Raw genomic sequence first — 235,278 nt, 5'->3', positions numbered from 1 at the left:
GACGCGCGTTGGCGGCTGCACGGTTGCAAGAGCAATCTGGCTCGTGTACAGATAATTTGATGACGTCTTCCAGCATTACAACAGAGGAAGGAAGGCCCAAGGCAGCCTGGTTAGGTGTGGAACGAGAGAAGAGGATGTCCATAACGTAAGATTGCACAGCTGAGATTTCCTCAAGGAAGCAAAGGTGGCAGGACCTCTGAGGGACGGATGGTATGTCTCACCCATAAACAGGAACTCACAGGTGTCAAAGTACATAATTTTTAGTCGTGCCCCCCCAAAAAAAAACAGTTGAGAAACACCTAGTTTTGCCCTAAAATCAGGACCATTAGACTAGTTTCCAACCATGTCTCACTATCAAAATAGAAACTATGAGTTCAGTCCGCAGCGGAGTTTGGAATAGCTGTACATTTTACTCAGGTTTTTTTTTTGTTGTTGTTGTTTTGTTTTTTTGTTTTGTTTTTCGAGACAGGGTTTCTCTGTAGCTTTGGAGCCTGTCTTGGAACTAGCTCCTGTAGACCAGGCTGGCCTCGAACTCACAGGGATCCACCTGCCCCTGCCTCCCGAGTGCTGGGATTAAAGGCATTCACCACCACCGCCCGACCATTTTACTCAGTTTTATGAAATAAAAGCAGCTTGGTGATTTTGCCTTCGCTATGTGCCTTCTGAGTAATCAGAAAATAAAAGCTCCCTAAAACGTGACTAGTGAAAAGCTGAGTAACTTCTTATCGCCATCATAAAATTCTCTGACAGCCACAACTAAAAGGAGAAAATGTCTAGTTTGGTCCTCAGTTCAAAGGTGTAATCTCATCTTGTCGCAGAAGTCAAGCTGGCGGTGGCCTGAGGCAGCTGATCGCTTTGCATCCACAGTTAGGAGGCGGAGAGCCATGAATGCTTATGGGTGGCTCTTTCTACACAGACCAAGATCTGAGCCCAGGGAATGATACCACCCACAACGGCTAGGTCTTCACATCTCAATGCGTCTAGTCAAGATAGTCCCTCACAGGCCTGCCCGGGGTCTTCCTACCTCAATTTTAGATAGTATTAGAATCATCAGGAAATTTAAGGAAACTGTATTCACTGTTTTTGTCACTGAAAAAGAAACAATTTAAAGGCCATTCATTTATGTTGGCTCATAGTCTCAGAAGTTTTATTTCTAAGTCATTTGCTGTATTGAAATGAGAGTAGGGGTGGGGTGGGGGGCTGGCAGATAAAGCAGCTCATCTCAGAGAGGCTGGGAAGGAAAGGGGGAAGTGTGGAGGGTCTCAAACAGGATACAGCCCTAGTCCATTCCTTCCCATTACCTGTTTAAATAGGCTATCTTAGTAACTTTTTTTTTTTTTTGTTTTTCGAGATAGGGTTTCTCTGTGGCTTTGGAGCCTGTCCTGGAACTAGCTCAGTAGACCAGGCTGGTCTCGAACTCACAGAGATCCGCCTACCTCTGCCTCCCGAGTGCTGGGATTAAAGGCGTGCACCACCATCGCCCGGCCCGGCTTCTTAGTAACTTTTCTATTGCTGGGATAGGACACCATGACCAAAGCCACTCAGAGAAGAAAGGGTTTATTGGGAATCTGCAGTTTCAGAGGATTAGAGTCCATTATGCTGGGGAGCATGGCCCCAAGCGCACAGACATGGAGCTGGGGTAGCAGCTGAGAGCTTACATCCAGAGCCATGAGTACAAGGCAGGGAGAGAGATCCTGGAAATGGCCCTAGTCATTTCAAACCTCCAAGCTTGCTGCCAAGGACAGGACCTGTAAACAAGGCCACACCTCCCAATCCTCCCCATACAGTTCCAGCAATGGGGAACCCAGTATTCAACTATCTGAACCTGTGGAAGACATTCACATTCAAGCCACCGCGTTCCACCACTGATCTACACAGGCCTGTAGCCATATCATAATGCAAAATGCATTCAGTCCATCTTCAAATGTCCCCGCAGTCTTTCACAGTCTCAACACAGTTTAAAAACTCAAAGTCCAAAACTTTTCTGAGACTCAAGATAATCTCTTAATTAGAACCTCCTGTAAAATCAAGTTACATACTTCCAAAACAAAATCACACAGAATATGCATTACCATTCTAAAAGGGAGAAATGGGGGCATAGTGAAGAAAAAATGGACCAAAGTAAGACTGAAAACCAGGAGAGTAATCTCCATGAATCCCATCACTCCATGGCAGTGGTCAAAGGGTTTTGGCTCTGTCCTTCCACCTGTGTTGGCTGCAGTACACTTTTCCCTCTCTCTTGGGCTATTTTTACTCCCTGTGTGCAGAGCTCCCTGGCAGACCATGACTTCAGCACCTATGTGTTCTGGGGTCTCCAGTGCAATCCAGATTTTACTTTTATAGCTTCATGGGTTGGCATCTCAGGACCTCCATGTGGAGACTTGCCTGCTACACCAGCCCTCCTTAATTTTGGAGAAGGGAAGATTCCAGAACTCTATTACTCATGTATCTTTTGTGACTTTAAATCCAGAACTGCATGGTCAGTATTGCCAAGACTGGCTGCCTGCTTGGAATGGAGTCTGCCCCCTTTTTGAAATACATTTGCAGAAACCTTGTTGCTTTTTCTTTTTAACAGAAAAAATCCCTCAGGTCTTTTCCTTTCACAAGATGAAAGATTAGCCAGCTGAAGTCTTGCCCTGAGGACACCACTGCCTTCTTACAATTTCAATGCAATCCTTTCCTAATCTCTTTCAGGACAAGCAAGGCTTGGCTCCAACATTAAACTTCCTGGTGCTCTTTTCCTCCTTAAGCTGTATATTTTGTATTTCTTCTGGCACACTTGTTCTTTTCCATTGTAAACATGCATAAGAGTGATAACTAATAACCACTTGACAGAACCAATATTAGGCTGTCTTGAAATCTCTTCTGAAAATAAAATTAGTCCGTTATTTTTCAATTTTGCCTCAGGCGGATTTTAGGACACAGGCAAAAGGCAGCCATATTCTCTGCCAAGATATCACAAAAATGGCATCTAGCCAAGTTAGTGATATTGTTTCCTCTCTGAAAACTCTTGAGCTGAGTCTTCATAACTTCTATGTCTTTTTGCACTACTGTGCTCAAAGCTTCTACTAGGAAGGCCTGTTAAGCTCTGTTTGCAGCTCAACCACCTTTCGAGTCCAGAGTCCCAGTCTTCCACATACCTTCTCCAAACAGCATGGCAGGTCTGTCACAGCAACAACCCACTTCCTGGTACCAAATTCTTTCTTAGTTACTTTGTTATTGCTGGAATAAGACACCATGACCAAAGCCACTTAGAGAAGAGAGTGTTTATTGAGAATTTGCAGTTTCAGAGGATTAGAGTCCATTATGTTGGGGAGCATGGACCCAAGCATGTAGGCATGGAGCAGGGCCAGTAGCTGAGAGCCTACATCTAGAACCATATGCACAAGGCAGGGAGAGAGATCCTAGAAATGGCCCTAGTCTTCTGAAACCTCCAAGCCCGCTGCTGATGACACACCTCTAAACAAGACCACACCTCCTAATCAGTTCCCATACAGTTCCACCAGTGGGGAATCAAGAATTCAAATATATGAGCCTATGGGCACCATTCTCATTCAAACCACCACATAGGTCTCACCTTTGAATATTTCTGTCTCATCCCAATAGTGTCTCACTTGGGAGACCAGCCTGGACTGCCTAATAAAACCTGTCTGAGCCGGGCGGTGGTGGCGCACGCCTTTAATCCCAGCACTCGGGAGGCAGAGGCAGGCGGATCTCTGTGAGTTCGAGACCAGCCTGGTCTACAAGAGCTAGTTCCAGGACAGGCTCCAAAGCCACAGAGAAACCCTGTCTCGAAAAAAACAAAACAAAAAAACAAAAACAAAAACAAAAACAAAACCTGTCTGATATAGAAGGAGAGTAAGGGGCAGAGGAAAAGGAAGAGAAGAGCAGAGGGAAAGAGAGAGACAGAGAGAGAAGGAATTAAAATCTCCTGAAAGTAGTGTCTGAATTATGATTATTGATGAGAAGTTATTTTCTTTTCAATAAATTCCTCAAATCTACTTCCATGATTACCTAGAAAAAATGGTTCAACACTATATTATTGTTCTAAATAAAAATTATTAGAAATTGGGATTTCAGAATATATTATTGTGGCAGATACTTCTACTATTTTCAGGATATATGTGTATGTGTGTGTGTGCGTGCACATTCTTCGTGTGTGTGTGTGTGTGTGTGTGCATGCATATACACCCATAAGTAAGCAACAAGACAAACTCATGTGTTATTCCTTAGAATGTGTCCACTTGTTTTGTAGACAGGGTCTCTCCCTTGGGAATGAAAGCAGTGTCTTGTGTCAACACTTTGAAAACAGAGTCCCCTCAATCCTTGCCCGGTACTAGCTACTAGCACAGACTTTGGGACTAGTTATTCAGGTCACCACCTCAGGCAGATGTTAGCGAGCTGAGGTGTATGGGGCCAGGATGCTCTGCTTGGATCTGCTCGGTGGTCCACTGGTTCAGGGGGAGCAGGTTGTCAGAGCTCGTCTTATTTGCCTTAGGGCGTTTGCCAGAACCTCTGTTCTCTAGCGGTTTTTGTCCTCCTGCTATTTCTCCAACTTAACTGCAGTTTTTGCCTCTTTTCTCTTCTGCTTGTTGCAACTTCACCTTTTTTGTGTAGAAACTCTATGAGCACCTAATCATACAGACAATGAAGATAAGCATTTACATCTCCATCCCAAAAGGGTGAACTAATGGTAGTGATGGTGGTCATCTAGGGAATTACCGGGTCCTTTCCTTGGAAGAAAGAAAGAAAGAAAGAAAGAAAGAAAGAAAGAAAGAAAGAAAGAAAGAAGGAAGGAAGGAAGGAAGGAAGGAAGGAAGGAAGGAAGGAAGGAAGGAAGGAAAGAAAGAAAGAAAGAAAGAAAGAAAGAAAGAAAGAAAGAAAGAAAGAATTGGATGACCAGAAAAGATGGAAGATGGAGCCACCAAGAAAAGAAAAGTAATGGCTTTATACATTCAGGATGAGAAAAACTTAAGGAAGTTCATTAAATGGACTTTGGCTGTGGTATTTTGTAAAGCCCCTGAGTTCTCTCCATACCCATCTAGGTACTATTTAGATGCTTGCCCTTGGGCTTTCCTCTGTTCTTCCTCACAGTGTTCTCTGTGAGCAAGAGGTAGCATCACAGGAAGCCTACTTTTGCTTTCCTAGTCTGCCCAGGTCCCTCTAATTCCCCTTCATTCCTTATCTCAGAGATTCATACCTACTTCTTCGGGAAAAGGTCAGTGATGACTCTAGCTTCGTAATGCTATGCTGAGAAGGGATTAAAATCTACTGAAAGTAGTGTCTGGATTATGGTTTTTTTTTTTTTTTTTTGGTTTTTCGAGACAGGGTTTCTCTGTGGTTTTGGAGCCTTTCCTGGAACTAGCTCTTGTAGACCAGGCTGGTCTCGAACTCACAGAGATCCGCCTGCCTCTGCCTCCCAAGTGCTGGGATTAAAGGCGTGCGCCACCACTGCCCGGCTGGATTATGATTATTGATGAGAAGTTATTTTCTTTTCAATAAATTTCTCAAATCTACTTCCATGATTACCTAGAAAAAATGGTTCAACACTATATTATTGTTCTAAATAAAAATTATTAGAAATTGGGATTTCAGAATATATTATTGTGGCAGATACTTCTACTGTCTAAGAAGTATTGGTCCAAGAAAGGGAGAACTCTTGTGAGGTGGATTGCTGGGACTGGTCCAGGAGGCTGAAGTAAAATCAGAAGGACAATGTAACTTGTTAGGACTATCTCTTTTTTTTTTCTTTTTTTTTTCTTTTTTTCTTTTTTTTTTTTTTTTTTTTTTTGTTTTTCGAGACAGGGTTTCTCTGTGGCTTTGGAGCCTGTCCTGGAACTAGCTCTGTAGACCAGGCTGGTCTCGAACTCACAGAGATCCTCCTGCCTCTGCCTCCCGAGTGCTGGGATTAAAGGCGTGTGCCACCACCGCCCGGCTGTTAGGACTATTTCTAACACGAGCTCTCTGCCGACGCAAAAATCCCAATCAAACAGAATCACAACAGGCCAAATTAGAAAATGTCCAGGTTTAATGGGATTCCTACACTCTCGGGTGGCCCCAAGGGAACTGGTGCGGCTTCGGGGGTGGGGAGTGGGGGGGTGGGGGACGGACATGAAGACACCACCACGAAGTGGGGAGTAGGTTTTTATTTATTTATTTATTTATTTATTTATTTATTTATTTATTTATTTATTTATTTTTGGTTTTTCGAGATAGGGTTTCTCTGTGGCTTTGGAGCCTGTCCTGGAACTAGCTCTTGTAGACCAGGCTGGTCTCGAACTCACAGAGATCCGCCTGCCTCTGCCTCCCGAGTGCTGGGATTAAAGGCGTGCACCACCATCACCCGGCTTGGGGAGTAGTTTAAATAGATTGGGGGAGTGGTTAAGATTTTTGGCGGGCTGTCTTGACCCTCCTCCGGGGAGGAGTCAAGGTTTTGGCGGGCCAGGGACGGGAGAGACCCGGACTTACATAACTGAGGCTGCGTCTGCAGGACTGTCTGTAGAAGCAGAAGTACAGAGAAGAATGTTCGAGGTCACTACAGTGTAGCTTAGAGTAGCGTGGCTATTCCCCAAAATGTCTCACATCAATGGCTGGTCTTGAGAGTGATGAACCCAACGTCTGCTTTGCTAGCTGTTGGAGTGGCAGTAAGCCATCAGCAACCAGGGAGCACCAGGCCAGTCGAAGCATCTGTGTTTATCAATGTCTAACCTGAGATCCTGGCTAGTCTGAAGGTGATCAGTTGCTTGAAAGCTTGTAATAATGTCTGATATCTTTACATTTGGCTAACGAGAAGGCACTGTGAATATAAGCGGATCCAAATTCCTGCAAGCGAAACATCCCTGGAGGTGTCGCAGGCAAGCTCGGGTTGTTTGTTTTGATTGTCTACTTCTGCCCCAGCGTTTAAGAAGGCAGCTGAGCCGGGCGATGGTGGCGCACGCCTTTAATCCCAGCACTGGGGAGGCAGAGGCAGGCGGATCTCTGTGAGTTCGAGACCAGCCTGGTCTACAAAGCTAGTTCCAGGACAGGCTCCAAAGCCACAGAGAAACCCTGTCTCGAAAAACAAAAACAAAAACAAAACAAAACAAAACAAAAAAAGCAGCTGAGTGGTGACTTTGGAGGTCTCTTGGAATCAGTTTGTTCCATCTCCAATGAGACGAAGGCAGGGCGATAAAGAAATCTTGGTTCCGAGTTGCGCTTTTCCCACCCTCATTCAGTCCCCCTAAACGGGCATGTCCACTCCGTCCCTGGAAGAGGCGCAAGTAAGTAGTGAGATTTCCACACCTTACGTAGGACTCGGTGCCCTCCAATCTCCAGGTTGCCTCCTTTAGTAAGCCACATGAGCGCTAAGCCGACATTCATTTTATGGGCTCCGTTCCTCTACAGAACCCTGACTAACATACTAGGTTTCTATGCATTTGATGTGCTTAACACGGGAACTGTATCCTGTGCTGCCAAGCCCACACCAGCCCCTTCCTGGAACTTGGCTTTCTGCTCTTTTGGGACAGATTTTTTCAGGATTTTGGCTTCTAAGATGACAGTGTTTAAGATTTTATTCTTTCTGGGTGTGATTTTAGATGTTAGAAATGGTGGTGATACTTAGGGATTTTAACCATTTAAGACTATGATGTTCTGGAGGGTTGGTTATTTTAGTGGCTGTGATGAGCTCTGGGGTTTCACTACGTCTCGGTTTGCCTAAAAAATTCCGCATAGATATATTTTCCCTAGGTATAAGATGTGGGGCAATATTATACAGGCCACATATTTCTGCATTGTATCAGCAGCCAGGTTCTCAAGCCATAATAACAGCTGAGATCCTAAAAGCACTTTCAGACGGGCTGTGTCCTGAGGTCAGGATATGCTGATGTTGTTCTGCCCTTTTTTGTAATTATGAGGACCACCTAAAAAAAAAAGTGTTAATTCCAAGCTAGTAACAGAGCTGAGGACATGACTTTAGTCCTGCTACCACGAAAACAAAATGCTAATAAACTTCCCGCCCAGTTTACCTTTGGATATAAAAGCTGTTTTGAGAATAAACACGGGTGATCTTCAGGATTTGAATGGACCCCGAGACTCTCTTCCGATATTGTGGTGTGAACTGTGTCTCAATTATTCCTGCGCCTCCATGCCAGTTCAGAGAGATAGTTTATGTTCGGGTTGGACCCCGACAATAAGAGACAGGTTGTTTGACCACAGCGTAAAGCTGTTAGGGGCAATTCTAACTTCTGCTAACATCTCACAATACATAATTTCTGTTAGCTAATATTTGCCTAACAGAGTTCTCACCTTAGCATAACCTTTCCCTGTTGATCTAGGTGGTATTTCAGTCAGCTATGCCTTGGCCTGAGTTATAGTTCCCAATACATAGAAAGGGGCCAGGCAGCTAATCAGCAAGGGCACTGAGATAGGTGGAGAATTAGATTAATCCATGGAATACGTGCCCAAAATAGCATCTGTATAGTCCTCTGCTAGCGAGTCTACACAGTGGTCTGAGCAGGCGCCAAGAGTGTTTGGGGACAAATTGAGCACTGAGTGTCTGGTTCTTAAAAAAAAATGCTAATGTTGAAAATGTCACCTGGTAAGGTGTGAAAATTTCTAACAAGGAGCTGTATTCGCCAACTACATGAAAATCATCCCTTTCAAACATTAGAGCTATTTAAAGATGCATGTGCCAAGTTCGTGCCTGAATGTTTGTGGCTGGAGACGATTTTAACAATTTGCTTGGGCTGTGAGGAACAACTTTTGGCATAGAGTGATTTCACTTTGAAATGTTGCTCATTTGCACTCCAAGTTTTCTTGTGATCGTACAAAAAGCAAGACAACTGTATTGCATTATTGGACGCATTAACAGAACTTAACAAACAGAAGGTAAGATGTCAAAGCAACACATCAGGTACCACAAGCAGGAAAACAGTCCAACCTCACAACCGAAGTGAATGTCGCAGTTGTCAAATTGTATACAGATTTGCTATATTTACACAGGAGGCTCGGACTATATAATTTACACATTTTGGTATTAAAATAAGAAATAGATCAGATTCAACACAAAATCAGGTACTTTTTCTGCTGTGAATATACGTCAAATTTAGGAAATGTGTAAGTCTTTAAACAATCTCTTTGTAAATGCAGCTAAGAACAGGACTGTTACATGAAACTCCTTTGCACGTCTTCAAACTTTCTTGAGCATATCAAATGAGAAGTGAATAGAATTCATTGGCGTTTGAAGCATTTAGCAAGTTGTAATGACCGTCAGTACTGACAAGGAGGTTGATATCTTGGTTAAGTTTTACTAAAACAAAAGAAGAATTGGTGTGTCTTTTCAAAAGCTTGAGTGATACCTGAAGTCTAGATTTTAGATTTGGTGACATATCTTTGGTGACATATCTTGACATGTGAGGTAGATCTTTTGCTGAATCTGTCATTTTCAGCATGAGAAAAAGTATTTTCTGTGTTAAAGTAAAACAAAATATAAAGAAATTTAAATTTGATTAAAAAATTTAAAAAGTCAAAATTTACCAAGACAATTTTCTTGATAAATTCTATCTAAGAAAAATACTTACTGAAGACAAAAGAAAGGCAAAAGCCTCCATGAAAGTATTTTTTGATAAAATATCAATAGATTTTTAGTGCCTAGCAACCATAATTGTGAATATTCTCAATGTAAAGTTATTTTTATCTTATAACAATGGAGAGAATGTTTTCATATTAGAATATTAGATCTGCAAGATAAAGATCAATTAAAGCTATTGCAATTTTTGAACACATTTGAAATATTTAAGCATCTAAACATTTAAATATTGTAAGCAATTTTAGGAGATTCATAAAAATAGTAGCTTAATAAGGAAAATAAGGAATATGTTAGAGATTATGCATGCTAAGAAACTGATCCAAATCTGTGCAGCTATAATGAGAGCAATTATTTAGTCCCTATCTCCTCGTTGTCTGTATTGACTGAGCTCTTTACAGTGAAGATACAACTCACACATAGCAAAGTCACCACTAAGACTTCAGTTTCTTGCATAAGTGTATTCCTTTTTTTTTTTTTTTTTGGTTTTTCGAGACAGGGTTTCTCTGTGGCTTTGGAGCCTGTCCTGGAACCAGCTCTTGTAGACCAGGCTGGTCACGAACTCACAGAGATCCTCCTGCCTCTGCCTCCTGAGTGCTGGAATTAAAGGCGTGCGCCACCACCGCCCGGCCATAAGTGTATTCTTATGGCAGCATCAATTAGGTCTGTCTTTCTCCCTCCCCTCCATCCCCCACCCCGTGCTATCTACGTACTCCTACTCAACTATGACTTCTCTTGGCCATATTTCCCGAACAACCTTCTCCTTACCACTTATGAGAGCACTCTTTGTTTTTCCCATTAAAATAATAGGCATTTTAATGTTTTGGTACAGGCTGTCCCTTTTCATTTTACCAGACTTGACCTGGAAACTTTGATGGACTCTTGCTTTGTTCCTATTTTGATGGCTTCTTGGAGGGGAGGGTCTGTCTTTGGATCTTTATTACTTTATATAAGTCTGAAGATATAGCAGCTGAAGATACAGCAAAATGGGGAGTTGATGACAGCAACCAGCCTCAGGACATTTCAGTTCTGACTCTTCTTTTCAATGGCCTTGCAACTCATGCTGCTAAAAGCAAATAAAACAAATACATATTTTAAAATATGTAAAGTACTGTGTGAAGTTATAGCAAAACTGCATAGAAACAGACAACTATGAATAGCATTTGCTGTATGTGCTTGGCATACTTACGAGCGAGCAGGTGCGGGGATGAACGGAGCTGCGGTTGGACGAGTGCAGCAGAGTGAGGATTAATCAGAGCCTTTGGTGTGTGGAATTTTAAAAAAGATTTAATCTTCTCAGATTAAAACTTTAACTCACGTGAGTACAAGAGCTCATAGGGGCTGCAGGTGTCTAACACCCTAGAGCATGGGCTTACAGCTAATGGGGGTGCTGGGAACTGAACTCAGGTTCTCTGGAAGAGCATCAAGTGCTCTTGCTGAGTAACCTCCCTGGCTCCTTAAATGTATTTTAAGTGTGTGTCTGTGTGTCTCTGTGTGTGTGCACGTGCACACACACGTGTATGAAGGGTATGTTCATATGAACACACTTTTTTGAAGAGCCCAGAAGAGGACATTGGATGCTTTGGAACTGAAGTTTTACACAATTATTAGCCACTATATGTGTGCAAAGAATTGATCCCAGATCCTATGCAAGAGCAATAGGTGGTTTGGGCTCATAAGCCAGCTCTTCAGCCCTGTATCATTTATTACAAGGAGAATAAAAGAAAGAGAATGCATGGTGCAAATTAGTCAGGTCTGTGAAACGGAAAGCAAATCATCTTACTTATTACATATTTATTCAAGGCAGTTGTTTATTCATCTTTCCCAATCTCTTTTCTACATTTCATGTTATGTGTTCCTTTGGCTTCAATATGAAACGCTTAATTTACATTGAATACATTTTGTAATTTCGTATTCCACAATGGCTGCCCTCTATCTAGTTTCATTTATTTATTTACTTAAGTAAATGTCTGACTTTGCATATGTGTTTGGATTTGTGTGAAGGCTAGAAATTGACAACCAGGTGCCTTTATTTCTTAAGTGTTGTGCATCTTATTTTCTTGAGGCAGAGTCTCCTACTGACCCAGGAGCTCACCAAACTGGCTAGTACATCTGGTCAACAAGGAATCCTCCTGCCTTTGTCTGTCCAGAACTGGGATTATTGCCGTGTGCTACCGCACCTGGCTCTTTTACGTGTATCCTAGAGATCAAGCTTGGGTCTTCATGTTTGCATAGCAAGCGCTTTGCTGGCTGACCTAACTCCTACTTTCAGTGACAGATGCAGGTAGACCCCCTAACACAATTATAGGAGGAGTTTTTTTGCCAGTACCACTAGCTCCCAAATAACCCACAGAGGCCGGGCGGTGGTGGCGCACGCCTTTAATCCCAGCACTCGGGAGGCAGAGGCAGGCGGATCTCTGTGAGTTCGAGGCCAGCCTGGTCTACAAGAGCTAGTTCCAGGACAGGCACCAAAGCTACAGAGAAACCCTGTCTCGAAAAACAAAAAAAAAAAACCAAATAACCCACAGAGACTTATTAATTATAAATGCTTGGTCGATAGCCTAGACTTGTTTTTAACTAGCTGTTATAAGTTAAATGAACTCATTTCTATTAATCTATGAGCTGCCCCGAGGCTCATATACCTCATCTATGTGTTTTCGTGTTGCTTCTTCCAAGTCTGGCTGGTGACTCCTAAGAATCCTCCTCCTTCTTCCCAGCATTCTTTTTTTTTTTTTTTTTTTTTTTTATTTTTCGAGTCAGGGTTTCTCCATAGCTTTTGGTTCCTGTCCTGGAACTAGCTCTTGTAGACCAGGCTGGCCTCGAACTCACAGAGATCCGCCTGCCTCTGCCTCCCGAGTGCTGGGATTAAAGGCGTGCGCCACCACCGCCCGGCTTTTCCCAACATTCTTGTAGTCTGGTTCTCCTGCCTAACCTTATCCTGCCTAGCTACAGGCCAGTCAGCTTCTTTATTCAACCAATCACAGTGATATATAGTCACACAGTATAAAGGAGTGACCCCCACACAACAATCACTATTCACTAGCTGTTCGTTGAGAAACAAAGGAGGTAGAGACAATTGCTGTAGTAACTAAGGACCTCCAGAAGCAAGGGGATGAATTCTCCAGCCCAGCATTGTTGAGATTAGTGTTTATCTGCCCTGCCTGTCAATACAGTGGCCGATTATATGTTTCCATATCAAAACATCCTATTAACAATGTGTTCTGCCAATCTTTCATGGGGAACATTGTTACTTGGATGCTATGCTGAACTCATTTTATTTCCCGAAGGTTGATATATACAGTTGTCTTTCTGTTACTACTGTGATGAGAGTATCTTATCATGCTATAACTCTCAACTGTCTTTGAATGATTTGCAGCTCTGAAATCATGTTATTTTGTGATTTGGAGCATCCACTGAACTAGGGGCCATCTATTAGCTATTGACTTGCCTCCTAAAAGTGACTGATAATCTTTAAAGATTAATAGCTTGGGGATTCCTTAAGCGCAACAGTTCTGTAAAGAAACCAAAGGGTTTGTTTTTTCAAACAAATGGCTCTATTAACTAGACATCATGCTCTGCCTTGATGAGCATGAAATAAAGCATTTCACATTGTCCTAACATCTGGATTTCGTTTCTTAATAAAGCAGGATACAACAGATGGGGGGCGGGGCGGGGATGAAGTGAAATCATTTTTATGACCGTTATCTGGTCTTGCTTTCAGACTGAAAACTGCCTTCTCTGTTTAAGTCGGTCTCTGCCCTGTTTGACTTTTAAGAAAAGTGTGTGTTTCATTGGGAACAAGTTACAGTGACATAATAGATGACGTCATCTACTTTTTCCTTCCCTGTGACAACAAATGAAACAAATCAAAACAAAAACAAAAGCAAACTAACTTAATGGAAAACGTTGGAATAAGAAGAAATGTAATCTTGGTTGAAATTTCTCTGCGGTGACTGATGGATTTAAAAATTTAAATTACATGCATTTGTTAAAGTATTGGACTTCTCCAGAAACAGAATATACATGGTCTAGATGCTAAAACTTTTCAAGTTGTTCATCTAAATTTAATGATCTTAGATCTTTAGAAATGTATTCCTAAATTAGATCTCAGACCAATGTATTTGAAATATTTCACATCTGATTAACATTTTTCCTGTGATGCTAACATTATGCTTCATTGTTTATCAACTTGTACAAAGTTTTACACATATTAATGATTTTTCAAGAAAATGTTTTCATCTCTCCCCTCCTTTCCTTCCTCTCTGGCTTTAGAAAGAGAGTCACTGTATAGAGCCCAGGCTGGGTTTTGTACTTGCGATCCTGTTGCCTCTGTCACCTGAGTGTTGGGATTACAGGCATGTATCAACAGTAAATGCGGGCAACACACTATAAAAAAAATTCTGCAGCTCATCAGACAAATGCACACAGATGATCTTTTCAAATGTTACTCTAATGTTTGGAAAAATAAATCTACCTTTTAGTTTGGTTTAAAATGGCAGGGTTGCTGGGCGGTGCCACATGCCTGTAATCCCAGCACTCAGGAGGCAGAGGCAGGTGGATCTCTGTTAAATATGAAGTTAACCTGGTCTGCAGAGTGAGTTCTAGGACAGTCATGGTTACATAAAGAAACCCTGTCTCAAAAAAACAAAAATGAAACCAAACCAAAATAAACAACAACAACAAAAAAAACCCAGCAGCTTTTTTTTTCTTTTAAAAAAAAGATATTTAAATGATTGCAGAGAAGGATATTTTCATGTTGGCTGGCCCTGCCCCCAGTAACCCTAGCCATGACTAGTACAATCACACAAAACCACTGCAACAGGGAGTCTCGCTACAAAATGACAAGCGCTCCAGAAGTTACACTTTGAATCACAGATACTTTTTGTCTCCGGCCCAGAGCTCTTAAATGCTCCTGTAGTTACCCAAGTTAGAAAGAAAGATGAAAAGAACATTATCCTTTTCCAACAGTTAAAGCTAGACCTAGCCAAATGCTGGAAAACAAAACACAGGAAAATCCCCTGACTGTGTTGCCAGGGAATGGCCTAACTGACCTCTGTGTGACTTTTTGCAATGCTGATGTAGCCCCCGGGGCTCTAGAATCTGTTTTTTTTTTCTCAATGGCTCCACTGTGACTTCAGGGAACATACTTAAGCTGACTGTTTTCCTCTTTATAAACCGTCTCCCTGGAGGTGTTTAACAAGGACACTCAAGTAAAGAGGCTTGGTTCTTAAAAGCCTTCCAGGACCGGAAAGAGAAAATTATCAAAGAGATTAAAACGTTTTTTTTTCCCCCTTTAGTTGCTGGCCAGTAAAAACTGAAATCTAAAAGGAGAGCCAACACTGTTCCAGCTGGTTAATGTGTATCTGCTTTTATTGTGTTTCTGCTTAGCACTTTGTGTTGAATTTACTGGCACACTCTACTGATGAAGACTCTCAAATCCCGGGCCTAAGACTTCCGGCTGTCTTGAGACTACCAGGAAATCTTCTCTGTGTGAAAGGCAGCAAAGAGAATCTCCCATGTCCAGATCTGCTTTAGCAGTGGAACATGAAAACTTAAGATTCTTACAAACCCTTCAGGACTGGAAAGAGACAATTGTCAAAGAGATAAGAATTATGTTTCTCTTTAGTGCCTGGCCAGGAAAAATTGAAGCCTAAAATTAAAGCCAACGTTGGTCTAATATAATAAGAAGGCAGTTGATTTAGCAGCAAGTATTTGAAAGTTCCCTGCATTTCCCCAAGGCAGGAGCTCAAAGCTGAGCTGTTTTCTTCAGGCATATTTCAGTTCCCTCCAGAGTCTGATGGCATTTTGGGCTCCTTCGTGGTCCCTGACCAGTGCCTGCCACAGTGAACGGGTCACTCTGCAATACAGTTTTTATCTGACACATTCCAACACAAACTCTTCGTCTTAACTGTGGCTCTTTCTGTAAGGAAATTGAGGTCTGTGGATGGTTTGTCACAGTTGTTCTTCATGGCGGTGGTTTATTTCTCTGTGGTAGAAACCCAAACATTAAACAAAAATATACAAATTATAAATTTAGGGATGGGAAGGAATGTTTACAAGGAGAAAAACACCAAAGGAACAAGTTTGAAAAAAGATGATAAATATTGCAAATGTACACCATGCTACAAAAATATACAAAACCCAGGCACCTCGGACCAGTTTCTGTTACTTTACACATCAATCTCCACATCTCCCTTCCACTGCCCAGGTACTTAGTGTCAAATGGGGCGGATGCACACTTACTTCTGCCTTTGCCCGTAGTATTTCCACATCAACTGAGTTGGCACAGGGCATGAGAAGGTTGTGCCTGGAAGCCACCATTCCTTCTCTGGACAGTTGACAATAACTTTACATATATGAGATTGCCAAGCCAAACAGAGAGTAAAGAAATCCCCACCGTCTTCCTCCTAGTTAAATTCCAGTGACATTCCTGCCACATCAGTACCACACTAGAGGAGAAATGAGAGTTAGTGACACCCAAATCCATTTAAGTGTTTTTACTTTGGCGATTTCACAAGGGCATACAAATATGCAAACATTCTGGTCTTTCTTCCTAGGCATCAGGGGTGTTCTAGAGGTAAGGTCTGTGGGGCTTCACCTTCATCAGCTTCCAGTTGCATTGTTCTCCGGTGGAAGGTTTGAACTAGAGTGCCTCAGCTACACCAGGCTCCACTTAGACATGTATAGACCCTGCCTCCTTCCACTCCTACTGCTTCCCAAATGATTGTCTCAGCCCACGGAGATGTTCTTGTTATCCCATGTTCTTGTGTCTTGTGCCTATCATTCTCATCGCATAACCCTGCTTTACCCTGCTCCAGTTCCTTGTGAGCTCTCACTTCTCTCAAAATAATTCCACTTAGTTTTCAGATTTCTCCAGAAAGATTTCTCCCTAAGAGAGTGGGAAACTTTTCTTTGTGCCTCACTGAAATATCACCTAAAGCGCATCTGATAGTCCTTCCTTCAAATAACCTTTGAACAAGTGGACAAACTATGAATATAGATATCTTATATCTTTTTAACTACCTCAGCAGTTTTACTTCATTGCTTAAATCTCCAACTCCAGTCCTTCTCCCCACTGGGTGGGTGGGGAGATAATTCAACTACAGGTGAAGCCCAGATGTTATGGAGTGAACACTTGTGCCCCTTTCAAATGCATATGCTGTGGTGGTACTTAGTGGTAGGGACTCAGAAAGACAATTAGATCCTGGGGATGGAACCCTCATCAGTGAGATTAGTGCTCTTGTTTACTATAGATAGTCACAATGGAGGTGAACTTCAATTCCCCATGTGAAAATGTAGGGAGGAGGTGGACTACTCCAAGCCACGAAGAGAGTTCTTATCATACATGGAATCTCATAGTACTTTGATCTCAGATTTCCAAGCCTCAAGAACTTTGGGAGATAAACGTCTGAGTTAAAATCACTCCATCTAGCCGGGCGGTGGTGGCTCACGCCTTTAATCCCAGCACTCGGGAGGCAGAGGCAGGTGGATCTCTGTGAGTTCGAGACCAGCCTGGTCTACAAGAGCTAGTTCCAGGACAGGCTCCAAAACCACAGAGAAACCCTGTCTCGAAAAACCCTAAAAAAAAAAAAAAAAAAAAAAAAAAATCACTCCATCTATTTTATTCCTCTATAGCACTCCAAACAGATGGAGACACCAGGATTTGCAAAGCCCTCGGGGTTCTACGGAGTTCAGGTGGCTTGTCCCTTGCTCTCTCTGAAGTCACTGACATAGCTATGGCATTGGTTAGCAGTATTTATCTATCTTCAGCTTTCATGACATTCGTGTGGCAGGGGATGGATTCCAGTATCTTCCTGTGACCCAGCAGCTGTTTCTCTCTGGGGCCTGTCTTTTATCTCCGTGTCACTAGCATAGTGGACGCTGCTTCCTGAGAGGTCCACAGACCATTCTTAGGGCCAGACCTTTATCACTCATCTCAATAACATTCTCTTCTCTTTCCTCCTGGTCTGGAATACTTTACACACTTATTTCATGGAGGTTTAGGCTTTCCAAAACCAACACAATGATTGCCATCTTCTGATCCATCTCAACAAGGGAAACAGCAAGACTCTGACCACTGGCTTAGAATAGCAAGAAATGGAAAATCTGGATAATAAACACAATTGTCAGAGTCTTGAAAGTGTTTTATATATTTTCGTGTATTGAAAAGACATGAACTTTCATCTAAGTTATCTGTGTGTATCACTCTTCTAAAAAGGTTTATTTATTATTTATTTATGTGTGTGTGTGTGTGTGTGTGTGTATAGAATGTGTGTGAAGGTGTCTGTGGAGAGTGGAAATGGAGTCACAGGCAGTTGTGAGCCATCTGATTAGGTGCTGGGAACTAAACATGGTCATCTGTAATAGAAGTAAGTGATCCTGACTTGGGAACCATCTCCCCCGCATCTGTATCCATTACTCCTATAATTGAATTAAAGCTCCCTGAGTTTTTTTTTTTTTTTTTTGGTTTTTCGAGACAGGGTTTCTCTGTGGTTTTGGAGCCTGTCCTAGAACTAGCTCTTGTAGACCAGGCTGGTCTCGAACTCACAGAGATCCGCCTGCCTCTGCCTCCCAAGTGCTGGGATTAAAGGCGTGCGCCACCACCGCCCGGCAGCTCCCTGAGTTTTTATGTAGAAATTTTATTCCCACCCCCCATGCTTCAGAATGTGATTATATTTGGAAGTTGATCTTTAAAATGTAATTAATTGACATGAATAATTAGGGTGTGCCTTATCCAAAATGACTGGTCTCCTCCTCCTTATAAGAAGAGATTGGAGCCGGGCGGTGGTGGCGCACGCCTTTAATCCCAGCACTCGGGAGGCAGAGGCAGGCGGATCTCTGTGAGTTCGAGACCAGCCTGGTCTACAAGAGCTAGTTCCAGGACAGGCTCCAAAACCACAGAGAAACCCTGTCTCGAAAAACCAAAAAAAAAAAAAAAAAAAGAAGAGATTGGGACAAAGACAGGAAGACCGTGTGATGATTTGACTGTAAACTGCCCCTCTCTCCGATCCTGCCTACGAACACTTGTCTCCCCGCCTGTGACTCTGGAGGAAGTGGGTCGATGGGGGCGGTCCTTGAGGCTTTGTAACCTGACCTCACTTCCTATCTGTTCCCTAAGTGGGAACACAGTAGGACCAGCTGCCCCCGCCCCATCCCCTTTCTTTGCCTTCCCCATGGTGATGAGTCAGAGCTCTTCTTAAGCTGTGATACAGAATGGAACTCTTTCCTTGAATTGATTATTGTCAAGTTCTCGGCCATATCCATAAGAAAAGTAACCAACCTACGCTGTGGAGATCGAGTGGAGAGCCGCCTACAAGCCAAGGGAAGCACTCAGAACAGTCTCCGTGGGCACTCTGACCCCGGAACCCACCTGCACCAGTTACTTTTGCTTGACAGAGGTGACACAAGGGAGGAAGGACTTCCGTTGGCTGAGGGTTTGTGGATATAGGCCATCACCATAGCTGGAGAGGAGAGTATGGCTTGGGCTCCTCCCACATGAATTAGGTAAGAAGCAGAAAGCGTTGGGCAGAGCCAGAAAAGAATGTGCTCTTCAAGGCCACCCTTGGTGACCCACCTTTGCTAGGTTAGGCCACAGCCACAAAGATTCCACAACCTCTAAAAGTGGTGCCACTAGCTGGGGACCAAGTGTTCAAGCACAAGACATGCAAACCGTGACACCTCCAGAATTGCGCAATGATTTTGCTGTGTTTAAGTCCAGCGGTCCGTGGTCTTTGCCTGGTGTTGGCAGCCCCAGCACTCACGCATGCACTAATGCCCAAAGACTGCAAAGACTGAGAAAGGCCCCAGTTCTGAGCTCTCTGCGGAAGCAGTTGTTGCTGGTGAGCATGCCCCATGCTCTGGGACCCTCATGATAGTGGTTCCTCTGCATACCACTGTCAGCCTCAGAAGAGAGGTCGAATGTCGGATGAATGAGTGAAAATGCCTCACGGAAGGCTCCGACTGTTCTTCTGTCGTCCCTCAGTCTGCACCTGCTCCTATGGCATTCCCATAGCATGCTTTCCAAGAGAGACATAAAAATTCAGGGCCCACCAGGCCCTGGTAGGTCAGCAGGTGATGATGAAGCTGTGATCCTCTGACAGAAATATAAAATGGCGCATGTTTGCGGTGACCGCACAAATGTTTAGCCATTGTGCTGTTTATCAAAACAGTGTGTGTTTTGGAGCTTCTGGCAGCTGATGACTGCCCGGAAAGGAAGAGTCAGTTTTCATCAAGGGATGCTCACAGAGGAGACCTATATTCCAGTAGATTGTCCTTAACCTACACACACACACACACACACACACACATGCACGCACACTGGTAGCAAAAGAGGACTCAGTTTAACAGATGACCACAACAGTGGTGGTGGGAATAGGGAAAGAATTGGAAGGGAAGGGGAATAGGAGATAGATTTGACCTAAGCACTTTATACGCATGCATGAAATAAACAGCAGAAAACGTTTAAAGTATCTTGAACCTTGCAACACAAAAAAAGTTTTTAGAAAATAGTTCCCAGGGGAGCTAGTCCCCCCCTTCTTCTCCTCCTCCCCCTCCTTCCTCCTCTAAACATACGTTAATTCAGAAAAATACAGTTTCAGGAAAGATTTTCAAAAAACGCTCCTGTTTTATTTCCGCCCTTTAAAGGGTTGTTTTCTTTAGGCAGCAGATAGAACAGTACTGAAACTCGCTTTACCTCTTCCTTTTCACTCATCAGTGTGGTAGATATAGAAGTATTCTTTGAGAGAGAGGAGAGTCTAACTCTCTAGTAATTGAGTCCTGAGAACTTATCTTTAGTCAGTTACTCATGGAAGTTACAACTCCCCCAAGCTGGCTACTATTTATAACACCGTTAAATCTCCGTTCTATTCAGGTGTTGGTGCTGAATCTGTTACAGCGAGAACAAAGTCGTTCTCCCCGCTCTACACCCATCCCCTCTCGTCCCAAACAGGGATTTTTCCTTGAGTGTGAAGCCCTGTCCTTTTTGCCGAAAGTGGGCTGAGCAAAGGGTGTGACGCAAGAGGGGGCGGTTCAGGTGCTGTGAGGGCGGTGGGGAGGCTCAGCCACGGCGCACTTTCCTTGCAGCTAGCAGCGGGGCAGCCCTGCGTTCTGCACCCTCAGCACCAGCTCGAGCTTAAGGCGCATCCTCCACCGCACCCCGGCCTCGCCTGTCTTTCCCAAGCTCTTCATGCTGCCTGGCTGAAGGGAGAAAATGGGCACTGGAGATTTTATCTGCATTTCCATGACTGGAGGGGCGCCCTGGGGGTTCAGGCTGCAAGGAGGCAAGGAACAGAAGCAGCCCTTGCAAGTGGCGAAGGTAGGACCGAGAGAGGTGTTCTGAGCTGTTAGACGCCGGGAAGGAGGGGGAGGGACGAGAACAACCTGTTGGTGGTCTTTCTGGTCATTGGCTTGCTTTCTGCGCTGTTGATGAATTTATCTATTTATTGAGGTGGCTTTTTAAAGACTGTTTTGTGGAAAAATGTACACTGTACGCCATGTAATTAGCTATCAATTTGTTACACCCATCAGGTGAAGACAGGGGCTGGTTAATTGTCATCTGTCAGCCAGCAGCCTTAGACTGCTTTGATGTGTTCTCTCCTTTACATAGCTTTGCTTGACTCCAGAGGAGAAAGGCCTTCGCTTCCGTGGACAATCACTGGGCTCTAATAAACAGTTGGTAGTGAAATTTGGTGTGTATTAGGCTTAAGAAGGGCAGTTTGGAGCAATAATCGTTAAGATATAAAGAATTGCCATGAGAGCTGTTTAAAAGAGTGGCCTTTTAAGGATTTAAAAAAATGCAAAAGCCCAAGTACTATATTCCATTAACTAGACTCATCTGGCTAAGAGCTCGGGATAGATTCATAGATAGTTTATTATTTTTTAAAATTTTATTTTATTAAAATATAATCACATTATTTCTCGCCATTTTCCCTTTCCTTCTTCCACCTCCTCCCATGCCCTGACATTTTCTTTTTTAAAGGCTATATATACGTGTGTGTGTGTGTGTGTGTGTGTGTTTAGGCACAAACATATAAACAAAACCTGCTGAGTCTGTTCAGTGTATTCAGAGATACTTTACATATGCACCAATTACAGCTAACTTTCTGGTGCACTTAATAGCTATTTAAAATATCTTTGTCTCAGTAGTTCGATTTTTCAGCTTAGCACAATACCCACGATCTAACAGAGAGCTCTAATTTCTAATTGGCATCCAGCTAAAATAAGTTAAAAAAAAAAAACAAGAAGGTAAAATCTTTTAATCGAACGCTAATTCTGAGAGCTTTAGAATCCTATGACCTCTTTGACCGGCTCTGGAGGCGGAAGAGGTTACTTTCTTGTTGTATTTTTATATTTCAAATGAATCTAGACCCATATGGAACATGTGGCTCACTTTAGCCTTCGGAGCTATTCTTTCCCTCTGTCTTTTTACCTTTTACAAATGTTCCCTGTGAAGCCAGAAGTTTCTTTGAAACTTTGTGCTTCCAGGCATCCATCAGAAAATTCTTTCTTCGGTGGTTGAGTTCTGCCACCTAGTGAGAAGCGCGGGAAACAGCTGTGAGCACGGACCTGGAAGATGAAAGCGGTTTATATCTGGAAAGTTCCTCAGAGGTTCTCAGTTCTTTTAGTTCTTTCGGATAAGCAAAAAAGCCTCCACAGGCTCCTTTCTGGAAGGGCGGAATGACAAAGGGTTGGAAGGCTGCTCCGTGGGGATTCTTCAGGAGTCAGGGACCAGCGGCAGAGGCGGCTATTTGACTGCCGGATTCAGCATATTACACGACTCGGGAGACTAAGGCAGATTTATTCACCAGCAGTTGGTTGGCTGGCTCCGGCAGCTGAGATTTGGGTTCTAATTGCAGCTCTGACCTAACTTGCAGTTTGGCCTGAGGTCACTGGACCTGACTCAGTTGCTGTGAAAGGGGAGATGCTGACTGGGTAGGGAAGGAGAAAAATCGAGGAAGAAACTTCGTGAGTTCTAGCTTGCTGAAATATCCACTAATCCTAACAGTGTGTAATTTAGAGTCCCTCACCTGCTAGCTGAACAGAGGAGGCAGACTGCTGGAATTCTGCACAGGTTTTTCCACGGCCAAGCCTGGGAAACACAGCGGATGGCGGGTTTCCCCTGAGATGGACTGTGGTAACCCAATGGCTCATTTCCCACCAGTTTCCCAGTTGCCAGGCAGTAGGAAAGTCAAGTATACTGGTCCCGCACTCTTCCCTAAAATATCCAGGCGATATGTCGGTGGCTTTTAAAAGACCATTATGAAAGCATCTAGGTGTTCGCTTTGATGGGCCAGGCTGTCAGAGGCAGATGCAGGTCAATGGAAGAGCACAGGGGAGGCACTAAGCTCCCTCCCCATCACTCTCCCATAGCACACTGCATAATTTCTTAGTTTATGTATAGTTGATTTTCAAATGCTGTTGTGAAAGCTTTGAATGTTTGCTTCATTTGCGTTTTTGTGGGCGCTCTGCCTCCTCCAGCCTGCCTTTTCTTCATACGTTAATGAGCTGTAAGAGAAGCTAAGGTGTAAGCTCCAGATAACTGTGACTATGACTTTCCATGTTTATCATTGTTCTAGATGTATTATATTTGATTTTTAATATTATCATACCTGTCTAACTTTAGAGCTTTTCAAGAGACTACAGCAACTCAGTGAGTGAACCTGCAGTAAAGGTTTTCACTGAGCTCGAGACAGTGAATGTCAGTTGCCTGTAGACTGTCTGTCTCAGTAAGACGGGGTAAGCTCCAAGCAGGAGGGAGTAAGCAAGGAAGTGGAAAGGCTGAGAAGGAGGATGGCCAGTAAGTTAGACAAAGAATATTCAATTGAAGCACCCGGGAGGTAGACCTTGGAGTAGTGGTGCATTCTTCCACATCTGAATGGCGAGTTCTAGTCCAGCCTCTTTCAACAAAATCCATGCAAATTACTAATTTTAGAGTTTAAAAACTATAGGTGTTTCTAAAAAATAGACAGTCTAATTAAAGCAGTGCCCCTTGGCTTAAAATAAAATATATGTCTAGATAAAATAAATGTCTAGATTTTCTATAACCCTATGTAGAAATTCTAACGGGCTGAAATAGCATAATAAAATTTAGTTCAGTTTTTTTTTTTTTTTGGGGTTTTTTCGAGACAGGGTTTCTCTGTGGCTTTGGAGCCTGTCCTGAAACTAGCTCTGTAGACCAGGCTGGTCTCAAACTCACAGAGATCCGCCTGCCTCTGCCTCCCGAGTGCTGGGATTAAAGGCGTGCGCCACCACCTCTCGGCCTAGTTCAGTATTATTGAGATTAGAAATTTAATTGCTTCTCAACCCCCAGGAAATACCTTTCTAGTGACAACTTAGTTGTTTATGAGTTATGCACAAACTTTTTTTTAACATTTTCCTGGTGCACTGAACTGTATACAAACCCAAAATTTTAAAGATTTACAAGAAGAATATTAATGGAAGTCTTCATTGACATTCAAGCTCAATGCTATAACTTTCCAGTTTTTTTTAATCAACTGAAAAACTTAGAAGTCCAAGTAACCAGTAATATTCCATATGCCCATAATCTGTAATTCAAAACAGACCTTCCTTACACCCACTCACAGGCTAATCGTCGACAAAGCAGAGTCTTCATTCATCCTAGGAACAAGTTTATCTACACAGAAAGCCCCATTTTGTGTGTGTTTGTGAGTCTGTGTATGTGTGTGTGTGCTCGCATGTGTGTTTGCACATTTCCTCACAGAAGGGATGTTGATGTTTTCGCTTTATGAACTTCTCTCTTCGGGAACATGTGCCTACATGGCCATGGTGGTTTTTTGGCAAACCAATTAGAGGAAGAGAAATCTTCCTCTAAGGACTTGGAGAGAAAGTTTTCTTACAAACAAATCTTACAATCGAAAAGTAACTCACATTTTGAAAGCAATGAGAAAATAAATGGTCAGACTATATGTAAGTTAAGGTGACCACCATAAAAGTTTTTTTTTTTTTTTAAAGGAAAATTAATCCCATAACCTGTGTCCAGCCCTGAGTTAGTGAGTTTGCTCTGGTATTGATGTTTTTAACATTCCATTTGTTTGGTTGGTGGGTGTGGGAGTTGAATGGGAATGGCCCCTGTAGGTGCACGTATTTGAATGCTTATTCACTAGGTAGTAGAACTGTTAAGAAGGATTAGGAGGTGTGGCCTTGTTGAAGGAAGTGTGTCACTATGGGTGGGCTTTGAGGTCTCTTGCCCCGCCTGCTGCCTGTGGACCAGGATGTAAAGCTCTAGCCTACTTCTCCAGCACCAAGCCTTCCTGCCTGCTCTCATGCTCTCCACCATGATGATAATAGGCTAAAACTCTGAAATTGTAAGCCAGCCCCCAATTAAATGCTTCCCTTTCTCATAGTCATTTTGGACATGGTGTCTCTACACAGCAGTAGGGCACAGTGTAAACTAGAGAAATAGAGCCGGGGACGGAGAGAAGACGAAGGAGGAAGAAAGACAAGGAAATTTTTTTATTCAAGCACCTTCATTCATTGGCACTGATTTTTCTTTTAGCTCAGAAAACACTGGATCATTTCCTTTTGATGTTTCTTCTTTTTCAGTTTTATTTTACTGGATGCACGATATTAGGTTCCTTGCTATTTTTTTCCCAAACTACATTAAATATCTCACACTTCTCTGTTTACATGCATGGACTGTTTTTCCTTTGAAAGTGAAAATAGATTTTCTTTCATGTAATATATTCTGATTATGGTTCCCCTCTCTCAGCTCCTCCCAGGTCCCCCTTGCTTCCCCATCCATCTAAATTCATTCTCTCTCTCTCTCTCTCTCTCTCTCTCTCTCTCTCTCTCTCTCTCTCTCTCTCTCTCTCTCATCAGAAAACAAACTAGCATCAATTAAAAAAAATAATAATATAAGATAAAATAAAAACCAAAAACCTGAATAGGGCAAAATCAACAGATAAAAACATGCAAACAAGCCGGGTGGTGGTGGCGCATGCCTTTAATCCCAGCACTCGGGAGGCAGAGGCAGGCGGATCTCTGTGAGTTCGAGACCAGCCTGGTCTACAAGAGCTAGTTCCAGGACAGGCTCCAAAACCACAGAGAAACCCTGTCTCGAAAAACCAAAAAAAAAAAAAAAAAGCCACAGGAAACACAGGCAGACACTGAGACACACACATTCACACATGCAGAAAACACATCAAAAACAAAATTGGAATCCGTAGCATATAAGGGAAAGATTTGTAAAGAAAAAGAAATCCCTGACAAAACTTTGCAAAACAAAAAAACCCTTCAAAAATACCACTGAGATCCTTCTGTGTTGGCCATTTACTGAGCGCCTGGGGACTGCCCTTAGGGGTGGCTCGAATGTTCAATGAGACTCTGGGGGAGAAAACTAACCTTTCCCTTGTAGACAGTTATCAATCAGAGATGGCTGAATTAGGGATGGGGTGAGTGTCCACTTCCCATCTGGCTTAGATGTGCTCAACCTTGTGCGTGTTGCTTCAGTCTCTGTGATGTTTGTGTCCATCCTGTTTTGTCCAGGAGACCTTGTTTTCTTGGTGTCTTTCATCCCTACTGGATCTAATAATCTTTCTGCCTCCTCTTCCTCAGAGTTCCCTGAGCCCTGGGGGAAGGGATTGGATGGAGACATCTCATTTAGGACTGGATGTTTCGAAGGCTTCTCATTCTTTCATTCCAGTCGTGGGTCTTTGTATTTGTTCCCATATCCCGCAGGAATAAACTTCTCTGGTGATGGATGGTCAAGACACTTATCTGTGGGTATAACACAATGTTGTTAGGAGTTGTTTCATTGCTATGTTCCTTTGGCAGCACAGCAGTATTTGGTTTCCCCTAGGTCTATGGCCTATCTAGTCTTAGATTCTTGGTCACCTGGGCAGTGTCAGGCATGGGTTCTATCTCATGGATAGGGCGTTATTCCTTCCAGTCAGTGGTTGGTTACTCCCACAAGCTTTGTGCCATTATTCCACAAAAGGCAGGTCACCACTGTAGATCCCAGGGTGTGTAGCTGGGTTGGTGTTTACCTTTCTCCTTTGATACTGTGTGGAGTACCTGTCCGTACCATGAGCACTAGTCAATCGGGGTGAAGGCTCTAGGTAGGCACCAGCTCAACTTCTCTGTGTTCAGTGAGTTATGTAGATGTTGTCTTCAGCAGTAATCTGGGATACCTGGGCTGCTTTTGGTTAGTGTTTTATCGCAGCAATAGAAAGCAAACTAATATAGAAAATACCAGATAGTCCTAGACTTAAGGGCAATTTCTGTAGTGATTTTTTTTTTCTTTTTTGAGACAGGGTTTCTTTGTGGTTTTGGAGCCTGTCCTGGAACTAGCTCTTGTAGACCAGGCTGGTCTTGAACTCACAGAGATTCACCTACCTCTGCCTCCCGAGTGCTGGGATTAAAGGCGTGCGCCACCACCGCCCGGCTTTTGTTTGTGTTTTAACAAATAAAGCTTTCCTGCAGATCAGAGTGCAGAGCTAAGCCACTAGAAGCCAGGAGTGGTGGCAAACACCTTTAATCACAGAGGCAGAGGATCTCTGTTAGTTCAAGGCCACCCTGAGTTATAGGAGATTGACTCTATCTAAAGTAGAAACAGAGTTTACACAGAGGTGATCCCAGCTCTTGGGATCACAGGACTTTAATCCCAGCACTAGGGAGGTGGGGACAGGAGTGATATGGCTGGGCAGAGAGAGGAATATAAGGTGGGAGACAGGAGCTCAGTGCAGTCTAGTTAGGCAGTCTGAGGCACAGTGCAGTCTGAGGACAGTCTGAGGACAGTCTGGACTTGAAATGCTACCAATTCCCACCCTGGAAAGTTCCACCACCCCCGCTATCCCTAGAAGCTCCGCCTTCTACTCAGTTCCCTGCTGTTTTTCACCTGAGCAGAGGCAGCCATCTGATCTTTCCCCTCCCAGTAAATCTCTCGTGTGTGAGGTTTACGCTATCATCCTGGCTCCCAAATGCCAGGATACCTTTCCATCAGAGCTGGGGCACATCCCCAGTCCCAGTTTCACACACCTCATGATATGTGCTATCAATCACTAAGAGATCTTTGTTGTACAGTTTTCCCTCAATTTAAATCAGTAGGTGCTGAAATTATGTATTTTATTCGGGGGTGTGTGCATGTCTGTGTGTCGGTGACGTATGTATGTGCCACAGCACACGTGTGGAGGTCAGAGGACAACCTCAGGCCTGCATCTTTTGTTGTTCTCTATTGTGTATGCCTGCCTAGTTAGACAATAAGCTTCTGGGAATTCTCCTGTCTCTACCTCCCATCTCTCAGTAGCAATTTGGGGATAACAGATGCACACTTCTTTGTTGGGCTGTTCTGTGGGTTCTGGGGATCCAAACTCAAGACTTCACATTTTAACGAGTGCTTTATCCATGGAGCAATATTGCCAGTCTCCAAAATTATACAGTCAAACACTGGCTTGATTGAAACTCACTAGACCAAGCTGGTCTTTGAACTCACAGAGGTTCCCCTCCCTGCCTCTTCCTCTCTAGTGCTGGCATTAAAGGTGTGCACTTTTACACCCAGCTGAAATTATAGATTTTAAAGGCAAAATAGGGTTAAATGATTGGCCCACTTAAAATGGTATGTCTTTTAAAAGATACGACGATAAAATTGTTTTATTATTTATTCATACATTAATAAATGACTGCACGTAAGTATCAAGCAGTACTTAGAGTGAGTAGACTCTATCTGTGTGACTTGGTTTCTTCACTTGTGAGACAGAGATAGTGATAGCTGTATTTCTAAGAATTGATTACAGGGCTAGAAATTACACATGACAACCACTTAAACAATCAAGATTTTTTAAAAAAGCCATTATTATCCCCTTTGTGGTTATCCCAATTTTTTAAAATCAACTTTGTGGAGTCAAGGCTTTGAGTCTGGGAGGTCACTGAGAAGGCTGCTTCACTCCTGGGTCCCTTCCTGGGAAGTGACAGTGACTGGTGCCATAATGTTGCTTCTTTCTTTCTTTCTTTCTTTCTCTCTTTCTCTCTTTCTTTCTTTCTTTCTTTCTTTCTTTCTTTCTTTCTTTCTTTCTTTCTTTTTGTTTTTTTGAGACAGGGTTTCTATGTGGTTTTGGAGCTTGTCCTGGAACTAGCTCTTGTAGACCAGGCTGGTCTCGAACTCACAGAGATCCGCCTGCTTCTGCCTGCCGAGTGCTGGGATTAAAGGTGTGCGCCACCACCGCCCGGCCACGTTGCTTCTTTCTTATGGAATACTCTATTGCCGTGTAGTCGGAAATAGCACATAGAATCATCATGGAGAGAAGGAATCATTCCATGTGCTTAGGAACTCTAAAGGAAAATAGATTGTCCCTAGTAACTGTAGGGCACAGCTCTCTGAAGTCAGAAGAAGGTTGTGCCCCTCCCATGACAGAGGCTGCTGAGCATCCTTCTCTCCCCCCCTCTTCTTCCTCTAGTCTCTAATATTAGATGGCATTACTATATAAGGTTGCTTTCCCTAAGTACATGATAATATATTGCACTCTTTGGTCCTTTTAGCTTTTCAAAGAACAGTCAGTTATTTTTATCCCTCATGTTCAAACTAAAATGAAAAATGGACCATGGTACCACATACCTTTAACCCCAGCACTGGGGAGGCAGAGGCAGGTGGATCTCTGAGTTTGAGGCCAGCCTGGTCTCAGAGTGAGTTCCAGGACAGCCAAGGCTACACAGAGGAACCCTGTCTCAAAAAAAAAAAAAAAAAAAAAAAAAAAGGAAAAAATTAAACAAAAATGAAAACCAAAAACTGTTAGAGGTGACTACGGTAGGAGTCGTCCTTATTATTCTTTTGTCTCATGAAATCCTACTGGATGGAGGTCAGCATGACATCTGGAGGCTGTAGACATAATGTGCGCTTTTGGCGGCTACAGAATGTAGATGCCCAGGGATGAGTTTCCAGCTCTAACCTCTAGGCTGCCTGCCTACCTGAGCTGGAGGAAGAAATGCAAATTTGAGCGGTTTTACCCCAGGCAGGTGGAGCAGAGCTTAGCAGAATGGCAGTGGGGGTGGGGTGGGGGTTGTGAGGGTGGGGAGGAAGAGCTCATCTTTCTACCAGCCCATTACCCTTGCTCCCCTCCCCTTGACAAAATGAAGCTCCCCATAGCTTCAGCTGAACAGTTCGCCATGGCCCACCCCTCATTAGTGTTCCTGGTTAAAGATCTGCTTTTTCCAGATATCTGTTGTTAACTTTGTCTTTAAACATAGGAACCATGTCATTTCATAGTTGTTGACTTCTTCTTCTTCTTCTTCTTCTTCTTCTTCTTCTTCTTCTTCTTCTTCTTCTTCTTCTTCTTCTTCTTCTTCTTCTTCTTCTTCTTCCTTTTTGATTTTTTTAAGACAGGGTTTCTCTGTGGTTTTGGAGCCTGTCCTGGAACCAGCTCTTGTAGACCAGGCTGGCCTTGAACTCACAGAGATCCGCGCCTGCCTCTGCCTCCCGAGTGCTGGGATTAAAGGCGTGTGTCACCACTGCACCACTGCCTGGCTGTTCTTGGCATCTTCGAATTGACATGAATGATCAATACAAGCCACATATATGCCTAGAAACTTACAGCAGGTGACACATTATTGCTGAAATGTGGAATAAATTAAGTAACGAATCAATATGTCCTTTAATCTTAGCGTGAGAGTGGCAGCTATTTACATATATGTAGGTGTGTGTGTGTGTGCGTGTGTGTGTGTGTGTGTGGGTGTATATGTGTATGCGTATGTGCCATGGTGACAATTTGAAGGTCAAGAGATAACTGACAGGAGTCAATTCTCTCTTTCTATTTTGTGGTCTTTGGGGCTTAGGTGGTCAGGCTTGGTGTTGTGCTTACCCACTTGCTGGCCAAAGTGATGTTACAGAGGCTTAATTTTACACTGTGTTATGAGAAATTGATTTAAAGGGTAACTAAAGGGTTACCAATGTGTTTTGTATGTGTGTGTTCATGTTTTTATTTGATCTTATATGGCACCATGATATAAATCCACAAAGTTTGATGAGATTCACGTTGGTTGAAGATTGATTCAAGACACTGAGTTCTAGACCCATGTCAGGTTTGACTTTGATGTTAAGGACATCACTCAGATGAACTGGCCTTCAACTGCTCTCTATTTATATGCTCTGTTTAAATGAAGGGTTTGGAGTAGATTATTTTATTGTTCATTCTGGCTAGATTCTATTTTTAGATCAAAAGATAATAGGTGAAAGGCAATGTCCATGAATGGCAGCATTTTTCCTAACTTGCCAAAGACTTTTTTTTTTAAAGAAAGTTTAATTCTTTACATAGTGTTATATGGAAATCCTATGTGCATTTCTTTTTTGTCATAATTTCTGGGACATACTTATTTTAAAAGGCAAAACAAAAACTCTCAAGTGCTACCAATTTAATGAGCTTTCACTAGATTTTACTTTTAGTTGATTAAAATGGTAGTGCCTTGAGTTACTTGTGAATTCAATGTGTCCTCTTGCTTTTACTTTTAAAACAAATGCTTGAAGTAATAAATGAATTTTGAAACAAATGATTTTAAAATAATTTATTTCTTTATTAATTTTCTAAATTATGAGATACTTCTCCATCACACAAAAATGTAGTTAGTCTTTTTCATAAAACTGTTTGCAATTCCTGTATTTAAGCAGAGTTGATATTTTCATAAATCTAAGTTCTTTATTTATATTCTGGGTCAAGAATTATTTGCAGGTAAGATTTTTCTCATACTTCTGCTGGAAATCCCAAAGAGGCAAAGAATTCAGATTATCTGAGCTACTAAGCAGATAAAAAAGCTTCTGACTAAGTGGGAGGGACCTGAATTTGATCCCTGAGAACCTGCATGGTAAAGGGGGAGAATCCCACAAGATCTTACCTCCCACAAGTTATACTCTGATCCCCCCCACATGCCCCGTGGAGAGATACACCCATAAAAATAAATAAATAGCCGGGCGGTGGTGGCGCACGCCTTTAATCCCAGCACTCGGGAGGCAGAGGCAGGCGGATCTCTGTGAGTTCGAGGCCAGCCTGGTCTAGAAGAGCTAGTTCCAGAACAGGAACCAAAAGCTACGGAGAAACCCTGTCTCGAAAAATCAAAATAAATAAATAAATAAATAAATAAACAAACAAACAAATAAATAAACAAACAAATGTGGTTAGACAGTTTAATTTTAAAAACTTACTTCAATACAAGTGACCCAGCTGTTCAAGTTCGTGAAGCACTCTGATGTGTATGGAAGAGAAAAACATATTTGATTCTGCTCACCTATATCTTAGCCCCTTAAACTTACTTGAAAGGAATTCACAAGAGTGGCCCATGTACATACCAAGTGTCAAAAGAGAAAGGAGAGCCGCTAGTTTCTGTGTCTCAGATGTGGTGTTTTAAATCAAACTGTCTCTCCCTAACAAAGGAACTTTTTTTTATGTTTAAAATAGACTTGAAAATGTCTTTCAGTTTTAGATAGTAATAAAACAACTTCGTCATTGTAAAAATGATTCAAACTGGGCAAAAAAGGCTAAAAAGGAAAGGAACATCCTACAGCCAGAGATACCACAGCGGTCACATTTTGGCAACAGCTTTTCTGGTGCTCCACATGGCAGGACAGTGTCCATTTCATGCCAACAGGGTGGCTCTTAAGGTCTTTTGTTTGTTTGTTTAGGACAGGGTTTCTGACTGTAGCCCAGCCTGGCCTTGAGTTTGTATTCTCTGACCTCAGCCTTCTAAACTTGGGGTTACAGGTGCTCACCACCAGATCCTGTTAAAATGCCTTAACAATTTCTCCCCTGACCCCCTTTCTCACTCACAAACTCAAGGGAAACTAAAGAGTCTGAAAGCATCAAGGAGGGACAGCCAACTTTTAGTGCATTGTTTGATTGCTGGTATGGAAGATGGTCCTCAACATACCTGACAGCCTGGTCCAAAGCCTACTCCCTAGGACCGTCCTCACTGGAGTTATTGTGCAAGGCTCATGTGTAACATCCGTGAGGCAGAAAGGAGGAGCAATCATGATTATAAATTCAGCATGAAGACACATAACTTAGCAGAGAGAAAGGGGGGGGCAGGAGAGAGAGACAGAGACAGAGATAGACAAACAGAGAGACAGAAAGAGAGACAGAAAGAGAGAAGCCTTGACACAGGTATGGCCATATGCCCTGTTGCCATGGCCTTAGTTGAGTTGAGTGGTGGGGCCGCCCCTGAGGGAGCTGAGATTTTCCAAGCATGTCTAAGATATGGACCCATAGAAGTTGTTATATTTGGGGATGTGAGGAAGAGGGTTGTCTGTGGGGTGTGAAGATGCCTGTTCCCAGATCTTGGCGAAGAACAGCTTGAGAGGCGTGGGGGACAGGAGGAGATGAAGGTTGTAAGAATTCATCTTTGTGACTCTTAGATTGTCGGCATTGCTAGAGTCAACCCTGTGGAGAGTGATTTTCTGGATGTTTCTTCCTCTATGTAGATGAACACGGTTTTGGCAGATGCAGGGTGGATTTCTGTCATGCCCATGGTTATCCAAGCTTGGGAAGGCTGGCAGGCATGTAAAAGAAGCAGAGGAGTGTTGCATTGGCGTCTTCGGGGCACTGTCATCATGCAGTGTTATCTGTGTGATTCATAGAACACAGGCTGGGTCTTTATCTTCGACTCATAATGAAACTGGAACCCACGCACCAAAGGCTCTCTAAACTCATTGTTAATAATGAAGTTTTGGAGATGGAGTCTTACTCTGTAACTCAGTGCGGCCACAGACTTGTGAGCCTGCTGTCTCAGCATCCCAAATGCTAGGATTACAGCCCATCATGCCTTGCTACAAACTAACAGAAGGGACAACGTGGCAATTATGCAGTGGCACTGACTGATCGCTCAGTGTTTTCCTGATCCCTCCAGTGTTAAGAAGACAGACGGGATGGGAATATAATTTCTTTTTTTACCCCCGTATTTATTTTTCCTTTGTTAGAATTTGTTTTACTATGACCCACAAACTGTCAACTCCCCTCCAGTGTGAGAAGCTCCCCTGTCCATTTTGAGGTGTTGTAACTCACCCCAGACACCATGCAGAAGTCCATGCTGCTGTTTCTGCTCTCACTGTATCCCGGACATCGCTCAGTGTGGTGTGGCTCATTACCTCCCCTCTGCCACACCCTAACCTGTCAGTCTCAAACATTTCTTCTGAACCAAGTCCTCTTCAGAAGATGGTGTCAGGAGGAGCTGTGTTGGGCTCTCTCAGCTTTGCTGTTCTGTCTCTCCCTGAAGTTTTTTTTTTTTAACCTCTGGTAACACACTCTGTGCATATCCGAAAGAAAAATGTAGTGGGTGGTTTCATTTGTTCCGTTTCCCAGTCTTCTACCCTTCACAATGACAAATGCCTGGAAATTTCTTCTTTCATTGTGCAAAGGCATATATGGGAAATATAATTTGGATATATACAGTATTGATGGGAAAAGCAAGGACAACTGAAATGCTGTTCTCCAAATCAAGGAGTAACTTCCGAGGACATCGGCTTATGGTGACTTTAGACAGCTACCATAGATAGGAAGCTTAAGTCTTAGCATGTAGGTGGATAAGTATGTGCATCCATGCACATGGTCTAAATGTATATGTAAGCTAATGCAGTAGTTTATTTTAAGATAGGCTAAAGGAACATATGGGGCTGGAGAGATGGCTCAGCAGTTAAGAGTACTGCCTGCTCTTCCAAAGGACCTGAGTTCAATTCCCAGCAAACTACATTGTGACTCACAACCATCTGCAATGAGATCTGGTGCCCTCTTGAGGAAGGCACCTGGTCGGTCGTCCTCATCAACTTAGACCATGAAACCCAACATGGACAAGTTCAACAGAACCGTCATATACAGGCTGCCCATGCATGCTTTGGCATTGCTGGGGCATAAATTTCATTCATTCATTCACTTCAAAGAAACATATGTAGCACCTGAATAATCATTTCTTTGGTCTTTTCTAATAATATTCTTTACTGCCGTTCTTTAAAGTTTAGTTCAAGCCAGTTGGTTTTAATGATTCCTTCTCTCCATAAACACGAGCGTCTGAAAAGTTGTGGGATCAGCCTCGGTGTCCACTGATGGGGGAATGGTTAAGGAAATGTGTACAGACACATGGAAGCTTTTTTGTCCACAAAGAAGGATGAAGTCATGTTATTTACCAGAAATGGAAGGAGCTGAACAATCATATTAATGAATTAAGTCTTTCTTGGCATGATAAATATCTCTCATATGTGGTTCCTAGACTTTATATAGTCACATAAAATCATGTATGTGTATATTAAGTGGAAGGCGAAGTCAAATTGTCTGGGGGCTAACAGGAATGGGAAAAAAAAGTGAGAAAACATAGGTGGGGGTGGGGAGTTATGCCTAACATACAATATATCTCTGTAAGACAACTATAAAGTAAGTGCTTCACTGTCTAAAGTCGTCCCTGCCCTCCTTGTCTGTGGATCATACTGTGTTAATTTACTTGATTTTTTTTTTTTTTTTTTTTTTTTTTTGGTTTTTTGAGACAGGGTTTCTCTGTGGTTTTGGAGCCTGTCCTGGAACTAGCTCTTGTAGACCAGGCTGGTCTCGAACTCACAGAGATCTGCCTGCCTCTGCCTCCCAAGTGCTGGGATTAAAGGTGTGCGCCACCACCGCCCGGCTAATTTACTTGATTTTTTAAAAATAAATATTCTCACAAAGAAAATAATAAAAATCCTTAATTTTAGGGAGGATGCTTTAATCTCTTATTTGATGGCTTCTTGAACGTAGAATGCGCTCAGCGAATACCAAGAGGTGTCTTCTAGGTAGACCTAATTATTTCCTAATTATTTTCCACCGTTGCATCTTTCCTGCTTGATGCCGGTTTGAATAAAGTGTGGATGAAGCGAAAAGTAGCAAAAGCTAAAACAAACGAAAATCCTCCAAAAACCAAAGCCTAAGGGACATGATGAGATTTGAATCAAGGTTGACGCTTGTGCTATCTGTGAATTCCAGTCGTTTCATTCCCCCTCCGAGCCCGTTATCATGGAAACTGGGGGTGGCCTGCACTAGGGCCGCACCAGTGTCTTAGTTATCCTCATAAATGAGTCAGAAGCAGGACTCTGCTCCAGTGAACTCCAGATGCATGGCTGAGATTAATTCAACTTTTATTTTCTCGTCTCCATCTTTTCTCTCTGTGGAATCCAGTGCAAACCAGTTTGTTCACTGATGCCTATCTGTTCCTTCTTTCTTTTATTAGTGTGGTATTAGCATAGGCATAAAAGTTTGTAGCATCTTCCTATGATAACATAAGAAATCTCAATACTTTCAGGACAACTTGCATGAAATCTCTGTGTTCGGAACAAAAGCAAAACTGAACATGAAGGTCTTGCCATCTTGCCAAGGTAGAAAGAGTTAAGAGATATTAGTATTTAGGGGCTATTGAGATCATCAGTTGTAAGAGCTAAGATGTACAATGAAATAAACATTATTTTGTTTTCAAGTCTAATTTTATCTAAGGCCTTTTTTCTTCTTTTATAATGGATCTAGATCTACGTCAAGGAGCACACAGACTTAATAGAAAAATGGCCCTTAAGGGGCAGACATGAGTTAACACGTTAAGCCATCAGACATGATTAAACCTAAGTGCAAAATATGACTGATTGCAGATGGCAATAATTAAATAATAATTGAAAAACCATGGGAAGCATAAAAAAGTGGGAGTCTGAAGAGCCCAGTGCAGTGATGCACACTCTCAATTCCCAGCACTTGGGAGGAAGAGGGTAGGAGAGTCAAGGTTTAAGTCTAACTTCAGCTATGGAGCTTGATGCTACCCTCAACGACAGGAGACCTGTCTCAAAAAAATGAAACCAATGAACAAAACAATTTAGACTTTGAAAGAGATAACTCTTTTGAGGTTATCTGCCCCTAGCTGGAAGCCCTGTTTTTTTTTTTTTTTTTTTTTTTAATAACATAACTAACAACTGATCACTCAGAACAAAGAAATCACCTTTTCAAAATAGTTCTGATCATGAAACAGATCTTGGGCACCAGGACACAGAGGGAAAAAGCCTTTTTTATATTATGTATGACCTTCATGTTTTTAACTTCTGCTCAGTGGTTTAAGCTTTGTTTTTGGTGAGAAATGGAGCAAGCCAATCCTCCCAGAACAGCCGTTCAAATGATTCTTCTCCAATCATTCTCTCCTGTTTTGTCTGTCAAATGGAACCCATCTACCATGAAACCCTATGAGCCCAGCCAATGGACGGAAACCACTTCATTTAATAAGATAATATCAGTTGTATAAAGTGATAGCCGCCAACAGCGGGTTGTTCAGGTCTGTTAGGCAGGGATTTAGTTGAGTAAGCTCAGCGCCAGTTCATAGAGTAAAATCTGGCAGTTATAAAACATTTCCTGGGATCACGAGTAAGGAAAATGTTTCATAAGACTCATAGTTACAACTTTTGTTTCTAGCTTTGACTTCCTTGTAAGAATAGTCGTTTCGTGTAATTTCCCAGGTGGGATCCATAACCACTGGAAGAGCTTCAGGGTAAATCATCCCCAGGTCACAGATTCCTCATCTCCGGTTTGTGACTCCAGCTTCTGATGCTTGTTTTCATTCTGTAACATGTTCACTTGTTCTGTAAAGTGCTGGGCTGCCTGTGGAATGAGTCACACAGGGGCCTTGCTCGTTAGAATGTAAACATCTACAGACGAGATAGATCTATAATCATTATGCAAGATAGCAAGATTTTAGAGAAAATAGCATGAAATATACACTAAAGCACAAATCAAGAAGAAGTTAATTCTGTTTGGTAGCAATGAGTATCAGTGAAGAATTATCATTCAAATAAGACCCTGATGGTTCAGTCGGACAGAGATATTCCAAACCTGCAAGACCCTGATGGTTCAATTGGGCAGAGATACTCCAAACCACAGAAACAGCACCAGCCAAGATGTAGGGTCAGCAGGAGAATGGCATGGCTAGTGGATGTCAGGAGCTCTGGAAAATGCCAGAGAACTTTCAGTGACCTCTTTCATAAGCATTGGGATCGGGGATGGAGAGATGCCTCAGTGGCTAAGTGTTGGGACCAATTGAGTCCTGGCCTTCAGCTGCCCTTCCTCTGATCCTCTAGGCAAAGTACAGCTTTTAGCACCTTCAATTAGAAGGCTCTAGACAGGGAAGAGCAGCTGAAGGCCAGGACTCAATTGGTCCCAACAGCTAAGATCACTGCTGCTCTTGCAGAGGACCAGGTTCTAGTCCCAGCACTCACATGGTTTAATTGCCCATGTCTTCACTTACAAGGGAGCTGATACTCTCTTCTGGCCTGTTTAGCACCAAGCATGCATGTGATACACACTCATACATTCAGACACTCACATATGCAGATAATATAAAAATAAATACTTAAACTACCCCCTAATTTATCTAAGCAGCTTAGGAATTAGAGAACAATGCTCTCTGAAGTAGTCTAGTTTTCCTATGGACATGTGCAACTCACCACTGGCGTGTCCTTTGGACAGCATGCAAGTCTTTACTCATTTTCCATCATTTGCATGAATAAATTATGGTAGAATAAGAAGAAATCCCCATGTGAAGAGGATCATGACAGTGATCTTGCTACTACCCAACTGCCATGGATAGGTTCAGAGTACTGACTGTTTTTTTTTTTTAAACTTTATTTAACTTTATTTCATGTGCATTGGTATAACGATGTCATATTCTCTGGAACTGGAGTTACAGACAGCTGCAAGCTGCTATGTGGGTGCTGGGAATTGAACCGGGGTTCTCTGGAAGAGCAGTCAGTGCTCTTAATCCCCGAGCCATCCGGTCAGCCCCCAGAGTACTGACTGTTAGAATTGCCTTAATTAACTCAGAATTCCTGAAGAACCAAGTCCTTAAAACCACCGCCTCTTCCTCTCAAGTGCATTGTTTATTCATGAAGAACCCTTTCTGCAAAGTCATTAAAAGATTTTAAGCAAGGATGTGGCATTGTCTGATGCATCCTGAAGACGGCTGGTGATGATGTAGGGATGGGTTGAAAAGCAGAACTGGGAGAAATGCATTTAAGCGCTCCACATGGCAAACCCAAAAACTATTGGTTAGTCCAGCAGGACCAATGGTGTTCTCCATCCTCTTACTAAACGCAAGAGTCACAGATGAAGCAGAAAAACATCGGAGGTGGACAGCAGGCTGAGGAGCAGAGAAGACAGTTGTGTTAAGACATTTTCCAGGGTGACAAAAAAAAAGGTGAATATTGCACTTATTGAACCATTATGTAAGAGGAACAGTTATGGGAAAAGGAAAATGAATGTAACTTTAAATAAAATCAAATTTGAGTTATCTATGGAGAACAGGGGAGGAGCTACTCAATAGCCAGTTAAGGTGGTCTGCACATGCTCAACAGACTGCTTAGTGGTAGAGACCACAGCTGAAGTGCATGAAGGTGAAGCACAGACAACAGAGCATGAGAACTTGATATTTGGTTAGTATTCTTTAGATGATAAACATATTGTTATATTAATTTGTGTTAGGACCAGAAAAATAAAGCCATGGTTTTAGCATCTTAAAGTTTTCTTAAAGGCATTTAAGTGATAGATTTGTTTCTTAGGATCTCTATTGCTGTGAAGAGACACCATGACCATAGTAACTCTTTTAGAAAAACATTTAACTGGGGATGGCCTACAGTTTCAGAGGTTTCGTCCATTATCTTCATGGAGCCATGCAGGAGATATGGTGCTGAAGAAGGTGCTAAGAGCTCTACTTCTTTATCTGAAGACAACAGGAAGTGAACTAAGTGCCACATTGTGTGTAGCTTGAGCATAAGAGACCTCAAAGTCCACCCCCACAGTGACACATCTCCTTAACTAGGTCACCCCTACACCAACAAATCCATACCTCCTAATAGTGCCATTCCCTATAGGGACTATTTTCTTTTAAACCACTACAATTTGAAATTGTTAACTTGTCTAAATTATTATCATTATTATTATTGCTATCATTATTTTACTTTAGACAACAGAACAAAGAATCAAATAATGATGATCCTTGGTTTGTTGTATATTTCTTGTTATTTTAGTACTATCCTGAACACATGCTAGCTCAGCCCCCTAGCCAGAATTCAGGTAGCACCCTGTGTCTGTCTTTATGACTGCCTCACCTTACATCACCCTGCCTTTCTCACCTGAGGTAATACGACTCTGGGTTTTGCTTGCCTTTCTTTTTTACATAGTGTTACTGAAGGTTTATGTGGTACAATGAAGTACTGATTTAGTTGTTTTAGCTTTGGATTTCATGCTGCATGTAGTCTCTGTAGAGCTTGTCTTTCCTTAAGACATAATATTGGGATTTGTCCATGTAGCTGTAGCTTCAGCTCATTTGCATTATCTGTAAACAGTTAATATTGATGTATATCATCAACTTATAGCCTGTGGTTAACTTACCATCCTCTTGATGGGCATCTGGTTTGCTCCAGGTGTTTGTTCTTGTGAACAGTGTTATTAGGACACATCTGCTGTTGTAAACTGGAAAGGATTTAGTTGAGTTATATGCCTAGAAATGGAAAGGCTTGGTCATGTGTTTGAAGTCGAGGTCTAGGGAAAAAAATTGATGTATGATTTTAGTATTTCCACCAGTAATGTAGAAGGGACCTGTGTCTCCTGACACTGGATGTTATCATGAATTTATTTATATCATTCTGCTGAATGCCCAGCTGTCCTCAGTGTGGTTTTGATTTGTGTTTCTATGACCACGGTTAAGTAGAAGAGCCCTGAATGTTTTTATTGGCTGTCTGTCATTTCTGTGGACTGACTCTTCATATGTCCAATGTTCCTATTTGTATACTTGTTGATTAGTACAAATGTTTTATATATTCGTCATATTGAACATTGCCAGTAATCATGTTTGATTATTCATATTGTCATTCTTCATATTAAACTATGTATCAAATGACGACTCAGTTTTATAACTTATATTTTCATGCTGTTTAAAGTTTCTTTTGTTGAAAAATAACTCTAATGTAGTCAAACTTACCATATTTTGAACTTTTAAGTGTGTATTTGGGGGCCTTGTCAAAGGAAAGTTTTAGCTACATGAAGGCCCAAGAACCTTTGCTTTAACATCTTTGTGTTTTAATTTTATTAGCTGAAGGGGTATTCAGGGTTTTCGCATACACTTTTATAGCGCTTGGTCTCTTCCATAGTGCTCTTTTCAACCCTACAGCATTTGATTAAAAACCAACAACTCCAACAAAAAGCCCTTTAAATTCAGAGAATTTAACCAACTCTGCAATTTCCTGACTAAATCATGGTATTAAAATTCTTCACTTTAGTAAAGATACTTATTGTTTGAATCTATAAATTTTTCAGTGGTGATTTTGCTGCTTGGATAAGAGAAATAGGGACTATTTAGTCAAAACCAAATCAAGTTTTACACTAAGAGGATGTTCACATGTGCTCTGTGTGTGTGCATGTATATTTTGTGTGGATGTGCACATGTGCATGTGTGCTTTGTGTGTGTAAATGTGTGCTCTGTACAGATGTGCATGTGTGCTATATGTGGCTGTGCATGTATGCTCTGTGTGGATGTGCATGTGTGCTCTGTGTGGATGTACGTGTTTGTTTTGTGTGTATGTGTGTTCTCTGTGTGATTGCATGTGTGCTCTCTGTGTGTGCGTGTATGTTGCTCTGTGTGGGTGTGCATGTATGCTCTCTATGTATGTGTGCTCCGTGTGTGTGCATATATGTTGCTATGGATGTGCATGTGTGCTCTGTGTGGATGTGCATGTGTGTGTGCCTGTGTGGATGTGCACGTATGCTCTGTGTGGATGTGCATGTGTGCTCTGTGTGTCCAGTGTGTCCAGACAGCACTAGGTCTCTCAAACTGCCAGATGAGTTTGTGGTGCTGGTAAAGAATTATCTCATTGTGTTAGAGTCATTTCTATAGCCCATTCTGGTAGACAATTTTCCTGTAGGAACTTTTTGCTATAATATAGGGAGAGTCAAATGTGAAGAACAGGAATTCAGAGGATGAGAAGTGCTAGTTTTTCACATTTAAGTAGATAGTCAACATTTTTATTTTTGTGCACGCACGCATGTTATCAGGCCTCACACCTGCTAGGAAAGCACTCTGCCATTGCGCTGCATCCTCCACTCACTTCTTGCTTTGTATTTGGAGACAGGTTTGCACTGAACAGTTTAAGATGACCTTGAACTCACTCAGTAGGTCAGGCAGGCCTTGAATCTACTGTTCCCAGTCATTAATCTCCAGAGTGGCTGGGATTACAGGTCTACAGACAGGCTTGGCTCGTTCAACGGCTTGTATAAATCCTTTGCAATATAAATCCCATGACATACAAAATTCCTCGATAGTGAATGTTCTTTTTTTAACTTTTGGAAGTGAATGTCTTTAACAAAAATATCCAACCTTTAATTCCAAACTGCACTTAGATGTCTTAATGTTTGCAAAACCCCTGTGCCTTCATTCTAACATTTCACATGAGCCTGGGTGTGTGTTTCTACAGTCTGTTTATATATGATAGCTTATGGTATAGAGGAACTTTAAACAGACCTGCAGATGCGTTCTGCAGAGCAGCTCCTTTAGTAGGTAATGTATTGTCCAGAGTTTTTCTTTCTTTGGTTGTTGAGACTAAGCTCAACCAGAAAGGAAAATAGGCTTATCGCTAGGAACAGGCTCGACTTCCTTAAAAGGCAATTGTTTCTTTTTTCCTTTGCTTCTCTGGAGAATTGGCTACGGACTGGGAATAGCTATCCTGTGACTCATGTGTAGAGTGCTGCTGCATCTATAGAGTTTCGGATCAAACGATAAAGAAACGAGCCTCAGTTAGACCATGTGGAACAAGAGTAACCTTCAAAAGGAAGTCCGTGGATGGCAGTTTCTTAACTCTTAGTTTGTCGATGCAATAAATTGACCCCTTTAAGGAAAGAGTTAATCTAGACATTGGGTTAAAGTTTATATTTACCCTGTAAACTCACTATAGCTAATTTTTTTTTACTTACCAAAAGTTATATATAGAGTGTATATAGAGAGTCATAGCTTAATCCTTATTCAAGTATTGCAAAGATAATTTAATTGCAATTTCATCTGATTCACATATAAAATATTGGGAGGGGGGGGGCTCACTTCGTAAAGTGCTTGCCAGGCAAGCATGAAGACTTGTGTTTGGATCCTCAGCACTCATGTTAGATGCCTGGCATGGCAGTATGCACGCGTGATCCTGGGCTGGGTAGGTGGAGTGCAGAGGACCCTAGCAGCTCCCTGGCCAGACCCAACTGGTGAGCATCAGGTTTAGTGAAAGTGTCTGTTTCAAGAAATCAGATGGAGAGAGATAAAGAAAGGTACCTGGCATTGAGCTCTGACATCCACATGGATGCACACATATATGTGCACATGCATAGACTCACATGCATCCATACTTCACATGCTCCCAAAATACATACCTACACACTCAATGAGCACGCACACATACAGATATATTTTTGTACCAACCAGACTGCCCAGGCTAACGTTCAGACTATCATAAAAATAAACATACATTTAAAAATTCACAGTGGTATACTAGCAACCAACAGAAACTCCCTCTCTCCGTTTCAACATGTCGCTCCCAGTGACCAGTCTTTGAATGGAGAAGCTGGCTCACTGGTGCACTCTTGGCAAGAGCTTCAGAAATACACATTGAATACTTATTCAGGGGGACTTGACTATGGGATACTTACTTTAAGTGAGAATAAACATAAGGCACTGTTACAACCCAAAGGGCTGGCATGTTGCAGTCACTCTGCCAAGCCTGGACAGAGCTTCCCAGCTCCCAGGCTTGTGCCATCGCCAACTATTTGAATTGGTGAGAGCTGGAAGTGGAGACAAAAATCTCTTTGTAAGCCTTGCACTTAGCTGTCTTCTGTCTTCATGTGCCCACTACCAAAGTAACCAAATGAGAAAGTTTATTCCTGTGAACCTTAATTTTTAAATCATTTGATGTCAATAAGCATCAATTAAGGGATTATTATAAATTAGATAGGTTTTCTAGGAGAAATACATTGTTGGAGGTTGAAGTACAGAAGGCATCTGACAGGGTGAATGAGAGGGTCATTAAGTATTTTAGACAGCCACTGTCAAGTACTAAGCCTCAACTCAGCTAAGAGCCTAGAGGGCAGACATTTGTCTCAAGATCAGAGGCTCTGCTTGCAGGGGTGGCTGAGGAGAGGGAGCCGAAGCAATAGAGAGTTGGGAATCCCATCACTGAAAGGGTCACTGATCCCGACAAGAAGTTGGAGTGCAGTAAAGGCAACAGGTGTCCGATTACAAATATTTCTTTCTTTTTTGAGGGAGTCCTATGTAACCAAGGTGCTACTGGAACCCTGAGGGAGAGATCAAATAGAGCAATGTCCCCTCCATCCTCCCAAAGTCCTGGCATTTCTAGCCTTACCATTTGTTTTTTATTTTTTTATTTTTATTATTTATTTATTTATTTATTTTGGTTTTTCGAGACAGGGTTTCTCTGTGGCTTTGGAGCCTGTCCTGGAATTAGCTCTGTAGACCAGGCTGGTCTCGAACTCACAGAGATCCGCCTGCCTCTGCCTCCCGAGTGCTGGAATTAAAGGCGTGCGCCACCATCGCCTGGCACCATTTTTTTTTATTACTTGAGCTTTATAAAGTTCAAATCAAGGTTCTCAGAGCTACTATTGATACGTGGGATGGATGGATGCATACGTGGGTGGATAGATGTGTGGGTCGGTGGATGGCTAGATCGTTCTTGGCCGTCCTGTCTTCACCCTTGTTCTTCTCAGTGTGCAACTCTCCTTCCCTTTCACCTGGAACTTTTATCTTCTCCACTAGCCTGACTTGACTCTGAGTATTTTTAAGATGCTGTGTTCATATGTGTTCTTTAATACATGGTTTCACCATTATCTGTTTAGATTGTTTCCCTTACTAACCTGAGAGCATTTGAGGGTTGTGATTGTACCTTCTCAGCTTCATAACCTGGCACCCATCATATGCTTATAAGTAAATGATGAAGGAGTGAAGATCAAAGGCCAACTCCCATGGGAAACTTGTCTTTGTATGTTGGCATGACTTTTTATCCATTCAGTAATTCCAGCTGGCTATAAGCAAACAGTCTTGTTTTTTTTCATGCTTCTGTTATTCATCCTAACTCCCAAATTCTAATTAGATGCTTTTTAAAGGCTAACATGTAGACTTACCTTTGTTGGATGAACAGAGCTATTTCTTCCACGCCAAAATCTTTCAGAGAGAGCAGAAACACAAAGGTTGCTTTTGGTCCAAGACTGCATTGATCTCTTCTGGGAGTAAAAATATGTAGTATATGTGGTTGTCATTGTTGAAGACAAACAAAGAGCTCCATGAGCAAAAATTGATGGTTGCTTTAAGTTTGATGGCATGGTCAAGATGTCTCAACTCTTAACACCTTTCTTTAAACACTTTAAATGCAAATGCTCACAGACACATGCATCTACACACACACATACACACGATCATGTAAACATGAACACACTCAAGCACACCTTCTGATCTTTGGTTACGAAATCAAGAGGGTGCTGGTGAGATCACCAACTGGGTAAAAGGCACATGCTGCTAACCCTGACAGTAATGTTCTATTCCTGAGTTCAGTTCCTGGGAGCCATCTGGTAGAAGGAGAGAACCAATTCCTGAGAGTTGTCCCCTGATTTCTATAATAAATGTAAATAAGTATAAATAACCAAATTAAAGTGCCAAGCCAATGACTTTTTCATTGGAATTAATTCTCACCATTTTTGTAATAGCTGTGAATATAAGGCTATGATAACAGACAGAGAAAGACAAAGTTATCTGTAGCACAAATAATAAAATCCAGAGATAAAAGCAGCCAAGCCACTAGAGAGTTCTTATGTCTACCAAGGCTCAGACAAAAAAGGGTATGATCCTGTCCTTAGTGTGACTGTAGACAACTATGCTCTCCACCAAACCTCAGGCTACAATGAGCTCTTGTTTCCTCCTGCCTTATACACCTCTCTCCACCCAGCCATTTCACTCCTCTCTCCACCTCCCTAGTACTGGGATTAAAGGTGTGTGATTCCTGAGTGCTGGGAACATCTTTCTGTGAATTCTGTTTCTCTTTTTAAACAAATTCAATTTCATGTAGCCCAGGGTGACCTTGAGTCCTGGGGTTGGAGGTGTGTGTCACCCCTCCTGGGTCTCTGAAAGCTTAGCTTTACACCTCAGATATTCAGACAAGCTTTATTTGTTAAAACACAAATAAAATATCACAATGTTTCCCTTTTTTTTGCCTAAAATAAAAAGAATGCTAAAACTAACATAAGAAAAACTATATACAATAAGTACAATAATTATTTACGGTGATACAGACAATAAGTACATCAACAATGTCTAATCCATTTGCATTTGACAAATTCAGAGAAAATATTCCATATATATCCTATTTTGATGAGTCTAAATTCTTGTACTTTCTATCATAACTTGCACTACCATCCCAAACTATCTTTTGATATCTTTCAATCTTATACACTTTAGACTTCTTTATCAAATTTCTTTTCTGACTCTGATAAACAAGAAAAACTTTAACTGTCTAGTCGTCAACCACCTCAGAGACCTGAGAAGGAAGTAATACTAACTGAGCAAGCAGGAAGTGTTAGTAGGATTTTTGAAGGACCATTCTGCCATGCTTGACAAGGTTTAGCAGTCACTCTCTTCTGTATTCTGCTTTTCCAATTATGATAGCACACTGTCAGCAGTTGAGGCAAGGGCATTTTCTTGCCCAGTGACTTACTTTTGCCACAAAGAAAGTAAACTCAAGGTTGAGTTTCTTTGATGCCCATCATCTTCTCTGAAGTAGATTGGTGCTGCCAGGAGCAGACATATCGTATTGTCATTAAAAAAAAAAAGCCTGTGTTATTAAAACATCTTAAATGGCATATTCTGCCGGGCGGTGGTGGCGCATGCCTTTAATCCCAGCACTTGGGAGGCAAAGGCAGGCGAATCTTTCTGAGTTCCAGACCAGCCTGGTCTACAAGAGCTAGTTCCAGGACAGGCTCCAAAACCATAGAGAAACCCTGTCTCAAAAAACAAAAAACAAAAAACAAAAAAAAAAAAAACAAAAAAAAAAACAACAAAAAAAAAAGCATATTCTGTAGATCTCTGAAGTGTTTGAAGATGACCTGTCTATTTAAAATATATCTGTTTGACCTTATAAACATACCTAAAGTGACTGCAAGCTTAATTGTAATAGGTGACTAATTACTAATTACTAACATGTATTTCCTTTTATTCTAAACAGTTGGTAATAATAACTTGAGAAATAGAAATTTGCATTACATTATTAAATGAGTTGTATAGATACAGTGCCTTTAACTAGATTAGAAATGTATGTACAGTATGTTTTAACATAATTAATCTCAAATTTGTATAAATATACAGAATTTTTATACAATATACAAAAGTTCAAGCCAATGTAAAATGTTTAAAGCTAGTAGTTGCAATGTTTAAAGCTAGTAGTTGCTTTTTAAAAGTAGATTCTATAATCTACCCTTTTATCTTATTGTATCTATATCCTCCCTTTTTTCTTTTCAAAACAAGAACTCTGAATCTAATCTCCTTTATTCAGCTTTCCTCCTGACTGTAACCAGTAACCAAACCACCCTAAACAATGACAAATATTCATAATCCATTAAAGGATCAAAAATCACCCACCCCAACTTTTGGGAATGTGGGCATCGTATTCTTAAACTTTTTTCCTACTGTCCTGGAGCGACAACTTACTCTTTTCCTTGGGACATTTTTTCTGGGTTCTTTGTCCTTTTTCTTCATATGTCTCATTTGTCCAGTGGTCTTCAGATTCCTTAGCTGGATGCCTTTTTTTCTTCTGAAAAAGACAGAAACAAAATTCTTTTCTTTTTTTTTTTTTGGTTTTACGAGACAGGATTTCTCCGTAGCTTTGGTGCCTGTCCCAGAACTAGCTCTTGTAGACCAGGCTGGCCTCGAACTCCCAGAGATCCACCTGTCTCTGCCTCCCGAGTGCTGGGATTAAAGGCGTGTGCCACCACCGCCCGGCACAAAATTCTTTACCAAAATTGATCTATTGGTATATCAGATTTCCAACAGAATAAAATTTCATAAATCTTCCCAAATGTTTGTTTCTGCTGTTCTCTATAGACATACAATGCAAATGGTCTTTTTGTAGTTGCAGTCCAGTTGAAGATTAAAGTCACCTTTGGAGTTGGATTGTGGCTCTCTACTTCTCTAAAACCAAGCATGTTTACTAAAGTGAAATTCAAAATCTCTGTCTCATGTCAGAGGTATCTTATAAATTAAACTTGTAGGAAATGTGAGTTGTATTTTATATACTGGGAACCCAGACAATTAATAGGGTCAGTCTATCAAAAAGAAATAAACCCTTTTTTAGAAGTATCATCCACAGGGATCAATTAAATCATATTTTGACTGGCTGTTCTACTCTATGTTTATACCTTTAATTATAGGTCTCTACTAATATTACCATGAATCTTCTGGGTGAATTAACAAGCTCCTTGTAGAAATGCTAAAACAGCTGTGGCTCCTTGGTGCTCTGCTTATATTGGTACTCTTCTCTGCCATGTGTACAGGTTGACTGTAGCCTCAGAAAGTGGATGTTTTAGACACCTACTACATACAGTCTAAAAACCCCAATGTTCACCTTTGAGTGTGCTTTCTAGCTCTAAAGACCAAACAAGATAGCCAACTGAGCTGTGCTGTCTCTACTGGGATGCGGAAGGGGTATAGTGATGGAGGAAGGTCATTGGTTAAAAATAAAGAAACTGCCTTGGCCCATCTGATAGGGCAGAATTTAGATAGGTGGAGTAAACAGAATAGAATGCTGGGAGGAAGAGGAAGTGAGCTCAGACTCGACAGCTCTGCTCTCTGGAGCAGACGCCATGCTCCCCTCTCCCCGGCAGATGCGATAAAGCTCCGACCCAGGATGGACGTAGGCTAGAATCTTCCCGGTAAGCGCTCCTTGGGGTGCTACACACATGAATAGAAATGGGCCAAGCAGTGTTTAAAAGAATACAGTTTGTGTGTCATTATTTTGGGGCATAAGCTAGCCATGCGACCGGGAGCTGGGGCGGCATGAACACAGCCCACAGCTCCATTCAACAAAATGGCGCCCACGTGGATAACTGAATCTACAGAAAGCTTGAGAAAGCTTGGGAAAGAATAGAGTAAAGCATGTTTTCTTGGTAGCAACAATTTCTCGGGTCTGCTCTGCTTGCTAGAGGCAAGCAAGTGCTCTCATCTAAGAGAGGCTTCCTGACTCAGCTTCAGCTGTGAAACCTTGCAGCTCATTTAAGAGGTCCTCCCACGAAACACTTAAAACGGTGTTGGTGAAAAGCTGAAGGTATACTTTTCGGTTTTCAGCCGTAGCAGGAAAAAAGTTGTGCTGTTTTAAAATGCTGGCTTTGTGGGCCATCCTGCCAGGGCAAACTCTGACTGTTTGAGGCAGGAGGTCAGCTCCAGAGAGAGCATTTGAGTGTTGTAGCTTGTTTGCTGGCAAGAACCTTGAAACGCCACAGAGTTGTGGTGATAAACATGGCTACAGCTGGTATCTCCGCCATGAGGCTGGAAAGCTAAGGAATGTGCTGGATCCAGCCGTCAAAGCCACGGCTTTCATCCTACTGATATTGCTCAGTAATTTAAAGGCTCGTGTGGTCAGAAAAAGAGAGAGATACAGTAAAGAGAGATTCAAAGACAAAGAAAACTTTAAATGATTTACAGTGTGTTTAAAAATATATACAGGCTGAAAATTAAAGTTCTTAAAAGTAAAATAAGGAAGAAAGAGAGTAGTTGGGTGTGGTAGTGCACACCTTTAATCCCAACACTTGGGACGCAGAGGGAGACTGACCTCTGAGACTTCAAGGTGTGGTAGCACACCCTTTAATCCCACTGCCTGGGAGGCAGAGACAGACAGATCTCTGTGAGTTCAAGGACAGCCTGGTCTAAAGAGTTATTCCAGGATGAAGATATACAGAAAATATAAAATAAAAGTAAAAGTAAACAAAATAGAGTTAAAATAAAGCTGCACAAAGATGGAAAATACACAGAGAATCTTGATACTGTATGCTATTATGCTCTCTTTGAATTGTTTTAATGCTGAGGAAGGAGCAACAGATGCTAAAAGATATTTGTTTATAAATGCTGCTGAACTAATCCAAGATAGATATTTTCAAAATACCTTGACTTCAGAATTTGGATCTAAGGATATGATACTTTGGAAAAGAGTTTCTTCTTTTGTTTTCACAGCGGATGAGACCCTGTGTATTTCTTCTATTTCAATATGGTATGATAAACCACGCCCTCCTGAAAGGTTGCTGTGAACACCTTCGAAAATTACTTTGCTCAACTGCCTACTGAGATGAACCTAGCAGACAGGTTATCCCATAAAAGACCTGAATAACAGCGCCCCCATTCAGCAGGAAGCAGTTTGGAGAGAAATAACTACGTCCATATTCCCAAATATTGTTTATAACTGTTCTTTTACATTTAAAGGGGGAGATGATATAGATGTGAATAATTTGCATTGATATGAATCTTGGCTTACTGATATTAATTTAAGGTCAATTTTATTATATGTGTATGTATTTCTGATATTGATTAAGGTATTGTGATTCTGTAGTTCGCTTAAAAATGTAATGTATATAGGTTGTTAATGGATAATTATCAATAATAGTCAAGCTTGTAATCATGTTAGATTTTCTAGATGTACATAGATATATTTTAGATAGGCATTCTTCATATCTTTCAAAGATTATAAAATAGGGCATTTTAAGTGTTTTAATAACTTAGGGTTTTTCATAACAATGAGACACGTCTGCTCCTGGCAGCACCAATCTACTTTCAGAAGAAGATGGGCATCAAAGAGGATCCTTATGGAGTTTGATAGCCATTTGGGCAAGAAACTGCTCTTGCCTGGACTATTGTATAAACTGGACATAGAGAACCCGCAGAGAGAGGACTGCTGAACTTGCTTAAAGGTGAGATGATCTTTCGGGGTTCCTGATTCATGAAGGAGTCTGCGAGACATTCTGCAGGACATAGCAGATAGTGACTGAACTGACTTTGAAATTTCCTGCTTCATGGAAATGTGTGCTGGAAACTATGGGCCTTTAGGCCGAAGATGGGTGCCCCAACGGTACAGAGAAACTTTGGGTGACTGTCAAGGCAGCGAGATGTCTCTGTCATTTCTAGAGTTTGAAAGTTGCTTATTTCTTGTTTGCTTAGGTAATATTATATCCTTCTGGAGTCTTTGAGGGAGTTAAAGAATATATAGATAGTTATTGTTTTCCTTAGTTATGATAAAGATAAAATAGATGTAAATATTGTAATTTTTACTTGATAACTGTTTTGTTGTATGTAATTTTGCTATGTTAAAGTTAAAGCCTTCCTTTTTTTTGGTTTAAACAGAAAAAGGGGAAATGATGGAGGAAGGTCATTGGTTAAAAATAAAGAAACTGCCTTGGCCCATCTGATAGGGCAGAATTTAGATAGGTGGAGTAAACAGAATAGAATGCTGGGAGGAAGAGGAAGTGAGCTCAGACTCGACAGCTCTGCTCTCTGGAGCAGACGCCATGCTCCCCTCTCCCCGGCAGATGCGATAAAGCTCCGACCCAGGATGGACGTAGGCTAGAATCTTCCCGGTAAGCGCTCCTTGGGGTGCTACACACATGAATAGAAATGGGCCAAGCAGTGTTTAAAAGAATACAGTTTGTGTGTCATTATTTTGGGGCATAAGCTAGCCATGCGACCGGGAGCTGGGGCGGCATGAACACAGCCCACAGCTCCCTCAACAGTATAGAGCACAGACCACTAGACAAGGGAAAGGAGGCTTAATATCAGAGTGACTTTTGTGCTCTGTACAGACAGCTCCTTCTCTGTGTTCTCCAGAACTCTCCTTATGGGGGTAGCCTTAGGGAAAGGACAGACATCTCAACAGAAGTCAAGTCATGTGGCAGCATGTGTTCTAAGAAAGTCTGGAGGGGATTGTTATTCTCAATTGCAACTAATGCTGATCTCAACTTGAAGAATGCGCACTTCTGGGTGATTTGTGTTTTGATACATATGCAGTTGACAGGAGCTGTCTACATGGATTATACTTTACACATCTGTCAGTGGATTGAAATTTAAATGGGGAAGGCGGTACCCAGGTGCCTAGTGTGGGTTTGGAGCGTTCCTGAATGGATTAAGCCCAGATCAATGCAGAGCTATGGGTGTATTAGAAAGCAATCCCTCCATGACACACATACCTTACTCTAGGACTGCACATGTCTATAGGAAACTTTTGCTCATGTTTTCAGCAGAGACACCTACACTTGGCAGAAGAGGGTCATGTGGTAGACCTCTAATGAGGAATATAGATGCTTAATTTTTCCAGCACCTGTACATGCTGTCATTTGAGATAAAATAAATCCATGAACATTGTAGGCTGGTTTTTCCAGCACATGGGTCTATTAGGGAGAAATTATTTCCCCATATGTGTACCCTGTGGATTGGCAACATAAATAATAGTGGGGACTCAGAACACAGAAGCTCAGGCACTGGCCAGTTTGACTGGATGACTCACACATGAGGGCATCCCCACTGTACCCATTTTTGCTCTCCAGGCCATCAGCCCTGAGTCCGAGATGTGCACTGCACTATGTTGTGGGAACAAGCTGAAGAATTCTCAACAAATATAGAGGAATTTTCTTTGGGACCATGTCTTCTGCAGCCATGCAGAGCTCATTACTTGGAAACTGAGCAGCTTTCTTGCTGGTAACTCTTTTGTTTTGCTTATTTATTTCATACCTGGCATCAAACCCAGGGCCTTTCACATGCTAAGCACATATACTCCTGAGTTACATCCCAGCCTTCCTGATGTGCTGTGGGACAATGGTCTTATACTCTTTAAAGATTTGTCAGTTGTATTGTTTTAATAGAATTTAATTTAATAAAACACTGATTGGCCAGTAGCCAGGCAGGAAGTATAGGTGGGGTGACGAGAACAGGAGAATTCTGGGAAGAGGGAAAATTTGGTCTGCAGCCATCACCCAGACACAGAGGAAGCAAGATGTGACTGCCTTGCCAAAAAAGGTACCAAGCCATGTGGCTAACACAGAGAAGAATTATGGGCTAATATAAGTTATATATAAGAGTTAATAAGAAGCCTGTGGTAATAGGCCAATCAGTTTATAATTAATGTATACCTCTGTGTGTTTATTTGGGACTAAACAGATGTGAACCTGATGGTACAGAAACCTTAGTCAACAATGGTGCTTCAAAGGGATATTTGTAACTAGGCCACTCTATAGGTCATAAAACACGTCTCTAATCCCATTTTTTTGTTTGTTTGGTGTTTTTTTCAGTCTTTTACTTTGAAAAACCAAATATTATGCATTTGAGCTGACTTCCTATTAATAGATTTTGGAAAAAAATATTTCAAAATTTTAATCCTAGGTACATAAACCCCAGTGTACCATCTCTATGGCTGTAGTATTCCCACAGCTGAACTCTTGGAGTAAGGCCGATCCATCCTCTTGTCTCTTATCTGGGGTATACACACAAATACACTTAATTTCTTTGTACTGCCCAAAGGAGCACATGTTTAGAATCTGTGTCTGTTATTTAATTATGTGGGGGGAGGGCACCACATTTTAACGAATGCAATCATTTCAGTATTATTACTGTTCAAAAGTGTGTGCTAAGTAGGAGAATATTTTTGACACAGCAAGAGAACAACAAAACAAAATAATAACTTAGTTATCTGGACTTACTTGCCTAACCATTCAGAACCAATGTACCGCCAGTTTCACCACATAATTGGATATCAACTTGAAATTGCTGGGCTATTGGCCTTAAAAGCTCAGCTTACTTGCAAATAATGCATTGGTATTTTTCCATTCTCCAAATACAATTGTTACATGGTTTTCCTAGTCATTGTGTATTATGATCATTTACAGTATTGGGTTTTCTATTGTAATACAGGTCCTGGATATTGAGTCTGTGGTCTTTGCCATTCTCTTTCATGTCCTTTAAAGATGTTCTTTGAGAAAAGGGGTCAAATGCTACAGCTTTCTCACATCAATATTCATAACCTTCAATCTCATGAAAGACTGTCATTAACACAATTTCCGAATGCAACTTTACAGTTATTCAATTAAAATCAATGCATCAGTTCAGTTCTTCCTTAAGTGTATTCAGAAGAGGAGGAAATGTGAATTACAGTATTAAGGATATGTAAGAGATACAAATTTTTCTTCATAAACTTGTGGGTATGGTGTGTGACTATAAATATGCTCAGCTGAGTCTAAGAATATGTAGAATATTTCCCTGGCATTGTATTGCTATCCTTAACAGTTCCCTGACCTTAGCGTCTCAGAATTCCCACTTCAAAAACTGTTTAATCTAGGCACAAGGGCACATGCCTTTAATCTCACCACTTGGGACTCAAGGCAGGTGGAATTCATTGAGTTCAAGGCCAGCCTGATCTATTTGCGTTCCAGGCTAGCCAGGGCTATGTAGTAAGACCCTGTCTCAAAAGACAAACAAAGAAACGTAAAATGAAATAAAATAAAAATGTTTAAGAAGAATGACAATTTTGCTGTTTTCTGGGAAAACAAAGATGAGCTAGGCATGGATTGTGATTCCACAGGTATGGCTCCCAGAGGACAGGGTGGTCAGTGCTCAGCTGAGAGATGATCAGCAGAAATGCAGTCATAGCAGAGAAGCATTGTGATTTCCTCTATAGCATGGCTTGATTGTGGAAGTACCAATGGAGAACAAAGCTGGGGCTCAGAGGAGATGCTGTGTTTGGGGTATAGAATGTCCTCTAGAGACTTGAGCATTCTAGCTTCCCAACATGGTGCTGCTGGAAGCTGCTGAAAGCTTGCAGAGGTGGTGTGTAGTGGGAGATTTAGTAGACTGTAATGTGACCTTGCAGAAGTGGTGCATACTGGGAGATTCTAGGTAACTGTGGGTGTGACCTTGCAAAGGTGGTGCATACTGGGAGATTTTAGGTAACTGTGGGTGTTGCCTTGTAGACATAGTACATACTGGGAATTCTTAGGTAACTGTGGGTGTGCCCTTGCAGAGGTGGTGCATACTGGGAGTTTTTAGTAGACCGTAGACATGACCTTGAAGGAGACATTGGTATCCTGGCGTCTTCCTTTCTGTCCTTTTTGCTCCCTGGTTATACAATAGATAGATATTTTGCTGGGACATAAACATTCAATGTGACTTGCTTACCACCAATGGATCCTTTAAAACTATGGATCAAAATTAACTTCTTTTTTCTTTTCTTTGGAAGTTGCTACTTCAAGTCTTTGCTTTCGTCATGGAAAGCTGACTAACATAGGAGTTGAGTTAGAGAGATCATGGGGTTTCCAATACAATTCCTGACCTCTTACCCGTGAATATGTGATGGGGAATTAGCAAGAACAGCTAATCACATAGTTCTTGAACTTTTACGGATGGGGGTGTGTCATAGGGTTTCTGTTTCTAGGAAAGAGATGTCACAACTATAACAACTCTTATAAAAGAAAGCATTTAATTGGGGCTAACTTATATTCAGAGGTTAAATTCATTATCAGCATGGTGGGAAGCTTGGTGGCGCACAAGCACACATGGCATTGGAGAGGTAGTTAAGAGTTCTACATCTCAGTAGGCAGCAGGAAGAAAGACACAGGGCCTGACTTGAGCGTTTAAAACCCCAAACCTGGACTTCCGTTTAAGAGAGGAGGGGTCACATTAGCAAGGCGGGGAGGGGGAGACGAGGTGGAGGATGGGGGATGGGTTAAGATCATAATGGGGAAAACCACAGAAACAGCTGACCTGAGCTAGTGGGAGCTCACGGATCCTGGACTATCAGCTGGGGAACCTGCATGGGACCAGACTAGGCCCTCTGAATGTGGGTGACAGTTATATGGCTTGATCTGTTTGGGGGACCGCTGGCAATGGGACCAAGAATTATCCCAGAACTGGCTTTTTGGAGCCCATTCCCTATGGTAGGATACCTTGCTCAGCCTTGATGCAGGGGAGAGTGGCTTGGTACTGCCTCAACTTGGTATGCCAGGCTTTGTTGACTCCTCAAGGGAGGTTTTTCCCTTTCTGAGGAGTGGATGTGAGATGGGATGGGGGAGATGTGGTGTGGGATAAGGAAAGGGAGAGAGAACTGGGATTGGAATGAAAATGAAAAAAAAATTAAATAATAAAAATTCATATAAAAATAAAATAAAACCCCATACCCCAATGACACACTTCCTCCAACAAGGCCACACCTACACAGACAAGGATACATCTCGTAATGGCGCCACTTCCTAATGACCAAGCATTCACATCTGTGAGCCTTTGGAGGCCATTCCTGTTCAAACCAGCACAGGGGAAAATGACTGTTTGCATTTGGTCAGTGTCTGGAGTTACTGGAACCTCTACTGCAGTCACAAAACACAGGGAGCTTGTGAATTTGGTAACTGCAGTGTGCTGAGGAGAAGAGCGCATGGGAGCTAAAGCATTAGTCATTTGTCCTTCGCATTTCCCATCAGTTCAAGCAAAGGTTAGAAGAGGCACATCATAAAATGATGCAATAAACACAAACGCTCTGTTATAAAACATCAAAACGATAAGTTATGACTTACACAGTCCAGTAGTCTTTGCCCTAGCAGAGGCAGGATGCTGCCAACACCCCATGGACAGGTCTACTCCTCCAGAGCACTTATCCACAGGCAGCAAAATCTCCTCTGCCCATAATGAAGCCGCCTTCACTATCTCAACCCTGAGGCAGCATCTTTACTGTCTTGGCTCCTGATTTGTCTTAGTTGGGTTTCTGAGGGGTGCTGGGGCTGCCAAGACTGTCCTCCCTCAAGTGTCTTTCTGGAATTTTTCTTTCCTTTTCTTGGCAGATGAATTCTCTCGGTCTGTTTTATTAGTCAGTACAGAATGCACAGCCTTTCCTGGATGTCAGCAGGTGTTGGGCAGAGAAGAAAGATGAAATTCCTGTTCCACGCTGTTTCTTCATTAACAGAACTTGTTTAACAAACATACCATGTAGAGCGATGGGTACAATGGACCAGGGATACTTTAAATGATGTTGTTCTAGAGCTTATTTTTGTAAACAATATTGAAAAGTTCAGCCATTACAGATATTTGGGGGTGGAGGGAAGGGTGTTCCTGTCCTATAGATGACAATGATGACTTGCTGTAGAGATTGATTTCTTTTTTAATTTAGCTTTGCTACTGACTTGGGGGTGGCTTTTTATGTGTTCTTCACGTCGTACTGACCTAGGAATATGAAAGCCCCCCTATCTTCACCCTTCCAGCATGCTATGGTTGGTTATCATACCGCTTTGATCTTATCTGGGGAAGAGGAGGAGGTTTGTGTTGCGAACTCCTCAGGTTTTGTATTGGCCTTGTGTTCCCATGACAGCAGGTTGACCAGGCAACATGAAGGGTGCTTGCAAACAAGCCTGGATGTTCCTGCCTGGTTGGCTGCCGTTCCCTAAGAAGGCAAGTAGGCACAATGACTTGGACAGGATTGGCTGATGGCATTAACCTTCCAGACGTGTTGATGTTTTATGGCCAGAGGTTTGTTTGGACAGAGCTAGTTATCTCATGAAAGGATGTGTGTACTAATTAGTCATAGTCAAACCTAAAAAAATCTTGGAAGCTATTATCTGTGATTATCCTTGGAAGAAGAAAAGGCCTTCCAATGCAGTCAAAAGCATTGATCTTCGAGCTGCCAACATGCGTTTAATTTTGTGTGGGAAGAAGTACATTTTAAATAGGCCCTACTAAACTAAACCAAACCAAAACCAAACCAAAAAAAAAAAAAAAACCCTCCAAGCAAGAAGAGAACAGATGGCCAGGACCTTATTAGGCCATCTTTAAGATGTGCAACCCCACACCAGTTCCAATGGCCTCAGACGCTACCAACAGTGACGTTTCTTGAAAAAGATGAAGACATTCCATAGCAAGTCCCCCACCCAGATATAAAATGGGCATTTTCTTTAGCCCACTTTTCTTCGTTCCTTTTAGATTAAACATCTGCTAATGGAGATTAAACTATTTATTAAAGAAAGTTTACACATAAGGATCTTAAACCTAATTATCTCAAGATATTGTGAGTCAATGTTTGACTGTGCTATATATAACAGCTATGGTAAATCATAAACAAATACAGACATGTGTAAAGATTCAGAAGCCTGGGGTAGTGACTGCTGCTCTTATTTTATGCTGTACTTGCCAGACTCTAGCCTTGCTATGTTATAGTAAGTACATTTTTTCCTGGTGGAAAAATGGCTTATTTTTCTGTCGTATTTTTTAGTTATGTGTGTGTGTGTGTGTGTATGTGCATGTATGGACAGACTTCTGAGTCCATTGAGTTTTGCTCATATGTATATATTTTTAGGGCAGACCACTTTGTATTGGACAGTCAGAGAGACTGGTTCTCTCACAGTGGCTTCCTCGTGACACTTACCCCATTCACGTTGGCATGTCAACTAGTGTTGTCATTGTTTGGATCTTGTTTAAGGGGTCATTTTTGGGGCCAGTGATGTGTTTTTGTCGTTGTTGTTCAGTTCCTTAGTTTCCTTGCTGGTAACATACCAATTTAGGCATGCATGCTTTCTCCTTCTGTCCTGAGATAAATGTCAGTCATTGTAGAAGCTCTGTGTTTCCTTCTCTGTAGCTGGTGGGGAAAAAAAAAGCACATTTGTCTCCGATTTCTCTAGAAATCAGCAATGGGCTAAATTACTTTCTCACCCCTGACCCAATTACTGTTGTAGTGAAATGGAATGCACCAAATATGGTCACATTTTGCAAAACGATGGAAAATAGTCTAGAAAATGTGCCATTGGGTAATTTCTTTGTTTAAACACCGTAGTGATGCTTAGTCGGGTTCCCTGAACCAAGAGAGCTGCAACCCCACTGTGGTCGAATCCTATGGGACCCCTGCTGTCTGTGCAGCCTGCTCTTAACTCACATGGATGTCTGAATACTTAGCCAAGCTTGACATCTGCCTATCCCAATGTGAGGTCAGTGAACTACACAATCACCAAAGGGCAGTTGCTGCCGTTCAACTGGACTAAGACCCCAAACCTGAGCCTGAGACTTTAGAGTCCTCAGCTAAATGGATCTGTGATTGGTCGCACTTATAAAACATTAATGCAACCTGGTCCCTGGTCCTCTGCAGGCGAAATGTGCGACAACAAGACAGCGACTGTCTGCGACAATCCTTTGGGTTTTGATCAATGCTGTTTGAAAAGAGGTTCCTTACACTGAGTGGGCCTTGGCTGCTATTTCTCTTCAGCAGCTTGTCGGTTTTATATATTTAACCACGCCAAGGAAATGCAATCCTTTCACATTTTCTAGTAGTAAAATCTCTTTTCCTAGGCTCAACATCTGCCGCCTCTCATCTGTTTGTAATATTAAGGTAGAAGATGTCTTCCGCTGCTTGGGCGACTGTGTGAATTCTAGCTTACTGATCTACACTCGGACACACGGTCAATGCCACTGACACAGAACCTCATGGTGTTGCCTTTGATTGATAGTTCATTGTTATTCCTGTTGAGTGGAGGATTGAGGAAGAGGAGCCTAACCCTCGTGCAGAATAATTTTAGCGGCACATCTATCGAAGAAGCTGGACACAGGTCCTTAAGTCACAATGTGTACAAAATGGGTGTTCTGAAGACTTAAGTCCCTCGCCCATCACATAGGATTATTGTCATTGGGAGCTTAGTACTTAATTTTTGGAATTATTAATAATTACTATTTTAATTTGGACGTGTAAAGGAATATATGTATAACCCACTTTGTTTTAAAGGTAAAACTTTTTACTTTCTCTTAGGGAAACAAAGGAAAAAGCATTCATGAAGATGACCTTGTTCAGGTCGGATCTGTAATCTGAACTCGCAGCTCTGTCTTTACTGTGTCACTGAATCAGTGACAATGGCCCAGGCTTGAAACGTGAAGCACCCTAGAAAGGAAATCTGACGAACAGATTTCCCCGCAGCTGTTGTGGGGGGCAGCATTCTCTCTCTTCTCTCTGCATGCCTGCCGTGCAATCCCAACACTATCGACTAGGAAGGTCCAAGGAAGCTTAGTCAGACTTAAGCCGTCTCATTATTAACAGCAATTAAGGCTGTGATGTCATTGTCTTCTTTCCCTGGATTATTTACCCTCAAGTTAGCTCTACTAAGGATTGGACCAAAGGGTGGAAAAAGTCTGCAGGGAGATGTTCAGAACTACTGTCTTTCTCTTGACCTCCAGCAAGTCTTAAGGTTCCAGGAGGTTTCTACAGTGTTGCTCAGTCACCAGCAACCTGTGTTCTCCCAACCGTATTGCTGTTGTGGCATAGACTTCATCGTGAGCCTTTTGGCACTTCTTCAGACTGAACTTTCCCCACCCACCAGTCTCTTTCTGAACAGACCATTGCAAGCAGTAGGAGAATGCCTGTCTTTCTGGAAACACTTCCATTGGTTTTCTCTGTCATTGCAGCGAAACACGATCTCCCTTGTGGTCTGCAAGCGTGCCTGTATGTTCAGGCATAAGTTTCTCCATTTTCTGTTGCTCGACACATTACAGGCACATTTTTTCACTATTACAATTCTTTTTTTGTCTTGTGGCCTTTACTCAGGTCCTCTTCCCTGCTTTTGAATACCCCTTATTTCTTTGTACATGCAGACTCTCATTAAATTCTCAGCCAGTCTCGTGTACTCTGCAGTCTACCCAGACTGTTCCATTTAGGATACTGTCTTAAATTCTCTGCAGATCTTCCAAGTTATCCCCCACAGGACAGCATGGGGTGTCTAAGTGTGTGAAGTCTGCCTTCAGCGCGAGAGCATGGGTTATCTATTAGCCCTTGAAGGCACAGTCGAACAGCCTGGGTTGGAGTCCGTTAGCCCTCACTGGAGCATTGCGACTTCTCGTCCTCAGCCTCGGTTTCATGACCAATATCATTATCTAAATTGGACCCCTACAGGATCAGTAAGAAAATTCATATAAAATGTTAAATGGAGTGTTCAGTGTATGGTAAGTGTTTAACCTATATTAGCTTTATTAGAGTATCTTAGTTACTGGTCTAGTCTCTGTGAAGAGGCACCAGGGTTAAGGCAGTTTATAGAATAAAACATTTATATGGGGGTTTGCTTACAGTTTCAAAGAGTTAGTCCATAATCAATATGGCCAGGGAGCATGGCAGCAAACAGGAGGCAGACAGGGCACTTGAATGGTCATGTCTGGAAGCCTGGAAGCAGATGGCAGGCAGAGAGACACACAGAGAGAGAGAGAGAGAGAGAGAGAGAGAGAGAGAGAGAGAGAGAGAGAGAGAGAGAGACTAAGACTGGGCCTAGCATAGGCTCTTGAAACCTTAAAGCCCACCCCAAATGACATACTTTATCCAACGAGGCCACACACATCTTAAACCTCCCTAAATGGTCTACCAACCAGGAACAAACAAAACAGTCAAATACATTAGCCTTTCCTCCCTCCCTCCCTCCCTCCCTCCCTCCCTCCCTCCCTTCCTTCCTTCCTTCCTTCCTTCCTTCTTCCCTCCCTTCCTCCCTCCCTCCTTCCCCCTCCCTCCCTTCCCCCTCTGTCTTTCTTTCTTTTTTCTTCTCTTCTGTTTTTGTTTTTAGAGACAGGGTTTCTCTGTGTATCTTTGGAGCCTGTTCTGGAGCTCACTCTGTAGACCAGGTTGGCCTGAACTCACAGAGACCCGCCTGCCTCTGCCTCCCAAGTGCTGGGATTAAAGGCGAGCCCCCCCCCCCCCCGCATATGGCGGTCATTTTCAGTTCAGTCCACCACACATAAATTAGTGATTTCAGTGTTTTTACTCATTGAAGGCAAATGTAATGAGGAAATGACATCCGTTTCCTGAACTTCTACTTAAAATACTTTTTAATCCAAGGAGTTTTACATCACCCTGGACATATAGGTATATAAATCAAACACTTTCAGGCAATGAGTCATGAAGAATTTATTTTAAAAGTGTTCTCTGATATACATGTTGTTTTAACATTCATTAAAGATGAAAGCAAATTTGTGTGCTAATCTGATGGATATGCTTGAAGAATCAATCTTGTCTGAATATTTGATACTACAGGGTGCAGAGTGTCTTCAGTCTTTTCAGAATTGATGGATACTGTGATTTTCTATTCATCAGTGCTGAGAACATGACTTCACATAAAAATGTAGTACAGAAGAATAGAAATATGTCCAGAAGTTGGAAGCTTTGTTCTGTTCCCACGCCAAAATTCATGTAGTGACTTTTTTAAAATATAAAACCCAAACAGCAGGTTTTCAAATCAAACATTTTAAGATAACATACTCCACAGATATGTTAATTTGATGTATGCAGAGGAATGGCAGTAGGAAAAGACTTTTTATAGTTTGTAATTAAACCATCATGTTTCTGCAAGAGCAGAAACCCTTGTGTGCATAGTAAAGACGCTGCAATGCAGTTCATAACAGACAGAAGTCTTGACTTGGAGCCATGGTGTTTGAGGCCATGATGGTTGGTGTTTTGTGATGCGATGGCATGCAGTGTGCAGAATGAGCATGCAAGGCCACTGTGGATGGCATGCAGCATGTAGAATGAGCATGCTGAATGAGAACCAAAGCCTCTGCATGGTGGCTTTGTGGTGTTGTGTGATGCAATGGCATGCAGCGTGCAGAATGAGCATGCAAGGTTGCTGTGGATGGCATGCAACATGCAGAATGAGCATGATATATGAGAACCAAGGCCTCTGTGGATGGCATGCAGCATGCAGAATGAGTGTGGTGTATGAGAACCAAGGCCGCCGCAGATGGCATGCAGTGTACAAAGTGAGCATGCTGTATGAGAACGAAGGCTGCTGTGAATGTCATGCAATGTGCAGAATGAGCATGGTGTATTATGAGAGTCAGAGTCTCTGTGGGTGATATGCAGCATGCAGAATGCATGTGTTGTATGAAAACTAAGGCCACTGCAGATGGCATGCAACGTGCAAAGTGAGCATGCTGTATGAGAACCAAGGCCACTGCAGATGGCATGAGGCGTGCAGAGTGAGCTTGCTGTAGGAGAACCAAGGCTGCACAATGCTCCATGGTTGATCATGTCCAGAAACCTCCAATGAACCTCCAGTTCATTATGTCTTTTATTTTTTATTACATTTTGGTGTTTCATGTTCAGAAACAGGATAGGTTTCTTGTCCTGTGCCATTTTTTTTTTGCAACCACCACATTCAGGTATGTGATACCCCCTGCCTTGTGGTGTCATGATCCATAGTTTAATAAGCCAAACTCCAGAAGACTTGTTTTACATGTTAGAACAGTGCTCTAGAAATTTGTTTTTAAATGTTGACTTCATTGTTGTTCTCACTAAGGGCCTTCCTTCCTTCCTTCCTTCCTTCCTTCCTTCCTTCCTTCCTTCCTTCCTTTCTTTTAAATTCCCAGTAAGTCACACTAAAATAGTCTCTTCACAGGTCAGCTTGAGACAAGCCTCAAGACAGACTTTGGAGTCAATGATACCCTTCACGCTGTGTCTCTGTATTCGTCCTGTTCATAAGAATATTTGCACAGCAACCTTTAGGTCTCCGCCAGGCCCAGGCAGTAAGAGTAATAGCTCCATGTAAAGCAGTTCTGATGGTGTATAGATTCTCCCTGTCACATACCTTCTTTGGGTAAATATTTATGCGGAGCGAAGCACACGAGTTAAAATAACCACAAAGGAGCTGCGCCCTGCCCTTGTGACTGCCGCAGAAAAGTCTGTGTGTTAGCGGTTGCTTTAACAACATCTGGCACCGAAACATGAAGACAAAAATATACTTTGCCCCTGTGATATTTATAGCACTGCCAGTTTAACCATTGTGCCCTATTTAGGAATATTCTTGAGTGAGCATTATTTTAACATCCGAGAGCATAGTCATAGATTAGTGGCTCGCCCTGACTGCAAAAGGCAGAGGGTACCCTTACATACAAATCCAGGATGAACAAGGGGACTCCCACTGGTAGGAAGCCCTTCTGCTCAATGACTTGGAAGGCAAGGGTGAGGGAGATAGTGTGTTCAGTTTTGTATGACCTGTAGGAAAACTTTCTCTTTCCAGTTTATACATGAGAAATACTGTTTCTGAATTCTGAGTTGTCCCTGGCACATGCGGCAAGCTTTTCTCTGTGGCATCCCAGTTGTTACCCACCACTCAGTCCACGTGATACACATTATAGCTAGCTAGATGCCACGCTAAAATGTGTGGCTACCATAGATTTTGACACTTTCTAAAATATATATATATATATATACACACACACACACACACAGACACACACACAGACACACACACATGTATATACATATATATAATTGGTGGTTTAAAAACTAAAATCTGAAAATAGTGGCCTTTGTCATAGAACTCTTGCTAAAATTTTCACATCTTCTTCTGACTAACGTCAGTTTTCTCTGTTGTGGTAGGCCCCTTTATGGGCTCGATTTGCTCAGGACTCCACTTTCTGAAGCACGTGTGTTAAAATTTGTGAACATGCTGGCACTTACCCTCCACAACACTAGAGTTCGTGTGTAAAGTACCACAGCCTTGTCTCTTTTATCTTGAAGTATTTCTTGCTTTCCTGAGCCTCATATGTTCCCCTCAAATTCCATCTCCTCTCCCTCTCAATTCTGGTTTTGAGTACCTGTAATATTAGAAAATGCATATGAAATATTTCTAAAATAAGAGTAAATTGGCTTCAATGAGTTTGAGCAAGGAGAGAGATATGAGAGGGTAGGAAGGAAAAGAGAAATGTAATCATACTGTAATCTCGAAAAATAAAGGACCTAATTTTTGAAGTAAATTGACTTCAATGGTTACCTGAAAGATTTCCAATGGCTCAAGTGGAATAGCCTTCTTTTTTTCCCCATTTATTCAGCAAAACAATATGTCATTCTTACTGTGTGTTCTTTATTGAGCTGGGGACAAGATGGTGCCACGAGCTGGTGCCTGGCATTGAGGGAGATATAGGCCTGTAATATGCACATCTGTGACTGAGGAAGGACCCTCATTCTAACCTGGGGGTCAGGGAAAGTGCCCTGAAGGAGGTCAGAGGCTGAGCCTTCAATGAAGAGTTTCAACAGAATGACATTTCGGATGAAGATTGGAGAGATGCTACAGAGAGGGGCGGCAGAAGATGCTACAGAGAAGCTCGGGGGAGGAGGAATATGCTACAGGGAGGATGCAGGAGGAGAGCAGAAGTTGATACAATTAGACTGTCTGTGGGGGTAAGTGGGAGATGATACAGTTAGGTTGAGGGGGATAGCAGAAAATGATCAATTAGGCTGGGGGGAGCAGGAAGTATACAATTAGGCTGTGGGTGGGAGGGAGTTGGAGATGAACAATTAGGCTGTTGGGGAGGGTGGGGGGACGGTATAGCGAGGCTGTGGTGGAGAGGCTTGGAGATTCTAGGTGAAGATTTTCCTGCTTCCCCATCCATCGCCCCCATCTCAGGCTCTCTTCAGAACCCTGCTCTCCCTGTGAGCAGTGATCATGTTCCTCTCCTTTTCCCCATGGGCTCGAATCATTCATCTCTCTTCTCCAGGGCCAACTCATGGCTCCTTCCATAACTTATAAATAACTTTTAGCTAACTTACATGCAGTTTTTAAGTGTCCTTCTCTGCTCCAGACCTTTGTAGCCTCTCCTCAACTCTGGTTCTCCTCATAGTTGATTTATCTCAGCAAAGAGATGGCACCTTGCCCCACTCTCGTAAGGTCCCAACAGTGTCTTCTTCCTTTTCCCTCTGTTGGTTCCTGGGCTCTCCTCAGTACCTTTTGAAAATCTTTCCAATCTATTAACATCTGTTTATTCCCCTTTACCAACCCATTTCAGATGCTGGCAACCTTTCCTTACGTCATCCTAACAACGAACCACCTGGCTTGTGTTTAGTTCTTTCTCTGTTAATCAACCCCCCCCCCCATGCTTCCCACAACAACAACAACAACCAGAAAGATCTCCAATAAAGCTCTGGTCCACACTCTCAGTAGCTACTAACGGCCTTTAGGATAAGCACTGAGTGTTCGGAGCTTCCGCTCTCCCACTCCAAGTTGGTTGCACCTGGATGCTTAGGTCACGTATGCCTCCTTTTCTCCATAGATGAGATTTTTTTCCTGTGTGTTTATCTTCCTGACACGAAGTCTTGGTCAGGAGAGCTTTCCGGCCTCTTTTTTGTATGCACTGTCTTATGATTAGAGTGACAGGGTTCTGATTTATGGCAGTGACTAAGAGAACGCAGGGAAGCTAATGTCACCAAGGGAGGTTTTTATTACTTATGTTCCCTGCGGTCCTGTCCTAACTATGCAGGGCCACAAGAGAAGGCAGGAAAGAGCAAAGGGCAAACAAAGGCTATGCCTTTATTTTGCTTGTCATAGAAAAGGCGACATGGAAGAAACCACTTAAGGTTGATTAATTGAAATTGCTCTAGGGCAGTGGTTCTCAAATAGTGGGTCACAACCCCTTTGGGGGTTCACAGATCAGATATTCTGCATATTGGGTATTTATATTATGATTCATGACAAAATAACAATGTTTATGAAATTAGTAGCAGAATTACAATTATGAAGTAGCAACACAAATAATTTTATGGATGAGGGTCACTATAACATAAGGAATTGTCCTAAAGGGTCGCAGCATCAAGGCTGAGAATCCCTGTTCTAGAACAGATGGTCTGCCTACTTGCCGTGGGTTGATTTAGGAAAGGGAAAGCATTAGCCTGGTTTCTGATAGTTAAATAAATGAATGGACGGTGGATATAGGTTCAAGATTGCTTAGGAGTGCTGGGTAACAAGCTATAATATTAGGAATGAACTTTTTTGGGGAGGGTATCCTTTCCCCAGCTTGAAAGACATCCCCACAATATCAAAATATCATGAAATATGGAATAAATAAACATGATTGATACAGTACCATGGTGGAATACATATCTCCTTGTATTTACATGTCTCAAACTCTCCAATTAAAGGTCTCTTAAGAACAGACATCTTGTCTGTCTTGTTTCCCACGTAGGCCCAGAGCTACCCCATGATGTTCCTTATTTAATGCATGCTCAGTAAACAGTGGTGGTAAGAACAGGTACCTTTCTTCCTGGCATTTATGCCTAGTGTTCTACCTAAAAATGATAAGCACAGCAATTTTTTTTAGAAGGGGGGGGCACGGTTCAAGACAGAGTTTCTCTGTGTAGCTCTGGCTGTCCTGGAACTCACTCTGTAGACCAGTAGCAATTTTTGATACAGATTTTCTACACCAACAAAATGATAAAACTATATTTTCCTTTGCTTAAAGTGTGAGGCCTTTTTGTCCCTCTTTCACGCTAGCAAACATAGTAACTGTTCCCAGTTGCCTTTAAGTTGATTCTGCATAATATCTATTACTTCAATGATCATGAAGAGAAGAGTAGTCCTCTATGCCTTGTAGCAACCCAAGGTTCTTTTCTTGGGTGTTTTTCCCCACAGTGAACATTTGACGCTGTCTGGAGGTGTTTCCAGTTGTCGCAACGGGCATCTCCTGGGTCAGGCGGGGGATGCTGTTGAATATCTTCTAATACAAATGTCAGGGCCACCCTCCAACCAGGACTAATCCAATCTAAAATATCAGCTGAGCTAATGTTGGAAAACCTTTTGTTAGAGGCTAGTACATTTGACAAGCTTAATTAAAAGACCTCACATAGCTATAATCTCCCGGCTCCTCCCCGAAGCAATTATGAACTAACTAGCCGGTGTCTTGGAAGTAAAGACAGAAGCCCCAAGGAAGAGTGAAGTCAAAGGAAAACACAACATGTAAGCTGTCAATGAGCTCATTGTCTGAGCAAATGGCACGGAAGTCAATCTCAGTGGGCTGGGACCCAGCTGGGCGATGCTGAGGTCTGGGTTTAGGGTGGAAACAGAGATGATAAGCTTGTTAGCGGACATTTAAAAAGCTTGATTAGTTTAGTGGGCGTGACATGGGACATGGCAGCAATTGCATAAGAATTTAGAAACTGCCAAATCACTGAGCTCAAAACTAAAATTTCCTTTTAAAGATTTATTTTATTTGTGTGTGTGTGTGCACGTCTGTGAGCCTGTGTCTGTGTCCATGTTCATGAGTGCAGGTGCTCATAGAGGCCAAAAATATATCAGATCCCTTGCAGATGGAGTCACAGGCAAGTGGGAGCTGCTAGCCGCAGGTGCTGGGAATTGAACCCAGGTCCCCTGTCAGAGCAGCGCACACTCTTCACCACTGAGTCATCTCTCTAATCTCTGAGCCCAAGTTTTCTTGTGTATACAGGCCGCCATTCCTCAAAGCAATGCTTCCACTGTTCGGGACTGGCTTGGCCTGTGCTCTTTTTCCCTTGCCAAGGCTTGGAAACGCTGTCTTCTGGGGTAGAAATTTTGTTTTGGGGGGAAAATTAAGATGTGCGGACTTACACTAGGTTGGCAGGGGAAATGACCTGTGTTCTTCACACGACTCCAGTAAGATGGAGAACAGATTATAAGTTAAGCTAGTAGTGCCCTAAGGGTAACTTGAAGAGTTTCAGAACTGCTTGCCATCATGGGCCAAGGGTCTGGTCCCTCGAGGCGACCACAGGAGAAATGAAACACTGAGATGTGTCTGCAAACATACTCAGTAGCACATGGCTTTCCGTGTGTGTGTGTGTGCGTGTGTGTGTGTCTGCGTGTCTGCACATGGCCTTCTGTGTGTGTGCATGACTGGAAAGATTCTGGAGTTTGTTTAAAACCAAAGTTTTGCTGCAGAGAGACTATTTAAGGTAGATCTCATTGTGCCCTATCTTTTTGACACTTGTTTTTAAAAGTTCATCATATTTCTTACTGTGCGCATGATGGAGATGTGGGCACAGTAGCGTGTGCGCAGCAGGCGAGAACTGTGGGCTGGGCTCCAGGGACCGGACTCAGGTTGCCAGGCTCACTGAGCCATCCTGCTGACCTTCGTGTTTAATGCTTTCTTTCCTTTTACATAGAACAAGACTTTTTGTTACTTAGCTTATTCAGATTTCGGACACTGGGCCTGTGCCCCCAACACCTTCACATTTCTGACTCCTCAGCGGGGAAAGGACATTGGTCCTGTCTCAGACCCATTTTAGCCCAAGAGGAGCCATGTAGCTCCCACTGACATGCTTTTTTTTTTGGTTTTTCGAGACAGGGTTTCTCTGTGGTTTTGGAGCCTGTCCTGGAACTAGCTCTTGTAGACCAGGCTGGTCTCGAACTCACAGAGATCCGCCTGCCTCTGCCTCCCGAGTGCTGGGATTAAAGGCGTGCGCCACCACCGCCCGGCAATGTGTAGCCCAGGCTGGCCTCGAACTCGTGATCCTCCTGCCTCTGCCTCCTTCAGCAAATCCTACCGGCGTGCGCCACCACAACTGGCCCACTGACATGCTTTGGTCTACTTTAGGCACTCTCTCTTCAACATCTGTCTGGGGACACAGCACGTAGTTTTTGTGTTTTCCTGACTTTTATTGGTATAAAGGTACGCAGTTTTATTCCCAGGGCTGCGTTTTAGGCTGGAAAGCTTAGGCAGCACATCAAACTAAGAGCCCCTGCGCACCACAGCTAGAAGAGAAAAGAGTTAATGTTGAGTTTTCAAGCCATGATCTCACACTTCAAAATCTGATCATTCCTAGATTAGACAAGGAGTTATGTTACTCCTCAGGTTCTTTGGCCAGGTGCCAGCTCGATTTTCACCATATGGTCCTAAATTTAGGACAGCTTTTTGTGTGTCCAATTAAGTTCTCAGTAGCTATAATTACCCCAGGTTGGTGTCATAGGAGATGAATTGATGAGTCTCAAACTTCAGTCTGGTCTCAAAAACCTACAAAATTCACCATAGTCCGTCCAGAACCGTCCCTCCCAACTTTGAAGTTGTTTCCTGCATCCCGGGCAACTCCTTAGTTGTGGGCAAAGAAGACAGTTTCTTAACTCGGTTTCTTAGCTCATCCCCTACTATTTGAGGTTCGTCCGTGCTGAAAACAGTTTCCCATGTTAAAGGCACAAACACGCCCACAGCAAGAGCTGCAGAGAGTGTGAGGGGCCAGAACGGTACTGAACAACCTGCCCACTGTGCTGGTTCACGCTAGAGCCCGACCCTTTTCTCATGATGGTCCCGGCTATATTCTGACCGCTAATCACAGAGATGCACAGGAAGCGTGGGTAGAGTTTGAGTTTTAAAGCTCAAGCTATTGTACTTATATTTCCTTTGGTTCTAACAACTAATGAATTTGTGCAAGAAAACGACCACTATTTACTTTGTTAATGACTTTATGTGGTCTGTTTGACAGTGACATACAGTCTCTGAAAACACTGATATATTTTGCTCTTCAAGTTACTGCTAAACTCACCAAAATGCATCGTTAGTTATCGTGTATAACTGGACAGGAAAGAAGGGATGGTGTGGCTGGTTCTCTCATATCCACCCTTTCTTTTTCTTTTTTTTGGTTTTTCGAGACAGGGTTTCTCTGTGGCTTTGGAGCCTGTCCTGGAACTAGCTCTTGTAGACCAGGCTGGTCTCGAACTCACAGAGATCTGCCTGCCTCTCCTGAGTGCTGGGATTAAAGGCGTGCGCCACCACCGCCCGGCTCCACCCTTTCTTGAACACAATTAGGAACATACTCAGAAAAGGCAAGATGTGCCCATTTCCCGGCACTGAGATAGATAAACGTGTGTCAGCCTCATGCTGTCAGCCAGCCAGAGATCGACAGATTGAAGGTAAGAGAGGAAGGGGAAAGGGACCTCCATCTAGAAAGTTTCCCACATGAAAACCTCTAAGTAGGTCCAGATGCCTTAAAATAAAAAGTATGTATTCCACTGCGGTGATTAGGGTTTTATGTGCTTGAGATTGACTTTGAGGGTTCAAGAAAAAAGGTAGGACATCAAACAAAACCAGCACTTTCCTACAGAATAAGGGCTTGGGATGTGCCGCTTTGTGAGCACAGAGCACAGACGTTATTTTTAATGCAACGGCAGATGAGGGGGAGCAGCCAGGAACTTTCTTGGTCTGTGGCCCAGTTATAGAATGAGAGGGAGGGAGGGATGGGGGGAGGAGAGAGAGAGAGAGAGAGAGAGAGAGAGAGAGAGAGAGAGAGAGAGAGAGAGAGAGAGAGATCACAGTGTGGCAAGGACTTTCCTGTGTTGGCCTCTGCTTCCCTGCTCACCGGCATGCTGTGCATTCTGGTACCTTCCTGTCACCCACAGTGCTACACCCTCACCTCTCACCCTTTGTGCTCCTCGGACTTTACCAAAGAACTGATTTATGTTGCATCTTCATCGTTTTTCCTGGGAATTCACACGAAGTCTTGCTAGTCTCCCTCTTGACTTTTGCTTTACATTTCAAATCCCACTGCATAAGAGAATGCCGCATGCCCTCTTTTCTCTTTCCTAACGTCTCATGTACAAGGCTTAAGAGAGAACATTGAGTATTTGAAGGGTGAAATTAAAGAAAAGTTCTCCAAGGGCCATTGAAACAGCCCAGAGGACAGAGGCTGTTGCTATCAAGGCTGATGACCCAAATTTAATCCCCAGATAGTCAGATAGTGGACAGAGAGAATCAAATCACAAAAGTTGCATGCATGCATGCACACACACACACAACAAATAAGTAAATAAAAAGTTTTCCATTTTGCTGTAAGTGTTGGGATCAGGCACTTGGATCGATCAATTGTGCTTTGAACTGAACAGGTGGGCTGTTTGTGTGAGATCCCAGCTAACACGTTTGAACCAAACACTCTCCTTCGTCTCTCTGTTTTGACAAAAAGAGTATTTTGTTTGGAGTTTTTCAGTTATATGGTTACTTGTCATCTGATATGTGGGATTCGTCTCTGAATCCACTCGGAGCATCTGGTGATAAACCTCTGTCATCTCCGTACTGCTCTTTGGTATTCAGATGGGGGAATGGTTTACATCAGGCACAATGTATATCTGAACACTAAGGTCACAGGCAGAGTGGTGTTGCCTTTTATGGGCTGCAAGACATGGAGTGTGGAGCCGCTTTCCTCTTCCGGCCACACGGACGATGGGACACGAAGCCTTGTTTTTATGTCTGGATTCCAGGGCAGAATTATTTTCTAAACATGTTTGTGTCAGCAGCATTCTCTCTTGAAGTGCCTCAGAATGGATGACCGTCAGCTCCAGCCCGCTTACATCTGATTAAAGCCACCTGACGGAAGTTTAGCGCACAAACTCTGATCTTTATCCTCTTGTCTTCAGTTCCTCCTCGCCCATAAGAGCAGGACCTAAATTATATTCATAAAGCCCCGCTAGAGTAATCATCACACTGGGTAAAATTTCCCCCTTGCTAGAGGCAATTCTGAACCGTGTGGAACACTGAAAGGATGGTGGGAACAGCTTACGGCAGTTGATTAGTCTCGTTCTGGAGTGGGGGGTGTGATTCAAGTCTTGATAGGAAGTGCTTTCATAGCATTGTGTGTGTGTGTTTGTGTATGTGTGTGTGGTGTGTATGTGTGTGTGGTGTGTATGCGTGTGCTTGTGTGTGTGTTTGTGTATGTGTGTGTGGTGTGTATGTGTGTGTTTGTGTATGTGTGTGTGTTTGTGTATGTGTGTGTATGTATGTGTGGTGTGTATGTGTGTGTTTGTGTATGTGTGTGTGGTGTGTATGTGTGTGTTTGTGTATGTGTGTGTATGTGTGTGTATGGTGTGTATGTATGTGTGTGTTTGTGTATGTGTGTGTGGTGTGTATGTGTGTGTTTGTGTATGTGTGTGTTTGTGTATGTGTGTGTATGGTGTGTATGTGTGTGTTTGTGTATGTGTGTATGGTGTGTATGTGTGTGTTTGTGTATGTGTGTGTGTTTGTGTATGTGTGTGTATGTATGTGTGGTGTGTATGTGTGTGTTTGTTTGTGTGTGTGGTGTGTATGTGTGTGTTTGTGTATGTGTGTGTATGTGTGTGTATGGTGTGTATGTATGTGTGTGTTTGTGTGTGTGTATGTGTGTGTGTGTCTTTGTGTGTGTGCATGTGTTTAAAAGGACAGAGTAACGCAGGAATTGCAATAGCAAATGGACTCTCCTCAGCCCTATTGTCCAAATGACTTCTTTGGTTCAGTGTCATGATAGTTGCAGGGTTTTGATTAATGCTTGAGATTTCAAGCAAAATATGTATAGTTTTAATAGATTATGATTATGAGGAAGTTTTGTTCATTAACTCTGTAAACAAAAGGAGGAAGTCTCTTCGTGTAGAATTTGTCTAAGAAGGGGACTGGTATATCTGTTGTTGATGATGTCAACTAAGAAGTCTGACGGCAGTTACCAAGACAGGAGCTTTAAAACTTGTTGATTACACTAACAAGATCCAAACTGTTAATATCTTGGCTCACAAGAACAGAAAGAAGAACCAATTAGCCAATATACCTGGAAAACCTGCAGTCAGCTTTCTTAAGGAAGAGAAGTGACCGGGACAGATGCTCTCGGGCCTGTTTTCACCACAGGTCCTCAGCTGGAGAATGTGGCAGAATCTCCCATGGTGGGCTTGCTGAGCTGCAGGTTGCTGCCTCTGCCGCTGCGTTTCTAACTCAAGCCCGGGAGGATGGATAATTTACCTTTCCAAAAAGTTCTAACACCATACTGATTGTGTAGCCCAGGGACTACACCCTGGGAGCTCCTGTTGTAGCCATAGCTGGCCCCCCCATAGAGCAGAGCACACACACACACACACACACACACACACACAGCCCTGAACAGAGGCTTAAGCTGGGGGCATATCCCTCTTCTGAACCCCTAACCCCAAAATGTTCTTTCTCCTTTAAACACTATGTTCCCAGGATTACAATCTTTGCCTGCTTTCTCTTCTTATGCCAGAAATATGTTCTTAGCCACACCTGTCTCTTGTGTATAAGTCCACATAAATATACATCAATGTCACACAGCTAGCAAATGCCATTTCAAGTTCCTAAGCTAACTGCAATAGGATAGGGGCACCAAAGACACACTGGAATTGCTCCTGTCTACTCGCGACTGAAGGAACTTTATGTGACACACCAAAGAGTTTTGCCTCAGAGACACTACAGGAAACTTTTGAAGACTTTCATGTCGAGGCTCCCAGCTCTGATGTGCACCAAAGGCTTGGACTTTTGGTAACCCATATATGGGCAAAGAGGGTGTGGCGCTCCCCCACCACCATGGAAAACTGATTCCTGGTGGTGAAAAACTCATGATTGGAAGCAATGGTTTGTGAGTTTCCAAATTTGTACAGTGTATCTGTAGCATTAGGATTTCATTGTGTGTGTGTCTGGGATGGGGTGTTAGAAAAATATCTCAAAAGATAATTTCTTTTATTTTATAATTTCTTTGATCATATTTTTTCTGGAAAATAATAATGAATGAGAGTGTAGGCATGCTGATGGAAGCCTGTAAGACTTGCTAATTTCCAAATACTTTGGACATCTAGTTGAATTCTCTTGCAGGTGTTAAAGTGTCCTTGGCTTCTGCAACAGTAGATGCCTGCCTGTGGTACCTTCACTTTGGGCTGTTCCTCATCATTTTGCCCCTTTCTTTCAGAGTTCATTACAAATATGTTTTTACCTGAGTCCAGTCTCAATCCACCCATCTCATTTTATAGCGAATGTTCCTGTCTTGGTGAGGCTAACGAAATGTTGGCTTGAAGCCGCAAAGCCACTGAACAACTTGCAGCTTCTTTCAAGGCAGACGCTCACCAGATACATTTGATCAACTTTGAAAGAATTCTGTTCTTAGCAATACTGCATTTTGTAAGAAACTTTAACAAATTACAATCTCATTAATTTGCAATAAAATAATTCAAGAAGGCTTGAGATACAGCCCAAGGCTAAATCACTTGTCTGGCCTGTGGGAAGCCACCAAGTTTTATAGCCTTCACCATAAAGAGAAGAGAAACCAAACCAAACAAAACACAGTTTTAGAGCGCAACACCCACCCAAAAAAAGGCAAGTATACCAAAATGTCAATGACTTGCGAAAGGATAGATCTGCTTTAAAATCTCTCTGGGATTTTGACTTGCTATGGTATGAGGAGGCCAGCAGATTAGGGGACAGCTGCCATTGGAAAGATGGTTTCTTTCTCCAGTTTCTACCCTTGCATGTGCTGCCACACAGGACCCCTGAGGAAGCCCGGGCCGGTCAAGGGGACAAGAGAAGGACTGCACAGAGTCCTGTCGCTGGATGGGAAGGAGTGGGTAGAGCAGGTGAGCCATGGAGTAGGTTTCCGATCGGCTCATCTGAGTACTTCTGGAAGGCTGGGTGTCCAGCAGTAGGCCCAGGATGTGGAGACAGAAGCATATTGCCTATCAGAGACGACAGCGAAGCTGCGAGATCAGGGTTGGCTCTTGTGCCGGTTATTTTTCTTGTCGCGGCGATCAAATACCCGACAGTTTAAGAAAGACGAGACTTGTTTTGTCCCCGTCTCTGAGGCTCCCGCGTGTGCTTGCTTGTCCTCGTGCTGTTGAGCTGAATGTTCTGGCAGTGGGAAAGGGTCGGGGAGGCGTTTGTCCACTTCCAGGCAAGCGAAAAGCAAATTGAAACAGGATGGCGGGGCAAGTATAACCTCCAGAGGCACTCCCCCATCCGCCTGTGTCTTTTAGCTAGGCCCCACCCACACCTGAGAATTCCCACCCATTCCTAAGAGAGCAACACCCACTGGGAGACCCGAGTCTCCCTCTTAGCACTGGGTCTGCTGAGGCTCGGGAGAGGCTTATGTGCAGGCAGACCCTTTCCTCTTGCCGAGGATTATGAACCTTGGGAAGGCGGTGAGATCCCAGGTACAAGGAAACAAGAACACAAAACGTAAAGCCAAGTATAGTGATATACCCCTGTAATTCTTAGAACTCAAGAAACTGAGGCAGGAGGGTTGCCACAAGTTTAAGACCAGCTCAGGCTACAAATCAAGGGCCTTCATCAAAAAACTCCCAATCACCCCCACCCCCCAAATAAACAAAAGAATCAACAATAAATCAGGAGTCAAAGGTCTGCCTCATTTACACAATGAGTTCAAGTTAGCCTGGGCTACAAGAAACCCTGTTTAATTTCAATGGTTATGTTACCTGAGCAAAATCAGGTCAACAGTATTAGATAGCATTCCAATAGGAAGCACTAGTTGGACTCAATGGATCATTACAACAACAGAAAGAGAGAGGACATCATTTGGGGAAGAGTGTGTTGGGGTACTTGGGAAGAGTGGGAGAGAGGAATTGGGGCTTCTGAGGGGAGTGGGAAGGAAGAGTGGGGCATCTTGAGGGGAAACGGGGAGAGGAGTTCATACAATCGAAATGCCTCATTTACATATATGGAACTGTCAAGGAATAAACAAAAGACATTCTAAGCAACAAAAAAGAGATTCTGTCTCATCAAACAATTAATTAATTAATTAATTTATTTATTTATTTTTGGTTTTCGAGACAGGGTTTCTCTGTAGCTACGGAGCCTGTCCTGGAACTAGCTCTTGTAGACCAGGCTGGCCTCGAACTCACAAAGATCCGCCTGTCTCTGCCTCCCGAGTGCTGGGATTAAAGGCGTGCGCCACCACCGCCCGGCCTCAAACAGTTAATTTATTAATTCAGGGGGATAGGTAGTTGGCTCACTGGGTAGAGGCACTAACCATGCAAGTCCAAAGATCTCAGCTCAGTCTCCTGAACTCACAGGGAAAAGCTGAGGCAGTGGCACACATCTGGAATCCCAGTACCTCTACAGTGGGAGGAGAGGCACACACGGGAGAATCAATTAGAAGCTCACAGGTCAGCCAGCTTGGAGTGCAACCGCAAAAACAAGAGAGACTGCCTCAATAAGGTAGAAGATGGGAAAAACACTCCCAAAAGTTGGTCTATGTCTGCGCACACGTACCATGGCATGTGCATGCCAACACACACACACACACACACACACACACACACACACACACACACATTCTTAAATACAATAATAGCTTTTAAAATAAAGAATCTGTAATAAAGACAATAAGACCTAAGCCCTCACGTCCCCTTCTTTAGCACGTGAGAGTAGATGTAAGAAGAGACATGGTGACTGAAGTCATGGGTCCCCAGGGTGTCCTGGGGAACCTCTTCCATCTAACAGGTCTTCCATATAACAACAGGTCTCCACAAACTCAGGCAGTTCCTCCCTGGGGAAAGCCATGGGACCTTCCAGGGCAGAACTCTGCCTGGATGCTTCTGATAGCAAAAGACTCGCTCTTGAGGATCAGTGCAGAGAAAGCTGCATCATTGTCCTCTTCATCCACCAGGTTTCCCATCTCTCTGGTCTTCAGTATGAGCTCATGTGTGAGCCTTGAGCCTCAGATCTGGGTTTGAGTTTCTGCTCCATTTACCAGAATTGTAGGTTTTATTTTCCCAATCTGTGAAGACAAAAGTAATGCTTCTACTTCAAAGACTGTTGTTCCACTGCCTGTATGACATGCTAAACACACAGTAGCTGCTCGTTTCTGTTAGGAGTTGAACGGATGCCGATTATCTTTGCTGGGCACTAGCTCATGCTAGGTCTCAATCCTGATTCCTTTTTCCACTTTATAAAATGCTTTGCACCTTCAAGTTCTTCCAGGGCTCTTCTGCATTGGCGCTCACATCCTCCCACAAACCTGTAGGCAACTGAGCATGTGTGGTTATTTCTGATTTGTAGTTGGATGGAGAGGGCTTTGAGAGGGACAAAGACTTGTTCCCACGGGAAAGTTAGGAGGTCACCGTGAGTGAGCTGGAACCCATGACTACTTAGTCCTGTTGAAGCCCAATGGGAAAAGACAAGAGCAGGCGACCATGTTTCTTGCCAAAACACCTTGTACTTCTGTAGAGAGCAGTAAGCAGCAGTCAGCTAACCCTGGACTCACATAAAGGAGCTGCTTGTTGGATGTGCAGCCATTGGCAAGTGTGGATCATTTCTTGGCCTTAGCAATCTCTGATGCTTCTGCTTCGATCTCTTTCAAGGCTCTGCGCTTTCAGCCTTCTTGAGTGGTGGGTGTTGTATCCATCCTTTCCACAGCTATCAAACTATATGGCTTGTTACCTTTCCTTAGGCCATCTACCTACTCATCTGAACCACAATATTGCTTTGGTATGATACCTATATTCTTTGCTGACTGGGGCAGGGTTGCTTGGGAAAAGGACAAGTAAAATTTAATATCAGATATTGTAAGGGCTAGGTGGTGGAGTGTTTGCTTAGTATGTGCAGGGACTTGCTTTGATCGTCAGTACTTAAAACTCGTCTGAAAGCAAATTATTTTGAGATAAGTTATATTAGTTTAATCATCTGATTTTAGGTATAAATATACTTTCCTATAGTCTTGAGCACAAGGTTAATTAATTGAAAGATCCACCTACATCACATTACTGAATAAATGTCATTTTGGCTTGGGAGGCTTAAGGACCGAGTTAAGGGGCTTTCTCTGCCCCTTAGGACTTTGTGGCAGGTTGGCAGGCATGAGAGAGGAAAAGGGAGGAGGGAGGGCCGAAGGTACAAGCCTGCAGTTTCTGAGTCCGCTTCCCGTGAGTGTGAGTGACAGGGACCCTGAATTACTCTGCCCATGACTCACCCACACGTGTGTAAGCAAAGGGAAAGGCAGAAAATTCTCAGAGCACTCCATGCAGCCTCCACTCATCTCAGAAACACCCTCGGTCAGTCACGCTTTTCCATTGCAAAGTCAGATGTCTGACTTAGGAGAAGAAAACTTAAAATTTCCCTTGCTCAGTCACTGTTCTATCGCCCTGAAGAGACACCATGACCAAAGCAACTCTCATCAAATCATAGCAGGGAGCACGGAGGCACGCGCGGCCTGGAACACCCTAATGAAGAGGGGGGATGACTGGCATGGACTTTTGGAACCTCATACCCTGCATGACACATTTTTTTCAACAAGGCCAAACCCATATGAGCCTATAACTACCACATTCTTCAAATACCTTTTCTAGAATTCTCTGTCTCTTTCTGTCTCTCAGTCTCTCTCTCTGTGTGTGTGTACTTGTGCTCACGTGTGCACAGGCGTGCACGGAAGGCACGAGTCGATCAGTACCAGTGATCTTCCTTGGTTGTTCTCCACTTTTTCTAAGACAGGGCCTCAGGGTCTCTCACTGAATGGAGCTCAGCAATCCACCTAGATTGGCTGACCAGCAAGCTCCAGGAATCCTCCTGTCTCCTGTCTCCTAGATATTTTTGAGGGCAGATCCTACCATGCCCACCATTAAAGATGATCTGATTCGTCAGGAGGGCAGGAAGATGGGTGTGGCTTCATCCTGAGGTTGTACGTTCGGGTTTATGTGGCTTCAGAATGTGCACTAGGTCTTACGTTGTCAAGTTAGTTTTTACACTACTTGATATATTTCTATTCCAAAGTTTTCACACGCGTTAATCAGTTTATCATGAAGTGAATCCTAAGGCATTGACTGTAGGTGGGCTGGGTAGTTTATGTTCACTTGATACAAGCTAAGGTCGTCTGAGAGGAGGGAACCTCGGTGAGAAAAATGCAGCGCCTCCATAAAATCTGTAGGCAGGTCTATAGAGGGGCATTTTCTGAATCAGTGACGATGCAAGAGGGCCCAGCCCATTGGGGGTGGTGCCATTCCCGTGCTGGTGGTCCTGAGTTCTATAAGAAAGCAGGTTGAGCAAGCATGATGAGCAAGCCGGTACACAACGCTCCTTCCACCCTGACCTCTGCATTCGTTGTGCCTCCAGGTTCCTGCTGTTTGATTCCTATCCTGACTTCCTTTGATGATGAACAATGATATGAAAGTATTGGCCAAATAAACCCTTTCCTCCCCAAGTTGCTTTGGTCGCAATGTTTCATCGTAGCAGTAGAAACCCTAACTAAGACAATAGGTTTGGATAATCTTGTTTCCTTTTCCCAGGCTCGATGGGTTCACTGCATCAAGATTAATTTCCTGTTTCTCTGTTGGTGGAGTCTGCTCATTTGTTCCCGGCCACTCAGATCTCAAATAATCACACCAAAACTGTATTATTACAACACTGCTTGGCCTGTTAGCTTGTGCATATTTTTTGTGGCTAGCTCTTATATCTTAAATTAATCCATTTCTATTAATCTGTGCATCGCCATGATGTCGTGGCCTATTGGCAAGGTTCCAACATCTGTCTCCTGCGGCAGTTACATGGTGTCTCACTGGCTCCACCTTCTCTCTCCCAGCATTCAGTTTAGTTTTTCTTGCCTAGCTCTGTTCTGCACTATCATAGGCTAAAGCAGCTTCTTTATTCATTAACCAACAAAAGCAACACATACACAGAAGGGAATTCCACAGTTCTCTATCAGAACATCAGGGGAAACCATTGTCCTTCATCCCTTTCTCTTCACTGACAACGCCTGAACCCCGAATGTAACTTTGGAAGTTTGTTGTAAATTCCAGAAAAATGTGCTAAATAGGTTTCAGATGTTAGCCCCTTTGTAGACTGAAGACTGAAGGAGGAATGATGGCTGCTATTGTGTTCAAAACTTGGCACAAAATAAAACAAGTTACTTTCCCCCTGCTCTTTCCATGGGTTCACCTAGAGAAGAAAAAAATGTGTGTGAGTGATTAGACCAAAATGTTCCAATAACCCCAAGGCAGGTACAGGGCGGGACAACAGGCCTTTCAAGATCATCAGAAGCATTCGTTTAAAGAATATTTGTTACAGCTGTTCCTGCCCCTCACTGTCTGCCGCGCTCCGAAGAGCGAGCCTTGCACCTCACCTGGGCAGCCCAGCAGAGCTGACCTTTTTGATGGGGGTGGGAGAGGGTAGGTAATACGCCTCTGTGAGAATGTTTGTGCTGCCATATGATGGAGTAAGGGAGGGAGAGAAGACTCCTCCTCCCCTGCCCCTTGCCACCCACCTGTGGCGGGTGGGAGAGCTGGCCCTGAGGTCATGAGAGTGGGAGAATTGGCACTGCCCCTCACCAGCTGCATGTAGCACAAGGGAGGGCTGGATCGGTACCTCGCCTGGGCAGAGCAATAGAAGTAACCCCGGTGGGATGGATGAGTGCAGATGAGCTGGACCCAAGGGTGTGAGCGCCTTGCTGCAGGCTGCGTGGGGGAGCTAGCTGAGGCAGTGTTGGAGAGCTTGTCCTGATGGCGACCGCGAGGGAAAGCTGGGGACTGACCAACCAACCCAGCTACCACCTGTTGTAGTTTAGCCGTGCAGTGAGGACGAATCATGATATACAACAAAGCCACGAGGAAGTTTATTGGTAAGGTGAGGGGAGTGGACGGAGAAGGAATCGTGATGGTCTGGAGAGGCCCTTTGCGCATGCGTACAGAGTCTTACACAGCTACTCAGCGCGTGACGTATCTACATAAGCCGGAGGGCCCTGGGCTAAGTATTTGCCCGAATTGCTGACAGGTGCATCTTGCCACGTAACGTGGTGGGGGTGGGGGGAGGCAGCATAATGTCTGAATGCTACCACCACCCAGGCCCAGAACCAGGCTATGAGTTAGCCTACCCAAACATTAGCCTCATCTGTGAACTGGGGGAGGATGTGAAGGGGCCAGACATACAGACCCAAAGCTACAGGATCTCCAGGACACAGGAAAACAAGATATCCAAGAGGAGTCCCAGTGAGGGCCCAGTATCAATAGTGTAGCAGAAACCAGAGGCCTCAAACCGGACCAGTGACTCATTGCAATGCACCCTTACAAGATGTGTGGACTAAAGGGAGGTGGGTATTTGTTACGCTCAGAGGCAACTCCAGTGTAAAAGAAATTCAACAGATACGAAAGAAACATGAACAGCAAGCTCCCTTCTCTGGTCATTTTTTTTTTTTTTTAAGATTTATTTATTATGTACACAGCGTTCAGCCTTCATGTATGCCCGAAGGCCAGAAGAGGGCGCCAGATCTCATTACAGATGGTTGTGAGCCACCATGTGGTTGCTGGGAATTGAACTCAGGACCTCCGGAAGAGCAGTCAGTGCTCTTAACCTCTGAGCCATCTCTCCAGCCCCTTCTCTGGTCAATTTTAAGCCTGGCACTGCCAAGCTTTCCCAGCCCCTTCCCTCTTTTTGACTCTTTTGCCCTGCTAGATAAACGCTCCCTAGTGGCTTGAACGGAGACTCACAGATATGGTCGTTTAATGTCAAGAATCTGTGAATGTTATTTGGGAGCAGACATCTTTGCAGATTTAATTAAGTAATTCAAGATGAAGAGCCCCTGTATTGCCCAAGTGGATCATAAATCTAGTGACAAGTTGTTCTGGGAAGATATTGGGGTTTCTGTAAACTCAAGAGGGAGAGGAATGTGACCAGAGAGGCTGGCTGGAAAGTGATGTGTCTGTAAGGCCACAAGTAAACAACAGCCCAAGGCCCCCAGGAGCTACGGGAAGCAAGAAGTGGGCTTCCTCCCCCAGTCCTCAGAAGGAGCACAGTTCCACTAATGCCTCTATTGGCAGTTTCTGCTAAACCCCTCATGTATTTGCCTAATTCTGTCAAATAGACTCATTGCGGGCTGACCTCTCCCATCCTCCCCTTTCAAAGCGCCATGCTCCCACATGTAACCTGACCTCTCTTGTGGGCTGAATATCGGACTCATCAATCTTGGTTCTGCTGACAGAATTCTTTTCTTTTAATTAATTAACTAATTAATAATTAATTTTACATCCTTGCCACGGGTTCTCCTCCCTCCTCTCTTCCCAGGCTCTGTCATGCACTCCCCCTTCTGTCCCCACCCACCCCCAACCCACTCCTCCTCCTTTTCTGTTCTGGAAAGGGCGGGTCTCCAATGGATATCAACAAAACATGGCATATCAAGACTAAGCACCTCCCCATGTATTAAGTCTGGGCAAGGTGACCCAATATGAGTAGTGGGGTCTCAAGAGCTAGTAAAAGAGTCAGAGACTGTTAGGAGTCTTACAAGAGAGTCAAGCTACACAACTGTAACATATATAGAGGACCTAGGTCAGTTCCATGCAGGCTCCCTAGATGTCAGCCCAGTCTCTGTGAGCCCCTATGGGCCCAGTTTAGTTGATTCAGTGGGTTTTCTTGTGATGTTCTTGACCCTTCTGGGTCCCACAACCATTTGTTCCCCTCTTCTGTGTGTTTGTATCTCTGTGGGGGTATGTGCACATGAATAAAGGTTCCTAGGGAGGTGAGGCTAAGACATCAGATCCCTGAAGCTGGAATTTATAGGTGGTTGTGAGTCACCTGCCGTGGAGCTTGGAAATCAAATTTGGGTCTTCTGGAAGAGCACTATGTATCTTAACCACTGAACCATCTACCCAGTCCCTGGGAAACTGCTTTGAAAGAGAAAAGTCACAGATTTACCCTGAAAAAAATATTGATAGGAACTAGAGGATAAAGAGAAATTATCAAAACCAAAACCAAAACAAAAAAAAAATTAGAAAAGGAAAATGATGTAACAAAGTTTGAAGTCTCAGTTTACAGACAAAGAAGAGCCACTCAGTCAAGAAAGTGTTAATGGATCTTGGATAGTCTGTGCTATCATTGTCAAGATCAATGTTCCTGTCACTCATTGGAAAACAACTGGCAATTTCTGGAAAAGCAATAAATGAATTTAGCTATAATTGAACAAGAAGTCACTAGACAATGTTAGGAGGAGTGACTGGAATAATATCATGAAAATATTCCTGTCTTAATTTCTAAAACCTTTAACCCTGCTCTGAAATGCTTGTAACTGTGAAGGGTTTCACAGCAATCCTCCAATCTCTAGTTCTCTAGCATCGCTTTGACTTCCTAGGGAAACTTTGACCACTTTTGCTTCAGAATGTCAGAACTAGAAGTCCCTTTCATTTCGGTTCATCCTTTGTTGAGTGGCCAAGAGATCTGCAGCAGAGAATGACAACCTTAAGAGCTGGCAAAAGTGTCCATCTGTCGCAAGCTGCTCCAGCACTGTGCCCATGTTTGGGTTTCTTGAGCATATCCACAAGATCTTGGCAGTCACATCTCTGGAGGGTGACACTCACACTTCTCCTCACTACCCATTAGCCACGACTCTGGCCCTGGAGTCTGGAAGCATGCTAGAATCGAAGGGCAAGTAAGTTGAGAATTTAGTTACAACGAGGGGGAAACCACTCTGAAGGAACCATAGTGTAGCCACAGGCTAGTGAGCTTGACTCTTGGGGCTTGAGTTTTTGTCCTATGATATGCAGAGACGAGGCAGGCGGGATCATTTCTGAAAGAAGAAAAGAAAGTGAAAATTAAACACATCCAAGACAGAGCTTACTCGTTCCCTTTGATTCTGAGGAGGCCTATCTAGTTTCTTCAGGGGGAGAGGAAAGTGTGAAAGTAAGGTACCTCCCACTGCCATGCTGGGCAAGCATTTTCTTAGGTCATCCCAGCGAGTACACAGACCAGTGGTTTCAGTCCTATCTAAAGGTTTGTAGTCCCAGTGCTCTGGAGGCTGAAGCAAGAAGCTCGTGTGTTTGAGGCCACCTTGGGCCACCTTGGGCTATCTAGGGAAACCCTGTAAGGACACATAAAAAGAAGGAAAAGAAAAAAAAGGGGAATGTGAGTTAGATGAAGGATATATTTAAACTAGCCATGAGAAGGAGTAGCCCTCTCTCTAAACACGCTGAATAAAACTGTAGAGGCAGTAATACTTCTTCATCAGGTATTTCTGCTCTTAGACCCAGCCACTGTTTTGTGTTTCTACCTTTAATCTTTTAAAATATCGGATCTTTTTTCTTACACCCATTGGTTCAGTGCCCAGGGAAAGGGGGATTGCTGGCTTCAGTGTAGCCCGGCCTCTAACCCCTGGAAACCCTCTTTGTGTCAGCCCCCAAGTGCTGGTACCGTGGACATGTACCACCCTGCCCAGCCTCAACCGACATTTTTATTAGTGTTTTAAATGTTATGACTGGCGTCCAAGGTCTGTAAAACGTTCATTGCTGGGTTACAGTCTGCAGATCCTCCAGCCTAAAAACTTGAATCAATCTTTTTTGCAAGGATTCCTAGGAAATCTCTCTCCTCATCCAGCCCCTGCCTCTAGGTAAAATAAAATGGCGTGGAGGACAAACCGGCTCTGTCCTTGAAATATGAGTGCTTCTACCCTGAGGCTGGTCAGGTGGGGACTGGCTCCTACCAAAAACAGAAGGAGCCTGTCAGGATGGGCGTGGCATTTGCAGGAGAGAAGATGTCCCATCAGTAAGCCTACCAGGCTTCCGAGGAAACTCGGCCTAATGCCGCCAGATGTCACAGGTGCCAAGGGAAAATTCTCTCCTCGTCTCCTGCTTTCTCTCTGCTCTCCTTCTCCCGCTGTTCCTCCTCTTCCTCTTCTTGGTTTGCCTTTTCCTTCAGTCCTCCTATTTTATACTCCCTCCTTGGTTCTTCCTCCCTCAGTTAAGGTAATTCTAAAGGAAATGGGTCTATGATAAAGCCACTCGTGTATCCATCCACAAGAACTAACTATAGTTATATACAGGGTAGAGGTACAGAAATTCTTCCAAACATGAAACCACATGTTTCCAGGGAGATTTACAATCCAAAGTTCTCACTGAAGAAAACGAACCCTTATGTGGAATGTATGGTTCCCAGGTGCTAGCCGGAGGCCTCCTTGCCTCCTGAGTTTGGCCATCCTTTCGAAGGCCAAGACTGCATGCACCCCAGGTTCTGTCGCATTTGTCAGCAACTCGAGGTTTGGTTTCCCCACTTTCTGGTGTACTCTACATCAAGTAGCTGTTCTTTTATCTTTGTCCGGCGTAAAAGCTGAAGCTTGGGCCACAACTTCTTTGCTTGTCTCTCCCACACTCTATCTGCTCCTTTTCCTCCCACACAAAGCAATCACGGAAACAAGGCTGATAATGGATTGCAAATACTTGAACTGAAAGCTTTCGGGTCATGGGAGAGCACAGCAATAAGCTTCAGACGGCACTGTGCACACTCAAGCCATGGGCCTTTTGCTCTCGCCCCTGCAGGACCTTCTCGCTGTTGGCTTCACCCACAAAGTGTGTGAGCCTCTGCCAATCTTTTCTCCTGTCCTTCCCTGCCTGAGTGAGTGGCCGTCTGCATGTTCTTCAGGCTCCAACTCTGGGCCGGTGTTGCTTGATAGCATATTCCTTATCATGAATCCTCCAAATTCAAGTTCAGACACATTTTGTTTTCCTCTTCACCTATCCTGGTTCTCAGCAAAGATGCCTCTCATATCTCAAGACCCACTCTCTATTCCCCGTAAAAGACAGCTGTGGTTTTCAGAGCGGAGAGTAGAGAGGGACAGGACCTGGTAAAGCCAGGCCCCAGAAACTGCCCTTTTTTTTTTTCTTGGATTAACTGTAGTGTGGGAGATAAGTCAGCTTGTCTCTTTTTGTGACCTTTGGTCTGCAGGGTGAGAGAGAAGTCAGATTATCAGTTTCTGTGACCTTCTGGCTCTCCAGAAGAGAGCTGGCTGCTTTATGGAGTTCCGTGGGTTGCAGAGTTCTTGAAATCTTTTTTTTTTTTTTTTTTTTTTTTGGTTTTTTTTTTGAGACAAGGTTTCTCTGTGGTTTTGGAGCCTGTCCTGGAACTAGCTCTTGTAGACCAGGCTGGTCTCGAACTCACAGAGATCCGCCTGTCTCTGCCTCCCGAGTGCTGGGATTAAAGGCGTGCGCCACCACCGCCCGGCGAGTTCTTGAAATCTTGGGCCTGTTTTATGGCCCTGGTTTTGGGGTGATGGGTTTTCTTTATATATAAGTTGTATATATATACTTAAACAATTCATATCATGTAAACACTGTATACTTATATAATATTAGCATATATAACAGTATTATATTTTTGGTTGTGAGCCCAGCCTTTAACGGCTGAGCCATCTCTCCAGCCCTATATAACAGTATTATATAAGCTTATGAATAACACAAAATATATACATGACCCAAAATTAGATGCAGAACTCCGTGAGGGAAGTTCTCCCTCTGTGAGTTCCCCTTATGAGGAGTGCACATTGGGTAAGTGCCAGCCTGGCTTTTCCCTGTTGTGCAGGCTGTAAAGAATGTAAGTTGAAATAGACCGATGGGATTCTTTCCAGTATTGATTCTAGTTGCAGAGTAGATTATTTCTTACAATGCTTGTAAGTGTTTGCCAAGAAAATAGTAGTGTTTAAGGACCTGTTCTTCACAATAGGCGCATCTCATCTCCTTAGCCGGTTACTACTGTAATCATAGTACCGTACTTCATCACAGCTGGTAGTGTGCAGAGACCAACTAAAGTGTCTTTTAGCACTCACAACATCGGTAAATCTTATCATATTTAATAGTTCAGAAAACAATGATGTAGAAGTTGATCTTCAGTGCAGAGTCCACTTGTATCCCATTCTACATGGCTTGTTTACATCTATTCCTTGTCTTGGCATCTCTCTCTTCTTTGCCTTTGGGTCTAGGAGGGGCAGTCATGAGGAGTGATATTCACTGAGTTTCCCTAAAACTGCAGTTGGCTTCTAGTTCTTCGGTCCCTGAGCCTGGATTTTCCAAACCAGCAGCCGTCCCTTCACCGTGCATGTGGACCCGGGATCTGAACATCCTGGCTTCACGTTTCCCAGTCAGAAGGTTAGACACAGAGCCCAGTTCTTGTTGGGATTCCTTCACAACTCCTTGGGCTGAGGTTTGGTGGTTTCTCTGGCCAACCCATCCATCTCTGGCTCTTTGTAGAGAACCATTTGCTTCTGCGGGAAGGGGCTTGTGGAACAGCATCTGGTCATTGCTGTCCAGAGAGGGTCTATGTTTTTCTTCATGGCTTTGGCAGTCCTCTGGGTAATTTCCTTAGCTTTTAACCATGTCCTCAAGACACCATAAAGCATGTAACATTTTATTTAAAGTTTATAATACTACGGCCTGTACAGCTGTTATCCCCTCTGATTGAGTTTAAACAACTCTTAAATTACAATGTTAAAAAGTACTGTCAACTTAAAACCTCGGTGTCTGTACACTTCTAGCCTCCTAGAGAATATGATGGATGGCTTAAAGAAGCTAAGCGCTAATCAATAAAATCTCTCTCCCTCCTTCCCTCCCTCCCTCTCTCCTTCTCTCCCTCCCTGGGAAAGGGTAACAGCCAATGATTTAACTTGTAAATAAGATAGCACCATGTTCCTGGTATTGGTTTCAGATCTTCGAGCATTCCCTTGTTTGGGCTTGGAAGAATTCTCTCTGTGATTTCAGCCTGGCCATGGGCTTGCTAAGAGAAGCCAGAGCAAAGCAGGCCAGCTACAGAAAATGAAATCAAGAGGTCCCATTGGGGACCTAATGTGTATTCTTTGAAGAATGAAGAATTTGCTCTGAGGACAAGGGGTTGTCATGGAAGTCCTTGAACTTGCTAATGCCAATCAGACCTGCTGGGCACCACACAGATGAGCAAGTCCAGAAGCAAGATCTTAGCATTGCTCTCCAGCACTAATTTCCCAGACTCCTCTCTTCTCCCAGAGGTCACTGTCAAACCAGTAGCCACTGATGGGTTTCCAGTCTGCAAGGATATAGGGATGCCTCTAACTCTGTAGGAACTTATTCCCTAAGAACATATTCTTTATGCTATGCAAAGTTTTGAATGTATTTCCAGTCTCGTTTAATGAAATCTCTGACAAAGATACTGCCTGTGCATTCTAAGAAGAAGAGGAGCCGAATTTGAGTGCTTTTGCGAACATGTGGACAGCAAGGTCCCTTACCTTGTTTGGGGGGTCAGAATGGGAGAGAAAGGGGAACGGCAGACTCATTCCATGGTGGTGTTTGCTTTGCTTTTGTTGATTGCTTTCTTTCGTTGCTTTTGAGAGATAGTCTTACTGTATAGTTCATGCTGGCACATGAAGACACTGTGTAGCCCAGGCTGGCCTCAAACTTCTGGTCCTCCTTCCTCAGCCACTGGAGTGCTGGGATTATAGGAAAATACTACCACACTTGGCTCTTGGGATCTCACTTTTGAAGAACCTGGCTTAGCCCAGCGACGATGTCTAATGCCTTAATCCCTGCATTTGGGAGGGAGAGGCAGGCAGATCTTTGTGAGTTTGAAGCCAACCTGGTCTACAAAGCAAGTGCCAGCTCCAGGACAGCCAGAGCTGTTACATAGAGAAACCCTGTCTTGAAAGGGGGGGGGGGGGGGGCTGGTACAGTAGGTGACGGGAATTACTTTGCAAGGCTGGCAGCTGGAGTTCAATCTCCTGAATGTGTGGAAAGGTGGGAGGAGAAAACCAACCCCAGGAAGATGTTCTCTGACCTCCACATGCATGACAAGGGCTGTCTGTGTACACATGTGTCCTCCCGCACAGAGTAACTGCTCAGGGTCTCCCCTTTCAAAGTTGAATATGCACTTTCGCAGAGGCAAGGTCAGACAATTTTGAACCCTTCTGGATCTTCCAGGCAAGGGGAAATTCCTTAATCGCTGAACCCTGATAAAACATTAAAATCATAAATCAAACTGCTAGTTATTTGATCTATGTTATGGTGAAATACATACACACACACACACACACACACACACTCCTACATCCATGTAGGAAGAGAAGAGTGAGGCTCTTAGTGCTCTGAGAATCTTGGCCTCTCTTCAGGTCACAGAGCCCACTCACCTTTGAGGTCACTTAAAGAGGAACATGCACTTGTTGGCCTTAGGTAGACCTGCAGCTCTCAATGTCTCTACTAACAGGGATGTAATACGCGCCCTAGGAAGTTAACACTGTTCTAACGTTCCTTACACTAGGAATTGTGTGGACCAAGCTCACAGTCCATTGTTTTTCTCTTAAGTATTTTTTTTTACATATTATGTTGAACTATAAATATCTGAAATGCTACCTAGATCATTCTCTGCATTTCGTGAACATTCTATAGGACTCCCCAATATTTCTGAGACTAAAAAGGAGGAAAGTGTATTTCTCATCTCTGACATGTTATGGTGCTGTATTAAAATGGAAAACAGTTTGCAAGACAATATATTTCTCTTCAAATTGTAATGAAGGCTTTACATGGTCAATTAACCGTGCCTTCACTGCCCCCTACTGGTCAGCACAGAACACTGAATTTGAAAAGCCAAGTCTTTTGCACCAACCAAGAAGGGCCTCTTCTTTATGCATATTACTGTTATTAATAGAGAGTCACAAAGACTTTGCTGTCTGATGGGGGAAATCCCCACAATGAAGTAGCCATGGACTGAAGGCAAATAAACATCGTGTATTGTGAATTTAGGTTTTCTTAAATCTGGGGGTTGAAGTGCTGGGTGTTCTTCCTCCAGGTCCTTGGTCTGTATGAACTGGCTGTTGACTTAAAAGCTGGCTGTAAGGATTTTAAAACTCAGTCACTTTTGAAACATGAGAAGAAATGTCAACAAACATTACCATAGATGAGAACCCTGTTTCTTTAAAAATTAGATCAACCGTGTGTATGTGTCTCTCTGTGTGTGTATGTGTGTGTGTGTTGGTTTACAATGAGAAACATAGTTTGCAAGGAAACATATTTCTCTCCAGATTGTAATGAAGGCTTTACATTGTCAGGGAGTGCTTTCCAGATATCCATGTGTTAAGACAGCGGCTGCCAAACCTGATGACCTGAGTTCAATTCCCAAGGCCACGTACTGGAAAGAGAGAGCCAACTCAGAGCTGTCCTTTGGCTTCTGTGAACACTAAATAAATAAATAAAATGCCATGCTTTAAGAAATAACAAAAACTAGGTTGAGATAAAGTAGATTGCATTCTTTTTTTTGTTTTGTTTTGTTTTTTTTTGTTTGTTTTTTCTCGAGACAGGGTTTCTCTGTGGTTTTGGAGCCTCTCCTGGAACTAGCTCTTGTAGACCAGGCTGGTCTCGAACTCACAGAGATCCGCCTGCCTCTGCCTCCCGAGTGCTGGGATTAAAGGCGTGCGCCACCACCGCCCGGCTTAGTAGATTGCATTCTTAGGGATATTCTATTGTTTTCCCTATACTTGCTGTAAGGGAGGAGCTGAGTACCTCCATAGCTCCTACATTTCTCTTGCTGTCATTAACAGCATTAGGAACCATTTCTTCTTATTCTCTAGAGGTTCTGTTTAATGATGATAATAATATTTGACAGGGTTATAGGTGGTTCACTTGCAGTCTATACATCTGTCCAGCAAAGGCTTCACTTGAAATGCATCTTGTTCCAGAATTACACATGAGTGACAGATTTACCCTTTTAACAGCTACACACACACACACACACACACACACACACACACACACGCTTTCTGTGCCCCGGACCTGGGAACATTGGTAACTATATTGCCTCTCCTTCACGCTGCCCTCGTAATTTAGCACCAGTATTTTGGTTTTGTGGTGCTGAGGATCAACCCCAAGGCCTCATATATGCGAGGTAAGTTCTCTGTCGCTTTGCTACACCCCAGCCCAGAAAAAGATTGTTTTATGAAGACAATTCCCAGAGGTTCTGCTGCCCTGCATGGCAGTCAAGAGCCTGGAAGCTTGACTGTCCGTGATCAGAATCAATGCCACACTTCCTAATGGCTGACTCTGTCTCTCTGTAGTCTTCAGTCCTCACGGGGTGACATGAAATGAGCTTTGTTCATTTTTATCTGGGCCCTCTGGGCCAGGATGGGCCTTCTGGCTGTTCAGATGACCTGCCTCGTCTTTGAGCAGAAGAAGCCAGCAGACTCCTTTCCTGCTGTCCCACTGATTGTATGTTCTCCTTGCTCAACGAGGAGAAGGTGGAGCCCCAGGAGAGCTAATTACAGGCATCAGAAGGTCTTGTCTGTGGCCAGTTACATGGGAGTCTCATAGAGCTCCATTATAGGGCAATTCCCTGGTGACCCTCCTCCAAGAGCAACCTTGTGGATGACTGACTGGAGTTTCAGAGAGTGTGGGCCCTTGGGAGGACTAATTGTGTTCCCCGAATTCATAATTTCAGAGCACTATGTCATGGAGTTCTTGGGAGGGTCCCCCTGTGGAGAATTGTCCCTAATGCATAAGGGAACCAGGTCACTTAGGCCCTGAATCCTGGACCTTACAGCTACATAACAGGCAGCGGATTGCTCCAGAGTGGAGGACAAGCTGTGGTCATTGCTGGTGGCCTTTTTACCCCTATGCTTCTTGGGTCCATACTGGGACCTTCTTGGACCTCGTGAGTGTAAGTGCTTTGACTTGGCACAAAGTGATTTTTTTAGTTTAAGACACACACACACACACCCAACCCTACACACACACACACACACACACACACCTAACAAGTTGGAAACCCAGTTTTCAGGCCAAATGAAATATGGGCTGCTCTTGCATGTGACCACTTGAGGGCAGCATAGTCTTGTGACCAAATGATTTGACCAAGCAGAAAGGATCCAGGGTAGATCTGTACTATTGTAGTTCTGGGGCTAAATTCTAAATGATTAGAAGACACTTCTGAGACATCCGTTCCTATTTAGACATGGAGATTTCGATTTAGATGCGGTCTATAGATTTTATAGAAGGTATAATTGCTTGAGGCAGACATGAGGTAAGTCATTTGTATGGTGAGAGATTTATTCTGTGAATTGTGTGTTAGTTAAAAAAAAATAGGCCTAAACCGGGCGGTGGTGGCACACGCCTTTAATCCCAGCACTCGGGAGGCAGAGGTAGGCGGATCTCTGAGTTCGAGACCAGCCTGGTCTACAAGAGCTAGTTCCAGGACAGGCTCCAAAACCACAGAGAAACCCTGTCTCGAAAAACAAAAACAAAACAAAACAAACAAACAAAAACAAAACAAAACAAAAAGCCTAATATAAAAGAATTAAAAGCATCAAGTTAAAATATATTCCAGAAGCCTGAGAACATCAGGACATCAGGAGTGTGTTTTCAGCTCCTTATGTACCTCTTGGGACACATTGTTCTCTACAGACTCTCACTAAAGCCTCCTCCTCCTCCTCCTCCTCCTCCTCCTCCTCCTCCTCCTCCTCCTCCTCCTCCTCCTCCTCCTCTTCTTCTTCTTCTTCTTCCTGTTTTGGGGTAAATTTAGTATAGGGTCCTAGGCGGTGGGAAGGAAGGTAGGAGGAAGGAAGCATGCCACTTTGTGCTTGAAAAGCCACCAGCAGAGGGCTCCACCACCGGCGGGACTTTGCCCTCTTCCAGATACATTGTAATTACTTTTACAGCTTTCCTGGGACACAGGATTGAGCAGCCTCCAGTGACAGGGCATCTTAAAGTTCTCTTTCCAAATGTCACTGCTTCAGTTACCTTAATGACAGAAGCCTGCCTGTAGGCATTATACAATATTTCTTCCTTCCTCTGTTTCTCTTCATCGACCTCTAAGAATACAAACCTCCTCCAAAGAGGACAAAGGGCAAAGGTTTACCTTTAGGCAAAGTCTTTTAGAGACTGGAGTGTGACAGAAACGGAATATCGGGAGAGCAGGCAAATGCTGATGGGAGTAACGTTTTAGTCAAGTCTAGATCCTCAGTGTGTTCAGAAGAGTATTTTCCCATCCTAAATTGATCATCTATAAAATTTCTCCCTCTGTTTTCTTGCAACCCCCTGGGAGTCAACTCATTCCCCTGAACACAGACCAGTACCTGTACCTTTCTCATAGCCAGGGTGGTGAGGGGTGAATTCCCCTTCATCTAAAAGTCTACTCTTCTCTGTCGATTCCACGCAGGACCGGTTTTCTACCGGACATCTCCCCGTTGTTCTCTTTTCAATTATCTCTTCCCTCTTGTAGATGAAGGACCATATTCCTCTTTCTAGTCTTTCATGTTCTCTTTGCCTTCACTGGTCCCAGATTTCTTCAGGAGATAGTCTCCTCACTTTCCCCGCCCTTCATCCTGTCCTCAGGATGTTCTATCCCCCGCTACTTCTGCAGCACCTCTTCAGTGATTTTTTTCATCCTCAGGGGTCCATGGCTTTTTCCCCTCCAGCAATTCTCTTTCTTGCCAAATCACACCCTCGTAACCGTGACAGATGCTTTGCTCTGAAACCTCCCACCCCGCTAACATTTGGGAAAGAGTTTAAATATTGCTGTCTCTCTAGGATGTTCAATCTGATTTGCTTATTAGCCTGTGGAAACTGTAAAGGGCGTTTGCAATGTCTTATGGAGAGGGTCACAGCTGGATGGAGTCAGGGACCTGCCTGTGATGGAGATCTCTGCTGCTGGGTTTACAGAAGAAGGGCAGTGTGCTCACAAAGCACAAACACACACAGGGACAGGGTGGGAGGTCAGAGGGCAGCCTTGAGTGTGTGGCGTTTCTCACGAACCACCCTCTTTGTTTTTGACACAGGTTTTCCCGTTGTCTCAGAATTAGTCAAGTAGGCCAGTTTGGCCAGGGCCCCACCTTTCTTTGCTTTGCCGGTGGTAGAATTACAAAGCCAGGCCTTCTGAAGTAGGTTCTATGGACAAAACTCAGGTCCACCTGCTTGCAGGGTAAGCCTTTTGACTGATGGAGCCATCCCACAAACCTCTTTTGGAATAATCCCTTCACCGAGGTCCCCTAGGACACTCACACTCTGCCATCTTAATGGGTTTCTGTTGGCCCATTTCTCCTTAAATGAGGTCTTAGTCTTCGGTCGCCGGCTCCTTCGTTTTCTTTGTGTCCCCTCTACAGAATTCTCCCGCATTGTCACCACCTCTTTGCCCTTGACTCCGATATTTCTAACTCTGACCCCTTTTCCAAGCCGTGGTGATTGTTTCTATACCTGTGCATCACAAGTGAAAACGACCCATGTAAACCGCATATTTCCCCAACAACTTCTCCCTCTCTGTGGCCCAGTGCAACTCCCTATCTGTCCCGTCCCTAAAGTCTCTCAGCAGAATTTCCACCATCTAAGGCTGAGACGTCACCTTTAGGAGCAGACTGAACTTGAGTGAGAGACTCACCCTTGAAGATACTCTGACAACGCTCTATCTACTTCACGCTGCCCTCATCGAGACTGTTGAAATGAATTGTCAGACTTGGGTTTCTGCTATGGATTTCTCTTTCATCCTAGCCCAACTAATGTTTATCCATAGCTCTCTTTTTCAAATTGCCCCACCCACATAGAAAACATAGGTGGGAACATGAGTTACTTCCAAAATAAATGGCTGGGAATAAGAAGAGAGGGAAAATAAAATTTACGTTAGTCCTTTGAAAATTCCTATCCTAATAATGATGCTTAAATTGAGCATTAACCATTACCTATTAAACTGTTCATCAAATCCAAGTTACAGAATTAGCCTAGCTGTCCGCAGATAAATCGATTAAGAAAATATGGTATATATGGGGTTGGAGAAATGGCTCAGGGGTCAAAAGAAAGACAGGCTCATGAGTGGATTCTAGATTTAATATATATGTGTGTGCATGGTCTATATATTATTTATGCATGCATAAATATTAAGACATGCATAAAGATCCTTTTTATATAAATATATAATATGAAAGAAGCAGGATGATGGCAAAGGGAGGGACTAGTAAGAAGGGACAGAGTTATGATCAAAATACCCAATGGGCGGTGGTGGCGCACGCCTTTAGTCCCAGCACTTGAGAGGCAGAGGCAGGTGGATCTCTGTGAGTTTGGGGCCAGCCTGGTCTACAGAGAGAGTTCCAGGACAGTCAGGGCTACACATGGAAACACTGTCAAAAAAAAATCCCAAAACAAAAAAAAAAAGAACCCCACCCTGCCTCCAAAAAACAAACAAAACCAAAGTATATGATATACTTAACTACTGTTTAACTACTGTTTTTTTAGTTCCTGCCTCTAATTCCTGACCCATCTCTCTTCATAATAGACTATACACTATAAAAATGCAATAAACCCTTTCCTCCCCAAGTTGTCTTCGGTCGTGGTGTTTATGATAGCAGTAGAATAAACCTAAGACACTTTCCTAAAGCTTTTATGAAACTTGTTTCTGTCCAGTGACCAAACTGACGGGGAAAGGGGCCGCCTTTTGGTTGATTGGTTATCCATCGTTGAGGAAAACTAAGGAATATACTCAATGCAGAAGCAGAAGCCACGGAGAATGGTGCTTATTTATTTGTTCCAAGGCTTACACTCAGCTACCTTTCTTATATATCCCAGGCTTGTCTGCCTAGGAATGCCAGCAGTTACCGTGGACTGGGCCCCTACATCGACTATCAATTGAGGAAATGCCCTGCAGGCATGCACACAGGCCAATGTGATGGAGCCAGTTCTTCCATTGAGGTTCCCTCTTTCTAGGTGTGTCAAGATTTATGTCAAGTTCACAGTAGAACGAACCACACCCCATAAGTCGATGAAATCTTGATAAGTGGTTTCAGAGTATCATAAATCTTTGAGATACCAGGAAATCCAAGCTAAGATCTTGAAGGATGTGAGCCCAGTGATTCTTGTGTGTCACCGTTGGTGTTCATCATGGTCACTGAGAAGCACAAAGCTTGACGGAGTCTCTGTGATGGTTCTGTGGACCACCAGCTTGCTACAGGATCGTGTGGCTGGCTTGCCCCACTGGATATCCCTGGACTGAAGCTAAGTTCCACTGATTCATAGTCTCCAGGGAAGGCTTTAGTTCTGTGTAACTGAAGCAACTATCCCAAAGTACTCATATGTTCACTGAGGTTTGGTAACCTCTGGTCTGATAGGTTCTGTCAAGCGTGGGGGTTGGAGAGACAGGCTCCCAACTCTTCAGCCTGGTGTCTGCTCAGTGTTCTCTGGCTTCTGCTTGTCCTTCGCTCCTGGTGCCCAGCTTTGTCCCTGTGCCTGGCTTGCCTCATACTCTTGGCACACAGTTTGTCCTGTCTCCCCTTTCAGGACACTGGCAGCTGAGCTGTCAAACTCTGGCCTCTTGCAGAGACTGGCACTACCCACCCCCTCGATTGCGGAGGGTGCCTCCGACTTCAGCAGTAGCCTCATGGTCTTTTAGTCACCTAGTCTCCCTGCAGGCAGGCGATCACCCCTGTGCGGCAGATGTGAGGATCCTGTAGCAGGAAAATGTTGGGACTTGCATAAACCGCTGACATATTAATAGAGTTAATTTCAAAAACCCTGCCATCCAATTTGGCACTCCTAGGCATTACTATGTCAATCAGCAGGTCAATCAATTAATCATCAAGAATTTGCTGGAGGCCAGCTAGACATCCAGAAGTATCTTGTTTATCATCTGCTGGCTGCCCTAGGCCCCTTGCAGAGCTCCGTTCAGTGTCCTTATATTATCTCTGATCTAGGATCTAATTCCGTACCATGCCGTCCATAGCTGGCTGCCTTCGTGGTCATCCCAGGTTGCCGAGCTATATTTTACATGAGCATCATTGTTTACCGCCTAATTCTGTAGCCCTTAATAATGTGAAGAGAAGAGGCAGGTCAGCTGTTCAACCCTCCAAAGTGATGGGCTGTGCAGCAGTCACTGGCTCTACTGGGTTTTCCTTGGACTGGTCATTGAATTCAAATTAGAAAGTCTAGCACCAAGAGAGATGGCTCAAAATATTAAGAGCACTGGCTGCTCTTGCAGAGAACCCGGTTTTGGTTCCCAGTGGCCACATGGCTACTCCCAACTGTCTGTAGTTTCAGTCCCAGGGGATCTGATGCCATCTGCCAGCCTCCACAGGCACCAGTGCACAAGCAAACATGCAGGCAAAGCACTCATACACAGCAAATAAATAGTGAACCTTTTCTAAAAATTAGAAATTCTACAAATGAGCCTATAGGTTTATGAAAGAAACCTTCTTCCTCCCTGCCAATCTATGTATGCTGAAAGCCCCAATCTTATCCCCCAAACATTTCATTCTTAGACTTTGGGGTCCTTCTATAGATTAGGGTTGTAAGCTAAATGAGGTATGTGTAACCTGCAGCTCTACGGGCAGCCTGCATCCCAGGATAGTTATGAATGTGGCCCACGTTTGCAGACCACAAAGTCTAAAGGTTAGATACCTCTGAGCTCGCCTCCACTACCCACAATGCCTTTCTCAAACCAGGCAGCTACACAATACCTGCACACAAAATGTCTTGCTAAACACGCATCTCTCCCTTTAGTTGCCAGGAATCACATAATGAAGTGCCACCACAAGCATGCGGCTCAGACAGCCACTTAATTCTGTCAGTTTCTTTTTTTTTTTTAATGAGCCAAGGCTTGTAAAATAACAAATGCCTCTTAAAATGTCTGCTCAAATTAGAATTCGTGTGCCAAGAATGCCACGCAGGGTAGTACACATCCTTCTAGGTCACGCAGAGTGCTCTAAACCATTACAGCTTGCCAACAGGGAGTAGGTACCTGAACAAACCAGATAAGGGTTTGACATTTTAGGGCTCCTTTCTTTCTTAGAGAGCATGGCTCTTAAAAGCAGCTCCTCTAACTTGACCCCACTGTCAACTGCACGTTGATGGCCCCAAAAATTTCTATAAGAAATGTCTCTGGCTTCTCCCATGTCTGAGGCATGATAACAGCCATATGTGGTTATATTAACAGTAGCTGCTGATGGTTTCATCCATGATAGGTTGCTGGGGTCTATTTAGTGCTAATTTCTGTCACAGTGCATGGGGTGTAGAGACAGTCTCTGGGCTTTCCCAGCTTTTTGCTCCAGACTCCATTTCTGACCCGATGGGCTATGTGTGTGGGCTCTTTCCTTTCCATTTTACCTCACCATTAAACAAATGCACTCATTGGATAGCAGGAACCAGGGGAGTTGTTGTTGTTGGTGTGTGTGTGTGTGTGTGTATGATATTGGTATTCCTCCCTCTACCTACCCACACCCCCAAATGGGCCTGGAAGCTGTAATGGGTTGCTGCTGTCCATTTCTGAGTGTTGCAAGTGGGTCCTAGGTTTCAATCATAAAATTAGCACAGCCTTGTTGAGTTATGCCAAGCCGAAGTCATTTAGATTTCTCATTGTCCTTGTCACTTCTCTGGGTAAAACTGAAAACAACTCTCATCCCTAGGGATTAGGTACATGGATATGTGTCTGCGCATGGAAAGAAGTTTTTAACTATGTCATGATCAGGGAACAAATTCATAAATGTAGAGTAAAGAATGAACTAAGATCTCGTGATTCTCTCCTGTGTAAGGGACAAGTTCATTTTCTTCCATGGCATAGAATAACACATCCAAATAGCATCAGGTAGAATTTGCTTCTTGTTCTTTAGAAGTTTGCTTTGGTGTGAGACAGCCACGGATGCTGCTTTTAGTTGTACCTCCTTACTTGTTAAAATGGACCAGGATTGATGTTTCCAGATCCATTTTAAATTATTTATTTAGAGTGTGTGGTGTGGTGGAATGTGGTGTGTGTGTGTGTGTGTGTGTGTGTGTGTATACAACTTTCAAGAATCAGTTGTCTCATTTCTGTGGTTGTGTTACAACTCTAGGCCTGCTGGCCTATGAAGTGCTCATGGTCAATTCTCCTGTCCCTACCTCCCATCCCACGCTAGGAAATCTGGCATTGTGTAAGCATCTTGCTGCATCTGGCTTTTTATGTAGGAACTGGGGATTAAGTCCAGGTCCTTAGACCTGCATGGCAAGGGCTTTTATCATCTGAGCCATCCTCCAAGCCCTAGATCAATTTCTTTATTGAGCAGTGGCTCACCTGAAAAGACTATTTTAATAGATTACCATAGAGCCAGATACAGCTGTATGAGTGGAGCTGGTCACATGTGGTCACTATCATCTCTCAAACTAGAAATGAGCTGGTGAAATTTCTCATCAAAACTTATGGTTCCAGCCGGGCGGTGGTGGCGCACGCCTTTAATCCCAGCACTCGGGAGGCAGAGGCAGGCGGATCTCTGTGAGTTCGAGACCAGCCTGGTCTACAAGAGCTAGTTCCAGGACAGGCTCCAAAAAACCACAGAGAAACCCTGTCTCGAAAAACCAAAAAACTTATGGTTCCATGTATGTTCCGTTGAGATCATTACCTGCTCTATGTGTGATGCCTTTTATTTGATTTCTGTATTTTCTACAACATAAAAGCTGCATATTATTATAGGAAAAGGATAAAGTTCAAGAAAGTTATATAGCGCCGGGCGGTGGTGGCGCACGCTTTTAATCCCAGCACTTGGGAGGCAGAGGCAGACGAATCTCTGTGAGTTCGAGACCAGCCTGGTCTACAAGAGCTAGTTCCAGGACAGGCTCCAAAACCACAGAGAAACCCTGTCTCGAAAAACCAAAAAAAAAAAAAAAAAGAAAAAAAAAGAAAAAGAAAGTTATATAGCATATGAAGTATTTAGCTCGGTGCCTAATAACAATTTTTCAATAAATATTCACTAAGATTAGCATTTGTTTTCCTAGGGCCAACACAGTTATAACTAAATGAAGAATTGGAGTTCAAAGTTAAATACAATAGAATGATTTGAATACTTAGCAGACTGCCTCAGGTTTAACGCTTGAGACTTACTTTAATCATGTTTATTTGAGAAGCTATAGCAAACATAATCTATATTTACTCATATTGCTAAATTAATACACGTGTATAACACTGCTTTGTTTCTTCTGTCTTGTTTTTTTAGCTGTTGACTTTTTTACTTTATTTTAGGCTTTCTCATTGTACACTGTCATGTTTTTAAGAAAATCTCTAAACCAGTGTTCATTTTATTTGCTCTATGATTAAGAAGGTGTTAAAGGCAAGGGAAGTAAATTTGCCCCGGCCCTTGCCCCGGCCCTGCCCCAGAGAAGAACAGAAAACTTCCCTAAAAGCAGAGGCTCCCAACATAGCCTTATACAGCAGGAGTAAAACCTCAGTCTAAAAATGGGACTTGCTTTTGGACTGCACATTCGGATTCTAATTTATTTTTGCCTGAAGTTTGGGAGGGGTGTGGATTTAGCATTCTCTCTAGATACACTCCAGGGCATTGTCCTTGCTGGTCACTATGTCATAAATCAGCGAGTAAACACACCTGGAGGAATTCAAACTTTTATTTGCAAACAAGTAAATGGTGATTCTTTCATTTATGGAGAAGACAGGAGTTTGGTTTAGAGGAAGGGCTCCAAGTGCAGGCTTCCTTAGTGCCCTCTCTCCATAGGGGCCTCCCATTGGCCCTTCCCAAGCATCCCCAGCATCTTTGCAGCAGCCCCATTCCTAAGAGGGTCATCATACTTCTTCATCCCATCAAAGCCCTCTAGTCCCGTCTGTCCTGAAGGTCTTCGCTCCACCTCTGAGAGGAGGCTCAGCTTGATGAAAAGTCTGTCAGAAGACTCCCCAGTGTATGTTTATGATGAACCCCGGCAGGACATCCCTTTGGCTCCCTCACTGGAGAAAAATGAAAGAATGAGCAGGGCTATGCACAAAGGGGTCATTGAATTAGCCAACGCATTGAGTCTTGGGAATCGAATTGAAAGTCTCAGAACTGTTGCTTTTACCTGCATTATTTAATATTTAAATTCAAGGGATCAGCCCCTCAGGGTACTCCACCATGATGAATTTGATGGATATGTAGACTTGCATCAGAAAGTGATGGGCTCTGGGTCATGAGCTCAGATCTGCGCTCATAGGTCGAGGGTAGAGTGTGGGGAGGGAACAGCATTGCAGAGATTTCTGGAGGGCAGTTAAGCCCAGCTAAACCTCCGGCAAGCTGGGAGCCAGGGAATCAAACTGGGACTCAAATTGGCGTATGAAGGCAGGCATGGTGGTGCACTTTTAATCCCAGCACTTGGGAGGCAGAGGCAGGCAGATCTTTGTGAGCTTGAGGCCAGCTTGGTCTACATAGAGAGTTCCAGCATGGCCAGGACTATGTATCAGGACTCTGTCTCAAAAACCAACAGCAAAATTGGCTTCTGATTCTAGCCTTGTTTGCAACACTCTTAAGTTGTTTTCTATGGGACCGTATCTCCATAGTGAGCTTGAGAATTTCTGAAAAGAGAATGCATGCCAGTTTTGATTTCTGCAGAGAATCTGTCAGACTCATGGGTTTACCTTGTTGATCGACAGCTACTGCTAGCAGGGACGTCAGCTGCAGGAAAAGGGAAATTTCTGATGCTCCAAGTCATGAAGAAGAATAACATGTATCCTGGCATTTCATGGATGCCCAAGAGGGAAATACCCTACGAGACAGAGATGAGTCAAACTTTCCAGTATTTAGGGATCTTGAAGCAGAGACAAGAGTTCTGGTGGGTAAAATGGCAGAGACTTTGTGAAGGGGCTCCTAAGTGTATTCAGGTAAGGACAAGAGCAGCCATTTCCCAAGGAGTACCTGCTCGTTACCAGCAGTCCCTGCAAATGAACTCTGGGGCTGCAAAGTTCCCTGTGCTTCAGAGACTTACCACAATTCATTTATTCACCAGTTCATTCATTATTCATTCGTGTATCTAATTTAGATATTAAATATGGTACAAAAGGTACCAATGCTCATTGCTACTAATAAATAATATATATGATCTCTACCTCTACGGCTGAAACTTGTAAGCAGATAAAATAATACGTCAAAATATAGAACTGTGTGTATTTTGATGTAATACTGTGTGTGTTGACAGTATGGTTTAATGAGAAGGGATTCTGTTAAGAAATGGATTTTAATTCTGAAGTGGCCATCTATTATTAATATAGCACTTGACTTTTTTTGTTTTGTTTTGTTTCTTTTTCTTTTCAAGACAGGGTTTCTCTGTGAAACAGCCCTGGCTGTCCTGGATCTTGCTTTGTAGACCAGGCTGGCCTCGAACTCACTGAGATCCGTTTCTCTTTGCCTCCCAAGTACTGGGATTGCAGGCTTGTGTCACCACCCCCGAATGTCTTGAACTTTTTGAGCTCACTTCCTCATCTGACACTGCCTCATCCAGGAAGCCTGCCTTCTCCTGCTCAGCTCCCCGGAGCAAGCACACCGTGGCAGGGATCAGGCATGGCCAAGACCTTGGCAGTGAGTGATGATTACAGATGAGGAAGTGAGCTCAAAAGATGCCTTGAGGGATTTCTGAAAAAAATTGAATGAGAAGCATGAATAACAATATTCACGTGTGTAGCCTTATGATTTCTTCCCAAGGGCTGCGTTTTTCGCAAGCACCAGTAACTAGCTACCTCTTAAAGCAAGAGGAGACTTCACCCAGTAGGCAACACTTTTGTTTGATTATAAAGAATAAAATTATTTTCTTGTTTAATCATTTGTTTATAAACTACTTAAAGAGTGTTGTTTATATGCCAGATACTGGACCAGATGTCAGCGCTGGGATGTTGGGGAGATGAGAGACATGGCCCTGATTCTTGTAAAGCATGGGTTCCAATGAGAGACGCAGAGTAGCACCAAAGAAATGGACGTAACAGTAATGAGCTGGGAGGCTCGTGCAGGGAAACGGGACTGGGCTGTACCCAGAGACTTTCAAGATTCAGCCTTGCTGAGACAACCCCTGTGTTTAAATATAAAGTTACATAGGCAAGACATCGCTTTTTCAGGACGTTGAACTGAATTTTCAGGACAGATTTCTGACCTAATTCAGTGGCTCCTTTGTTTGACTTGTTCTATTTATTTGTGTTTTTTTTTACACTTAAAATTTGCATTTTGTGTGCATGTTGAGGGAATGGAGCATGTACAGGTCTGTGGCACACGTGTGCTCAGAAGACAGAAGTTGACTCTCTCAACCGAGAGCCCAGGATTTGAACTCAGGTTGTCATCTTGGCAGCAGGCACTTTTCCTGCTAAGCCATCTAATTGACCCTTGCTTTGTCTTGCTGAGATAATATCAAGATGGTGCTGGATGGCCCCAACTTGAAATCACTCTGCTTCAGCATCCTGAGTTCTGGCATTATCAGAGTGTGCCATTGTGCCCACTCAATGACTTGTTTACTGTGACCTCTTGTTTAGTTGTTTTTAACTAAGAAAGAAGCAGTTTGCTGTTCTTTCTCTCTGTCTCTCTCCACATATATGTATATATACATATAAACACGCATATTTATATATGTTGAGTATTCCACCAGAATTATCATCAAAGTTGAATTTTCTCAGACCTAAGGAACCCTAAGACTAAAATGAATAGACTTGAGGAGAAAGTAGGGAGACAGAATAGCATAAGAAGAAATCAAAGGAGAAAGAGCTGTGTATTGACGATTGAGCCTCCTTCACTAGTGACTTAAAATTTTTAAATTACATTTTTCCTCCCTCCCTCCCTCCCTCCCTCCCTCCCTCCCTCCCTCCCTCCCTCCCTTTCTTCCTCCTTTCCTTTCTTCCTCCCTGTCTATCTTCTTACATATTTAGATGTGGAAGCATGGGCCATAGTGCACATATATTCAGAGGACAAACTGTTGCTGGGCAGTGGTGGTAGCACATACTTTTAATCCTAGCACTCAAGAGGCAGAGGCAGGCGGATCTCTGAGTTAAAGGCCAGCCTGGTCTACAGGACTACACAGTAAAACCCTGTCTCAAAAAAAAAACAAACAAACAAGACAAAACAAGAGTAGGAAGATCTACCAGGCCCTGAACTTAGGGAAAACCTTGTCTAGTCCAGTGAAGTGAATGGTTTAGTGAATCTAGATTTATTTTGAGATTTAGAAAACTACAAAAGAAGAGTGGAAATTTTGGGAAGACAGTAGACAGTGAAGTCACATGAGATTGATTGTTAATGTATTTCAACAATTATTTGCATAATTAAAGCAAGGATAGAATGACAGTGGAAGCCATATATATGTATATGTGCGTGTATTAGTATGGTGTTTGTGTGCATGTGTGTACGTGTGTATATATATGTGTGTTGATATTGTGTGTGTGCATATGTGTGTTTGCATGTGTATGTATGTATGTGTGTGTATACTCTTTAGAGGGAACAAGTCAACCTGGGTGCTGCTGTGTCTGTAATCACAACTCAAGTTCTGACTTAGCAACTTGATGTCACTGTGTATCCGAATGAAATAAAGGGGCTGGATGTAATTCAATGGTAGGTCTTTGTTGTGCATAGGGTTCTGGATTCAGTCTCCAGAACTGTCAACAGCAACAGAAACGAAACCTCCACAAAAGGGAAGCTTCCGTTACAAGGTAGAAATGCAGTATTATGTGGGAGAGAGCCGTAGGACCCGCTGGGATTTGCATGGATTGAAATTTACTTGGAAACTTTCTTTTAAATGTGCTTGCCTCATTATTTGGGATTTCTTGATTTCAAACTCAATGGTAGAAACATACTCTGTTGGATCTGTTGCCACGGGCAGCTTGGTGGCATGTCTGTGTGGCTTTCTGACCTCGGGACAGTTGAGGACTCTTGTCTTGGATCCATGAACTCACCGACACTGCCCTGTGTGTCAGCAGCAACCCTCCCTCCTCCCACATTTTGCTCTTGAAACAGACTTCTCTTCAAAATTATCTTGCCCCCCCCCCCACTGCCCTTGTAACCTCCAACTCAGCAAATGTCCCAGGGTCTAAAAATCTACTTCACCGATTTCTGAATCTTTCCTCCTTCCCCCCATTTCGCTTTTTTCCCTCATGGGTCTTAGGGAGTTTTGTTTGTTTTTCATTGGAACTATTTTTCTAATTTTAAAGGCACAGCCGATGAATGCTCAGTTATATTCTGATGATAAAAATATACCCAGCTGACCGCTGGATTCATGGTGATAGAGGGGAGGTTTGATCCAGCACCTCATTCTTCACCAGTCCTGCGCAAAACCTGGAGAACCAACGAGTGTTGCCTTCCATTCTTGTCAAACATGTGGTGTCCCTGGGAGGCCTTGGAGCTGGCCAGGACTCCATATTAGGCTTCTCTTTGACAAGTAGTTTCATAGAAAAATCTAGTTTCCTCCTCTGATATGTTTTAACTGCCCAGAGGATGGGACAGAGTGCCAGGAATACACTTGACATCCGTGACAGCTGGAACAGCTCAAGATCCACACACACACACACGCCTTAGTCATCCGCTCAGGCTGTGGGCAGGGCAGGTATGTGGTCGCTGGAACATCCTGCAGAGGAGCGGCTTCCTAGGCGGGTCTCCTGCCAGAAAGTCGGATGTGAAGAATCAGCGGGCTGTGCTTTCAGAGCAAGTGTGTTGTTTAGGTCATCCCGACAGAACGAGGCCACCTAACTCCCATGTGAAATGCAAGGCGGTGAGGCTGGAGGGATCGTTGCCTTGGTGGAGTCAGCAGAGGGCTGTTGAGTCACAGCTGAGCTGGGAGAGCTCACTGATGGCTTAAAGGCTCTGCACCCTGCGTCTCATCACCTAGGGAAAGAAAACCAGAAAGTCTGGTGAAAAACAACCTGAAGGACAGTGGAAACAAGCCATGGTACTTGGTCAGAAATGACGCACAATTGATGCGACCCCTGGGAACCTGAAGTTAAAAGCCCCAGAGCCGCGCGTCTTTTCCTTAAGGATTTGGGTGTTTGATTTTTTTTTTTTTTTAATTTTTGGCTTTTGAGATGAAAGCTGTTGCATGTCTATGTAAGAATGAGATGATCTTCTGAAAGACGTGATATACCTAGAGCCCCTTAATCAATTTTCTTAGACTTCAGGAAAATTACAGTGGGTCCTTGACTGATGAGTGCAGATAAGTGTGGACCTCACCCTTCATCGAGGAAGCTTCTCTTGCAGCAGGTGGAGACCCTTGTAGAAAATGACCACTTCTTCTGTGTCTTAGTCACTGCTCTGTGGGTGAAGAGCCGCCATGACCAAGGCAACTTTTCTGAAAGGAAGTGTTTAGTGGGGCCTTGCTTACAGTTTCAGAGCTTTAGTCTGTTATCATCGCGGCAGAGAATGAAGGCGGGCACCGGAGCAGGAGCTGCTGAGACCCTATATCCTGATCCATAGGAGAGAGAGAGAGAGAGAGAGAGAGAGAGAGAGAGAGAGAGAGAATGGGCTTTTGAAAGCTCAGTGCCCCCCCCCCAGTGACATACATCTTACATGCCTCCTAATCTTTTCAAATAGTTCCATTCCCTGATGACTGAATATTCAAATATATGAACCATTCTTATTCAAACCTCCACACTGTGGAATGGAATAATTTGAGACAGGCAATTGTTCGATCAACTTTAAAGGTCTGGAACAATTCTTTCTGTGACTCCAACTGGGACTGGGCTTTTTTTTTTTTTTTTTTGGTAAGGATATTTTTCAGGTGTCATTTCAGTTTTTCAGGTGTCATTGGTTATAACCGATCTGTTCAAATTATTTATCCCATCTTGGTTTAGCTTTGAGAAGACATAAGCCTTGAGAACAACACCCATTTCCTTTATCTTTTAGATTGTGTCCTAGCTGCTTTCTGAATTTCGTTGGTAGTTGTCAGAACGTTTCCTTTATTTCTAAATTTGCTAATATGAGTTCTCTGTCTATTGGCTAGTTTAGCTAAAGGTTTGCGCAATTTATCTTTTTAGAGAACCAACTCTTGGAATCAAAGTCATTTCTCCAAAACAGCAGAAGCAAGATGCTATTAGTTACCTGCAGGAAAATGTGAATTCTGATGGGGATGCGTGTTGGTCTTAAAGCCTGCTGCGTGCCTAATGAGAATGCAGCCACTGTGTACTGATCGATCGCCTACCCTGCTGTTTAACCCTCCTGCAGTCCATCAGCAAGGCCTGACACACTCCTAGCACACAAGTGAGAAAAGAGAACTTGTGGTTAAAATAACTTCTCAAACCCCACAAATAGCAGTGAAGGGGTCCCTGACCCTCGACTTGACTGATCCCTGCGTGTCAGTTTGATGTGTTTTGTAAGGTCCCAAGTCTAACTCTAAACTCTGTATTTTGAGCCACGCTTCCAAGGCTCATTTATTCATTTATGGGGTCCTGCTAACCCCATAGTGTTGCTCATGTTCTTCCTACTGAGCCACACTGCCAGCCCTTGCCTAAACATGAATCCTAGCTTTGAACCTTGATCACTATGATATTTGAACAAAAATCTTGTCTCTGCCTCAGTTTTTATCGTTTTTTATTTTTATTTTTATTGAGCTCTACATTTTTCTCTGTTCCCCTTCCTGCCTCTCCCCTCCCCACTTCAACTCTCTCCCCAAGGTCCCCAGGTTCCCAATTTACTCAGGAGAGCTTCTCTTTTTCTACTTCCCATGTAGATTAGTTCTAGGTAAATCTCTCTTAGTGTCCTCATTGTTGTCTAAGTTTTTATCATTTTTTTTTTTTTTGGGTTTTTCGAGACAGGGTTTCTCTGTAGCTTTGGAGCCTGTCCTGGAACTCCCTTTGTAGACCAGGCTGGCCTCGAACTCACAGAGATCCTCCTGCCTCTGCCTCCCGAGTGCTGGGATTAAAGACATGTGCCACCACCGCCCGGCAGTTTTTATCATTTTTAATGTGAAGGAAAGTTATGAAATCTAGCTCATATCATTATTTTGAAAAGTAGATGCATTTATGTACTGAAAGAGACACACAAGCCATCCTGAAAGTATCAGTAAACTCACTAGGCCTGGTCTCTTTCTCTGTCTCTCTCTGTTCCTCTCTCTCTTTCTCCCTCTCTCTGTCTCCACTCATACACATACACAGACATTACATATACCCACACAGACATACACATATACATGTACACACATATATGTGCACACAGACATACAGACACACATAAACATACAGATACACACATACGCATATAAAAACACACTAACTCATAACCAAATTCAATGCATTCTAAGCAAAATCTTCATTAAACTTGTTTTCGTTGGTTGATGGAGTTGTCATCCAGCAAGTCCTCTAAGCTAAACATTTTCATATTCACCTAGAATTTCATCATCAATGTCCAGTTCATCTTGAAAGGGTTTCGTAAACATCTGCCTACCCTTCAGCCCTGGCCTCATCAACACGTATGAATGGTTGTCAGGAGGCACAACCATACACGCCACCGAGTGCTTAAACTACAGCTGGTACACACTGATGTATGTTATGGGGGTTAAATACATCTATTTCAAAGACCTATAACAAAATAATGTAAACTGTTTCATTAATATTTTTATTTAATATGTTGAAAGAGTATGGATACATAGGGTTAAATTTATAATAATTCTTTTTATTCTTGCTGACACTGGGGATAACACCAAGGTCTTTGCATGTGCTACCTGAATGCTTTATCATTGAGTTCATCCCCGGCCCGTTTTTGTGCTTTTTATTTTGATACAGAATCTTGCCAATTCCCCTAAGCTGGTTTTGAACTCAGTTCTGCTGTAGCCCAGGCAGACCCTGGTACTTGTGATTTTCATGTTTTGGGTTACATGTCTGAGCTACCAGGCCTGGATCAATATAAGTATGAAAAATGAATTTTAATTGTTTCTCATTCTAACATGGCTTCTGAAAAGTTTAGGACGATGTGTGTGGCTTGTATTTGTGGCTCACATTCTGCTTCTGTTGGATAGTCCTGGTCTGGACTTTCCCAAATGGCTTCTTTTAATTTTTCTTACCAGTCCAGCTCCCCTGGATTTCTTCTGGTTTGTGTCAATTCTTGTCCACACTGGTACTGAAAGTACCGGCATGAGCATAAACCCTCGTACTTTAGAGCCCTTGCTAACTCCTGTCACCTCCAGTGGAAATTCCCAACTGTCCCAATGCTGCACGAGCGTTTGTTTCATTCCCCTCCCTCTCCAGCCTTGTCCCTGTGGCTGTCCACCGCACACTTCACATTTCAGAACCTCTGAGCTGTGTCCTGGGTCTCACACGTCACAGAATGTGTACACATTGTTCCCTTTGCTTTGAACACTCTTCCCCTTTCTGCTTATCTTGATGAAGTTTTATCTCTCTACAAAATCAAGTTCAGACTCCAACTCCCAACAAGGTAATCTCTATTTTGCAATAGCTGTGTTATTTTGTTTACTTTGATGGTACCCTCACCACACGTCCCTCTGAGGCCAGTCGCAGAGAACTGGAAAGCATCTTACTCATCTAAGTATTGACACGCAGCTGCCTGGGGTTGGATAATGAAATGAAAAGAATGCTCATTCTGAATGGGAGAGTCACGGTTTTGTAAAATAAAAATAGTCAAACCACGAGGCTGACGGTGATCTTGGTGAAGAGACAGTGGTGTGTGCGCGCGTGCGCGTGTGTGTGTGCGTGCGTGTGTGTGTGTGTGTGTGTGTGTTGGGGTCCTAGTTTCAGGCTGAGAAGTCAATTAGTTTTAACTACAGTTGAGGGGGGGGATGTAGCAACACGAGGCAAGGGTAATTTTTCGGCTGTGGAAGGTCTACCGAGGGGGCCTTACCTTTGTAATCGTAACATAGCTGGGGCCTGACCCTCAGGCACGTTCTGAAGCAATCAGGCCACCGTCCTTGCAGTATTTAGACTAGCTGCAGCCTGAGGACAGAGAAGGCATGGTAAACCAGAAGTCTGACTTCTGTCTTCACGGGGAAAGAGAAAGCGTGTGGCCAAGACCGAATATTCGCGCTACTGGGCTGCAGGACCTTCCCTTGGTGCGACGCTAGAGTGAGGGTCAGAGGTTGGCCCCTCACCTGCCCTGGCTCTGGGCCAGCCAGTCCTTCCCTGGGGCATCGTTCTCCCTGGCCAGTGCTTTTATGGGCACTGTTTGTCTCTGGGCTCATTTCTGATTTCTATTTCTGGCTAGTCCATTCAGAAAAGACACATTCTTTCCTTGGATACGTTAATACCTTCATTTGGGCTGCCCTAGGCTCAGCTCAGTCCATTTCTATGAGGTAACTCTGAGTATCACTCTGCTCATGTTACTTGGTATCCGAGGTGAACCGCAGAAGGCACAAGCCCTTCCCATCACTCACTGCCAAGGTCTTGGCCATGCCTGATCCCTGCCACGGTTTGCTTGCTCCGGGGAGCTGAGTAGGAGAAGGCAGGCTTCCTGGATGAGGCAGTGTCAGAACTTCCCCTCCCCCACTCCCTGACTCCTGCGGGGGGGGGGGGGGGGCGGTCATGATATGGAGCTGTGGCAGGGCTCTTTAGATTTGGGTCCCTTAGGATTTGCTTGCCTGCCTGTTTGGTAGCCACACTTTTTTGTAAGTGTGTCATGTATTTGAGGGAACTCTCTCTAGTCTTCAAACTGATGCCCCTGTTTGCTGAATATCGCTAACTGACTTGGCGCTTTCCTTGTAGTACTAGTGTATGTTCCTAGCGGAGTACACAGGCCGCTGTGCTGGCTTCCGGGCAAGGCGTCTGTTTCCAAAGGCAAAGAGACCCTGTTATCTGCTGTGCTTAAGACTGTTCTGTGTGTGCAATGATGAAAAGGTAACCAGGCAAGTGTAACTGAGCGTGGTGTTTGCTCCTTAGGAGCCACAGAACTTTAAACAAGAGTCTGAGCACACGGTTGCTGTGTCTTAGTTTGGGTCCTCTTTTAAAAGCTCCTTGATTGATATTTCAAAGCCTGGCCCAAATTTTACTTCCTGCTGTGAAAGGAACTTTGGGGTGAGGTTGAGATCCTTGGGGTCTCTACTAGATTCTGTAGCCTTGTACTACCTTAACTCCTCTAAGTCTCCGTTCTCCCTAGAAAAGAGGAAGTTTGTGTGTTAATTTCTCACAACCTTGCAGCGCCAGGGCTGTGAATGGTTATGCCAGTCTAATGAATGGACCAAAGCCTGAATTTCTAAACTTTATTTTCCTTCCTTCTTCTTTTTTTCTTTCCTTCACTTCCCTCTCTCTCTCTCTATTTCTTTCCAGGTTACAGCAAAACCATTAAAGATTTAGGCACAGGCTCTTGCTAGAATGTTAATTGCCTGGCCACTGACCAGCACCCCATAGATCTCAGATACTCAGTCTTGCCTTCCCTAATATGGGCTTAGCAATCTTTCCTCAAACGGTCCAGAGAGGCAGCAAGCAGTCAGTAAGCATTGTGCCTATCATCGGGTCAGACCATGGCAGGGATCAGAGCAAAATTCTGCTCTTCTGGGATACAGTTTGCCGTGGAGCTGACACTTTAATGATTAAAATAAGCAGAACCCAAAGAGATGTTCTGAGTAATTGGTGCTGAGTTCATAGATTGCCACAGTCTCTGTCTGGGGACAGCGGGGGCCGAGGACAAAGCAGATCAGAAGGTGGGGTACATGCTTCGGGGAATGTAAGAAAGGTTCTGAGCACCAGTGGGAAACAGAAGCGTTGCCTCCCTCACTGCTTCAGGGCTCTGCATCACTGCCCTTGCTGGCACCTTTTAAAGCCATCCAGGCAGAGATGCTAAATGCCACCATTTTGATGTTTTGGCCTAAGCAGTTATTTTTTTTCTTCTTCTGATGAAATTGATAAAGGAGAAGTAAGAGAGTTTTGTGGAGATACCCTAGCAGAAAAAAGAGCTTCCGAGTCTGGGAAGCAGGGTACATAAGAGGCAAGCAGCAGAGTCAAGGGTATCTTACCCCTTGCCAGTCACTTCTGTTAGGACCAAGATGGATTTCTTAGACAATAAAGATACATGCTAACTGGGGGTGGGGGACAATGTCCTAAGGAGGCAGGCCACCTGTGCCTGTGCTGGGCCAAAGGGATGTTCTCCTAAGGACGGTCTTTCTTTCAATGTCAAAGACCTTGGTAACAGATGAGAAGCTAGGGCAGGCTTCACACCAGTCTCTCCATTCTCCCAGTACTCTCAGCTGGAAAAGACTTCCTGATGACTGCCTGGGAAAGCAGGAACCCATAGAATGAAGACACGGACACACACACACAAATACCCATAGACACACACACATAGACACACACACATACACACGCATGCACACACACAGAGACACGCCGACACACGCATACACATACACATGCGCACACACAGCAATGGCCCTGGATTAGTGACATAGCATCACTCCGGATGGATGACCCTCTCTTCTCGGCAATGAGAGGTGCTGCAAAGAGCTGTGTGACAGTCTTTCTGCCGCCATCATCTTCATACCATGCCCATAAAGAGCCCATGACCTCATCACTATCTGTGTTGCCAGGGCTGGATACCAGGAGATGGGGGGGGAAGGTGGACAGTCGAGAGCGAGCAAAGAACAGCGAGTTCAAAGAATTAAAACATCTATGTATCTCTTTAGAATTCAGCGATATCATTTGCAAAAAGAATTATTGCCTTGTTATTCTCACTCCTTCCCTCCCCTCTGCCTTCTCCCTTCTCTGCTTTACACACACACACACACACACACACACACACACACACACACACTACTGAGACATCTAGAAAAATCTCTAAGAAACTAATGGATTCTCCCAGACTCAAGACTGTCATGTCTGGGATTTAAAGGAGTGTGGTGGGGTTTTTATCCCTTTTTCTTTTCCCATCAGCACACTTATATTCCACCACACAAAACATCTTTCTGATGTGTTTAGACTTTTAGGCTAAGCCGTAGTACCGTGGCTACCTATCCTTCTGCACACAGTCCCTTTTCCTCTTTCCTGTTAGCAGCCATCGGCCTGGACATATTATGGCACACCTGCAATGCCAGGACTTGGGAGGCAAAGAAGTGCATCAAGTTCCATGGCAGCCAGGGCAAACCCTGCCTGAAAAATAAACAAAACGATTAACAACTATCTCTTCAGTTTAAGTTCTTGTCATTACATTTATCTAAAACTCTCTTTCCTCATTAAAATATCCTCCTGATGTTTAAGAATGTATCAGGAGCCCTCCTAGTTAATCCCCCTGTTTAGAGCCATTTTCTCCTAGTCTTCAGCCTTTTCTACTTTGGATCCATCATCTCTGTTGCCTGGTGCACAGCCATTTGCTGGAAATTTCCTTCGCAGTCACTCTGGGCTTCCTCCTTTCTCTCTTGCGAGTCATAGTGCCCATTTCTATGACATCATACGCCCCATTTTTTTTCTTACATTTCTTTTTCACTTTCATGGTACCATTTCACCACTTGCTTCACACGGAAGCCTCTTTACCCTCTGCCCTCATAACTCATTGATAACTTAACTAGGCAGCATTCTAGATTGAGGACGGTTTGACTTAGAATGCTAAAGATGCCACATTCTCTCTCAGCTTCCAATATTACTGAGCAGTTGGAAGTTATTGTGATTCTTGGGCCCTTCTTTTTCCCTTAGAAACTTACATTCATGAATTTTCACAAACTGTTGCCTTGGTTTGGGTAAACTTTTATATCCCATGGGCCTTTTAATGCAGGAACTGAATTCCTTGAATTATTTACTTGATAATTTGTCATTTGTTTTCTTAGTCTCTGTTTCTGTCACTTGGGCATTAAACTATTTGTAGGCATTCACACACACACATACACACACACACAAATAAATAAATACCAGAGATAACAAGTGTTGGTAAGCTTCTTCTGTTTCAGTTATTGGTCTTGTTTTCAGAATGTGTTGAGATGTAGAAGAACCTGGAAAATCTCTCTTAATATTCTCTTCCAGTTTTTTTGCTAAGCTATTCATTTCTTCTGAGATAGTTTCCATTGTCAGGAGTATTTCTTAAGATTTTTAATATTTCACCCTCTTTCTGTGTCTCACGTTTGACATAGCTTTAGCAAGAGTAACGGTTTCTGGATGGCTTCCAAGAACAGTTTCTCTTTATTTCCTAGTTTACTGGTCTTTTTTTTCCCACTTTTTTTTTTTTTGCTGTTTTTGTTTGTGTGTTTTGAAAGTGGGTCAGAGTGTTAAATGAAGAAACCACAAATGTCACACCTCAGGCCAATTGGGAGCTGCACCCATCCTTGGTAGAACACAGATTATCCAAGGAATTTGTGTTCAATAACCCAAGCACGCAATTGTCTTCTGGACACAGTGAAGATGTAAAACGTGAAGTCCAAGCAGTCCCTTGCCTGGCAGCAAGCCTGGGAATGCCTGGGGATTTCCTAAGAAAATCATATGACTGTGGATTCTCAGGATTTAAACCCTATGACTGCCTTAAGGAGAAGACAGAGGAATGCGCTTGGGGAATGGAAATATCACTGCCTCGCAACCTCACATATTGGGGCACTTATCTGTCAAAAAGAAATGTCAGTGCAAAGAAGGAGTCATTTCTGTGTCTGACATAAGTGAACTTGGGGTGGTCCCTAGAGAGGGGCATGCTGCTTGTTTTTTCTTTATTTGTTATAACAGCCATAATCTTTTATGTTTGTGGTAGGGACATGTTAGCTACAGATACAAGAGACAGAGTGCTGGCTTATGTCTACACTTCCCCTTGAGCTAGGAGAGCAGGGATTGCCTGTCCTAAGCAGGGCATTGCCACATGTAGACAGACCCCTAACCACCATTGGTCTTTCAAGTTATATTTATTCTTTAATGTATGTCTATTCTTTAGTGTGTGTGTACATTTCTGTGACCATATTGAATCACCTTATAGTTTTCTAAGCTTCACTTAACTTCTGCCTCGTTGCTTTGTTATCTTTGTTGGGAAAGAACAGGCTTCAGAAGGCAGTGAGTTCATAGCAGGTGATTGTAGTTAGCTCTTTGTGCCAGATGGAAAGACGTAGTCTTTACTGTCTTTTTTTTTTTTTTTTTTTTTTTTTTTTTGGTTTTTTGAGACAGGGTTTCTCTGTAGCTTTGGAGTCTGTCCTGGAACTCCCTTTGTAGACCAGGCTGGCCTCGAACTCACAGAGATCCGCCTGCCTCTGCCTCCCGAGTGCTGGATATAAGGCGTGCGCCACCACCGCCCGGCCATTTACTGTCTTGAAATAAGTAGATATTTACCCCTCCAACACACACATGTGTGCACATGCACACACACACACACACACACAAATAAATAAATACCAGAGATAACAAGTGCTGGCAAGGATGTCCAGAATGGGTACCTCTGTACTGTGCTGGTAGGAATGTAAGCTAGTCCGTTCCTTTAGGGAAAGCAGTATGAAGATTTCCCTAAAAATTAAAAGCAGAGGGGCTGGAGAGATGGCTCAGAGGTTAAGAGAACTGACTGCTGTTCTAGAAGTCCTGAGTTCAATCCCCAGCAACCACATGATGGCTCACACCCATCTATAATAATAAGATCTTGTGCCCAGAACACTATATACATAATAAATAAATTTAAAAAAAATTAAAAGCAGAGCTACCAATAATGATTGCTCAGTCTAATTCCTGGATGTATATCCAAAGGAAATGAAATGAGATGCCAAAGACACAGCAATCAGCATTTCCACATCCCTTGCAATACTAAAATAGCCAAGACATGGAAACAGTGTACGTGACCATTGACTGGTGAGTGGATGAAGAAACTGGGATACACGTGGGATATTCACTAAACAAATGAAATTCTATCATTTGTGGCAACGTGGTTAGGACTGGAGAGCTTTGTGTTGAGTTACAAGCCTGGAACAGGAACACAAGCATCATGTGATCTCACCCATAAGATGAATGTAAATAGTTGGTCTCGTGAAGTTGAGAGGAGAATGGTTGCTACAGACGCTGAAGACAGTAGGGGATTCCAGGGCAGACGTGGGAATGTTGATGAGTTGGTGTTACCTATGGACAGATGAAAGGAAGAATTTCTAACCTGGTCTGTATATACAGAAGGTGGTGATAATAGATGAGAGTGAGGTACTGTGTATACAGAAGGTAATTATAGACGAGAGTGAGGTACTGTGTATTCAGGAGGTGATTATAGATGACAGTGCGGCCTGTGTATTTCAGAAAGCTAGAAAAAGGGGTTTAAATGTTTTCAGCATAAAGAAACCATAAATGTTTAGGAAATGTGTTTGACCTAATTAATATGTTAGAGACACAGTTACAATACTGCATGATACTAATTAAGTATGTATAATTGTGTGTGGTGGTGTACGTGCATGCTCATGTGTCATATACATGCATGTATGAAGGTGCATTTCTTCATGTGTAGAGATCAGCACTCATCCATCTTCCTCAATCACTCTCTCCCTTACTGTTTGACACAGAATTTCTCCCTGAATCTGGAGCTGACTGATTTGACAAGGTGGTCTGATCAGTGTGCTCCAGGAATCCTCTTGCCTCTGAACTAAGAGGCTCAGGGAAGGACTTTCTGGCTAGGGCCCTTGTAGCACCAGCATTAAGACCAACACTTGGCAATTGGAACCTGATGAAACTCAAAGTCTTCTGTATGGCACAGGATGCAATCATTTGAGGGAAGAGGCAGCCTATAGGACACGAGAAAGTCTTTACCAACTGTACATCTGACACAAGACCAGTGTCTGGAATGTCCAGAGAACTAAATACCAAAAAAGCAAGCATCCCAACTAAAATTGAGGGCATGGAACTCAACAGAGTGCTCCAAAGAAGAAATACAAATGGTCAAGAGGTATTTTTTAAAGATGTTTAACATCTTTATGAAATGCAAAGTAAAGATAATTTAAAGTTTCATCTTACCCCGGTTGGAGTGGCTAAGATAAATAACAAAATGAAGACATATTGCTGATGTGGATGTGGGGAAAGAGAGTTGCAGATTGGTGCAGACACTGTGGAAACCACTGCATAGGTTCCTCAGCAGCCTAGAAGTAGGTTTACCAGATGGCCCAGTCATTGCACTCCTTGGCACGTTCCCGAGGGATTCCATATCCTACAACAAGGATATTATCCATCCATTTCATCGTTGTTGCAGCCCAAGTAGTCAGGACACTAAACAGTCTACATGTCTGTCAATGGATGAATCATTCAAAGTGTGGTATATTTAACAATGGGATATTATTCAGCTATGAAGAAAAATGAAATTTGAAGGTAAATGGATGAATCTGGAAGTGATAATTTGAGCGAGGTAATCCAAACTCAGGAAGACAAGTGTCACATGTTCCCTCTCACATGTGGAAGCTAGCCTGGATTCTTTAGTCTCTTCCCATGCAAACTTTAAAGTTTTGGCAAGTATAAATGTGATTAGTTACAGAGATTGTGTTATTGTGAAGGATCACTGCCCAACTATCTGCTTAAAAATGGGGTAGGCATGATTCACTCAAATCCAGGTTGCTTATAGCAAGGGCAGGGCCCCAACATTATTAAATGTTGTTTTGTGAACACGTTCTAAGGTTATAACTCTTGTCCAAAGAAAATATAGCATGGTCTTCCCATTAAAAATGTAATTGTTGTAGACTGCATAGGTTGCTTGAATTCATCAAATCTTTTTATGCTGATCTTTGATACTTATGAAAATACTTGAATACATTTATGTTGCCACCAGATTCAACTATCACAATATGCCATATAATGTGCAAGTAATTAACACAAAAATCATTTGTCCTTATAGCAAGCACTCACTAATTCCATTTGCTTTGAAGTTATCTAATAATAATGAGGAAATTGTATTTACTGTCAAATGAGGATCAAGAACAAGTGGAAGCTGGGTGTGGTGGCGCATACCTGCAATCCCAACATGTTGGGGGTAGAGTCAGAAGAATAAAAAGTTCAAGTCCAGCCTCTGATACATGGAGAGATTAAGGCCACATGAGCTATATCAGATCCTGTCTTTAAAATAAATGATGACAATGGGTTGCTAAATGAGGGCAGATCAGTTTTCTGGAATTGTGGTCCTGGTAGGGCTACCCACGCCCCAGTGGAAGGCCCTCAACACACAGTAACAGCATGAAGTGGACAGACTAGAGGTTCAGGAAAGAGCACATGCAGTCGGGAAGCGGTAGTGTGGCGATAGGAGAGGAATTGGGGGTGCAGGTATGAGATCCTCTAATAACAATAATAATAAATAACAAGGTGAATAGGCCCTAAGGAACATTTAGTACTGAGTGCTCCCAAGTCCCTCACTCTCTGCACACTGCCCAGCCATAGTTTTCTGCATTAATTACCCCACCTACTGCAAGTGTCTCTGTTGAGTGATTCACTGACCTACAGGTGTAGTGATACGTCATTGGCTGACTTTCCATCACGCCACACTCAAAATGATATAATGGGAGCTTGCAAGTTAGTGGATTCCACACGCCAGCTCCTCGGCCTTTCATTAATTATGAGTTATCAACTCGCATCTGGCACTTCCAAGTATTCTGAGATAAGTTAAGAATGTAAGGTCCCTTTGTACTGTTTGTTCATCCGGTCATCATTAATGTGCTCAGTTCTATCAGTCCTTCTGTTACAAGCACAGTGTGCCTTGTTCAGTTCATAAGCCGATGCCTGAGCAGCCATCTCTATTGTTCTTCTGTCTAATAGTCCTAGTGGACAGAGCCAAGCCCTGGAGATGCGCAGAATCAGGCTCACATCCATGTTGGGGGAGGAGAATTCTACAAAGCCTCAGAGCGGTGCCTTTTCGTGCCTTCCAGTCTTTAAAATTCTGTATGACATTTTAATTTTATTGTCAATAAAAAAATAACTCATTGATATGGCTTCCAATATCACTGATGGGTATAACTTTTCACGGTCTGCATTCCACTTTGACCTCTGAACCTGTACCTTCCTCCATAAAGAAAGTTCAGCTCAACTAGCGTGACATTTCCTCTTTCTCGCCCACTTCATCCCTTCTTTCAGGTCCCTGCAGCTCTGTTCACTCTTGCCCTTTCTCTCTAAGTCAAAAGAATAGCCCACATCCTGCATGTGTTACTGAGGGGCTACACAAGATTACCAGGTTATTCGCACATTCATTCCCAGCCTTCTGGATGGGAAACAGGTGTGCACATCCCTGCCAAATTGAAGAGAAAACCCTGTGTGTTTAACAATGTCGGTTTCTCTATTTCTGTCTATAAGCATGTGGATCTCCTCCCTCCCCCCCGCAAGCCCTCTACACTTCAAGGAATTAGCAAAAATAGTACTTAACTCAATATTTGAAAAATAGAATGAATACCAAAATATGATGCACAAAATATTAAAACTGTAGAGAAAGTCAGAATCAGCCTTCCTGAATCAGGTTAGGGCTGGGGCTAAGGGAAAACCCATCACGTGATCTTGGTCATTGAGAAGGTTGCACTTTAATTTTGGTTGCATTTTGCTGCACTAACATCTTCTTCTCTTCACTCCTGAGTCTGGGGACTCCCAAAGTCATAGGTTCAGATGTTGCATGGAATCCTGGCCCTGCCTCTGTGTTCTAAAGATGGCACATGCCAGTCAGCGGCTGTGACCTTCAGCAGTGTGTGTGAGGAAGCCAGAAATTCAAAGGGACTTTCTTTAAGGCAGGAGAGGATTTTTCTTGGTTGATGAGGTAGATGATGGGCAGGGTCTTGGTGGAACTCTGTAAAAGGGGAGTTAGAAAGGGTACAGCAGAAGGAATCTGCTCCCATCTGTTTGGGAATCCCCGGGCCATGGGTAAGTTGGAAAGACTGCTCAGATTACCCTCACCACTACCTCTGTCCCATTGCAAGAGGAGGCTGAGAGAGTTGTACCACAAAGGATGAGCTGGGAAAGAGCCGTGAAGGCTGCAGAGAATGAATCATCTACCAGGAAATACTGGGACACGAGGTCTTCAGGTTGTCTCAGAATCTAATGGTGTGTCCTATGAGAGAGGCAACCTATGGCTTTGCAACCCACAGAAGATAGTCAGTAGCCAAGGGAGGAATAGAAACCAGGCCCAGGTATACCTTAGGCTGATCTTCCTTCCACCCTTAGCCCCTCTGCAGCCTGCAATGCCAGTTGTGGGTCAGGGGGTGGAGCTCAACAAGAAGCTGCCCATGGGGGATCCCCCAGCAGCACCAGAAAGTGAGGAAGGTTGAGTTGGGGAGAATGTTGGAGATGATTGAGAAATGTCATGATGTCTTGTGTTAGAGAGAACTGGACCTTTTAATACCTGAAAATGAGGTGAATTGGGCTCTGAAGTGGCTAAAGAAAGGAGGATGGGCTCTGCCCTAGATCTTCAGACTGTGACAGAAGGTAGTGAGAGAAATAAATATTTGAATCACACCATTAGTGGTTCCCTGTGAAGTCCAAACTACATTATGAAACAGCCCGGCTTCTTTTCATTGGTCCTCTATTTTGGCGCAGGGTCTGGCCTTCTCTACACTGCCCAGGAAAGTCTGGAGACTGCAGCTCATGATCTCAGAGAACAATCCCTGCCTATTGTGCTCACCAGGGGCTGCGGCACCAAAGCTGCCTCTGTCCCACATCTGTCAGCGGCCCTGCACATCTCTGAACCCGCGACAGTGCCGCATCCCCGGGGTGAGGATGGTGACAGCTTCCACACCCCCACACTCTAGCTATCCACATCTTTCGTGTGTTCTTTGAGGCCCTGTCCACACCTCTGTTAATAAAGCATTGTTTTAGCAATAAGAATCTTTTGTCTGCAGTGGGGCACATTTTGTGAATGAAAGCTTTGCTTGCAGGCTGGAGAGATGGCTCAGAAGTTAGGAAAACTTACTTCTTTATAAGAGGACCAGAGCTTGGATTCTCATGCCCATATCCAGTGGTTCACAAGTTCTTAGAACTCCTGATCAAGGGACATGATACTGCCTTCTGGTTTCTGTGGGTATCCCCATACACATGTATGCGTTCACATTCATGTGCACACGTACTAAACATAATTTGTTTGGGTTTTGTTATGGTAAATTTGAATTGGGATGTGTTATTGTCCATTATGCTCCTGGCAGAAGTATAACCAAATGGTACATGGGCTCTTCTTGTGCATGAGGGCTGCCCGTAGCAGCTTTGAAGGCGCCCGCTCTTGGCATGCATGATCTGTCTATGCTCAAAATCAAGGCTGTGGTTTTTCCAGTGGGAGGTAGAGGCTGAACAGCATGCCAGCTTACATTGGTTGCCAGTTCTCACCCACAGAGTCTTGGTTTAGGAACATCTTTGTTTTTAGGACAATAGGAGTCATATAGTTAAAGAGTCATGCCCAAACCCCATAAAGTAATGATTATATAGTCATCTTCTAGTTCTTCGGAAAGGAGAGTCAATTGAATAAAGTTAATATTATAGTTTCTTAGAAAAAGTCACTTATTAAAAAACCACACACACACACACACAGAGAGAGAGAGAGAGAGAGAGAGAGAGAGAGAGAGAGAGAGAGAGAGAGAGAGAGAGTTGGCTCCTGACATGTTTCCTTAGAGTGTTTTATGGAAAACAACAGTTTATCATATTAACAGTAAACCCACAACACACATAAGAACCCTCATTAAAAATGCAGCTATACAAACTCTTGCTTCTGGGATACAGTTTCCATGGAAGATCGTGAAATAACACTGCTCTTCTGCATGTTGAGAGACTCCACCCCACGAGTGTGCGATGGCCATAAAGCCACTTTCCTGAAGATCATCACTAGTTTGTGTGCCTTGAGTACAGAACAGATTTAACCCCTCATATGTATACTAATTGCTCGTTAACAAGCTGCCTCCAGCACGCCGGTGTGCAACCCTCCCTTTGACTATCCAGTGTGAGTTTTTCCCTCGTCTTCTGTAACATCGCTATCCGCGAGCTCCCCAACACAGCAACTGTTTCGAGCATCCTTCGAGATACTGTAGTATTGATAAAAGATGTCCTTATGCTGTGAACAGGTAGTTTATCCGGTAAATGGGGTGGTGAACTAATTGATCAAATGAAGAAATGCAAGCAACTGCTTGGTCTCCAACTTCATTTCCCTTAGAAATTCCCCACAGATTTGTGCCTGGCGTGGAGTAGCCAGCGGTTCTTGTGTGCCTTCGCAGGACTCTCCGTGACTGGCGGTGGCCCAGGATCCTTTAGACAAGATGATGGCATTTCACACAGGCCTTCCTTGGTCAGGATTAAACAGGAGAACTTGTAGTCGGTCACAGCAAGGAGCACAGCCGGGCTCACCCTTCATCGCCAGTGCAGTCTCCTGAGCACAGAGATCAGTTGGCAGGATCTTGGATCCTCTTCTTGAAGTGCCTGGTTTGGAAGTCCCTTCACTGCCCAGCCTTGCTCCCTTGGACCTGCCAAGACAAACAGACATGCCAAACTCACTGGCAACTGTGGTGGTGCCTTTGACCCAACGCTGCGGTCTCTTTCTTTGTATGTGTTCATTTCCACAAATCGCAGCCAGATCTATACAGCGTGGATGCTTTTAGGTTTTACTGGCTGCCCTGTGACTTTTCTTCTCTTTGTGCCAGACAAACTGCGACGGGAGTGGAGCCACTGCCAGGCCCAGCTGTAGTTTCTTAATAAGTCGTGGTATGGCTGATGCCTTGGCAGAGAAAATTCACTGACTTCTTCTGTCTGGGGCTCAGTAGAACCGTTTCCTCTCTGCGATCACGTGGGGAATTTCCTATCGATCTCATAATGCTTTAATAATGATGCCATACAGACCTAAAGAAGACAATGAAAAATAAATAGTAAGTAGGAGTTTTGAGAATGTCTCTTAGCCCAAGGACTGGGGACAGACATCAGACCCTGGATACGATTCATTTGTCCCATTTGTCATTTATTCGGGGCATATTTGTTGCAGACCTGCTATGTCCAAGATCTCCTTCAGACTGAAGAAGATGCAATAACTTTTGAGTGTCAAGGTCAGCTGTCATGGAACTTTTGTTAACTGTCTTTAGAAACCGAATGAGAACATTTTCCAAAGCAAACTTGACCTTTTAGGGCCGTGAGGACGTCCCTTTTTCTCCTCTTTACAAAAGACTCTGATGCCCTAGAGGGCCAGAGCTACCTCTAGACTAAATCTATGGCTGGGTTTAGGCATGCTCTCTGAGCTCACATGCTAGGCAAGTGTTCCTGCCTTGCTCCCAGTCCCAGCACACAGTTCATGCGAGGCAAGTGCTCCCACCGTGCTCCCAGTCCCCACACACAGTTCTTCAAGGCACTCATCCTTTGCTGGTTCCTGTAAGTCTCGCTTCCTCAGGTCATCCGGGGTCCTGCTTACTCTTGGATTGCCTTTGATGAGCATCCCCAGGTCTAACTCAGTTACCTGAGAGGCCAAGTGTGCTTAGAATCCTAGCTCTTTACACCTTTTGAAGCACGATCCACAGATGTCTGATAAGATCTGAGATGCTTTAGAGCGGAATGATTTTGACAATGCTAAGGCATTTTTTTTTTTTGTCTTTTCTAATCTTATTGGCATTTACCCTGTGATGGTGTAAAGGCAAGTGTAACTAAAACCACTTGCACTTTTGTCCTTCAGAGCAATGGTAACCAGCTTTACCAGGTGGTGTTCCCATCCGCAGGGCCATGCGCTTGCCTGCTTGCATTTCATTCTGTGCATTATGAGGGCATCTTTTTAGTGTTCTGTATAAGAGAAAGGAAAGGGTAGGCCAAGCCCGTGGCTGAAAACTGAGCCCCAGAACATTTTCCTTGGGAAATTTGCATATTTCTTTGAATTAAAAGCTGAATTATCCATTTGGGGGGGACATTATTTTTAAAATCATGGTTATCTATATTTGCATATTTTGTATGTATTTTTTAGAAGAAGAGGAAATGAAGCATGCCACTCAGGAAAAACAATTGAAATTATTGGCTCTTTCAATGGAAAGATAAGATTCTGAGACAGTCTCGTAAGCTGTTGTATGTTTGACGACTTTCCCACCAGGAACTACTTATCCTCGATGACATCAGCGAGAGTCATCGTCTTGCTCTTATACAAGGAAATGTATTAGTATTTATATTATTAATAAAACATGTAAGGAATGAATGCTTCCTAAATAGCCAGGATTCCAAAAATCACACATGAAAAGAATTCTCATCCAAGATGTGAGCATACTGCTGTCCTTTCCTTCTTTTCTCTTTCTTTATTATGAGTCGGAGGCTCACACTGGAGCCCAGGCTGGCCAGGTACTTACTGTGTGGCCGAGCTCACCTGGAGCTTATGAAGGTTCTCTCATCTCGACCTCACAAGTCCTGGGAGTCTAGATGTGAGCCCCCGTGTCCAGATGGGCCAGTGGCTTTTAATTCAGCAGGATATAAAGAAAGCTCACTGCGGCAGGATCCGATTCCACACCGCGGCTTCAGAAACCGTGATTTATTGAGTTTAATTTGGCATCAAAGAATAGTGCCAAAAGTTATCTTATGGTTTCCCTGAGACTCAAGGGGAGGGATTTGGTGGTGACATCCTGTTTAGGGCTGAGAACTCCTTTGTGTTTATATTATAGTTTCCTGTTTAGTATTTTTATGGGATTCCTGAATGTGCAAACAAGTGGGTCTTTGTGTCTATATCTGGGTTTTGTGCCTTTTCTTGGGCTCCGTTCCTTCTGCTTATTTGTTTTGTCCTATTCCAATGTGTTGTTTTATTTTATTTTATTTTATTTTATTTTATTAAACCCTAAGAAGCCTGCTTTCTAATGAGAGACAGAAAGGGAGTGGATCTGTATGGGAGGGCAGGTGGAGAGGAAATCGAAGGAGGGTGTGAGAACTGAAATCAGGATATAGTATATGAAAAAAAATCTATTTTCAAAAAGAGAAAAAAATTAGGAACTCAGCATATGAATCTGGAGAACATGTGATGTTCAGTCTACGGATGTACTTCCCTCTAAACATGACCTGTGTGTGCCTGTGTGGTATCTAGGCAGAAGAGTAATAATGGAAAAATATTATCCTCATCCCCAAATGGCGTTGCTGAAGCTTATCTTGTTTTTAATATTAATTCCACAATCATGTTAATTGCCAATATCAAAACCACAGAACAATAAAATTCAGTGTGCAAATAATTTTTTAAAAGTATCCTATTCACAGCAATATGCCTGCCTAAGGCTTGATTTTCTTCATATGCTTCAACTAACACAAACAGCATATAGCAGATGCATGCAGAAGCATGTAAGACCATTAACCTGTCTTCTACTAAGCTCAGAGATGGAAGAAATTTACAGAAATGAAAAGTAATGCCACTATTCCTCCTAAGTAATCTCTGTTTTAGAAAACATGCCTTAGCCGGGCGGTTTTTAATTAAAGGCGGGTGCACGCCTTTAATCCCGGCACTCGGGAGGCAGAGGCAGGTGAATCTCTGTGAGTTCGAGGCCAGCCTGGTCTACCAGAGCGAGTTCCAGGTCAGACTCCAAAGCCACAGAGAAATCCTGTCTCGAAAAAAAAAAAAATAGAAAACATGCCTTACCAGTGTGCATAAAATTCATTTTATGCTAAATGTTACTGTTATTTTTTAAACAAATGAATAAAATTTAAATTTCTCATTTTTATTTCTAACATTACAAATGCCACTGGCTACGACCTATGGACCAGAGTATCTTTGAAGTTCTCTATCATCTTCAGGAGAGCTGACGGCTCCTAAGAAAATTAGATATGGGTGTATGGCCACGCCTCCCATTGAAGAGCTAGGTCTGCCTGATACAATTCAATCCCCCTCGTCCCTGCTCTGGCCACGGTACTGTGCTTTGTCCCCGCCTTCTCAATGTACCCCAAGACTGGGGACTGACGTCATCTCAGCTGTGTGATGAGGTTACTGCTCCTCTTTTTATCCCAGTTCTCTACTTCAGGAAATGTTCTGCGTCCCTTCTCAACCCCATGAGTTGAGACTTCCGTTTCTGCAGTGGTTCCCTTCTTATGCCTGTGCCTGCTTCTGCTCTGATCACTCCTTCAGGTCACCCAGCTTCTCCGCTAGCTCTCGGAATGATTGAAGGAGCACGAGTTTCTGTATCTCACTGATCTGCTAAAAACGAGTTAAACATTTTCAATGATGTGGAATCACTATTTATTTTACTTGAGTATTGCAAAGACATTCAATCCTGTTGAGTGAGACAGCTTAGGGTTCTGTGCCTTTTTGAGTGAGTGTTTTGGCCATTAAGATTGCATGTACTTTTAGATTTTGACCTTTATTCTGTATCAGCTATACATAGTAATATAAAGATGTGTGTTTGCCTACCACTTCCAACTTTCTGTAAACTAAACAAGGGTTATTAGAATTGTATAAAATTAAGAAGACCAAGAAAAGGACTGAGACCCTTTTACAAATTTGCAAAAGTTTCAGTGAAATCTTTTTTCTATATTTTGACTACACAAAAAACATTTGGGCAAACACACACAGCATCCACACATGTGAACCATTATACACACATATATACACATATATACACATGTATCTGTTCACATGAACAATCTCGCACACATACATATACCATACACACATGCACTTATAACCACATATGCAAACAATCATGCACACATATACACGTGTTCATATACATGAACAATCATCTACATATACACAATCATGTACACATGTATATACTATACACACATACACATGTGTTCATACACATGAACAATTATCTTCACATGCATGATATACGCATACATGTGAATAAAAGACATTGGGGGTTTGCCTATAGGTTTTTCAGAAAACCATTTTTTAATTTTTAAAATTTGTTTATGTTTTTGATAATTTTATATAGGAGTATGGAGAATTATTGAATAATAGGTTCTGTGTCCAGTTGACAAATACGAATTGAGGTTTGGAAAATCCAAATAATGAGTTCTGTTTCTGCTTCCTCCTTATCTACTCCAGCTAAATAGGCAGTTTATTAAGTTAATTTTTATTTAGTCATGCTCCCCCACTTTATCCCCCACTGTACAGGTAGAATTGACTCCCCCAAGCATGCTAGGCAAGTACTCTACCACTGAGCCACATCTCTGAGGCACACGAACATTTTCCCCCTTAATATGTAGTTTTAAATGAGCTCTTTAAAATGCACTTTTTTCCCATTTTGTATAAATATTTATATAAAAAGAATATGCTTATATAATTTCATAATTTAATGCAGTGAAAACATATTCAGCACAGGCTCTGGTCTATCTGTGTTTTCTGAACGAGCTGAGAGGTTTGCATTCTCAAGGGAAAACGAGAGGCAAAGAATACCATTCCGTGTTTGGAGCTGCAGGTTTTCTAACAGTGTGGCAGTGGCTTCGTCACGCTGCATAGCTGCTGCATTGCTGCGTGGTCTCTGCCTGGGGAATCGGGATGCAGATTCTCAAGCACGCAGCCCCCTGGATTAAGGACCTCTATCTTGTCACAGTTATTGTTCTAGGAAGATGTCCAACATTGCTACCCGGAATGTGTTTGACTTTTATGGTGACTTGTTCCTGAGGGTAAAAACCATCATTCAACCTTCCCAAAGGAAAAGTATCTTATTCAATAAATATCACGTAGAATTCTTGATAGGTCTGGAACGGTGGAGTTTAGGAAGGCCTCCAGGAGTGACCTCAAGGATGTGGAGGAACTGGCTGCCCAAGGGATCAGCAACACTTGGCTTAATAAGAAAAGTGAGGAGCCAGGACACTCCTGGGATTTCAGCTGGGTCCGGGGGTTCAATATGGAGCCAGAGACCTATCATTCAGCAGATCAAAACCAACCGAACAGGGGCCTCCCAAGTGGACGCCTCTTTTCTTAACTCAGGTCCAAATGCAAGTTTCAGCCCAGTGTGGAGGCTGGAAGATCAGGAGTTCAAGGACAGCCTGGGCTACAAGAGACCCTGTTTCATAAAAAATAAGCACGTATATAAATAAAAAGTTTTTTTTACCGATGTACCTGCTGTGCTGGTGCTCCCTGGTGCTTAGAAAAACTGACTTTTTCTTGTCAGCCTCTGTGACACACACAGGCCACTAGAAGGCAGGGGCAGGGCCAACACCCTTGCTGGGCTTCTACTCTGACAGTTGATTTTACACCATTTTATTTATTTATTTTTATCATGCATTCTAGGCATTTTTTCAAGTACCTTCCCCATATTATTTGATTGAGTTTCTTCTATGCTATCCAGGATGTGTGTTGCTTCTTACACTGCAGGTTTTACTCGGTTGGTTTTTCACTCTGTTCTAGTCTGCTCTTTGGTATCCTTTACATCTCACATACCATATTTTGATCATATTGTTTCCCCTCCCCCAACTCTTGCCAGATCCAACTCCACGTTATCTTTCTCATAAAAAAAGAAAAAAGGAAAGAAAGCAGCACCCAAACTAAAACAAACAAACATAAAAGGTCAAATCAAAGCCATCTTAAAGAGAAAACTAAAGATTAGTCTTTCAGAAAATCATGACGGCCAGGAAACTATGACCATTCTTAACCGTTTCTTTGTGTTTGAGAAGTGTCTCATTCCCAGGAATCCTTCTGCCTCAGACTCCAGAGTGTTGGGATTAGAGGTGTGCACTGCCAGGCCCGGGCTTTCCATGGTTCTTGAGGGCTTAACAGTTCTGTTCTGCAGACAAACATGGAGGCCAGTGAAGCAGAGTCACACAGTTGGTTGGGAATGTAGCAAGTGCGCACTGAAGGAATGCTGATGACTCCATGCTGGTGCATTGGCTTGCTCAGACACCGTTAAAAGCTCCGCTTGACAGGCGTAAGCCAGTGATGGACTGCACATTTCCCAAGCCACACGCCACACATGCTTGGATGACAGACAGCTCTGTTGTGTTGGGGACTTATTTCTCTCCCAAGAATCAATTTGTCATCTTGTTCTGCAAGCCCATAAAGCTGCTCAAAACTCTGACTTTATTTATTCATTTATTCATTTATTTATTTATTAATTAAAGATTTCTGCCTTCTCCCCGCCACCACCTCCCATTTCCCTCCCCCTCCCCCATCAAGTCCCCCTCCCTCATCATCCCTAAGAGTAATCCGGGTTCCCTGCCCTGTGGGAAGTCCAAGGACCACCCAGATCCATCCAGGTCTAGTAAGGTGAGCATCCAAACTGCCTAGGCTCCCACAAAGCCAGTACGTGCAGTAGGATCAAAAACCCATTGCCATTGTTCTTGAGTTCTCAGTAGACCTCATTGTCTATTATGTTCAGCAAGTCCGGTTTTATCCCATGCTTTTTCAGACCCAGGCCAGCTGGCCTTGGTGAGTTCCTGATAGAACATCTCCATTGTCTCAGTGTGTGGGTGCACCCCTCGCGGTCCTGAGTTCCTTGCTCGTGCTCTGTCTCCTGCTCTTGATTTGGACCTTGAGATTTCAGTCCGGTGCTCCAATGTGGAGACAGAGACAAACTCTGACTTTTTATTGTTGGTAAATGGCACCTCTAGCTAAGATTGGGTTGTGAAGGGTACAGAATACAGAATCCATCCCAACACTCTGTGGCATGGACACAGGCCTAGAGATGCAATTCACAGTGCCTGTTGTTGGAACATAACAAAAGTGCAGGCCATGGGACAGGCTGACAAGAATTAGAACTATCTAGAGCAAAGAGCAGAGCCATTACCAAACCAAAGCACAGCAGACCCAGAGGGAGGCCACACACCCTTACTCTTGTCCCCACGCTCTTTGAACTCCTGCGAGTGCTGTCTGTTGTCCAGCTCCAACCACCATGAGCCAGAATGCGAGGACATCCAGCCTTTGGGTCTCCAGAGACCTCTGCACAAGGGAACTGGGGAGTGAGCCTGGAAGGGTAGCCTGAGGGTAAGAAGCAAGTCAGTGGTGCCCTAGTTATATCGGATGCTAGCCTCCAGCATCTGCTCACTATGGAGCTAACGAGACTCCTCTGCTATTCTACTAATATTCTAGAGCCCCTTCTAGGTCTGTATTGGTGGCGGAATGTGGTGTAGGCCTTATATAGCATGGTTGCTATTTCTATTTTTTATTATTTTTAATTTTCATCATTTTAATTATCATCATTTTGTCTTTTTGCTAAATAAACTTTGTCCTTAATTCTATGTCCTGACTAGTTTTTTGTTTGTCACTTTGTTTGGTGGTGGGCTTTTTGTTTTGAGACAGGGTCTGTCTAAGTAGCCCTAGCTGACCTGGAACAATCTATGTAGAACCAAATTCCTGAAGGGCATTGGCCACCATGCCTGGCTGAATAGTTCCTCTTAATCAAGGGTTCCTTACTCTTTAATATCCTAGTCGTGTGACCTCCTTGGGTACTGGGGTGCTTTTCAGCATATTTCATCTGTCTTAATTGCCATTTCCAACATTTGCTTCCTGAAATCGGAGCTCCAAGCTCGTGTGGTCACTCTCTGCCTTGAAATAAATACCCAGCGTCTTTTCCGGTTCTTCCTCATTCTTTATTTCTTTCATGGTTTCTTCATAATGGTTTGACTTGCTTGTTTACTATTTTCTTACAATATTATGCATTAAATGGTGTGGTTACAGTAAGTCATAAATTGTGTGTGTGTGTGTATGTGTTTGGGAGAGATGAGATGTGTTTAAGACAGACTTACAGATTAGCAGGTGAAGTAAAAGTCAGGGTTGGATTCATAACTTGCAGGCCATAATTTTATTCTCTCTTGGAGAAGATGACCTAGTTTCTACCTGTTATGTGATTCTATCTATTGCCTAATTTTTTATTTTTTTCTCTCCGCTCAGATTCGAAGTCAGAGCAAAGCGTCAGACTCCGGCCTGTGTGAGGGGGATGAAGTGGTGTCCATCAATGGCAACCCTTGTGCAGACCTCACCTACCCTGAAGTCATCAAGCTTATGGAGAGCATAACGGATTCTCTCCACTTGCTTATCAAAAGGTAAAGAAAATTTGTTGCAAGATGTATTTGTTGCTTGAAGCTGTGTTGGAGTGATTATAGAGTCTATGAACATATGTACTGTGAGTTATAAGGGAGTTCATGGTTCTACATAGAAAGTTGGGGCAGGCCAGGCGGTGGTGGCACTTGCCTTTAATCCTAGCACTCGGGAGGCAGAGGCAAGCAGATGGCGGATCTCTGTGAGTTTGAGGCCGGAATTGTCTACAGAGTGAGTTCCAGGACAAGATCCAAAGCTACAGAGAAAACCTGTCTTGAAAAACCGAAAAAAAAAAAAAAAGTCAGGACAGCTAAACAGATCACCACAGTGTTTGAAAATGAGCAATTCCATTTAATGGGGCTTTCTGGCTAGTTGAGAATTAACTGCAAATACTTATGTCAAGTCAAGCACTTTGTTGAAAATCTTAGGTATTTTAGACCACCTTTTTAGAAAGACTGGTATATTAACCATAACAACAACAACATTTCCAAAGTGAAGAGTTTCTATAAGGTCGGGATTATAATTCTTAGATTTGAAGATGAATTGGAAATAATTGTGCATTGAACTGATGACCAATATAATATTATTATACAAAGATGATGCCTTGTGGTGCAAGACAAAAAGCTTAAAGGCAGGTTTTCACTGCTCACTCCCAATACGACCACATTTGGGAATGGCAAAGCAGGCTAGATGAAGATTCAGAGCTATCAAAGTATTATTTACAGTGTAGAAGAACCCCCCACCCCCAACCGCCCTGTGTTATCTAAGTCCATTTGTGTGCCATGTTTGTATGAGTGCATGTGTGTTGCATATATAAACATTCACTCATCAGGCTCTTAAGATCCCACTTACTTACAGTGTTGCCTTTTGCTTTTAAAAGTAACTTAAAAAAAAAAAACAAGAGTAACTATTTAAAAACCAACCAACAAAACAAACAAAAACAACAGCAAAAAATAACAGAAACAAAACAAACAATGTATCAGGAATGTTGCCAAGGGAGAATTGTTCCTGCATTAGGCACCATTCTGAGTAAGTCTGCTAAAGGTCTGAAGACTTCCAAGCTCCCCCGAGCAATGAATCCAAATACAAATAGGGAATCAACCTTTTCTGCTTTATTCCCTTTGGTGTTTACTGTCCTTACTGACTTAACGAGGCCAGTTTCTCTGGAACACATTAGTCTGGGACATGTTCTGCTGGTTCCCATTTCCATTACGATGCTATCGCATGAAAAAATATTTGGTTCAACGCTCAAACCTAGGCACCTACCTCATTTTAGAGATAAATGGATTTGTTCTCCACTGCTCTGAATAGCTAGCTCATGTTTTGTTTTGTTTTTCTCTTAAGTATCTTGAATTTCTATGATGCAGTTAATTGGGCTGGAGAGTTGGAACAATTCTTAATAACACTTGTTGCCCTTACACAGGACATGGATTAATTCTTAGTACCCACATGGTGGCTCAAAACTGTAACTCCAGTCCCAGGGGATCGGAGGCCCTCTTCTGACCTTCAAGTGCACTGGGCATAAATGTGATACACACATATACATGCAGGCAAAACACTCACAGGCACATAAAATAGTCAAATATTCAGCATTTTAAAGATTCAAATGAAATTTTCATTTTATGAGACCCAAAGCAACAGCACTGTGGACATCTGGACGTGTTCCTGAAGCTAAACAGTCCTCAGTCACATCACTGACATTCAGAGGACCCAACTTTGACTTTATTAACTTGAAATTGCTGGCTAACACTATTTAAAAACAAAACAAAAACTAGCCTTTTAATACTGAATTTTTATTACCTTAGATGTTATTAAAATCATAAAAAATGAAAATCAAATGAGTCTCTAATTGTACAAATGGTGAGATTGAGTACCTGTGTGTATGTATCTCCCTCATATATCTTTATGATTTTTATTCATGTGTATACATTTACTTCCGCTCCCAAGAAATAGTAGCACTGGCCTGTTTGTCTGTATCCCAATCTCTAAGGCTGGAATGAGTTGAAATTGCTTTCTTCTCAGATGCATAATTGACGAAGTGACTTCAACTGCCTTCATCCCAAATTCTGCTAGATTAAACCTCTTCAACTTCTGGCACTCCCAAACTCAGTTGCATAGAGCTAGTCATCATTTCCTGTACGAGAATGTACCATGCTAGCTCATGCTTATATTCTCATCTCTCAGGAGGCTGAGACAGGAGGATAGTCATGACTTGAAGCCTAGGCTGTGGAGTGAATTCCAGGCCTGCGTGGTCTACAGTGCAAAGACCCTGTCGCAAAAAGTGAAAAGAAGACCATCCTAATCTGCTAACAAAATGTTTCAAAAAGTGTAATTTTTGTTGGCTTCTGTTTTGTTTTGTTTGTTGTTGGTTGTGGTTTTCCAAGACAGGGTTTTTCTGTGTAGTCCTGGCTATCCTGAAAAGTGCTCTGTAAACCAGGTTGGCCTCAAACTCAGAGATCCACCTACCTCTGCCTGCCAAGAGCTGGGATTAAAGGCACGTGCCGCCACCACCTGGCTTACTTTTACGTTATTTTGCTTTTGTTTTTATAATTTTTAAATGACATACCATTATAAAGTCTTTCGGATGGCTTGTATAGAGAAAGCAGCATTTGGTTTGACTTTTGTTGGGTTTTTCTAAATGTAGTCAACATCACAGTTAGAGGCAAACATTTTGCCCATTGGTCTGAAATTCCATATCCACATAATTCTAAAGTAACTTCCTTTGAGGAGAAGAGAAGTAGGAGCTCCCCCTTGTGTGACTGATCCCTGCAGCAGTCAGTATGCACCCCCAGGAAGCAAGAAGGGGGAGAGGGCTACTGCCACCTGAAAACTTTACAAGTGAGAAGTGAGGGGGTCTTCTACAGCTGTCCCGAGAACGACACTTCTATTACAAATGGGTTGAGAGCTCGGAGACTTAGCAAGAAATAAACACAAATATGCAAAACTGCCTACACGTGGCTGGGTTTTCATCAGAGGAGACTGTGGAATAGCTCTGGTCTCCTTAGCAAAGCTACAGAAGCAGTCTGAGGACAGAGATTCTGTAAGGAAAATGCTGCAAGTGAGAACTGCAAAGAGAAGGGACGGCATCTTGGATTATAAGTACCACGTAACTTAGCAATTCCTTGCAGCATAGACAGGATTACTCTTTGCATAGGAGTTTTGGCTGGGGCCTACTTTGCTCACTAGAGCTTAGAAATGGACTTCCGTTTCTTCCTGTTAAGCATATACCATGTCTAAACTGTATTCATAGTTTAAGGTTGATCTGATGTTCTGGATGTGTCTGTGTGACTTGGTGATATCTAGGTCAAAACTTACTCCATGGGACACTGAAGTTCCTGGTCACCTACAGCAAACACAGTTTGTTGAGAAAACCCAAACAATTTCAAATGAGGGGTCACACATAGCTCTACCCTTTGCTTTTACAAATAAAGGCTGAATTAAAGATGGGTTTAGATTTCAAGTTTTTTTGCAAGCATTTTTATTGTGCTTGAAAGACAATTTTATCTTGATGATCTTTAGTAACCATGTAGAGGAGCTGTCAAGTTCTATTTTCTTTTTTTTTTTTTTTTTTTTTTGGTTTTTCGAGACAGGGTTTCTCTGTGGTTTTGGAGCCTGTCCTGGAACTAGCTCTTGTAGACCAGGCTGGTCTCGAACTCACAGAGATCCGCCTGCCTCTGCCTCCCAAGTGCTGGGATTAAAGGCGTGCGCCACCACCGCCCGGCCTCAAGTTCTATTTTCTAATATGCTGGAGTTATTGGGGGAATTTTTGTTGACCCATGCATGAGACATCATTAGTGTTGGGAAATCCTTTGGCAGGTGGAACACAAGCTGATATAACTGTTTGGAATTTATTTATTTTTTTGTATGCAGACCATGCAGTGAGACTTTGGACTCTGAAACAGAAAACGCAAACCATCAGCATCTTACACATGAGGGGCCCATGGAAAGTACCACCTTGCAGATTCTTCCAGCCACAAACACCCAGGGCAAAGACTTCTTCCTCGCTTCAGTCCCAAGTAAAGTTCCCCTAACCGAGGACCAAGGAAATGATTGGGGTTATGCAGAATGTACAACGGGAGAAAAAATTCCCCAGATGCTTGGCTCCCAAGAAGAACACTTGGTAGAGGAGGTCATCTTAAGGGAAAAGGCAGAAGAAGGCCAGCCGGGCCGTGTGGTTGAGCTCCAACTGTCCCTCTCAAAGGAAAGACATCAGTATGTTAGTGGTCCTATGGTGACTCTCCAGGGGAACAAGAACTCCAAGTCTCCTGACCCAGACTGGAGCTCACAAAACGAGAGGACCGTCCACATCAATTCGGTCTCTGCTCCTGAGGAGGAAGCAGACACTTCTCTCCTGCCCAGCACAACAAGCCAGACCTCCAGCGGCCGGCAGCTGAGCGTGAGAGAAGCAGGAGGCGCAGGGCTGCCCCAGGTGGAAGTGATTCTGGATTGCTCTGACAGGCAGAAGGCGGAAGAGTGCAGGCTGCAGGCAGGAAAGGGGTGTGTGGCTTCTGGGGTGGAAGGAGGGCGGTCAGAAGCACCTCCTTCTCTGGTCTCCTTTGCCGTCTCACCAGAAGGCACCGAGCAGGGGGAAGATCAACGCCCGGGAAAGGATCACAGCAGACCACACAAACACAGGGCACGACATGCTCGTAAGTCCTGCCGTGGGTGGGGGCCGCTGTCTGGGGAGCTGGGCTTTTAAAATATTTTGCTAGTTGAACTGCATAAATTTTTTAAAAAAGATTTTTTTCTTTACCATCTTTAATGCTTCAATTAATGCATAAAATATCAAATCTGAATAGTGTGGAAAATGCCAGTTTCGGAATTGGAAGCAGTAAATTTGAACTTCATATTAGACCGAAATATTTTTCATAAACATTTATTTTTATTCCCAAAGATGCAGGAACTGTTAAAGAAATATACAACATACCTCTTTTATCTGCTGAAGAGTGTTATGACATTTCATGTTTAAAATATTCTTAAGGGTATTGAAAGTTAAGTGGACTCAGTTTAAATGACAAAAACAGTTCCGTCTTCTTCCAAAGTACCTTTAACGCAGGCTCCACTCTGATATTAAAAGCTGAGCTTAATTTTGGGGGAAAAAAAAAGAAGCATTCTGTGGCTTGATGATGCTTGCAGAAGTGTTTGATGGACAGGGGCATGTGTGATGCCCAGCGGTTAGGTTACATGATCCTTGCTGTGGAGTAAGCTTCACTAGGTGGCGGTGCGTGTCACCTTCCAGGCTTGGTCTCCAGAACCATGGGCAGGCAGCTCAGGGCTCCCCCACAGAAAATGTGGCTTAATGCAAGGCCTCTGCCGGATTTTGTTTTATCTAGGTTACTAGGGTCACGAATAGAACGAGGTCAAGAATGGCAGCTAAGTGCTCCTATTTTTTTTTTTCTTTTGGACATATAGTTCTTTTCCTTAAGTTTTACCAACTTTGGGGATATAAGGCTGACTGTACCCAATAGCAGTGAGCTTGGTTTCCCAAAGTCATGCATTAGCTTTCGAGCCCTTGTTGTTCCTTTGGGTGCATATTTTTAGCACAGGCATTTGTAGCTGTGTTGGCATGTGCCAGTGGCCGCACCCTCTCCTTTAGGCACACTCACATATATAGCATATTAGCCCCAGTGCTATGACAGCATGCGCATAGTTCACAAGCTGGCAGCGAGCAGACACCGTGCAGTTGTTACTGTCAGTTTAATAACAAGCTGTAATATCACTAGTCAAAAAGGAATCACTTTTAATAATGACCATGTTTTGAACTATTTGGTCTGCACAAAATTGGATCATCAGAAAAATACCTGTAAGGTTACTCTAAAATTGTTTTATCTCATTCCATTTTTTGATTTACCAAGTCTGACTTATAACAACAAAAATTAATTTCAACCATGGACTATCTTATTCTTCTGGTATTTTTATTTAACTCAAGGTATTACAAAATTTATTTGTGGACCATGTTCATTAAAAGTGGTTACAATTAATTGATGCTATAAATTCATTTGTCATCAGTTTTTTTTCTAACAGTAAAACGAAAATGTAAAGTTTGTCATTTTAAAACTGCCAAGTTATTTTTTATGGCATAATTGCTGCATCAGTTTCAATGTTAGTTTAAAACACCTCAAGTCATACAATTTTTAAACACCCCCAAGCTTTGCACTCATTCTTTCTGCAACTTAAGCAGCATTGTATTTGCAGGAGACTGTTACAGAATTGTGTAGTGTTGAACCTAGAGCTTATTACAGATTTTCACAATCTTCCAGCACTCTAAAATACAACTAATTATTAGCTCAATGCTGTCGATTATTATTAATTCACTATTGTGAATTTATATTAATTCAGCAGCCTAATGGAAAGATTTGAAGTAGCTGTCAAAGGAAAAAAGAAGAAACTTAAATATTTAAATGCATTGCATTGAAGCAATTCAGTTTTGACATTTTTCTTTTACATATGTCAGTACAAAGTACATCTTGTTTTCAAGTTCCTAAAGGATATTGTTTTTAATGCAATCATATCCTATTAACTGGAACTTCCCAACCTATTTTTTTTTAATTAAAGTTTAAGAAGCCACGGGAGTGGGGGGCTCTGAGTCATGTCATAAATCAGCATATATAAAGCAGTGCTTAGGTGAGGAGATGGAACAAGATGTGCTGGGCTCTATATTACTATTATGTAAGGGCAAATCTAAAAAGCAGTGAAGAGTGTGTGGTTCAGTGCTTGATTCTGTGCACTCCCCAAACACCGTAGATGGGGGCAGAATGAATGAAAAATGAGTTAGATTTCTTCAAATTTCAGTACCCAATTATACGAATTTTTTGCATATATTCATTTTCCCCATTGGGAATCAATTGCAATGCATAGTCCTTGCATTCATCAATTGAATACAATCTGTGTATCTTCCCTAGGGCTCAGGAGGAGCGAAAGTCTGTCTGAGAAGCAAGTGAAAGAAGCTAAGTCTAAATGCAAAAGCATCGCTCTCCTTCTAACGGATGCTCCCAACCCCAACTCCAAAGGGGTGTTGATGTTTAAGAAGCGGAGGCGGAGGGCCCGGAAGTACACCCTAATCAGTTACGGTACTGGCGAGCTTGAAAGAGAGGAGGAGGAGGAGGACCAGGAAGAAGGTGACAAGGACGAGATAAGTGAAGTCGCATTTCTTGGAACGAGCGAGTCAGAAGTGGATGAAGAGTTACTGTCGGACATTGACGACGACACACAACTTGTGAACTTTGACTGGGATTCTGGACTGGTGGACATTGAAAAGAAACTGAGCCGAGGGGACAAGATGGAGATGCTGCCAGACACCACAGGCAAGGGGGCGCTCATGTTTGCTAAGAGGAGAGAGAGGATGGAACAGTTCGCTGCCCAAAACGAAGAGGAGAAAGCGAGTGCGCTGCCAGGCAGAGAACCAGATGGGCTGCAGACGGATGGTCTGAGAACCGTGACTTCTTATCAAAGGAAGGAAGAGGGATCCGTGAGAATGCAGAGCTCTGTGAGTGAAAGCTCCATCCAGATGGGCTGTAGTCTTGGCAACATGCCACAACAGAATGGCTTCAGTGGCATTTCTGAGACTGCAGGGGCCCAGAGGATGATCCCTATGAATAGAACCGCCAAGCCCTTCCTGGGAACTATGAACCAGCCAACAGCCCCCTTCTCCCCAACCCGGAGTGTGACTAGCCCCATGTCCGACTTTCCTGCCCCGCCACCTTACTCTGCCGTCTCACCTCCACCTGAAGCCTTTTCCAGAGGGGTAGCAAGTCCAATCACTGGCCCAGCACAGCCCCCGCCATGGCCCCAGCCTGCTCCATGGTCACAGGCAGCGTTCTACGATTCTTCTGAGCAAATAGCTTCCCGGGACGAGAGGATCGCAGTGCCGGCGAAAAGAACAGGCATACTGCAGGAAGCCAGAAGGCGAGGCACAACAAAACCCATGTTTACGTTCAAAGAAACCAAAGTGAGCCCCAACCCTGAGCTCCTGTCACTTCTTCAAAATGCAGAAGGTAAGCGAGGCACTGGAGCTGGAGGGGACTCGGGGCCGGAAGAAGACTATCTCAGCTTAGGCGCAGAGGCTTGTAACTTCATGCAAAGTTCTGCTAAGCAGAAGACCCCACCTCCTGTTGCTCCAAAGCCTGCTGTCAAGTCCTCCTCCTCACAACCAGTAACCCCAGTTTCTCCAGTCTGGTCTCCAGGAGTGGCTCCATCCCAGCGTCCTGCCTTCTCCACATCAAACCTACCGAACCCACCACAGGTCACAGCTGTGTCCTCCATCAAAATAGCCCAACCTTCCTGCCCTCCTGCCCGGCCTGCGAGCTCACTGAACCTGGCCGGTCCCTTCAAAGGGCCCCAAGCTGCAGTGGTCAGTCAAAACTACACACCCAAGCTATCGGCACCCACACCGCAAGTAAATGCTGCTCACGCTGGTGCCGGGGGACCATCCAATGAGCTTCCTGGAATGAGCGGGAAAGGAGCCCAGCTGTTTGCTAAAAGGCAGTCGAGGATGGAGAAGTACGTGGTAGATTCCGACACGGTGCAGGCCCATGCAGTTCGGGCCCAGTCTCCTACTCCGTCCCTGCCAGCCAGCTGGAAGTACTCCTCGAATGTTCGAGCACCCCCTCCTATGGCCTACAATCCGATCCATTCCCCCTCATACCCACTGGCCGCTATCAAGTCTCAGCCACCTACTGCCCAGGCCTCCAAAACGAGCAAGAAAAAGGGCAAGAAACCGCTTAACACTTTGGATGTCATGAAGCATCAACCGTATCAGCTCAACTCGTCTCTGTTTACCTTCCAACCTCCTGACACAAAGGATAGCCTCCCTCAAAAGTCAACGGTCAAGGTCACCTCAGGCCCGGCTGTGAAGCATGCCCTTCCTCCCCGACAGGTGAATGTTGGCTCTCCCACCAATGCGCAGGCTTCGTCTGTGTACTCGGTACCGGCCTATCCCTCTCAGCCCTCCTTCTTCGCGGAGCCCACCTCGCCCGTCAGCGCATCCCCAGTTCCTGTGAGTGTTCCCACCTCGCCGAAGCAAGAATCGGCTTCCTCGTCGTATTTTGTGGCACCAAGGCCGAAGTTCTCAGCCAAGAAAAGCGGTGTCACAGTCCAGGTGTGGAAACCGTCGGTTGCGGAAGAGTGATCTCGTAGCTGAAGCTGAGTGTCCGCTTTGCTTGAAATGAATTGTTTGCCGTGTTGAGTCCCCAAGAAAGCTTAGCTGATCCTCAACTTACGTAATTTAAGATACCTTACCTCCCAGTCTGGGTCCAAGAAGCATAATAATATGTTTTTGGGTCAAAACCCCAACTCAGTGTGACTTAAAATATATTTATTTTCTTTGCACACTTACATCTATCTGTGATATCCCAAAATAGGCATGTGCCATTACATCAAGTAAGCAGGATACTTAGGTAATTTTAAGCTTTAGCCAAAGACAGCAATCAGTGTATCCAAGCTTGGAAGCCCAGCCTTTATGTAACATAGCTGTGCTCCCGTAGTGGAAGGGCTCAAAAGGGTGAAAATACAGCATGTTGGCTGAGAGTCCCTTCAAGTCATTCTTTAGTCCTATTTCTGGTATTAAGGAAATAGGAAATCTCTGGAGGGCAGGAATCAGCTCTGGCCAGTCACCTCAGATGCCTGTTCTACCACAGAGAAGGAACTCAAGAGACTTGTTGGGATTTACGTAGCTTTGCAATAGCTTGCAAGGAGGATCTTAGACACAGGCATTTACTCGGTATTGGGTCCCTTACTAGCTTTTCTCACATACTTTACTCACTTCAGAAGACATATATGAAGTAATTAGGATAGGACGAGAAACCTCGTTACCCTTAGAAATGGCTTTCCGCGGTCCTTGCCCAGTTCCTTAGGGAGCTGTGAGGGTATCTCCCATTGCCCGTGAAAGCATACGTTTGTTTTCCTCAGCTGAGGCAAAGGGGAGCACAGTAGGGCGAAGGAACATCAAAAGGAGGACGGACAGAAAGTCACACACGGCTCCTGTTTTGCTTTGAGAAGCTGCCTAACTGGGACTGGGAGGGTTACTGACCACAGGTGCTGTTGCGTGGAGACAGAGCAAGAACTGTTGAGAGCCTGTCCGGGTGACCTCACAGACTTTCTTCTCCTGTTCAGCATGCTCTTGACCCATGCTTCCTCTACTGTCCCTTGCAATTCTATTCTTGCACCTTTATTTCCTTACTTGCATTTGATGAGCCAGCATAGTTTTGAGCAAGGTTACCTTGTGAATTTGGATTGGTCACACACCATGTTGTCATCCAGCTGGCGATGAGGTTAATAATGGCCCCGATCGCAAACCTGAAGACCTTTCTCGTGTCTATTTTAAGTCTGGGCGCAACCAACCATGGAAACTATTCATTGTGAGTTCATGGAGAGGAGTAGAAAGCAGTTATGACAGCTCCAGGGAAAACCGTCTGCTGTGGGCAGGGCATGGATGTGTCTAGAGATTTCGTGTGAAGACTTTCCTGGTTTGAGAAACACAGTAGTACTCCAATCTCGAGATACCTGTATTCCTGCCTTCCTCTGTCACCGCCTTTCTGCTGTATTCCACTCTCCTATTAAACTATTACCTTCTTTATCTGTTCCTTGTATTCCTTACGGGCTTTGCATATGACTTTGCTCTAACCTTAATCATCTCCGTAAGGTTTCTCTTGCAGCATCTGAATTTCCCTGTGGGGAACACCCATTTCTCTTTGGGAGCATCCATTGTCAAACTGTCAGTTTTAGGTATTTGCTAAATGTAGGGAGGAGTGGGTCAGCTGCAGAGTGGTGGAACTCGTTGTCCCGCTTCTCTCTAGAAAACCACCTGTTGCATTTGCTGGCGACGCAACTACCGGGAGTGATTTGGTCTGTTTGCCTGTCTGGAAATCAATTAGTAAGACTCTTGCTAAAGATCAACCCCTCAGACAACAGTGTGTTTGTGTCACTCATTGCCTGAGTAGGCAACCCATTGAATGGCATGATTTTTTTTCTTAGGGACAACCTAAAATTTCTTAGCATGATTTAGAAGAAAGACCTAGAACTTATGGGTGCTCTACCTGATGACTGACAGGTAGTTAATTTGAAATCCTTGGCTCCAAAGTTCTCTTGCTAGTAGTGACCCCAAAGTATCCACAGTTCTGCAGTGGTTTGTGGTGTGCAGTAATGACATGTGTCCTGACTGTGTTTCCTGTTGACCGGTGATCTTGGCACAGCCACGAGCTGCAGTCCATAACCAAAGGCACAGCTACCATGGCTATGCTGTCGTCTTCTCTGGAGACCACTTGCGGGTTTAGAAACCCCTCTGAGAGACATGCCAAGCGTACAGACTCTATCGACAGTTTTTACAGGTGGCTCAGGACCACAGGGTCAAGGGGTGGAGGTTAGATGAACTCACCAAAGACCAGCATGGAAAGGAGAAGGCCAAGCCAACTCCCTGAGGAAGATGGGCTTCCTCCTCTTCCCCCTCTCCAAGGAGCTCTGTGTGCCCCCACCCGTGTGTTGGAGTTATGGCAAGGATGTCAGTGTGGAAGGTAGGAGGTTAGAACTCTGGTTTCTAACCACTGCTGCACCCACCTTCAAATCTGAGTCCTGGCTTTGCTTGGGTGGTGGTTTTTGGGTCAGCTGTTTGGCTGGGTGGGGAGTCTGAAAAAGTGGTTTCCTTTTTGTTTTCTTGTTGGTTGGTTTTGCTTTGCTTTGCTTGCTCCTCCGCTCTTCATGAAGTCAATTTTTGTTGTCAATGACAGCAATAATGGATCCTGAGCACGCCTTGTATTGGGTGTCTGAAGAACTGTACCAGAGGGACCCGCTGCATGTTTATTCACTGAGAGGTACTCATATCACTGACTGGCTGAATGGTTATGCTAAATTCTTCTTCTGAGAGTTTCCCCTTTAACTGCCTCAAGCCTCTCTTCTCAGGGGGAACATGGTGCTAGGGGAAGCACGTACAACGTGGAAGATTCTAGGAGGAAGGCAGATAGCATACATATACAAGCACAGCATTGCCCCACGTTCTGGAGGGAGTGCACTGACACCTGAACCCAAGAGCACTCACTGGCCTTTGATACCTCGATAATACGTGTGTTTTTTAATAATTCGATAATAAGCGTGCTTGGTGTGGAGAAGGGGCGACACACAGCGTGTGTATTTAGGCCATCCACTGTCACATTGTTAGAACTATCTTTTATAATGCACATTTGGGTGACCACTCTAGTACATGGAAAATGGCACTATCTACAAGGATTGCTGATGATAAAATACCCACCAACATCTTATTTAATATGCATAAGAAGCAACTGGTTGTCAGGCACAGGAACCATGTCTAAGCTACAAATAGTTACTTAACGTAAGCTGGCATGTTTTAGTCTAGAGCCGTGTTCTCTGCCCTCCTAATCCTGCGCCCCTTTAGTACAGTCCCTCATGTTGTGCCTGACCCCTGACCGTTACGTTATTTTGTTGATATTTCATCACTGTAACTTTACTACCATTATGAATCATAATGTCCATATCTGATATGCAGGAGATGAGGAATCGTCATTCAGCACCCAAAGGGGTCTCGGCCCACAGGTTAAAAACGCTGTCTTAGTTGGTGCTGACCTCTCTCAGTGTAGAACAGCTGCGGTTTATCCCACAGCCTATATCCCAGCATCCATTAGTCACATCTGGGACGCCAAAAACAAAATCCTCTTCTCAAGAGATGCACGAACAGATGAGACACACGAACATATCAGACAGCTTTCCCGACTGCAGTCACTGTGATAGAGGACGCCAAGGGTCCTTGTTACAAACCTCTCTGGGGCATGTCCAGTCATGCCTGTTCAGAGCGCCGGACTCGGGGTGGTCAGTACTTACTGGGTGTCACCTCAGTTACTTAGAGCAGAACCCAAAAGCACCCACATCTTAAGGGTGAGTCTCTCAATGCCCCCAGCAGCCGTCAGGAAGGGTGTTTGAAATCAGTCATTGACAAAGCGCCTGTTTTCTCAAATGGTCAATCCTGGACATGCTTTCGGAAGGAAATATGGAGGACACATTCAACTCTTGAAATTAGAGTTGTTGAGTTTGTTTCTTAAAGTTTAAACACCACACAACACATACACACACACATACACACACACACATATCATGAGAAAAGTATGTAAATTCCAACAACCAATATTCCCGGAAACACTGACCTTCTCCGGTCTTGTGTCCCATATTTCTGGACTCTGGGGGACACAAAGACCTTTGTGAGCACTTCAAAGCTGCTGGAGGAGTCAACAAGCATTCTGGGAAAATACCAAGTGAAATTCTTCTCTTGACTTCCTACCAGGGTTGGCCTCGAGCCACAAAGCGGACCAGTAAATTCCCATAGGGCCTTGACACCACTTATCAAGTGAGCTCCCATCTTCCACAGGACCACCGAGACGCAGCTGGTTCCTTGACGTGATCAGGTGAAGCCTATTTCCAAAATTATTAAAGTGTGTGGCCATGTGATATGTGCATGGCAATCTACCACTTGGCACCCAGAAATCACAGCTCTACTCAGAGGCAATTGAGTGAAGAGAATTTTAATTTTAACACTGTCAAATCCGGGGTTAGGGGTGTCACTCAGGTATGCAGAGATTGGTTCCCAGGTTCAATCCCCCAGATCACTGTGAGGAAAAAAAAATAGCAGCCAAATCCTATCAGACACTTATTAGATTACTGATTTCATCAGAAGTTTGGGAGCTAACAGGGTACAGTCAAGACTAAGAGGGTGGCTTCTGCTGGACCCTATAAGTGACTTTTCTCATTATGGGCACACACATCAGTTTTTGCTTTTATTTTTCACTGTTTTTTCCATGTAAAGATCCTTTTGGGGGTCTTTGTTTATCTCATTCTTGCTGCTATAAGGTTGGTCAGAGTCCCGAAGCCAACTCTCCCGAGACCTGCCCTTCAGCCTTCCTCTGCTGATGGGAACACTCAGAGATGTCCCAGCACACTGCAAAGATCTGATCCCTGGGTTCCCGCCTTCTCAGCTTCATAGGAAACGTCCCTGGTATGTTTCTGAGAGACAGTCTAAAGGCCAAGGGCTGCAGTTGGGCCTGCATGGGAAAGAAATGCGCCTGGTAGAAATAAACAGGAAAATCTTCCTCTCAGACATCGACGTCAAAGAGTTCAGTGTTGTGTCTTGTTACACTTGGGGAGAGAACAGAATTTTCACACACCAGACAACCAGGAAATTAAGACTCTCGGTTATATCAGGATGGCAGTTAGGGATCGAAGCTGGAGCAGCCATTCTCACAGTCTCACAGCTTCTGGGGGGATAGCTTGAAGGCAGAAGGCAGGCAGGAGAATTAACATATCAGTCATCTGCTATATGTCGGGCAGTCTGTAAAATATTTATATAAACTGTAAAGATAATGCTGCTTTTTTAAAAACCTTTAGCCATCAATCCACGAGTATCCTTTACACACTATCCTTTTTACCAGTGGTCCAGGTAAGGCCTGTAGCATCTTTTGTGCCCAGTACGTGGACTGTAGACGGGATTCCGAGGCACAGAGGCTAGAGACCTTGCCCTAGTCCGTAAGCTGTGAGCTAGCACGCCCTGGATAACTCGGTGTGCAGCCTGCCTTCTTAAGCCACAGCACATTTACTCCTTGGAATTGCCCCAAGAGCCGAGGTGTTTTCCTTCCTTATGAAGCACCTGGAACTCAGAGAGGGTGCTGTTTGCAAGTGTCTAGCATTTAGATCTACTGACCAAACTCTAAGATGTTTCAGTTCTTTCTTGGGCTCAAAAGAGCTAATGAAGTTTTCGTGGTAGCTCTGAGCTTTGGGTAGTGCACAAGTCTTAGCTATATGCCTACTGGCCAAGGCTGTACTCTCCATACAAGACCACGTGGTTTCCACCCTGGGTTCTCACTCCTTAAGACCCCTTAGTTGTCTGTTGGGCAAGCAAATTCACCATACAGTTCCCCGTGCAGTATAAATGGCTTTGGCTACAATGAGCAGCTTTAGGAAGAACCCTACTTTCAGCATAAGACAGTCCAAAAATTTATATGCTATGACATCTTGTCAGAAATGAAAATAATACATCTCTAAGAAATATCTGTTTTATAAGTTTAAAAAGATGGCTCTGACAGTGAGCTTGTGTGGCTGGGTTACATGGGCGGGCTAGGCAGGGGATGTGATTTAGATGGTAGATTGGGACTGGGGGTGTAGCTCAGCCGTAGGTCACTTGCCTAACTTGTGTAAGGCCCTGGGCTCAATCCCTGCAATGAAAACTGTAAAAGTAAAATCAAAATAAAACATACCAAATCTGAGAAGGGTTGGTGATGTAGGGGAGGGAAGCACACACAAGCAGATAGGCCGACTGAGACAGTGAACCATCCCCTGGCTTTATGCCATCCTGACCACGTGTAGCTCGAAGAAATGTCCTACGAGGCAGTCACCGAAGTTGGGTTATTTCAAAACCCATAACTCTTGGCATTTCAGCGGTGATTCTGGGCAGAATAATGAGGGACTCAGCAGTTCTCAGTGTTTCAGAGGATACAAGTGCTTATCCCTGGGATCCTTGAGAGCAACACTTTCCCTTGAGCCAGCAGCCACCCTGGATGTACGTGGAGGCATCAATCCCTTCCTGCTGTGCAGACCCCACTGGAAGATTCCCCACCACACACAACTATCGCTGTCCTCGGAAGGGGGACTATTGCTGTGATGAAATACCATGGCCAAAAGCAAGCTGGGGGAGAAGGGCTCCCCCACATTGTAGTTCATTATTGAAAAGAGTCCGGATGGGAACCCACACAGGGCCGGAACCTGGAGGCAGAAGCTGGTGCAGTGGCCATGAGGGGTGCTGCTTACTGGCTTGCTCCCCAAGGCTTGCCCAGACTGCTTTCTTATAGAATACAGAGCCACCAAGCCTGGGGTGGCATCACTGACAATGGGCACAGCCCTCCCCCATCAATCACTGATTAAGAAAATGCTCTAGAGACTTGCCTGCAGTCTGATCTTAGGGAGGCATTGTCTCAATTGAGGTTCCCTCCTCTTAGATGACTCTAGCCTGGGTCAAGTTTACATAAACTTAGCCAGCACGGTCCCTGTCAAATAATTCCCTGCAACCATAGTCCGCACTTTACACTTCGGGGGAATGTGCCAGACCAAGTCCTCCGAACACTCACTGCTTCTGGTCTCAGAAGTTACCAGAGCTGTGTTCACTGGTTTCAGGACAATAAGGGACCAAGAGAAAACAGCAAAGAAAGAAAACCCTTAAAATTTAAAGATAATGATACTAAATAATAAAAATTTGTGAATTAAAAAAAAAAAGCCATGGTTTGGGGGTGAAGTATAGCTCAATAGCATAGTAACTGCCCTGCAAATGTGAGGTCTTGGGTTCCAAACCTAGGGCTGGAGAAGGGATAAGGACATGATTTGATTTGGAATAATAACAAAATAATTGCTCCTTAAGTCATTGATTCTCAACCTTCCTAATGCTGCAACCCTTTAATATGGTTCTTCATGTGACCCACAGCCAAAAAATTATTTCACTTCTACTTCAAAACTATAATTTTGCTACTGTTATGAATCGCAGAGCAAATATTTGATATGCAGGATATTCAATATGCAACCCCTAGAGGGGTCATGACCTATAGGTTGAGAGCTGCTGTCTTAAATGTCCACGCTGGATTACAAGAGATAACACATGTACACTCGGAGCATACAGAGCCCCCCCCCCATTCTTTTTATTTTTGAGATTGACTCCCGCTGTGTATCCATGACGGGCTTGGAACGCACTACAGAACCCAGGCTAGCCTGCAATTTTTCTGTGATCCTCCTGCCTCAGCCTCCTGAGTGTTAAAATGACAAGTACAGGCCACTGTTCCCAGATCAGAGGCCCATTGTATAGTGGTTAATAGTGTGTCCTTCACAGCCTGAAAGATGGTGCAGAGGTTGAGAGCTTTTCCAGGTGACCAGAATTTGAATCACAACACCCACATGGCATGGCTAACAACTGTAAGTCCAATTCCTGGGGGATACAGTGCCCTCTTCTGGCCTCTGTTGGTACTGCACACATGAAGTACACAAACATACATGCAGGCAGGCATTTACATAAAAATAAGTAATTCTTTAAAAAATAAATAAACAGTGTGTCCTTGGAGCCAAAAAAATTGCCTTCATCTTAATCCAACTCTGTTTCTTGTGGGTATCAAGGCTTTAAACAAATGACTGTGCCTCTCCATACCCCAGGATCTCAGCTGTGAAATGCAGCTTACACAAATGAATGTGCACTATATGTATAGAGCAACCGCTGGCATATGAAAAGCACTTAGCGAGTGTTAGACATTGTTATTTCTATTAACAACACACCCACCAGAAACGGACTGTTATTTCAGGAACTTTGCAGGGAAATGTTACCAGACAAGATTTGTGGGTTCTTTGTTGGCATGAATCTCACTTTTAGGGGACCTCCCACAACTAGGGGAGTGTATGTAGTTCAGTTGGTGGAATGTTTACCTATGTGCACAAGCCCTCCCCACTCCCCCACCTCCCTCCACTGCCCCCCCCCCCATCAACCCCCAGCTCTGTATAAAACTGGGTGTGGTTGCGACACCTACACTTGAGAGGTTGGGGCTGGAAGAGCATAAGTTCAAGGTCATCCTCAGCTATGTAGGGAGTTTGAGTCTAACCTGGGCTAGAGACCCTGTCCAGTATCTGTATAAATCTCATATGGACATCAGAAATCAATTTCCCAAAATATTTGAGAGGTCCATGTTCATTGATTTTTGTTGTTGTTTATTTTAGATTTGTTCTTGCTTCTGTAGCTCAGGGTATCCTTGAAATCCAGTGTTCTGACTTCACCCAGAGCTTCAGCTACCTGTGTTCCGCACCCCCCCCAACCCGGCCAGCCCCACTCCCCACCTGCACGTTTCCTCTCTGCTGAGCACACTTTCATTTTTCTGCTTTCTAGTCCCCAGGTGTGCTGGCATAGTTTCGGTGAGCATTAAGGCAAGACCAGGATGAATTTTTGAGATAATCCTTTGTAGTATTTTGAGATAATGTTTAATTCAAAACAATGCTACCGATAGAGTGAATATGTTATGCTTAGCAATCTGGAGAGTACTCTTTAGGGGAGAGATCTTGGTAAGTCAAATATATTCTCAGAGTAAAATAGGCAGCGTTCTGAATAAGGTTCAGTAGGATCACCTGTCATATAGAAAGTGGGACACCCCCGCTGGCCCTTCCCAAAGCCGCCCAAGCCTTTAGTGTGCTGACCGCACCCACTGACCAGTTCACTGCTGCTCACTGTCTTGGGCCTGTGCAGTCACGTAGGACAATGAAGGGTCAACAACCCGACCTGTTTTGCAGTACTTGTGTTCCTTGCCTGACAGGCATGGTTGCTTTCCAAAACCACAGAGAAAATCAGGCCTCCACAGAGCAAGCACCCAGCTCCCAGGAAGGCAGGGAGCCAGTCTGAGAAGCGATGCAGGGAGGGACCTAGCAGCTCAGGAAATTTTTGTGGATTTCCTGGAACTTTGAGAATGTTTCTGAGTCAGAAGCAGAAGTCAGAGCTCAGAAGACTTGATCTTTAAAAGAATAACAAATCAAAACAAGCCTCGATTTGGAATTTTTATTTAGATCCAGCGTACTTTTTCTTTCGAATATAATTAAACTGACGTTGCTTAGTTTTCCTTGTGTGACATCTAGTTACAGTCAAACACAACACACAACCGGGTTCTAATAGCAATAATAAAACCCAAAAAGCCACACCTTGGTCTTGTGTTGGTTTATCCGTGGTCATTTTTCTTCTAGTGTGCCCTCAATAGCCAGCCACTCCACCTAAGATTCGCCACAGAACAAGCTGAGGCAGGACAGAGCAGATGGCCAGAGAGTTGTAAATCGGTCCTTCAGGATCAGCTTGCTTTCTCCCTCCCTCCCTCCCTCCCTCCCTCCCTCCCTCCCTCCCTCCCTCCCTCCCTCCCTCCCTCCCTCCCTCCCTCCCTCCCTCCCTCCCTCCCTCCTTTCTTTCTTTCTTTCTTTCTTTCTTTCTTTCTTTCTTTCTTTCTTTCTTTCTTTCTTTCTTACCACTCTCAGCACCAGTGGATGGTGGCCTGGTCACCTGGCCTGCCTGTTAATGTTTGTCCTGTTTGGCTAACTGCAATTCTTCACGGTGGCCTACTATGACCCCCATAGATGCTGGAATCTCAGTTAGGAAATGCCTGCTTCTGAAGTCAGCCTAATGGTGTAAACTGATTTCAGCCTGAGGTAGGTGGAGGTAGGAACAGAGTTCAAGGTCACCTTCATTTACAGAGGAGTTTGGAGGCTAGCCTGGGCTTCCTGAGACTCTGTCTCAAACCAAACCAAGAACTTCACACTGAAAACTTTGTGCTCAAAGTAACGCAGCTCCACCCATAACATTGAAACAAAGTAAACGTATCACTCCAAATATTTGCTTTTAATTTTAATTTGGTACTTCATCAACTCAGTGAGACTAAGTCCTTTGTACATAGCACATTTGTTTGAGTAAAGTGTTATCTTTTTGGTGTTTTTATTTATCTGGGGCTTTGGATGGGAATTGTTTTATGTTTTGGAGATAGCATCTCACTCTGTGGCCCAGCAAGCAGGGAACTCCAAGGAATCCTGTGGGTTCTGCATTTGGAGTGTGAAATGGCAGGGTGAGCCACCAGGCCTGGCTCCCTTTCTGGTGTTTTAACGCTTGGTTTTCCAACTTTTATTCCCCGAGGATAGATGGGTGCGGTGCCACACCTTAGGAACTTCTTTACTAGATCTGGGTGGGAGTAAGGAATTTGTCATCTAACATACCGACAGGTTGTTTTGATACAAACTGTTTGGGCACCGCATTTTCTGAAACCCATTTCTAACATCTGTCAACTTTACTAATTAAGACTCCTAGGGGTTTGCAATCGCACCTAGAGGCGCTAACGCAAACGATGCGTAATGTCCACCAGGTGGCAGCAGACGCTACCCACTCACAGAGCTTTGGTCATTCCAGAGTTCTTGGCTCAGCAATTGACTTCCAATGTTGTCCTTGCAGTATAGGAGAAGACTGGAGATTTTATCAGATCCTTGACTACTCGTCAAGGATGAGCGTAAATATTTTCAGAAATAGAACACAAAAAATACATACGTATGTATGCTTAAATATTTACACAGCAGTTTGACAACAGAAGCATTTAGCAAAACAGCAGTAATAGGCTCTTCCCTAGATCCTATGAACTCCTTAACCTTGAATTATTCACCAGGCTTGCAGTATCATACATGCACGAGTCTCTCCTGGGGAGCAGTGCCCAAATCCAGTGAGAAAGCAGCTGGTTACCCCCATAACATCTGCTCAGTGTTAAACCACTGGGCATGCTCTGACGGGCATGTCAGTATTGCAGCATGCAGTATTCAGCACAGGGTAAGACCATTGGAGTCTTGCAGCATTGTTTTGGAGGCCTCTGGGGCCTCCTTGATCAACTCACAGGGAAGTGTCTTATGTCTGGCCTTGAGATTTCTGATTAATAAACCTGTCTTCTGGCATGAGTCTTATCAACCCATGCAGGGTATTTCTGCTTAAGCACCTTTTAAGAAACAATTGCGTACTTTCATATTGGGTTGTAAAGGAGTAGAACTGGATAAAGACTTTTATGTATGTTTTGTTCCATTTAATCCACATGCCCCCATCCTGATTAAGCCTCTAACCCCAAATTTTTCCCCCTCTACTTTACCATCACTTATATTCTACTACCCCGACATCCGTTAAGGTCTCTTTTATTTCTCCTCTCATGAGCTCTTTCTGACTTTTGGGGACCTTTTCACTTACTTCAATTTAAAGACACAAATCAAAAATTTCAAAGTTAGGCATCATATAAGAGAGAGAACATGTAGCATTTATCTTTCTGAGCCCAAATTAGATCACTTAGTATATAATTTTCCAGTTCCATCAATCTCCCTGCAAATTTAATTTTTTTCTTTACACTCGAACAGAAGTCCATGGGGCATATAGAGCACATTTTTGTTACCCAGCTGATGGACATCTAAACTGATTCCACTTCCTCCTATTCTGTGACCATGGCTGAGTGAGTGTCTGTAGAAGGAAACAGGCCTTTGGGTGTATCTATAGGAGTGGCTTTAGTTCCGTCATATGGTAGTTGTAGTTTTGGCTTTTTGAGAAACCTCTGTCCAGATTTCTAGTGGCTTCACCAACTTACACTCCCACAAACAGTGAATGAGTGTCTCCTTTCACTACATCCTCGTCAATGTTTTAATTTGATTTGTTAATGATAGACTGGGTAATATTGTGTCTTAGATTTCTATTTCTGGATAAAGTATGATGATCAAAAGCACCTGGAAGGAAGAGTTTATTTCATATTATAGCTCTCCTATCAACTGTATCGCTGACAGAACTCCCATAGGAACTCAAGGCATGAGTCAGGAACTGAAGCAGAGGCCGTGGGAGGATTACTGCTTCCTGGCTTGATCACTATGGCTTGCTCACCCTGCTTTCTTATCTACCCCAAGACCACCTGCCAGGAAACGGGACAACCCACAATGGGCTGAGAACTCTCACCTCAATTATTAATCAAGAACAGAGCCCCACAGGCTTCCCCATAGGCTGATCGTATGGAGGCATTTTCTCGGCTGAGCTTCCCACCTCTCAGATGGCTCTAGTTTGCGTAGAGCTGACAAAACACCAGCCAGCAGATGGAATCTCCGGGTAGTTTTCATTTGCGTACCTTTGATAGCTAATGCTGTTGAAAACTTTTAAGACTGCTTATGGGCCATTTGTATTTCTTTTCAAGAACTCTCTCAGTTCCACAGCCTAGCCTTGTTGAGTTGTTTTCTTGGTGTTTAGGTATTTGAGTTTTTTGACTATTCTAGATACTAATCATCTATTAAATGTACAGCTCGCAAAAACTTTTCTCCCACTCAGTAGGCTGCCTACCTCTTCAGTCGACTGTAGTAGGAGGCTATTTGTTTGTTCTTGGCTGCTTAGACCCAAAATAACTACAAAGAAACTGTGTTAATTAAATAATTGCTTAGCCATTATTGACTAACTCTAGCTTCTTATTGACTAACTCTTACACCTTAATTTAACCCATTTCTAGTAATCTGTATATTGCCAAGTGGCTGTGGCTTACCTAAGTTCCATCTGGCTCCAGTGGGGCTACATGGCTTCTCTCTGACTCCACTTCCTTTCTTTCAGCATTCAGTTTAGTTTTCTCTGCCTAGTTGTGTTCTACCCTATCACAGGCCCCAAACAATTTCTTTATTAACCAGTGGTATTCACAGAATACAGAAGGGAATCCCATATCACCTCCCCCTTTCTGTTTAAATAAAAAGGAAGGTTTTAAATTTAACATAGTAAAATTACATATAACAAAACAGTTATCAAGCAAGAATTACAGTTACAATATTTATATCTAATTTATCTTTTATCATAATTAAGGAAAAGTATATATTCTTCAACTCCATCAAAGACTCCAGAAAGATATAATATTACCTAAGTAAACAGGAAGTGCATTGTAAGCAACTTCCAAAACTCTAGAATTGACAGAGACATCTCACTGCCTGGACAGTCACCCAGAGAGTTCTTCTGTACCATCGGGGCATCCATCTTCAGCCCACAGGTCCATAGTATCCAGCAGACTTTTCCATGAAGCAGGAAATTTCAAAGACAGTTCTGCCTATATTGGCAGTTTGTCAGTCACTTTCTTCTGTGTCCTGCAGAATGTCTGGCAGACTCTTTCATGAAGCAGGAACCCCAAAGGACCTTTAGGCAAGTTTAGCAGTCATCTCTCAGTGGATCCCACATGTCCAGCTCACACAGCATAACATCAAGCAGTCCAGGCAAGTGCAGTTTCTTGTCCAAATGGCCAACAAACTCCATAAGTAGACTCTTTGTTGCCCATCTTCCTCTTCAAGTAACTGGTGCTGCCAGGAGCAGATGTGACTCATTGTCGTGAAAATTGCTAAGTTATTAAAACATTTTAAATGCCATATTCTGAAGGTCTCCAAAAGATTTGAAGAATACCTATCTGAAATACATCTCTGTAATTTAGAAAATCTAAATAATATGACTACAAACTTGACTATTATAGATGATTATCTATTACCTATATTTCTTAATTATACATAAAAATAAGATGCACAAACACTATACCTTAATCAAGAGGAGAAATAGACATATATCAAAATTGACCTTAAATTTGTATCGATAAACCAAGATCCATACCAATGCAAATCTCTATAATATATCTTCCTTTAAATGTAAACAAACATTTATAAGCAATATTTGGCGTAGGTCTCTCCAAACTGCTTCCTGCTTTTTGTTGGGCAACGTAATTTTTGGAGCATCTTTTGTTCATCAAAATACATTAGTCCAGAAGAATTCCACAGGTTCTCATCCTCTGTGGAAATAAAAGAAGAACCTCTTTTCCAAAGCAATATATCCTTAGACTCAAATTTTGAAGTCAAGATACTTTTAAAATATATATGTTGGTTACTTAGCTCTTTACAGTCAAAAAATTCAAAGAAAACACAATATACATAATCCTGACTCTCTGTTTATATTTTATTTTTACATGGCTTGTTTGTATTTACTCTATTACTTACTATTAAGGTGTTTCATTAAGTTATTTACTTAAATCTCTCCAATTTTTAAATATAGGCACTTAGAGCTTAGAATTCCTCTCTTAAGACAGCTTTCATTGTATCTCATAGGTTTTGATATGGTGTGGTATAATTTTCATTTGATTCTAGGATTGTAAATTTTTTCTGTCTTGGTTTTTCTAAGGACAGTACCCATTCACTGTTCAATAGTTCATTGCTTAATTTCCATGAGTTTGTGTATGTCCTAGGGTTTCTCTTGCTATTGATTTGTAGCCTTGGTCCATTACGATCAAATAGAATATAAGAAATTATCTCAGCTTCCCTATCTCTGTTAAGAATTGTTCTGTGTCCTAGTATATGATATGTTTTAAAGAAATCTCCATGGACTCCCAAGGAAAACATATATTCTTTATTGTTTGCATGGTTGTTTGGCAGGTACCTATTAAGTCTATTTGATATATAATGTCACTTAATTCAGAGATTTCTCTGTTTAGCTTTTATTTGAATCCCTATCAGCTAGAGAGAATAGGATATTTATGCCACCCACTCCTATTGTACTGTGGTTAATTTGGTGACTTCACATTCATTGGTGTTTTTTTAATTTTTATTTTTTTTTCATGTAATGTGATGCAGCTGTGTTCAGGCTGCTAATTTTAGAATTGCATTCTTGATTGATCATTCCCTTAGTCAGCAGGAATTGGCCATCTTTATCTGTTTTTAATTGCTGGAGCTTCAAGTTTATTTTGCCAAATATTGGAACAGTGACACCTGCTTGCTCTGTATGTCTGTTTGCTCGGAATAAGTTTCTTCAGCCTTTCACTCTAAGGGAGGGTCTGTCTTTTGTAGTGGGTTACATTCCTCAGAAACAATAAGGAGTTTGTTCCAACCTTTTGATCCCATCTCCTAGTCTGTGACTTTTGACTGAGGAATTAAGACCATCAGTGTTCGGAATTGTTCTTTAAAGATGTGTATTAATTCCTATCATTTTGTTAATATTGAATTTTCCCCCTCTTCCTCTCTTGCTTAGCTATTATTATAGTATGGTTTATTCTTCCCAGTGGCCTGATGTATGGGGACTTTTCCCCTTCAATCTGAAGAATTTCTTTAATCATCTGTTGTAGAACTGACTTAGTGATCATAAATTCTTTTAGTCTATTTTTGTTATGGAAAGGTTTTATTTCCCTTCAGTTATGATAAGTAGCTTTGCTGGTTAGTGTGGGCTGGCAGATATTTCAGAACTTGTAATGCACCATTCCAATCCCTCTGGTTTTTAAAGTCTCAGTTGAATAATCTGCTGTTTTCTTAGGGGCCTGCTTTTGTGTGCAAATTTTTTTTTGTTTCTCTCTTACTGTCTTCAGTATAGTTTCTTTGTTCTGTATATTTAATGCTTTAATTTTAAAATGACAAGTGAGGTTCTTTTCCAGTCTTGTCTGCCGCCCCCAATACCTCCTGTGTTTGGATAACTTTTTCTTGTTCTGTAAAATTTTCTGTTATGATTCTTTTAAAAATATTTTCTATACATTTAGAATGAGAGTCTTCCTCTACTGTATACCTGAATGTTTAATCCTTTCAAAATATCACATATATCTTTGAATTCTCAGTAGTATCTTTTTTATTATTTTATTATCTTATTTTTTTGTTGCTATGAAGAAACACCATAAAAGAAAGCATTTAGCTGGGGGCTTGTTTATACTTTCACAGAGTGAGTCCATGACTTTCACGAGGGAAGCCTTGCAGCAAGCAGGCAGGGTGGAGGAACAGTAACCGAAAGCTTGCCTCCCATCTGCAAACAGGAGACAGAGAATGCCAGAACTAACTGGGTATGGCACAGGCTTTTGAAACCTCAAAGCCCATCCCCAGTGACTCACCTCCTCTGACAAGGCTACACAGTATCCTTCCTAAGCAGTTCACCATCTGGGAACCAAACATTCAAATACAGGAGCCCACGGAGGCCATTCTCATCCAGACCACCACATTTATCTCCGACCCTGTGGGACTGTTCTGTGCCTGCACTGTGGTCAAGCTCACCTCTTCTGTCCTCGCCTCCATCCACTCTGTTGTGGTTTTTTTTTTTTGTTTGTTTTGTTTTTCCCCTTCAATTTCCAGTGTTCTGGATTGGTGTTTCTACCTTTGTTGAAGTCCTTGTTTATTTTATGCATCACCAAGAAGGAAATAAGGAAATGTCATTCAGCTCTTTGTGGCTTTGATCATACTCACAGTCATTATTTTGAGTTCTGGGTGGGGTTTCATCTAACTCCATCTCACCAAGTGCCTTTATTGTAAAGCTAACACGTATAGAAAGGCCTGCTGTGTCTTGTTTTTGCTGGCTTTTTTTTTTCTTTTATGTGATGTTGGAATTTATGCATCTGGCATTGTTTTGTTATTTGGTTTAGTTTTTGATCAGCTACTTTCTTCCAGTTTGAAGTATCTGCAAATTTCACACAGAACTCGAATGTGTTCGAGCTGAACGTGTTGTGGTTCAGAAAATAACTCCTCGGGAGGCCTAGTGTAAACTCCACATTCATCCTCGGAATAGAAGATTAACTGCAAGAACAACCGCAGCTGCTGAATACTGCCACTATTCAAATATTTTACTAGCCAGCTAACGACAGGGGCTCCTTTGACTGCAGTAACTTTGGAGGCTAAATAGCTAAGGATAGGATGAAGTATACTTGGATTTTAGATAGCATGTTTATTTTCTAAAGAAAGAGAGGAAAAAAAGTATGGAATTCGGTGGGTAGGGAGGTTGGGAGAATCTGGGAGGAGTTGAGGGAAGGGAAGCTTTAATCTGACTATATTGTAGGAAAATATTTTTTCATATATATATATTATATATATAATATATATATATGAAATCATCATGTAACCTTAAATACACCTACTGGAAAATAAGATTTGAATTAGGAGGGAAGCAGACTAGGTAAGGAATGGGAGAAGTATTAAACTAACACCAAGCAGAAAACAGAATGAGGCGGGGGAAGTAGCTGGAAGATGAGGGAAGAGGACAGCGGGAACAAGGGTGAGTGCACCAGACATGACAGAAGAGTAAAGAAGGCCTTACAACAGCCCTAAAACCTAACTAAGCTCCGTGAAAACAAAAGCAAAACCATCATGAGACAGATATGCAAGAACAGAAGTAGTGGAAAGTAAAAAAAAAATCGACGAACACTTATGGAGTAAGCGGCTGGGACAGCGACGCAGAGATGACAGACAAGGTTCCCAGACCCCTCTGACTCTGCCAGGTTTTGTGTGGCGTCTGTATAGGAGGGAGGAGTGGAGGACTGGCCTCTGCAGCCTAGGTTCCCTGGTAGTCGGGCACCGAGGTAATGGCGGTTGTGAGTCTTTCCTGGTAGTGCCTCTAACGCCCGGACATGCGCCGTAGCCACTTCTGGTTTTGCAGCTCCCCTGCATGTGTACCCTGCGAGCTTCCTCCGCACCTTCCACTGCTCTTCCCTGGGCAGCTTTACCCAAGTTAGACTCTTATTAACATACGATTAAATAACGCTACACGTTACAAAACTTTAAGGTGGCATTTTCAACTATTTCGATAGAATGTAGCTTATATTATTAATAGCAGCATTTTAATAAACTATACTTCATGCATTGGCTTTTTTTCTGAAGTTGCTAAAAATGATTGTAGTTACTGCTTTCAGGCCTCAAAGTAGATTATTCAAATTCAGTTTTTGCCTATGTCTTCAATTCTCCAGTTATTTATGCAAATGCACGTAATGCACGCTCTTTGGCATGAGGTAAAAACCTTTCGCAGTTGTGTTCCTTATTTGCAGGGGGCAGACTTGGAGGCCTTGCAGATGGCAGAAGGTAGCAGACACTGGGCGCTCAGCATTCAGATGAGCACATGGTCAATCGGGATATCTTAGCTGTGTTTTCACCAGCTGTCTCTAAAACGAAGGGATCACCAAAAGTACGCACAGATTTTTCCATAGCGTGGATCTCTCTGACCTTGAGTGCTGTTGTCTTTATCTCATATCTTTTTAAGATAGACCATTAAGGGACAAACCACTCCTACTTCGGTCTAGCAGGGAGTCGGGGTCAGGGGTGGTGGTGCTTCTGGCCAGCACAGCTGCCTGTGTTCCTGCTAGCACGGGAGGCAGGGCTGGCTTGGCGCTCTCTGAGGCCAGCATTGCTAACCCCACTTCAAAGTCAAGGCTTGCTTCTATTTTTATATAGGGCCGGCAGCTCGCCCATGCAGTTGCCTCTCGAACAAAAGGTTCTGCCAGGTTTCTGACACCTTTAGAGCCACACGGTCTCTTCACCCAATAATAGAAATAGTCATGTTTGCTGGGTTACATGGCATTCAATGTACGAACTCAGTCCTCTTCTACCTGGAATCTGGAAATGGTAGTCAACATTATTCCTAGTTTACAATTATAAGAAAAGCTGAATCCTAGTGGGAAATCAGAGGCAGTGTGTCTGCGTCTCTGGGGTGCCAAAATTCTCCTTCCTTTCAGCGCAATGTGCAGCCACTCCTAGCCCTTACTCTTTCTCAGACAGGTTATCTTTAAACAGGAGGTGAAGTCTAAAAGTTCTGCCGCTCCGTTGGTTTTCAGTTACTGTGATAAAACACCACATTCAGAAGCAACTTGGGGAGGAAAGGGTTTATTTCTTCTTAGACTTTACAGTCCATCATCAGGAGAAGTCAGGACAGGAACTCAGGCAGAAACCTGGAAAGCAGGAGCCATTTTGTGTATAATGATCGCGTTCATCAAACTCTCTTAAAATGTTTGGTTTCTTGGCTACTTTCCTGATAAAGCAGACAGATAGAAAGAAAGATTGATAGATAGACACAGTGCAAAAGATAGAGACATAGAGACATGTACGGTCTGTCAGGACTTTTGTCTATTGTTGCAAGCAGAATAATAATTCAAACTTGTGAAGACTCTCGTCTTGTTCTCTGTGATAAAAGAATGCAACAATTGGATTTCCAAAACTTTCCCATGGGAGTATTTTGAAGAGACCGTGACAAAGACACTAGCACAAAAGCATATGAGATGCCTCCTCACCCTCCAGCGACAACCTTGATTACCTTGAGGAAATATTTGCCTATATTTAAAGCCTCAGCTAGAGATGGGATGTAGGTGAGTGCTTGCCTGGCACCCACAGGGTCCCGGGTCAGTCTCCAGTACTGCTTAAACTAGGTGTAGTGCTAAATGCCTGTAACTCTAGAGCTCGGGAGGCAGAGGCACGAGGATCAGAAGCTCAAAGCCATCTTTGACCATTTTGAGGTAATTATGGGCTATATGAATCCTCCCTCAAAAAGTATAATAAAACAAGATAAGATAAAGTGAATCTATATATTAATGTAGTTTTTTAAAAATACTATTTCCAGACATATAATAAATGGAAAAATCAACTTGGTTTTCTCTTCTTCTAGCCCTGCCTTGGCTAGTTGCTGGTCAGCTTGACACAAGCTAGAATTATTTGCGAAGAACCTCAATGGAGAAAATGCCTCTATCGGATTGCCTGCAGGCAAATCTATGGGGACATTTTCTTGGCTGATGATTGGTGTGGGAGGGCCCAGGTCACTGTGGTCAACGCCACCCCTGGGTAGATGGTTTTGAGTCATGTAAGAAAGCAGGCTGAGCAAGCCTGGGGAACATGCCAGTAGGCAGCATTTCTCCATCTCCTCCGCTTTAGTTTTTGCATCCAGGTTCCTGCCTCAGCTTCCTTCCACGGACTGTGACCTGAGATACATAAGCCAAATAAGCCTTTTCATTTCAAAGTTGTTATTGGTCATGGTCTGTAGAGTGATGTGTGTAATTCTGCCCTTGGGAGAAAGGAAGAGGAATTAAAGACTACCTGAGACCCTGCCCCAAAGAAAGAAGAAAAAACAGTTCAGAACTCCCAAATTCCTATACCTTGGATGCCAATCGTTCATTTTCATACTCCACTTATTTAGAAAAAGTTGGTCGATACATGAGGTGAGGGTCAGGGTTTAACTCAGTGGTAGAACACTAGCCTCCAATGAGCAAGGTCCGGGGTCCCCATCTCCAGCGTCACAGAGCAACAAAGGAAAATCGGCATGGATGGGAGAGCACACTGATGCATCTGCATTAGGGGTCAGGGGACTGTGCATGTTTCTATTGCCACATGTACCTGATATGTGAAACGGGCTACATTTTGTAAGTCGATCAAAAATTCCAGTGATAATAAGAAAATGTCCTACTTACAATAAGATGATATAGAAATCAACATTAATTTAACAAATATTTGCTAAACAGCTTTTATTTTGATGCCAGGTATTGTTTTAAGAATTCTCTCTCTTCTCTCTCTCTCTCTCTCTCTCTCTCTCTCTCTCTCTTCACCTGTTTCTTTTTGGGGGAGCTTTTTGGCATTTTTGAAACAAAGTCTTACTCTGTAGTCTACAATTCTTGATCCTCTGGCCTCAGCTTTCTAAATGCTGTTGCCTGTTGACCTAAGCTTCCAAACCTGTCCTCTAGGGATATCTTCATAAAACAAAAAACATCACCCTTAGACAGATTTCAGACCTTAATTTCTCTCTTCAGGAGAAAAACAAATGATGATGAAGTAAAACATTTCTCATGTTAGACTGAGTATGCATAGAGAGAAAGAGAGAGAGAGGTGGTAACGGAGATGGGGAACTCTGAGAGGTGGAACACACAGACTGGATGACATTTGAGTATGGGCTGACGAAGGACGGAGTCACGCTGGTGTCTGGAGCATTGTGTCCCCACACAGAAGGATCAGCAGATCTCAAGTCTGGGTTATGAGAATGCCTAATGTCTCAGGAATTGCAAACAGAGATGCAGTGGGGACTTGGCAGATTTTGTGGGCCATGTAGAGGCCAGCGAAAGATCTTTGGCTTTGGCTCTTGTGGCATGCGCAGTCAGAGGGGAATTTTAATCAGAGTATCATAATCTAACTTCAGTTTGAACAACCAGGAAGGCTGGACACCGAAAATCAACTGCGAAAGCAAGGATGGGCTGGGGACTATATAGTGCTGATCCAACTAGGGCTCTTGGTGCCCGAGCCCAACGTGGCAACAGTGGAAGCAGAGACCAATCACAAGGTACTGAGCATGCGTGAGGTCAGTGCTGTAAAGATTCCAGACCAATCAGTGGCTATGTGTATAAAATAGGGCAGGAGGGGTCCCTGGCTGCAAGACCTTTGCCTTAGCAAATGGAAACCTGGAAACTTCTTTTTGCTTTTTGCATGCTTGCTTCCATTGGTTCACCTCTCCTAGGACCTCTGCTTTTCAGAAACCCTAATCAGTGTTTTAAAAGGCAAAGGAAGTACAATCGGCTCCTATTTCCTTGCTTCGGACCTCTCGAGGGCTGCTTGTGATAAAGTGTGTGTTTGCAAAAAGTATTTTCTGATTATGTGCTTAAGAGAGAAAGGTACCGGAGGAGCTGAAATAATATTTGTCAAGTGGAAATGCTTTCTCCATGGTGCATTTCTCCAGTGTAAGCAAGACTTCAGCCAAGAAAATTGTTCTAGCGTTCAGAGTTTCGGAGATAAAATACCTGAATTGGAAAACCTGTATCACATTCAATGCCTCTGGCTGCTAGGACAATTCGCATGGCTTTAGAATAGCCTTTGTTGTCTGTCGTAAACTTCAGATGGTGTTTCCATGCTAAGATCATTACCAGACAGTTCAGGAAGAAGCCAGCTAAGCTGTTTGGTTTCAAAGCCATGTGAATAAATATCCTTTTGTTGGCCTGAAAAGATGGTTGCTAAAAAACTGAGAATGCCCCTTAGCTCCTCTGTGCTTCTTTCCTGAGTGCAGAGCCCAGGTGTGTCTCACCAATAAGGAGTAGAAGAATGTTTAAATGTGATCTGTGCGTGGTCCCTGTGTGCTGGTCAGCGTTGCCTAGCATAGATTTAATCAGAATTTAAATGACCTTTTCTAAAATTTCTAAGATTGCATTCCATTTTGTTTTCCTGGTTTCAAATGTTAGGAGAGAAGGTCACCATACAGAGAGGGTTGCCTGCAGTCCAGGCTGACTTTGAACCTGCTCTGCGCCACGGGTTGACCTTGAACTTCTGTCTTTCAACCTCTACCTCCCAAGTGATGGAATTACAGGCCTATGTCATCATGATTAAAACTGAGGCTTTGAGTTTGCTAGGCAAATACTCCACCAGCCAAGCTACAGTATCAGCACCCAACGTTTTGTTTGTTTGTTTTATAAATGTCTCCTCCAAAGCAATTTTATATTGTTTCAAGTAAAGTCTAACATTATATTAAGAATGAGCAACATTTGAGTTTTTTTTTCCTTTTGAGACAGGGTATCCTTGTGTAGCCCTAGCTGGTCTGGAAACCACTATGTAGACCAGGTTTACCCTCAATTTCCAGCAATCCTCCTGCTGTTGCCCCCTGAATTCTAAGATTACAGGTATATGTAAATCTATCATGCCCCCTGAATTCTGAGATTACAGGTGTATGTAAATCTATCAGATTAAAACCTGATCCAAGTGCAGCTCAATGGAAGAGTGCTTGCCTAGAATATGCAGAACCCCAAGTTCAATTCCTAGAAAAAAGAGAAAGAAAAATATCAAAAAAGATCTATGCCATGAGAATTATTGTGCCCAACTCTCCACACCAATGGCCTTTAGCTTCCTACCCTCGGGGAGGCTGCTCACCTTTATCAAGGGCCAGCAGAAGACAAATAGAAAATAGAGATAATGACAGTGTCTCCCTCCTGGGTCTGCTGGGAAGATTGTCGGAAATAGTCCGCCAAAGCGATAAACACCCCCTGCTGGATATATGATAATAAGCAATAAGTTTACATCAGCTATAATTAAAGGTAAAAGTAGAAAAACAGTATTTAGTGTTCAGTCCTCCCGTGGGAATATATACCTCCAGCTGATTCATGAGTTCAGTGAGAATCTTGTAGTTTTTACTGTATTAAAAATATTGAGCTATTTTAAGATTGGCATGGAAAAAAAAGAATTGGCATATACTCTCATGGGTTAAAGAACGGAATGCTCTAAGTATATGATTGACTGCTCCAATTGATTAATTGTCACCTACCAAATGACATGGCCCCATAGTCAGTCTAAATAAAGATTTTATTTAGCCCATAGGTTTTGTGTGTGTGTGTGTGTGTGTGTGTGTGTGTATTTCAAAATGTTTCTGCATGAACCTTCTTGACAAACTGGGAAAATATAGAAAATGAAAGACAGTAAGAGTGGAATTGGTCAAATGTGTGTGAGTGTTAAAACCTGGAATCTGCGTAAGAACGCTGTAAAGAAGCAGGAGTAAGAGCACATCTGTAACCCAGCATGCACAAGGCTGCGGCAGAAGGCTCACTCAGAGGGCCAGCCTGGGCTACAGAGTGAGCCGCTGCTTGGAGGCAGCCAACAAGCCATTGAGGAGAAGGGAAGGGAGGGGGAGAGTGCCATTCGAAGACGATTCTGCGTCATCAGGATCAAGCAGCAGGCAAAGCCGCCATGGAGAGGGAGGTTTGGGTCAACATAAAGAAGAAGTGCCCAGGCCAATGGTCCATGGTGCCCTGGAAGCAAACAATCCCTCTTCTTCAGGGCAGGGCCTGAACGAGTCATAAAATGTCCCCTCTTAAGAACATAGACAGTTCCTAGTCATTTTTCTTGAAATTAATTTGTAGAATAAAATTCTATTCCCTTTTTAGCTCTTATTTTAGAAAGCAAACTAGGATAGAGAGCTTCATGCTTGACTGAAGATGTGGAAATGTGTGAGTCCAGAAGGAAAGAACACCTGGTGTTTTAGTCAAGAAATCCCGGATAGGAGCTGCTGGCCACTGGTGTGAGAGTTCACAACAGAATGCAGGGCTTTTACAAAGGCAATAACAGATTACTTCTACAGTGCTTGGGCTCCTCAGCCAGGTCCACATGGCTAAAGAGGCCAGAGCATGGGCAAGGACAATGGAGAGTAGAAGCTGAGGAACCCTGCATTTTCACTTCAGACCACGTGGGAGAAGAATGTTCAAGTGGCGTCTGCGATGAGCTGACATGAGAGGCAATTTGAGGACAGCTGAGGGGTTACAGAGAGAGCTGTGACCTGATGTGCTCAGGAAATCTGGAGGAGGAGAGACGGGTTGGCAAACCGTGTTGGCAAAGAACCAGGACATTTGCTGCCTCGTGCCCACAAATGATATGTGTTTCATTGTGGTCCAGGACAGGGCAGGGGCAAGGGAAAACCAAGTGGCATATTCACCAAGCCTCCCAAGGAGGCAAATCGATTCTAATAGCTACAAGCTGAGGTAGACAGCTTCCTAAGTGAATGTAAAATGATTTACAAACTACCTTCTAGAACGGAGAGAAATTGCAATGCCTTAGCTATTGCTGAAATGAAGTACAAAGACCAAAAACAACATGGGGACAAAAGGTTTGTTTTGTCGTAGAGTTCTTGGGTTCCATTCCATCACTGAGCAAGCCAGGGCAGGAACCTGGAGGCAGGAACCAAAAGAAACTGTGGAGGAGTGATGCTCACTGACTTGCTGTGTTTGTGCTTGCTTAGCCTGCTTCCTTATACACCCCAGAACCATCTGCCCAAAGATGGCACCACCCACAATGGGCTGAACCCTTCCACTTTAGTCATTCATCAAGAAAATGCCTGGTGGAGATATCTTCTCAGTTGAGGTTTGTCTGTGTCACACACACACACACACACACACACACACACACACACACACCAAGACAAGCAAGCATCAAGAACCACGGGCTATTGTCCTCAGGGAGCAATCTTCTATCTATCCTATGAAAGTACCTCTCTCTCACATTGTCTGTCCCTAAGAGCTAAAAGCCAGAGGACAGTGTTACTGAAAACCTTCCCTTTCTCTCTGCTTTCCTTCATTCTTGTTCTTCAACCCATGGCATCAGAGTTGGCAAGCTGGGAGAGGAAAAGAGAGAGGGCCTACCTTAGCTCTTCTCTCCAGCAGGTGACCCTTTAGATTCCATGAGGGAAAGCGCAGGAGCCTTCACTTTTAGTTAAAATTAGAGCTTGGACAAAGATGGAGCCTTCAAATTCAAAGTAAGCCTGGTTTGGGTAGCTTGAGCAGCTACGGAACTGCCCCTACTGGTAAACAGGATGTGGGGACCTGCTCAGTTTTGGCAGAGGAAAAACTTCTTTCCTTCTGTTAAACAAAACTTCAATGGAGCAAAGAGAAACAATTTGATGAGGTAACTACAAAAAGCCAACTTGAAATACTGTTACTAATAAATGAGAAATAATCTCTAATTAAAAAAAAAAGCTTTCATTCCGGTCAGGCAGGACATCTCAGTGGGTTGAAACACTCGCCATGCAAGCCTGCCATGAGTCTAGGCCTAGATCCCACAGTAGGAAAGAAGCCACTCTCAAAAATTGTCCCCGCCGACCTGCATACTCAGGAAGTGGCGTATCCTACCCTCACACACACACACACACACACACACACACACATAATAAAATAAATGACTTCTTTTATTTCTCTGACAATAATAAAGCACACGATGGAGGCATAGTCCAGGGTGTGTGGAGGGGAGGGGGTGTCATGCTGGATTGCTACCACACCAGATGAAGAAACGTTTCTGATATCCTCTGGTCCGTTAGTGGTTTCTGGGTCAAGGTGTGTCACATGGCCCCATTCACCAGCTGAGGAGAGAGCAGCAGGAGCCGGGTCAGAGAGATGGACAGAAGGGTGTAACACCAACGAACAAGACGTGACGATGTCACCTTAGGGATTCAGGGGAAAGTGAGACTGGAAACACTTAGTACGGGGGTACACACACAAAACCCTGCACCTAAAGTTGAATGGTTTATATCTTAACTGAATCTCCTACTTAAGATAATCCAAAAGTTTGTCCCCTATGATTAGCAGTTAAAGGATTGTGAGGCCTACGTGGCACACACGCACAGAACGGTGCTCGTTTGTTCACTGAGATAATGAGTCTCCCCTCCTCACAATTGCCGTGTGCATCCCACCTGGAAATTTCATTGGCTCTTCGCTGTGATTCTTAATATCCCCCCTCAGAAAGCCCTGAGTTTCTCTTTTATCAGCACACCGCCAGTTTTTGCTTTCCTCTGTACATATTTGACTAATAATCAGCATTTGCTTTCGCTGAGAAAAGCCTCATCTTTCACACTAGGTTATCTCTGAAAATCCTTGGGTCTTTCCACTTCTGTTAAATTTTGATTCCTCTTAAGATTCTCAAACTAAGTGAGTTGGGAGGAAAGGGAGGAAATGAATTTCAGTATTTTAGCTAGCTCATCACTTCAGAGTCTGTGTGATGTGCATGTCTGTGTGAGTGTGTGTGTGTGCGCGCATGCATGTGTGTATCTATATACTGAGTCTGCCCTTTATTTCTATAGTCTTGGGTTCCTTTAGCTGTCACTGTCCCCACAACTGTCCCCTGGCATGTGCTGAAAGGACTGCTCCTGACCAGATGAACCCTCTGCTGGAATCTAACCATTTTCCCTGGCACTCTGGAGACCAAAGGTGTTCATCCCTTCCTTAGCTACTGAGAAAAGGGGGCTTAGACATATGCTGTGGGGGCAGCTACATCTCTTTCACAGACAGTATTCTTTCAAAGTTTAGAAAGAAAAACCAAAACAGCCTTTTTTTCCTGTCAAGGTAGGTAGTGTCTTTTCACTGTGTGGTTATTGGACCTACCACGGGAGGATGAAGGGTGTAGCCCTTATTGTCTCTGTGTCTTTAGCTCACGGATGAGTGTTTGGAAGCATTAGATATGCCATAAAAGATGTTAAAAATGTTTATAAAACTAAGCATGAGTAATGTAGAATTGTGCATTTTTGCTGTCAAATTTTAAAGTGTAGATGTAGGTCAAAGGTGAGGAGAGCACTATAGCGAAGAGGATTTGCTTTGGATTAAGATAAGGACATTAATAGAAACAAGTTTTTGCTGGGCTTCAAGCGTGGCAGACAAATTTTAGTGACTAAAAGGAGAGACCCAACATCTGCTGTGGTGACCCCTCACTCATCATCCACACAGATCCAGAACCAGTCATCTCCTGTGGTAGCCTGTGTGTTGGGGTAGGGGGCCATGCTGGAAAACAAACCAGCTGAGCCTGACACATTTTGCTCAAATCCAGTGTTGTTGTTATTCACTTAATCAGTTAAGAGAGAAATGTTTAGAAGCTGGGAAATTTGTATCCATCTTCAAGCACGGCCTTTTGTTCAACAAACCTCCTCTTCCTCCCTCTCTTCTATTTTCTCTCTTTCTCTCTCTCTCTCCCTCTCCTTCTACAACCCCCCCTCCCCCGTATGTGTAGTTTCTTGAGACAAATCTCAGGTTGTTTTCTAGGTTTGCCTTTCACACATTATGAAGCTGAGGCTGACTTTGAACTCCTGATTCTCCTGCCACCATCTCCTAAGTGCAAGGACTGTAGGCAGTACCACCATGCCTGGTTAAGAAGCAATGCTTTGATACTTTCAAAGTTGACTCGTTTTCCCTTGCATCCCCCCCCCCCCTTTGCAGTTTGTCTAAGTGAGCCTCATGTAAAGTAAAGAGGAGTGCACCCATGAGAAAGTACAGAGGATAGTCACTGGTCTGGGTTCCAGGGAGGCAGAAGGAAGGGTCAAGGGTCAAGTTTTCAATAAACCAGATTGCTGTGCTATGGATTAGGCAAGCAGAGCATTTAGCAAGCACAGGGGAATGTTGTGGAGTCCAACTCTGAGAGGCTCTGGAATGTAATAAAAATAAAAATAGAGCCAAAATGCACATGAGCCGAGCAGCCCTCCCTTAGAGACAGGGTCCATGCCTCACCCTTGAGAACCCAAGGCACAAGAGCTGGGTGGCTCAGGACTACCATCCTAGCCTTGGGAGGCTGAGGCAAAAAGATTTCCCAGAGATCTGCCTGGACTACAGAGTAAGACCATGTCTCTCATGTCTAGAGAGAGAGAGAGAGAGAGAGAGAGAGAGAATAAAGACCCATGTCGTATGGTCCTCATCACATAAATAGGTTCTGAGAGGAGCGGTGTCTCATTCCTTAACACCAGTAACCACTTCTAAGTATCTTTCAGTGAATTTACTGAACCGAAATGAGTCAAGCAATTAAAATAGGTTTTCTGCCCCCTCCTCCCATAATAGGCTTCTCTGCCAACACAGTAAACCAGATTAAGCCAAATTGAAAGAGTATAACAGGTTTATTTGAACAAAGCAACTCCTGGGAGGCTTCTCCAGTCCCAGAGATCAAGGCCGGAGAAGCTACACCCACAAACAAAAGCCAAGAAACTCTATAAGTTGTAGGCAAGGGGGAAATGAGGGATCTACCACTAGCTGGGTTTGTGCCCAAGTATGGTCCAAAGCTGACTGCTTTAGGCAGACTTGGGCGACTGGCATCTTCAGGGGAGGAAGATGCAGTAGCCACCATAAATGCTGAACTGGGCTTTTCGGCATCTTCTTTTTGTTCGGAGACTCTCTCAGCGGGCAGGATTTGGGGACAGAGAGAGAGAGGAATGGGGCTTTCCAGACTGTGCAAGCTGGAGGTTCCAATTGAACAACAAGCTACATGGAAAAAGTAAAAATTATAGGAATTGATGGTTCATTTCTGGAGTTATTCCTGTTTTGTTGATTTTGTGCCAGGAAACACAGGACTGGAATGAAGCAGGTGGGCTGTGAGGGCGTGGAAGGCGGAGAGAAGGGTAGGTCCCAGGGGTGTTAGGGTTTCTGCCGTGAGCTTACTCCCGGGAAAAGACATGGCAGCAGTTTGAACGACAAGAGCCAAGAGGGAGACCAAGAACGAGGGCCAGATGAAGGGCCTGAGGACTCCAGGGGCCGACCGGAGCTGGATTAAACTAGATAAGGCAACCCTTCCAGACCTCAGGACTGAACGACTTCAGTCTGGGCAGAGCTTGGTGATGGTGCTGAGTGTGGCTTGCAATAACAAGTGCAGACAGAAGCAAATGAGATACAGTGATGTTTTCTTTGTTTTTAGGCGAGTGGACGCTCCCTTTCTCTTCCTGGAAAACCAGCCCCGCCCAACATATCTGCATCTCCATGGCTGTACCAGCCGGCTCACGGTTACCCCAGCAGGCCGACCCTCGGGCTGGAGAAAGCTAACAAGAGACCGACACCTTGGGAAGCAGCGGCTAGGTCTCCCCTTGGCCTAGTGGATGACGCCTTCGGACCCAGAAGCATCCAGGAATCCATTGTGGCGAATGTAGTCTCTGCAGCTCGGAGGAAGGCGTGCTCAGGGTCCCAAGAGGACTGGAAGGGGAGACTGTCCTTTGTCTCCCAAACTCAGAAGACCAACATGAGTTTCCCTGAAAGGCAAGAGTATAATGCTCCATCCCCAGTCAGCAGCCTCATGTCCACCCACTCCGTATACAGTTCCCAGTTGCCATATGTGAGCCCTAGGCAGCAGTTCAGATACGACCCGAAAATAATGCCCATGGAGACCAGGTCTGAATACGGTCTTCCATTAGGTGGCTACAATTACAACCCACACCCACGGGGGTGGAGACACCAACCATGAGAGCCAGCCTGACGACTCCGTGGGTTTCATAGCTTTTGTCCGTGATCCTTTGGCGGGTTCTTCACTTCTAAAGTAGACTTAAATCCACTTTTAGCCCCTTGTGGCTCTCACGGGTCATTTATCTGAGTGCAAACGTGTGTAAGTACACAAGTGTGGAGCACTTCCTTGTCTGCTGATGCCTGAGGAACTGCTTGGAAGCCGGGGAGTCACTGTGAGCAGGGTGTGGTGGGGCACACCCATAATGAGGTAGGGCAGAACACCAGGAATTCAAGATAATCCTCAGGCACATAGATTGAAATCAGCCGAGGGTACTTAAGACCCTGCCTCAAAAAAAAAAAAAAAAAAAAGCAAAAAAAAAACCCCACAACTTTCTCACATTAATGTTCTAGCACTTACATATAGTTCAAAATCTTAACTCCTTTTGCCAGGAGTCCCAAGTTCACTTAATTACAGTGAATCCAGCATCTTCTTCTCTATGCCCTAGCCCAACAGGGGGTTATTAGAATATGGTGTTTCAATTGCCAGTAGCAAAGAATATAAAATTTTCTTTTATTAATTTTAAGTTAGCATCAAAGGAAGGGGTTTCATTTTGTCTTGTTAAAATGCATGTACCATTATACTTTGTTCTAATCCATCTGTCACCCCATTGCCTGCCCTTCCCCATGCCACAAGCCTTTCCTCTGGGCAGCTCCCATCCTTCCTATTAGGATAAATTCCTAAGGCGAGCCTGACAGGAAGTATAATAATTATACAGGAAAGGATCTCCTTGGTGTCATTCCAAATATTTCTCTAAAACCTTTTCTAGGTGCAGTTCAGGTGTTTTAGAAGACCAAAATCGAAATGTTCTATTCGTGACAGTGCTTTGCTATGTAACTCTGGTTGGCTTGGTGCTGGTTTTGTAGCCCAGGTTATCCTCAAACCCATATCTTGTCTCAGCCTGCCAAGTGCTGGGATGTCGGGTGGGCAGCATTACGCCTGGCTGAGTTAAGAATGTTCTTAGACAGGGATGTGTCAGGGTCAGGGAACTACGCAACACAAGTGGGCTTGGGAGGAAACAAAGTAATAATATGTGGGAAGCACAAATCTAAGCTTCGGGTTTATTCCTCATTTAAAGCCATCCTGAGACAGGAAGGTTTCAGTTCACGTATTCTCACTCGTCAAATGAGAAGGCTGGATTGTCTAATTGCTTAGGTTCTTAACAATTCTGGTACGGTGAAAATCTCTCGGTAGAATGACCTCCGATGTATTGTTTATTCTTGCTCATTACATAAATATCAGATCACCTTTAAGAGTGGATGAGGTTATTAGTGCCATGACATGCGTCACCAAAGGTCCCAAAAGGAATTTCTAAGTGGCGGGTTTTGTGTTATGTGGAGTGAGGGTTGATGTAAAGATAAAAACATTAATGGATTTCAGGAAGTGGTGGATGAACGTGCCTGCCATTATGCAACTGTTGTTCATGACCACCTACTTGGTCACAGAAAACACACTGGGGAAACCTACACAAGGCTGCTTCCAGGCTGTTCCAGGGAAGTTAGACCTGCTGACTCACCTCTCCTGTAACCCAGGCCTTGTCAACACGAACACCTGCTGCTCACTGCCCTGCCCACAAAGGGTTAAATATAAGGGGGTTCAGAGTGCTTCATACCATCGAGTCTACGCAGGATACTTCTTAACTTAAAAATTCTTGAGTGTTTACTATCTTCCTGTGTCTTAAGAAATGAATAATTGTGCCTGATTCTCCTCTTTAACGCTTCACCTTATCATTACGATGGAATCTTTCACGGAGGAAAATGAGCATGAGGATGCCGTCGGTCCCTTACCTTAGGAGGTCTTAACATTTTGAAGGACTCACAGTAAGTTCCGCAGGTGGCAGGGGTGACCAGGCACTAATTCGTTCAATTAGGCGGTAAGAAAATGAAAGACTACTTTCCAAGATGTGATTGCTAGCCAGCTGTGGCGCCTCGCGCCGGCAACCCCAGACTCCGGAGATGAAGAGGAGGGACTGCCAGAAATTCCAGGCCAGGCTGGGCTATCAGGGAGACCATGTCTCAAAACAACAACAAAAACAAAACCAAAACTCAACGGCAAAAGTTTCATTGTTTATTTATATAAAATTGATACAGTGTTAATTCCCTTAAAGTATAAAACGTAATTATTGGCACCTATGAGGTTTTTTCGTAGAATCTTAAAAGAATAATGTCAGGCTAGTAGCTTCTTGAGAATCATGCACGTATACGATCCTTACTGGGTTCAAACTGATCACAGCGTTTGAGTCATTCTGGGTTAGGCTGGTTTAAGAAATGGGGGACTCAACAGAACAGATGTGATTTATAGGGTCCACATTCTATCCTGCCACTTTCATTCGTAAGTGCCTGACTTTCTTTCCACCGGTGGCTTCACTTCTCACTATTTGCCAGAACTCACTGGACTCAAAGGAAGCAGATGCTTTAGATACTGTTATAAAATGTACTTGTCCTCTGCGTGTGCCACACCCAAACTAGCATTGACACTGAGCTGTCTGAACTTAGTCTACACAACTCAGGAAGGCTGCACATTTTGTTCGTGAGGACCCAAGCGTCTTTACCAGTCAGTGTGCGGACACCTCCGCGAAACAAGAATGCCGCTGCAAATTCGCACCAGGTGCACTGTGGGATTCTCCTTTAGTTGACTAGAAAGTAATCCATTTCCATCACTGACATTCAGTCACCCTGAGATGCAGGCTCTTATGGTTGGGAAGCTGTCAATAACTACTGTTCTCACAAGACTGAAATGAGGGGGGTCTCAGTTTCCCCGATAATAGCGCTTGTACAGAGGAGCTGCAGCTTTGAAAGGGGTGCCCCTTTGTTGCAAGACACGTTTCAATCACCAGCAGCTGCATCGTGTTTTACTAAACCTGCCCGTAAGGCTGAGCATGCCAATCATAGGGACGTTAGTACAGCATTTCCTCCCATCGAGTCCGAACATCGTACCAATGCATGGGTGCGGAGCATTAGTTAGTAGATAATTTGAACTTGAACTTGGAGTGTGGTGACGGTACAGATCCTAGTCCCCTTGTTCTTTTGTCTTTTGAGGATGTCTCATGTTTGGCAGCATCATGCACCTTGGAGAGTATATACTTATTAGAGCTTTAATCATAGATATGTATGTGTATTAGTGACTTAAAACTTTGGATTAATAAATACATCGATTAGGGACAGCCGCAATCGATAGGAATTGCAAGAATGTTTCTTAAGAAAAGGTAGATCTTCACATTTGGTTTCTATTCAAAGCAGAAGTAACTGCTACACGCTTCATACTTTCCTATCAAAGAGAAGTCTGTTCTCTGTCTAATTTAGATCGCCATTTCTATTTCTCTCTGTCCCCAAAGGCTGTGTGGTGAAAGACTCACACTGAAAATCCAAGCGATATTAGTAATAAACGTAACTTGAAAATCGAGCCAGGAGTCGTTTCGTTTCCTTCCATATAAAGATCATTTTGGAGTTATCTTTCATTGCAAAGAAGATTTTTTTTCCTGCCTAGTGCCTGGTTTACAAATTTTACAAATTTTCCATAACAGCTTTCAGACACATTGTAAGGATGTCATACTGCATGGCAACACTTTAATTTTTTTTTTTTTTATTATTTTGTCACTGTATGACATTTACTAAAGCATGGCAGAGGCCTGGTTCAGTATCAGGCCACGGTGTGAGAGGCTCAGCACTTGCGGTGGGGAAAGAGACGGCACTGACCTCCAAATGAGGCATGGTAGAGAGGACTCACAGTGAAGGGACACAAGGGACAAGGAGGGTGGGGATAACTAAGGACACTTTGGGACATTCAAAAGTCTGGATAAGTCAAACTAACAGGGTTCTTGCTGCTGACAGGCCAGGATGTTCAGAAGATTTCTGGGCAGTGTTGGGAGATAAGGGGCCCGATTAGATATCCAAAGTGGGGCCTTAGGTTACACCGGCCTGGCCATGTTCTTTGCCGATACTGGGTTTTCTGAGGAAGCATGCGGATATGCTTAATGCACCGTGCATACACATACTGATTGGACTTTCGCCAAGAAAAGGCTATCACTGTAACATTCAAAAACTTCTTTCCAGACTCACTTGAGGATACAGTCAATTTCACACATTAGGTAGTTGAGATCCAGCCAGGAGTGACAGCATGTGCCTATGATACCAGGACACTGGAGGCTGAAGCAAGAGGGTCACAAGTTCAAGTCCAGCCTGGCCTACATAGCAAGACCCTGTCTCATAAACCACAGTACGGCACAGTGAAATAAAAACAAATGTGGGGGTCTGTGAAGCTTACTGTTGTTCTCTTGACAGGACCTAGAGGCCCCTAGGAGACAAGCCTCTGGGTTCTCCTGTGAGAGAGTGGCCTCTGGCCACAGCTGTGGGGGAGGGACTCCCTGGGGCAATTGAGTCACCCTAAAACCAAGAAAGACCACACCATGAACTTGAGTTCTGAACTGCCTAAAAAGGAGAAAGCAGCTGGCCTGTCACTCTCTACGTCTCAACTGCGCAAGCGCTGTGATCAGCTACCCTGTGACTGCAACATCCTCTCTGTGACGGACTATACCCGTAGGGTGTGAGCCTAAACAAACCCTTTCCCTTAAGTTGCTTTTTGGGGTGTATTTTATCAACATATGGAAAGGAACTAATACAGAAGCAAAGCATGTTTTTAGATATTATTCTTATCATTTTTGGAAATCAATTTGAAGCACAAACCCAGCCAGGACAGAAGTGGACAGCATACTGGTGAATTCTAAAAGCACCATGTTATTTCTCTGTCCTTCCCAGTGTGACATTCCAGGGTTTCTAATGCTTTGCCCACTTTGGGGCTGGCTGAGTCTCGCCTATGGGAAACGGAAGCTGCTGTTTTACATATCGCTTCCTTGGCAGTGGCTTGGACTTTTCCTTTGGACTATTAATCTGAACAATTAGAATGTGAGTTTTACAGTCACTTGGTATCACACAGCACAGTTTTCTAACTTTGTTTTTGTGTAAATACTAAGTAAAAGGCTATTTTTTTTTTGCCTGCTAATAAAGGGTGATTGTTTGAAAGCGTACTTAAATAATGAGGGATGCTTTAAAGGGTTTTATGTGACTTAAGGGTTTTATGTGACTTTAAAGGGTTTTATGTGACTGGGGATGTAGCTCATGGTCTACTGCTGACCGAGCACACTAGAGATCTGGCTTTGATCCCCAGCCTTGGGAAGAGAGAAATAGAGGGGGACAGGGAGGCAGCAAACTAGCCTGGCTTAAACACAACCACTGCACTGAAAGCTCCTTTCCCTGAGAATTCTGAGGCTTAGTAGACTATAAGCTTCAGCACGCTGAGACGTAGGTAATGCCATTTCCATTGGACCCAAGAGGAAGTCCAAGACAAGGGAAACTCAAGTCCAGTGCCTCCTTTTCCAAGAAGACGGCAACAAAACCAAGCCAAGATGACCGGATCTCCCTGGTGCACATAGTAACAGCTGTCCTTGCACTGGGATGCCCCCCTCTGCCCTTGAACTGGGATGCCCCCCTCTGCCCTTGAACTGGGATGCCCCTCTCTGCCCTTGCACTGGGATGCCCCCTCTGTCCTTGCACTCAGGTAATAATTACATGGGAGTCAAAAACAAAATGTAAAAAACAAAACAAAAAAAATCTTTCCATATGAAAAAGCAGGTATTTTCATCTTCAGGAACACTCTATATGAAGTAAGTCAACACTAGACTGTCCCCAGGGGCCCCTTCCTCTCCATCATTGCCATCCATTCTGTCACTGTGTGTCTTTGCCCCTCCCTCTCACCTGGCTCCCACCTCCAGAGTACTGTCATTACCAGCTGCTACCCCTTTAAATCTCTGTCAGCAGAACTGAGAACTGTACTTAGTGACTCCCATCCACCCCCTTGCCGATTTCTAGGAAAGCCAGGATGACAGAGCAAGCCAGGGACAGCCACCCTTCCTCCTGGCTGCCAAGACATAGAACATGCAATTATGGTTTTAGCAGAGTTTATTTTATGAATGACCAGAATAGTGATACTTAAAAAAATTCATTTGTTAGACGAAATAATGAGATCTCAGAAAAATTGACTAGATTTCCTTCCTGAACTCTAAGAAGTTATCCTTTGTTGAATGATCTTGAATCCCTGATTTCAAAGTATTTGAAATTATATATGCCACAAAATGCCATGATACCAAAATTATTTTTTTCAAGATTAAGATAATGATACCTTGGCTGGGTTTTTAAAACTTGGATAATTAAAATTAGGCAGGAACCTACAGCTGAGCAGTGGCGTAGAGGAGGGGATGAAGCCACGAGAAAATCACATCTGGTTCTCTTTTTTTCTATGCTATGTTCTTACAGAGATACGACCGCAGAGCTTTTGTAGGCAGCCACCGCTAGGTTTAAAGGGGCACCCTTACACCTTGGTATGATGCCATCTTCAGACGTTAATGTCACTGTGTTGTAGATCACTTTCCAATCGTAAGGAGCTCGGGGAGTGGAGACCAGAGCCGGTGTTGCTCCAGACATAGCTTCTCTCCTCCCTTCCTGTTTTACAGACAACGATGATGTCATGGCAAGAGAAGGCTGATGTCTATCATTACTTCCATTCAATAATTCTCCCCGAGCAGACGGAGGTGAACACCACAATAGGAAATGTATTATGATGTGTGCTTCCGAAAGAGCAAAGCAAATAGTATCAGCCAACGGCATGGTAATTGGGTCTAAACAGAGCAACTCTGCAACTGGAAGGTTGCCAGCCTATGCTCCCCACGCAGATAGATTGTCACCAGAAACCCACAGGTCCTTCAACCGTGTGGTGACAGACAGAAAGTCGCAATGGTTTCATTATTATGATATTTTAAACAAATGGAAATAATTGGAAAGGGATTCACATATTCTTCTGGGTTGTTCGAATTTTTATCACCTACGTCAACCACATTCAGCTTTTAGATAAAAAGATGAAGATATAAGAGCTGGAGACGTAAGTGCTGGAAGCTATGTATTCATAAAGTCAGTATTGTATTGAAATCATCAGACCAATGAAACAAAAAACCTGAAGCAGCAATTGGCTTGGCATAATCTGCCTGTCTCCTCAAATCACTCATCGGGAAGATGTGGAGAGTTTTCGTTCTTATTTATTTACTTATTTATTTAGTAAGTTGTTGATTAGTTTCTTAGTTTGTATTTTGGTGACACGATCCGTTTTCTTTGTTCCAGACTAGCCTCAAACTCACTAGGTAGCCTGGTCAGGCTTTGAACTCATGGCAATCCTTCAGCCTCAGCCTTAGCCTCAGAGTGCTGTGGGTGTGAGTCAGCGCCCCCATCTGGACACAAAAGGTACTTCTAAGTGCTGAGTACACTACAAGGTAATGATGGTGGAGGTGGTGGGGATCACGGTAACCATCGGCTGTCTGCAGTTACAGCGCACTAAACCCTTACTTCTACCTCAGTTAATGCCTTTAAGTTGGGAGCTTGGTGCTGCTATCTCCATTTTACAGATGAAAGTGTCATACTGGTAGACTTTGGTGAACAGGGGGTTGAGTTTGAACCTGTTCTATGTTCTAGTGTGCATGCACATGAGAGAAAGATGTAGGTGATATGGCCTCCCCATATTTAGAAACGAGAAAGGTAAATTTACAACAACAGAAAAAAATGTAAAGTACACATGGGGTTCCAGACTAATTTTAACATAAAGAGCTGAGCATGGCGGCCCTTGCTTCCTCTGCGCCAGACTGTTTACATATCCATTTATTTAATCCTCATGGCCACCATACAAAGGAGTTGCCTATGTAACTTCCACTTTACAGATGAGGAAAAGAAGGTACAGGACAGGCTGGTCAACCGGCTTCCCAAGAGCTCTACTTGTAACTGAAGACTTGGGACGCAGTGGTAAGCTTCAGAGCTTAATCTTTGTGCCATAAAATCAGAGTGTTCATGCCAGAGAAGGGATTAAAACACTACTCATCTCTAATCATGCCGACAGGAAGCAGACATGACAGCCCACCATGCCAAGCCAGGACCTATTAAACACTGATTTTAACACATCTCAGCAATTCTATTGCTGAAATAAGGCTATTTTTTTTCTTTTTACCTTTTTCTTGCTGTTTTTATTGGTGGTTGGTTGGTTAGTTTTTGAGTCAACGTCTCACTATATGGTTGTATATGGTCTAGAACTTTCTAGGTAGGCCAGGGTGTTCTGACACTTTGGCAATCCTCCTGCCACTGAACTGAGATGTAGATGCATGGCATTACACTTGGCTTAAGTTGACACTTCTTATAGCAAGTACAATTACATAGCTACAGTGTGTTCTGAGCGCCAAGATCAAAAGCTTCAACACAGTCTTTTGCCTATGCATACAGTACTGAGCAGGAAGTTCTCCCAAAAGAATGAACTAGATCACTACATACCTGGACACATCTGACTGTAGATTCTCGCTTACTACAGGCATCACTTCAGAAGTTGTTGGTTGCCATAGTGAACTGAGCACTTTTAGGACCTCGACTCCCTCTGACGTTGGACCCTACAAGCAGTGACAGAGAAAAAAAATACAAAGCCATAAAGTAACTTAGGCTGTGACTGTTGAAAACACACACCACAGTGAGGTCCAGATGTTTTGGGAGTTGGGGGTGACATCTGCTGACTATAGGGCACACAGCAGTGACCACTGGAAATTAGGGTAGGTGGCTTGTCTTCTTATTTCATTGTGCACTGATGTGAGGTTAGGGTAAATGGGGGTGATATCTCCTGAGTATCGTACACACTGCCTTGATGTCCCAGATGTCAGAACAGGTACATATGTGTCAGGGGTGTATCTACACAACCCAGGGGCGTAGGCCACACCACAGTGATGTCCAGCTGTTGGGAAGGTGGAGCCTCATCTGTTCTTTGTAGTATGTTAGGGGAAGTGGGGTGACATCAGCTGACTGTAATGTGCACTGCAGTAACACTTCAGCAGGGGACAGGGATTCATGTGGCAATCTGTTTTAAGTTTTTGCTCACTTTAAGGTTGTTAATTGTGGATTGATGACAAGTACCTCCTGTTCGTGGTCTTCACTGTCTGCCTACTTCATTTCTGGAGAAGTGTAGGACAGGAGCCCTGCTGGGGGCAATAGCAGACTGTCTCCTCTGGCCCTTGACAACCCTCTGTGGAAGAAGTTGATTCAGTGAAGGGAGCTAGGGCTTAACCTGAAAGCTACCCAACATTCAATGCTTATAGCAGAGGAAAAACTTACAGAGCACTTTGAAAATGGCACACAAGTGTTCATTCAGACTTCATTGCCTTTGTGTGTGTGTGTGTGTGTGTACACATGTGTGACATTCTGAGACATAAGTCTCATTCTGTAGTCCGGCTTTGAACTCATGCTGATCCTCCTGCCTCAGACTTCCAGAGCACTGGGATTATAGGCATGAGCCACTACACCCAGATACCTCAGCTCTACCTACGTCCTCTACATCAAACTGCTTAAACTCTGTAAACGCCTTTCGTGGATACAGATCCGGAGCCCTGCAGCTTTGAGGGCTATCAGCTTAAAAAGCCTTTCAACACTATCTCCCAAACCTCATCTCACCTTCCATGCCTCAACTTACAGACTGGCTTCTCTCGGAAGCATTTCCCTGCCCCCTCATCTTCTGCTTCAGATAGAACTGACCTTTGTCCCTGTTTCTGGCCCCTGGTACTTCCGATGTGAAATATTTCCATATTACTTCTGTTATGGTTGTCTGGTCAGGGCAGCCCAGTGCCAGCCTACCAGATCCCCTTTTCTTTAGTCCTTTTCTTTGGACCTTCTGGGTCCTAAGGCGAATATTTACCAAGAAACCACACGCCCAGCTCTTGCCTATTGCACTCTTGAATAGATACGACGAGTATTCAGAATTTGCCAGACATAGGTGTTACAGCCAAATGCTGGAAAAGCAGAAAGAATAAATCTTGTTCTCTATATTTCTGAAGAGTCACAGAGTAGAATGCTTTGGTCCCAAAGTCACAAGCCCTCCCATGCCCTTTATGTCACCGGTACTACAGTGGGGCTTCCCCACAGCTAACATCAGAATTAGTTTAGAAACTCCCCTTCTAAAGTCCTGTGCTCATTTGATATTTTGAAATGGAAAATTACACCTTTTCTAGAACATCTTTTCTTAAGCGCAGCTTCTAAAGTTAGATCCATTTCAGGTCCAACAAAAACCTGCATCCACCCTGGCTCCGGGCTTGCCGTCATTTATCTGCGGCCACAGACTGTAAACAGAGCTGAAGAAAAAGTCAACAGGGTTCTGGGTGGGTTGCAGAGAGGTGGCACCTGCTTCCTCCTGGGTGGGGACCCACCCCCTCACCCCCACCCCCTCCTGAAGAACGCACTGAGGGAGGGCTGTTTTCTCCGGCTCCCCTCCTGCCCACCACTCCTCACAGAAGGTAAATTAGAACAGAAAGGGCCAGGAAAGCCATGGCTCTACTCTAACAGAAGACACATCCCATTGGTTCGAGCTGGTTCCTGATGGTGCCGTGGCGCTATCGAAATTCCAGGGGGAGACAATACCAGCAGGCCAGAAAGAAGGGAAAAGGGGGGTTGGAAGCAAAATCAAAACTGAGGTTCCATGTGGCCTCCCAGACCTGGAAAAGGAATTAGGGATCCCTGTCCCACCTACAGCACTGCCTTCAGTCAAGGCCGCATGGTGCTTCTCTGTGGCCTACGCCCGCACTCAGGAGTCCACATTACACTTGGGGCAGAATCAAGTTCTTTTTTTTTTTTTTTAATATTTATTGATTTATTTATTATGTATAATATTCTGTCTGTGTATATGCCTGCAGGCCAGAAGAGGGCACTAGACCCCATTATGGATGGTTGTGAGCCACCATGTGGTTGCTGGGAATTGAACTCAGGACCTTTGGAAGAGCAGGCAATGCTCTTAACCACTGAGTCATCTCTCCAGCCCCCAGAATCAAGTTCTTTCAAGGTCCCAAGTACAGAAAAAAATTGGGATCATCACTACTTCCATTACATAATGTAAACCACACTTAAATATATTTTAGTGACACACAGTTTACATGGATGCTAAAATTAAGATGCTTTTTTTTCTCTAAATTTTGGGATTTGTACATTTTGGGTAAACTGTTTGGTCAAAAGTGAGACCCCAGTCCTCTCACACCCCTATATCCAAAAGAACTGGAATGTAATATTGAGTTGGAAGTGTCACTCCCAGCCTGCCAAGCGCTTGGACTCCAACTCCCCAGCCTGCCAGGTGCTTTGCGCTTGGACTCCAACTCCCAGCCTGCCAAGCGCTGACCCCACAGAGTATTTAAGCTCGCGCCAGAAAGAGGAACACGTGGTTCTGGGTTTTCACGTGTGGTACCATCCCGACCACCCGGGAATGTGCCGCTATTAAACACGGGCATTTAATTTGGCTTCTCTGGTCTGATTGGATTTCTTTGCGCCAGCGGCGTAGATACTTGTTTTAAGATTTTTCCTACCATACACTAGCTGGATCTGATCGTCCCCTCCTCCTCCTCCAGTTTGCATATCCTACCCCGTGCTAGTCTTTATTGACGGCGTGACTGTGAGAAGGTCCCTTCCCGCCCACTTTGCTCATTTATAAAGTTGGTGTGTAATATCCTTTTAACCCCATGGCTCTATTCATGATCATTTTATTTCCTCTTTTGAACAAAACAGTTTAAAACACTTCTGCCCAGGCTGTGCACCCTACGGACTTATACAGAGAAAAGGGTGCTTGCCCAGATTACAGAGCACACCCCAGGAATGTTCTGATGCATCTGATTTCATTCATTCCATGAATGCTTACTGAATACCTACCGCCTTTTGGCCATTGAGTGTAGAGCGATGAACAAAGAAACACTCCTTCCCTTGGAGGCTGTAGTTGGAACTCAGTATTTGGAATAGGGGGTTAAGCCAGCTGTCTGATTCTGTAGCAAAGTACCTGAGTCTGTGGTGAGGTAGCCTGGGCTCACATTCCAGTGGTGACTTCCTGGTTTTATGATATTGAGCTATGCGCACTGCTAATTAGTTCCTTCTCCTTAAAATCAGGCTAGGGATAGGAGAGCCACATGCCCAAGGTGTGTCTCCCTTAATGGATGCTTCCTCTTGAGAGTCGAGAGGATGAGTGTGCAGGCCCGGGAGAGTTTCCTCCACGCCTCAGGAGAAGCTTCTGGCCACAGAGAAAGAATGGTTCTCTCTCCAGGTAGTGTCATACTTTGGGATTCAGAGTCCGGGGGCTGAACTGATGTCATACTGAGATGTAGTGAAAATGCCCTTTTAGCTTTCAGAACAGGGTCTGTTCATCATCCTATGCCCTTGGGGGCTCTAAGGAGGAATTCAGAGCAAGCATAAAGAAATTGGGAAATTTCTTCTGGCTCTTTTCCGTCTGTTTGATCTTCCCAACCTCTGCCTCGCCCTAGAAATGGATACCCTGGCCAAAAAGATATTACTGAGAAATGTGGGATTGACTCAAGCTTTCATGGAAATGAGCAGGAAGTAAAACCATTCTCTCTGCAGTTGGCCACTAGAAAATTCCTTCCAGACAACCCACTTCTCTTCCTAGCTTCCCTCCTGCAATGTTACCAGCAGCAACGTCCGCCCCTCCCTGCAGCAGCAAGGATGCCAATCCTCATTCCACACACAGGAATCCCACACCTCTGGGCAATCTGCCACTGGTTTGCCTGCTCCCCCAGGCTCAATCTTACTTGCCATCTCCAGCCTGCCCTGCAGGGAGGTGGAGATCACTTCCACCGGCTGAGGTGCTGAAGGTGGGTCACAGGTTATTCTTATCTGCCAGCAAGCCTTACCACTCACAGGGGAAAAATGCTAAATACATTGAATTTTATCACTGGCCATTGGGTTTCAAGCCTCTCCTGGCCTTGTCTTCCCACATTTTACCCTTTGGCGAACTTTCTTCTTTCTGCACATTTTCTGTAACAGCCCCATTTGCCTCCAGAACCCAACAGGTCGCAATTCCCTTTGTGTGTGTATGTTCATCCTAGTAGCTTATGAGTTCTATGAATTCAGGCATCGAGACTTTTGGAGCTCAGCCCCCAGGATGGTGTTCATCTCCATGAAGTATCATGTGCATTCACTGAATTAAGGGATGAACGAATAACATAGACTTTCCCACAGGTCATAGTCATTATGAAGTAAAATGTACCGTGCTTTTGTGTCTGTCCTAGGACAGACCCACTGTGTTTTCCACTCGACCTCTCCTTTGTCTCTTTCCCAGGCTAGAGCCTCACAGGGGAGAACATCATGAACTCCTTAGTTCATTTGCTTGTTTTCTTCTCTTGCTCTTTCTAAGCAAAGCAAACACAGTATCTGGAGGGACGGTCTTAAAAAAATACTTGTTTTAGCGATGATGGCACAAGCCTGCAATACCAGCAATGGGAAAAAGAGACAGGAGGACCATGAGTTCAAAGTCAGCTTGGAGTTTATCCTCTGCGTTTTCACCAGCTATGGCTTTCTGTAATGGTCTCTATCTTCTGTGCGAAGAGAAGCCCAGAATTTGAAGGGGCATGTATGATTTTCATGAGTTACTCATCTTCCTTGAACCTTCCCTCATGTTTAAGACCTGAGGAAAATTGGGCTTTCACACACGGAGTTTCCATTAGTGTCTTAAGTGCCTTTCCAGTGTTGGTCTTGGATCGGTTGAAAATTGAGTCTGCAAGCTGCAAGAGAATGTGAGAATTCTGTCCTCAAACACATATAGAAACTAGTTTATAGTTAGAAATTCTAAAGCAATGTTTTATAAACCTTGCTTATTGCCAAATTCAGGGCCTTTGCATACCGTACAGGAGTGCCAGCACCAAGCTCATCTCTCTTTTTATTTTGCTTTCTGTGGAGTCTTACTAAATTACACAGTCTGGCTCTAAGGTTACAGATCCCAAGCTAGCCCTGAATGCTTGATCGCCTTACCTCCTGAGTAGCTGGGCTTATAAGTGTGAACCACACCTGGCTTTATTGTCCAGGTTAAATACAGGTAATATCCCTCGGGAGGGGCAATGTACATAGTACAAGCAAGTTTATTTCCGGTTCTCTCTTGTGTTACAAGTCCAGTCCTTTTATATTCCGCCTTCATAGAGTGCGTCTTTAACTAAGCGTCTCATGCTAGGCTAACCCCTGACTTTCCTGTCCATCCTCATAAAAGATAAACAGATTAGTAATCAGGTTCATGCAGGTCAGGAAATATCGTCAACTGTGGTGCTCGGAGGTGTGATGTAGGCAGGGACTGCATCTGTAATCTCTGCACTTGAGAGCTGGGGGTAAGAGAAGAGCATCTGCCAGGTCAACTTATGCTATACAGCATGGCTTTGTCCCAGAAACAGGTACGAGAGTGCATTCTGGTCTTCTGCCCACATCTCTAAAGCCGCCCCCTTTTTACTTCATTGCAGCAGCATCCCTGCTGGCGAATATAATATTTTTTCAAACGCTAATGCATTTTAGACACCTTTTACAGTTTGTTCAGTCTGATGATAGGTTAAGTTACCAGCTCATCTTGATGGATGATCAGCCTAATACAAAGTCATAGTGTTTAATTCACTATCCTGAGACTCATATATCAATAAGTCAGCTGCATTATTCTTCCTGCCCTTTTCTTATTTAGGCAATAACGTGTTGCTATAGAAGGAAGAGGGTTTAAGAAGTTAAGGAAGAATCTTATTGGGAACCTGTTAGAAATTCCAAGCAAGGCTTAGCCTGTTTTCTTTGCCTTACCCTGCTTATGATTCTGCCAAGTTGATTTCACAGTGGGAAAGCTAATTGTTTGCACGTGTTTAAACATTTGCTCACTGACCCCAAGGCTGGGTGTGCCTCTGGAATAGCAAAAGGTAGGTAAGCTACATAAATTTAATTTTGTCTGTCTTCTGTAGACTGTTGAAATTAAACAACAACGAAACATAGAAATAGGAATACATATACCTGCTTGTGCACTGTTTCCACAACAGACCCAGAAGCTCCTGGAATACAAGGCTATTAGCAATACTAGAGGACCAACTCATCCAAAGTGTTCCTGTAACTGACAAGGAACCCCAATCTCATGGGAGCTACATGACCTGTTTAACAACACACAATAGAACCGTTGCTAGGAATGGAGCTCCTGATTCTTGGGAAACAATTTCCTTCAACTACATCATGTTATCGAGTAACATACACTTTTATTTCGTTAGAAAAGGGTGAACGTGTTTAACAAATGCTGTATTTTATGACTATAGCTTTGTGGGGTGTCTAATGGCAAATTTGTGAAAATAAGCAGATTGAATCTATTGTACACAGAGAGAAGTTAAAGACTTTCATTATATAATAGATTAATCTTATAAAAGGAGGTTTGTGATTCGGACGTCAGCTGGCTAAATACTGAGTTCTAGGCAATCCTTAGAAACATAAGATCCTGTTCTTTTTGAAACATTGAAAGCAAGTATATGTCAAAGTTATTTTAAACCTTGCATGATTACAAAAAGAAAATTTTATTATTTAGGTATTTTCCATTTGGAAATATTTTCATATGTAGATCTTCATCAGGGTATCTTCCTTGCTGTCGCTCACCATAAGATGCATAAAATAGGTGAAGATTTGCACATAGATACGCACAGAGATGTTATATAGGAGGGTGACTGTTAACCAGAGACGCAGTAGGAGTAAACTTCAAGACTCCATGACGTAAGATGAGAACTAACAGCAGAAGAAACAGTCCCGTGTCCTCAGCGTTACCCAGGACAAAGCTGAAGCTGATCACATGGCCAGGGTCTCTGTGCTCTTCCAGTCAAACCACAGCAGGGACTGTGTCGGGTCATGGCTAATGGATCGAATTTGATGGTGTGCCACTCACAACGAACAAATAACTGTTCGTTGTGAGTGGCACACCATCAGATATTTTACACATTTACGCAATGCACATTTTTATCAGATATTTTACAGTTACTACTTTTCCTTTATAAGAACAATAATATTCCACACAAACTTATCCTAGGATACTTTAAAGCATTAATCTCCTATTTGAAAAACAAAACAATTTCCAAGATTCCAAAAGATAACTCTAAGATAACTCTGTGCTGCCAGCACATTCCAGACTTCACAGGCTCACAGAAATTTTGGTCACCTAGAACTAATTAGACCCAGCAGAGACTTCTTGCTTGTTTGCTTTTGTTTTAACCATGAACATAGAACATCCACTTATTTATTACAGGCTTTGTGTCACGTCTGCAGAGATCAGAGTTCATATGGGGAGTATCTCCTTCTGGTGTGCATTGTATAATCAGGGGAGTGGCCTGTGCCAGTGGAATTCAGTGTTTGGGTGACATCTCATGAACAAAAGCTGTAGATGGAGTAAACATGATCCCTATTAATAATAAGGTGTCTTATAGAAATAGAAAACAGAAAGTTGAATTACTTCATAAGAGCTTTCCTAGTCATCCTTAGTTGTCAACCTGGCGCAGCCTAGATTCATTTGCAAGGAAAGATTCAACTGAGGAATTGCCTAGATCAGAATCGCTTATGGGCATGTCTGTAGCTGGGTTGTCTGAATTGGTGATTGATGTGGGAAAGCCCAGCCCACTGCGGGAGGCACCACCCATAGGCAGCGATCTTCAGCTGACTGAGAAAGTTAGCCAGCAGGAGAGGTGGCTCAGTAGAGTGCTACTGCTCTTGCAGAGGACCAGTGTTTGGTTTCCAGCACCCACAATGGGTGGTTTGTGAAGTCAGAGAGGAAGAAAAAACATTAAGGCCATGCATTCTTTCTTTGTGTTTACTTCAGAAAGTGGTAAGAAAGCCTCTGCTAGACATTAGATATTCTTGTAGGATTTTATACAAGGAAACAAAACTAAGCACTTTCCTCGGTGTGTCTATATTCTAGTGCAGGGACAGGTCAACTTTTGGTCTAAGAGGTCAGACAGTAAACAGCTTATGCTTTGCGGGCCATGCATGTTATGATGCCCGGTCTTGCTATTATAAAGCAGAGGTTTTTATAGAAAGGCCAGCAAACGGCCATGATTTCATTCTAAGTAAACTTTATTAAAACAGATGGCAGAAGGTGTGAGGGAGTGGAGGACAAGCACGCTTGTAATCTCCAAACTCTGGAGGTGGGGAGTCGAGAGTTCAAGGTCAGCTTTGGCTGTATAGTATATTCTGGGCTACATAAGACCCTGTCTTAACCCTCACTACCACCACCAAAATAAATAGAAAGCAAACAAACAAACAAATAAAATTTTAAAAGGAGAGAATCAAAGACTCGGTTTCATTTTGTTATTTTTGTTTGTTTTTCGAGACAGGGTTTCTCTGTAGCTTTGGTGCCCATCCCGGAACTAGCTCTTGTAGACCAGGCTGGCCTCGAACTCCCAGAGATCTACCTGCCTCTGCCTCCCGAGTGCTGGGATTAAAGGCGTGCGCCACCACTGCCCGGCCTCAGTTTCATTTTGAAGACAGGCTTTCCTCTGGGTATTTCATTATGGAATGTGAAAAAAGGAACAGAGTCATGGGGAATGGCCAAGGTTTTGAATTAAGCACCAGAGGAACATTACAGGAACCAGTTTGTATTGGTGCAGCAGATTAAGACCGAAGCAGCAATGTAGCTACATCTGGAGGACAGAGTTGAGCAAGGACTCTGGGAGCAGAGTAGGCCAAAGGAAGGGCTTATTATGCTTTGATCCTGTCTGTGAGCTTCTGTGTGTGTTTATGTTTTGATTTATGTCATTTCTATTTTGTTTTGTTTTGCTTTGGGAAAGGATCTTTCTTTCTTTTAAACTGTTTATTTTTTAAGTATTCATTTGTTTATCCAGGCATTTATCTTAATATATTGCAATGGCTCACATAAGGCCATGCTTAAGAAAGTGTATGAGTGAACTTAGAACATGTCCCCTAGCCCACGCCCTAATCTCCTCAAGACAGAGTCCTGCTATGCAGTCTTTTCTGATCTCATACCTGTCATATATACCAGGCTGGCTTGAGCTTTCAACAATTCTCCTGCCTCCTGAGGGTTGGGATTAGAGTCATACACCGTCTCATGAGGCCAATGAATTTTTTTTTTTTTTTTTAATGTTTCCAGACAGGGTTTCTCTGTAGCTTCGGAGCCTGTCCTGGTACTAGCTCTTGTAAACCAGGCTGGCCTCAAACTCACAGAGATCTCCCTGCTCTGCCTCCCGAGTGCTAGGATTAAAGGCGTGAGCCACCACCACCCAGCCAACCTATGAGACATTAAGTAACTATTTTTGTGGTGCTGAGGATTGAACCTATGGGCTGAAACATGCTAGGCAAGCACTTTACTCCTGAGCTATATCCCAGCCTTTTGTGTTTGCTTTTGATGTAAGATAAAGAAAAGCACTGTTTCTATGCTGATGGGGAAACTCCAGAAGAAAGAGTAAATGACAGGAATAGAGGGGAAACAAGTGGCAATTGTAGGAAGTAAGGGCTTAATTTTGAACAGAGATGAGCAAATGAGACCTAGTTCACAAGAGTAGGCCTTGACTCTAAATAAGAACATGGGCAATCCTCTCTTATGGTAACCAGGAAGTTACATTGGTGAGCAGATTCTGATTGCCGAGGAGTCTGTGGCTATTCTTTCTATCTGATCACCAGAGGAAGTGATGATTAGAACTCTGGCCTTGCTGGCCCTCTACTTTCTATTCTTTACTATCTGAAGGCAATAAACTCAGTAAATTGTATAGGTAGAGAAGAACACAGCAGAAGTCAATCCCTTAGCAGTTTTAAAGGAGGGAAGACCTGTAGCTTAGGAGAAGGGGAAGCACATTCCAAGAATAGCAGCTAGATGGTGTAACAGCTTTCAGGGTTATCATGTGACTCGGGCTCACAAATACTGGACTGAGCTATACTGTGACTGTAAATGGAAGGCAGGATGTCGCCAGAGGAACATATAAAAGGGTATTAAAATGTACATGTTATTTCATCAGTGATACTCTCAGTCCATGGGAGCTGTGGAAGGGTCTGCGGAGGGACAGAAAAAGATGACCCAGTCTATAATGTCTGCCATACTAAGAAATACCAACAAAGAGGTCTCTTGTTCCTTTCTCCCTGGGATAATCTGTGGTATGTCTCATAAGCCAACAAGGCTGACTGTATACAACCAACTCATGGGAAAATGTGTCAAAGAAAACTGCTACCCGGGAAATAATATTTAGACAGAAATGGGGAATAGAAAAAGAGACTTGATAACTAAGGATGATCAACACATGTGTACAATGAATTTCAAAACTATAAAACAGTGCAAATCAAACATTTGGCTCATGGGATATGAATTCTAGACATACTCATACGCAGACAACAGTGACACATTGTAGGGACAATATTAACGTTGCCTCCCCTGAAATATTACATCATGCTAGGTCGATACCTGGTGGGTGTAGACTCCTTCCAAACAAGAGGGCAGTGGGTCACACGTCTGTGTTCTTCATTCCTGTTGGCTGACTCAAGCCTGTCTGTAGGTCAAAGCCTTTGTTCTCCAGAGCCATTAACTCCAAGGGCAAAGTTTGTCTGCAGAAATTGGAAACTGGCATTTAGTCACTTTTATACTTACCATCTCAAAATAAAACTGTGATTTTTATACCAACCACAGAAATAAACTACCAAAGCACAATGGTGGTCACGTTTAAAAATAAGACCATACTCCTTAACAAAAACAGGTTTGAGGCGGGAACATAAAAGAAAGGTGGATTAAGTTCCCAATATACATATATATATAACATTTAAAACCAGTAACTTCCTTACACCATTTTTTTTGGTTTACTATTATAATAAACATTGTTATAACAGATTAAAGTCTAGGCATTGAACTTCCTTCAAACTATACAATGACTTAGTTAAAATGCTTGAGAACACAGGACGTTTTTTCCCTCTCCAATGACCAGTAGTTAACAATAACAAAAGAAAAAAAAGGGAAGGGGGAAAGATTCATAAAGCAAAAAATAATTCCTTATCATAGCAATTTTCTGATAAATTACTATTTCCTTTGGAAACACAGATTTTGAGCTGTTTCCACATGAACATTGGAGGAGGAGATTAAAGAATTAAGACTTTTTCATATAAACTGGCTTTAAAACCATGGTCCTAGATCTAGCTGAGAAGGTGTGGCAAACCCATTTGATTTTTATTCATTCAGATGGGGCCTCACTATGCAGCCACAACTGGCCTGGAGCTCTCAACCTAACCTCTAAACTCAGAGATTCACCTCCACTTACCTCCCAAGTGCAGGTGCCTTTACTGAGCCATCAAATCAACCCCAAACCACTGTCTTTTAATTTACCCATTTTTTTTTTTTTTTTTTTTTTGCCAAAGTATAGCATACAGAGCCTTGAGAGCAATAGAACCCTTCCTCGTTGCCCCTAAACACCCATGGGCATGGTTTTTACTACCTGGTTTCTATAAGAATTCTGCTTTCCCATATTCACACCGAATGGTTTATTAAGCCCTGCTTATAGTATTCTGAGCTTCTGCAAATTCCATGTCCAAAGTCTTTCATATTTCTTCTATAAACCACTTCCAAAGGCCTACAACCACATGTTCAGGTGTGTAAAAGTAACAGCCACACTTTTATATATCATTTTTATTTTAATTTTAAAAATCATAATACAATTGCATTGATTTCTCCCTTCCTTTCTTCCCTCTAACTTTTCTCATGAACCCCCCCCCCCACTCCTTTCTCTCTTTCAAATTTATGGTCTCTATTTTTTTTTAAATTGCTCTCTATTTTTAATTGTTTTTATATGTACATATATAATTCTCAACATAGAAATATAATCTGCTCAGTCTATATAATGTTATTTATATGATTTTAAGACTGACTACTTGGAATTGGGTAAATATCCCCTGGGGAAGATTATTTTTCCCACCTACCAAATTCCTTAGTTGCCTGTAGGTTTTTGCCTAGTAGTGAGGCCCCATAAGATGTCCCCATTCTCTAGTACTGTGTCTATATGTTCTCAGGTCCTGCTTTGGCAGCCATGTTAAGGACTGCAATAGTTTAGAAAAAGATTATTTTTCAACTTTTGTTTAGCAAAGATTTCCTGAGGAAGATGGCCCGTACAGTCTTGAGATCACTCATCCCATGTGAAATTGGAAACACATCAGCACTTTGGTTCTCTATGGAGAAGGTGGGACTTTTATTTCAAATAGTTAACTTTTATATAATTTCAGACACATCAAATAGCACTTAAATGTTTTGGTTCTTCTGAAACATTGTTAAGTAGGCAGGTTTTAGAATTCACCAAACCAAATCAATAGAGAGAAGCAGAATAAAACAAACAGAAAGATAGTAAATCAGACATCAAAATTCAGGTCCTTGTGGCAAATCATAGCTTGAAATATAAATACTAGGCAAGGCAGAAATGTTATGGAGATAATAGGAATTGAGGAAAACTAGAAGGCCCAGCCATCTTTGCTGTTTAATATTACTTTAACTAGGCAAAGATGTGTTACATTTGTTTATACTGAGATATATTACTTTAACTGTGTAAAGGTGTGTTACATTTGTTTATAACGAATTTGATTATGCAAGGATGTGTGTTTAACTATGTAAAGACCTGCTGCATCTGTTTCATCTTGCCTGCCTAAGGCACCTGATTGGTCTAATAAAGAGCTGAACAGCTAATATCTAGACAGGAGAGGAGAGGCATGACTGACAGAGAGAAAGAATAAATAGGTGAGGAATGAGAAAAGGGAGAAGAGAAGGAGGAGAAAGAAAGGGACATGCGTGGTGCCAGAAGGCAGGCAGCCACACCAGCCAGACACAAGAAGGAGTAAAAGCAGGGTATCCAGAATGAAAGGTTAAAAGCCCCGAGGCAAAATGTAGATGGAAAGAGACAGGTTGAGTTAAAAGAGCTAGCCTAAGCTAAGGATGAGCATTCATAACTAATAAGTCTCCAGTCATGCTTTGGGAGCTGGTTGGCGGCCCCAAAGAAAAAGCCTGAAACACTCCTCTGGCTGAGTATAAACAGTGGTGTATTGTGAGTGTGTACCTCTCTCTGGGCCACCGAACAAAAACAGAACCACGGCCATTGGTAATAAAGGCCATTGGTAATCAGGTACTGGCTTGCCCCTCTGTGTTCACTTTTCCTAAATCCTGGCTTGAGAAAAGGGGTGCCTCGGCCAGGAAAGCTATCTGATTTGACCACGCTGACATCCTCATTATAACCTCGATTACCCCTTAAACCACATCTATGAACACAGGTTGATTTAATCCTCGCTGTTCTTCCTTGAATACTTCTATCTAATGGTTTTTGTTGTAGTTATTACTCTTGATGTTTTGTTTAAGTAGACTTTCTTATTATAAATTAAGTATCCAGTAAATATGTTACTTTCTGTCTGTAGAGTGCATTATGTTTCAACTTCTTAGTACATTTCTTCATATCTAAGTTGAATATGAATATCAATCATAAAATTTTCATGAAGAATATAATCAAAACTATGGGGCTTAAAATAACAATTAAATGGTCTTATTTCTATGCAAAATCTTAGCTAAAAATTTATTGAGAATAAAGGCTATATTAATTATACATATAGTATATACTAGAAGGCATGTTTTCCCACTTTAATATGTAGTTCTATTTTTATGGTAGGAAACTCATTCAAATGAAACCAAACACAATTTTATATTTTTAGAAGAACATTTAAAGATTTGGGACGTTTTTCTCTTTTTAACTAGCAAGCAGGGCTGGATATGGCTGCTCACACCCAAAATACCAGCACTCAGGAGACTGGGGTTGGAACAGTGCAGGTGTGAAGCCAGCCTGGGCCACATAATGAGACCCTGTGTCCAGCGAGGAGTGGGCCATGGAAAGGGTAGTACGCTGTAATTGCCACTTTCCTTTTGAAAGAGTACAGTTTCTAAAACTGAGATGCCAACACCGGATCTTTTCGTATCCATGAAAAATAAGATAAAATGATATAAGAAGTCTTCACTAGGGACTCAGGCATGGTGTTGACTATCGTAACAAAAGGTGTTCACCATAAAAGACCCTTCTCTGTGAGTCAGTAGGAGAATGTCTCAGATTATCCTTACCTCTGACCTGAAAAACCCACAGGGGTGTTGATACCCGGGAAAGCAGGAAGATGCTCAGGGAGCTGGACAGAGATTTCTGCCCCAGCCTTGCCATACAACCTTGAGTAAGTGAGCTTATTCTGTCGATGCTCTTTTCCCTGGTTGAAATGGGGCACAGCAAGAGTGGTGGCTCATGCCTGTCATCCTAGTATTTGGGAGGCTGAGGCAAAATGATTTATGTAAGGCTGAGGCCAGCCTGTGCTACACGGTGGTCTTCAGGCCAGCCAGTGGGTGGTCTTGCAGAAAAACAGAACAGAGGAAAGGAAGGCCGGGATGGAGTGAGGGAGGAAGGAGAGAGGGAGGGAGATGGAAGAAGAGAAAAAGGGAGGGGGTAAGAAAATGAGGAAAAATGACTTTCCCCTTGTTTTATTCATAGGTTGTCACCAATATCAAATGGAAGGTATCAAATGAGCTTGTAAACTGTAACCGTTGAACCAAACATGGCGGTTAGTGCCAAGATGCCCAGCATCATGGAGATGAAGGCAGAAGGCTTAGGAATCAAAGCCAGCCTCAACCACCGTATGGAACTCGAGGCCAGCTTAAGGGTCCACTACACTGGGTTTCACTCCCCTCTCCAGATTGCAGTTGTGCATGCTTTACTAAAGACATGGAATTAAGTATTTATTATTATTTATTTTTAGTATTTTAAAAACTATTTAAAATGTACCCATAGGTCTAATTATGTAGTATATTTTATTAAGTTTGAGGGTGTGTGCATGTATGTGTATGTGCATTTGTGCCTGAGGAGCCCAGAGAAGGATCTAAAGTGCCCTGCTCTATTATTGTCTGCTTTATTCTCCTGAGACAAGGTCTCTCCCTGAACGTGGAGCTGGGTGACTGGCTAGTGAGCTCCTAGGATCTACCTGTCTCTCCACCCACCACTTCCTCCCTATTCTAGGGTTGTATACAGGCCTACCTTTTTCACATGAATTCTAGATTTTTTTAATTATTTCTTTTTTTTTTTTTGAGATTATAATATACGTACCTGTCTTAGTTAGGGTTTTATTGCTGTAAAGAGACACCATGACCATGGCAACTCTTATAAAGAAAACATTTAATTAGGGTGGCTTGCTTACAGTTTCAGAGGTTCAGCCCATTATCATCAGAATGGGAAGCATGGTGGCGTGTAGGTAGCTGGGATGCTGGCAGCTGAGAATCCTACATCTTGTAGGCAACAGGAAGTGGAATGATACTGAGCTGTATCCAGAGCATAGGAAACCTCAAAGCCCACCCCCACAGTGACACACTTTCTACAAGGAGGCCATGCGTCTCCAACAAAGCTACACCTCCAAATCGTGCCGCTCCCTATGAGATTGTAAGGGCCAATTACATTCTAACTACCACAGTACGTCATCTCTGCCTCCCCTTCTCTAAACCCTCTGATAGACCCTCCCCCCTGATCTCTTTCAAATTCATGGCCTCTTTTTTCATTAATTAGCCTTCCATCCATCCATACATACAAGCATAATACATACATACATTGCTAAACACACAACGGCAGCTTGCTTAGTCTGTATAATATTACTTGTCTGTATGTTTTCAGGGCTGACCATTGCTAGGGTTTTAAAGTGAGGTCTCCAACACTCAACAAGCACTCTTATTCACTGAGCCAGTGCTGAAGCCCCTTGGGGATGTTGTTTTTTGGAAACAACGTCTTATTCTGTAGCCCATGCCTCATTATTTAGTTCAGACTAGCCTTGAATTTGCAGTAGTCCTTTGGCCTCAGCCTCCCACATTGCTGGGAATCACAGGCGAGCACCACCGGGCCAGGCTACACATTCTTTCAAAGTAACCAACAGACTCCAGAACTCATGGACTTTTTAGTCACACTGCTGTGTGTTTTTTTAAAAAGGAAAATCACTTCGTCTATTTCTCAGTTTCTTAATCCACAAAGTGGAATACACTAAAAGGACCAACCTCATAGGAGTGTCTTATATAGTCAACACACAAACACAAAAATACTCAAAATATCCAGAAGAGAAAGTGCTACAAAATAGACAAAATATAAGTTCTAAGAAGATAAGAATCTGAGGGGCTGGTGAGTTAGGTAGCACCTTCACTACAAGAAACAGTAGACATGCTCCAGATAAGCCAGGGTGGGGGATAAGAAACTGACCCAACGGTATCCTTAAGTCCACTCACCCCCATGACGTTGTGTCTACGGAGGTCTTTGAAAGACCATCTGTGGGTGGAATCCTTAAGAAAGACTAACAGTGTGACTCAGCAGCAGTAAGAAAGCAGCCAAAGATGTCATAGGCCAGGATTCCACTTCCTTTTGGCGATCGACTTTGGATCTTGATCTTAAGGAAACAGGAAGCTGTATTAAAGGGTCACGGCATTAGGAAGGTTGAGAATCATTGGCCTGGAGAATCTCTGCTCTGGAACTCCCACATAACACATTGCCTCCGTCACAGAGATGTGCCTGCTTCTCACTGGTTTTATTTGTTTTCTATTTATCTCCACTGTAATGATTACCTTATTGTTACATAATTGTTTGTTCCCACATCTGTCTTCTCACTGAGTCCCTCACAGCTATCACTGCAAGAAAGTAACAAATATTTTGTAATAAGATGATTTGTCCCTAAAGCCTCCTCATTGTCTTTTTTTCCATTTCCTCAGCTATTCCATGAAAGTATTCTTCTGAGCTGCTGCAACAAACTCTGGTTGGCTTCACAGCCTCTTCTGGATTTAGCCTCCACATTGCTGCCATGGTTACAAGATAAAACTTCCCTGTCATATAGTCTCCAATGGCTTTTATTGCCCATGAAGTAAAAGACAGTTTCTTATCACTCAAGAATGCTCACAGCTTAGTCCTGACTGACCTTTTAGGGCCATCATCCATACTACCTCCCTCGGGTAGTAGGCACCAATCTAGTCAAGCTCGCTCATCTTAGTCCCTGGAAACATGGCTCCGAGATTACTCCTATCCTGGCCCAGTCTTTCTCATTACATGAATGCTTGAATCATCCTTCAAGAGTTATGTTTTTTAAATGATTTAACACAAAACAATACCTCTTCTGGGGATGGGACAGGGAGCTTAAAAGAAACTAGAAGGAGCAGAGGGAGGGGAAGATTGATCTGGAGAGATTATGGGAGGAAAAAAAAACCTATTTTCAATAAAAGGAAAAAATATAAAACCCCCTTACATCAAATCCTCTTCAAACCTCCCATTCTTGTTTCCCAAGCTGAAGCTACAGTTCTGCCAACTTTTATGTTAAGTATAATAATGTACTTGGGAATGAGACATTACAGCGTCTCTTCTCTCCATGGTTCAAGCCTCAGACACAAACCATCTGAAATCTCAGACTACCAGACATTTTGTTTTTTATATCACTTCTTCCTGTTTTTAGCTCCAAATGCATTCACGTTTCTACATCCAAAACACGCCCAGGTAATCACACATGCATGCCACTTGCTCTCTTTTTGAGGAAACTTGAGTAGGAGGAGGCCACTTGTTCGTCCCAGGTGTCCAGAACTAAAATAATCACACAGAAACTGTATTAATTAAATCACTGCTTGGCCTATTAGCTTTAACTCCTTATTGGCTAGCTTTTACAACTTAATTTAACCCATCTCCATTAATCTGTGTCTCACCAGGAGGTCATGGCTTACCAGCAAGGTTTTGATGTCTTTCTCCGACAGGGCTACATGGCTTTTCTCCACCCCTCCTCCTTTCTCCCAGCATTTAGCTTAGTTTTCCCTGCCTAGTTCTGTTTCCCTATTGCTCTGCTATAGACAACAAGCAGTTCCTTAATTTATCAATGGTAATTTATCACAACATACAGAGGGGAATTCCACATCAAACTTGCTCTTTCCTTTGAGTCATAAATGGTTTTTTTAAATACAAATACCCTACGAACGGTGTCCTGATAAGCCAGCCATATGGGAAAAATAAAGCAAGATGAATTTAGCACACCTAAGCTCAGTAACACAGCACACTGCAGAGCTATGTTCTTTCCTCTGACGATCAAATGTCTACCTGAAACTGTGGTTATTGTCATCAGCCTGCATCTCAGGACAGCATCATACATAATATCTATAGAAAGACAAAAGATAAAAATCCCAAACATGGCGTATTCCTGCCGGATGTGTACTCTTTGTGGATCCCCCTAACGTAAAAAATTAGAGTTCAAACCCTCCTGTACCTGAGTCATCTGCACAACTTCCATTTGCTTCCACTTTATATCCAGCTCATTCTGGTCTTAATGAGCAGGCCCCTCAAACTCATATGAGCCTTTAATTCACAATAAATAGCACCCACATACATTTATCAAATATGTCAGCCTTCCACCATTCATTTTGGGTGCTTCATTTCTTTGCAGTCCCATATGTGTCAACACCAAAACTCAAGTTGTATTTATTTTTGCTCAGATAAAAAAAAAATGTACTATTTTTTTCTATATGCAACCTTTAACACAGGAAGGAACCTCTCTGTGCCTCATCTACAAAAATGTTCAGCCGTTATTTAAAATGACATATCTTTTTCATAGGTTGAAACTAACTTTTTTAAAAAAATTCTTCTCTCATATATTACATCCTGCCCAAACTTTTCCTCCCTCCCCTCTTTCCAACACTCCCACGTTCCCTCTCCCCTAGTAAAACAGCCAAGACTCTTACATCCCCATTTGACAGCAATGTTACAGACACTCTGGCATGTGCCACCTGATTTGAGGTTACAAAAAGAACAGTTTGTAGGGGGTGGAGCACGTGTGCTGTGGCATGTGTGTAGAGATCAGAGATCATTGCCTCCCTTCTCAAGGAAGGATCCGGTGGCCGTTTCTCTGCTGTGTGTGCCAGGCTGTGGGCCTGCAATCTTCTGGGGGTTCTTCTGTTTCTGCTTCCCATCATGGTTAGGAGAGCTGGGATTAGACACATGTGACCTTGGCCACCTGTATGTGGTTCTGGAGATTCAAACTTACGGCCTCATGTTTTCACAGCAAGAATTTAACCCTCTGACCTGTCTCCCAAGTTTCATACTTGAGTGTTTTTGTTTTTGTTTGTTTGTTTTTAAAGACAGCCTTACTTCTATAGTCCAGACTGGCCTTGAAATCATGAGCCTACAGCCCAAGCCTCCTGGGTGCTGAGATTCTAGAAACATATCACAATGTCTGACTCCTTGAATGAATTTATTTAATTATGTCAGTTGAGGTCTATATGTAAGAGACGGATTATTTTTCCTTGTATAGTTGAGAAAACTAAAGAAGGGCTTCAGTGTTTTGAATCTGTATAGAATGTGGTCTGGCTGGAACTGTGTGAGAGAGTGTGACAAGGCTCTGCAACGTTCAGCTTGAGCAAGAAAGGAAAAATGACATGCAGGTTTGTTTTGGCAACTTGTTTCCTGATATTCCTGTGTACAAAACTTAATTTCCAAGTTCTTAACCCATTACGTTAGTCCTCGAAAAGCCAGCCAGTGGACTCTGCTTACCACGCCTTTTTTCTCTTCTCAACTTATTTTGAGGCTTCATTTGAGCCTTTAAAGAAATGCATAAGAAGCGAAACAAAACAAAACAAAAGTAACTTGCAGAAGAAGACAGATGAAGCCTGTGTGTTCCCCTCGTGAGTCGTTTCGGTGGAGTGGGACTTGATGCTCGCTCTCAGCGTGAGGTGGTGTGTTTGTGGGACTGTGGTACCCAGGCCAGGAGAAGAAGGAAGGGACTGAAAAACAGTGCTCTTGCCTTCATTTGTTTACACTTCCCATTTTAATAACTTCAATATTTGCACAGCTGACGGAAAGGGAAACACACTGAGAATAGATATCACGAAGATCTCCAGGAGTTGGCAAACCAGAAAAGCATGAACAGGGGAACAGTTGCATAGGTTATAAATAAAACTCACCTCCGCCAAGTCCTGGGGTTTCGGGACTCCAAAGGTAACCTATAAGGAACACATTGCTGTAATTATTCGGTGCATTTGTTGTTCTCTTTATTATAGACATTTTCAAAACAGACTAGTGATGGACACTAAAAAGAAATTCCACACTAGCTCAGAATTAAGTATCATAAAGGGTTATTTATTTAGGGGGTAGACTCACAGATCACAATCCTCTGAACAGGAACCAAATCACGCCACCAGAAGAGAGGCTGGATGTGTGCTTTACATCAGTGTATGTAGTATAAGAGGCCATGCCCAAGTAGGCAGGTAACTTAAAGGCTACTGGCTGTAGGAATTCCTACAGCACCTCCCCCTTTTGTTTAAATAAGAAAGTTCTAAGCCTAATATAAAATTATATATAATAAGAACAAATATCAGGTATAAAATTAGAATTACAACCAACATAAACAATATCAAGCAAGAAACATGTGGTAAATGTTTCAATTATTATCCTATTCTACGAGTTTAAGTCTTGTGTAATAAATAACTTGGCCAAGTCATGAGAGGAAAGTAACTACAACTATCTAGTCTGCGTCCCCATCAAAAACCCGAAAAGGGAAATAATATTACTTGAGTAAGCAGGAAGTGTAATCAAGCAACTTCTAAAATGTGCAACAAATGACAGAGACAACTGGCTACCTGGGCAATCACCGGAAGTTTCACTTGCAACGTTGGAGCAACCAACTTTGGCTAAGGCCTAGAGTAATTGACAGACCATTTTCAGAGGCAGGAAACTTTTCAAAACTATATTACCCTATCTTGGCAGGATTTAACAGTCTTGTTTCTTGTATCCGCTTGTCCTGTCCAGACATCATGCATTTTGTCAGTGGTCGATGCATGGGCAGTTCCTTGCGCAAAGACCAGTTTTGTCAAGAAGAAAACAAGCTCCAAGTGGAGTGTCTTCGGTGCTCAACATTCTCTTAGGAATAGATTGGTGCTGTCAGGAGCAATAATGTCTCATGTCAAACAGAACCCTAAGTTATTTAAAAGCCCTTCTACTTGTCCGCACCTCTGTGAAGTATATTTCCAAGTTCCTAGACTTACTCCTTTAACGTTGCCTTGACAGACTGGTCTTTGCATTCTGCTTCCTCCCCACTATTTCCCTGGCTTATTTTAAGGTTTGATTTGTTATTTATCCCTTACAGGTGGCGTGACAACTTGCTGTTGGAGCCATCCCTCAGTGCCACTGCAGCTCCTGCCCTTTTTGGGTTTCATGCGTGTAAACCTGAACGCAAGCCTCAGGAACAGTAATGTGATATTTGCTCAGCTCCCAGTCAGCTCCCACATCCTGCACCCTTCAAATCCTGCCTGAATCTGGAATTTCCTGTAGCCACCTAAGATAGACTGCTAAGAGGACAAGGAGAAACACAGAGTTTCAAAACAAGCTCTCAGTTAAGGGCAGTCGTGGCAAACCTTGTTTACCAGTTGGCTGAGGTGCCCGTATTTACCTGTGGTTGAATAATTTTGGCTTTCATGGGTCTTGAGATGTAGATTTTTGTTGGGCAGTAATGCGGTGAGAAGAATCACCTTATTTGATCTTTTCTGATCTTTCAGCAAATGGTAAGATTGGAAATGCAGCTGGGAGCCGGGCAGTGGTGGTGCACGCCTTTAATCCCAGCACTCGGGAGGCAGAGGCAGGCGGATCTCTGTGAGTTCGAGGCCAGCCTGGTCTACAAGAGCTAGTTCCAGGACAGGAACCAAAAGCCACGGAGAAACCCTGTCTCGAAAAATCAAAAAAAAAAAAAAAAAAAAGAAAGAAATGCAGCTGGGGCTGACCCAACAATGGGAGCAGTTGTACTACACAGATATTGTAGCTCTATCACATACACAGCAGAGGAACTCCAGTCTCTATCTTCCCAAGACAGAGTTTAGATACTAGAATGTCATCATTCTGCTCATTAAGGAAAATAAATCTCCTTTTTTTTTTTTTTTTATTGTTTTGGTCTTTAGCATCAGTTGGGAACTACTTAAGAATCCAGAACTCGAGGGGAAAAGAAAGCACGGCCTTGTTTGAACAGACCTTGGAAGATTTTCCTAGGAAGACAGGTGTCTTGAGTATGGGGATATCTTTTTCTAGTTTTCATTGTGTTGGAGGTGGAGCAGGGGCAGGGCTGAGCCTGGGCAATAGGAATGGGATGGTGGTGCTACGGACCAAAGGGTAATCACAATGTGACTTGGGGCAGGGCATGATTTGGTCAAGTGCCAGATCTGTCTATAGATACAATAGAAAAACACTGACTGTGACTTTGTTGGGAATCAAGAGCCTTTAAGAACGGAACACCTGGCAAGGCTTCCTTCACCTTAGCACCCGAATGCTATGTGATGCTCTCCACTGTGTCATGAGATAAGTACCTATCATATACTGCCTTAAAATCTACAACACCGGGGATTTGCTTTGTGTTCTCCAGGGGATTTACTTTTTTCCTTGCAAACAAAAGTAACTCAGAAACCAAAACACCAGTTAAACAATCACTAATTAAACAAAATAATTTGAAGTATGTTTGAAACTAAATGGAAACATTTTAGCTATTAATATCCTAAAATACTTTTTAAATTTTCAAAAATATTGATTTCAACCTTATAACTGTATCCAATGTAAAACCAGAAATAAGATGAGTAAATACGAAAACTGGGACTTCATGCATGCTAGGATGGCCCTCTACCAATTGAGTTACATGTCCAGTTCTCAGTTCTGCATGCTAAAGATACAGCAAGGCCAAATTCTTTCGGAGTGCATAGTTTAGTAATAAGAAGATGCAGTAGATAAATCAGTGATTAGATAAGATAGTGTTATGTTTTGGGGGCAGATCCCAAGAATTGTTACTCTGAAACCATTACCTCCTTTTTTTTTTTTTAAAGTAAATTACTCTTTAATTTTGTGTGAGGCTGTATGACTAACCTTTGCTCCACAGATATAAACAGGAGAGATGTGAACAATAATCAGACATCTTCTAAAGAGGGAATGTTCTTGTCTTTCTTTTCTGCTGGCTAAGGTAGAAGCCTGCTGACTGGAACAATCACCTAGCCCTCGGGAAGTCTGGATTTTAGGGATAATGGCACAAAAAGAAGGGAGTCAAGTTCAGTTAGGTCAGTTAGACATACCCTAGGTTCCTCACTCTGGATTAAATTTCCCGGGGTGGGGGACAAACAAAAGTCCACCTCATTGTTGGTTGTTTGTTTCAATGAGGAGTGATTCCGTCACTCACTCCCATATGCTAGTATTACTCTTGACTAATTTCAAGGCACTTAGAACACTGAGTGAGGGACTCCAGAGTGGTACAGTGTGATGTAGGCAGGATGGTTGGGACAAGGGATCGTGAGGACTTAGTATTCAACCTGAGCCCTGAACGTGTGAAGAAATGAGCCAGGTGAGCAGGGAAGGGTGTTCCTGGAAATGGGAAAGAGTGAAAGAAAAACACGGCCCTGGAGAAGGGAACGTGACTTTGTTATCAAAGTCCATCAAGGAAGCCAAGACGGTTGACGCTGAGGATGATCCCCATTAGTGTTCCTGGAGACAGAAATCCTTTCTTCCAGGCCTGGAAGAGGCCGGGCGACTTTGCAGGGATAACCTCGATGGATGCCTTCCAAAGTGTGACCCAGTTAGAGCCAATTTTAAGCTCTCCTTATGTCACCATTCAGATATTGCCTGTTGTTAAAAGCTGCAACCATTCTCCCCTTTGATTACATCCTTGCTCTGTTGACCAACTCATCACAGCTTTTGGTCTTAACGAGGCCCCATGAATATTGTTCGTAATGTTAATTTTTAAAAAGGTTTATTTTATTCTTCTCTCTCCCCTTCTTCCCCCTCCACACTCCTCCTCTTCTATCTTCTCTCTCTCTCTCTCTCTCTCTCTCTCTCTCTGAATGCCCACCTGTAGTGGCTAAAAAAAATGTGTCAGATCCTCTGAAGCTGAAGTCCAGGCAGCTGTGAGCCACCACACGAGTGACTGGGATCTAAACCCAGGTCCTTCACAAGAACAGCAAGTATTCTTAACCACAGAGTCATCTCTCCAGGGTCCCTACAGTTCATTTTGATTTTGAATAAGTGATCATTTTGCTCTAATTAGTATCTGTCTCTTGTCGCCTCAACTACGGTATAGAATAAGAACTACCTATATCTTTAAAATGTTTTAAAATCCATTTGGGCTGTGGTCTCTTCCAACAGAAGGTGTTCACTAAAAGCGTTCTTCTTTAATGAGCATTCCATTCAACTATCTCACAGGCCAGAAACACAATAGAGAGAACTTAATCTCTCCCTCTCCCTCCCTTTTGCCAGGAAGATATGAGTAGCTAAAGTATTTGGTGCTATATATAGTCAGTTGATGTCAGCTGGATGCCAGTCTCTTCAGAGAGGCTCAGTCCCCAGTTTGAGTCAGAGCTAGGGACCATGCCGTTCCAGGTTCAAGGATAAAACCCATCAGGCCCAAGTGCCATCATATTCCACCTTCAGCGTTTTCCTCTACAATTGGGACCCACCCCTGCTGAAAAGTGCAGTCTGACAGTAAGGTGAGTATATTGTTTCCTAAAATGTCGTATTAGTCAGTGGTCCCCAGAGGTCCAGAGTTGTGACTCATAAATTTGCCATTCTTTGCTCTAAAAGGAGGCTGTTGATGCCGACCTGAAACGTTAGCACCAAAGAGTTCTGGTTGAGGCTGGCCTCTTCCTCGGTCTCAGAGGGTGCTGGAAGGGATGTCCTCTGATGCTGGTGGGATGACAGCCAGGAGAAAAGTACTAGCAGATGTAAACAAAAAACTAAAGTGTAGGAGAGAGAGGGGGAGCACAAGGAAGCTGGCACTTTCATTGCTTCTCAGTGCAAAGTGGTCAACACACTGAAAGAAGGGGTCTGAGGTTGTGTCGTCCTCTGTCCCCTGGGACATGGGTTGCTGATGAAAACCATGCACTGCAGACAGACAAGCAGTATGTGGTGGTCACTCAGTTAAAAGCAATGATAAAGTCTTAATAAAGAAGAAAGATGTTCTCTTGCAGAAAGGATGGTCATAACGAGTTCTTTACACCGTCTCAAACAGTGTCCCTTTATTTTCAACAGGGAATCAAAACACCATGCTATCACACAGTGCCATGGTGAAGCAAAGGAAGCAGCAGGCATCAGCCATCACAAAGGAAATCCACGGAAACGGTACCCCTAAAACCTCGTCACGGTCTTAATGCGGCGTGGCATAAGTAGAGGTCCCTTCTGGGGTGACTATTCTGTCGTTCATTTCCCACCCAGCATAACAAACGTGAGGCTCTCGGGGTGCTGTAGAGAAACCTATGGTCATGGATCCCTTTGGAGCCCTCCTTTCTCATGTGGAGCTATTTTCAGATGGGCAGCTGCTGCCAAAGGAATGAGGCAGGCTGACAGCTGATGTGCATTCTCCCGGCCCCTCGCGCGATCAGTGAGCATGATGCTTACGGGTTCCGCTGCTTTGTAGATAATTTTCATACAGCCCTGTGGGTTTTTTGTTGTTCTATCTTGATTTCTTTTACTTCATGTTACATCAAAAACTCTAAAATAGGTTCTCTCTGCCTTCTAACGTTTTCAAAACGAAACAACTGACAGCGAGGGCGTTCGTATTCATTGTTTAAACCTGACTCTCGTATTCGAGTTCAGCAGTTGATTTACTAACATATATTGCACGCAGAATCTACTTTTAATTTTGCTTTCTGAAAAAAATGGGGTTCTTCTAACCTCAAGACAACTTTATTTGTAGTATATGATAGATGTAAGATATTAGTCCAATAATAAATAATATTGTTATTATTCTAAAATCCTAGCAAATAATTATGAAAGGTCTTACGTTTTACTTGTTTGAAATAAGCAAATTTATTTTGCTCATGAATGAAAATGAGCATCCTGTTAACTTTTGAGTTGAATACACAGGTCCTTTTCAGGGCTGATCTGAACCATTCCAGACAGGTTTGTGGAATTCGCAGGGTGTCCCTTCATGGTCATTCAGCTGACAAGTGGGGAGCTGCACCGTGAAAATATTCACATCTAGACGCATGAACCCTGGGGAGGCATCTGGAAACCATGCCGAGTGTAGTGTTTCACATCATCCTTTCCGTAAAGCAAGCTGAACTACCAATCAAAGTGTTTTACATACCGGCCACATACCACAGTCATGTTGAAAGGGTATGGTTCGCCTTTAATCTCTCTGCTGTCAAGTCATTGTGCTGGCTTCTGCCTGTTTCCCAGGCTTTACGTTCATGCTAAATTCATTTAGAGTTAATAAGAGTAATTCTGGCCTAGCAACCAGATTATATCAATCCAAAGTTTCGAACCCTCCTGCTGCTTTTAAATTTGTGTGTATCGTGTCCTACTTTGGGCAATAATTTACTTGTTTGTGTCAATATGGCAAAAATCAGATGATAACTTAAGTTTGGGACTAAATTGTTTGTTGTAAAACCAGGCTTTGGCTAAATCACTTTCCATTATGTCATCGTCATAATTGTCTTAGTCCATACCACCCTGAACACAATTGACTCCATCTAATTACAACATAATCATAAGTAAGTAAATCCATTTAATATAATCTCATTTCAAATTATATGTCAGATTCTGCTCTTTATTTGCTTGCCTATACCTACAAAAGTAAAATTGTATTTTCATAATTTTTTATAAATATAACCATTGAAAGCTTTATTTTTAGAAAATATAAAGAAAATACACTTATATATCAATGGGGAACACTATAACCTCCCCATCAGGAAGCCTTGGCTATGTGAAGGCCTTCCCTCCAACATTGGATGAGCTCCAGCCCAGGTAGAAGGAGCCCCAGACTTGGGCTTTATGATGTTGAATATTCTAGATAAGATGGATTAGCAGACTCATCCAAGATAAAACAACTATATAGTTTGAAGCAGGACAAATACTTAATTCCTTTCTTTTCTTTCCGCTAGAGTCTTGCATGGAGCTTAACTATTTGCATGCTGCAGGGAGTCGAGGACACTACAGCTGGGGAATGTCGTCACCTTTTCCATAGACGTAGAAATGAGATATGGACTTCAGAGAAAACATTTATGGTGGGGATGAGCGTATTTTAAAACATGTTGCAGCTATGAAACATCTGGATAGTTTAAAATGATATATGCTAGAGTTCTGATCTTAATTTTAAGACTAATTAGTCTCCTTGCACCTATGAATGAATTAAGTATTAGAAAACTATGTGTTATTATTACCACACTCCAAAAACAACAATAATAATGAATGAGGTTCAGCCAACGGCAGTTCTTGTAGAGCTGAGACCATAGCCAGGGACACTTTGAGATGAGTAGGGAGATATAAGAGGGCAAGTTTCACATTCTACCCCTCTTACTATTAGAAGGACAAAATGCCTGAAAGAATTAGTGAAAAATTCTACCCATCTGGACTAGAGTTAACTGGGTAGAGCGAGGTTTTCAATTTGTTTTCCCTATGCTGTTGCTCGGTATGGACCTACTGTAATTTGGCGTCACGTTATACACCAGAAGTGAATACATCACATGTCCAACGAAAAGCTGATAAAAGTGTCTAGGGCCTCCCAGATGGCTCAGCAAGCTTGCTGTCAGGCTTAGAACCTGAATTCAATCTTTGGAATCCACACAATACACAGACACACACATAAACACACACACACACACACACACACAGAGAGAGAGAGAGAGAGAGAGAGAGAGAGAGAGAGAGAGAGAGAGAAACAGAGACAGACAGAGACCAAGAGATTTAATAAGCAAATGTTAAAGAAGAAATGGATTTCCTGTTTCCAGGCTCTCTGCCCTGTCGGCCTCACCTTAGTCCTGCACTGTGTTCCTACCGGCCTGAGAGGACTGAATGGGGGAAGTGGTCTTGTATTACTGTTGTAACAAAACCTCCGTGCTCTACACAACAGCGTGCCAGCTGTGTTTGCCAGCATCTATGCGAGCATCTGAAAAGTGCTGTGATGCAAGAATGAAGAAATCTTGTGAGGACAAGGAAAGACAGTCCGTAACAGTCCCTACCCATGACCCTGTGCCATTTACCTGAATCTCTATGGGTTTCCTCACTGTAATCCTCGCTCACTCTTTAACTCGTTTCAAACCTGAAGACTAAACAAGGAGGGATAGGGATGAGTGACAAAGGAAGAGATGGGGTCATCAGAACGGATTAAGGACAAGCACTCTAGAGTATGGCCAGGAAAGGAACTGGAGCGAAAATAGCCGCAGGATGGACCAGGACTGTGATGTCACTAGCCAGTCAGAGTCAGAGCCTCTAACAGGAAAGGGGACTTTGGGGACTACTGTGCTGGCTTGGTTGCCCCCTGCAGCTTTCCTCCTGCCCTCTGGGAGGGCTTTGTTGTTATATGCTTTGGGGATTATTGTCTTTTTCTTTATAGAGTTTTCCTGGGGCACACTGAGGAGAATCAGGCTGGTGATTTTTGTAATTTCAGGGAAAGAGTTCAGCTTTGTGGTCTGAAATTCTGAAGGGAGAACTGTGTGGATATGGCTTCACTGGTGCGTCTAGCTCAGAAATACTGTGTTTACATCTGTTGAGCTGCCTGAAGGCAGGAATGGATGAGCCTGTTTCTCCATCAGTAACAAAAAAGGAATAATAATAGAATAATCGTATGGACAGAAATCGCCAGGACTCTAGAGCCCAAAACCTTTCAGATGAAGGATCATGTAAGGATCGGTTTTTACTTTTCCTGTCAAGCAAGATTTCAGTATCAAAATGACACCAGAAAGACCTAGTACATCTCCAAACTTGGGGTGGGGGAGGAGCAATCACATGGGTTTGTGATAGTCCTTTAACTTTTCCATCAGCACTATCGTAAGGTCAAGGAGAAATAGAGCATCGTTTATTTTGAAAAATGGTGTGTAGTCACTCATTGAGGATTCGCTGTCTAAGCCCCTGACCTGATCAAGGTCCTTCAGAGAACAAAGCTGAATCCCATTTCACACAAATCCAGAGCCTTTCACTGTAAGAGGCTCCTCTCCTGCAGTCTGCAGGCAGCACCGGATGAGCTGTTGTGCAACTCAGAACATTGGTAATGGGATTTCCTAAATATTTACAGATCTTTAGAGCTAATCACACATTAATGGGGAAGGCTTTATAAGTCGTCTTAAAACTTAAATTGGAAGCCATTGGTGGGGGTGCATACCTTTAATCCAGCACCAGGGAGGAAAAGACAGTTGAATCTCTGTGAGTTCAAGGGCAGCCTGGACTACTGGAACGTAGTAAGTTCTAGGTTAGCCAGATCCATATAGTGAGACTCTGTCTCAAAAGCAAAAAACCTTAGCAACAACAACAACAACAACAACAAAATGTCCCCAAAGTGACACAGAGATATCTGAAATAGGAATGCAAAGTGTCTCATTCAATGGATTTCAAATTCATCTTCATTTAGAAAAAATTATCAGTAAAATTTTATTAATTGGAAAAATTTTCAAGCATTATTCAAGATCACAGACTGGACTACAATGTCTTCTGTTATATGCTATATGGCATACAGTGTAAGTAGACTTACTTGTAGATGGAGCCCTTTGCAAGTGTGGCAAAGCATCTCTTTGTATCAGTAAGACCACCTAAGTAAAGTGAGCTTCTGCCAGCTCTCCTCCTATGGTTGATACATCCTACTAAGATTGCAGTCACCTGACAAGCATGAGCAAGCGATTTTAAAAGATCTTCGGCCTTAACTGTCCATCGGTGGATTAGAAGACTGGATCCGACTTCAGTTCCATATCACTAGGGATGACCACAGTTGGAAAGTATGTCTAGCAATCTTATTTTCAATGGATGACCTAATGCCTCAAAGACAACCTTCTAAGTCATGAGCGCGAGGATGTGTCTCATCGCTCGGGCACTGAGGTTAAAATCCCAGTTAAAACCCCGTCCTGGGGTAACACTAAAGGGCAGGGACACCTGAGCTTGGAATCTGTGTGCCTAGGGGTAGACAGCACTCTGCACTGAAAGTTATGAATAATGAGAGCGATCATTCACTGGATTCTCAGCTCACAGCCAGTTCTGAACCTGTGACATCATACACTGAACTTTAAAGAGTGTGTGGGGGGGAACCTTGAGAATTCAGCTTGTCTGTTTATGCAAAGGATGTTGCCTAATATATCCCTGACATAGGGATGCGATGCTTTGGTTGGGAGTTTGCCATGTTTTGTGTTGTACGCTTACCATGGCCAACGTCAAGCTCCCATCATAGAGACACTGAATGAAGCGTGGGAAGAAGTGTGCAACAGCAACACCACATAGGTACTCACACAGCAGTCTTATAGCAAGCACTATAGTGTTTTCAGATTTTCCTCATGTAGCTACAACAGATACAAACAACCTCAAGACCACTTGGATAACAGCAAAGGTAGCCAGCCACTTAAAGAGCGATACCTTTAAATAGTCATTGCTGTTTTTACTGTGATTTGGCTAATTATGGAACTTGTTGTTTTTTGCTCATGGTCTCACTGTTGTAGCTCAGGTTGGCCTTCTATTTGTGATCCTCCTGCCTCTGTCTGCTGAATGCAAGATAACAGAGATATATACCACTATACATAGCCAGAAGATCTTTCTACTCATTGCTGAGAATGGAACAAGGCTTCACGTAGGTTAGGCAAGTGAGCTACATTCATAACTATATATATATATATATATATATATATATGTATATATATGTGTGTGTATATATATATATATAGTGTGTGTGTGTGTGTGTGGTGCGCGCGCACACTTGCATACGAGCATGCGTGTGTGCATGCACAAGTTTTTAGGTACAAACTGGTCTTGAACTTAAGTTGACCTTGAGGCCCTGAGCCTTCGCCTCCACCCGAGTCCAGGTGTGTATCAGTACCCCTGGATTCTCTCTGAATTTTAACGATTGTGTCTCCACTGTGTGACTGCTGCCTTGTAGAATTTCTGAAAATCTGTGAGTCTGGTCTGTGAACCAGCATACGTCCCAGCCAATATTTCGTTTTCCATGCAGTGCTCCCCAGCTTAGCATCCCGAAGCCGTTCAGTCACTCACGGCCACTGTGGAGTGGGAGGGGAAATGAACATTGAGACGATCCATATTGGGAGGCAACGAAGAACTTGAGAGTTGGTAAAGAGCTGCCTGTTTTGTTCATTGTGTTGCTGTTCTCATGGTATACATTTAAAGCAACACTCGATTGTGGCTGCTGATAGTTATTTGGTGTGCTCTTCCACTGAGGGCTGGTAAGTTCTGGTAGCTGGGGGTGCACATTGATTCCTTGTGGCCGCTTGTATTGAATTGCTAAAAAGGAGCAACTGCTTCTTATGACCCCAATGCGTCTATAGCTGGGGGCAAGGACTTTCTTTTCCCAGTTCCTCCTCTATGCCCTATTTATCAAGGACCTGATCAGGGGTCTTCTAGGTCAGCTTCTCTTGTCCTGCGCTGTGATACTATGTTTAATTTTGTTCTTATGTTAGCAAGAATGTATAGAGAAAACAGCTATATGGATCAGCACATGTTTAGCCAAGGATAGCAGAAAGCAGCTAGGTAAACAACAAAGGAAATGGGATGCTTTACGTATCTGAAAAGACCAGAGCTGACTTGTGAAGCCTCGTCCATAGGCTTCTGCATAAACCCAGGGCATAAGCCCTGCATCGATTCCTTTGGCTTTGTCCCATTCTATCTGTCACCCTACTGAGGACAGTTGTGTTCCAGTACACGCTCCTCAAAGCTTGATCGTCTCAGTAATTTGTCACCTCCACTACAGTTTCTGTCTCATCAAAATAAATACTTATTTGCCTAACAGTCCAGTTTTTCTCCCTGTGTACGTCACAAAACTTTTTGGTGGCAAAGAGATTCTGTGCTTTATACAGAAATATATCCCTGATTCTAAAAGCATTTGGAGGCGCTTAGCATGGTGAGATACACCTACAAGCCCAGAGCTTGAGAAAGCTGCTACAGGAGTATCAAGAGTTGGAGACTAGCCTGGGCTACAAATCTGTCTCAAAATAAAATCAAAATAAATGAAAGTCGAAGAATTTCATCTCTCTTGACTTATGGGAAAGCTCTTTAGTATCAGAGATAGAAAAAAATCTTTTGTCTTTGATTTTCTGTTTGTTTATTTTGAGACAGAATATTGGATGTAACCCAGGTTGACATCAAACTTACTATGTAACTCAAGCTGATAATGAACTAACAAATTATCCTGCACCCACTTCTGGCTTCTGGGATTACAGACATATACCCACACTCTCAGCTAAGAATAACACTCATTGCAAAATTTTTCCTGTATTTACAATATAAGTTTCATAAAAAATTAAAACCAGAAGAAAATTCAAACCATAAAAGAGTTGTGATTCAGGGCCTTGGATACAATGGACATATTAGTAACTGTGTGTATATTCTAGTGCAGAGATCCACAGAAGCAGCATTAGATGGGAAAGATATCTGCTCCACTTTTCATACCTGCCCCCCTTCATGCAGGGTGCTTGGGGCCAGGCACAGCACGAATGGTGTTTCTCCAAGACTAGACGGTGGAGTTGGAGGGAGCACACATGCACTTCAGGGTTAGGCAAAGCTCAAGCTGACGAATAAAAACATGGGGGAGAAAAGCAAAGCTTATTAATATAAATATGAAGCAGTTCTGTTTGAAAAGTCACAAAATGGAAAGCTTAAATTTTACTAATAGCATGATAGCTAACTTTCATTCATTTTTCTTATGTGCCTGGTAACATGTGCGTAACTAAATATAATTGAGCTGTATTTAATACCAACTCCTTGCAGTAATTATTATTCTCATTATTATTAGCTGAACATTAGCGATGAGGACATAGAGGTTTGGACAAAATAAGCAACATATGTGATCATGCACTGCCAAAATGTGAGTCCAGGATGGACTCTGAGGGCAGCCTACTGAAGAACATATCAATCACTTATTAAAATGTAGAGCAGGAAGCAAATTATAAAACAAAGCAACGTGTCTTAAAATGCTTTCTTTTGGATTTTCATGAATGTAAATATTGTTTTCCAGATGTAGATGGCATGAACCTGGGCAAAAAAGTCAGTATCCCCAGAGACATCATGATAGAAGAGTTGTCCCATTTCGGTAATCGTGGTGCCAGACTCTTTAAGATGCGTCAAAGAAGATCTGACAAGTACACCTTTGAAAATTTCCAGTATGAATCAAAGGCACAAATAAATGTAGGTACAACCAGACCGTGAGTATCTAAATGAATTAACAACATACCTAAGCTGGTACGTGTTACCAGGCTCCCAAACAAGTTCCTCTACGTCTCTACTTTCGGCTGATTCTATTAGACCTTTTTATTCAGGATGATGAGTAGCTTAGGTGGTTCAATAAAGGAAGTATTATGTACAATATGAGAATGCTTTTTGTGTTCACTAGGGACAGTGTGAGCTGTAGATTTGGCACTGAGGAACTGGCCTGTTTTGCTAGGAGGCAAACTGGTGGAGAGAACTGGTACCGGATGTTTCCAAGCCTTATCACCTACAGTTTGTGGTGGAAACACTCCCAAAGCACACAGAGGACCACAAAGCAAGGATAGGCATTGTTTTTGCTGCGTTCATCCTTGCCCTGCAAATGCTGAGAACAGCTAACTCCATCAGCCTTGTCGCAAAGTTTTTATTCTACATGGTCATGACAAAGCCAGCATGGACCTAACTGTGTGGGCTAGTAAGCATCAAAACCTAACCATTTTAAATTATGTTTTCCAGCTGGGTGTGGTGTTGCACACCTGTAATCCCAGCGTTCTGAAGGCAGAAGTAGAAGGATCCCTCCCAAGTTCGAGGCAACTTGGGCTATCTAGTGAGTTCCAAGCCAGCCGAAACTACATAGTGAGACCTTATCCCAACTAACAAAAATCAGATTTTACATGTGTTAGCATCATGTTTATGTAAGCAGTCTTTGAGAGAAATTGTAGAGAAGGTAGTTCATTAAAGACAGGTAAACAGTTAAGGCAGAATGACTTTATTTATTTTTATTACTTACTTCCTTGTTATACTTACTAAGAGCTGAATGAAAGAAAAATTAAAATAGAGTCTCACTATGCAGCCCTGGCTGGCCTGAAACTTTCTGGGTAAACCAAGCTGATCTTGAACTCACAGAGATTTGCCTACCTCTTTTACCTAAGGACTGTGCCACCAGGCCAGCCTTAAATTAAGATTTTGAGAGCTGAGGATTTAGTGCAAGGATTGAGTCCTTGCCAGGCTTGTTCAAGGCCCCACATTCAATCCCCAGAACTACAATCAATCAATCGATAATTGTAGCTTAATTCTAGTTTTAATTGTGAATTCAGCTAGACATAAAATCATACTCAACTACAGTATTTACATTTGCGAAGAATGGTTTTTTGCTTGAAATCATGGGTAAATATATGCTATTTTATCCTATTCACAACATCCTCTCCTCTCAGAAGATATCTGCGGCTAGTTCAGTATGAGCTGGAAATAATCTGCACTTATCTGACGGTTTATTATGTAACTGCACTCATAAAGAAATAACAACTAAGAAGACCTTTTATGAAGCAACGTGAAATAGGTGGATTAAAGAAAGCCTTGCAAAGTCACCTGCAAGTTCAGACATTTCAGTAAATGAATAATGTCTGTTTTCATGACTCCCTCTTATGCTGCAAGCACTTAACTACTGCTTTGAAGAAGATCTGTGACAATGGTTCTCAACCTTCCTAATGCTGAGACCCTTTAATACAGTTCCTCATGTGGTGGTGAGCCCCCAACCCATAAAATTATTTTTGTTACTACTTCGCAACTGTAATTTTGTTACCATTATGAACTGTATGATACCTATATTTTCCAACGGTCTTAGGTAACCCCTATGAAAGGACTGCAACCCACAGTTGAAAACCATTGTGCGTGGGATTAAAACTGTCCTTATGAACGTAACATAATCTCTCATCATGGCAATCTCAAGTTGTTGACAATAATCTTATATATCTGTTTTCAGTTATAATACATGTATGATTTGAGAATTTTTTACTGTTGCAAGAAAATTGGGCACTAAATGATTGATAGAATTCCAAGCAGTCATACTAAAACAATTTAATGATAAATAATTCAGAGTAGTAAACACTAATAGCGATTGTAAAGGCAGTAATTACTCTATCTTTAAATGCTGCATGTTTTTATCAGCTCTGGACAAAGGATGAATTTATTTGCCTTTGAATTTCCGATATAGTTTCTACAACATAATAGGTACTCAATAAATGCTTGCCCAAGGTGTAAGTTATGGACAGGGGTGGGCATTCTTTTAAAAATTCCTGCCACGTTAACAATGTTCCACACTGCAGTGGCTCTGGCATCCTGCATGGCATCACGCATGACCTTCCTCACATTCCTCAGGCAGGTTTTAGAAGTAAAACCATGTCACAAAGAGGTTGTACGGTCAGATGGCATCTTAGAGAGGATGTGAGTCCCTTTATTTTGTAGACAAGAACAGAAATTAAGAAAGGCAGAGAAACTTGTAAATTAACTAATCACATTGTTGATAGGAGAGTTAAGACTAAACCCTCAGTGCCTGGTTCCCAGGCCAGAGTTGCCTTTTAACGTATCTTGAGCCATTAACCTAATTATTGATTACATTTTCTGGAGAATGCTTTTATGCTCCCCATCCATTGAGCTACAGACACCCTAAAAAGACTTATCTGTATCATTCCCATGTTATTATAATATTTAGTATCTCATATAGATGGTATTATGAATCAAATCCCCAATAACCAAAGCCATCATTTCTGCTATTAAGTTATCATCATTTATTATTTATTCCCTCACAAAGTAGTTAAGTTTGTTATGATTTTAGACTGCCACATTTCATTTTTATCCAATTTATTAATATATCAAAATAAAAAACATCTGTTTTTTTAGGAAAAAAAAACCCAATTCTTAAATAAGACTAACCAAGCTATACTGGGAGTATGAATACTTATTTATTATTTTTTGTTTAAAACAATTTCTTTAGATTTGATGTAAAATTTACAGTGAACCCTCCTTTTTTGTTATTACTTCAGGAATCGTGTAATGTGTGTTACATACTTGTTTTTAACTTGCATGCTTTTAGCCTATAATGTTCTATTCTGGTCTCATTTTCTTTAGAGCTAGCCTCACTAAACTAAAAAAAATCACATGTTCATTTTTCGCGTCAACCTTCCTGACAGGAAGTACAGATGCTGAACATAATAATTTAAGGCTTATGTCACAATCAGTCACCAGCGGCACATCATGGTGCTTTGTTTGCACACTAACCTATGATAATAGAAGTCTGGCCCCCTTCCTGCTAATGACTAACCAAAGTTGGTGTTCCTGTTCATTGCAAGCCTCAGGAGAAGCTTCCAGCAGGCTAGAATCATGATCCCTAAAATGAAGATGGGTAGGCTTTCCTGTCCCCATAGGTGAAATTCATTCCGTAGATACTTCTAGAAACTCTACAGCAGGTGATTTTTTTACCCATTATGTTTTCTACCTCCCCACATTTTCTCAATGGTCTTTTAGTTTGCTGTTGAAGTTGGTAAAATATTAATACAGTACATTAAGTAAAACATGAGGTAGATGGTAAATCCAAACTGTAAAACATCAAATTATATACAAATGTAAAGTGCTTTATATTTAGTAATTATTAAAAATAGCCTTTAAATCTTTTTTGAGACAGAGTTTCACTGTGTAGTCCTGGCTGTCCTGGAACTCATTGTGTAGACCATACTGGCTTCAGACTCCCAGTGATCCATCTGCATCTGCTTCATGAGTACCGAGAATAAAGGCACATGTACCACTATGCCTGGATATAAATAGTCTTCTGTATAAGTACAGAAAAAGGATAATGTTGCCTAGCCAGATTTAAAAAGTCTATAGTGGGAGCTCACAATGCCATGAATGTGGTAACAAAAATCTGACAAGGACAAGTAAGAGCAGTCATAAAGGAATGGTACAGATGTGTAGAAGGAGCTAGCCACTTGTTGGGTTCCCGGCTCCATGGCTTCTCTCTGACTCTGCCTCCTTCCTCCTAGCATTCAGTCTAGCTTTCCCTGCCTACCTAAGTTCTGCCTTGCTATAGGTCCGAAGTAGTTTCTTTACTCATTAATGGTAATCACAGCACATGGAGTGGGCTCCCACATCACAGATGTTGCTGAAATGTTGAGATAATATAGATGTGGTGGCATTTCTGGTAGGTTACGTTAAAAAGAAGAGGGAAATTGAAGATAGACATGGAGAATTTAGGACTTGGCTTGACAACGAGCAGAGGACTCAGCAGTCAAGAGCACTTGCTGTTTTAACAGAGGACCTAAATTTAGTTCCCAACACCCATGTGATAGCTCACAACTGCCTGTAACTCCAGCTCCAGAAGATGCAGCCCCCTCTGGCCTCTGTAGGCAACTACACTCACAGGCTATGCCCATACGTGGACACACATGTAGGTCATTAAACATAAAATAGCTTTTGTAAGAAAAATAGCCAAGGATAATATACACATGGAGACTAAAGTGGAGAAAAAGATGGTGTTTAATATCGTTATGGCAAAAAGAAATTAGCTCGATTTGATGATCTAGTCACTAAAAATCCAAGCAAAATACTCATAAGATACTAATACGATATGGAGTTTTGGAAGAAAATGAGCATTCCGTTAGATTCAGAGCAGACGTGTACACCTGAAGGGGCCTTGTGTCAGGACCTAGAGTGCTGTTTGGGTCTGAAGCACCTTCTGAAACTTCGAGGGCAAGTTCCAAAGTGGAGACTTCCAAGCCAAATCCAGCTTTAGACCTCCACAGCTTGTGTCCAGGGTGTGTGCTGTCCTCACCGTGACTAGTGCCTTCCCTTCAATCTCAGAGTAACCACCAAGGGCAACATCGACCGCCTGTATTGTTTTGGGGTTCTCTGGGACACTACTGACGGACAGCTTGAAATGACATTTCCCAGACCTGGCCCTGGAGGTTTTGATGAATAACCTGTGACTTTTGGGAGGAGCATCGTCATCCCAGGTGGCATAATTTCATTTAAAGTGTATATTATAATAATTTTAGATAATCATAAAATAATATTATTCCCTATGGCTTTCTCAAATATTCCTGGTGTTATTTGTGCCTTCTCTCTCCCTCTCTATTGCCCTCCCTCCTCCCCAGCTAAAGTCCCTCCCCTGTTTTTCCCATATATCCCTTCCCAGCCCTTATATATTATTACCCCCCTCTCTAGACCGTCCCTCCCCCCAATTCCCTCAGGTCCCTTTTTACTTTCCTGACTTCTGAGGTTACTCCAGGTTATACACTCACATCTAAAAATTCACAGCAAGGATCTACTAATAAGGAACCCCAATGGGGTGTTTGTCTTTCTGAACAAACTGAGAGTTACCTCACACAGTATAATATCCTGTAGATCAATTAGTTACCTGAAAATTTCATTTTTTACAGCTAATTAATATTTCATTGTGTACATTGTTCATTCATCAGTTGAAAGACATTGATCAATTGAATGGGGGTAGAAATCCACAGAGTGGGAAAGAATCTTTGCCAACTACACATCTGAAATAAGAAAAGATCCAAGAATATATAAAGAGCTCAAAACAGAGCCAAGAAAACAAACGGCCCAGTTAAAGATGGCTTAGGTTCTGAACGGAGAGTTCGCCAAAGAATAACTCAGACTTGCTAGGAAGTGTCTTTAATCATGTTCAACGTCGATAGGGAACCAGGAAAGTGCAAATTTAAAATACTTTGATATTTCTTCTCAACTCAGAATAGCAAAGAACAAGAAAACAACCGACAACAAATATGGTAAAGATGTGGGAGGAGGGAAAACCCGTACTCACTGTGGACATGACTGTGAAGAATTCTCACCCAGCTTAAATAGATCTGCCGTAGCACCCAGCTGCACCACTCTAAGGCACCACTCCTAGGCATGTGCCCAAACGACTCGACAGATACTTTCTTAGCTCCATTCATTTCTTATTAATTCACTACAGCTAAGAAAATGGAAACAAAAAGCCAGCTTTTACAGGTGTTATTTTGTCGCCATAGAGTAAATCCTGAATTATGACTACCACAATAAACTTAAAAGAGAAGTCTACCTTTTTAGAATTTTATTTGCTTAAAAAATTAGATTTTTTTCTTTTAAGTCCGTGTAGTTAAATATATGTAGGTTTTCTGTTTGTGGGTATAGTATGTATATGGTTGTACAAATACCACAGGATTCAAAAACTTTCTATATTCTAAACAATCTAAAACTTTACCATAAAATATGATGTAATATAATAAACTATCAATCAAAAAGGATCACAAACACAAAGAGGGTTAAAACATTATAGGCTGTTGGTTATTTGACAGTAAGATCTTCTTACTGAAGACCCCACATACTTGAGTCATAGAGAACATGGGAAAACCTAGCTATTACTCAGTTGGAAGCTTCATCCCTACTGGCTAGCGCTCATAGTGTTGAAATGCGCTATGCTAGAGCAAAGCAACCCAATCACAGCCAGCTGTGAACCTTACAAATTGCATTGATGACTGGCCTAGCAAGACACGCCCACTGATGGATGCAATGGGGGCACAAATTTTATGGGTGTAATCAACCACTAAGTACAATAACTGTCAATGGAACCAAGAACTTGTTACTGCAAAGGTCGGGGGGGAGGAAGCCTTAGGGGAAAATCTACTAGTATATTCTGCTAAAAGACGTAGCATTAAAATGATTCTTAAAGACATACTGCTATAGTGATAGGTCAGTGCACTGTTCATCTTTCATCAGAGAAGCTTCTTCTTGCTGTTGATAGCAATTAGCATAGAGTCTCCAATTGGTCAACATGCAGAGAATAACAGACTTCAGAGTGCTCCATTCTAAATGGTGCATCTGTGTCACAAGGCTCGGGAATCCTTGCAGACAAGAGGGTGGGAAGATTGTAACAGCCAAGCATAGTGGACGGCATTTGCTAGGCTGCAGCAGGACAGATGCACCTGTAAACTCGCAGCAATTGTGCCAGACAGAATCCCAGCACGGGAGAGGGAAGGTAGGCACGAGGTCCCAACCCTAGCCAAGGAGCTCTTGCTATTTAATTGCTGCGGAGAGAGGAAAGGTCAGTTTTCTTTAAGAGCATGACACCTGGCTGACCTGGTCAAGCCCCACAGTCAGGAGCAGTTGGCCAATACAGGTTGGACTCAATGGGGAAGGGGAGGCGTGAAGTTTAAGGAAGTGGGGGAGGATCTTGGAAGAATTTGGGGAGGGAAATGAATATGATTAAAATGCATTGTATAACATTCTCAAAAGATGAATAGAAACATTATTTTTTAAAAGAATCTCTAGATCAAATGTTTGGCCAATATGCTTTGTTTTATTAGATTGGTAAAGATATTAAAAGTAAACATATTTTTCGCAGTGATGTTATGAACAGAAATCAAATAAATTGAGGGGAAGCTCTATATTGTCATGTACACAGTAATGCTAAATTAATTTTGGTTTTAATTTTTGTCAAATGGATTATAGCCTGACATACACAAAAGTTTTTATTGAACTGCTCAACTTTATTGCAATGTAAATTACTGAGGTCCCGAGAAACAATACAGTGCCATTATGTTTAATTTCTTGATATTCAAATGAAAGCTTACATATGTATTACTGTGCATAATGGTTTCATCTTACTTTTGAACAATTACAGCACAATATTGCCATGCAGAATGGGAAAATTGATGGCAGCAACCTTGAAGGTGGTCCACAGCAAGCCCCCTCGACTCCTCCCAACACCCCAGATCCACGAAGCCCCCCAAATCCAGAGAACATTGCACCAGGTAACAAACCACCTTCAAGTGGAACAGTAAAATTTCTAGGTATCTAAAAATACTACTCCTTGACCTTTCATTAAATGACATTTAAATGGCATAGGCTTTCTCATTAAATATATTTTGTTCATAAGTTTAAGACAAAAATAAAATTGAAGTTGAAAAGAATCATGTGAAATATTTATAATAGTTATATATTCCTTCAGACAGTCCATGGTATTCCTTTTTTAAACTTTTATTGATTTGGGGTTTTTTTTGTGTGTGTGTATTTGAGTGTGTGTATGTGTAAGAGAGAGTACATGTGTATAGATGTGTGTGTGAGAGACAGCATGTGTGCACTTGTATGAGTGTGTGTGAGGGTGTATGAGTGTGTGTGTGTGAGAGTGTATGAGTGTGTGTGAGAGTGTATGAGTGTGAGAGTGTATGAGTGTGCGTGTCTGTGTGTGTGTGAGGGGGGGACTTCTGCCGAGTGCATGTGGAGGTCAGGAGACAGCTCCCAGTAGTCAGCTTTTCCACTGGTTTCTGTTCTCGGAAAGGATTTATATGCGGTCTGGAAAACATAGATTTAGTTAGCTATAAGGGGCTCATTACTTTAATCCCAGCACTCTGAAAGCTAAGGCAGAAGATTTATGACTCCCAGGCTAGTCTGGGCTACTAAGACCCTGTCTCAAAAGAAACAAATAATATCAACAATAACAACAAAACTCATAAACAAAAAAACACATAGCTTTTAATTTGTTTTAAAAACAAATCCTATTAAGTTAATATGCATCATTTAGAAATATTATTACCTCCTGAGAGAGCTATTTAGGAAAAATTACATTAGTTAATTGATAACTTTCAAAATAATCTGCTGAAATTTTTGTCTTTGAAAATTCAAATATTTCCTTAAAAGCATTATGCAAAGTAGATTTTTTTAATTACGCAATTGAACTGTGAAATGGGTAATAATATCTCTTGGGTTCTAGAAAATGAATAAACAATTTAGCAAAAACACTGTAGGGGTTTTCCTCAGAGTAGTAACGAGCTATTCTTGAATGCAGGTGAGCCAACTCACTAATATTTAATCTTTAAAGAAAAATATGTTGAACATCAATCACCACTGAACTTGATAGTTTAGAAGCATTCTGATTGATCACATTGAGAAAAGCCATAGAAAAACATACCAAAATAACACTGCAGAAGAATGAGTAAATACAATTAACTGCACAATATTCTAAGATTAATATGGTAACAAAGTTCTTCAGTAGTTCCAAACAAAAGTTGTGGCAGAAAGCAAGCTTTTGGGTCATAGTAGGCAGCTGAATTCCACACCCGTTCTGTTCACTCGTTCATTTTTATTTTACTATTGCACTGTTAAAAAGAAAATTAATTATTTTGGTTTGATGTTTTTAAATCTTTAAAACAAAGAAAACAAGGTGGGGTGAGAACTAAATATGATGAGTATAGTCTTTAAGATATAATGAGCACTTGATTAATCTTTAAAATTTTTATTTATTTGATTTTAAAATTTAAATTAAAATACAATTATATTACTTCCTCCTTTTCTTTCCTCCCTCCAGCCCCTCCCATGTGCAACCCCTTTTCACTCTCAAATTAATAGCTTTCTCTTAAAATTATTACATATATGTTATATATGTCTGCATGTATATGTATATTACCATTACATATATATGAAAAAATGAATAAATACAATCTATTAAGTCTATTTTTGTTTGTGTGTATATGGCTTCAGGGGTGATTACTTTGGGGGGGGGCTCGGTCTTGGGAGAGGCTAATTCTCCCTCTCTCAGTAATCATTAGTAGTCTATATATCATTTTTGCATTATTGCTAATACTTAAATTTATTTTGTTTTTGCTTGAGACAGGGTTTCTCTGTTTAACAGCTCTGGCTGTCTTGGATCTTGCTCTATAGACCAGGCTGGCCTCGAACTCTGAGATCTGTCTGCCTCTGCTTCCTGAGTGCTGGGATTAAAGGCATGAGCCACCACAGCCTGGTTAAAATTTTTAGCTCGGTAAAAACTTTAAAGTGTGAAGAACTTCATAACAATAAGGCTACAGTGGGTACTCAGATATCCTTTAAAATAATAACTTTTTGAGTCTTATGTAAAGTAACAAAAAAGCACATTTAAAAATAATAGTTTGACTTAAATAAATGTAATATATAGTCAAGGGAAAATAACATGATTTGGAAAAGCAAATCATTAGAATAATAATTGTTAGTTAATAATAATGATGATTGATGGTGAAAAATATAATAGTAAGGTCCTTTCTAAAGTCTTTAAGCTTAAAAGAGTTTTTAAATGTCTCCAATTGACTGCTTTCCGGTGACTTATAGAAAATGTGCACCATAAACTTACCCCAGCAAGAGACACTAAATGCAGGACCGCGTTAGGTGGCATTTAGAAACGGAGGGCGCTCTGTTGATTCCCTTTTGCTCTGTTTCCAAAGGATACTCTGGACCCCTGAAGGAAATCCCTCCTGAAAGATTCAACACGACAGCGGTTCCCAAGTACTACCAGTCACCCTGGGAACAAGCCATTGGCGGCGACCCTGAGCTCCTGGAGGCTCTGTACCCGAAACTCTTCAAGCCCGAAGGAAAGGCAGAACTGCCAGATTACAGGAGCTTCAACAGGTAACTCGGTTATCCAGCGTGACTCGGTGGATTTGTGAAACCCAGACATTTTCACTGCTGGACAGGGAGCAGAATCCTCTATAGGAAATCAACTTTGATCTTAAAATAATCTAAGTACAAACACAGGTGTCTAAGTCTGAGTGGACATTCATTTATTTTTTGCGCTATTACTAATACCCAGAAAGTTTTATCTGGTTAATTCACTGGGGTCTGTACGAAGAACTTCATAAAAATAATGAAAAATTTAAATGTTACCATTTACTTATTATTATTTCTTTAATAAGTAATTAAAGAAATTAAAGTAATTGTTTGTGTGGTGGGAGGTCAGCATGCATGCCACAGTGCACGTGCAAAGGTCAGGGGAGAATCTTCAGGGGTCTGTTTGTCTCCTACCAAATAAGTCCCAGCGATTGAACTCAGGTCATCAGAACGGCAGGGGCCTTTACCTGTTGAACTGCCTTGCAGGTGAAATATTTTTTAAGTGATTGAAAAGCTGTGAAGATAGTCAAATATCTTGAAGACCAAAATCCCAGAGGAAAGTAAAAGGAAATTTTAGAATCTAAACCCAATATTTGATGCCATTTTGGGGGGAGAGGCATTCACTGGTAAAACATACAAGGCTGAGGGGATGAGCCGAACTGAGCAGTTTGGAGAGTTGGACAAGAAGGAACGAATTAGGCTCCTTCACGGAGAAGCCCTGTTGTCTACTCCAGAATCTCTGAAAGACATCGTTAGCACGCTCCTTTGGAGTAAAAGCAAGCAGTAGACCAGCTTCAACACACTCAACGTGGCTTCAGTCAGCGGCGTCAAGCCGGGCAAACACCACCTCCTTTCAGTCACACAGCTGCAGTGACAAAAGTCAATCCTTTTGGATGATACAGTGTTAGACCCAAATCATCGCTATGATTGCAAGTTTCTGTCAACTTTTTATTATGGTAAAACACATAGTAAAAATTGAACAACTTTAATGACTTTTTAAAAGATGCGTGTCTTTTGTTTACGTGGATGAGTGTTTTGCCTGGATGTATGTCCACCGCGTGTGCTCATGGTGCCCACGGAGGTCAGGAAAGAGCATGAGGTCCCCTGGAACTGGAGCTACAGATGGTAGCGAGCCACCATTTAAGTGCTGGGAGCCTAGAAACCTGCAAGAGAGGGGCATGCCCTTAGCTGCTGAGCCATCTTCCCTAGCCCTTGCTTTTCTGAATACATCTTTTTGTTCTTTTATTCCTTTCATATGTATTCAAACTCCATGCTACATTAACAGACGAGAAATAAACTGAGAGACAGAAAAATCCTGGCTGTGCTTTAAATTGCTATATGATCTTAGGTGCAATATTTAGCTTAATTTTCTCATCTATAGAACATATTTTATGATTAAAGTGCCTTTAAATATAGCACACTTTTTTACTATCCAGTAGAATAATTTATTTTTCAAGTTTCTGTGCAAACGTTTTAACTTTCAGAAAAAAAATCACAATTATTGTGAGTATATTATACATCTAGTGTTGTTTAATTTTACAAATGGACTACCATCAGGATAAGCAAGAAAGCATCAATCTGTGAATCTGAAAGAAACAGTCTTTATTATTCACTATGGAGATGACATGATATGAAAACCATCTAACTCAGACCTATTTCTGAAAAGTTAGTATTATGGAAATTATAGAGACATAATTTCATCTTAAACAAAGACTTGAAGTCTTTCCACTGGACATTTTTGTTCCAGTAACTTGGAATGAAGCTTCAGAGTTTTTCCGTGGACCCACAGTGCCTTGCAGGCAGTCTGCCACTCTGGATGCTTCTGTGCTCTCCTTCATGCCCGTGGAGAGGGTAACGGAGCCCAAATCAACAGGATGTCCTCTCTGCGGTTGCAAAGGAAAGAAAAGAAAACTGTTTTCCAAACAGCAACCTCCGCTGGACCAGTGGTGGAAGCTCAGAAGTGGAGGATGGAACAAAAGGGACATTGTCCTTTGCAAGGCTGGAAAACCACTCCTGGTTTCTTGGGGAAAATAAACTGCCATTGGTTAAAAAAGAGAGAAGATAGGGCACTAGAGCAGAACCTCAGCAGTGGGCTGGGCGCTGGGGAGCACTCCTTCTGAGATTTAATCCAGAATAATTTTAAAATGAGCAAATGTTATTTCTGGAATAGCTATAAAATCACTTGACCTAATTCTGCATACTTCAGAAATGCTAGACTCCAGCCTTTTCATCTAATGCGTGTAGCCATGCTAGGGGCTCTATTGTTCCTACCTAGTCTCTCTCTCTCTCTCTCTCTCTCTCTCTCTCTCTCTCTCTCTCTCTCTCTCCTTCTCTCTCCCTCTGTTATTCCTACCTAGTCTCTCTGTGTCTCTGTCTCTGTCTCTCTCTCCCCCCTTCCCTCTTCCCCTCTCTCTCTTCCTTCCCCCTCCCCATTCTCCCCTTTCCTCTCTTCGTGTTCTTACCGAGCCCAAGCCCTTGTACATGCTAGGCATGGACTTTACTACTGAGCTCTATCTCCAGTCTAAAATAATTAATAAATTGGTAAGGAGGGTTCTGTGTTATCTTACCAAGTCTTCCCGGTGAGTGAATTTAAATGGTGTTCTTCGTCCTCATAATAAGTAACATGTTTTATTTTTCTTCATGGTACTTCTCATTGTCTCCTGTATGGCCAATCCATTCTCATTCCATGAGTCTCCCTCTTTAACGCAGACACCAGTGAAATGTACCACTTTGTCCTATTTTTCCATGACTTTAGAATTTATAATGGTACCTGAGACCGGTAGGCATTCATTAAACATCTATGTTAATAATGAATTGATCTTGTATAATGTTTGGGAAGCCCTGAACGTTAAGCAATTTATCTTAGAATATTGGTTGTCAACCTGTGGTTCATGACCCCTCTGTGAGTCAAATGACCCACTCCCTCTTCCTCCCCTAGACAAGCAAATTCATCCACAGCCCCCCTTCAATGGGGTGACTCTTTTTGGCTTAGAGCCTCTTCTCACTTCTTTCAAGAAAGCTACACTCTATCAATCACTGGTTCCAATCATGATCTCACGGCTCTCTTATTCTGCCGGAAGCTTGAATCTCCTCAATGTCAGCTCTCATTTGTTTTATCTGTTGTGTCTCTGTTTCCTGTACATTCTGGGAGACTTTTCCAACACAATTCAGTACAGCATACCTTTACTACAGGAAGATGACTTGACTGGATTCTAAAGGGATTACACTTTCTTTGAGAGTAACGGTGATGCCTTTGGTTTCTTCTTACAGTCTTTTAGCACATTCTGAGAAACAATGGATTTTCATAATAATTTTCATAATTGCTCTTTGGTATTCCTTTTTTAACTTATTTTTTATTTTTAAAACAATTTTGTATACCAATTCTAGCCCTCTCTCCCTCCCACCCTCACACTTCCCCTACCTTCTTCCTATGGTATTTGGTATTCTTAGGTGGACTAAGACAATAAGTGGTAATGGAGGCATATGGTTTTACTAGAAAAAATATAGCTGAGTACTGAAAAGGTGGAACACCGAGGCTGTTTCTAGAAATATACACATTTTAAGCATTTGGCCAACTAGAACCCAATGATGGGAGTGTAATTCAGGTGGAGGATGCTTGCCAGATTGCACAAAGTCCTGAGCTTGACCCTGAGCACAACAAAACAAACAGAAAAGCCTGAATCCAACACGTAAGGAGAAACCCATGTCACATGTGTGAATAAAGATAATAGATTAAAAAATCAGGGCTCAACTTAAATTGGTATAGGCTCAATTATAAGAACTTACTGTCATATTGTTACAAAACAACAATATTGCAGAGTTCAAAGAAAAACAAACACGATGGACAATGTCCAGTGAATGTTTCAAAACATGATTTTGTTTTAGAAGTTTGACAAAATTTTCAAGTCAGTATATAAAATTTCAAGTGTTTTTGAACTAATAATTTATAATATTTTTAGAATGTATAATAGTTTAGAAAGATAGGTCTTCTTCTTTTCCCTGAACTTTCCAAAATTTTATCTGCCTTTGACTCTTCCCTGTCGTGGACATGTTGTTACATTCTAAGGGCTAAGCTCTCGTCCTAAGAAGGTAGTTTAAATGTCATTTTTTTCCCAGAGAAATATTTGCGATGATTCAGTCTACAGAAACTAAACACTCAGTTATTCGCAGAATCAGCCTATTTAAATGTGCTGCGTAGTTCATCAGTGTGAGATAGTTTCTTGTGTTGGTTTGATTTGCTATGCCCCCTTCACTGCTTGAGATCTGGAACTGTATTATCCACATTGGTCTTTAAGAACTATGCCTGCCAATGAATGTGCAAATAATGCCTGACGTAAAACAAGTTAGAAATGTATCTGAGCTCCTGTATGCAATGGCAGAGGCTAGATTTTTATTCAGAGATAAATGGGGAAATTTTGAAATTTTTTGTTTTCTTATTTGGGGATTATGTTTTAATTACGATATATCTCCCTGCCCTTTCTTCCCTCTTAACCCTCCCATACGCTCCTCCCTGCTCTTCTTCAAATTCATGGCCTCTTTTTCCCAAATTTTGAAATTTCTAAGATGAAGATAGAAACATATACACAAGACACATTTCTCACCTTCAAAGAGTTCACAGATGCCCCTAACAGAGGATAATCTTAAAAGCATACATGAAGAGTACAATCTACCATACCCCAAGTACCACACGGTTAATAGAAACAACCTCTAGCCCAGGAATCTAATGAAGGGAGTGTTGGCAGGGGTAGTCGGAGGGACGATAGACCTGAAATGCTACAGACAGCAAAAGCACAGAGGCTTTTGGTTGTAATGATTCAGGGAGCAGATTTGTTCAAAGATAAGAGTCCATAGAAAGGGTCTTTGCAGTAATTTGTCCTTTATCTGTTTTCCTATCAATGTATGGACCTTCAATGAAATCGCTTGATTCCGGGGTCTCAAACTGAAAAATATCACTTGGTGTCCATAAAACAACGAAATTTTATGACAATCAAAAATTGAATATTAATCATTATTTGCTTTTCTTTTGATTCCCACAGAGTTGCCACTCCGTTTGGAGGTTTTGAAAAAGCATCAAAAATGGTTAAATTCAAAGTTCCAGATTTTGAACTACTACTGCTGACAGATCCCAGGTTCATGGCCTTTGCCAATCCTCTTTCAGGCAGACGGTCCTTTAACAGGACTCCGAAGGGATGGATATCTGAGAATATTCCTGTAGTGATAACAACTGAACCTACAGAAGACACCACTGTGCCAGAATCAGACGACCTGTGACAGGGAAGCCAGACACGCCTCAGAAAGCTCTGCATAGAGAAGCTGCTGCTATCCTACTTGCTGGCAAAGCCATTTAAGTTATTCATTACTAAAATCATTTAATGGCAGTTAAGTAACTTTCATTTCATGACATTTAATTTGAATTGAACAATTAAATTCTTATTTAAAAAACTTTTAAGTCACTTGTATTCCTTCATAACTTTATTTTCATATTCAGTTTGTTTTCCATAATCTAGTCTTTTTATTATGAAGGCTCAGGTGGAAAAGTAACTAGCAGAAGTTTTCTTTGTTTCAATGAGTTTTTCCAGAAAACTTACACTGGATTTAGAGTGTACAGTAGGGTATGTGGGGTCATAAGGAATTTTTATCTGAGGGGCGAGAGTTGTGTGAGATGCTCTACAGATGCTGTTGCTGAAGATGAGGGTCAGGTACTTCCTGTTCGGTACCATGTAGCATAGCACATTTGGATACATGCTCTCTTTAGCTGTTGAGTAGAACTATAAATGCCTATGTGTTTTTTACTTGTTTGAAACTGTTAACGTTCTTGAGTTAGAATGGGTTGTTGAATTTGTCTAGTATTGTTAAGACTAGGAGGTGATGGTCCAGGGAACAGAACCTAATACCACTGCAGCTTTAAAGACTGATGTGTTCTTAGAATCCAAGTTCCCAAATCTCAGTGTTATTGCTTGACTTTCTTTGGGCCGCCAGCTCCCAAATAATGGCATGAAGACTTCTTATTAATTATGAAAGCTTGGCCTTAGCTTAGGCTTGTTCCCAACTAACTCTTATAACTTAAATTAACCCATTTATATTAATCTATGTCCACGTGGCTCGTTACCTCAGCTCAGTACTGTGCATCCCACTTCCTTGGTGTCTGGCTGGTGAATTCTACCTCTCTTCTTCTCAGAGTTCCCATCTCTCCTCAGAAGTCCCGCTTATCTTCCCCTGCCCAGCTATTGGCCATTCAGCTCTTTATTAAACAATTAGAAGGTGCCTTGGCAGAGATACATCTTCACAGTGTACAAATAAAACCCACAATACAATACAATGTATTGATTAGGCGTGTATTTACACATAAATTTTAGAAGAGTAACAACATACATTAACTATATGAGCAATTGTGTAAAATTTGAATTAGCAACTTTCTTTTAGGTTGGTCAACTAATTTCTAGTCAAATTCAAATCAAGTACCAGCGAATTACATAACAATAAAATAAAATAAAGAGTACAGAAGGTTCTCAAAGCAGTGTAGCACACATCCACCACAAGATATCTGAATACAGTAGTTAAAAACTAATAAAGTTAAGCCGGGCGGTGGTGGCGCACGCCTTTAATCCCAGCACTCGGGAAGCAGAGGCAGGCGGATCTCTGTGAGTTCGAGACCAGCCTGGTCTACAAGAGCTAGCTCCAGGACAGGCTCCAAAACCACAGAGAAACCCTGTCTCAAAACAAAACAAAACAAAAAAAACTAATAAAGTTAAAAACATATCTTAAAATATGAATGAGAAAGTGTGCAATCTAGGACTTGTTGACAGCAATTTCTTCCCATTTTAACTTAAGACGTCTATGAGTGATGGGGATATAGAACACTTATTCACATGCATGAGTTGCTGAGTTTAATCAAGTACTGAAAAATAATAATAATTTACATAGAATAATAATAGTCACAGATTTGGGGAACATTGATGGGTGTTGGTGCCCACATCTGTAGTTCCAGGCTGAGGAAGCATAGTAAAACACCTTACAAAAACAGAAAACGGAAAAGAAAAACAGAAAAAAGAAAGAAGAGAAAAAAGCTCTGTAACTTTGCAGCAGCAAACGAAGAACAGCTCCCTAGTAGAAAACTCTGCCGTGCTAAATTTAGACAGGAAAGTAAAGAAGTAACAGTGAAAACATCAAGCAGCAAAATTATTGCATATATCCACAAACACCCCCATGTGCAGATAGGGTAGGAATGGGTGATTTCATCATCTTCTGCACCTACAGAGAAAAAGCAAAAATTGTCTCACTATGTAGACCAGGCTGGCCTCAAACTCAAGAGACCTACCTGCCTCTGCCTCTCATGTTCTTGAGTTAAAGGTGAGCATCACCACACCCAGGGAGAAAAAAAATTTTAATGTTAATAAAAATACACTCTCTAGAAATAATGTCAAAATGTTGTGTTTATATATACAGTGACTACTGTAGAGAATATAAATAATTTAAAATATATTTTAAGTTACATTTATTTATAACTTTTGGTATTTACTCATTTGAAAATAACAACATTAGCATCTATGGTATATTATCAGGATTCTACCACACCATACTTTGTTCAGCATAGTCTTAAAAATTGAGTCATATTCTCTTATGATGTGTTTTGTGTTTTATTATCATTTGAATCAATGCTTTAATGAAATTATAACTTTATCACACTACTCTAGTTATGCCCCAATTTCTAATTTATATGATTTATATAACTTTTTTTATATGACTTTTTTCTGTCCACCCCTGAAAGTAATTAAGTGTGTCAGTTATAAAACAGTATTCTTTAATACCGTAAAGCCTTTCAAACTGGAGTAGCTTAGATGATTTCTTCAGATTATGTGGAAAATGAAGAAATAACCCTCTGTTCACTAATGTGCTTCTTCCATTCCTGGAAATGTCTATGAACTCATGCTCAGATGACAGAGTCAGAAATGCCAAAATTTCACTCTGGTTGCTATGCAGTTTAAAATTCAAAAGGAATTTTGAATGGGTTTTTCATTGACCTGAAAAACAGCTAAATCTTTCAGAGTCCAGAGAAAAATAATGGTCTCTTTAGAAGAGCATAAGAACTGTGGTATTTTTCCACAGAATTTGTAAACGTGCAAGATGGAGAAAATTAAAAAATGTCAGAAGAAAAAGCAAAAGGATAAAAATAACATCTGTTGATGAGCTGCTGGACATCAGACTGTATACATCGCTTTATAAAAACAATTATGTGTTTTAGTAATTATTCTGTGTGGCGGGTATTATATATAAATGATCTCAACTTTATAAAAAATAATCCTTGGGTAGCTAATATGACCTCTTCCTGAGCCTTACGCATAAGGGATAGAATTGAGTGCCTCCAGCCCTAAAACACAAACTCTAAGAACACTTGCTTGTCACTTCTCTCGGAGAAAAATACAAACTATTTTATTATATTTAGGTAAATAATTATGTTTTGTTAGAGTTAAGCAAATACTATTTCATCTGTATTGTTCCGTTGTATTTAGACAAATAGGTTGTTCAACTAATTTTATGTCATTTCCTTTAGATAAGTTCTTTTTAAAACTTCCCATTATTTTAATTTTGGTCCATTATACTGAAAAAAAAAAGACTAAATTTTGTGTCCAAAGACACACTATCAGGAGCTAAACTTCCAGGCTGTGTTGAAAGTTGAGCTATTAAAACAAGCAATTGCATATTATGTTTGAAATGGAAAAACCACAAAGGTTTTTCAGGATAAACCTGTTCATCTCTGTCCGGTGTAATTCAGTCCTCTGGGCCTGCATGCTCTTTTTTTTTTTTTTTTCTTCATTCTGCTCTAAGGGAGGAAAAAAACGAGGAAAGAAATAAGAAATGGACTTAAAGAAATCATCCATTGTAGCAATATGCCAGAATTATTCTGTCAAAAGAAAAATTTTAGATGAAACTCTAAGTTTCCATTACGTTGTTCAATTGAATTTGGTGTTCAATTCACCTCCTATTTTCTTTGCCAGTTTCCTTTTCTTTGTAAAGCTGACCAACTGCCGCCAGCCCTTAGACCATAGCTAGAATTGATTAATAACTGTCTGGTCAATCAAAAGACAATTCTTAGGTTTTAATTGCAAACTTCCACTAATCATTTTTCTTAGAATTTTCTTATTTCAATGTTGTTCTTAAATGTTCGAGAATTTCATACAAAGTACTTTGCATATATTCATCATCCCAGATCCTCCCCTACCTTTCTATCCATACAACTTCATGTTGTCTCTCCCTCCATCCTTCCCAGCCTCTTTCCTTCCTATCTATTTGTCTGTCTATCTATCTATCTATCTATCTATCTATCTATCTATCTATCTATCTATCTATCTTCATCCAGTTGGTGTTGAGTACTCCTTGGTGTGGGGCCTGCCCTGGAGTGTGGTTGACCAGGTGTCCCACCATTAAAGAAAACTGACTTTTCCTCTCTCAGCAGCAATCAAATGCCAAGAGCTCCTTAACTAGGGTTGGGACCATGCCCACCTCCTCTCTCCCATGCTGGAATTTTGTCTAGCATGAGCTCACAATTTCTGAGTTCCTATGTACATCTGCCCTGCTGTGTTGGCAAGTACTGCTTCCTTGAAGTCATCCACCACCCCTGGCTGTTACAATCCCTTCACCACCTCATCCACGATGATTCTTGAACCTTGAGAGGAGGGCTGTAGCAAGTCTTTTTCTGTACTGCCAGCCCCCAAATAACATCATGAAGACTTATTATTCATTATGAAAGTTTGGCCTTAACTTAGGCTTGTCCCACTAACTCTTATAACTTAATCCCTTTATTTTAATGTATAATTTGTCACATGGGTCATTACCTCATCTCTTCTACAGCTCACACTGCTTTCTCCATGTCTGGCTGGTGACCTGCCTTTCTTCTTCACTGAGTCCTCTCTGTTTCCAGAAGTTCCACCTCACCTCTTCCTGCCAAGCTCTTGACCATTCAACTCTTTATTAAGCCAATCACAGTGACACATTTTCACCCAGTGTAAAGGAATATTTCACAACAGGATGTTGTGATATATATGTACCATGTGGGGCTGAGCAGTCTAAATAAAGTCCTTTATGCTTTGCATGCTGACCAATTGTGGTTTTCTGTGTTAACTGTCGTCTACTACAAGAAGAGGCTTCTCTGATGAGGACTGAGCAGAGTACTGGTCTATGGCTATAGCAATAAGTCATTAAAGGTCACTTTAATGCTAAGTCTTTCAGCAGAATGACGAAAATAGGCTTTTCCCCAGGGCTTATGCCCCATCAAGCCACAGGTTCTCGGTTCCATTGGCAATGTTAGATATGAGTCCCATCTCTTTGAATGAACCTTAAACCCAACAGAAACGTGGTTGGCTACTCTTTTAACAACTGTGCCTCCATTGCACCGGTGAGCATGTCTCTCCAGGCAGGTTGTTTTTGCAGCTTGCAAGCTTCACAGCTGGGCAAGATCACTGATGATTTTTCTCCAGTCTCATGCTTAGCACCTTTCATCACTATGAAAGCTCACCAGTAAGGATGAAGCATCCAGTTGAGTACCAGTTAGGTTTCTTCATGTTCTATGATTCAAGGATGTGGTGTCTCCGGCAATATGATCTTACTGACACATTTGGACAGTAATCAAAAGCATTGGCAAAAGCCTGTAATATTTGGGCGATTTATGGGAGTTCATTGGTAAGAAACTCAGAAAGAAGTCACCCACCTTAGTATAGGAGATTTTATTTGGCAGTATATGGTGTCTAGCTGGGGTACTGTCCCCCCATTATTAGGTAACTGTATTTAAACTCCACATATCTAAAATAGATTTCCACATGGCTTTTTCAAAAAGGCCTTTAGTATTAGATATCTGTCCCCATACTCCCCCCTGTAACCCATCCTACCATCACCTGCTCCATTTTATACCATTCCCTTTCCTCCTTTATATTCCTATATTCTATGTCTCCTTCCTTGAAATAGTCCCTTGTCCCCAATGACTCCTTACTAGTTTGCTAACCTCTACATATCTAAAGTTTAAAAGCTAATATTCACATATGAGAGAAAACATTTGATCTTTGTCTTTCTGAATCAGGGTTACCATACTCAGGATGATTGTTTACAGTTACATTCATTAACCTACAAATTTCATTTCTCTTAACAGCTGAATGATAACCTATCGCATGAAAATACCACGTTTTCACTATCCGCTCATCAGTTCGTGGACATCTAGGCTGTTTCCATTTCCTGGCTCTTATGAATAGATTAGCTTTGAATACAAATGAGCAAGTATCTCTGTAGTAAGTAATATCTTTTGGGTATATATCTAAGAGTGGTATAGCTGGTTTTTGCAGATCTATTTCCAGCTCTTTGAAAAATCTCCACACTGATTTCCACAGGCTTGCTCCAGTCTGCATTCCCTCCGGTTCTTCTCAGCTCCGAAATCAACACGTTAAAGGACTTAGCAATCAAGCATATTAGTCAAAATAACCATTGATTGCATCCAGGTTTTATATTAAGGTTTTATGTAGCCTGGAAACAGAGGGGAGTCAATGAAACGTCCAAATGTGAGCACATTTGCCCAGTCTTGAATATGCAAAGAACATCTTGAACTTTTCAGCCCAGGGCACAGTTCTACCAGCCGACTTACTCATTCTAAAATTTCCTCACTCCGCTGCTTTTGTAAGATCAAAGTTACATGACATCATTGCAGTTCTTCAGCTGTGACTTCTCTTTCTGAAGCTTAGTAAAGTAGGCTTTGAATAACTCTTTTCTTATGAAAAAATGCTTTTGTTGGTGTTTGTCCTTCTGCAGGACAGAAAGGCACCTTGCTTTCTTTGAGAGCTGGAATGTAGGCTTCTGGCAACCCAGCAAGCGAAGGGAATCCATTCCCAGCTATGTGACCAAACACACTTTGTAAGCATTCAAAAGACTTGCTTTAAAACAACAGCCTTTCTTTATTACCTAAGCAACAAAATTAAAAACTAAAAATTGTGTAAAGTTTTCAGTGGCTAAAATGAGATGCTCCTAGATTTTAAAAGCATGCCTTCTTATTTGGATTCTTATGATACATGAAATACAAATTTATTCTGACTTCTCATTGCAATATAATTTTAAGAAGAAAATTAAGTACATGGGACAAAGGGCAATGAGAAAACTACTGTTGAGGGTTTGCAGAACTGGAATGGTCGCTCATACCTGTCATCCTAGCGCTATAGAGGCTGAAGCAAGAGAATCAGAAGTTCAAGGTTACCTTTGGCCATAGTGAATTGAAGCTCAGACTGAGCTACAGGAGACCCTCTTTCAGCAAACAGACAAACAAATGAGTTCATAGCTCAAATCTAAATAAGAATATGAAGATCACTCAGTAGTTTCAATTTCAAGACTATTTCAAAAGTAAGTTGGCAAATGTTCTAGGAAATATCACTGGAAAAGTCAGGAGACAAAAAAAAGTTCAGTGCCATCTTATTTTCAAAGTGTGTGTGTGTGTGCTCGCATGCATACGCACCCACATGTGTGAACATCGAAGGACGACTTTTGGGAATCAACACAGAAACTACTCCCTTACTAGCAAACTAAACATGGAGAAAGTAGAGGGTTGCACCACAATGAAGTAGGATGAAAAGGAATGCGGTTTTATCTGTAAATGGCAATTCCTGCTACCTCATGGCATCTGAAGCTTTTCCCTTATCCCTTTTGATGTAACTGTATTCCATGTATACATTAGCTTGATAAGGACTGCCACATACTTAGGCACTCTCATTATATTCTCTTCATCACTCAAATATTGCATAAAGTGGTTGTGCTTAAAACTGTCGTATTTAGAGAAAGAAGTTTACGTGCTGGTCTGTCACAAATCAGTGAAGCGATACACTCTGTGGCTTAGATGATAATTTGCTCCTCAGATTGTGTTCCTGACCACACTTGAAAGATCCACATCAACTTTTCTCTCCTTCTTCTGCTGTTTTTCTTTTTACTGGACTTGTTACTCCCTAACAGAATGGCACTGGTAGGTTCTTTTAGAAGCTGATGCCAAGATGGGATCAAATGTAAAGTAATTTTCTTAGGAGTAATGTCTACATGACAGAAAATTTATGAACCACAGAGAAAAAAGACCAAAAATTTAATATTAGTATAGCCAGAAGTTTCTGTCCCATCTGGTCCAGCAGCCATTCAGTCCCAAAGAAACACACAGAGGCTTATATTAATTATAAACTGTTTGGCCAATGGCTCAGGCTTATTATTAACTGTCTAATACAACTTAAATTACCCCATAATTTTTATTTATGTTTAGCCACATGGCTTGGTACCTTTTAACAATGAGGAATTCTTATCTTGTTTCCTCTCCATCTGGGTGATGACTGCAAACTGAGTCTTTCCTCTTCCCAGGATTCTTCTAGTCTTGTCACCCCACCTATACTTCTTGCCTGGCTACTGACCAATCAGCGTTTTATTAAACCAATACAAGTGACAGATCTTTACAGGGACAAGAGCACTATCCCACATCATGTTAGTAAAATATGGGGCCAATGGTTAAAGTCCATTTTTATAACACCTGGAAATTTTAATTTTATTAGTAAAATCAGTAATAGGATGATATTAAACTTCGATGGCTTTGATGTGGTTTTGTGTGCCTCATATAGGCTCAAATGCTGGAATTTTGGTCCCCACTGTGTCAGTGTTAAGATGGTGCCAAGCAGAGGGTGATAAGAACTTTAATAGTTCCTCCTTGAAAAGCGATTAATTTAGTTTTCATAAGATGTAAGTTCCAGAGAAAGCAGGCTGTACAAAAGAGTCCTGGATCTCTATGGCTTTTGGTCTTGTGATCTCTTCTGAATCTGTTCCTATTAATTATTATGGGAACCAAACCAGGGGATGAATGGATAGGACTGACTG

At 42.7% G+C, this 235,278-nt stretch overlaps 2 protein-coding genes across 5 annotated transcripts; both read left to right on the top strand.

Moving 5' to 3' along the window:
- The first annotated feature begins 20,647 nt into the window (after positions 1–20,647).
- On the top strand, positions 20,648–172,612 carry Synpo2 (synaptopodin 2). The gene is made up of 5 exons (XM_057793188.1): positions 20,648–20,876; positions 130,077–130,228; positions 134,094–134,872; positions 137,126–139,320; positions 168,657–172,612. The coding sequence occupies exons 1-5, from the start codon at positions 20,772–20,774 to the stop codon at positions 169,194–169,196; spliced, it is 3,771 nt and encodes a 1,256-aa protein (XP_057649171.1). The 5' UTR covers positions 20,648–20,771; the 3' UTR covers positions 169,197–172,612.
- A 29,833-nt stretch (positions 172,613–202,445) lies between these two features.
- On the top strand, positions 202,446–226,820 carry Myoz2 (myozenin 2). 4 transcript variants are annotated; one of them, XM_057793809.1, is made up of 6 exons: positions 202,446–202,589; positions 203,131–203,220; positions 211,040–211,209; positions 218,672–218,801; positions 221,244–221,427; positions 226,443–226,820. In XM_057793809.1, exons 2-6 carry the CDS (start codon positions 203,145–203,147, stop codon positions 226,675–226,677), a joined length of 795 nt encoding a protein of 264 aa, XP_057649792.1. In that variant the 5' UTR covers positions 202,446–202,589; positions 203,131–203,144; the 3' UTR covers positions 226,678–226,820. The 4 variants fall into 4 exon arrangements, with proteins under 4 accessions (XP_057649792.1, XP_057649795.1, XP_057649793.1 ...); XM_057793812.1 differs by having other exon boundaries at positions 226,565–226,644; XM_057793810.1 differs by lacking the exon at positions 202,446–202,589 and adding an exon at positions 202,761–202,811.
- Positions 226,821–235,278: the final 8,458 nt, after the last annotated feature.

This window comes from Chionomys nivalis, chromosome 18, assembly GCF_950005125.1.
Source record: "Chionomys nivalis chromosome 18, mChiNiv1.1, whole genome shotgun sequence".
Classification (NCBI taxonomy): domain Eukaryota; kingdom Metazoa; phylum Chordata; class Mammalia; order Rodentia; family Cricetidae; genus Chionomys; species Chionomys nivalis.
Note: the sequence above shows the minus strand (reverse complement) of the source record. Positions and strands in the feature narration are given on the sequence as shown.

Excerpts from the sequence above, each read along its gene's own strand:
- Myoz2 (XM_057793809.1), top strand. The coding sequence starts at position 203,145 with ATGCTATCACACAGTGCCATGGTGAAGCAAAGGAAGCAGCAGGCATCA. Across the intron at positions 203,221-211,039 it reads AAAGGAAATCCACGGAAACG|ATGTAGATGGCATGAACCTG; the intron begins GTACCCCTAAAA and ends ATTGTTTTCCAG. Across the intron at positions 211,210-218,671 it reads AATCAAAGGCACAAATAAAT|CACAATATTGCCATGCAGAA; the intron begins GTAGGTACAACC and ends GAACAATTACAG.
- Synpo2 (XM_057793188.1), top strand. The coding sequence starts at position 20,772 with ATGGGCACTGGAGATTTTATCTGCATTTCCATGACTGGAGGGGCGCCC. Across the intron at positions 130,229-134,093 it reads CTCCACTTGCTTATCAAAAG|ACCATGCAGTGAGACTTTGG; the intron begins GTAAAGAAAATT and ends TTTTGTATGCAG. Across the intron at positions 139,321-168,656 it reads AAAGCGGTGTCACAGTCCAG|GCGAGTGGACGCTCCCTTTC; the intron begins GTGTGGAAACCG and ends CTTTGTTTTTAG.